The 288,358-nt window shown below is 39.4% G+C and overlaps 1 protein-coding gene and 1 pseudogene across 1 annotated transcript; both read right to left on the minus strand.

Moving 5' to 3' along the window:
- Positions 1–64,479: 64,479 nt before the first annotated feature.
- Positions 64,480–66,127, minus strand: LOC149174294 (G-type lectin S-receptor-like serine/threonine-protein kinase At5g24080 pseudogene; annotated as a pseudogene).
- A 10,708-nt stretch (positions 66,128–76,835) lies between these two features.
- Positions 76,836–195,842, minus strand: LOC149174295 (uncharacterized). Its single transcript, XM_089419291.1, has 6 exons — positions 195,524–195,842; positions 195,276–195,397; positions 155,804–155,986; positions 155,523–155,621; positions 155,242–155,393; positions 76,836–77,408 (listed from the first exon to the last, which is right to left on the minus strand). The coding sequence occupies exons 3-6, from the start codon at positions 155,972–155,974 to the stop codon at positions 77,024–77,026; spliced, it is 807 nt and encodes a 268-aa protein (XP_089275417.1). The 5' UTR covers positions 155,975–155,986; positions 195,276–195,397; positions 195,524–195,842; the 3' UTR covers positions 76,836–77,023.
- Between the last annotated feature and the right edge of the window lie 92,516 nt (positions 195,843–288,358).

The raw sequence follows: 288,358 nt of genomic DNA on the forward strand, positions 1-288,358 counted from the left end.
GTGCTCCGTTCTGGAGAACAATGAAATCAAGAGGCAGATTCAGGAGCTCCTGCAGAAAGGTCACATCCGTCCGATTTCATCGCCCTGTGGGAGCCCGATCGTGTTGGTACAGAAGAAGGATGGGACGTGGAGACTCTGTATTGACTATCGGGCGCTGAACAAGATCACTGTCCGTAATAGGTACCCGATCCCGCGGATTGATGACCTCCTAGACCAACTAAAGGGGGCGAAATATTTCAACAAGATCGATCTGAAGTCAGGATATCACCAGGTACCAATCGAACCCTCAGATGTGTGGAAGACTGCCTTCAAATCCAAGGAGGGCCTCTTCGAATGGTTGGTCATGCCTTTCGGATTGACGAATGCTCCTGCAACCTTTATGAGGCTAATGGATGACATCTTGCGGCCATTCACCAACTCCTTTGTAGTAGTATACTTGGATGACATTCTGATCTTCAGCCAGAGTTGGGAAGAGCACCTCCACCACATCTGACAGGTTCTCCAAACACTGCGGCAACACAAGCTATGTGCCAATTTGGAGAAATGCACTTTTGGCATGACCCAGGTTCAGTATCTGGGATACATCATTGATGAACAGGGGGTGCATGTCGATCCAGCCAAGGTCCAATTCATTCGGGATTGGCCCTCTCCAACCACTCTAACAGAGCTCCGCAGCTTTCTAGGTCTTGCCAACTTCTACCGCAGGTTTGTGTTGGGGTTTTCTCATATTTCTTGGCCCTTGAGTCAAGTCACCAAGGGAGGGGCGAAAGCAAAATTCGTTTGGTCTGAATCTCAACAGAAGGCATTCAGGGAGTTGAAGGATCGCCTCTGCACGGCACCAGTGCTCGCGTTACCAGATTTACAATGACCATTTGAGGTCGAGACAGATGCCTCTGACTATGCTATTGGGGCAGTCCTTACTCAACATGGACATCCAGTGGCATATCACAGTGAAACGCTTTCAGACACAGTCCGGAAGTACCCCACTTATGATAAAGAGATGTATTCCATTGTACAGGCCTGCCGACAATGGAAGCATTACATTTTGGGGAAGGAAACAGTCATCCACACAGACCACCGACCCCTGCAGTTCATACAGACCCAAGGGAAATTGCAGAATGATCGCCATCAGAAGTGGTCTACATACCTGCAACAGTTTCACTTGAATATCAAGTATAAAAAGGGTAGCACCAATAATGTTGCAGATTGCCTCAGTCGACCACCGATCATGGCGCTGACCACCGTGCTCAACTCTTGTGGGCACGAGACTTCTGATTGGCCACTTCTCTACAAAAGCGACCCAGAATTCAGCCACACATACCAGACACTCTTGGAGGGTCGGCATGTTGCAGATTTTCACCTCCAGGATGCCCTATTATGCCACCTCGGTCACCTTTGTGTTCCTTCAAGCGAGCGTGCCAAGATGATTTGGGAAGCACACTACAGTCGGGCTGCTGGGCATTTCGGGGTCAAGAAAACAGTGGCAGTACTACAAAATTATTTCTATTGGCCGAATCTTCGACAGGATGTTGGGAAGTACATCCGATCATGTACTGCCTGTGCCATTGCCAAACTGACCATTAAGAAGCACGGCCTCTATACCCCGTTGCCTACCCCTAGTCGACCTTGGGAATCCATCTCCATGGATTACATGTCAGGCCTTCCTTCCACTAAGCATGGAAATGACTGTGTTTTTGTGGTCGTCGACAGGTTCTCGAAGATGGCCATTATGGTGGCCTGCAAGAAGAATATCACAGCAGAAGCCACTACTAAACTCTTCTTTGAACGAGTGTGGGTGCACTTTGGGATCCCACAGTCTATCATCTCAGATCGGGACAGTCGGTTTCTCAGCACATTTTGGTCCAGTCTCTGGTCAATGCTGGACACCAAACTCACGAAGTCCACAGCCTTCCATCCTCAAACTGATGGCCAGACAGAGGTTGTCAATAGGATGATTGTGCACATTCTGCGCATGTATAACTCAAAGCATCCACGCACATGGGACGAGAGCCTCCCCTATGTTCAGCACAGCTACAACCGAGCTCTTCACAGCTCCACTAGCCATAGCCCTTTTCAGGTGGGTTTGGGATTCCAGCCACTATGCCCCATTGATGTGGCCATGCCACTTGCAGCTACTCACATGAATTCAGCTCATGTCCAGTCCGAAACAGATAAGGCCACCAACTTCATTGAGCGCATCCAACATATTCGCCAGCAGGTCCATGACATTCTTGAGAAATCAAATGCCAAGTACAAGCAGCGACATGATCAACATCGGGTGCCACACAAGTTTCAGGTGGGCGACAAAGTCTGGTTGCATTTGCAAAAGGAACGCCTTACTGGAGCCTATCGGAAATTGAGACCACTCCGATATGGTCCTTACATCATTACTAAGGCTATGGGAGACAATGCATTTGAGCTCAGCATTCCCCCATTCCTTGGCCTGCACCCAGTGTTCAATGTGGACCGCCTTCGGCCATACTTTCCACCATTGCTAGACACATCCGACATTGCAGAACAGCTCAAACCCACAGAATTAAATCCAGATTGCATGGAACAAGCTGCAACTGATTGTATCATGGACACACAGATCAAGAACACTCGCCAACAGAATATCCAACTGTATCGAGTTGTCAAAGCAGGCCAACTCCTTCAGCAGGGCAAGTGGCTCACCAGGGAACAAGTTCAGCAGAAGTTTCCTCATCTTATGGAGGAGCTCAACGCAATGGGAACCATTGCTTCCTGAGGGGGGAGGAATGATCCAGGTGGATATTGGTGGCCACCTGCCAAGTCCACCTGGACCCCCACCATTGTCTTTCTCAGCATTTTCAGTTTCCCTAATTGTAGCACAACTTACTATTTTTAGCAGTTTTTCGGGTCCTGAACTTCCGAAGCCGTTTTGAGGCCCTAAACGACGTTTTTTGGGGAATCCGGGGGCAATATGGGTCATTTCCAACAATGATAGTGCTCGGATAGATCTTTCTAATGAGCTATTGTACGCGTCAAACGGAGATAATATGCCAAAGTTACGACCCCGGGAAGTTGATGTACCAATTTACCCCAAACGAGGCCCACAGTTTGGCGTTTCATCTCCTAGGGTTAGGTTTTGGAATGTTAAGGGTTTTCCATTGTTTCTCAACAATAAATAGGCCTTCGAGCCTCATTGTAACACAGTTCAAAGGCATGTAGCCATCACATCTCTTCTCAGAGATAAGCTACCATCGCCCTAGCTGGTTTATTTCCATTTCTGTTTGTAAGCACATTTCAGTATTTTCCATTAATGAAATGAAGTATTATTTCCGCTGCATCTTTGTGTATATGGTTATCTCTGTAAGTTGTTGCGTTCCTGTTTAAATCCGTATCATGGAGATTCCAAGGCAGTGTAACAAGTAGTGGTAAACTAGTTTGAGTGTACATGTGTTGCATGCAACTAGATGAAAAAGCCTTGGGAATTGTAGAATCAATTGGAGGAAAATTCTAATTCTTTAGGAATTGCACAAGGAAATAGGGGCTCGCGTAGAGGAAACAATTGACTAAGTCTGGTTAAGAGCTTCTTATTGCATGTTTGTGAATTAATTTATGCATAACAGTAGAGTAGAATTGTATCTCTTAATTTAGACTAAAATTTCTTGCGTAGTTGTAATTCTATCACTAAATTTCTACATGGTATCAAAGCATGACTCACATTAGAATAGGAATTTCGAAGTTGTTTCGTAGGATTTTCAAATTTGCATCTTCATTGTAGCAGGATCTCTTCAGAGTTGGGAGAATGGCCTTCAAAGGACTAAGATTAGAGTAGGCCTTGGAAGGTAGCACGAATTTCATTGCATGGAAGGATCGCATGGAGGCAATGCTTGATGATAATGGCTTGCTAGAATACATCAAGAGAGATGTTGAAAAACCAATGGAATATGATGCCCAGAACCTAGCCCATTGGAAGAAAGATGTAGCCAAGACGAGGAGAATAATATTAGAGGGAGTGTGAGACCACATTGTCTCAAATCTCCATGAGAAAGAAACTCCTTTTGAAATGTGGAAGGTATTGACAAAATTGTTCGAGAATAGCAGTGATCATAGAAAACTGACCCTCAAAGACAAACCTTGAAACATTAAGATGCAAAAGAATAACACTATTCCGCAATATCTCACCATATTTACACAAGTTTGGTATGAACTTGGAGGGGTTGGTGTGAATGTTGCAGATGATGACTTGGTGAGCCTAGCTCTTCTAGGCCTTCCCAAAAGTTGGCATAGTTACTGTAACAACCCTGAAATAAAAACATGTAATTAATTAGTTTAATCATGTTGTTTATAATCAACACGCAATTTATCAACTAATTAACATCAAATTACAAAAATATGAGTAGACATAACTTACCTGTGGCGATGATGTTTCTCACTTGTGATTTCAGAGTTGAACGCTAGTTGAATTCTGCTAACTACAACAAAGTCTTGGGGACGACTCTCCACCCAACCGTAGGCTCAATTGCACAAAATCTTGCTACAATTGGCCACCCCCGAGCCCTCAATAAACGTACTACTGCCAGGGAATCATTTGTCTCACAACACTATTCTCCCAAGAGAATGGATGGTGGAATCATGGAATTATGGAATGCCTCTCATCTTCCTCCCCATCTATTAAATAGAGCAAACATCGGAAGGGGAACCACATGCACACACTCCATGTGTCAACATGCAACTTTACTGCTTTCTTGTTTTATTCTTTTGTTTTTTTTAACTTTTTTATAGCTTTACTGATTTTTACTATTTTTCTATTTATTCTTATTTATATTTATTTAGAGCATGTAATTAATTTATTAATTTATTATTATTTATTATTTGTTTACTATTACTATTTTTTTATTTATTGTTTATTATTTATTTAATATTATGTTTTATTATTTATTATTAAGGGACATTACGTACTCCCCCACTTTAAGAAACTTCGTCCCAAAGTTAAGTTTTTATTATTTATTATTTATTATTTATTATTAAGGGGCATTACATTTATTTTGTTATTTATTACTTCATGTAACAGTCTCGGCACCAATTAGTATAACCAGCAGGCACCGAAAGTTTCACAACACTCGGAAATCCCACGGAATCTTTGTCCTTTTTTCCACTTTCGGAATCAAGCATAAGCCTCCTCAGTCTATATCCTAGTCCAAGGCTAGCCCCAAGGCTCGCACCTGACTCAGACCTCATCTGCCCCAAGGCAAGCATCCAGTACAGTTCTCAATGTCACTGGGCATCTCGCAAGGTTGGCCCACTCCCTCCACAACTCACTAAGGCGCACAACCCCAGGCATCGAAGTCCTTACACCCCTACCAGACTTTGGCATCCCAATACAATACTAGGCACCTAGCCTTCAATATCAGGCACTTGGCCTCCTCAAGATGGTCCCCTAGCCCTCAAGAGGTATCCATAAAGAGCTATACAAGAAAAAGGAACCACTGGCATATGTAGTGTTGATTGAGTTTGTGCCAAGCCCATATGGTTTTACTTATTCTCCCTCATGCGTATGGGCTCGCATGAGATCATCAAATAAAATGGCCCTCTTGGCCCATTTGTGGAGTCTTGTCAATCATCACACCTTAACATGCAAGCAATGCATTAGCTATACCATCATAGTATCATAGAAAATAATCCACATGCCAAGTCTTGCATGTCATCATGAGAACATTCATAATTGTTAATCGCAACATTATGAATAATAACGAACTACATGCTCATACATGTCCTAAATTTGTACGCAACTATCACATGCTTCACATCGAAATACCATCATAAGTTATAACATCAACATATTTGCATGACTTCACATAATAAATGAACCACATGTCAATAAACCTCATATTATAGCATCATAATTCCTATGCCACATTGTGCATATCATATCCATCATGAGTATTCGACATTAAATACCTATGAATATGTCAATATACCTTGATATAACATCATAATACCTATGCATATCATCATCATAAGAATACATCATCACTATAAGAACGACATGTGCATCATTATCCTCCTACCATTATATCACGAAACCTCATGTAACATTATACTCAACATCATAACAGTTAATTAAACTAAACTGAAATCATAGTGTACGATTTAGATGTATCATAAAGTTTAAACAATAAAACATGATTTAGATGCTCCGTAAAAGTATTTGTCTTAGCTAAGTAAGCACTCCTAATTAGTTCACCACATCTTAATCATTAAGGATTTGTTGTCATCGTTAGAAGATCATATTCAGAGAGTTGTGTTCTTGCAATAATAGACCAGAAAAATGCCAAGCAAACTGTTATCGCTAAAGGAAAATGGAAACAGCAATCCAACCCAAATAAATAGTGAATAATATGATCAGCATTCAAGGAATGTTATCTCTATGTTTTTAGATCAGATTGAAACCATAAAATAATGAACAGATGCCAGTGGACAGAGTCAGCAATTTTGCCACATAAACAATGATCATCTAAAGGTAATAAGATATCAGAGTTTATACTATTGTGAATTGGAACAGATTTCACTATTTTAGAGCACTTCAAATGGTGACGATATTAAAAATTTCAACATCAATTATCCAAATACTTCAAGCACTATGTAAACTGTGTTGTAAAATGAACCAATGGTGAGTAGTTAAGAAAATACACCAGTATTAAAGATTTGTTCCTCCACGAAAACATGCCAATATACTGTATCAATAGTGCTCAAAAATTTAGGGAAAATGCCATCCAATGTGGATCGAATCATGTCAGTTGGTGTATTGTTCAATCACAAGAAATGAATGTTTAGGATGTGAAATTCAGTTGTTTACAATGTTCAGAAATGACCATCTTTCAAGATATATGAATGTTTAGGATGTGAAATTCAGTTGTTTACAATGTTCAGAAATGACCATCTTTCAAGATATGTTTAACATCATAGCATGGTATCACAAGATTCTCAAGGCAAAATTCATGTGAAAATAAGCTGATAGACAGAAAATATACCGATCTTTCAGAGAATTATACATTGACTGGTTGATACGAATATGCATTCAAAATTTGAGATCAATTCTCACATTGAACACTGAAAATAATAATTGATGTGAGCTGATCAACATGATCTGCAAAACCAAATTACTTTTAACAAATGTACTGGATTGTAAGAGCTTTGCCACCAAAGTTTTTATGGCTAAGGAGATTTATAGTTGGAAGCTTTACAATATTATAATCTCTTCTTTACAACCGAATGGTCAAGATGTTCAGCAAAGACAAGATACAAATAATATGATGTATGCAACTCTATAATAATAGCTTGAAGTGGGGGTATATTTCAAGATCTATTTCCATAGACAAATTTTTTTGTATATTGAACATATACAAATGATTCAAATGCACTTTATCCATCATGGAACAATCCTTCTATCTGTATGATTAGACAAACCACATTCAGACTTGACCACAAACATATAAACCATATTTCTCAACTCACCCAAGCGGCAGAGGGCAAAAAATCTTTTGACGCAACATTCTTTCAACATTCTTAAATGTAGGTTCCCAAATTGTAAGTCCCATACTAAAAGGAACGAAAGAATAAATTTACTAGCAAGGACACCAGTGACTGAATCAATTTTAGCAAAATTAATTTACATAAATGAGTAAATTCTTTGAACTCTTTGCTCTCTGTCGATTACACCCATCTATAGTTGAAAATAGCCTTACAATGAAAGGAATCTAATGAAACCAAAAGATGGCCTTCAAAACCCATAACATTGAGAGCGCATCAACACAGCGATTGCACATTCCCACAAATAGTGTGTTTCTGTCAGTTCCTAAGTCCAACTGTACCATGACCCTTCATGACGGAACATACATTGAACAAAATATTTAATAACACTATTAAACCATGCATGTAGAACACACCAGCACTAATAGATAGTAATAGAAATATTGGAATACTGGATCACTTTTCAAGATCACACAGTAATTTTTCAAGATCATAGAGTAATTTGATGAGGTTAATTGCTGCCAACTACAACATAAAGGGCCACAAATTTCTCAATTGGGTTTAGCTTGGGTAATTGGGTAAAATAGTTATCTTCCCCACTTAGATTCAAAACCCATAAAATGACATATTAAGCTCTTGAAAAAAAATCATCTATGTGGTGCTCTTTAATGAGTATATAATGTGGTGGTGGAACGGTACCAGTGACCTTACTCTTGCCTTCAGGCTAAGAGGAAGGCTGATTTCTTTTCCTTCTCGGCAGGACTTGGGCCATCAACCAACAATTATGCGGAATTTATGGCTCTAAAGCTTTTACTCCATCATTCTCAAGAACAGGAGGTATCTCATCTCCATACCTATGGAGATTTTCTGCTTGTGAGAAACTGGAAGAAGAGTTCCTCCAGGCTTCAGAATTACAATATCTAGCCATGTTTCTAGAATATTCAACATTTGGTCTCTTCTTTCTCAAATACAATTTATGATCATGTTTTCAGCGATAGGAATCAAGCAAATCACCTCTCACATACTGGCCTGGACTCGGATCCTGCCATTTTTCAACAGACAAAGAAGGTCACCGAACAAGAATTTTTCATAATTTATGGTTCTAATTAGGAATACGGCAACAAGACTGATCCTGAAAACTTTTTTGCATCATCGAAATATATGCAGACTATAGGCTACTTTTTTTTTATGCATCACTATAACACTGTTTCAAAAAGATTTTACAGGGAATGATGTCTATTCATTTTTTTTCTGAGATCCTTTTTTCATTCCGCTCCCCTATCTAATTGGACAATTGCCAGGGGCTTTTTGGCCTATCAGAAATGCCATGGGCATATATGGATATACTTTTATATCTATAAAAAAAAAAAATTGACAGGAGTTTTCTCTAGTAGAAAAAACACTCTAAGTCAACTTGTTTCATAGTCCTACTTAATCCTTGCTAAACTTAAAAGGAGAAAATAATTAATGTTAATTTCATGATAAACATACCGCCAACAAAATGCTCATATGAATTTTGACAATTAAAAGTTCTCAGAGTTTATTCTATAATGTAATGAAAACATGGAGGTCAATATTGACTTTGATCATATAGCTACCTTATGTGAAGGAAACAATGGTTTTAAATCCTCATATAAGATAACTTTGCAAGCAAGCAACATATATCCCAATCAGGATCAAGAAAAGGATGGTCTTCTAACTTCTTAAAGGCCAAGATCCTTGAGGCATTTAGATTTGGATAAAATCCTTTGTGTTTCAAAATCATCCATGGTTGTTGCAACTAAGTATTCAAATAGGAGGGAATCTGAATTATAGTCAAAATAGGGGCCATCAAGTAAGTATTCAAGCATTGGCTATCCGATTTTCTGAATTTTTTGTTGTGTTTGGTGACAATTCTCGTAGAACAACTCCCGATCTTGAAATAAAGAAATATATTACTTTGAAAGATGTTAGAAAATTATAGATTTGGAACTTTTAGAGAATATGTATCTCATATATGTCCATGATGAGTTTTCCCTCTATCCACTATAAAAATATTTAAAGGGTTATATTCATGTCAGAAGAAACAATGGGAGATGTAGACTCTATGGTTGATAATTGAATTGCTATAAAAACTTTGAGATAATAGGTTTTTCTTGCACACTTTTTATTGTTGGAAATATCACATAGTCAAAGCTTGTATGCTAGCAAACTTGGTGTATATCTAGTTCGGGTTATATAAAAGAGGGTTACACTAAAAGTTGCAATTGTCTAACTTAAAACCAGATTTTAACAGGGTGTACTTACAACAGCTTACTAGGACATTATTCAATGTTGTTTCTAAGCTCTATGACAGGCCTCACTCTCTGTTTGGTGTTGAATTTAATCTACTCTATTCATCAGCGGAAACAATAATTGATCAATGAAATCATGAAGCATAAAAGAGAAAGAATTAAATCACACATAACACAATAATTTTCTATGGAAAGCCACAGTTAAAAACCCATGCTATCTGTATATTGCATTAATCAAAAAATATGAGAAGATTACAATGTTTTTCTAAAGCCCGAGCAACCTCTACATAATCTCAATCTATCTCACTACATCACAAACAAGATCCAACCAATAATTAGCCAAATATGTTGTCTTCCAAGCTCTTATTTCCTTGTGCAGTTTCCTAGGGAATTAGCCCATATTTAATTAGGAAATTCCTCATCCATAACTACGCAATCCATCATAGGCCTTCCTCTGATTGCATGCACCACGTGTACAATTCGGATGATTATACAATTGATAGTACACTGTCCTTGAACTCCAATCTCAACTGGGTCTTTCTCTGCTCTGACATGCATGATTTAATTATGAGTGAATCTTCATTTTACTAGTTGAGCAATGTTGGTTACACCCCATTACTAGATCTCCCACTAATTTCTCCATCATTTGGAACTAGCTTAACTGAATTTAACTCAGTTAAACTAAATTAAATAACTACAACTCAAAATAAACTCAACCAAGTCTCCTAAAAAGTAGGAGACACTCTGAATGACTCTAGTTAGACTCCCAACTCGAATTAACTAAGCCAACTAAGTCAAATTAACTTAGTTAAATATTACAAGTTGTCATGAGATGTGGAATTACAATTTAATTACTAATTTAGCTCAAGGGCAAAATTAAATTAAGATTTTATTATTGCATTTTCAACAGACACTAGTGGAGAAAAAACAGGCAAGGAAGTGAAGGCTCTTGGGAACAATAATGGAGGTGAGTATGTGTCGAATGAGTTTAAAAAATTCTATGAAAAAGAATGCATTTGACGAGAGTTGATAGCACTCCACAACCCGTAGCAGAATGGGGTGGTTGAGAGGAAGAATCGTAGAATTATGGGAGCAGCACGAGCCTACCTATGCACTTGTGGGCTGAAGCATGAAACACAGTGGTCTATTTGTAGAACAGGTGTCATCATCGGATTCTTGGCATGATCATATCGAAGGAGGATTTCTTGGGGAAGAAGTCGCATGTGTCGCATTTTGGGATTTTTGAAGCCTTTATTTTCTGCATGTCTCCAAATGATCTAAGTGGCTCTAGACACATGTAGAAGTCCAAGAGGGCTCAGAAATGGTCAAAATTCAAAGTGTTCAAATTTCTATAAACTTAGAATCAGATCGAAGTGCTTGTCATCCCGATTCTAACAGTGTGAATGGCACTCAAATCCGAGTTCATATGAATAAGATAGAGCAAGTCAAAGTTCGAGTTTAACTTGGACATGAGCAGGAGAAGGTGATGTGGCAGAAATCTCTTATTGAATGGGGAAGCGCCAAGTGGCAGGCCCCCAATGGTCCCACATATTGCTTATCCCAGAAGGCAGAGGTCAGTCGTTTCAAATCGGCCCTAGGCAAGAAAAGATTGCAATGTGATAATCACATATCACAATCGCAAAAAGGAAAGAGTTATGAATTGACCCCCGGTAGAGTCAGGATGTGATGTGATCGCATATCGCAATCACAAAGGAGAAGTGGTTAAGGAATCGGTCCCGGCAAGTGCGATGCGATGATCGGCCCCGGCAGAGCCAGAATGCGATGTGATCACATATCGCAATCGCAAAGGAGAAGCAGTCGGTTGGTTATATATATATATAAACCAAAAACCAATGGGAGTCAAACCCACTGTCAACAGTTCCACCGGCCCCACCCATGTGGTGGCTCCACAAAACAAACTACATGCTAAATAAGGAGGGGCAAGATTTTATCCCCCAAACTCTCCTCAACCAATGCCCCAATTTACCACTGCGCCCAACAGTTGGGTGTGGTAAGCTTCGTCACCGATTTCTATTTAAACCCAAAATTTCTTAGATCTGGGGGAAGAGGCGACAGGGCAGAGGACGGGCGCGAAATTCCACGAATAATATTATTTTAATCGCAAATGTGGAACCATGAGCGGCTAGAGGAGCGGAACCTTGCCTAGAGAATAATGAGGGGCATCAGAAAGATTCCCTGGAGGCCAAAACTTGCCAGAGATAGAATTTGAAAATTTTTATGTCGATTTTACGCCTCTCGACAACAAGAACTCAATGGAGATGTTTGTTTCTATAGATGGGCTCTCAATTGTTCGGCCATTTTCCATATTGGAGTGACAGTGTCAGAATCCAAAGTGTGGATAGTCGATTTTATGTTATTCGATGCCACGATTTCAATGGTGCAGCCATATCTAGCAGCTGAGCATCCTATTCTTCAGTCAACTTTAGGAGTTGAGGTATATGAAGTATTGATGTCATGTACTTCTTTTATCATTTGTTGTGAGATGTATTATGTTGTTTAGATTCCTACTTGATGTATGCAGGATCTTTGTTTCCACTTCATGTGAGATGTATTCATCATGGATTGTTATGTATGTTTGATTGAGATCCCTATGTTACCATGATGACGAGATACTCATTGTCACCATGTGTGGGATTATGTCATGCTGATAGAAGGGTTATTGTGAGTGAGAGGTCCTGTAGCGGAATGTCTCGTGGAGAGACTAACCACTCATGTTGAGGGCATATGTCGTTGTATGATAGAAAAAATAGTCCATATACATCATCACCATTTCTAGCACTAAATGAAGCGGCCTACACCATCTTAACACTGGGCTCGGAGACATAGTCCACACTAGACGAACTTCATTATCAAATGTCTTGTGTTTTGATTTGTTGATTGTTGTAATGTTTCCTCTTGTTTAAGCATGCACATATGTTCTTCTATGCTCTTTAAAATGAAATTCTAACAACATCATAGAAGTAAAAAGTCTTGGTTGATTCCGAAGCTTAAGGAACCTGGATCAATTTTGGTATCAGAGCGGTCTTCTCGTTGATGTGAATTGCGAGCGTGAACAATGATTGAACGTGCAGCGATAGAGGATGACAAAGACATGTACGAGGCCATGCTCAGGATGTCCAAAATGGTGGACATGTTTTATGAAGCTTATGAGAGACAAGAGAAAGAAAGAGCAGAGAATGATGCTCCATCCACACCTTCCAGTGTACATTCATCGCCTTCATCATCTTCTCATCATTCGAATGAGGAGATCAACCATAGTCTTCAAGAAGATAACACTGAATTGAAGATGCTTCTATGAGAAGAGAAAGCGAAGCATCAATTGCAGCTTCAATTGCAAGCCGCAGAGGCAGCCTTCTAAGAATTGAAGCAAAACGACCGAAGCCTTCAAGCAAGAGAAAGAGTTTGAATTAAGGAGGCTTCTACAAGAAGAGAAAGAGGAGAAGCAGAGACTGTTGCTTCAGCTACAAGCTATAAGTTCAATTTACTAAGTAAACTAACACGTGTTTTACTTGTTAATCCGGGTTTGTAGACTTGGAAGCATGTCCAAAGTATATGGATTTCAACTGAAGTCAATTTATGAAGGAAATACTACAAGGTTAAAGGAATTGCATATTGCAAATATATTCAAGTTTTAAAAGACCCAAAAAATTATGGTTCAAGAAGCAGCAAGCAAGAGAAGGGGCTCCTAGCTTAGGAGGTCTTGGTTGTCCTTCCTCATAGTATTGTCCCCAAGAAGAGAAACTAAAGAACATTGGTTTGTAATGTGTAGATAGCAAGAGAAGAGGCTCCTAACTTTGGAGGTCATGGTTTTCGTTTCTCACAGCTCTACTCCAATAACATTACTATTGCATCAAATCAAAACTAGAATTCAAGAAATAATGTAGGAAATGCAAAAATGATGATTTTACCTATGATTCATAACTTGATAGAAAGATAATTTAACTTAAATTCTTGTTTGTCCTTTCATATACAAATTTGACTTTAAACTAACATCATCCAAAAATCACACAAAAAGCATCACACATCTAAATAACTGAATCATAAATCTGAAACAAGAAATACTGAAATTAAAATTATGTTAATTTAATCAAAGTGTACTTATCTTGGTATGGGGGCCCTCCAACCTTGCCTTGTGTTAGCCTCCTGCTGCAGCAGGTTAATCATCTTTCATGATCGACATTTTTACATGCCAAATATGTCATACTTTGCTTGCTGCAATGCTCCATATTTGCTACAGATGGCCAGAGAAGTATCCATGAGAGTGTGCTAGTCTAAATGCCACTGCTGTATTCCATTTTTGATGAGTTGATCCATTTTCATGAGTTTTCAGCTAAAGGAGGTCCAAACAGCTTAATCTTGGCCTCCCTAGGTTTCAATTTCTTGTTGTAGAATATAGAGAATAAACATCTGTCCAAACAGCTTAATCTTGGCAGATTTGTAGATAGGTAGAGAAACAAGGGTGCTCAACAGCTTAATCTGAGCCCCTGGATGCAATAAGTGTAGTTGTAGATAGGAGGACAGCAAGAAGAAAAGAACAAAAAGCTGGGTATGCTAGTTCAAGTGCACCCAAACCAAAATGAAGAGAAAATACTAGGTGAATAGGCCGGGTGGGTTGCTTTGTGGTTGCAGAATCATGGCTTGTGACCCATTTCATATTGTCAAGTGTTATATCTATCATATCACAAGTTGAAGGCAGTTGTTCAGTTGGAGGACTTCAAGAAATGCATGTCTAACTTCCCCCTTCTTCCTCTCCCCCAAATCACTCACTAACTTCCCTAAAAAGAGGTCAAGATCTGCTTGGTACCTCTTAGTTTCATCATTCTCCATATCATTTACCTTGGTGAAGATCTGCTTCACTCAAGTAATGTCCATACTGCTTCTATGAATCATTTTCCCCCTTAATAGCCTAAGATCTGCATACTTAGCGCTCTCTGATCATTTGTCATGTTAACTATTAACTTTACTATGTAGCTCCCTATCTATTTCCCCTTCCCCTACTAAAACTATGTTAATAACTCCCCTATATACTTATCCCCTCCCCCTGGTTAAAAATATAACCATAAGTACATTTGGGAATTGCTAAGTTTACCTGAAACTGAGCAAGAGCCCTCACTTCCCCCCTCAAACCATCTTCCAAATGCATTAGGACCCCTTCCTATGCATAAAATCCCTCCTTTCACCTATGCAAACCCTCCATTATCCATGTTTTAACCTTTTTTCAAGGTTCAAAACCCTCTCGCCATGCTTCGGACCCCTTCCGATGCATTAACAACCTTCCTCTGATTTAATTTTACCTTTCCTCAAAGGCAAAAAACCCTTCTGATGCTTTATAACCCCCTTCTATACATATAAACCCTCCTCCGATGGATTTCCCCCCCCCCCCCAATGCGATATCGCTGTCGGAGGTAATAACAGTGCTGGCCCATATATATATGCCCCCATTCCTTTTTGCCCCGATGCGATATCGCTATCAGAGGCTTCCTCCATCATATTTTCCCATATATCCCGCATATACTCTTTTTTATTGCAACTCCCCTTTTTTTTGTTTTATCGTTTAAACTCAAGTTTTTTATAAAACTTAAGTTATAACGTAAAAACCCGCATTTTTCAACAATATCGCATCGCGACCGTCCATCACCCCCGCTCAAATCAACGGCCCAGATCTTGTCGGCGATCTCCCATTTCGGCGATCGCAATTGTATAAAGTCCTGCCCCATGTCCCCACCGATAGCGAAATGCCGATTTAATCGCGGCCGCCCATTCGGGCCCTCAGATCAACGGTCTTTATTAAGTCGTAGCCCCATATATAGCATTGCTTATTCCAGAGCCGAAGTATTAATAAAATGAAGCATATAAAATTATCGGGTCCGAAAGGAGGCCTTTGTACACCGAAATGTGAAAGCTCCGATATTCCGGAGCCGAAAAGTTATAAAGGGCAATTTTAAGGGATTTCGGGTCCGCATATTGATTTTGTTAAAATCCGCCGATATGAAATCGCCGACGGACCGGACCCGATCTCCATAAAGAAAGGGCATATAAGCATTTCGGGTTCGCGGCATTTCGGAGGTTTTATATATTGGGACCAATGGTCCGCCCCAATGCGATTTAGCGCCAGTCGTCGGATCGGGCCCCCAGATCAATGGCCCTGATTTAATCACAGCACTCCCCATGTATCGCTCCGACTGGTGGAGTCGAAATAACAATAAAGCATGGTATATTAGCATATCGGGTCCGCGCAGTTTCGGCGATTGTTTATGTGCCACCCCCTAGTCCGCCCCGATGCAATATAGCGATATGATCTGGGCCGTTGGATCGGCCCGTGCCGGATCCAACGGCCACGATTTAAAGAAATGAATAGTATTGCGGCAGAGCCAAAAATTCATCAATTTTGCAATTTTTAAGGCTTTTCCGCCTGTTTAATGAAATAGGCCTTTTTCAAAGATTTAATCATGCGGTGCCCGCTCCCGCCCAATTACAAAGTAACGATGCTTTCCTCAGCCATTTTCAAATCACTACAGGCCCAAAATACTTCTAAATGCATGGTTTTCACATCGGCGGTCCTCCAATGATCCTCTAGTCATCCAGATTGCAATTTTTTACCATTTTTGAGGCATTCGCTGATCGGCAAGGGCTGATAATGACTCCAAAGGCGGCAGAAGGCTGAGCAGCGGCCATAAATGGGTGATTGGATAGTTCAAAGGCATTCGGAGGTCAAGAAGGGACCATGTGCGTGTCAAAGAGTATCAGGGAAGCGGCGGAGTGTGTCAGTGAAGGTCTTCCAAGGCAGATGAAGCAAAAGGGACCCCAGCAGATTCAGCAAGGCATCATTGAGCTGTAATGGCTCACCAACTCACAGATTTTGGCCATTTAAGGCAGCAGGACCACTTGAAGGCACAAGTAAAGGGTTTTCAAAGCAGATATTGGCAAACACAATGAACCCAGTCATATTTTGGAGCAGCGCTGCTTCCTTAAATGCGCAGTTATCACACAGAGGACAGCGCGTGGCTCAAGGAACTCTTTTAGTCCATTTTTGAAGCTGCAGGACCATGCGCAGCCCTAAAGAGCCATTTTGATGAGGCTGCTCCCTCATGAACACCTGTTTTAGATATTTTATTGCATTTATTTCCAGCATGACTTAGCATTAGATGCAGTTATTGCACAGATCTCTTTTGAACCTGTTTTGATAGATATTTTGAGATATTTTCTCCCTTGACACCTGTTCAAGGGATGTTTGTAAATATTTTCTATTTAAACCACCCTCTGCACTGTTTTAAGGGTTGGTTGGTCGATAACTTCCTCTAGACTTGCATTGTATTTTCTGAGAGTCTCTATAATCAAAGATCGCTGGAATGTTTGGGAGATGAACTGACTGTTGTGTTTTAATGTCTGAAGAGTGACTATGGAATCCTAACGCTTCTACATAGCCCAATAAGTGTTTCTTATCTTTGTTTACAGTTTATATGTTTTATGCCATCATTGTTTCACTATCTAAATAGCAGAAAGAAAGAATAGTTCAGACCTCACTTAGTTGTATTATGTTCTCAATTTCTGTGATTTATCTATGTTTTCCTCTGAATTAGTCCTGAATATGAATATTGATTTGCTCATATTTACACTAGTTGCTTCATATATGAATGTTGTTTAGGAATCCTTGATTGCTCCTATATAAATGTTCATTCACCTTCCCTCTGTTATCATAATGAGAGCTACTTAGTTTCCTTTCATTCACTGACCTTCGTTCCATCTTTATTCTAGCTAGATATTGTTTTATGTGTAGCTATCCTGCTCTATATTCCTCTTGTGACCAAGAAAACGCAACAGCAAGCCTAATCCACGACTCCATGCCCAATGGTTTGAACTTCTCACACTGTGCATCCCAACTCTGTTTGAAAGAATCCTCCATCCCATCAAAATCAAAACAAAACCCAAGAAAATCATAACTAGCCTAAAAATCAACCCAAAACAAAGCTAAATTATAAAGAGAGAGCCCTCTCTGATTGCAGGTAGGCTAGGCCCTGCAGTCCAAAGATTGTTTCGTGGTTACCTCGGTTGTATCCTTTAAGGAGCTTTAAGGACAACCTGAGTGATAACATAATGGTGACTCCACTGGGGACAATCCTCAGATAATTTCACAAATCAAGTTGGAAAGCTCCACTGGGAAGGAACGAGACCTTCAAAAGTTTCTTTCTAACCCTTATATTCTTAGAAAAATCCCCAAAAAACAAGCTAGAAGTTGGCTCCCAAAAAGAATTCACGTTATACAAGGTCAAATCCAGACCCAAATCCCCCAGCAGCTTTTGAAAATCCCAATATAATCCCAAGGAACCTCAGGAAGCTAGAGCGAAGAGAGGATTTTGCTGATAATAGTCCTGAAGAAGTTCACCCACACTGTGGCCCAACCCCTATCAAAGTTTTATTTCGTTCAACCCCTAATTCCCCTTGTTCTTCATCCACCTCTCAAAGCACTCCTTCCACACCTCCATTCACTACACATACTAGCACTACTACTCCTATTATCCCAGTTGTTCTATCTGTTCCGTTTATCCCTGTTGTTCCATTTATCCCTGCCAACATGGCGAATAGATATGCACCTTTACAGCTGCCTGCAAATCCCGGGGCTATGCCTCAGGATTACCAAACTAAAATCACATATTTTGATGGCACAAGTGCCTGCACAGCCCTTCAACATACAAAGAAAATGCATGATTACTTTGAAAGCTATGAGATTGACAATGATGGTGTGAGAATGAAGATTTTTGTCCAAAGCTTGTCAGGTGATGTCAGGACTTGGTTTAGAGCACTTCCAGTCAATTCCATAGCAGACCCAGAAGCCTTATACTAGTCATTTATCAACAGATGGGAGAAAAAGAAAGACCCCTTGCACATACTAGCTGAATACGATACTATCAAAAGAGGTCCACAAGAAACAGTCTTGGACTATTGTGCAAGGTTCAATAGCGTTTATAATGTTATGCCACAAAACTTAAGGCCCCCACCTGACCTTGCCTTATATAAATTCCCTGATGGATTCGACCCAGATATGGCCTACCAATTAAAAGAAAGAGCCCCTAACAGCCTTGCAGACATGAAAAATGTGGCTGTCACTGTGGAGGCAAATTTAATTGCCAAAAGAAACAGAGCTAGAACTGAGAGAAGAACCACCTTCAAGGAAGAACCCTCAGCCTTAGATCAAAATCTAGATGCTATTATCAATGGCATGCACAGGCTGGGAGACAGAGTAGAGAGTGTTGAGAGGAAATCATCATGGGAAGGGCAATAGCCCAATACCATAAGGAACCCAAATTTCAGGAAAATTCAAAATCCAAACGCTGGTAGGTCTAGCCCAGACCATGATATAAGACCTCATTTTCAAGAAAACTACGCAGAGGCATCCACTTCTAATGAACCCATAGAAGACACTCACATGAACTTAATAGATTTGAAGGGTGAGCAACAAATTTTTCTAACCCAAGAAGACCAAGATGACCATGAGATAAATCAATTTCAGACTAAGTCTGGTGAGTCTTTTGACTTTAAACAAGGTTATGATTCAGCTGTTTATGAAGTCCACAAACAGTATAAGATGAGGACAAGAACCATAGATGTGCCCGAAAGAGTTAAACCAAATGAGGGCAAACAACCCAACCAGATTAGAGGCAAGGCTATTATAACAGAAACAGCTGATATAATTGTCCCAAACCCGCACCAAGTGACTGTAGAGGACATAACAGACATACAGCCTTCTATTGATCAGCCTCTGCCACCTTCTTCCTCGAAATAGAACTTGAATAGCACTCCTAAAAGCCTTCCCAAAACAGAAATACAGCAAGGTACCACTCACCATAACACTACTAATCAAGAGGAAAACGCAGAAAATACACTTGAAAAGGGGCAATCTGCTATTGCCAACACAAAGACTCCATTGGAGAAACCATTCAACTTAGAAGCAGAAATAAGCAAACTTAAGATTTCCATCCCCTTATCTAAACTTGCAAAGCATGATGTGTATAGGCAACAAATCCAAAGATCACTGCAAATGCCAGAGAATAGGGATGATGTGAATGTTTTAGATGATACCCCTGAGCTGCTATTCGGTCCTGAAGTTAATGGAAAATCAGCACATGGAGTTGTTCTACCCATTTATGTCAGTCTGCACATACATGATAAAGTTTTACATAATGCAATGTTTGACTCAAGTGCCTCACACAACCTTATGCCCAAAGCTGTAATGGAGAAGCTAAACCTTGATGTAACAAGACCCTACAAAGATCTATTCTCCTTTGACTCAAGTCAGGTCAAGTGTTTAGGCTTAATCAAAGACTTATGTGTCTCCTTAGTCCAATTTCCCAACAAGACAATCCTAATGGACGTGGTGGTTGCTGACATCCCACCAAAGTATGGCATGCTCTTGTCAAAATCTTGGGGGACAAAACTCCAAGGATCTCTCCAAATAGACCTCTCCTATGCCACTATTTCAGTCTTTGGGCAACCAAAGAGACTGTATAGAGAAACACTGATGAAGTATGTGGTAAGTAGTGAGGAAAAGCCCCAGAATTTCCATATCTATTCAATCCATTCTGATATGGATTCTTTTATTTTGTTTAATGATGAAACAAGTCCTCCAACTGATGATAAGCCTATGGCTTTAGTACAACAAGCGCACATCAATAAAGAATCGGTTGCACATACCCATGAGACTGTTACAACAGCCAATGCAACCAGAACACAAGAAAAACCACATGAAGCACAAAACCTAGGTCTGCCCAATCCTAAAATGACTGAAACTCTTAATGTCAACCACAAGCAAGAAATCACATGCTATTTAGAGTTTGATGGCTCTGTTAACAAGTTAGGAGCAGGGGCAGGAATATGGATTCACAATACACATAACAACCATGCAGAGGGTCATGCTTATAGGCTGAATTTCAAATTCACCAACAACATGGCTGAGTATGAGGCACTCCTCTTAGGCCTTAAGCTGCTCAAAGCTTTAGGAGCTGCCAAAGTTTCCATTCTAGGTGACTCAGACCTAGTAATCCAACAAATGAAAGGCAACTTTGTTACCAATGATAGAAGGCTAAGAGCTTATAGGACTGCTGCCACTGCAATACTTGATACCTTTACTGAATCCAAACTTGCTAAGATTTCTAGAAGCAATAACATGCATGCTCACAGCCTAGCTACTTTTGCTAGTACATGCAAGCTTTCCTTTGAGCCAAATCACCATTTCACTGCTGAAATAAAACATAGGCCTGCTGTCCCAAATAACATTAAAGATTGGCAAGTGTTTGAGGATGATACGCAAATCAACAATTTTCTTACCTTACAGCATGAGTTTTCAGGCCTAAACATTGATATGGATGCTATGGATGATCCACTGCAAGCAATAAACCAAATCCAGCAAACTGTAACAGCTGAAACAGCTAGAAAATTGCTACAGCCAACCATCTTTGATGAAGAAAACATAGAAGAGCTGAAACAGATGCATTTGGAGGAAATACCCAAAACAGAGGCCGAAAACATTGATCTAAAGGATAATTTTCTCCCGGTTGGCCTCACTCCACTAGAAGACATGTTTGATGCAAATGATGTGCCCAAAAAGCCAAAAATGCAGCCTATAAATACTGCCATAGAAGAACACAACATTGGGACAGCAGAGAAGCCCAAAATGATTAAACTATCTCAATCTTTGCCACCCGATCAAAAGCCCAAATATGTTGATTTGTTCAAAGAATTCCAAGATGTATTTTCTTGGAGTTATGAGGACTTGAAGTCCTATGACACCTCAATTATTCAACATACCATTCCCTTAAAGCCAAATCAAAAGCCCTTTAAATAGAAACTGAGGAGATCAATCCTGTGCTTCTCCCTTTAATTGAGAAAGAAGTGAAAAGAATGTTTGAAGCAGGTATCATAGTACCCATTAGATTTTCTGAATGGGTATCCAATCTTGTTCCCACAAGAAAGAAAACAGGTGAGATTAGGCTTTGTGTAGATTTGAGAAACCTAAACCAAGTCTCCCTTAAAGACCACTACCCATTGCCCAAAATGGACCACATCCTACAAAGAGTAGTGGGGTCATCTAGAATCTCTTTGCTAGATGGCTTTTCAGGTTTTAATCAGATACTGGTTCACCCAGATGATCAAGACAAGACAGCCTTTACAACACCGTGGGGAACATTTAAATATGTGAAAATGCCTTTCGACCTAAAGAACGCAGGGGCCACCTTTCAAAGGGCCATGGAAATTGCATTTGCCAAGGAAATCCATGATTTCTTGGTTGTCAATCTTGATGATCTTACCCCTTTCTCCAAATCTGATCAAGAGCACCTAAGACATTTGAGACAAGTGTTCCTGACATGTAGGAAATATGGCATTTCCTTGAACCCCAAGAAGTCTTTATTTGGCCTTGAAGAAGGAAAATTACTTAGACATATCATTTCAAAAGACGGGATTAGAATTGATCCGGAAAGGATCCAAGCCATTCTCCAAATCCCATATCCAAGAAACATAAAAGAGCTGCAAGCATTCCTAGGAAATATCAATTTCCTAAGGAGATTTATCCCAAATCTAGCCGAGTTGATAAGACTGTTGAGCAACATGTTAAAGAAGGATGCCAAGGTAAAATGGTCTCTTGAAACCAAGCAAGCATTTGAGAGTATCAAAGTTGCCTTAACTCAAGCCCCAGTCCTCACAAGTCCTCAATTTGATAGGGACTTTATCATATTTTCATTTGCATCTGATAATACCATAGTTGTTGTCCTATTGCAAAAGGATGACCAAGGAAATGAAAAGCCAATTGCTTTTTTCAGCCGAGCCTTAAGAGATGCACCCCTGAAGTACCAAATCATGGAGAAGCAGGCCTATGCCCTTGTTAAAGCAATCAAAGACTTCAGAATTTACATTTTATATTCAGACGTGATTGCCTATGTGCCAAATGCTATTGTAAAAGACATATTAACCCAAGAGGGGTTAGAAGGAAAAAGAGGCAAGTGGATTGCTAACATTCTTGAGTATGACATTGAAATAAAACCAACCAAGCTAATAAAAGGACAAGGTTTAGCCAACTGATGTCCGAAACAAACTTTCAAGCCTTAGACATCAACCAATTGGACAATAAACAGGAGCTGGCGACTCCACAGATCAGTGACACCTTTCTGCAATCCCCATGGTATGCTGATATATGCTTTGTATTGTTAAACCTGTTTTCTCCCCTAGGATTGTCCAGGACCAAGAAGAGATTTTTAAGAATGAAGGCTTTGAAATTTTGCGTCTTAGATGGTGCTTTATTTTGGAATAATCATGAAGGCATATTGCTTAATTGTTTGACCATGAATGAAACTAATAATGTCATGAAAGAATTCCATGCAGGGGACTGTGGAGGACATCTTTACTGGAAATCCACTGCTAATAAAATTCTAAGGGCTGGTTTCTATTGGCCCACTTTGTTTGCAGATGTAAAGAAGTTTGCCACCTCATGCCACAATTTCCAAATCTTTGAGGGCAAAAGAAAGTTGTTTCCCTTGCCTCTTAAGCCCATCTCAACCGAAAAGCCTTTTCAACAATGGGGTCTTGACTTCATTGGAGAAATCCATCCCTCTTCTTCAGGCCAGCATAAGTGGATTCTAACTGCCACCGACTATTTCACCAAGTGGATTGAAGCCATTCCATGCAGGCAGGCCAATGACACCACCATTATCCAATTCCTTGAGTGAAATATCCTGTCTAGATTTGGCTGCCCTGAGAAGATCATCACTGACAATGCCGCTGCTTTCAAATCCAAAAAGATGATCAATTTTTGCCATAAATTCCATATCACTTTAGGCCACTCTACAGCCTATTACCCTCAAGGTAATGGCTTAGCTAAGTCATCTAACAAGAGCCTGATCAGTATTATCAAGAAGATCTTAGAAGAAAACAAGAAGAACTGGCATAGAAAGCTCACAAATGCCCTATGGGCAGACAGATTATCAACCAAGAAATCCATTGGGATGAGCCCTTATGAGCTAGTATATGGCATGGAGGCCAAATTTCCTTCATCACTGGGCATTCCTATTATCAAGCTGCTGCAAGAGATTCAGGTTGAGCCAAATGATATACAAAGGAGGATAAACCAAACAATCCATTTGCAGCAGACAAGAGAGCAGGTCTATGACAGAGCTCAAATTATGCAAGAAAAGCTCAAAAGGATGTTTGATAAGAGGACTAAGGCTGAGAATTTCTGGGTTGGCAACAAAATTCTAAGGTGGGACTCACGAAGAAAAGACAAGGGAAAACATGCAAAATTCGATTTCCTTTGGAGAGGGCGATTTGTTATTTCTGCTGTTCAGGGAAATAACACATACTTCCTCAAATTTGTAGAGGGCAGCACTGCTGAAGAAGGCCCTGTAAATGGCCGTATGTTGAAGCATCATCATGATCCCTTTTGTTGAACATAACACAGCTTTGTAAATATCTATTTGTACATTGATATTTGTATATATCAGCACTTTTGTTTTTATTTTGTATAAACAGTCCGATTGTTAGCGGAGCAGCAACAAAGTTTGTGAAGACACAGCCAATGCAAGTCCTCTATTTTTAAGCTCTGTCTCTACAGTAATCTCAGCAAAACAACAAGAGCAGCGTTGTCATATCACAGTGATTTATGTTAAAGAGAAGTTGTTTGCAGCTTGTAGTCTTCAAGTCAACAGTATCAAAAAGAAAGGAGGATTTTCAGTTTACTTCAGCACCCTTTCAAAGACAAGAAAAGAAGAGCTCCAGTTTTGTTCCCTTTTTGTGTGTATTTCACAAGGCAGTGCTCAAGCAAAAGTGTATACAATATCAAGCACGCAGAAGAAAGCAGGCGATGCTTTATTTTCACAGTATTTCAGTTAAGGAGGAGTGTTGCATTCAGAAGTTAAAGTTCTAGTCATTCAACAGTTAGCACAGAAGAAATTTTCAATTAACAGCAACTACAGAGGATCAAGGCATTCTGACCTGCTGTTCTTGGCTTGTCACAAGGAAAAGCCATCCCCAAGTGGAGCCATTGTTAGCCTCCTGCTGTAGCAGGTTAATCATCTTTCATGATCGACATTTTTACATGCCAAATATGTCATACTTTGCTTGCTGCAATGCTCCATATTTGCTACAGATGGCCAGAGAAGTATCCATGAGAGTGTGCTAGTCTAAATGCCACCGCTATGTTCCATTTTTAATGAGTTGATCCATTTTCATGAGTTTTCAGCTAAAGGAGGTCCAAACAGCTTAATCTTGGCCTCCCTAGGTTTCAATTTCTTGTTGTAGAATATAGAGAATAAACATCTGTCCAAACAGCTTAATCTTGGCAGATTTGTAGATAGGTAGAGAAACAAGGGTGCTCAACAGCTTAATCTGAGCCCCTGGATGCAATAAGTGTAGTTGTAGATAGGAGGACAGCAAGAAGAAAAGAACAAAAAGCTGGGTATGCTAGTTCAAGTGCACCCAAACCAAAATGAAGAGAAAATACTAGGTGAATAGGCCGGGTGGGTTGCTTTGTGGTTGCAGAATCATGGCTTGTGACCCATTTCATATTGTCAAGTGTTATATCTATCATATCACAAGTTGAAGGAAGTTGTTCAGTTGGAGGACTTCAAGAAATGCATGTCTAACTTCCCCCTTCTTCCTCTCCCCCAAATCACTCACTAACTTCCCTAAAAAGAGGTCAAGATCTGCTTGGTACCTCTTAGTTTCATCATTCTCCATATCATTTACCTTGGTGAAGATCTGCTTCACTCAAGTAATGTCCATACTGCTTCTATGAATCATTTTCCCCCTTAATAGCCTAAGATCTGCATACTTAGCGCTCTCTGATCATTTTTCATGTTAACTATTAACTTTACTATGTAGATCCCTATCTATTTCCCCTTCCCCTACTAAAACTATGTTAATAACTCCCCTATATACTTATCCCCTCCCCCTGGCTGAAAATATAACCATAAGTACATTTGGGAATTGCTAAGTTTACCTGAAACTAAGCAAGAGCCCTCACTTCCCCCCTCAAACCATCTTCCAAATGCATTAGGACCCCTTCCTATGCATAAAATCCCTCCTTTCATCTATGCAAACCCTCCATTATCCATGTTTTAACCTTTTTTCAAGGCTCAAAACCCTCTCGCCATGCTTCAGACCCCTTCCGATGCATTAACAACCTTCCTCTGATTTCATTTTACCTTTCTTCAAAGGCAAAAAACCCTTCTGATGCTTTATAACCCCCTTCTATACATATAAACCCTCCTCCGATGGATTCCCCCCCCCCCCCCCGACGTGATATCGCTGTCGGAGGTAATAACAGTGCTGGCCCATATATATATGCCCCCATTCCTTTTTGCCCCGATGCGATATCGCTATCAGAGGCTTCCTCCATCATATTTTCCCATATATCCCGCATATACTCTTTTTTATCGCAACTCCCCTTTTTTTTGTTTTATCGTTTAAACTCAAGTTTTTTATAAAACTTAAGTTATAACATAAAAACCCGCATTTTTCAACAATATCGCATCACAGCCGTCCATCACCCCCGCTCAGATCAACGGCCCAGATCTTGTCGGCGATCTCCCATTTCGGCGATCGCAATTGTATAAAGTCCTGCCCCATGTCCCTGCCGATAGCGAAATGCCGATTTAATCGCGGCCGCCCATTCGGGCCCTCAGATCAACGGTCTTTATTAAGTCGCGGCCCCATATATAGCATTACTTATTCCAGAGCCGAAGTATTAATAAAATGAAGCATATAAAATTATCGGGTCCGAAAGGAGGCCTTTGTACACCGAAATGGGAAAGGTCCGATATTCCGGAGCCGAAAAGTTATAAAGGGCAATTTTAAGGGATTTCGGGTCCGCATATTGATTTTGTTAAAATCCGTCGATATGAAATCGCCGACGGACCGGACCCAATCTCCATAAAGAAAGGGCATATAAGCATTTCGGGTCCGCGACATTTCGGAGGTTTTATATATTGGGACCAATGGTCTGCCCCGATGCGATTTAGCGCCAGCCATCGGATCGGGCCCCCAGATCAATGGCCCTGATTTAATCGCAGCACTCCCCATGTATCGCTCCGACTGGCGGAGCCGAAATAACAATAAAGCATGGTATATTAGCATATCGGGTCCGCGCAGTTTCGGCGATTGTTTATGTGCCACCCCCTAGTCCGCCCCAATGCGATATAACGATATGATCTGGGCCGTTGGATCGGCCCACGCCGGATCCAACAGCCACGATTTAAAGAAATGAATAGTGTTGCGGCAGAGCCAAAAATTCATCAATTTTGCAATTTTTAAGGCTTTTCTGCCAGTTTAATGAAATAGGCCTTTTTCAAAGATTTAATCATGCGGTGCCCGCTCCTGCCCAATTACAAAGGAACGATGTTTTCCTCAGCCATTTTCAAATCACTCCAGGCCCAAAATACTTCTAAATGCATGGTTTTCACATCGGCGGTCCTCCAATGATCCTCTAGTCATCCAGATTGCAATTTTTTACAATTTTTGAGGCATTCGCTGATCGGCAAGGGCTGATAACGACTCCAAAGGCGGTAGAAGGCTGAGCAGCGGCCATAAATGGGTGATTGGATAGTTCAAAGGAATTTGGAGGTCAAGAAGGGACCATGTGCGTGTCAAAGAGTATCAGGGAAGCGGCGGAGTGTGTCAGTGAAGCTCTTCCAAGGCAGATGAAGCAAAAGGGACCCCAGCAGATTCAGCAAGGCATCATTGAGCTGTAATAGCTCACCAACTCACATATTTTGGCCATTTAAGGCAGCAGGACCACTTGAAGGCACAAGTAACGGGTTTTCAAAGCAGATATTGGCAAACACAATGAACCCAGTCATATTTTGGAGCAGCATTGCTTCCTTAAATGCGCAGTTATCACACAGAGGACAGTGCGTGGCTCAAGGAACTCTTTTAGTCCATTTTTGAAGCTGCAGGACCATGCGCAACCCTAAAGAGCCATTTTGATGAGGCTGCTCCCTCATGAACACCTGTTTTAGATATTTTATTGCATTTATTTCCAGCACGACTTAGCATTAGAAGCAGTTATTGCACAGATCTCTTTTGAACCTGTTTTGATAGATATTTTGAGATATTTTCTCCCTTGACACCTGTTCAAGGGATGTTTGTAAATATTTTCTATTTAAACCATCCTCTACACTGTTTTAAGGGTTGGTTGGTCGATAACTTCCTCTAGACTTGCATTGTATTTTCTGAGAGTCTCTATAATCAAAGATCGCTGGAATGTTTGGGAGATGAACTGACTGTTGTGTTTTAATGTCTGAAGAGTGACTATGGAATCCTAACGCTTCTACATAGCCCAATAAGTGTTTCTTATCTCTGTTTACAGTTTATATGTTTTATGCCATCATTGTTTCACTATCTAAATAGCAGAAAGAAAGAATAGTTCAGACCTCACTTAGTTGTATTCTGTTCTCAATTTCTGTGATTTATCTATGTTTTCCTCTGAATTAGTCCTAAATATGAATACTGATTTTCTTATATTTACACTAGTTCCTTCAGATATGAATGTTGTTTAGGAATCCTTGATTGCTCCTATATAAATGTTCATTCACCTTCCCTCTGTTAGCATAATGAGAGCTACTTAGTTGCCTTTCATTCACTGACCTTCGTTCCATGTTTATTCTAGCTAGATATTGTTTTATGTGTAGCTATCCTGCTCTGTATTCCTCTTGTGACCAAGAAAACGCAACAGCAAGCCTAATCCACGACTCCATTCCCAATGGTTTGAACTTCTCACACTATGCATCCCAACTCTGTTTGAAAGAATCCTCCATCCCATCAAAATCAAAACAAAACCCAAGAAAATCATAACTAGCCTAAAAATCAACCCAAAACAAAGCTAAATTATAAAGAGAGAGCCCTCTCTGATTGCAGGTAGGCTAGGCCCTGCAGTCCAAAGATTGGTTTGTGGTTACCTCGGCCGTATCCTTTAAGGAGCTTTAAGGACAACCTGAGTGATAACACCTTGTACACCTACAAAACTCTCAACTACAGGTAACTTATGAAAATATCCACAGCATAAACAGAAACTAGAACAGTAGAAAGTATTCTTCAAATTATCAAAGAGTCTCCAATAGTCTGAATACAAAATTGCACACATGAATGGTTCATAAACTCAATTTAAATAATAAAATCATCAAAAAACGTTGCTACAATGGCTCTAACAGTGTTATCTATCCTAATCCATCCATTCAGGTCGAACTCATCAAGTCTGCTTCACAAAATTAGGAAAAATCCCAAAAAATAATATTCTACCCCTTTTTAATAAGGATTTATGAATGGCAGGTCATGTTTGGCCAGCGTTGGTCGGGCATGTGTTTGCTCAGTTTGACCGAACCAATAGGTGTTCCTCCATCTGTGGTTCCCAAACTTTCTAAATATGTGTTCAACTCTCGCCCAAGTTTCCTACACATATGACTTTAACAGAGCTATTACGGGAATTTTTAATGCAGTGTAGATTTACGCTTAAAACCCAATTTTTACAAAAATTTATAAAAATTGAAAAACTTAATTTAGTTACCTGAATATGCAAAATAAGAGTAAAATGAATCATATGTAAGTGAAATAGGATGGAATATGGTGGTAAATGAATGGGTTTAATATAGGCAAAAATGACCAAAATTAAGGGCTAACATATCCCCCTTGTTGATGTTCAAGCATGTCCTCATGCTTGCTTCCTCCATTTAGACCTTCTGAGTGATGATACCCCTGTTGTACTTAAACCTGTAGCCCCTTCTTGTGTAGATCGAAGTAGAATATCAATGCCCTCATGTTCCTCTACTTTGTAGATGGCAATTTTTACTTTTTGTTTTTCATATTTATATTGCCATAACTTCTTTTCCTTTAGCCATCTGTAGACTTGTTTGGAAATGAGCATATTCTGAGTTTCAAGCTTTTTTATTTTCTTGTTAAATTTCTTGTTTTCTTTAACTATGTTGTTGTTTTCTTTGTACATTTTGTTCTCCCTCTTCAAGTGTCTTTCCATGATTTTGTTGTTTTCTAGCTCACTTGTCAACTTTGTTATTTTCTTCAGATATTCCTCATTGTGCAATTCTCTGGATTCTTCCCTTGCCTCTTTGGCATATGAATGAGATGAGGTGGCTCCTACCCAATCATCCTCAAAATAAGAGCCTTTTTCTATGGGCTCTTCCCAAATTTCCTCCTCCAATCTCTGTATAATCTCATCAATTTGTTTTGAGGTTTGTGGAGGCTTGATTTCTGGGTCTTTCCCTTGGTTGCTTGGTTCTTCTTGTGATTTTCTTCTTGATCTCCTAGGAATGGACAAAAAAGATTTCTCTTTCTCAATCATAACACTATCTTGTTTCTTTTTCAATCTTGTCCCAGGATATAAAGGAGAATTCATGATACTTTTTGTGACATGTAATTGCTCAAGCATTTCCTCATTCCTTGTTAATTGTTCTTCAAAGTGATGTTTGGCCAAAAACTCATTCTAAAATATCTCTTTGTTCCTTACCTGATACTCAACAAGTATCTTGATTAAACCACAATGATAGATAATAACTTTTCATTAGGGGATTTTTTAGGTCTAAAATGGGCCTCCTAAGAAAAATGTACAACCAAAATAAGTTACTTTATAAGTACCAATAGGATTCAATATGATGATGTCAACCATGAGGGATGATTCACCATTTTTGGAGTAAAAAAGTACAAAGATTAAAAATAATAAAATAATAAAATTACTTTTACAACTCGTATTTTCAACTAATCTCCGTAAGTTTTTACTCAAATTTCGAGTGGGAGTACTCATTGGATGCAAAATTTAGTTCATCATCCAAAGAATACCCATGTTGCATACTTTTGATGAACCCTACTACACGAAAAATGAGAAATACATGAAAAATGTGATTGCAACATATTTCTCATTTTTCATGTAGTAAGGCCCATCAAAAGTATGCAACATGGGTACTCCTTGGATGAGGAATCAAATTATGCATCCAACGAGTCTTTCCGCTTGAAATTTGAGTAAACCCATACGAAAATAAGTTGAAAACACAAGTTGAAAAAATAGTTGTCTTTTTTCCTTCTGAAATTTGATGATGTAATCTAATCTTATTTTATTATTTCCACTATTATTTTATAATTTCTTTGGGAGGCCCATTTTAGACCTCAAAATCCCCTAATGTTAGCTTTTGTTCTACTTTTGACATTTTCTATCATTTTAGTTAAGTTCTTTGAAAAGAAATAAGGAATATTGATTTTACAGTTTCCCTTGATATGTTGAAGCAATTTTATATCGTAAAGGTAGACTATAATGTGCCTATTGTCACAAGTAAACTATTTTTTGATGATCAAAATCAATTCTGACCACGGCTCTCTCAACCAATATCCTAAAATTCCTTTTGTCCTATCAAAGGTCCCCTTCCTTTGTTTATCCAGGAAAAAGATCCATCATTTCTCCTTAAAATGTAAACCTTTGTGATATTCTTCTCCTATTAAAGGAAGTTCTAATGCTTGATATATAAAAGTTGGGTTCACTAGTATAGGAAATTCACCCATTTTCAAAATTTTCTATGAATTCTTGTGTGATTTTGTCATTATGGCCATTAAACTTCCTAATAAACTCTAATAGTCCTGCTTGGAATAATTCTCCACTTCATCCTTACTCCAATTTTCTACTTTGAAGTCTTTGGGTTCAATTTTTTATGCCATTTTCATATACTATGTATACCAATTGATATAACCTTGCCTAGTAAATAATCTCATTATGAAGATAACAAGAAAAATATTCCTTATTCATACAATAATAATCTTGGTAAATGCACATACCAAATCTCCTTAACTGTGAAAACAAATGAGATTAATTCCTTTGCCTATAAATCTTCAATTTCCTTGACTTCTGCTGCAAATAATATCAACACAAGGTCCTCTATTTGTAAATCTGAGTGAAGAAAAATTCTGACTGTGTAAAAGACCCAAAACAAAAATCTCCACTGTAAGAAAAATCTCTCACTGTTTTGCAAATCGTATTTAAATCTCTCCTTTTGCAAAATTTCCTCATAAAAATTTATGAAAATCCCTCTCTATTTCAAAAACTGCATACTGTGTATTTGAAATAACACTCATTGTGCAAAGTTTTTGACAAAAATTGCATGAGGAAATCGTGGTTTTGATACCTGAACTGCAAGAAGAGTTGTAGAAAACTTGTAGAAACTTCTTGTTAATGATTTTTCTTTCCTGTGTAAACATATAGTTTCAATTAAAATTATTCTCTAGCATCTTGAAAAATCGTGGATTCTACAAGTGGCAGAGGATTTTGAAGATGACAAAGCATTGAAAATTCAAAATACAGAACTAAAGTCTTAATTTTCTCTCATTGTGACACATCTTAAACAAATTTCGAAATCATTTTAGTTGTTGAGGAGTCTTTGGAATTGATGCTTACCTTATCACTCGAAGTCACTGCGTCAATTGAGGAATTCTCTGCATAATTTGTAGAATTTGTTGGAGCTCGGCGCAGAGGAAATCTCAATCACTTTCTCCTTCCTTAAACAAACAAGATTCCTTTAAATTCTCCATGCAGCATGGGGTTCTTCTTTCCTTATTTCTCCACACTGCTTGGGGTTCTTCTCTCCTTATTTCTCCACGTTGTTCTTTCACACAATATCTCCACGGCACAGGGTTTCTCTCCTACACAGTTACCTTTACTCTCTGTGTTTTTTCCTTTGATCAGGGTTTCCTTATGTTGTGGGTGAATGCGCAGCATTTCTCTTTGACTCTGAGCTGAGTTTGGCTATGATGATGAAGGATAATACGCAGAGCATACCTTTGAAATGTTTTTGACCGTTTCATTGTTTAATTGTCTTGTCCATTTTCGATTTTGGCTGCCACTTGTGTTAATGCATCATGGTTCATTTACTTATGACTATGTTATCCTTTGTACACTCCTTCGACACTTGTTTTATGTCCTCTAAGGTTGCATCATAGTTTGTATATTAGAGTTTTTAATACTCATGACCATTAGGACCTTAGCTTATGATTTCGTATTGCATGCACTATGTTTGCTTATCCATCATACTTATGTGCATGTTGCATATTCATGTTTTTATCATTGCAACTTTTGTCATTTTTCATCATATACTTATGTATTTGATTTTGAAATGACCATAATTTTAGGTCATTTCAAATCAAATTTTCTTTATATTTTTACAATGATATTAGCTTCTTGTTCTTGTTTTGTAGATACATAAATTATCTTTCTGGTTGTATACATAAAATTTTCCATGATGCAAAAAAAAATTCAAAAGGAGATGTGGCCAACAATATTGGTCGAAAATTGCAAATGATATGGTTGATTAATGAGATATGAATGTATAGTTAAGTGATGAAATGAATGAATATGTAGGGTGATGTAAAATGATATAATGTACATGGCTAGGAGTATTGCATATTCAATTTTTAAACTAGGTTATCAATCTTAAAAAAAAAAATCAAAATCAAAGGCTTTAAGCATGTTTTAAACGTACAGTACTTTCCTTTACTTGATAGCTCGTTGTCAATGCTCTTCTTCTATTGATGACCTTAACTCTTTTGTCACTTGACCTTTTCAAAATGAATTCTTGTCAATATTAGACTGTAGATGCTTGTAGTTGCTTCTCATGTCCTTTTGATGTTGATTTGAAATAGGTCCCTTCTGTATATGATATTGATCTTGTTTAGGTCCCTTACTGATAAATGTTGATTATGATGTCTCAGGTCCTTTCTGTAGTACAGCTACTTGATATTAAACCATTGCATGATTTTTTGATTTATTATGAATCTTCCCCCCTTGCTGATTTTAAGACTTGTCCTCAAGTCTTTAAATTTTGGAGGACAATCCTGCAAAAATAAAAATGAAAAACATAAAAGAGAATGCATATTGGTCAAACAAGTTGGTTTTCTGATATGAATTCGAGTTTGTATTGTGTCAGTATCCTGGATTTTCACAACCAAACTCCATTATTCTTTTTTAACTTTTTTTATTTTTATTCCTCTGGAAATAGAGAAGGCATATTGCTATGTTGTTCAAATACTTCCATATTGTTTTCTGCTGAGACTCTGTTTAGAAATTCTTCTTTATTGATAGGTTTGTTATAAACTTTGAACTAATAACCATTAACTAGAAATGAAATTATTTTTTCATCAATTGTTTTTATCTTGATTGTTCCATTGTCAAAGATTTCTTCTATTTCATATGGCCCAAGCCAATGAGTAGTGAACTTAGCTTTGAAATCTTTGTATTTGAAGTCAAAAAGAAGTGCCCAGTATCCCTTATGAAAAATTTTGTTTTTGATAAATTTGTCATGCCATTTGATTCTTTGTTATTGTACTAGTGATGTATGCTCAATTTCTTGTTGTCTGATCTCATCTAGTTCATTCAATTGCATAAGTCTCTATTGTTGAGCTTCTGACAAGTCCAATCCCAATTCTGCTACAAATTTGAATGTATGAATTTGAAATTCGATTGGTAGCAGAACTTATTTACCATATACCAGTTGATATGGACTGAATCCAGGGATATTTTTCCATGTAATTATGTATGCCCATAATGCATCTTTTAATTTATCTGACCAATCTTTTCTGTTCATTTGTACTGTCTTTGTTTTGATGTTTTCCATAGCCTTATTAGTAGATTTCACTTGTCTGTTTGCTTGTGGATGATACGGAATAGACTTTCTATGCTTGATTTTGTATTTTTCTGTAAGATCTCAGAAAGTTTAGAAGTGAACTGTGTTCCTTGGTCTGTAACAATATGTCTTGGAACTCCAAATCTTACAAAGATTTCTTCAAAGAAGAAAGAAACCATTGTTTCCTCTGTTGCTCGTGCCACTATTTTTGCTTCAACCCGTTTTGAAACATAGTTTGTACATACTAAGATGCACTTCTTTCCATTTGAAGGCGGGTTAATAGGTCCCACAAAGTCTAAAGCCCATTGTTCAAGTGGTTCTATAAGTAATTGTGGTTTTAATAGCATTTCATATGATACTACAAGTCTTCCATTTCTTTGACAGCTATCACATCTCTTGCAATAGTCTTCAAGTCTTTAAAAATTGTTGGCCAGTAGTAGTTAAGTTTGAGCACCTTCTATGTTATCTGTGTATCTGTAAAATGGCCACCACATGGTTCATCATGACATGCTTTTAGAATATCAAGAAATTTATCTTCTCTTACACATTTTCTTATCAAAAGATCAGAACTAGTATAAAAGAGGTCACCATTGACCCATGTATATCTAGCACTTTGTTTAATTATTTTCATTTTCTACTTGCTAGTAAAATGGGATGGTAATATTCCAGATGATAAATAATTTGCTATCTCTGCAAACCATGGGGTTTTAGCTGTTACAGCAAATAGATGATCATCAAGAAAAAAATTTGAAACAGGGATAAGATCATCAAGAGAATTAAGTCCAGACAAAAATTCTGCTACTTGATTATATTTTCCTCGTCGATCTAGAACAATGATATTGAATTCTTGCATTAGTAACGGCCATCTAGTAATTCTGCCATTAGTAATTGTAATTCTGCCATTAGTAATTGTTTTTTTCATTAAATATTTAATGGTTGAATGATCTGTATGAATAAATACTTGATAGCCTATTATATAATGCATAAATTTATTGACTGCATGCACAACAGATAGTATTTATTTTTCAGTCACTGTATAGTTTAATTATGCCGGAGTTAAATTTTTGCTTATGAAATAAATGGCATAGTTAAACTGATTTTCTTTTTGTCCTAGAGATGCTCGTATAGTTGTGTCTGATGCATCAATGGATATGTGGAATGGAAATGACCAATTTGGTCCTCTAAGAATGGGTACTATAGACAATTTCTCTTTTAGTTTTCAAATGTATTTTGACAATTTGTAGTCCATTGAAATTCAATGTCTTTTGCAAGTGATTTGAACAAGGGTAAAGCTATTTTGTTGAAGTTTTCAATGAATCTTTTGTAGTACCATGCATATCCCAAGAAACTTCTTACTTCTTTTTGTGTTTTTTGTGGCATTAAGTTTACAATGACTTGTATCTTTGTTGGGTCTACCTTAGTTCCAGAAGAAAAAACGTGGTGTCCCAACACTATCCCTTTAGTTAGCATCATAAAACATTTTTCATTGTTGAGGGATAAGTTTGTCTCTATGCATCTTTTTAGGACTTTTTCAAGATTGTTTAAACAATCGTCAAATGTACTTCCATAAACGGTAAAATCATCCATGTAGACTTCAACACATTCATGTATAAGATCTGCAAAGATAGCTAAGACTTCTATTTGAAATGTAGCATGTGCATTACATAGTCCAAAAAGTAAAACATTATAAGCATATGTTTCCCATGGACAAGCAAATGTAATTTTATCCTAATTTTCTAATGTTATCTTGATATAATTGTATCCACTAAATCCATCGAAAAAAGGAAAAGAATTTTTCCCCTGCTAATGAGTCTAGTACTTGATCAATTAATGGTAGTGGGAAATGATCTTTCAATGTTGCTTTGTTCAATTCCCTATAGTCTATACATATTCTCCATTTGTCATTTTTCTTTAGCACCACAACTAAAGGTGAAACCCATTGACTATCAGAGATAGAGCAGATAAATCATACCTGTAATAGTTTCTGTAACTCCTCTTTCACTATCGCCTTCATCATTGGATTCATTCTTCTTTGTGGTTGTCTTACCGGTTTGATTGTTTCAACTATGTAAATGTGATGGATGGATTTCTTGCATGTCTATATAGTCCCATGCAAAATCTTTTGAATATTTATGTAATAATGCCCTTACCTATTGTTCTTGTGATGATTGTATATTATTACCAATATTTAAATTCTTTCCAAGATTGATTTCAATGAATTTTCTTTGAGAATTGATAATTGAGTTGACACGAAAAATTCTTTCAAATGAACTTTGTAATGATTGAATAGTACAATTTTCCTAAAAACATTGATTTAGAAGATGATTTGCAGCTACATTGATCATGTTAGTCGTAGGATTGGATTGGAGAATCACCATTGCTAAATTATCACAATGCCCTATAAGGTGAAATTGTTGAATACACTCAGAGGTAAGCATTGCATTTCTGACAATTCAGTGGATGATTATTTTTGTTTACTATAGTGGCACTGGCAAATCCATTTGATTGAATTTGGTTTAGTATTAATAGTACCTGGATCTTTTATAGTTGGATTTCCTTCTCCTTTCTCATGGACCAAGGGACATAATACATATTTAGACAAATAAAATTAGTTTAAATGGTAATTTTAACTGGATTTTAATGGGATGCTTTATACTGTGGACAGATGCAAAGTTTTTGGGCTTTCTTCCCTTTGTTGTAGTTGCTGCAATAATGTTGCATGTGATCAAGGAAACAGAATTTGTTAATCCATGTCAGTATGAGAATCGCTCGCTCAGTTCCATGAAAGTGAACAAGGAAATTGACATTATACTGTATTACTAGGTGTTTGGAATTATGACCTTAGCGTTAATGAATTGAATCCTGCAAGATGGTCTAATTATATGTAATTTTGAATCCTGCAAGATGATCTAATTATATGTAATTTTGTTTTTCTATAGCAGGAAATGTGTGAAAGAATCACAAGACTATTCATTGCCCATGAATCATCATCCTTGGGTAGTTTCTTTTTGGATTTGAAAAGAAAGAGAAGCACCATCAATATTCATGTCCCTGGTGTTGAGTTTTCTAGTGAAAACAAGCTAGAAATAATTTTCTTCGACATTAACTACTTCCAATGATTATTAATTCCACTTAGCATTCATTCAATATCATTAAGCAGTCATATAGAAGGAAATTCCAACCATTTAAACATGAAAGAGCAGTAAAATAACCATGAGACAATGAGACAAAAGACACAGAGATTTAGGCATGAGGTCAGGGCCAAACCCACAAGGGGAAAACCCAAACAAGCTATAAATAATTTTCTTCAACATTAACTACTTCCAATGATTATTAATTCCACTTAGAATTCATACAATATCATTACGCAGTTATACAAAAGAAAATTCCAACCATTTAAACATGAAAGAGCAGTAAAATAACCATGAGACAGTGAGACAAAAGACACAGAGATTTAGGCCTGAGGCCAGGGCCAAACCCACAAGGGGAAAACCCAGAAATATTTCCTTATGCGAGAGAGAATTCAATGTTCATAGATACATCAATCGAACAACCAAACCAATAACCAAGATCAAGTGCCAAGCCCTTCTTTTTCTTCTCCTTCTGATTTTCAGACTTCTTCATCCTTTCTTCTGCACTGGAACAGAGATCGGCATGAGATAGGTCAATGATCCAAATGAGGAGAAATTCTCTCCTATAAATAGACTTCAAATGGGATTGAATGGGTGCCTTTAAAGGGGCCCTACTGACTTGTACAAGAGGAGGCCAACTTGATGTATTTTGGAGGCATAAATTTAACTTCAAATTTTCCTTTTTCTTCACATGATGAAAATATCGACTATGGCTACCATATTTCCAACACTCCTTCATCCTTTCTTCTGCACTGGAACAGAGATTAGCATGAGATAGGTCGATGATCCAAATGAGATATGCTCTACTATAAATAAACTTCAAATGGGATCGAATGGCTACCTTTAAAGGGGCCCTGCAGACTTGTACAAGAGGAGGCCAACTTGATGTATTTTGGAGGCATAAATTTAAATTCAAATTTTCTTTTTTCTTCACATGATGAAAATACCAACCATGTCTACCATATTTCCAACACTCCCTCTTAACTAGGGAGGTACTTTTCATTCTCTCTTTCAAGATCAATCTCCCTGACCAATTCATAGGTCTCTCGGTCCATAGCCTAAGGGAGAGATCACAACTACAATTCTCTCTCTGTCGAGATCAATCTCCCCAACCAATCATAAGTCTCCTGGCCCATAGCCTAAGGGAGAGATCACAAGTCTCATCATAAGAAAAGATAGCATCAACCATGTCCCGTCAATTAATATCGTTCATGAAGCCATACTCATATGCACATGGTCCATCTCCCCAACCACAAACAAGGTCTCTTGGCACATAGCCTAAGGGAGGAATCATATGCATAGGGTACATCTCCCCAACCACAAACAAGGTCTCTCGAACCACTGCCTAAGTGAGGAATCCCAATCTCAATCTCCAACCATAAACAAGGTCTCTCAATCCATAGCCTAAGGAAGAGAAATCGAGATCAATCTCCCTGACCAATCCATAGGTCTCTCAGCGAACAACCCAAGGGAGAGATCGCAAACTCAATGCCTCAGAACCATGCTCCCCGTCCAGACTCACCGGCCTCTTGGTCAACTGACTTAAGGGAGTGACAATCTTCCCAACTAATCCATAGGTCTCTTGGCACACAACCTAAGGAAGATTGTCAATCATATGATGTTGTACAATCAATGTTGGTTCTCAACAACTCCAACCTTCCCACAAAAGCAAACATCAGCATCCTGCACAAAAACAGAAAAGTAGCCATGGCAGATTTCAACACTCGTTCAATCATTCTAGTAGACAACAAAAGGTTAAACAACTAGCTATTCATTCAGCTTCAATAGTGACTTCTCATAGAAGAAAACATCAGCAACCTACTCATCAAGAGAAAAGTGTGCCATGGTTGAATTCAGTGGACAACATCCATCTATCCATTCAGCTTCAATCAGGGCTCCTTACATAATCAAACATCAACAATCATGGTTGAATTCAACAACCAATAAGTGACCACTAGCTTCTCACAGAAACAAACATCAGCGAACTTGGTCAATCCAACAGAAGAACAAAATGGATCAGCGAACAGCTTCGAAAGCCAAACTACTTCTACATTTTCAGCTTCAATCAGGATAAGTGCAGCAAAAATATCCATGTTATTTAGGCCAACACAGCACCCAGAAGTTCTCTTTCTTTCTTTGATACATCAAGTCCAAATAGAGTTGTCAATTTCATGCATCGAGTGGTTCAACAAGCTAATCACAAAATCAACCAGGCCAGCAACAAAGTCTCCCAGCTTCTTCAAATTTTTCATCAAGCAAGTGTCGATGGACTCACAATCCATCACGGCACAACCTCGGCAAGGATTTCACCAGACTCGTGCCACGCTTTCAATCTTACAATTTTTCAATCAACTCCCTCTTACACTGAAGAGGTCCTCAGCACTTGTTAGAGACATAGCAGAAAAGTCACAAGCTCATCTTCAGCAAATTTGGATCAGCGTCACTCTAATCATCTTCATATTGGAAGTCAGAGATGACTTCTTTACATCATGGATCAAGACATGCTTCAATTACATTCATCTTGTCTGCTCCCTCTGAGTGCAAAGCTTGTCTAATCACAAGTCTTCTTGTCACATTGTTCTTCCATCCATTTCCATCGATTGCCACACCTTCGCAGTTTTCATTATGTACCTACAATCCTCACTCGGAGGCCATGGAAGAACAAATACAACCAAGCATGATATATAAATACAAGAGACTCATAATGAAACAACAATAGAAACAATCAAGAAAGTACTTATCTCTTGAGAATGTGTTGGATCCCTCTTCATCTTAACCTTCTAAAATCTAGTCAACCTCATCCACATCATCAAGGAGTCCACATCATCAAGGAGTTGACTTCGTCCACATCATCATCAAGGATTCCACAACATAAAGGAGTCCATATCATCATCAAGGAGTTGATCTCGCCCACATCATCATCAAGGAGTCAACATCATCAGTAACGATTAAAAATAAAAGAAATACAAGATGCCTATTTTTTGAGGTCATGTCAACTCCCTCTTAATCTTGAGTCTTCTTGCATCCAACCTGCAAATCAACCTCATCATCAAAATGTAAAATCTTCTAAGAGCTAGGGTTTCTTCATTCAAGCAGAAGCAATCAATCCATAAGCCCAAGGCTTGCTCAACCTTTCTTGTCTAGATAGGGTTAAAAATTGATTAGCTAGGATTTATAATTTGAATAGCTAAGGTTATGACTTCAAAACTCTAATAATTCTTCAAGTTTAATTTAGGGTTTACAAAAACTTATCTTCATCTTTCTCAATTGGGATATCAACATCCTTGCATTCTTACTCAACTTCATCATTTTCAACATCATCAATTCTAGGGTTTCACAAACCCTAGGCCTTCCTTGTTCAAACCCTTGCTAGAATTTTATTAATCCAAAATATCCCTAGAATATGGCCAAGGCGTTCAGTCTTCCAAACCCTAAATATTGCAATTTGATCAAATCTCAAATCCTTAGCAATATTCTAATCAGACTTCAGGCTTAGAAGAGAAGCATGCTTAGAAAATGAAGTAATCTTGACATCCTTGCATTTATTTCCAATGCTTTAGATCACAATGTATTAGTTGCATTGCCTTTTGCAATAAATTTAATTATTCAAGTCTCAAATAGTTACGTCAAAACTTTAAAAAATCATCAATACAGACATCAGACTTTAGGAACAAGTAACATATACAGATTTAGCAAACCCTTTGCTCAAGACTAGAAATTTTGAAGCAGTGTCCTGATGCTATTCTTGCAGAGTTGCAACTTGTTCATCTTTTAATGATCCTTAATTAAGATACTAAGCCACCCATAAAGGTCAAAATAAAACTCAAAGGGAGATCATTTCAACAATCCCGATCACCATCTTGAAGACCTACAAAGGAGCATGGCTTATAAAATACCTTCCAGACCTTGCTTAATGCTTGGGATTCCATGTCAATGTTTTAATGCCATGCATCATTGTTGATTGCACAAAGGAGGATTAGACATATGTCAGTGCCTTCCATAATTTGATTGCAAACTTATAACAGAGAAACTATATATATATATATATTAGATCAACCAAGTCAACTTCCTAGGAGTTAACCAAAAGATCAATCCTCCTGTTGACCATTATGTGTCAACGACCCATAGCAATACACCCCCATTTTTCGTAAAAGGGATAGCGTATGTTCGAAGTGTTCGTGTTGTACGGTTATCATCATCAGCGTGATCATCATGTTATAATGTAAACCCTTTCTGCGTTTGTAAAATGTAAATAATCTCGGCAAATCTGTGTCGTGTATGTAATTGCCTAGGTAAACCTAAGTTTCTGGTGACGATCTACATTCCGTGAGGTTTTTTGTCTCACCGATCCATTCTCAAATAGTAGGCAGAGTTTTGCTTCAGTCTTACCCTAAAGCCGGAATGGATTTTCACTGGGGTCTTAGGCGAAACCTAGTGTTCTAGATCGAGTCTATGTAAAAATAATTTGGGAATAATCCTCACTATTTTGTTAGATTATTTTATTACAAATCACTTCGTCTATTGGATTATATTTGTGTTGTAGAAATTCATAGTCTGTGAGGGTCTATTACAAATGGGTTTTCCCCCTAATAATGTAAAAAATATGAAAATCGTGATGTAAAGTGTCTTAAGGGTTGGAAAAATAATTTATCCCCTCATAAGTTAATTAATTAAATTTTCTGGCGAAAATTTAATTAAAATCCTAAGCCAGAAATTTAATTAATTCTAGATCCTAGATAAATCTAAATTCTCTGAAGGCAAAATCCATTGATCCTTAAAAATCAAAATTTAAAAGTTCCAGGGACTAAGGGAAATTGATTATTTTGCTCAATTTAAGTCTTTGGTCCCTGGGGTTGAGTGAAAGTTAAAATTTTGAGGAAATTAATTCAAAATTTTAATTTTTGAATTAATTAAAATGCATTTAATTGAAAAATTCAAATTTCATCAAAAGTTTAAAATTTCAACAGACGAAATTAAAAAAAAAAAAAATTGATCATCATCAACGGTCGAGATTACTTTGACAAGGATCACTCGAACTAACCATTGGAGGATTTATCTTTAAACAGGAAGTCATTTGTCAGTCAATGGATCCGACCTTCGAGTCGTGTGCTAAGCGAAAATCTCTTGTGTAATTTTTATTCAGATAATAAAGAAAGAATTTGGGGTTAATTTTCACCCGTGTTACTCTTCATGGAAAAACTGTAAGATATGTCATTTTTCATGCGTAAAATTTTTTTAGCCATTGACAATAGCTTTTAAAGAGTGATTTGAGTACAGGTATCTTGCTCAGTCACTAGGGTTTAAATGATAATTTAAATTTTAAATGTAATAGCAGATATCTCTATTTATCTGAATTTTATTATTATTTCCTCACTATATTTTGATTGCTGAATTTTGTTTTGCAGGAAAATCTTGATTTTTTAGATCATCGGGTGTTCGGGGAAGTCTTCGGTTGGACCCCCCAACTCCTGATCTGTTTTTTCTGAAAAACCCAACTTAATTTGATCTCAGGTTTATCATAAGATTTTTATTGGTGATGCATGAAGGGTTTTGAGCTAAGTACATCCTTTAAAATTTAAAAATTAAATTTTTTATGTTTGAAATTGATAGATCTGGTTGTTGAGAGCCTTAGATTATCAGATCTGGGAGCGGAGTTGGACTCGCACTCTTCAAATCTAACAGATCTACCATTCGTGTACATAGATTTGTAAATTATTTTTTGGTTTTCTAACATGGGTTTTTTTGGGTTTTAGTTTTTATCATTGTATATATCGTTTGGGTGTTTTCTTGTTGTCGTGCAGCTACAGATCTGAGGAAGAAATCTGTGTAGAGTCCATATCTGGGCCCTGGAGGGTAAGATCTGGATCTCTGGGGTAAAGCAAGAGCATTTTTTCTCCAGTGCAAAGGTTTGAAATTTTTTTATTATTTATAGAAAAAATATTATAAGGGTTTTATTGATAAATATGAAGTAGAATATATCAACTAATCCGAAGTTTCTTTGAAAGTTTTTAAGGGTTCTTTGAGTTGGATTCAGAGTTTCTTTTTCTCTGAAAAAAATCGGATTTGTTTTGTTGCCTTTTTCTATTCTCTGGGAGATTTCAAAAAAAAAATTATTGTCTCCATTTGGGTTTCTAAACCTGGATTATTTTGGGTCTGCCTGCATCTTTTTAGCTGCCATACATTTGTGTTCTCTTCGTTGTGTGTGTTCTTCAAAACCTTGCAAACCCTCCATCCGCAGCCACGAGATTCGTCGAGTTAACCTGCATTTATCTACCTGCCCTCTGTGTGTTTGTTGTCGATGCCCTCTCCTTCGACCTGCATTCACATTTTTGTTGTCATCTTCCCCCATCCGGCCTGCAGTCCCTCTCTCTGTCGCTCCTCCCTCTACAGCCCGCATCCTCCATTCTCCTTGTCCCTTCGAACCCTTAAAATTTTGTAGCCCTCCTCTCTTTATGTTGTCTCATTTTTGCCTATACCCACTGCCTCTCAGAAAAGCCCCTTCCTTCATATCTTCGTTGCTCCTTCCACGCTTCTGCTACTCTACAAACAATCCATATCTCTCGTGTAACCCTCCATCCCTCTCGAACTCCATCCAGCAGCTTTTCCACCGTTGCCTGCTCCATCACGCTGCCCGTCGCTCATACTCCTTCACTCCCCCTGCAAACACAAAGCAAAAGGCATTCAAAATTTTTATTTTGGGTCTTGTTTGTTAGTCTTCATGTTAGGGTTTAGGTAGGTCACATTAAAGAAAAAGAAAGGAACTCTGATTTCGTTTAGTAAAATTTTAGATTCATTATTTATTTATTTTTTTTGATTTTTTGTTTTGGATTTTTTTATTTTTGATTCGATTTTATTTATTTTCACATTTTTATATTTTTTTTATGATTGTGATTTAAAAATATATAAAAAATTCAAAAAAACAAAACATTTATAAAATCATAAAAACCCTAGAAGTCTAAAAAAATCCTAAAATTAAAAATCTAATTTTTTTTCCTTTAAATCCAAAACATTAAAAATTCAAAAAAAAAAAATATGTGACTTTAAAATTGAAAATAAAATAAATTAAACGGATTTGCAATTTCACATTACAAATTTTAATGTTGCCTATGGCCCATGAAAATTTTAATTTATTAACCCTTTGATTCATTTTAATTCCGTCACATTAAAAGATTTTCATTTCTTCATTCAACTAATTGCCTAAGGAATAATTAAAATTCTCATTTAAAGTTCTTTGATGTTATTTGGTGATTAAATGCAATTTTCATTATTTTTCTATGGTCAAGGTACGATAAATGTTTTAAATCATATTGACTGTTGGAGAAAGATAATTTTGCTAGATTATCATGCATGCTAAAGTTTTTAGCATTTTTACATTTAATTGTTCATGATCATCACTTTGCCGCATTATAAATTGCTCTGGGTGACTTGTCATTTATTTAGTCTTTGGTTAATTCAAATTAAAGGCGCTGGTCTGTAGTCATTTTTATCTTATCATTGTGTCTATCTATCTCAATTGACCGAGATTTATTCTAAATTCATCAAGTTGTTCATCCTTAAAATCTCCTAGAGCCCGTGTTCGACGGGCTACCCTCCTTCATTCACCTTAGGGACTATCCCCCTTGACTTGTCTAGGAGAGAGTCTAAACGAAGTGAGTAAGGATTTGAGTGACAGCCCTTACTCTGAGCGTTGTCGAGTGACAGCCCTTACTCTGAGCGTTGTCGCGGTGCCTAGACACTTTGTGCGACAACATTTTTTGGCATCATTGTCAAGGACCAATTTATTGGGCCTTGGCTTTACGACATTCATCTTTCATCTTTCTATCATTCATTTTAGCCAGCAACGCCAACATTTTTTGGCGTTGTCGCCGGGGATAGCGTTTTTCTGTCCCTGATTTCCTCGACATCGTTTTAATCATATCATCATTTCTACCATTCATTAGCCCGTCAAGCGGCACAACATTTTTTGGCGTCGTTCATCCAATATTTCATCATTTCTTATCCCATCAGCACAGCATTTCCTAGTGTCATTTGATTTTATCATCACCTTATCTTTCGTCATTTCATTAATCGTTTCATCTGCACTTTTAGCCCCTGGACATTTCAGTTCATTTCTTGTTTGGGTGATGACCCCACTTCTTTCATCCATTATTTCTCAGACAATAAGTCCTCCCTCATATCTAGTTGTTTTTCCCTTTTGGATCCTAGAGCTAAATTCATGTTCAAGTGGCGAGTCCACTTCTTTCATTTCTTACAAGAATTTCTACTAGAAGCTTACTTCTTGTGCATCTTTTGATTTTCTTGAATAGGGGTTTCTCTCTAACATCCATTTGGTCTCTCCTTATCCCTTTAAGCAAGTCATCATGGATAACTTGTTTACCCCGTGCCATTTTACTAATTTTCTCCATGATACGCTGGAAGAGGCCATTCATAAATTGTCTTTGTTCTCAAGTGGTGATTCAGTTACTGCTAGAAAGCATCTATCCAGGTTTACTCATACAATAATCAGATATTGTAGTTCTTCCCAATATAAACACGAAGATATCAAGATGCTTATATTTGTCTTTTCTTTAGAAGGTGATGCTCTGAATTGGTTTCATAATTGTCTTGAAGATTCTTTCACTTCTTTACAAGACATCATTAATGCTTTTAAAGATAGATATGAAGATCAAAATAGCTCGCTTTGTGCCCCTAATATCATGCAACAAGATGAAAGTGATATTGTAAAGCATCCAACTATCAATGAAAGATTTCAAGACAGTTCTCCATATCAGAATGTGCCATCCACTTTTACCGTTGCAAGACAAATCCATAATAGTGGAAAAGCAGGAGCAAATTGTCAAATCAGTGTCGACAATAAAAGGGAGAATGATAAGCATCTTTAGAAGAACTAAAGAAGTTGGTTGAAAACATGCAGTTCAATCAAACACGGCAAGTAAAAAATATGGAGCTTAATCAAGAAAAAATTATAACTGATTACATCAAGGATATGGAACTTTGTACACTCAACTAGAAAAACGTGATGAGGAGATGGAAATCATGAAAATTAAACACTCTGATCACGTGACCATCGTAGTAGAAACGTGTGCTCAAAATATGGAGGCTATGAGGACCAACATGCAAAGTTAGCATGCTATGGAAATGGAAACCATGAAAGCTAATCATGACAGAGAAATGAGCTCTATGCAAAATTGTTTGATGACCATAAAAGCAGATAATGACAAAGTAATAAAAGATATGGAAGCTGGTCAAATGTGTTTTCAGAATAAGTTATTGACAATGGAGGAAAACCATGCAAAAGAAGTCAATGCTATGAAAGTTGAACACTCTAACCAAATGGATGCGATAACAATATAGGTACAGAAATTTCAGCATCAGTTAGAGGATAAAAGAAACAAGTAAACATCAACAGATCATAAGTCTCCCTATCTGATGTAGCAAGCTCCATCTTATTATGAGAAGGTCATTTGTTCCATTGAAAAGTGGCTAATTGAAGGTGACCCGGATAAAATGGAAATTAATAAGAATCAGGTTGAGCTTACATGTTTGATCCACCAGTGATAAAAGATCAAGTTATAACTCATGACACCTGTGAGACTGATCCATCATTCTTAACAGACCATATGCAGAATGAAGAAAGACATGTCATGCATATCTTACATACTTCATGTGAGAGTTTGGAAGCAGAATGTTCCACATCATCAGTGATACAGCCTGTCACACAGAAAAAGCACAAGAGAAAGAGAATGAGGAAGCAGTTTGATGCATCTGATGGCCGCGAGCAGCTTGATTTTCAAATAGCAAAAAGTCCTATCGTGTGTAGGATTGAACATGGCACATCTAAGAAACAGCCGACAGATTTGTCTAAAAGCAGGCAAATGCTCAATATGCACTATATTGAACACATTTGATACCATAGGGCATATTTGTATTGTATTTCTAACCTTATACTCTATTATTTCAGTGTTTCATTTTGTAGTTAGATGTGTTTTTCATGTTGTTAGAGTAGTTAATAAATGAGGAGCTTTTATTTTTCATGTGCTTAATGTTATATGATGATTTTTGGATGGACGTTACTTATGTTAAGTTATGTGTTGCATGGATGCAGATTCTGGATTCTCACATTCCTCCGGTGCAGCAACGTGTCCCCACGTTGAGCCAGATGTTGACCACTACGTATCAACGACCCATAGCAATACACCCCCTTTTTTCGCAAAAGAGATAGTGCCTGATCGAAGTGCTCGTGTCGTACAATTATCATCATCAACCTGATCATCATGTTATAATGTAAACCCTTTCCGCATATGTAAAATGTAAATAATCTCAAAAGATCTGTGTCGTGTATGTAATTGCCTAAGTAAACTTAATTTTTTGGTGACGATCTACATTCCGATAGATTTTTTGTCTCACCGATTCATTCTCGGATGGTCATTAGAGTTTTCCTTCAGTATTACTCCAAAGCTGGAATGGATTTTTTTATTGGGATCTTAGGCAAGACCTAGTGTTCTAGATCAAGTCTATATAAAAGAGATTCGGGAATAATCATGTCAGACCAGGAGTAACTCCAGATTAGGCAAAAATCTGATTCGTATATTTCATTAGGTAGCTATTGTTTATATACATGAATGTGACTAATCAGTTCATCTTCTTGATGACTGTTCACATTCCGGGTTCACCCAACCGCTGAGGATTAGGTGTCAACATTCCCCCCCTTAATCTGAAGGGATGTTGGTGAGTCCAAGCATCGTTCTGAATCTTTCAAGCTTTTCTCTTCCAAGCGCTTTGGTGAAGATGTCTGCAATTTGCTCATTTGTGGAACAATGACGAAGATGGATTGTTTTGGCCTCAACATGATGTCGGATCAGATGATATTTAGTATTGATGTGCTTTGTACGATCATGGAACTTTGGGTTCTTGGCCAACTTTATTGCAGAGGTGTTGTCAATCATGAGTGGAGTTGATTGTACTTGTTTTACCTGCAAATCTTCAAGAATTTTCCTGAGCCACACAATTTCTTTTGTTGCTTCCGCTGCTGCCACGTATTCTGCTTCTGTTGTGGAATCTGCTGGAACTGATTGTTTGCGTGATCTCCAAAAGACAGCTCCTGATCCAAGACTCATAGCATATCCTGAAGTAGATACTCCAGTTTCTTTGTCTCCATCGAAGTCTGAATTAGAGTATTCAATCAAGCTGAAGTCGTCCACCTGTGTATACTTGATTCCAAGGTCTTGAGTTCCCTTCAAGTACCTTAGAACTCTTTTTGCAGCAGACCAATGTCCCTCACAAGGCTTTTGCATAAACCTGGAGAGGATTCCAACAGCAAACGAAATGTCTGGTCTGGTAGTAGTGAGGTATATGAGACTTCCTATAAGCTGTCTATACTTTGTTGCATCCTCAAATTCGTTTTCTTCAATAGATGTGAGCTTTAAGTTTTGTTCCATTGGAGTAGAAAGAGGATTGCACTCTGTCATGCCAAATCTGTTTAACAAATCTCCAATGTATTTCTTTTGAGAAAGAAATATGGATTTTGGATGTTGGGTTACTTCAATGCCAAGATAGTAATGAACATAGCCCAAATCAGTCATTTCAAAACTTTTTCCTAATTCTTTCTTTATGGATGCAATATAGCTTTCATTGTTCCCTGTCATTAAAAGATCATCTACATATACCACAAGATATAGAACTGTTTTGCCAACTTTCTTGACAAATAAAGTTGCATCATCAAGATCAAAATGATTGAAGTTGAGTTTCAGAAGATGCTCTGTTAGTTTTTCATACCAGGCTCGTGGTGCTTGTTTGAGGCCATACAAGGACTTCACAAGTTTGCATACTTTATGTTCACGTCCTTTCACAGCAAATCCTTCAAGCTGGGACATAAAAACATTCTCTTTTAGAACTCCATTCAAGAATGCAGTTTTTACATCCATTTGATGGACTTTCCAACCGTTCTGAGCAGCTAGTGCAAAGAGTGTCCGGATGGTGGCCCATTTTGCTATGGGGGCAAAAGTTTCCTCATAATCGACCCCTTCCTTCTGTGCAAAACCTTTTGCCACAAGCCTAGCTTTGTGCTTGTCAAGTGAGCCATCAGCTTTGTATTTGTTCTTGTAGACCCACTTGCAGCCAATTGGTTTGGTTCCAAATGGAGGGTCAACCAGCTTCCAAGTGCCATTCTTTATGAGGGCATCATACTCCTTTTGCATCGCTTCTTTCCATTCATCATGAGAAGCAGCTTCTTTGAAGGAAGTTGGTTCAAAATCTGTAGACAAGTTCAATTCACAATCATAAGTAACATCCATATCAACAGGTGAATTAGAGTCATCTACATCACATCCATCTTGTCGGTTTGTATTTTTGGTTCCTGTTTTTCCAATTTCATCAGGATGAACACTTTCAAGTGCCTTTGTCAGCCACTTTGGGGGACCTTTCTGAGATGGTCCAGGCTGCTCTGTTGATTGAGTTGGGACTGAATCAAGATTGAGTCTCCCAATTCTATCAATTACATCACTTAAAGCATCATCCGTTGTTGGAGTTTCATGCAGGGGAGATTGTTCTTCAGAAAAAGATTCCACATGTTGTTCTAGTATAGGAATCCCCCCTTCAAGATGTGGAATTTGATTATCAAATTCTTGAAATGATTTTGTTTTTGCGAATCTATCCAAGCGATCAAGTTGCCGCTCAACAACATTGTCAGATTTGGATGATTCGAGAAAAATGACATCTCTAGATAAAACAAACTTTTTATTTACTTCATCATAGAGGCGGTATGCTTTAGATGTGTTTGAATACCCGAGGAAGATACACTTACGACTTCTAGCACCAAGTTTGTTTCTATGTACCTTTGGTATCAAAGCATAACAGGTGGAACCAAAGATCCTGAGATGTTTTACCGAAGGAACATGTCCATACCACAATTCATAAGGAGTCTTGTTTCTTATAGCATTTGATGGACATCTATTCTTTATATATGCAGCACATAGAACAGCATCAGCCCAAAACATTATCTTTACATTTTTGAAGAAAAGCATGGATCGTACCATATTCAAAATTGTTCTATTCATTCTTTCTGCTACACCATTCTGTTGGGGATTATAAGGTACAGTTGTTTGATGTTTAATCCCATGTTGGCGAAGATATTGTTCAAATTCATTTGATGTATATTCTTTTCCATTATCAGTGCGAATAGACCCAATATGAGATTGTGCATCATTTTCAATCCATTTATGAAAATTCTTGAATGTTTGAAAAACATCAGATTTGTTCTTCAATAAATAAACCCAACACATTCTGGTGTAATCATCAATAAATGTCATGATATATTTATTTCCATTTGCAGAAGGAACAAGCATTGGACCACATAAATCTGAATGAATGAGTTCAAGCTTCCTATGTGCTCTTGAATGTGAATCATGAAAAGACTGTTTGTTATGCTTTCCTAGAATGCAAGCATCACATTGCTTATGTTTCCTAGGAATTGTAGGCAAACCAGCAACACCATTTTTCTTCAATAAGCGGAGACTGTCATAGTTTAAATGTCCAAATCTAGCATGCCATAATAAACTTGATGGAAGTGTACCTTCTTCATGATGAGAAATATATGAGAAATGTTGTGCATGAGCAGAGGTTCCTTGCAGTTTGAGAAGCCTTTCTTCTTCTATTCCCCTCATGACAAGTGAGTGGTCAGATGCTTTTCTTACCTCAAGCTTGCCATCAAACATATGAATGGAGTGACCTTGCTGGCGGATGTGGACCAAGGACAGCAAGTTTCTCTTGAGCTGTGGGAGATATAGAACATGGTCCAGAAGAAAGTCTGGAAGACCAGGCAGTTTAAGCCTGATTGTGCCAAGCCCTGATGGCTTGATTTTTGACTGATCTGCAAAGTATACTGCTCCATCAACATTGTCAGTGAAATCTTCAAAAAAATCTTTCCTATGAGTCATATGACAGGTTGCTCCTGAATCAAGCAACCAATCAGTTTTCGAAGAAGCAAGTGAAGCATTAAACAAATCTTCATTTACTCCAATGTTACATTGTGCCTCAATATAGTGAGCGGATTCAGGTGCTTTACCTTTGTCTGTATCATCAGTTTTACCTTTCTGCTGGTTTCTTTTCTGCTCAATTTTGTCCCATGGTAGCTTGCATGTAGAAGCATCATGTGATCCATTTCGTTTGTAGCGAATGCAATGCACATCTGCTTTTTCTGCTTGAGAGTGTCTGCCCCCCCTGCCTCTGAAGTATCTTCCTCTTCCTCTTCGTCCACCTCTTCCTCTTGTAGAATCTTGAGCAGGATGTTTTTCTTTATGAGCAAGGCAAACAGTCTCTTCAGAAGATTCAGGGACTGTCTTCTTTCCAAAGGCATTCTCTCTTTCAGCAAACTTTTTCACAAGAGAGTCAAAGGTTATATCTTTAAGATTTCCATTTGCTTGTAAAGACTCAAGATAATTGGAGTAAGTAGGATAGAGTGCCTTGAGAAAATCAATAAGAGGGATATCCAGCTCAAATTTAGTGGATTTGATATCATGCATTATGGATTTAACTTCAGATGCAAGAGCAAGAGGATCATTATTTTTTAGTTCAAGAGTGAAGAGTTTAATCATGAGCTGAACAACTTCAAGTGTAGAATGTGAGTCATAAAGTTCTTTCAGCTTTTGTAAAGCTTCAAAGGCAGTTGAATATGATGAAATATGGCGACTTACTTCTTCATTTACAGATGCTGCGATTAATGCATATGCTTTGCTGTTCTTGTTATCTCAAATGACGAGCTCTTTGTCTGATGTAGGCTGTACTGGGTCATTGTCTCCTTCTCCGACACACACTCCCTTCCACAACTCATTGAAGAGGAGGGTGTGTTTTATCATCCGGGACCATTCAGGATAGTTCTCCTTGCCAGTGAGAACTATCCCTACCATAGAGATGATTGAATGCATTCTGTAAAAATTCTTCTGCTAAAAAAAATCCTTATGTCACAGCCTTATGCACTTTATTTTCCTCTAACGTTTGATAGAAGCATCAGCATCACTTCAATATATCATGCAAAAAACCATATATCATGCAAAAAAACGCATAAGGGATCACTTCAATATATCACTTCAATATATATCAATGCAATACTATTTTGAAAGCAGCGCAATATATAAAAATTTTGAATGATACTGCACGTTTTAAACTCTTAGTCTTCACTGTTTCAGCACATTGAGTCTCTTGCAAGATGCATTGGTATGAGAACTTCCAAAATTTCAATCATTTCATAACCAAGTCGCAAATCTCATAACAATCCTTTTGATAGAAGGGCTATACTGATTGCAAACATACACTTCAGATGTAATATTAGATTGGAAAAAGGGTCTTTGCTTGTAACAAGTGCTACATCAAAAATTATTGTGAGTTTATTCTCAAAGATCTGAATATACAAGGGTTTCCCAATGTCTGTGTTGCGCACTTGTCTTCTTGCTCTACACCGTAAAACAACTACCGCCACGCAACATGGAACCTTCACATTGTTTAATCGATCTCATGAAGACATCATTTATGTAATAATGCCAGAGCAAAATCAATGATGTAAATTGTAAGTACCACAATTCCTTATCATAATCCCGAATTCAGAACGTAACTACAAGGATTCAAACTTAGATGAGGTTTTGATGCTCCCTTTAATCAGAAACGAAACCAAAATCAGCCTCAAAGACAATATTTGTGTAAAATACTTAAGCCAGAGAGCAGTCGAAACGATTGCAGGGACAATGAATTGGGGATGAGATATCTAGATGAGATGATAATTATTATCTAGTAAAGTGTTTCAATACCTCCTGTTGCAGTTTCCATAGCAGCCGAAGCTCAAAAGGTACACTTCTTGTGTTACATCGAACTGCAACATTGCGACATGATGAGTTGGGTCATGAAACATTGCTGAATCTCCTGCTTCGAAATTACTTGCACTACAACCTTTATGACCAGGCAGAGAAATTACGATCCAAAGCTCCGTGGTTTGAAGCTCATTCAAATCAACAATTTTGTCGATATTTGTAGAATACGAACAATACAGCTAGAGTACACAGATGCAAAAGAGAGTCTATTACAAGCAGCTCGTAAAGCTCCAGCATCTGCCCGGGGCTTCCGTATTCAGTGCAATAAATGGGCTGAAATTGTTCGCCTACTTCTTGGTGAAATTCCAGAGAGCAGATTATGTCAGGACAGAGGCAGCGCTGGTGCGCTAGAGAGCGTTATGTGAGGACAGAGGCAGTGCTGGCAGTGTAAACCGATGCGCAGAGAATCAATGAGACGCAGGATAGAGGCAGCGCTCAGGTATTCATGCGCAGAGAATCAATGAGAGGAGTTACGACTATTCTAAGGGTTGGCTCTGATACCATGTCAGACCAAGAGTAACTCCAGATTAGGCAAAAATCTTATTCGTATATTTCATTAGGTAGCTATTGTTTATATACATGAATGTGACTAATCAGTTCATTTTCTGGATGACTGTTCACATTCCGGGTTCACCCAACCGCTGAGGATTAGATGTCAACAAATCATAACTATTTGGTTAGGTTATTTTATTACAAATCGTTTGGTCTGCTAGATTATATGTGTCGCAGAAATGAGTAGTCTGTGAGGGTTTATTACAGATGGGTTTTCCCCTTTATGATGTAAAAATATAAAAATCATGATATAAAATGTCTTGAAGGTTGGAAAAATAATTTATCCCCTCATAGATTAATTAATTAAATTTTTGCTAAAATGTCTTGAAGGTTGGAAAAATAATTTATCCCCTCATAGATTAATTAATTAAATTTTCTAGCAAAAATTTAATTAAAATCATAACCCATAAATTTAATTAATTCTAGGTCCTAGGTAAATTTAAATTCTCCGAAGGCAAAATTCGTTGGTCCTTAAAAATCAAAATTTAAAAAGTCTCGGGACTAAGATAAATTGATTATTTTGCTAAATTTTAAGCCTTTCGTCCCTAGGGTTGAGTGAAAGTCAAAATTTTGAGAAAATTAATTCAAAATTTTAAATTTTGAATTAATTAAAATGCATTTAATTGAAAAATTCAAATTTCCTCAAGAACTTAAAATTTCGACAGATGAGATTAAAAGAAATTTTGATAATCATCAACGGTCGAGATTGCTTTCACAAGGATCACTCGAATAAGCCATTAGAAGATTTATCTTTAAATAGGAAGTCATTTGTCAGTGAATGAATCCAACCTTCGAGTCGTGTGCTAAGCGAAAAGCTCGTGTAAATTTTATTCGCATAATAAAGAAAGACTCACTCGAATTAGCCATTGGAAGATTTATCTTTAAATAGGAAGTCATTTGTCAGTGAATGGATCCAACCTTCGAGTCGTGTGCTAAGCGAAAAGCTCGTGTAAATTTTATTCGGATAATAAAGAAAGACTTTAGGGTTAATTTTCGTCGGTGTTACTCTTCATGGAAACACTATAAGATGTGTCGTTTTTCATGCGTAAATTTTTTTTAGCCATTGATAATAGCTTATGAAGAGTGATTTGAATACAGGAGTCTTGCTCAATCGTTGGATTTTAAATGATAATTTAAATTTTGAATGTAATAGCAAGTATCTCTATTTATCTGAATTTTATTATTATTTTATTGCTCTATTTTGATAGCTGAATTGAATTTTGTAAGGAAATCTTGATTTTTTAGATCATCGGACGTTCGGGGAAGTCTTCGGTTGGGCCAGCCAACTCTCGATCCGAGTTTTTTGAAGAGCCCGTCTTAATTTGATCACAGGCTTATCATAAGATTTTTATTAGTGATGCATGAAGGGTTTTGAGCTAAGCACCTCTTTTAAAAGTTAAAAATTAAATTTTTTATGTGCGAAATTAATAGATGTAGTGGTTGAGAACCTTAGAATATCAAATCTGGGAGCGGAGTTGAACTCACACTCCTCAAATCTGACAGAACTACAATTCTTGTACATAGATTTGTAAATTATTTTTTGGTTTTCTGACTTGGGTTTTTTGGGTTTTAGTTTTTATCATTGTATATATCGTTTGTGTGTTTTCTTGTTGTCGTGCAGCTACAGATCTGAGGAAGAAATCTATGTAGAGTCCAGATATAGGCCTAGAAAGTAAGATCTGGATCTCTGGGATTTCGCAGAAGCACTGTTTTTCCAGTCCAAGGGTTTGAAATTTTTTATTATTTCTGGAAAAGATCTTATAAGGGTTTTATTGATAAATATGGAGCAGAATATATCAACTAATAAAAAGTTTCTCGAAAAGTTTTCAAGGGTTCTTTGAGCTACCATCTGCTGGATTCGGAATTTCTTTCTCTGAAAAATTTCGGATTTGTTTTGCTGCATTTTTCTATCCTCTGGGAGATTTCGAAAAAAAATCTTTCTGCGTTTGGGTTTTCTAAATCTGGAAAATTTTGGGTCTGCCTACATTTTTTAGCTATCATACATCTATGTTCTCTTCGCTGCATGTGTTCTTCAAAACCTTGCAAACCCTCCATCCGCAGCCATGAAATTCGTCGAGTTAACCTGCATTTATCTACCTACCCTCTGGGTGTTTGTTGTCGATGCCCTCTCCTTCGACCTGCATTCACATTTTTGTTGTCCTCGTCCCCCATCCGGCCTGCATTCCCTCTCGCTATATGTCACTCCTCCCTCTGCAGCTTGCATCTTCCATTCTCATTGTCTGTTTGAACCCTTAAAAATTTGCAACCCTCCTCTCTTTATGTTGTCTCGTTTCTGCCTAAACCCACTGCCTCTCAGAAAAGCCCCTTCCTTCATATCTTCGATGCTCCTTCCACGCTTCTACTGCTCCGCAAATAATCCATATCCCTCGTGTAACCCTCCATCCCTCTCGAACTTCATCCAACAGATTTCCACCACTACCTGCTCCATCACGCTGCCCATCGCTCATACTCCTTCGCTCCACCTGCAAACACAAAGCAAAAGGCATTTGAAATTTTTATTTTGGGTCTTGTTTGTTAGTCTTCATGTTAGGGTTTGGGTAGGTCATATTAAAAATAAAAGGAAATCCGATTTCGTTTAATAAAATTTTAGATTCTTTTTTTTGGTTTTGATTTTTGATTCGATTTTATTTAGTTTCACATTTTTCAATTTTTTTATGATTTTGATTTAACAAAAAAAAATAACAGTTAGAAAATCATAAAAATTCTAGAAGTCTAAAAAATTTTAAAAATTAAAAATCTAATTTTTTTTTTAAATCCAAAATATTAAAAAATTCTAAAAAAAAAAGATTAAAAAAAAATTGTGACTTTAGGATTGAAAACAAAATAAATTAAAGGGATTTGCGCTTTCATATTAAAAATTTTAATGTGGCCTGTGGCCCATTAAAATTTTAATTTATTAACCCTTTGATTCATTTTAACTTTGATTCATTTTAATTCCGTCACATTAAAAGATTTTGATTTTTTCATTCAACTAATTGCCTAAGGAATAATTAAAATTCTAATTTAAAGTTCCTTGGTGTTATTTGGTGATTGAATGCAATTTTCATGATTTTTCTATGGTCAAGGTGCGATAATGTTTTAAATCATATTGACTGTTGAAGAAAGATAATTTTGCTAGATTATTCTGCATGTTAAAATTTTGAGCATTTTTACATTTAATTGTTCATGATCGTCACTTTGCCGCATTATAAATTGCTCTAGGTGACTTGTCATTTATTTAATCTTTGGTTAATTCAAATTAAAGGCACTAGTCTGTAGTCAATTTTATCTTGTCATTGTGTCAATCTATCTCAATTGACCGAGACTTACTCTAAATTCATCAAGTTGTTCATCTTTAAAATCTCCTAAAGCCTGTGTTCCACAGGCTACCCTCATTCATTCACTTTAGGGACTACCCCCTTTGACTTGCCTAGAAAAAAGTCTAAATGGAGTGAGTAAGGATTAGAGTGCCAGCGCTTACTTTGAGTGTTGTCGCGCTGCCTAGACGTGCGACAACATGTCCAATTCCACAAGGTTTCATATATGCAAACTCATACTTTTCTCTAGGTTCGAATCATGCTTCAAGGATACAGAGCCATAACAATATCAGACTTTCCCTTCACTTCAAGAGAACAACATTTTTCGGATGATAATACTTTACAAAGATCAAAAGTAATGTTGGCTCCTTATATCGTACTTTCTTTATGTATAGAACAGAGTCTCCTTCAATTAGCCAATGTCACATCATAGATCTAAATCTTCCACAAACTCGAGTCACAGTAATGGCCTCGAACTACAGGTCATAAAGATGATCTGTCTTCTTGGATGTCACAATATACTTATGCACAAAGAAGGTCTTCTTCAACAAAGATCATGAACGGGCTTCAAAGAAGTTCGAATTAGTCTCCTTACAAAGAAATACACCAACTTCAGATTAGGCTCACATTACTTTGGATCATCTAAGATTTTAATTGTAATTTGAAGCTTCAGCTTCAGAGAACTTGGATCCCTTGGATTCAACACAAACTCTGTGCATAGCACAGAGATAGGTGGTTCACAGAAACTCGAATCACTGAGTTAGGAATCACATTAGATCGTCAATGCATATCTTCTCACTAGCATTTTGTAGAATACTTTAACTTGGATGCCACATAGGATTTGATGAAAAAATTTGTTTGCCTCAGAGATATGAATCCACAAAATGAGCCCAGGCTTCTTGTTCATAGGAACCATGACATACCATAGTAGAACTCGAATCAATTTCATACTTCGATTAGGCTCAAACTTCCTCACGTCCGCAAATAGAGTATGCCTCAGACTTCGTGTCATGTGCCCTAGAGCTCGCATACCATGCCACAGAGAAGCTCGGATGCTTATCTTTATAATTGTTGTCATCTTGAGTAGTCGTATTCATCAAACTCCATATTTTGGACCCCTTTTACAGAGATAAGTTACAGACTATGGGCCTCAATCAACACACCAAAGAGCTCGAATTACTTGCACAAGGTAGATGATTTGTCCTTCTTTGCTCAGAGAATGTGCTTAGATAAATTGTGCCACAGAACTTGCAAGAGATGGCTCGCACACAAATTGTGCCACAGAACTCAGAGGATATTCGGTCCTTTGTTACTATAGGTTTGGTCTTCTTGCACAGCATTCGGATCTCTCTTAGTCATAGAATTATTTGCCACAGAATTTACAGAACTCACACATTACCATAGTAACACAAGGATACAACATTTCGGACACCTCAAACCAAGGAGCTTCAGCACAGAGATGGATGAGAGGACCTTCGAATTTGATAGATAACTCCTGAGATCTTTCACTGCCTTTGAAGAACACCTTGACCTATCACCTCAACTAGGGTCTCGGCCAATCAAATCAAACTAAGATCTCGTCCCTCTCTGAAATTTGCTCAACTGTAACAGAGAATATCACAGAGCCCAGAATTCATATAGCCTCAGGATCTTTGCTTGGCCTCAGAAAAAAGAGTCAAAAAACTTCATATAGGAGTGCATAGGAGTGATCATGATGCTCCTCATCCCAAACTGCTCTTCAATCTCAAGCTCTGATACAATGTTAAGTTTTCTAGGACAAGCAAGCTAGAAATAATTTTTTCCAACAGATAACTACTTCCAATGATTATTAATTCCACTTACAATTCATTCAATATCATTAAGCAGTTATACAGAAGAAAATTCCAACCATTTAAACATGAAAGAGCAGTAAAATAACTATGAGACAAAAGACAGATTTAGGCATGAGGCCAGGGGAAAACCCATAAATCTTTCCTTATGCAAGAGAGAGAATTCAATGTTCATCAATACATCAGAAATAACAACATCAAGAGAACAACCAACCAGTAACCAAGATCAAGTGCCAAGCCCTTCTTCTTCTTCTCCTGATTTTCGGCCTCCTTCATCCTTTCTTCTGTGTTGGAACAGAGATCATCATGAGATAGGTCAATCATCCAAATGAGGAGATATGCTCTCCTATAAATAGATTTCAAATGGGGTCAAATGGGTGCCTTTAAAGGGGCCCTGCCTACTTGTACAAGAGGAGGCTGACTTGATGTATTTTGGAGGCATAAATTTAAGTTCAAATTTTCCCTTTTAAGTTTTTCTTCACATGATGACAATGCCGACCATGGCTACCATATTTCCAACACCTGGCAGCCCAGATGGAGTGCTGGGCGCTACCTTTAGCTGCAGCAGAAGCAACTGTGGTAGCGGACAGAGCACCCCCAAGTCATATGATTCCAATAACTCCAGCATTCTCTGCATCTCACCAGTGGTGATAAAAAAGAGAAAGCTTAAAAACTTCATTTCAACTATACCTATTCAGAATTGAGTGCAAGTTCAGCCCTATAATAGGCAACTATTATAGCTCTATGCCATTATGTCTCCCATGGGAGAAACATATTGTTATTGAATACCATTCATTATGCCTATGATTCATGAATGCTTAAGAGATTCTGCTGTTGTGTCAATATAGGCTTCAATGAGTTTTCTGAATTTCATAACACCAGTATCAACGGACAGGATGGATACACACAACAGAAAAGCTCTATTATCATAAGCATATATAATCAAATGTGAACCTGAGAGGTAAATTGGATGGAACCTTTGACGTTTTAGAATTAGGGGGAGCAGGGTTTGAACTGGCAACCTCCATTTGCAGTACTGCACAGGTAAAAGTTTCCAATGGTTGGCAAGGTAGAGATTATATGGTTTTGTGTGAGAGGTCCCGAATCGATATTGTCAGCCACAGATCCTCACACGGGCTTTCACCTCATTTTGTGAGCCATATACACAGTACCTATACACTTGTTTATTGCTTCCATCGCTGCCAGCTGTATGCCCATTCCATTGATGTATGCGCTATATCACCTACCCTTTGAAAAATATGTTTAGATGCATATATCCAGAAATATACCCCCCACCAAATAAAGCCCAAATACCAAAAGTACCCCAGCCCTTGATTAGTATAAATGTTTAGATGGGTTCAGTTGAATGTCCACATTCATTCATTTCTTTGAATATGAACACTAAGCTTTAATTTAGGGCCAAGTCCAAATTCAATGCACCTGAAAGACCTGCATACAGACCCAATGCATTCCTATATGCTTCAGAGTCCTGTTATCATTTAGAGGCTAAGTCCGTAATATGTATCATATTATTTCAATATTTTAGTGATGCATGGGATCACTGCAATTATTTATATAGTTTTACCAACCAGTGCATGTGCATGGCTACAAATTCACAATGTTAAAAAGTCAAATTTTTATAATGAAATGAATGCTTTGTAAAGTCAAATTTTATTAAGGATGTGAATACTCTGTAGGAATTTTCATTAAGCATTTTGATAGACAAGTAGTTAATAATATACAGTTTCTTGAGATGAATTTTGACAAGAAAAAAAACCCAATTTTAGGAGTGATATATGGTTTCCTGAGTTGACATTTTACTACCTTTCCTAAAATATCATATAATGTGTTCAGTTAAGTACCAATTCCACTCAAGAAAGAGTGATAAAAGCACTCAGGTGAGAACCTTTCAAGCATTAGACGATGACACACAGTAGCTATCAGCTTGTGTGGCCCAATCTGCCTTGAATCCGGTGTTTGTGGTTGCCTGGTAGTATTATCAGTTGTGATGCATTTTCTGGTGTATCTTGCAAGTATTGTTTTGATTATTAACATGACTCTTGGTTTTGTAGATGAATCTTGGTGTGGATTTGAAACATCAATCTATAAAAAGATGTATAAAGATGTGTTATGGGAATAATGAATCCTGATGTGGATTTGATACATTGACCTATATGAAGATGTCTTGTGTGAATAATCAGTTGAATCTTGATGTGGATTTGAAACACCGACCTATATGAATCTTGATGTGGATTCAAAACATCAACTCATATGAAGATGTCTTGTATGAAGGCAAATCCTGACATATCAACATGGAACCTGCAAAGTCTTTTGCTTTTTCCATTTGTGTGTCATCCCATTACTCGGCTCCTATTGCAAACTGGACCTTCCAGGGACCAGGATTGCCTTATTTTTACTGTACTGAAGCATGCCAACTGGCCAGGTACCAAAGTGCATGCAGATTAAAAATCTTGTATCAGAAATGGATAATAAACCAAATGGACAAGTCCAATATACATTTGGGCCAAAATGAGAATGACACTAGATAACATCCAAACTTGTGGATGTGGTAAATATAGGAAGACAAATAATATGAACCATGCTTACAAGGTACCAATGCTCTCACCATGGCTTGAAAGGTACCCATGAATAGATATAGAAGAATCGCAATATGTTATAAATTATTGTGGTATAGATATAGAAGAATAATCAAAAGTACCATTACAGAATTTCAATTTGGAAATTTGAAAGATTGCCTTACTTTTGCTATGCTGAAGAATGCCAACTAGCCAGGTACCAAAGCACATGCAGATTAAACATCTTCTTGTATCAGAAATGGATAATAAACCAAATGGACAAGTCCAATATACATTTGGGCAAAAACAAGAATGACATTAGATAACATCCATGCAACTCCATGCTTACAAGGTACCAATGCTCTCACCATGGCTAGAAAGGTACCCATGAATAGATATAGAAGAATCACAATATGTTATAACTTATCATGGTATAGATATAGAAGAATAATCAAAAGTACCATTACAGAATTTTCAATTTAGAAATTTGAAAGATTGCCTTACTTTTGCTGTGCCAAAGGATGCCAACTGGCCAGGTACCAAAGTGCATGCAGATTAAACATCTTCTTGTATCAGAAATGGATAATAAACCAAATGGACAAGTCCAATATACATTTGAGCCAAAACAAGAATGACATTAGATAACATCCAAACTTGTGGATGTGGTAAATATAGGAAGACAAAGAATATGAACCATGCTTACAAGCATAGTTTTAAAAACCGTTTTGAAAAACCGGTAACCGGTCAAACCGGCCGGTTAGCTAGCTGGCCGGTCGGAACCGGCCTAAAAACCCGGTTTAACCCATCACTTGCCCGATTTTTTGACCTAACCGGTAAAAACCGGCCGGTTTAGGACAAAACCGGCCGGTTTGTAACAAACCGGCCGGTTTTGTCCTAAACCGGCCGGTTTTAGGCACAGACTTTGTGACTCTTCATGTTGCTCTTCTAAAGCCGGAGACAAGTTTGATTGTTGCTCAGCACTTGTGCTTTGTGTCCTTTCTGCATTTTCCCCATTATTCCTTCCATGTTCTGAGCCTTTAGTCTCTCTTGCTATATTAATGAGTAAAGGATCTTCCTCTGTTTCCACATTCGCATCTGGAGAACTACTGGATTCTTTGTTCTTTTCATCTGTTGTTATTGTCAGCTCTGTTGTCTGCATGCTAACTGTTGGAAGCATCCCATCAATGCTTCTGCTCTCTGGCTCTTTTAGCTCTTGAACACCACTGCTTTCAAGTTCAACAACTTTTGCATCCCCTCTTTCTTCATTAGTAGCCTCCGCTGTTGCATCAATGACAGAAGTCCTATTGAATTCTTTATGAAGTTCTTCCTGTAGTCTTATTTGTTTTAATTCCACTGTATCATCCTTTGCATTAAAAGTCTTAATGACTGCTAGTGCTAAAATAGTAGGTTGAGCTATGTCGGATAACTCATATTTCTCTTTCAATGATGGAGATGACACATTTAGTTGCTCATCAACATCTATATTTTTATTATTCTGGTCAACTTTAATATCCTTGCATTCAATTTCCACATCTAGTACAGCCTCTGCTGCAACATTGTCAGCCTGAATGTCTTTTTTTATTGTTGTAGTTGTACATGATAGTTTGTGATGTTCTCCTGTTTGGAGTGTGGCATTTGTTCTATCCATCATTGGAATATTAGCGTTTGATGTTACTGCACTGGCAGGTGGTGCTGGATATGGGTCTTTACCCTTGTCTTCTAGAGGGTCCTGCTTTTTTTCATCATATATACTTGCTGTCTCTTCTGCTTTCCTGATCTTAATACTTTGAATATCCATGCATTGCCCCTGTGCTGCTGTATTTAATGCTGTAACATCTACCTCTTTTGTTGCATCAGTTGCTATTGGATCCAGGACTTTGTGCAGTTCACCTGAAGTAATTGTTGGGTCTGCTTCCCAGGCATTGTTCCTTGTATGAAGCATCTCTACATCTCTTACTTCATTGATAAATGGAGCTGACTGCATTTTTTTATGTTGCTCTTCCAAAGCAGGGGACAAGGTCAACTGTTGCTTATCATCAACTGTGCTTTCTGTTTTTTCCACATTTCTCTTGTTACTGTTTTCATATCCCATACCTTTATCCTCTGTTGCTGCATCAATTTGTAGAACAGTTCCCTCTGTAGTCACATCACTAGCTAGAGCTCTACTGGTTTCTTTTTGCTGTTTATTTATTTGTTCTGCCAGGTATGCTATCTGTTCATTTTCTTTGGTCGGAAGTATCCCAACAACTTTTGTTGTTGTAATATTTGCTGGATTACTTTGTGATTTTGTCTGTTGATCTTCCATAGCTGGAGACAGAACTGTTTCTTGTTGGTGATGGACTTGTCGATGATATGTATTGCACTCAGTGCCATTTTGATATAATCACCTTTGCATGGTATATAAATGAGCAAACTTTGCATATTTTGTCTCTATTGGCTTGGAATCATGGTTTTACATCTTAAAAATAGTTTTGTTTCATTAAAAATTAATTATTTAATGTATTTTTTTAAAACCGGTTCGTTTAGACCAAACCAGTCCCGGTTAGACCGGTTCCGGTCGGTAAACCGGTTCATTAGGTGGACCGGTCCGGTCACCGGTTCCGGTTTTAAAAACACTGCTTACAAGGTACCAATGCTCTCACCATGGCTTGAAAGTTACCCATGAATAGATATAGAAGAATCGCAATATGTTATAACTTATCGCGGTATAGATATAGAAGAATAATCAAAAGTACAATTACAGAATTTTCAATTTGGAAATTTGAAAGATAGACCAGCATTAGCAAAAGCAAGCATATACCTGAAAAGCCCATCCTGGGAAGAAGAAATTTCAGCTCCAAGTGACATGTCGAGATTTCTTCCTCCTCCTATGATTTCCAGTAGGACCATGCCATAGCTGTAAACATCAGCCTTGACAGTGATAGGGCGATTGGTGACCCACTCTGGAGCAAGGTAGCCTCTGGTACCCCTCACGATTGTAATAGCATGGGAATGCTCCCTTCCCATCAGCTTTTCCAGCCTAAAATCAGATACTTTAGAGCAAAAGTTCTCATCCAGCAAGATGTTCTTAGGCTTGATGTCACAGTGTATGATCCTATCCATGCATTGCTCATGAAAATATGCAATTCCATGGGCTGTAGCGAGTATCCCAATCTAGAAACCTTGGCTCATTTGAAGATGAACGGAATATCCATCTATCCAGGGATCCATTTGGCAGAAACTCATAGACAAGGAGCCTAAAATGAGTAATTTACAAGTTAAATTTCAGTAGTAGTTCTGTGATACACACTTTAGCAGGGATTTGTTACCTTAACATGTAATCTGGGATTCTGGCCTATTCTTTGCTAAGATGAAGATGTCAAAAATCAAAAGGAATGCGAACAAACACTCACCTTTGTAATCCCTCGGAGCAATATCCACAGAGACGGACTAAATTCCTATGGTGAATGGCACCAATCGTTGTCACCTCTGTTTTAAATTCCCTCTCTCCTTGTGGCAGCAATCTCTCCAACTTTTTCACAGCAATCAAAGTTCCATCTGAGAGTGAACCCTTGTATACAGTCCCAAAACCTCCTGCCAAAGCGGTCTCCCATTAGTAGAAACAAATTTCAAAATCAAAATCCTTATATTCTGCAGATAAATTGTTAGACTTTCATACCAGTTCCAAGCCTATTTGAAGTTGTTTGTTGCAATCTGCAGATCCACGAAGGGAAAATTCACAGGAGTCCCAGGAACAAAAATGGAAGCATCCAAGCTTCGTCTATTTTTCATCATAATTATGCTGCTACTGCAAATAAGACTAAACACGCACACCAGAAATACAGCACCAAGAATAGTTCCTAGAATAAGTATCTTCAGATGGGATTGATATTTCGAATGCCGGAGAGGGTACCCATTTGAGGATCCCATTCCACTATTATTAATGAGGCTGACTTTCATGAAAAATGTGTAATTGGGATTTTGCAAACCTCCAAAAAGAAGGTTTCCTAGTGTCCAACAGTAGGGTTTCAGGTCAGAAACCCCATATACAGAAGCTACACATGAGCATGTAGACAAGCAGAGATCCCGACATGCAGACATTGCAGAAATATTTCTGTAATTGAAAATGACTGAACTTCCACCATAGTAATTTGTTTGTGGAACAGTCACAATCCTGTATCTTTAAGGCCTTTATTATTATCATCACTGCAATCTGCTGAAGAATTTACAGGCAAACACCCTAGAAATGGTCTACTTGAATCAACTGGATTTGATCCAGGTGGGCAGCTGCAATGTGGGTTACCCTTAGCATCAAGGCAACAGATACCATTCCCACAAATTCCAGCAATACTACAGGGATTCGAAACTGCAACCCAATCTACAATCCAGCTGGAACTGACATTAGCATCCCATCTGTACAATCTCAAATTGCCTCAACGCTCAACCATCCTGAGCCAAACTATTTTTGTTATGATAAATATATACCAACTCCTTTGAGGGCTCACCAAAGCTCATGCTAAAACTTCCAGACAAATTGAGGAAAGCAACCACAGAACCAGCCACGTTCTATATCTTGAGCTCTGACCAGTATGAATAATTGAAAAATTCACAAGGGATATTGCAAGGGATATTGGCTTTTCCTCTAATGGCAGAAGTGTCCTCAGACACGTAATTTTATTAATCAGAAAAAACAATTACATAATTGATTTGCAAGAGCTTACACCCGAACAACCAAACACTCTTGCAATGAGCTATTTATAAGCTCCATGTCCTAACTACCTCTAATTATGGATCACTTATTAAATAACAAGTGTCCATTTACATTAAATGCTATTCAAACCAACTAGCTAACTAATCTCCTAAAATAGAGCCTAAGATACGACACATTTGGAGAGTCATATCTAGTTACAACAATAAGCTAATTCTAAGAATCTCCATTAAATAATTAAACATTCTAGAATAATAATTATTAATTTAATATCTTAAATTAATAATTATTTTATTCTAATTTTATAACCTATGATAAAAATTGTATTTTTGGATCATCTAACATTCCCCCCTATGATCCAAAGATACATTACAACAAATACCAAGTTCATCCCTGAACTTAGTAAATTTTATTATGCCAAGCGGTTTGGTGAAAATGTCGGAGATCTGATCTTCGGAAGGACAATAAATTGGTTTGAGGACATCTTTGGCAATGAGCGACCTGATATGATGATACTTGGTGTCCACATGTTTTGTCTTTGAATGAAAAACTGGGTTCTTGGCAAGTTTGATGGCTGATTGGCTGTCAATGAACAATGATGTAGCTTCTCCCTGAGAAATGCCCAAGTCCTGCAAAATTCGGTGCAACCAAACAATTTCACATGCTGCTTCCCATGCTGAAATGTACTCTGCTTCTGCTGAAGAAGTAGCCACAGTAGCTTGTTTCTTACAACTCCAAGATACTGCTGCTGACCCCATGTTCATTAAATAACCTGATGTTGATGCTCGATCATCAATACTCCCAGCAAAGTCGGCATCAGAATATCCACCAAGTACAAAATTTTTAGTCTTTGTGTAAAGAAGACCAAAATCTTTTGTTCCTTGGATATATCGAAGAACTCTTTTGGCTGCATTCCAATGGCTGTCTCGTGGTTCCTGCATAAAACGTGAAAGAATATTGACTGCATAAGATAGATCAGGACGAGTATTTGTCAAATAAATCAAGCTGCCAATCAGCTGTCTGTAAGTTGTACTGTCCACCTTTCCCCCCCCTTCAAATTTTGAAAGTTTCAAATTCTGCTCCATGGGGGTGAGAACGGGCTTGCAATCTTGCATGCCAAATCGCTGAAGAACCTCTGCGGCATACTTACTCTGAGAAATGAAAATATGATGTGGACGTTGGAAGACTTCAACTCCAAGATAGTAGTGAAGTAATCCCAAATCTGTCATCTTAAAACCTGCATGTAACTCCTTTTTTACCTGCGCAATATGATCATCATGATTGCCAGTGATGATCAAATCATCTACATACATAACAAGAATTACCAAATATTTTCCCTGTTGTCGCACATACAAAGTATCATCAGATTCACTGCGATGAAAACCAACTTTCTTAAGGTAATCATCCATCTTTGCATACCAGGCTCGGGGAGCTTGTTTTAACCCATATAAAGCCTTGATCAATTTGCAGACTTTATGTTCTTGTCCTTCAACTTCAAAACCTGGTGGTTGGGTCATATACACTTCCTCCTGTAAATCCCCGTTGAGAAAAGCACTTTTCACATCCATTTGATGAACTTTCCATCCTTTTTGAGCGGCCAATGCAAGTGTTAATCGGATGGTGTTCCATTTAGCTGTTGGAGCAAAAGTTTCTTCATAATCAATGCCTTCCTGCTGCGCAAAACCTTTTGCGACAAGTCGTGCTTTATACTTGTCAAGTTCACCCTTCTGATTATACTTAATTCTGTAAACCCATTTGCATCCTATGGGTTTAACATTTGATGGACATTCAACAAGTTTCCAAGTGTTGTTATCAATTACTGCTTTATATTCTTCAACCATAGCCTGTTGCCATTCTTTATATTTTACTGCCTCTTTGTATGTGGAAGGTTCAGTAAAATCATTTGCTATCAAGGCAAAATTGCCTTCACTTCTAGGTGCCCTTCTGGTGCCAGTTTTATTATGTTCATCAGGCTTTACATCTTTCAAAAGCTGAACTGCCCATTTCGGAAGTTGGTGCTCACTTGTTTGTGCTTCTGTAAAGTCCCCATCATTGTAAAGAGGATTAATATAAACTGATGTACGTCGTTCAGGTGAAGAATGTGGAGACTCACTGTCTGAAGAACTGCTGCTGCTTGGAGATGCAGATGAACTGCTAGAAGACCCTGATGATGTTGTTGATGTAGATGGACTGGATGACTCATTTTCAGAGGAAGGAAAATCAAGTTCATACCAATTTGGTGAAGTTGGTTGACTTTGCATTTGTCCATTTCTTTTACTTCCCTTAGTTTCTAATTTGTGAAGAAGATTTTCATTTTCTTCAGCACTCTTACTCTCTGTTTCATCAAAAATGACATCCCTGCTCACAATGAATTTTTCATTGGTCAAAAGACGATACCCTTTCTTCTCATCAGAATAGCCAATCATTGTGCATTTTAAACTTCTTGAGTCAAGCTTAGTTCGTTTTTCTTTCGGAACTAAGGCATAACACACTGATCCAAAAACTCTAAGATGTTTAACCCGAGGTTTGAAACCAAACCAAGCTTCATAAGGTGTGATTCCGTCTAAAGAAGCAGTTGGAGATCTGTTTCTTAAGTAGACAGCTGTATGAATTGCTTCCGCCCAATATGTTGGACTTAACCTCTTGAAGGTTAACATGGATCTCGCCATTCCTAACAAAGTGCGATTCATTCTTTCGACTACTCCATTTTGCTGTGGAGTGTAAACATTAGTGAGATGTCATCTTATGCCATTTTCACTGCAATAAGTTTTGAATTCATTTGAAGTGAATTCTCCCCCATTATCCGTCCTGAGAGTACCTATCTTTTCTTTGACTTCATTTTCAACAAGTTGGCAAAAAATTTTAAACTTATCAAATGCTTCTGACTTGTTCTTCAAGAAGTAAACCCAAGTCATTCTGCTGAAATCATCAATGAATAGTAAGAAATACTTGCAACCACCAAATGAGGTTTGTAGTGGACCACAAACATCACTGTGAATTAGTTGAAGCCGCCTGTTTGCACGCCATGAACTTGTTGGAAAACTTTCTCGGTTTTGTTTGCCATAAATGCAAGCTTCACATTTTGCATTTTCCCTTTTGAATGTGGGAAGTCCTTTAACCATTCCTTGTTTCTGCAATTGTGAAAGACTCTCAAAATTCAAATGTCCATATCTTACATGCCATAGTCTGATAGGTGAAATACCTGTAGTCACTGCCCCTGCAAAATCAGATTTCCTTGGAATAACTATCCCTTTTATCCGTAACAATTTTCCATCTTCATAACCTGTCATAACTGTTTTCAAGTTATGTTTCATTGAATTGATCTTCACTAAACCATCTTCCATAATCACCTGATGTCCTGCTTGTCGAATCGTGACTAAAGAGAGCAAATTTTTCTTAAAACTGGGCACATACCACACATTGGAAATCATTTTTTCTCCAATGCCAGGGAGAAAAACTTTTACTACTCCTTTTCCATCAGGAGTATGTTTTGTATCATCAGCAAGAAAAATGGAATTAAGTTGGCACTCTTGAAAATTCCAGAAAAAATCACGTCGATAAGTCATATGTTGAGTCGCCCCGGAATCCAAGATCCAGGCATCTTCATAGTCACTTCTAAGATGAGATGAAATTTGTGATGCTAGTGAGGAAGTAAAAACATATTCTGAATTATCTTCATCTTGATCATTGGCAAATTGCGCTGAATGCTGCTGAAACTTGGGAATTTTATTAAGTGAAGTTCGACAATCTTCAGCATAATGGCCAACTTTATTACATCTTCGACAAACAATTTGACTTAAGTCTCTTCCTCTACCTGAAGATTGTCCTCTGCCTCGGCTTTGACTTCTATTTGAAGATTGTCCTCGACCTTGATTATTGTAGCCTTGTCCTTGAAAATTTCCTCTTCCTTGGTTATTTCCTCTACCTTGAAAATTATTTCTTCCTCCTCTGTTAAAATTGTTTCCTCTGTTTTGGCTTCGACCTCGATTATGTGCTCCTTGATTCTGATTCCCTCTGCCTCTGCCTCGAGAACTGTCTGTTGGTGATTTACTACTGCTGGCCTCTGTGAGAAAAACATCTTCACCAACTTTCTTCTTCTTCCCAAAAGTCTTTTCATGTTGACTCAACATTTCACAAAGTTTCCCGGATGCGGGTGCCACGTCTGGAGAAGGCAGTACGCCACATGGTGTACATGGGCGGGCTCGAGTTTAAGCCGCTCCTTAAATGCTCCACACCGCCCTGGCCAGCGAGCGTGAGAGCTATAGAGCGAAGGGACGGCCATTTATGGTCTGCAATGAGCCTTAATCGCAGAGGCAGAGGGAAGTTATGGGGCACCAGCTTCAAAGAAAACCACCGCTGCATAAATCTGAAGAACATGGGGAATGTTGGTCAGTTCGATCTGAGGAGGTGGAGGTCTGGGTTTCAGGGCTCAGAGAGGGATCACGGAGCCACCTGCGGATTCTCTGTAGCAGTGAAAAAGCCGCGACAGGAAGTGTTGGTAAGTGGGAAGTTATGGCGCCAAGGCAAAGGCCCTTTAGTCGACGCGGCACAGGAAGAAGAGGTGCCTCACGCCCCCCTGTCAATCCCTCGTCGAGTTGCTGCCGATGCCTTTGTCACAGGGTGGAGGAAGCCAACCCCATCCAAGCTCAGCAATTCATGGAAGCCAGGCCACAGAACCCAGAAGCTGCTCCACTTCCGGCGTTTGGCTCAGCGATTTTCTCTGTCAGCAATGTACAAGGTAATTCAAGCATTCAAGCTCATGTTTCAGTTTTATTTGTGGAAGAGGCGAAAGAAAACGAGGGGGAACAACCCCAGGCTCCAATTCAACCAATGGAGATACCCCATGCCCCAATTCAGCTTGCAGAGTGCTCCAAAGCTGCTGAGGACAAAGCTGGGGCACAATCTAAGCCAGGAGCTGCTCTGCCAGCTTCTCAACCAGCACCAGCAAAGGGCAAAGCCAAAAATGATTGGGGACCCCCACCAGAAGGGGAATACTGGATCTATCCAGAAGACTCGGAGGAAGACTCCGATGACTAGTCACAAGCTCAACCCAGCTCCAGCTCGCTGCTTGAACTCAGGTTTTTTCGTTTGCTGTTTACCTTGCCACCAATACTTAATGTATGGCGTTAATCTTTTTGCTTGGTCAGATAATTACGATGTTCAGTGTGTGTCCCGTCCCCTGCGTGGGACTCTGATGATTTTTCTACAAGTTTCTTTTCTGCCCCTGCGTGGGAATGGAAGTTTTGTATGGTTTCGTCTTCACGGCTCCTCTACTATGGCGTGGGCTTTCAGTTTCAATAGAATGCACAATGATATTGGTCTCTTTTTGGCCCCTGCGTGGGCGCTTAATCACTGGAAGAAGGCCCCTGCGCGGGTAATTGACTCAATGAAGCTCGATGAGCAAGAGCGCCAACCCAGGCCTCTCGCAATGTGTAAACCTGAATGTAATCGTTCTCAGTTTTTAATGTAAATAATAGAAGTAGCGTAGCCTTTAACGATAAAAAAAAACATTTCACAAAGTTCATCAAACTTTAATTTCTCTAATTTCCCAGTTACTTGTAGAGTCTCTAAAAAGTGTGTGTAGGAAGAAGGAAGTCCAGCAATTACAATTGTAACCATGAAGCTATCATCAATTGCGGGAAAACCAGCATTAATAATTTCCTGCCTTATATTCTTAAGTCTGGAGAGATATTCAAGAATATCACCGTCTTCCGTTAATTTTTGTTGCAACAATTTCAATTGTAAATCGACTTTCTTTGACTCAGGTTGAGCATCAAAGAGGTCTTTAAAAGTTTTCAAGGCAGACCATGCATCTGTGGCATTCTCTATATGTACATACATTTCATCATTCACAGACGATTTAATAAGAGCTAAGGCTTTAGCATTCTTGATTTCCCATTTTGCCAGTGGATCTGCATCTGTGGGTTTATTCGGCTTTACATCTCCATCACATATTCCTTGCCATAATTCATTGTAAATGAGTGTGCTTTCAATAAGACGATGCCACGTTTTATAAGATTTAGTGCCCTCAAGTTTGTCGGAATCAGAAAATAAGTTAATCAACTTAGACATTTTTAGCGATGAAGAGACGCACCAAGAAGCAGAACAGAAAGGACAAGATAGTCAACACAACACACCACGCAAAAAACACGATCTATCGGGGCTTGGCCTTGACCCTCGAATAGTCGTCAAAACAAGAGAATATTGACTGAGCTTTGCACTTGGCTCTAGTCAATTTCTCAAATATTTACAAGGCAACTTTCAAAATTTGATTTTTACAAGGGTGCTTTTGCACAATCTGGTAAAAAAAATTTACCCCCCCTCAAAGTAAAATTACTTTGAGTTACAAATATGATGATCCCAATTAAAAAATAGCTTCAAATTATCAAACACACCTTATCTCTCCAAGTTACAAATAAAACTCCTTATTACTCCAAAAATCATAAATTTCAAAACACCATCCTTATTACTCCATGACATGACTTTAAAAAAAATACTTTTAAAAACCTCACTTATCACTCTATTACAAAGCTTTTAAAAAACACTTTTATAAAGCTCCCCTTATTTCTCCACACCTTACATACTCCCCAATTTCTTCCCACCTTATCGCTCCATTAAAAAACCTTTATAATCACTTTTACATACTCCCCATGAAAACAAAATATATATTTTTTTTATTAAATTACTTTATAAAAGTAATTTAACCAGCGTTAACAATTTTTAAAACTTGTATTTATGTAAAAGTGACACTTTTATGTTCTCATGGTAGTGCCTGCGACCAGTTTGAAAAATGCGGCCACTACACTCGCATTTTCATTACCTGCAACTATGATCAATAACGGCAGAAGTGAGTAACGTTCTTGAATTTTAAGTCAAATTCTCAGGCACGCAACAGCAGCAACTACCGCAGCCTCCGGGCAATTTAAGCAACGTCTTCCTGCGATCCGGCGATCGGCCTCCAGGTAAGAAATCAAGCGTCTCTGATCTGGAAACAAACATCAGCACTTCATTTCTTTATTTACTGTCTATTTCACTTGCAAAAAGAATCTACTGCCAGAAATCCTTTGATCATTTCGCTTCGAATTGAATTGATACTCAGAACTTTGGTAATCTGGATCGGATTGGCAATTCAGGGGTGGAGTCAATGGAGATCCAGTGGCCACAGGCGCAAAGTCTGGAGAATTCTACTTACTACATTTCTCTGTATTTTAACGACATCGACCATGCCGTGCCAACACGACCTCGAATTTTCAACGTCTCTTTCAATGGCATCACATTCTATTCAGACTTGAACATTTCTGATTACGCCCCATGGGCGGTGTTTGCCACCGACTGGACTATGCAGGGTCTCACAAAATTATCGTTGGATCCTGTTTCTGGGTCTAGTGCTGGGCCATTAATTAATGCGGGAGAAATGCTTCAACAAAATTCATAAGTGAATACCAATAAAAACGCAGGAATAAAATGCCGAGTCTCATCGCTGGAGGACGCTGGTTCAAATGCCAGACCACAACGCTGAATTGATGCCGGAATGCTCAACGCAGGGTATTTGAGCATAAATAGATGTCAACCATTCTCATAAAAAATGCAGAATCGATTTGCAGAATCGATTGAATGTTTGGAAAAGATTTTAAAAACAATTCAAATATACAGCGCTGTCCTTTTTTTTTATATTTTTATTCACTCAACCAATTTGAAAAAGTCACATAGATTTGCATTTGCTGCTTTTTAAAAAAAATGATTTTAGAATTTGCAGATCTAAAATCAATAAAAAAAATTGCAAATTTCATACCAATCTTTTGCTGAGCACTTCAATAGAGTTGAGTTTCCCACTATCTGATAGAGCTGGAATCTCCTCCTCAAATCAACTGCAGCATTACTGGAGCTCTGATACCACAATAATGGCAGAAGTGTCCTCAGACACGTAATTTTATTAATCAGAAAAAACAATTACATAATTGATTTGCAAGAGCTTACACCCGAACAACCAAACACTCTTGCAATGAGCTATTTATAAGCTCCATGTCCTAACTACCTCTAATTATGGATCACTTATTAAATAACAAGTGTCCATTTACATTAAATGCTATTCAAACCAACTAGCTAACTAATCTCCTAAAATAGAGCCTAAGATACGACACATTTGGAGAGTCATATCTAGTTACAACAATAAGCTAATTCTAAGAATCTCCATTAAATAATTAAACATTCTAAAATAATAATTATTAATTTAATATCTTAAATTAATAATTATTTTATTCTAATTTTATAACCTATGATAAAAATTGTATTTTTGGATCATCTAACATCCTCCGGCAGCATTGCCAAGAATCTGAACATCTCATCACAGACAAGAACAGGGCACAGCTCGCTGCCGCAGCAAATCAATGAACAAACCACCGCTTCCGCCCTCCGCCGTGATGTCACATTGAAAATTTGTGAAGATATTGTTTGGGTATTGCAGGTGATAGCATTCAACAAAGCATAGAGGGTTCCTGTTGAGAAATCAAGGACATTATACAGATTAGTTTCTTTAGGAAGATTTCTCTCAGACTTTGACATTTTCTTGTGATTGCTCTTTTCTTCTTATTAGTTCTTCTTTCAATTTATTATGTTCCTTTCATCAAGACAAATGCCAAACAAAGAAGATCACAACAAGGGGCACAAGATGTAGGCACTCAGCTAGGGCAAAACCCCTATCTAGGGGAAAACCCAGTCCAACTCTTTCACTAGTAAATCAAGATGAGACAATCCATGACCCTTTAGACCTAGACACAGACTTCATACACCAAGTCAGCCCTTCCTCCTTGTAGATGACCCCTGCCAAAGTTTCCAAGTGTCAGCTTCCCAGTTGCAGCTACAATAGAGAATTTCGCCCCCCCCCCCCCCCCCCAGCTACAGATTTTCAGCCCCAAGCTTCAGATTTTCAAACCTGCAGTAGATTTAGATTTCCAGCTGTAGCAACAGCCCAGAAACTTCGCACATGTGAGAGATAGATTGCCCAAGAACTCGATTTAGGTCTTCCCAGCTTCTTCTTTCCTTCTCCAGCAACTTCACTCTCTTTTTCTGCTTCTTTTTCTTGTAGATCGAACTTGTTGAGTGAATCCTTCAAATAGGTCGAGTTGTCTCTCTATATATAGCATTTCTGCTAGATCGAATAGCCCTAATCCAGGCCGACTTCATGAGGATAGGGCCGACTTGGTGTGGAGGTGACAAATGACCTTTTTGACTCAAAAATAATTATTTTTACATGATACAAAAGCCCAAGAAGGGTCTAATAAAAATGATAATGACTATTGACTCGAGACAAAACCTAGAAGCCTTCAATGGAGACTTTGACCTAGAAAACATTGACCCAAGCATGAAACCCATGCTTTAATAAGTCAATTTCTTTAATAATAAAATTCCTTTTGACAAATACAATTATGAAGACCGACACCAGTTACATTCTTCAACAATTCCGAGGAGGAAAAGTGTTCAGGCTTGCAACAATCTCACACCTCTGTCGATGTAGGCTGACAGTTGTTGCTCGAACCACCATTCCTGGCTGACAGCTGTTGCTCGAACCACCATTCCTGGCTGAAAGCTGTTTGCTCGAACCAATGGTGGAAAACAAAAGGGGAGACAAAACTCTGCGAACAACAGATTCACAATGAAACTCCTATCAGCATAATAAGAGAGAGAGCAAGATTTAAGTGCATAACTTGCTTTTCATCATTAAAATTCATACATTGTACAAAATACAATAAGAGAGAACAAGAGAGATGTTTGCCACCATACATTTTGTAGCTTCTTTCACTTGATTATATAATGATCAAAGATTATGAGGTACACGTTGACCTTATTCTCATCATTTCTCATTCCAATGCTAATCTCATGCTAACTGTGGACTCAAGTTGGTTCAGTTCTCATTCCAATGCTATTCTCATGCTCACTGTGGACTCGAGTTGGTTCAGAACATTCCCACTGGGCACAAAAGAAGCTATCTGAAAGCCACATTCGCAAAGATAAATCCGGCAATAATTCCTACTGAGCGGCTATCAAGTAACAAGTAACGGAGATAAAACATAACACATAGACAAGATTGACCTAAAATCTAACTTGGTGATCTCTCTAACAACTTCTCACCTAGCATAAATAAACATATTTTAAAACTTGTAAAGAACTGTTTATTCATATGATATTAGCAAGACTCAGAATATGTGCACGAGTACCACTGAAATAAAATAAAGAACTGAACTACACAAAATATTGATTATATTGATTTTGATCAATATTAACATTATAACACCTTGTGGATACCATCATACCTTTCAAATCTTTCAAACTTGTTCTTGTAGCGCAAATAAACATATTTTAAAACTTGTAAAGAACTGTTTATTCAAATGATATTAGCAAGACTCAGAACATGTGCATGTGTACTACTGAAATCAAATAAATAACTGAACTACACAAAATATAGCAAATTCCTTTCAAAAAAATTAATGTCCAATGTAATGTCACTAACTTGTACTATAAATTCGTTCTAAGAAATTGCACCCCAAAGTCATATCTCGTCTGCCTCAAAGAACATGAATATATGATTACAGCTTTCTATCATGTCAAGAAACACTAGATGGTATCAAAATAAATTGAATTAGGCCACCATGGTATATCCAAGCCACAAGAACAAAGGAAATTGAGCAACTGCCATGAAAAGCAGAAGGTAGTGATGCCTGCTTGAATCTCTATCATAACTCCTAGCCTCAGCAAATAAGATTCTCTTCATGGTCTTAACCAAGAAAATTCCCATGCACAAGCACGTCCAAGGCATCACAACATAGTACGAATAATTCCAAACAATCCGTGCCAAAAGAGAAAGAGCTACGCCCACAAAAGCATAGCCCCCATATGCAACGAGGTCTAAAATTGGAGCTTCTCCACCACCGAGTGTATATAATGACAATCGTAACAGAAATAACTGAGCCAACCAGCCGAGGAGACCCTTTGAGAATTGAATACTCAATGCCTCGGGACTGAACCTGCTCGACATGAATATCAGAATCAGATCGGAAAAACAAGTTCAATGATCTAGATTCTAGATTCTATACCTTAGAAATTTTTTGCTTTCTCAAAATAATAGAACAAAATCCAAACAAATCCATACTATACATTATGAGAACAATGGCATCCATTTGTCTTTCGGAATCAAATTTAAATTTTCGATATACACTGATCGCAGAAATATGCAGTTTATGTTTTTCATTTTTTCTAAGGATTTAATAGCTGATGATGAATAGTGTAAGAATTTAGACCTATTGTAAAGTCCCCAGAGTATTAACTGCCCCAAGGGGCGAAGTAGCCTATCAATCCCCATAGTCTATAGTCTTTGATAAAGGGGAAAACCCAAAATACCCAATGTTTCAGCAACAAGGGACAAGTTTTTGGGGCAGCTGGGGCGAAAAGCTCAAAGTTGGGAGTTGCCATGATCCCCTCTTAATTAATTAAGGAGGAGAAACCCCCACAAGGAAATCTATAAATACAAGAGTTAGAATTATTTGATCATCATTGGATTGGACTAATTTGTCTCTGCTTTCTTTGAGCCTGAGGCTCTGACGGTTTTAAGACCCCTTTCTCTTCTTGACCACTTTCGGTGGAGGTGATCCCACCCTACCTAGTCACCTTTTTCTTGTTCTGGCACAGATCATTGGAGCTATTCTGTTTGGTCTGAGAATTGAATATTTTGAATTTTCCCTTGTTCTGGCACATGGCATATTCTTTAGGGCAGGTATTCATACTCACTTCCTTGATGCGGATTGGCTTTCTGTAGCAAAATTGCAGGTTCATTCTGGGAAAATTCTTGGTGGACATTTCTGAGGCCAGTTCAGCCCCATGGCCTAGTTTTGAGACAGGATTCAGCACCCCCACTTCTTGAGGCTATGCGAATCTGTTCTGAGGCAAAACAATGACTAATTACCTGAGGCAGACAGAGACTCTCTGAGGCTGAGACTATGTGAGACAGAGACAACTTTGCTGAGGTAGACCGAGACCATCTAAGCAGAATTCTGGTGCTTCCTGAGGCAATTCAGAGGGTTGTTTATACTTTGTGACAGACCAAACGTTCTTGAGACAAATTGGTGCTCCTGAAACAGAGTTTGAAAGCATTTCCTGAGGCAGATTGGAGACAGAATTTGGCCATTTTCCTGAGCAGTTCGGTCAATTCCAGAGGCGGCTCGACCCCCTCTTTCCTGGAGTCGGAACTCAGTGGGTTTCTTGGTCATTTTTTGTAGCAGAGATCGGAGTTTGTCCCGAGGCTGTTCGGAATCCGGACACCCCTTTGTCAAATTTGCAAACTAATTCAGGTCATGTTGTAGGAGATTGAATGTTGATAGAACTCTGTTAGGCAAGGACTGAATACTAGAACTGTTGTCAAAATTGTTGATGATTGAGTTACGGTACTGTGATAAATGGAATATCATATTACTAGTTGAATGAACATTGCTATTTATTGTGGACTATATTGCTTATTTATGTGCTCTACTATTGAGTGACCTAATATTTCGTTACTGTACAAGCAAGGAAATTATGTTGGAAACCCTAGTCTCTAAGAATAACCAAGGACAATATTGCCCTAGGAAACAACTATTCGCTAGCATGTGGCATTTTGCAGCAATGTGTTGATGTTTGTAGCTCAGGCAGGTACTTCAGCACAAGCCTAAGTGTTTAAGTGTGCAGGAGTCACCTAATACACCCTTAACCTTAGCAATTACTTTAGTGATTAAAATAATTTCTTTTTATAAGAAAAAACGTGAGTTAATCTAATAAAATGCAAAGGTTTTTCCATTGGTGAATTAGATTAATCTCAACCATTGATCTCAAATGAAGTGAGATATAATCTCAACCATCAATTGCTTTGGAGATTAGTGTTGTGGATTCAGTTAACAACTCAAGCTTATAAAATAAAGGTTAGGCCAAGGGAGCTAGACACACAGTGAGCAAATGTAATGTCATCTACGAATTGAGGACAAATAGGACTTATTAGCCTACCCATCCAGGCTACAGTCCTTCATAAAGGGGATAAAAAACCCCAAAATACCCATTATTGGGCAAATTCTCTGTCAGCCGAGCGAAAAAACCCAAAATTGGGGTTTTGAGTAAGGTTCACTCAATCAATTAAAAAGAGATGAAACCCCTTAGAAATCTACAAATAGAGGAGGTTTGAATTCATTTGGATGCATCAAGTGTGGTTAATTTCATTCTGTTTTTGAGCTTTTTGCTCGGAGGGTTTTAAGACCCCATTTTTTCTCTTGTCAATTTTGGTGGTGAAAGATTCCACCCTAGTTGACCAATTCTCTCTTTTCTCTATTTGGGCATAGGAATCCTTTTAAGGGAAGAATGCAGTTCTTGAAGGCTTGTTATTTTTCTCTGATTTGGGCACAAGGTTTTCTAGTTTGAAGCAGCAAAATCTTCTTGGAGGGTAATCTGGATCTTTTGTGAAACAGCATAAGACTTCTCTTCCCTTGTTTGGTACAGAAAATTCTTTTAAGTAGAAGCGGAAACTCTGCTAGATTAATTTCTCAGTTTGGACACAAGAATCTTATTTTGGGCAACGAGAAAAACTTTCTAAAAGGTAGCGAAGATCTTTGAAGAATAGCGTAGATCTTTTGGGCACAAGGACGAACCTGGAAAAACGAGCGAAGTCACCTTGCATTTTGATTGGCACGTGATTAAATATTTAAGCGGAACGAAATTCTCTAAGCGCAGGAGGTCATGCACTTTTCTGTTGAAAACTGACTATCAGCACAGGACGTAATTCAAGAAAGACATTAATAATTAAATCTTGTTCTAGTCTGATGTGAGTTTCTACCTAAGTGAGTTGGGCTCTCTATGGGCACCCGACGTATACAGGGCCAAACCCTAGTCCTGCAATTAGGGCTTTCACCGTAGATCCGATCCCCTACTCTGGAGTAATTATCTGAATTTTTACTAGTTTATTGTGCATCATTGGGTTATTGAGAGTTTATAATTAGCTGCTCTTGACAACAAAGGGTTTTTGTCAGCAAATCAAGGGATTCGTCCTCCTAACAGAAGTATCCATGACAGACTAATAATTAGGAGTTTTGAAATAGTAAGGGAATTAGGAATATACATATATTGAAGCCTGTCTAATTGAAGTCTACTAAATATCTATGAAATTTGTATTGGAAATTATAAATTGATTATTGTGCAATGTTGCTAGTTGTTATTGTTGAGAAATCTAAAGGGTTATAGTTAATATGACTTCTCTTAAACTTGGTAACTGCTTGTGTTGTCTTTTTACTTTTTCTTACTTATTAGTGTCTTCTCGTATTATTACGTTATTCTTATCATCAAACAGCTACCAAAACAAGAAGATCAATAGTACACAAGAACACAGGATATAGGCCGCAAGCCAGAGCCAAAACCTCTTCACTTGAGAGAAAAACCCACAAATCTCTTCTCTTCTTATAGATTCTTCAAATGGTGAATTCCAAGACCTCTAGACCAAGACCAATCCCCTTCCAAGACCAAGTTCGACCTTCTTGATGATGTGCTTCCTTTGTCCAAGTCAAACCCAGTCAAATCTCTTCCAGTAGCACAACTTCGACCCCGAGCTACAGAATTTCAACCTCTACTGCAGGTCTGAAATTTTCAGCGCTCAGTAATAGTGGCTGTCTTCACACATGTGAGCAGATTAGAGCTACCAAAGCTTCTTTTGACCTTTGCTTGTGTTTCTCCTTCTTCTAGGGCTTAAGGATGACCTAGTAGACCTTCCTTCGACCTTCTTTCTACAATTCCTTCAAGTTCGATCATGTAGCAGCAAAACCCTAGCCTCCTTCCTTCGCACGTGTGAAAAGTGAGAGAGAAAAAAACCCAAACACTTGTCCGTTTGTCCTTCCTTCTTCATTGCCCTTCTTTTTCTTCTCCTTCGCTTGAATGATGAGAGAATGAATGATTGTCTCTAGGAGATCGAGTTCCCTCCTATATATAGGCTTCCAAGGTGGATGAAGTACCCTAATTTAGGCCGACTTCTCAGTTGCCAGGACGACTTGATCTTGGAGGGTATTTTGACTCTTTTAAATACAAAAATAATTCTTTTTATAAGTTACAATGTGCCCAATGGGGTCTTCTTCATATGACAATGACTCTTTTGACATCTTGACCCTATGACAAACCCTAGAAGCACTCCATAGGTGCTTGACCTCTAAAATAAAAGACCTTGAGCATGAAACCCATGCTACAAAAACAATAATAATAATTTTCTTTCATTTTATAATAATATAATATACAAGATTCAAAAGTACATTTCATATTTATGAAGACCGAACCTAGTTACATAATTTTCAACACTCCCTATTAACTAGGGAGGTATTCATAAATGTTGCATGGAAATTCTCAAACTGAAGAGAAACTCCATTTTTCATTATAGATTGGTACTCTTCATTCATGACATCTTTTAATTCTTGATGTTTCACAGCCTCTTCAAAGGTGAATGGTTCTGCTTCTATTAACTTCGTCATATAGGCTGCATACCCAAAATATCTTTTGGGCTTCTTACTTTCCCTGAATGTGCCTTTGGCTGCTCTATGTCCTTATGCATCTAAATGAGTAGACTTCAACCAATCAAGTCTTTTTTTGTTTTCAAGGATGACCACAAGTTGCACAGGTTCTCTGGGACCTTCATCTTCATGATTTGAGTTTTCTTCCTCCCTTGTGCATTCTTCCTCAAATATTGGAAGTTCTTCATCATCAGAGTCCATCGAGAGGTCCTTTGATTTTTTGGATGCAATACTTTCATCAAAGGTTACATCTCGGCTTACTTCTATTCGATGTCCTTCCTTTACGTATATCCTATATGCCTTTGAAGTATTACTGTAGCCAACAAATATTCCCTTCATGCTTGTAGGATCCAACTTCTTTCTCTTATACTTTGGAATGTGAATATAGACAAGACAACCAAATATTCAGACATGGTCCAAGCTTGGTTTCTTCCCAATGAATGCTTCTTCAAGAGTCGTGTTGTCTAGTGATCCGTGAGGACTTAGATTTTGAATATATACAACAGTCTTTGTTGCTTCACCCCACAGCAATTTTGGCAAATTTTGATCATGTAACATGGCCCTTACACTTTCTTCAATAGATTGCTTCTTTCATTCAGCAACTCCATTTTGTTCGAGATTGTATGGGTCTCTCAGCGCCCTCTTAATCCCAGCCTCATTCCTGAAAGCTATGAGTTCCCTTGAAGTGTATTCTTCTACTTTGTGAGATCTTAAGATCTTTATCCTTCTTTCTGTAAGGTTCTCCACATCAGCTTTGAATTTTTAAAATTTGTTGAATACTTCATCCTTGGTCTTCAACAAATAGAACTAAGTTTTCCTTCAGTGGTTATCAATGAATGTTACATAATATAGATGACCTCCAAGAGACTTTGAAGACAGGACCACAGACATCAGAATGAATGAGATCCGATATTTCTTTTGACCTTGAAGCACTGCTTCTAAACGGTCTCTTAACATTTCTACCTAATGCACATCCCTTGCATACTCCTCCATGATCCTCCTTGAGTTCAGGGATGCCATTCACCATTGAATTTAGAGTTGGTAAGATTTTGTAGTGAAGGTGTCCAAACCTTCTATGCCAAAGTTCACATGGACTTACTTCAATGTGAACCAAAGCTTGAGAGAGAGGAGTCAACAATCTGTAGAGTCTTCCTTCATGAATCCCAATCATCTTTGCATTTTTTATGTGAGAGTTTTTATCCCATACTAAAACGTTTCCATCTATAAAAGCAACTCTATCCCCTTTATCTTCTAGACATGAAATAGAAAGTAATCCTTTTGTAAACCTAGAACAAATGGGATGTTGTTGAGATGAATATTTCCTGCATTCTCTAGCTCTAGCAAGGTTGATCCAATTCCTCTCACAAGATAACTCTTCTTGTCACCAAGTTCAACGGAGTAGGAGGATTTTCCTCTTGATGAGGTCTTTAGTTGTTTGTTCTCACCTATCATATGTCTTGATGTTCCACTGTCGATGACCCTAATATTCTCATCTTCAAATGTGTCAGTAAGTGTTGAGAATAGTCCTTCATCCTTTATAGAAGTCTTGGTCATTCTATCTTTGATGGATAATAGGAGATTCCATAATGCTTTGATACCTTTCTTCAGATGACTTGCTACCATAGAACAGTGCTTCAAAGACTTCTTCAAGGATGTATTGATCATTATCATGCCCTTAGCCAACCTTAGCTCTGATACCACGTTGAGAAATCTAAAGGGCTATAGTTAAGATGACTTCTCTTAAACTTGATAACTGCTTGTGGTGTCTTTTTACTTTTTCTTACTTATTAGCTTCTTCTCGTATTATTATGTTATTCTTATGATCAAACAGCTACCAAAACAAGAAGACCAATAGTACACAAGAACACAGGATATAGGCTGCAAGCCAAGGCCAAAACCTCTCCACTTGAGAGGAAAACCCACAAATCTCTTCTTTTATTATAGATTATTCAAATGACAAATTCCAAGACCTCTAGACCAAGACCAATACCCTTCTAAGGCCAAGTCCGACCTTCTTGATGATGTGCTTCCTTTGTTCAAGTCAAACCCAATCAAATCTCTTCCAACAGCACAACTTCAACCCCCAGCTACAGAATTTCGGCCTCTATTGCAGGTTTGAAATTTTTGGCCCCCAATAACAGTTGTTGCCTTCACGCGTGTGAGCAAATTAGGGCTTCCAAAGCTTCTTTTGACCTTCGCTTGGGTTTCTCCTTCTAGGGCTTGACGATAACCTAATAGACCTTCCTTTGACCCTCTTTCTACAATTCCTTCAAGTTCGATCTTGCAACAGTGAAACCCAAGCCTCCTTTCGTGCTTGTGAAAAGAGAGAGAGAGAAAACAACCCAAACACTTGTCCTTTCATCCTTCCTTCTTTGTTGCCTTTCTTCTTCTTCTCCTTCGCTTGAATGATGAGAGGATGAATGATTGTCTATAGGAGGTCAAGTTCCCTCCTATATATAAGCTTCCAAGGTGGATGAAGTACCTTAATTTAGGCCGACTTCTTAACTGCCAGGCCGACATGGTCTTGGAGGGTATTTTGACTCTTTTAAATACAAAAATAATTCCTTTTACAAGTTACAATGTGCCCAATCGGGTCTTCTTCATATGACAATGACTCTTTTGACATCTTGACATTAGGACAAACCCTAGAAGCACTCAATGTGTGCTTGTCCTCGAAAATAAAAGGCCTTGAGCATGAAACCCATGCTACAAAAACAACAATAATAATTTTCTTTCATTTTACAATACACAAGATTCAAAAGTACATTTCATATTTATGAAGACCGAACCTAGTTACACATTTTTCAACAGTTATCGATAGTTATGTTGTTGTGAATGGTTGAAGTATCATAATTGTGAATTGGTTTCTAAACCTTGAAATTTTAGTGAATGTGTTTAGCACTGTCATCACAGAGTCCCTCTACAGTTGCAATTGAAATTGCAAAATCCACAATATGAACTACAGTGTTGATTGATACCTTTGAATTGTGTATTCTATAAAAACCCTAGGGAAAACTAGGGCAAAATTATACTGCCCCATTAGAGAGGTATCAGAGCCTGGCATCCTGCCAGTCATGAGTATATGAATCGTGCATGGTTCCTACGGATACAAGCAATGTCACTATAAGGAAAAAGAGGAATAACCACCGTTCCGCCATGGGAGATAGAACAGGACAAGGAGAACATGACCCTAGTATTCTACTTCAGGAATTGATATAGTGATAGCAGCAAATGCATCAACAGCTACATGAGCAAGGGCAACAAATGCTTCAAGGGCAGCAGCAGATAGCATAGGTATTTACTATTGACCCAAGGGCAGCAACAAATCGCAATGTTGATGGGTCACCTCACAAGACAGCCAAATGTTGCTTCCACCAATAGAACTACCACGGAGAGAAGTGGAAACCATAATCCTAGCCCACCCATCAACCAAGCAAACAACAAAAAGAGCAGTCAACCACTTCTACCACAATTCACAGATAATCATGTGCCAACAGCCCAAGAAGCAGTTGAACCAAATCAACTCCTTAACAACTATGTTCAAGATTAGAGAGGTATCAGACCCTGGCATCCTGCCAGTCATGAGTATATGAATCGTGCATGGTTCCTACGGATACAAGCAATGTTACTATAAGGAAAAAGAGGAATACCCACCGTTCCGCCATGGGAGATAGAACAGGACAAGGAGAACATGACCCTGGTATTCTACTTCAAGAATTGATATAGTGATAGCAGGAAATGCATCAACAACTGCATGAGCAAGGGCAACAAATGCTTCAAGGGTAGCAGTAGATAGCATAGGTATTGACCCAAGGGCAGCAACAAATCGTAATGTTGATGGATCACGTCACAAGATAGCCAAATGTCGCTTCCACCAATAGAACTACCACGGAGAGAAGTGGAAACCATAATCCTAGTCCACCCATCAACCAAGCAAACAACAGAAAGGGCAGTTAACCACTTCTACCACAATTCACAGATAAACATGTGCCAACAGCCCAAGAAGCAGTTGAACCAAATCAACTTCTTAACAACTATGTTCAAGATTATGCAAGATTGGACAAAAATACTTGAGCAATTATGACCTTCAATGAGTACAGCAACTTTCGATACATGAATAGCTCTGGGGATAGCTTAATGGGGAACTAGCTCGCAAGGTGAGTAAACTTCCTATACCCTCATTTGATGGATCATCTAAATGTACAGCAAGGGCTTGGGTGCAAAAATTGGACACCTACTTCAAGCTCAATCCTATGGCTGAAGTAGACACAATCCAATTTTCCACATTACACTTAGAAGGGGAAGCACATGAGTGGTGGTATCATGGTCTAGTAACTTTGGGTCATGCCAACATTACTTCTTATGAAGATTTTAGACAAAGACTAATAGAAAGATTCGATAGAAAGAACCCAAACATCCACTTCAGAGAACCGACACTACTTAAACAAACAGGGTCACATGAAGAGTTTATTGTAGAATTTGAATGCACAGCAATTATGGTAACAGATATATTTGAAGAGTGATTAGTTACGCTTTTCACCAAAGCATTAGCTGAGCTCCTACAAGGATGGGTCAAGGTATTGAATCCCGCCACTCTTAAAGAAGCCATCAAGAAGACTCGAGACATGGGAAAGGCAGCCACTAAATCTAAGGCTCCATCCAAGCCTTTCATTACTCCAAAAGATAAGGAGATGAAGTCTTTCCAACATGATGGGCCCAAGAGGGACAAACTAGATGAGGAAACTCGAAGCAAACTAAGGAGAAAAAAGCTATGTTTTACTTGCAGGGAATGATGGAAATTTGGACATTGTTGCTTAGGAAAAGGGAAGATTCACTACATCGAAGTGCTCTCTAACAACAAAGAAGAAGAATGGGTCACTCCAAGTACCGATTAAAAACCACCGCAAAAGGAAGCAAAGGAAGAAGAAAAGCCTAATGGCCACAAGGAAGAACCGCCACAAGAAGAAAGGACCAGCGAAGAAAAGAAATCACAACCACAGGTTAAGATTGCAACCCTTTCAGGCACGCCCAAGTATTACACCTCCTGTTGGAAATAATACTGAGAGGGGGGGGTGAATCAGTATTATCAAATCAGATAAAACTTTTCAATTTCATACACGCAGCTTCAGTTAAGGATATTAGCGTATATACGCGACTTCGTTAAGGGCAACTAGCATACATGCAGTAATCTTATGATTCAGTTAGCTTATCTTCAGTAAATGCATCAGAACATTATTAACCATATTAACAGTAAACAGGTGCAGTATAACAGAACAGATCATCACATAAGGCACACACATGAACACCATGATATAAGGTGGAAACCCAATGTGGGTGAAAACCACCTGCTGCAATTTGTTTCTATCTTCCTTTAATAAGAAACTTCTTTTACAATGTACTGGTGCAGTCCTTTACCAGCACGCAGGCTACAACCTGCAGAGGGCTACAACCCTCTTAGCTCTTGTACTAGCCGATCCATTTACTAGTACGTAGGTGCCTGCCTACAGAATGCTCCAACCTTTACTCGTTCTCCAGCTGCTCCTGGAAGGGAGCTACAACCCCCTGGCTCTTGTACTGGCTGATATGTTTACCAGTACGTAGGTGCTAGCCTACTGAACTCTACGATCTTCCCGGGACCACGTTTCATACATTTTCATACTGGATCCATAAAACAACCTGCATCATCAATCTCTGAATCACCCAATACTGAATCACTGAAACCCTGTCAACAACATAGACAACATAACAATAACCAAATCCAACTTCATCTTCAAATATCATACATCACATTGTATACGCTACTTGGACAAACCCAACCTGCGTGTATACGCTCTTTTGCCAAAGACAACCTGCGTACAGATCTGCAAATTCTAACTTATAATTCCGCAGCTATATCAGACATCAAAACATACCCAGATCATAACAATAAACATGCGTCAATAGATCTAGTCTATCCACAGTCAAACCCTATGAAGATAATCATTCCAAGCCTTGAGATCCCGTTCCATAGTTCATCATCCTCCACATGAGTGAAACCATGGTTCAGATCACCAACCCATAACCAGCATTTGGATCTCACACTTCATCAAATATTCATTACTCACTCACTCACTTTGGCCTAATGATCTTCTCCTTATATAGGTTTAGGCCTTTCATAATACCACGGTCCAAAACCATAGTAAAACAATACCATCAACTCAATACTAGGGATCAACACGTCTGTCGAGATACTTTGGTCCAAAAACATAGGCTCAAGTACCGAGGACTAACTACCACGGACCAAAAGTAAGCTTTCCGACACGTACGCTCTTTTCATTCATGAACCTGCGTGTATACCCTACTTGGTATATAGCGAACCTGCGTATACGCGACTTGGTATATAGTGAACCTGCGTGTATACGCGACTTGGGCTTAATGAACCTGCGTATATGAATCATCAATTCCTTGCTGTTATCCTTCTGCACTATGATTTGTCATCAGTGTGATTTGCCATCAAGGACAACACTTGTCTCATAATGCCAACAATCTCCCCCTTTGGACTTGATGGCAAAGCTAACTTGTCACACTTAGAACTTGATCTTCTTGTTCCTTTGAGTTGTCCTGCATCTCATGCATTTAGTCACATCTGTAGATTGATCTAGTTATATGTAATTGAGATGTTCTTCTATGAGAGGGTTGCCATCAAGTACAATACTTGTCTCATAATGCCAACAATCTCCCCCTTTGGACTTGATGGCAACAACACCAAATCACTCTCCCCCTTTGACATCAAGGGCAAAGGGTGGACCAAGATATTCTCTTTCCTTGATAAACATTCTGCTGTCCATACTCCCCCTGAGTACCTGCTGAAATCTCCAAATGTGCTCCCCCTTTGTATATGCCAAAGTGTACCAATCTGTCCATGCCAAGTCTCTGTACTGCTGAAGTGTGCTCTTCCTGACTGAAGGCAAGATCTGCAAAAAGATGTTCTACAAGAAAGAACACAACTCTATACATCATAAGTGACCTTCCTAACACCAAAGACTCATACATACATCCTTCACCCAACCAAGTGGGGATCAACCTCCCAACTAAGTGGGGATACATCAGAAGTTTACATATGACAACCAATTACATTACATCTTCATCCCAGGCATAGTGGGGAAACCAATATAGGCCGTTACATGACCTTGACACCATGAAACAGATACCACATAAAAGAGATATATTACATAGAGATGAAATATCAAGACTATGCAAATCATCAATAACTACTATCAGCAGCATCTGTCAATCACTGTATATATCAGCAATCATGTTCTCCTTCTGTTCTCCATCTACCTCTGTTCCACCTGAAACCAGCAACAGCTGTGAACTAGAACCAAAAGCCAACAATGCATTATTAGATGTTAATCTGCTCCCCCTGAACCTGTGCCAGATGGTCTCTGTTAGACCCATATCAGAATCTTCTCATTCTGAGTTTGACCCACTGATTTCCTTCAAATTATCATATACGCGACTGTATCTACATAAACAAGCGTATATACGCGGATAGTCCTTATCCAACTCGCGTACACAAATTTCCATATCAGCAACCTGTCCAGTAGAGAATAAGTCATCAACCTATAACAAGGTATGTCTGCATCAATTCATCCCTTTGACCAGAATTCAGAGTCATTCACATTATATCATGTGTGAAACCACCATAGCCATTTCATCAGGCTCTTCATGATTCAAGTATCATTACTTGGGAACATCTGCATCAACCAACATATGTAAGTATCAACCTATCATCATATAGATATGAACTCATCATCATGTCTCCAACAAAGTGACTTTGAGGAGTCATCCATGTATCAGCACTATGTATCTTGAGCTCAAACTCTTTTGACAAAACTTCTTGATATCATCAACAACAACAATCCTTATCCCCATGAGTGCAACCACATCATAGCAAGATATATCATTTAGCCATATAAGTAACATCACCAAGGACTATTAATCCATAATGCCAACAATGCAATATTAAAGGCATATTCTCCCCCTCAACCTGTGCCATCTGTTTGCTGTTAGATCTTAACATGCATACATAAGTAGTAAGCATCAAGACATCATCATCATCAAGTTAGGATTAAAACACTTCTAGCATCTTACAAGTATCAAGTCATTTCTAGACATTCTCAGCAGACTGTAACTGTTAACCAATAGAGCAGATACTGGATTGAATCATATCAGACCCCTTTTCTGAGCCTGTCCCCACTGCTTTTCCACAGACTGACATATATGCGACTTTGCAGTGTATAACTCGCGTATATACGCGACTTCAATTTATGAAACTTGCGTATGAGTTTCAGGACACTGAAGTTTTACACCTTCAGCTCCCTCTGAGTTTATTATGTCTCTGTTATGCTGAACCTGAGTATTTTGTGCTGTGCCACATCTTTCTGGCTGAACTTCCTTCTTCTTCCATATCTTCAAGTGTGATGATGTTTTCTCCTTTTGGTGTGATGTCCGCCCTTTGTTCCTGCATTCCTTTGCTATATGTCCAAGTTTGTTACATGCATAACATCTTACATGTTTCATATGCCTCCTGTAGCAATCAGCAGCTTTGTGACCAAACTTATTGCAAGCAAAGCAATATCCATTAAAGTACCTTGAATGTGATGATCTTTCTGCATGATGGTCTTGAACTCTTCTTCTTCCACATCTGGCTGCAACATGTCCAAGATTATGACATACATAACATTCAACATTATTCATAGGAGAAGTAAAAGATTTTCTTTGAAGAAGCTCTTTCCTTGGTTGATGATGAGATGGATCTTTCATTTCTTCATTGATCACTTTAGATTTCTCTTTAGAATTCCTTGCCTCACCTTGTGAACTAGATTCACCTTCAATAGATTCATGGAAACCAAGACCAGTCTTTATAGCAGGAGATCTTTGACTACTAAGAATATCATCCAAGACTTTAGAGCTATCTTGAAATCGTAAAAGCTTATCCTTTTCTTCTATTTTACCTTTCAAGATATTTACCTCATCCTGAAGCTGTTCTTCCTTTTCAAGAGATTGCTTTTTCAAATCTTCTTCAGCTTTTCTTCCTTCTTCCATTTGTTCCCTTAGTTTGAGAATCTCCTTTTCTTGTTCTTCATTCAAATCCTGCTGCATTTGACGAACTTGGAAGACACATTCCAGCTGGGATTTTAAGCTGATGACTTCATTGTCTTGTTTTTCAATTGCTTGATGTAGATCTTCATTCTGCTTCCTTGATTCTTCAAGATCTCCCTTTAGTGAGAGGATTGTAGCTTCAAGATTTTCATAGTAGCTGGATCTATCTTTGAGTTTCTTGATGGTTGTGCTTCTTTCGTTGACTTCTTTTCTTAATGATGTCACTTCATGCTGCAATTTTTGACATTGGGCTTCCTTGTCCTTGAGTAGTTTTCTTACCTTGTTTCCTTCTTCAAGTTGGGCCTTTAGTTTGGTAGCTTCTTCTTTGAAGTCACATTCCCTTTTGTTCAATAGATCTTGTTGATCTCTAATTTTGTCTGTCAGCCTTTTAAATTCTGCCTCTATTTGATATCTTTCTTGTTCACCCATAAGAGCAAGTTCAGTAGTTTCACTATCACTTCCATCTCTTTCACAAGGAAATATAGCTGGAACATCAGAGAATAACACATTCATACCTGATAATGATTCTGAATCTGATTCTGAATCTGAAGAGCTTCTTATACCTAATCCACTGTCATAGTCCTTCTGAGATGTTTTCTTCTTCTTATGAGCTTTCTTCTTAAGCTTCTTTCCCATTGTTCCACGGATCTCCTTCAAGCGATCAAGCTTCTATCAAAGGACCTGCTCTGATACCAATTTTTCAAGATGTTTTTCCTTTTCTGCCAATTGACATTGTAGAGAATCAATAATAGCACTTTTCTCTTCTAAGCAAACTTTGAGATTATTCATTTCTTCACAAAAGCCTTCTACATCTATAGCATCCATGTAGTCATCATCTTCAAAAGCCATTAAAAGTTTATATCTATAACCCTGTTCATCTTCGTCACTATTTGAAAGACCATCACTATCTTCATAAGTGTAATAGCTTTTCTTCTTTTCATTCTGTTTCTTGTTCCATTTAACAGGTTCCTTTCCCTTGTCATTCTTATCTTTGTGAGGACATTTGGCAACATAATGACCTACTCTTCCACAAGCAAAGCATTTAAAAGGTAACTTACCTCTGAACCTTCCAGAACCCCTTTGAAGATTTCTGACAAAATTTGATTCTTCTTCTTCATCTTCTGGCACGTGACTTGCTTCATAATAATCTTCTTTGCCTGAAGCCTTGAAAGCATCTTCTCTTCTGTCTGATGGACCTCCTTTTCTCATTTCATAAGCAGTTAGAATTCCGTGAAGCTGAGACATAGTAAGAATTCGTAGATTTTCTTTTTCTTCTATTGCAGACACTTTAGATTCAAATTTGGGGGACAATGATCTTAGAACCTTTTCAACCACAATAGCCTCTTTTATTTCTTCACCCAAGTTTTTCATGCAATTAACAATCTCATCTACCCTAAGGAAATAGTTAGCCACACTTTCATCATTATACATTCTGAGAGTCTCATACTTAATCCTGAGAGTTTGAAGTTTAGCACGCTTTACCTGTTCGTCTCCTTCATAGCTCGTGACAATTTTGTCCCATATTTCTTTTGCGGATTTATAGTGCATTACCTTCATGAATTCCGATTAGGATATACATCCTAATAGAGTACTGATTGCTTTCGCATTTGTTTCATACTTCTTTTTCTCGGCTGGATTTGTAGGAGTAGTTGAAGGAAAAGTGTAGCCTGTTTCTACGATGTCCCAAACTTCTGTACCAAGAGATTGAAGATAGGCAGTAACTCTTACCTTCCAATAATTGAAGTTTGTCCCATCAAAAACCGGTGGCCTGATTGATGCTTCTCTCTCGTAGTTGCTCATGATGAACGATCTACCTTCAAGCGATCAAGCTTTTCTGAAGGACTTGCTCTGATACCAATTGTTGGAAATAATACTGAGAGGGGGGGGGGGGGTGAATCAGTATTATCAGATCAGATAAAACTTTTCAATTTCATACTCAGAGTCATACATGCAGCTTCAGTTAAGGATATCAGCGTATATACGCGACTTCGTTAAGGGCAACTAGCGTACATGCAGTAATCTTATGATTCAGTTAGCTTATCTTCAGTAAATGCATCAAAACATTATTAACCATATTAACAGTAAACAGGTGCAGTATAACAGAACAGATCATCACACATAAGGCACACACATGAACACCATGATATAAGGTGGAAACCCAATGTGGGTGAAAACCACCTGCTGCAATTTGTTTCTATCTTCCTTTAATAAGAAACTTCTTTTACAATGTACTGGTGCAGTCCTTTACCAGCACGCAGGCTACAACCTGCAGAGGGCTACAACCCTCTTAGCTCTTGTACTAGCCGATCCATTTACTAGTACGTAGGTGCCTGCCTACAGAATGCTCCAACCTTTACTCGTTCTCCAGCTGCTCCTGGAAGGGAGCTACAACCCCCTGGCTCTTGTACTGGCTGATATGTTTACCAGTATGTAGGTGCTAGCCTACTGAACTCTACGATCTTCCCGGGACCACGTTTCAAACATTTTCATACTGGATCCATAAAACAACGTGCATCATCAATCTCTGAATCACCCAATACTGAATCACTGAAACCCTGTCAACAACATAGACAACATAACAATAACCAGATCCAACTTCATCTTCAAATATCATACATCACATTGTATACGCTACTTGGACAAACCCAACCTGCGTGTATACGCTCTTTTGCCAAAGACAACCTGCGTACAGATCTGCAAATTCTAACTTATAATTCCGCAGCTATATCAGACATCAAAACATACCCAGATCATAACAATAAACATGCGTCAATAGATCTAGTCTATCCACAGTCAAACCCTATGAAGATAATCATTCCAAGCCTTGAGATCTCGTTCCATAGTTCATCATCCTCCACATGAGTGAAACCATGGTTCAGATCACCAACCCATAACCAGCATTTGGATCTCACACTTCATCAGATATTCATTACTCACTCACTCACTTTGGCCTAATGATCTTCTCCTTATATAGGTTTAGGCCTTTCATAATACCACGGTCCAAAACCATAGTAAAACAATACCATCAACTCAATACTAGGGATCAACACGTCTGTCGAGATACTTTGGTCCAAAAACATAGGCTCAAGTACCGAGGACTAACTACCACGGACCAAAAGTAAGCTTTCTGACACGTACACTCTTTTCATTCATGAACCTGCGTGTATACCCTACTTGGTATATAGCGAACCTGCGTATACGCGACTTGGTATATAGTGAACCTGCGTGTATACACGACTTGGGCTTAATGAACCTGTGTATATGAATCATCAATTCCTTGTTGTTATCCTTCTGCACTATGATTTGTCATCAGTGTGATTTGCCATCAAGGACAACACTTGTCTCATACCTCCAAGGTCAAGGGAGTCGTTCAGGGACAATGCATCACAACCCTAATTGATAGTGGAGCCATGCACAATGTCATTGATGTTGCAGCACTAGTCACTAAAAGGGGACTTCCCACCAAAGAACTTGAGGGATTGGATGTGATAGTTGTGGATGGATACAACTTGGATCGCACGAGAATGATTCTCGGTTTAAGTGTAATTGTTGGTAACTATACTTTTACTAGTGAATTTTATGTAATAGATCTTGCAAACCTCAACATGGTATCGGGAGTTCAATGATTGTATTGTTGGGCAAGCACACGATGGACTACCAAGCATTGGAAATGGAATTCAGAGCACCAAATGGTAGTAAGGTTGTATTAAGAGGCATGTCAAATTGTGGCCCACGGGTCGTGTCATCTAGAAGAATGGAAGCCCTTTTTAGGCATGGAGATATATTATATGCAGCAAAATGTAAGGTCATGACCCAAAAAACTTCTGACAACGACAAACTACAATACAGGTTAGATATTCAACAAGTATTGGACAAGCACACTTCAGTGTTTGGTGACATTCCTCCAGGATTGCCTCTTAAAAGAGGATTTGACCGTGTGATCACCACATTGTACCAACATCCGAAGAAGTTCAAGGATGAGATAAAAAAACCATTCAGTAATTGTTAGCCATGGGCCATATCAGACCCAACTCAAGCCCGTTTGCATCGTCTGTGGTCTTGGTGAAGAAGGATGGCACATGGAAAATATGTATTGATTACCGAGCACTCAACAAGAAGACCATCAAAAACAAGTACCCCATTCCCCGGATCGATGGGTTATTGGATGAACTACATGGAGCAGTGTATTTTTCAAAGATCGATCTATGATATGGATATCATCAAATTCAAGTTCAAGAATAAGATGTGCCAAAAACAACATTTTGATCCCACTATGAGCAATTTGAATTTTTGGTCATGTCATTTGGGCTAACCAATGCCCCCCGCTACCTTCCAATCCTACATGAACAAGATCTTCAACAAACAACTAAAGAAGTTTTTGTTGGTATTCTTTGACAACCTTCGCATCTACAGTAAGACATGGGATGATCATTTGGGACATTTGGATCAAATTTTGAGCATCATGCAAGAACAGCATCTTATGCCAAGGCATCAAAGTGCGAATCTAGGTTTATGGAAATTTTTTATTTGGGACATATGATTAGAGCAACAAGGGTGCAAGTTCATCAAGAGAGGATCTAGGCAATAGTGGATTGGCCTACACCCAAAACCCTGACAGAGTTACAAAAGTTCCTAGGGATCTGCAGCTACTATCAACAGTTCGTTGAAGGGTTCTCCCAGTTAAGTGCACCTTTGACAAACTTAACTAAAAAGGGAGCATTCAGGTGGACAGAAGAATTTGACAAGGCGTTTAACAAGCTCAAGGAAATAATGAGCTCATGTCCAGTACTAGCTCTTCCCAACTTTGGTCAACCGTTCATATTAGAGTGTGATGCATCAGGAGAAGGAATAGGGGTTGTCTTAATGTAAAAGGGCCACCCTATCGCATTGAAAAGTCGGAAGCTAGAAGATACAAAAAGACTTTACTCCATATATGACAAGGAGATGTTGGCTATCATGCATGCATTGGCAAAGTTCAAACAATATTTGGTGGGCAATAGGTCCGTAGTCAGGACAGACCACAATAGCCTATGTTGTTTTTTGGGACAAAGGGACCTGAACAAATGACATCAGAAATGGGTAAGCAAAATCCAAGCTTATCATATTGACATTGAGTATGTGAAGGGGAAGAAGAACGTTGTGGCCGATTCACCTTCCCGGAAAACCAACAACATGTGTCCTCATGGAACTCACAAAGGACTGGAAGGCACATCTCTTCCCAGAATATGCCAAGACCCTGTTTCCTTGTGCATTAGTCGACAAAATCACCCAGGATCACAGGTACAAAACAATTGATGAAGTCATTTACTATAAATATAGCATATACCTAGTTCCTAAGTCTACACTCAAGAACAAATTTTGAAGATTACACATGATATTCCTTCAATTGGACATCGGGGTTCTTTAAGACATATCGGCAAATTCGGGAATGATTCTTGTGGAAAGGGTTCAAACTTCAAGGAATATGTGATGAAATATGTCAAGGAACGCATGACATGTCAAAAGAATAAGGTTGAGCATACACATCCTGGAAGTCTACTCCAACCTCTACCAATTCCAGAACAAAAATGGGAGAGCATCTCGATGGACTTCGTTACAAGGTTACCCAAAGCATAAGGCAAGGATTGCATATACACGGTAGTAGACAGGTTGACTAAATTCGCACACTTCTTTACCATCTCAATTGATTACTCAACCAAACAAGTGGCAGAATTGTTCTTCAAAGAGGTCTTTAGGCTACATAGGTTGCCAAAGAATATAGTCAGCAATCGCGATAGTAGATTTATGGGTGCATTTTGGCAGGAACTTTTCAGCCTAGTAGGGACTAAATTGATCCCTAACACTAGCTATCACCCGCAAACCGACAGTCAGCCAGAAATTGTGAATAAGTGGATTGAGGGGAATCTGCGCAACTATGTGACAAGTCAACAGAAGGTATGGATTAAGTGGTTGTACCTTGGGGAACATTGCTACAACACCACCTACCACTTATCCATTGGGATGACACCCTTCAGGGCTCTGTATGGATATGATGCACCCTCCTTCATCGACAGAATTTTTGGAGACAGCAAGGCACCCCTGGCTAGAGACTAGATACAGGAGAGCCAGGACATTCTCAAGGTACTCAAGGAGAATATGTAGGTTCCTCAAAATCGGCAAAAGATGTACGCAGACCAGCATCGGACAGAACACGGCTTTGAGGTAGGAGATCTTGTCTTCTTACAATTACAGCCCTACATGCAATCTACACTCATGAAGAGAAGGGCAGAAAAATTTAAGGCGAGGTTTTATGGGTCGTACAAAATTCTTTGGAGAGTGGGTGAAGTGTCATATGAGTTGGAGCTACCAAGTGACAGCAAAATCCACAATTTATTCCATATGTCGTGCCTCAAGAAGGTTGTGGATCAGCAAGTGATCACCTCTGTCGAATTGCCACCATTAGATGAAGAGGGACAACTGACACTGATTCTGGAAGCGATCATGGTCGTACGAGAAAAGCAGTTAAGAGGAAGTTTAATTCCAGAATATCTCATCCGATGGAAAAACTTACCGGAATAAGACGCGTCGTGGGACGAGAACAGTTTCTGCAACACCCAAACCTGCAATTGCTTGAGGACAAGCAATCTCGGGCAGGGAGGGTATAATGTCCTCTATGAATTGAAAAAAAATAAGACTTATTAGCCTATCCATCCCTGTAGGCTATAGTCCTCCATAAAGGGGACAAATAAACCCAAAATATCCATTATTGGGCAAATTTTGGGTCAGTTGGCTGAAAAAACCTAAAGCTGGGGTTTTGAGTAAGCTTCACTCAATCAATTAAAAAGAGATGAAACCCCTTCGAAATTTATAATTAGAGGCTTGAATTCATTTGGAGGCATCATGTGTGGTTCATTTCATTCTGTTTTTGAGCTTTTTGCTTTGAGGGTTTTAAGACCCCACTCTTTCTCTTGTCAATTTCAGTAGTGAGAGATTCCACCCTTGTTGACCAATTCTCTCTTTTCTGTATTTGGGCACAGGAACCCTTTTAAGGAAAGAACACAGATGTTGAAGACTTGTTAATTTTTCTCTGATTTGGGCACAGGGTTTTCTGGTATGAAGCAGCGAAATCTTCTTGGATCGTAATCTGGATCTTTTGGTAAACAATGTAAGACTTCTCTTCCCTTGTTTGGTACGGGAAATTCTGTTAAGCAGAAGCGGAAACTCTACTGAATTAATTCCTCAGTTTGGGCACAAGAATCTTATTTTGGGCAGCGAGGAAAACTTTCTAAAAGGTAGCAAAGATCTTTGAAGAATAGCATAGATCCTTCAGGCACAAGGACAATCCTGGAAAAATGAGCAAAGTCACCTTGCATTTTGATTGACATGTGATTAATTATTGAAGAGGAACAAAATTCTCTAATTGCGGGAGGTCATGCACTTTTCTGTTGAAAACTAACTATCGGCACAGGATGTAATTCAAGAAAGACATTGATAATTAAATCTTGTTCTGGTCTGATGCAAGTTTCTCCCTAAGCAAGTTGCGTCTCTCTGTGGACGCCCAAAGTATACAGGTCCACGCCCTAGTCCTGCGATTAGGGCTTTCACCATAGATCCGGTCCCCTACTCTGGAGTGATTATCTGAAGTTCTACTAATTTACTGCGCGGGACTGGGTCATTGAGAGCTTATCGTTAGCCGTTCTTGAAAAAGAAGGGTTTCTATCAGCAAATCTAGGGATTCGGCCTCATAACAGAAGTATCCATGACAGACTAATAATTAGGAGTTTTGAAACAGTAAGGGAATTAGGAATATATGGATATTGAAACCTGTGTAATTGAAGTCTGCTAGAAATCTGTGGAATTTGTATTGGAAATTATAAATTGATTATTGTGCATTATCGCTAGTTGTTATCGATAGTTTCGCTGTTGTGAATGGTTCAAGTATCATAATTGTGAACTGGTTTCTGAACTCTTGAAATTTCAGTGAACATGTTTAGCACTGTCATCACAGTAGTTCCTCTACAGTTGCATTTGAAATTGCAGAATCCACTGTATGAACTACAGTGTTGATTGATACCTTTGAATCGCGTATTCTATAAAAAAACCTAGGAAAAAACTAGGGCAAAATTATACTGCCCCATTACAGCAAACACTAGAAATAGAGAGGACATCTCAGTGATTGGGTAGAGGGCTTTCATCCAAAGTACCAAGCCCCGGTAAGGTACAACAAGCAGCAAGGGAGATCCAGAGCAGCCAGGATAGACCAAAGGGCAGATCTAGGGCTTGATCAGTTCGATAACTCTCAGATTTATTGTTGTATACGTAATTTCCTTAAAGAACCATTATACCAGTGAGGGAGCCCCTGTAGATTCTGAAGTTATTTAAATTAAGAACAGTTTGATGGGCAGAAAATCTGTGTAAATGTATGATTCAGATTCGTTGTTTATTTGCTTCCACTGTTTAAGTTTTGCTAAGATCCTAGTCATGCTTTTTATTCGGTAGATCTGTAATAATCTGCTAGGTAGTAGATTGTCAGGTTATTAGTTTCAAGGAAATTTAACACAATAAACTGCCCTAAAGTTCAGAGAAGACCTTAAACATCCAAGGTGCACAGCTTATCATGTTTCCATGTGTACGAGACTAACAATTTGCTTGTGGAGACAATGCGAGCTCAAACTAATGGCATCTGAAAGCAAAAGCTTGTAGAGTAGTCAATTATGACACTAATGTTGAAGAAAAAGGTACCAAGGAGGTGTTTCCTGATGCATTTTCCTTCTTGCCTAGGAAAAAACTTTATAGCACATTTTTAGCTATTGACTTTATGAATTAATCATCGGAGAATCCACAGTAAGAACGATTTTCTGCCAACGTTTCGAATCCCAACCGGGATCCATCATCAGGACAACATGAATGCTTTGATAGAAGAAGAGCAGACTATTAGGGTTTAAATAGAAATGAGGAGGGAAAATAAGGGAAGGGAAGGTCGGCTCTCAATTTTTGAGAAGTCGGCTCCTTCATGATTAATTAATTTTAAATTTAATTTTTATATTAATTAATTTTAATTATTATTATTATTATTATTTATTTTTATTTTTATTTTTTATTTAGATATTATCTAAATAATAATTATTAATAAGTACTATTAAATATATATTATTAAAATTAATTATATTTAATAGTACTTATTAATAATTATTATTTAGATAATATCTAAATAAAAAAATAAATAAATAAATAAATAATAATAATAATAATAATTAAAATTAATTAATATAAAAATTAAATTTAAAATTAATTAATCATGAAGGAGCCGACTTCTCAAAAATTGAGAGCCGACCTTCCCTTCCCTTATTTTCCCTCATTTCTATTTAAACCCTAATAGTCTGCTCTTCTTCTATCAAAGCATTCATGTTGTCCTGATGATGGATCCCGGTTGGGATTCGAAACGTTGGCAGAAAATCGTTCTTACTGTGGATTCTCCGATGACTAAAGAAATAACAAACCACAGAGGTCTTAAATCCAGATTTATGAATTAAATTAAAGTCATGTTATAAAGTCACTTTATGAGGTACTATGTACTTTTTAATATTAAAGTCACTTTATGTTTTTAAGTTGACTTGATGTGGAGAAAAGTAGAAGGTACAAAAACAACATTAAAGTGACTAGGGAGTTCATTAATGGGAGGGACCACATAAATAAGGGGATCAAGTGAGGGAAAGGTCTCCACCATTGATCTAGAGGACTGAGATCTAATCTCAGCCTTGATCAAAATGGTTAGCATTCTCCTATCTTAATGAAGCTAAAAAGGGAGAAAAAGGCTGAAGCTCAATTCATTCTTCATGCTCATTGTTGAAGAGGAAGAGAACAGCTAGAGAAGAGTGATAGCAGAGATTGCAGGGTTTTTGCATAAGGACAGAGACCACATCTACAGCAAGGAGAGTCACCAACAGGCCCGAAATCCTAGGCAAACACTGGCATGCAGACCAAGGCAAGTTTCAGCACTGATTTCAAGGAGAACACGCCGCATTTACGAGGATCTGACAGGAGCGGACTGACAGGCCAAGATTCTAGCAGACCTGTGTGAATTTCAAGGAAAGAAATTCACTAAAACAGTGGCTCGAACTTCAATTCTGACCGAGCAGACCTGGGCACAATTTTCTAGAAGAAAAATTCAGGACTGGGTGTGATTTTCAAGGGACAGAAGCTGATTGTTTGGCATACAAACCAAGGGAAAGTTTGCTGAACTACGGCTTGATTTCAGAGGGCACACTCTACTCACTGAGGCACGAAAATTGAGGGGATATGTTCAGCATGTGGCACAATTTTCCAGGCAGCCCATTCTATCAGTTATCCAAAATTTAAATGGGAGATAAGTACCATTTGAGATTTAATTTGCTGTATCTAAATTTCCTGAGAAAGCAAAATAAAGAACTCCTTCTAGACTGGCTTCCCCCTTGTGGGCTTTTCCAGGGTCAGAGTTTGACCAAAAATAAGTGTGTCAAAATTTCTGTGAATGCTTGTCTATTTTGCTATCAGCTGAAAAGTTAGAAGAAGTAGAGTAGTCCTGTAATGTTCTTTTAAATTTGCTTTAAGTTTATATTTCAGCTTATCATGTGGGGCTGTGGGCATTAAACCAAATGCAAAGAAACTGAAACAAGGGAGGGCTACAGGAAACACCTAAAATTTCTACATGGTATCAGACCTATGAACCTACAGCAGTGTTCTTTCAGTTGATAAGAAGGAAACCAGCAAGCAAACCTTCTACTAAAACAGTGAACAGCAAACTAAAACCTGCCTTAAATACCAGAGAACAGTGGTTGACCGTTGAGAGGGAGGAGCTTGACAGTTTTCAGTTATTGAAGAATGTGTTGGTTGAGGATGTTGAAAAATGTAACTACGTTCGGTCTTCATATTTATGTTTGAGTCAAAGAATGGAAAAGAAATTATTATTATTATTATTATGACTTATTAAAGCATGGGCTTCATGCTTGGGTCATCATGTTTTTGGTCAAAGTCCCCATTGAGGACTTCTAGGATTTGTTCTGAGTCATTATAGTCATTGTCCATTTAAAAAGACCCTTCTTGAGCTTTTGAATCATCTAAAAAGGTTTATTATTGAGTCAACTAAGGTATTTGTCACATCCACACCAAGTCGGCCTCAAGAAGATCAAGTCGACCTCAAACTGGGTAATTTGACCTCACCTAAAGCCTATATATACACGCAGTTCGATTTCCTTTGGAGACATCATCTCAAGAAGTTCGATCTACATCAAAGAGGTGTAGAAAAGTGCAAAGTTCAAGGTGAAGAAGGAAGAAATATAAGTCAAAGGTTTTGCGCTATCTCTTTCTCTCTCTAATGCTAAGTTACTGGGCCATTCGCTGGATTGAAGTTTTATTGCTGGAAGGGTTGAAGTTCTAAAAGTGTTGGGTCGAAGATTCTGTTGCTGGAAGGGTTGAATTCTAAAAGTGTTGGGTCGAAGATTCTGTTGCTGGAAGGTCAAAATTCTAGATTCGCTAGGTCGAAGTGTTTGCAAGGTCAAAAATCTAGGTCATAGTTGCTGGAAGGAGAGGCTCACTTGGTGGTTGGATAAGGACTGTGTCTAGGTCAAGGGGTCTTGGATTATCTCATCTTAACTACTGAAGGAAGATGTTTGACTAGGTTTTCCCCTATATAGGTGTTTTTCCCTGGCAGAGTGCCTACATCTTGTGTCTCTTGTTCTTGTGACCTTCATACACATAATTTGATAATTGCTTGATGAAAGATAATTTAACAAAAATACAAAAGAAGCCAATGTAATTCACAAGTAATTATCAAGAGGGAGAAATCTAACCCTAACTCTATTACACTTGATTTCTCAACAGAGGAGGTTATATGGCAACTAGTTTGAGGGTCGAGGATAGGCTGAGTGGGGCTGAGACTTTTGACCCCTAGAAGGAGAGAACGATGTTGTTGCTTGAGGAAGTTGATGTGTGGGACATTGTAGATAAGATAAGATAATTTTATTAATGTCCAACGAATGACCACAAAGTAGGTCAAAGGGACTGTCGGTTACATAAGGGGGCCGTGCCCAGTAGGAGAACCAATCGGTCTCCTCAGAAAGACAAATGCTGAAAGGAAGATAGAAACTAAAAACTAAAAACGAGGCGGGTTGGGAAGAGCGAATGGAGCTCCGATCCCGGCCACGCCTGTTGATCTCTAGACTGCGTCGTAGTCTCACTGGTGAAGAAGACCCTGGGGACTCGGATGTGGGAGTCCGCTACTCCTAGCATCCGAGGCCGAGAGAAAAGAGTTGTGGGTAGTTCAGCAAGGTTTGCTGGTTTGAAGCGGTGGGTGCTGGTTGCCTCCCATTGTGTTGTCTCTGTGATCTGCTGATCCTGGACCGCCTCTCGGGGAGATGCCTGGAACGGTTATGTTGCTGGGCCCTCGTAAGTAAGGGGCCTCTCATCTTAACTGAACGAGGTTCTGTCGATCTGTGTGAGCCGGACTGATCGGTACTCGGACTGGTTGATCTCTTGACTCCTCGGGCTGAGGGGAGTATGCTGAAGAAAGAGGTGATCTGACGAGTAGTGTTGGGTCGGACGGGAGGCTGGAGGATATGCTCCCGATGCTTTAGAGTCTCCTGGATGTAAAGTGCGACACATCTCTGGTCCGTGTAGCTGAAGAAGCTGGATAGGTTCTGTGGTACTTTGAACAGACAGTGGTAGCGACCTCTGATCTCATAATATATCGGACAACCGAAGATGAAGTGTCATTCGGTTTCCACCTCTTGCGTATGGCATAGCCGGCAAGTTCTGTCAACTCTCTCTATCTGGTGGTCTGTCTCTACCCGAAGCCTATGTGATCCAACTCTGAACTGCCCGAGGGGGATCCGAAGAGCATGCATCCAATGTCGAAGCGTGTACTGGGGGCGAACTATAAGCCCGTCTCTGATACTCAAGAAGTGCTCTGCATAGAACGCCATCTTTGGGCGCAGGCTCCCTGGGGGGTTAATCCATGTGACCTGGATAAACTGCCAGTAGATGTCTTCCTTGATGATCTTGTTTAGTTCCTGCCTGGGGGGGAGTCCTCTGGGGGCATTCAGGGAATACCGGAAGGGGGGGAGATGATCTATATGGAGTCCCACTGCCTCGAGGAACTTCGAGACCCCCGAATACCAACACTTGGCTTTTCCTGGTTGGGTGCGGTCGATGGCTTTAGAAGAGCAGTAGGCTAGATAAGGGTACCTTTCGCGTCCTTTCAATGTATCTGCGAAGCTCCGGGCTCGATGAAGAAAAGAGACCAGTCTCAAGGCTGTCTCAAGGCGGAAGGGCTGCGCACCAAACTCGGCCAGTATGATTTGATGTGGGATAGTATGCTTGCAACGGATAATACGTCGGAGGAGAAGGGTTTTTCCGATCCGTACAGGGCCGTGGGTCGGATCAGGGCATCCATAAGGCTCAATTTGGACGAGATGTCCTGGAAGTGGTGGCGGAAACATTGTCTCTCTAAAATGGCTAGAGAGCCATACCCCTTATTGATCCGAGGTTGCAGAGCTGGCCGCATACTGAACCGGGGGCCCGAAAACTGTACTCCCAAGTATGTGTAGTTATTGGTAATCTCCACTCTCTCTCCCTTGAAGAGAAATCGGAGATCCCGAGAGAATGTTGCACAACCTCCCACTAATCCAACTCAGCTGGTAGACTTCAACAAGCGGAACGTGAAGGTAAGGAGAATCATTCACGATGCTATTAAAGACCATTTATTCCCTCATGTGACAGGGAAGAAGTTTTCCCATGAGATGTGGGATTCCCTAGTCACACTTCACCAAAGCTCCGATGAGAATAGGAAAATGGTGTTGCATCAGAACTTAAGAAACACCATGATGACCAAGACTAACAAGGTGACCTCATACCTCTCTATGATCACACAGGTGAGAGATGAGTTGGCTATAGTGGGAGAGGCTATTCCTAAGGACTAGTTGGTCAGGGCGGCATTGGATGTTTTTCCCAAGTAGTGGAATGAATTCATAGATGCCATTGTTGCCAAAGAGCATTTTCTTGATTGGAGGAGGATGCGGGATGATTTCATCCAGGAGGAGGAGTGCCAAGAGTGGCAGCCAGCGTGGTGAGGTAGATGAGGAGGAGAATGTTGCCCTTGCAGCGAAGGGCAAGAAGAAGGCCAATAAGGGGTCTTTTATCGAGGCCAAGCGGCAGAAGGGGAAGCAGAAGGACAAACAGAAAGACATGAGCAAAGTGAAATGTAGTGTCTTGGGGAAATTTTTCCTTTCTAGGGACACCTATTTTGCCTAGGGTTTTTCTTCATATAAACAAGATTTCGCATAGATTTCCTCTTCTCATTCAACAATGAAATTAATAACTTCTTTAATTACACGGTACAACAATAATTAATATCATTTCAACAATACATAGCTCAATTAATAACGTGATCAACAACACAGTACTAGAATCATCCCGTAAATGGTCCAAATAGAATTCGTATTCAACAAACCAAATGATGAACAATAGGACCAAATGATGAGCAATGGGGCTTGTCTACCAATGACCTAGCACTATTACAAAATCTGAAATAATACACAACTTATCACTTTAGCAAATTTGGAATACTGAATTGCTATAGAGTGTGTGGCCTAGGATTTTGAACAAATCAAGCTCTTGGAAGTGCCACCCACTGTTGTAGATGAAGACTAAACCATGTTTCAACACTTATCTTAAAGCACCTTTAGAATACCTCTCAGAAAGCCCCTACGCAATATTATTTGTGTAGTCCCAACTGTTATAGGACCTAGCAGAACCCTTCGATGATTCGCATCTGTTGCAGGAACTCGGCTCTACCACCTCAGCAACTATATGTTATGTTAGAAGAACACATGGCATCTTTATCCCGATTTGTTGCAAGGTCACTCTTGCCTTGTATTCTGACTTCATACAGGAACCCGAGCATCTCCTACGACTATAGAAATGTTAGCGCAAAAGACGGAGACCTCAGAGACCCTTTGTCTTACGTGGCACGAAATGAATGGTTTGGTCTATGATCTGTGGTCGAACTCAATCTTGCCTCAGTGATCCTCCAATGCCTATCTCAATAATATATGTGATTTACATCAGAAGCCTACACCATCACAATTTCAACCTCAAGAGTCCTTTAAGAGTGTGGCGTCAAACCTAGGATATATTCGACCCTCAGTAGATGTATTTCTTTTTGAGACTAAGTTACACGAAACGTTGAAACGTTTCAAAGTTTCCGAAATGGGTACGTTTAGAAACGTCACCTCCCTAAAACAGAAACGTCAGCCGAAACGTCTATTGAAACGTCATATATGTCTATATATATATATATATATATATATATATATATATATAGATATATATATATATATATATATAGATATATATATATATATATATATATATATATATATAAAGTTATAAATAAGTGAATAACACATTATCTTGCAAGAAAAAAAGGGAATAAGACCCATAGATAACAATATAGAAGGAAAACAGTCCGCATGGGGTAGCTCAAGTGGCAATGGCCGTGGAAATGAAGTCTCACCGAACCGGAGATCTTGGGTTCGATTCTTGTGCTACCCTCCCCAAAAATGGGGTGAATAATGGACATGTAAAAACTCGAAAATGAGAGGGTCCTACCTAAGCTTACGAAAAAAAACAATATAGAAGGAAAACCAAGTCTATATTAACTCTCATACATGATTACATGGTGGTCAAGTTTCGGCCGAGTTTCGAAGTTTCGGGTACGAGTACAACCCGAAACGTCAGATTCCTAGAAGTTTCATGCAACATAGTTTTGCGACAAGATGACTTTGCAAAAGATTTGATCTCGGGAAGACTCTGCATTGACCAAAAATTAGCCTAAGAAAATGATCTATCCAGTATTCAAGGTAACTCGACCTCAGGGAGATGCGAGTTTGCTATAAGTAACCCCAAAATAAACCTACATCTGCTTTAACAGTGGCGTCTGCCCTCAGAAGGTGTCTCGGCCTGCCTCTGTTTGTCCTACAGTTTCCGCTCTAAGAAAAACTCGCATGGATTCCTATTCTAAAGGGTTTGACCTACATCAGGAATTCACAGCGGTTTTTGCCTCGGAACAATTTGTCTATCTTCAAGAGGAAATTTGGATGCCTTGCCTCAACCCTCATCCACCAAGATCTCTCAAACAAGAAATTCACCCTGCTAGCAAGAACAAATAAACAAAGGCAAATAGATTGAAAATTGTGTTGCTTCGTCAGCTAGATGCCTCTTGTGCCAGAACAAAGTAGAAAAAGAGAAAAGATAGAAAATAGGTTTGCTAACTAGGGTGGAATCTTCCACCACCGAAATTAGTAGGGTAAAAGGCATCTTAAAACCCTCAGAATCTTAAGCTCAAGAAAAACAGAGACAAAATAATCCAATCCAGTGATGATCCAAATGAATTCAACCCTCTTGTCTTTATAGATTTCCTTGAGGAGATTCTCTCCTTAATTAATCGAGTAAAATTCACACCAAACCCCAACTTTGGGTTTCTATGCCCAACTACCCCAAACTTGCCCAGACATTGGGTATTTTCAGGTTTTCCCCTTTATCAATGACTATAGCCTACAGGGATCGATAGGCTACTTCGTCTCTTGGACAATTAATTTTTTGGGAACATTACAGACCCCCCTTCCCGACATTGTTTGTCCTCAAGCAATGACAAATCTTGTTGTTGAACACTTTGTCCTCCCATTTTGCTGGCAAAATTAAGTGTGCCAAGTGCTTCACTTCTGTTATTTTCATTTGGGCTTATCTATACAAACGTAAGTGTAATGTCCCCAAATTTTGGATTACCTGGGGAGGTGGTTAAGAGGGTTTTCCACAACTTGTGTCAGCTTGGTCATAGGAGTAGGATTACTCCATTGGTCAGCCCGAAGGGTTTTAGAGAAGTTTTATGGGTTTGACTAGGATTGCTTACCATATTTCATCATTGGAATCAATTCCGCACTATTTGCTCTTGGTTCCATTGCATTCTAACAAATTCCGTAAAATGGAATTATTAACAGGCATATTTTTATTATTTATGCTCAAGGTGTTGTTTCGGGCTGATTACTTGGAGAAACACCTTAGTGTAATAACTCGTTGGAATCGGGCCGAAAAGATCTACAGGGCAGAATGATAAAAAGGGACTTTGGGTGGTCAGTGTCACCACAAAGGCGAATTATGCATTTTCCAACATTAAATGCAACTTTAATTAGTTTATAAAAGTCATTTTATTAAATAAAGAAAGGAAAAGTTATTTTAAATATTGAATTAGAGGGAAAGGGTAAGTGAGTTATAAAAAAAGAAAAATGAGGGGGTCTCTCCTCATTCATTCATACATGTGAGGTTTTGGAGAAAGAGCTCTTGGAGAGAGTTTGGGAGAAGAAGCTTAGGGTTTTGGAACCCTAGCCGCCATTGCTGGTTTGGGTGTTGAAACTAGACACTCTAGCCGGTTCAAGAGTGGAATGGCATGGATTTCATCAGTGTGCTACAAAGGGAAAGAAGATTTGTTGGAGATAATGGAAGGAAGAAGTATTATCAGTTAAATCTCTTACTTATTTTACTCCTTTTATCTTTTCAGGTTGGAGACAAATTTGTGAGAGCCAAATATCCAAGCCCAGATCAGAGGCTAACTCACTTCTGAAAGAGATGGCATATTCCTTTCACTCTGCCATTCAAACCACCTAAGATAGAGACTGAGTTTGAGGAATAAACACAAGGACGAGTTCTGGCCACATTAGCATGAGTTTCTCCACTAGGATGGTAAAATCCCTCTTTTCCGTTTGCTGAACCATTGCTACAGCCTGTATGGGATTTCCCTGAGGAATAAGAGATCGAATCTCATCACCTCAGCTATTGGACAGTTCACCACAGTTATGGGTTGAGTTTCAGCAACTGAAGGACGAGTTTTATCCGCGTTTGAGAGCCACAACAAGTCCTGGGTGTGTGGATGAATATTTTTCTTAAGGGGTCGATTTTCTATAAATGTATTATTGGCTAAAAAGAACATGTAGCTCTGCTGGTTATTATTATCAGTTTGGGTGTGCTATAACTCCCCATTCTGCTGAACATGTAGCTGGTACTTTATGCATGAATTTTGAAGCCCAATAGCAGTCATGTTCTAGATTTGCATGGCCTCTCTCTCACTGTGAACTAACAGGGCCACAATTTACATGAGATTGGAGCTGATATTTCAGAGTCAATAAGGCTGGTCTCATTGATAACTTTGACTGATATTCTGAAAGTTTCCTGAAGCAAAGTCATGGTTCCTCTATTACGTTATTTCCTTGAGTATTTTCTCAGTGAATATATAAGAATGCTGCTCTAGTTTATTCCCTTAATAATATTGTCATTTATCAGCGATTCATAAATTTCTGAGTATAATATATATATATATATATATATATATCAGCCTGAACTCTTTGGACACTTAAATTTGAAAGCATGTTGTTACTATGCATGTTTATTTAAGATGAAATTGTGAAAATGCATCTACAGCAGTGTGTTAAAAATTTCTAAATCTAACACATCAGAAATCTAAATCTAACACATCAGAAATCTCTGCTGCTATTTCTGGTTTATTATCTCCTACTTGTTCTTTACATTAACAAGTTATTTAATCATATAAACATTGAAATAAACACAATAGTAGCCTTCACAAATATACAGAACAGCAACTGAAATAAACTGAGAGAACACAAGGGATGCCGTAATTTTTGGACAATCGTCCCCAGAAAATCTCAATGTGGGAAAACCAGTGCAACAGATATGAGGGTTTTATTATTATGCGGTATTCCGGCTAATCAGCAACCGGATGAATAGCCCCACAATGACTTCGACTGCTCCCTTAGCCAGACAGCGAAAGCTGCTCCAAACTACCCTCACGAACTGTGTCACCCTCCAAGGACTGCGTCACCCTCCTATGGCTCTGTTTCAGCTAATCAGCACTCAGTCTGCCCCACGAAAATGCCTCAGCGCAGCCTTTTTAGCCCAGTGTCAGCTCTACAGCGCTCTGCATTGCCTGCATCAGCCACTGCGGCTTCTGCATCAACCTCTTGGCCCTCTGCGTCCTTTGTGCTGGCCTCCTCAGCCTCTGCATCAATCCTGGCTGCCTCTACGTCAGTCCTGGCTACCTCTGCGTCAACCTTCCTAGCCTTTGCGTTGTCTCTTCGGCAATCTCGCTGCCTCTCTGCACTATCTCTCCGGCAATCTCTTTGCCTCTTTGCATTGTCTATCCGGCAATCTCTCTGCCTCTCTACTATGAATTCTCGGCCTTCTATCAAACTGCCCCTCACTGCAACTGATCACTGGTTCAATTTCCTCAGCAAACCTCGCCCCAAAAACTCAAACTGATTGATCTCTCTTGGTGTCTTCATGTATCTCAAACTGACCCTCAGGCCTCCTCTCATACTTTTCCTGTTGATGAATCAACAGCCGAGATTAAGTCCCTAATCAACAGCGAAGATTAGATTTGTTTTGATCCTTGTTATTTAGAACTTTCTCACCCATATTATATTAATACACATTAATATTTTAATTTTCCTAAGTTTAGACTTGAGAACCCCATTAAAAATATTAATTATTTTAATCTCTCTCCATCCGGGTGGAATTTCCCCAAACGATTTATGGGTCTTGGAGATCTCATGTGCCTTAGCCTCTCCACCAATTTTCGTGGCTAGAGCACATCCGATGCTACCAAAAATCAACACTCCCTCTTAGCGAGGAATGTGCTCTAGTAATGCTTCACCAAAGAAACATCACACTGATCTTCCGCATCGGTATCCGTGTTGATGCTTGGCCTGTTGCCTCACATCCCTTGCACTGCTACCCATGACACTGCCACATCTGTACTGCAGCTCCCTCTCAACATGTTACACCACGCTGCCCATAGCACTGCCACTGCTAACTGCTGCATTGCAACTCAATTACCGAGAAGTAAGTAACTGACTTCACCCAAGTACTGACATCCCAGTCAGTCTGAAAGCTTCCTGATGCTGAAGTTGCCTCTGCTGCTATTGTGTGCTCCCTCTGCTACCACTGCGCTGCTGCAAACACCTTTGTGCCTCTCGCAGTGCTGCAACCTCCACTGCACTGCTACAAACTTGTGTACTCTAACACTACCTTGCTGATCCATCACACCTTGCTCCACCCGACACCTATCATCAATGATCATGCTACTGTCGTTAAGGGCTCTGGTAGTCGTATGTGATCCAAGAGTTTGAGCACCTCAAGGATCCTGCCTCCGACATGTAGTCCTCTCAACTACAACTCAATGTCTCCCCACCTCTTCTCTAGAGGTGCATGAGCACTCATGGCACAATCGTCATCAGTCTCGATATCCTTCTCCGCCTTTGCTGGAGTTGCCTTAGCGTCGAAAGGTTCTCCCTTGCCTTTCTTCCTGGGGCACTAAGATGAATAATGCCCCATCTTCCCACAATTGAAGCACTTGACCTTAGAGATGTCCTTCTTCCTCTTCCCTTGCTGTCCTGCAGATGCTAGAGCCGCATCCTCCTCTTTCTTGACTTGAATTCCCTTACCACTACTCCCTGCCTTGGTCAACCTCCTGATCTCTTCCTGTCGAAGAGTTGCCCACATCTCCTCCCAACTAGGGAGAGTCGCTTGCTGAAAATGCTTTGGACAAATGTCTCCCAATCCTCGGAGACTACATTCAAAGCAGTCATGACCATAAACTCTGGATCCGGTGTAGACCCCACAGAAATAAGTTGGTCGCAAATTCCTTGTAACCTGAGGAGGAAGTGATCCATCTCCTCTCCTTTCTACATTTGATATGACCTCGGTTGATTCTCCAATAACATCTTCCGTTGCACGGAAGAGCCCTAGTATAAGGTGGTCAACGCCTCCCACATCTCCCTTACTGTGTTCTTCTCAGCAATATGTGGTATGATATGATCTTTGACCCTGTCTAGGATCATGCATTTTTCCTTCGCCTCAGCCAACTCATACTTCTCATTAGCATTCGGGTCAACTGGGACAGCTACGATTTTCAAGGCATAATCCTTGATGCAATGTTTATCCAGGAGTGCCAGGATCCTGGCCTTCCAGATGACAAAATTGGAGGCCCCGCCCAATCTGTCTTGATCCCTCAATTCGTTCACCACCATCTCTGCTCCTCTTCTAAACTCTCTCTGAGTCTCGACTTCCCTCCTAGAAATCAGCCAACTGTCGAATCACTGTCCAATCCCCTTTGCTGCTGCAACTCGGATCTGGATCTCTTGGCTAGAAATCTGTCGAGGTAGTGCTTCCCTCTACCTTGGTTCTGTCTCCTTAGACACTGTTCTGCACAGACATAAACAGCGTCCCACCAGCTCCTCAAATCACAATCTGCACAACTCCCTTAGCCCCGGCAACTGAAGAATCTGAGCCCTTCTGGCTCTGTGCAATCATAGTGAGTGTTGGATCAGCTCCTCCTAGCCTCAGCATCAATCCTTCCTATCTGAGAAAGATGATCGGGCACTGCGTAGGCCTGATCTGCGCCTCCTCTGTCTCTACGTTGGCTCTCCTTGGCTCGAAATGCTGACGCAGCCTCTGCGACACCCTCTTCTCTTACCGCTTCAGCTCTGGAATAATGTTGTCTCTCAGGATAGCTACTTTCGCTGCAAATTTTCAGATTTCTTCTACTGGCGTCTTCAGTCCTCCTATGATCTGCAATCGCTTTGATACCATGTGAAAATTTCTAAATCTAACACATCAGAAATCCCTACTGCTATTTCTAGTTTATTATCTCCTACTTGTTATTTACATTAACAAGTTATTTAATCATACAAACATTGAAATAAACACAATAGCAGCCATTCACAAATATACAAATCAGAAACTGAAATAAATTGAGACAACACAAGGGACACCGTTATTTTTGGACAATCGTCCCTAGAAAAACCCAACGCGGGAAAACCGGTGCAGCAGATATGAGGGTTTTATTATTATGCAGTTTTTTGAATACAACTAGGGTGCCAGTAGTACCTCTTCGGAGACAGATATTTCGCTAATCAGCAACCGGATGAATAGCCCCATAGTGACTTCGACTACTCTGTTAGCCGAACAACGAAACCTGCTCCAAACTACCCTTAGGAACTGTGTCACCCTCCAAAGACTACATCACCCTCCTACAACTCTACGACAGTTAATCAGCTATGCAGCCCTCTGCGCTACCTGCATCAGCCACTGCGGCTTCTGCGTCAGCCTCTTGGCCCTTTGTGTCCTCTGCGCTAGCCCCAGCCTCTACGTCAGCCTTCCTAGCCTCTGCGTTGTCTCTTTGGCAATCTCTCTACCTCTCTGCTATGTATTCTCGGCCTTCTGCCGAAATGCCCCTTGCTGCAACTGATCATTGGTTCGATTTCCTCAACAAACCTCGCCCCAGAAAATCGAACTGACTAATCTCTCTTGGTGTCTTCGTGTATCTCCAACTGACCCTCAAGCCTCCTCTTATACTTTTCCTGTTGATGAATCAACGGTAGAGATTAAGTCCCTAATCAATGGCTAAGATTAGATTTGGCTTGATCCTCGTTATTTAGAACTTTCTCACCCATATTATATTAATACACATTAATAGTTTAATTTTCCTAAGTTTAGACTTAGGAACCCCATTAAAAATATTAATTATTTTAATATCTCTCCATCCGGGTGGAATTTCCCCAAACGATTGATGGGTCTTGGAGATCTCATGTGCCTTAGCCTCTCCACCAATTTTCATGGCTAGAGCACATCCGATGCTACCAAAAATCAACAGACCCGGTTCCTCTATTACGTTATTTCCTTGAGTATTTGCTCAGTGAAAGAATGTTGCTCTAGTTTATTCCCTTGATAATATTGTCATTTATCAGCAATTCATAAATTTCTGAGTAATATATATATCAGCCTGAACTCTTTGGACACTTGAATTTGAAAGCATGTTGTTACTGTGCATGTTTATTTAAGATGAAATTGTGAAAATGCATCTACAGCAGTGTGTAATCAAACTGTTTGAAGAAATGCCTCACTGAAAAACTCATTCTAAACTTCGAAATTTCCAAGAAAGTTGGTAGCATTCCAAATTGGTATTTTACAGTGGTATCAAAGCATTGATCTTGGCTCAGTCGTGGGTTATCTTTGAAAAAGCCAAGTTCGAGGACTTTGTTTTAAAGGTGCCAAGATACAACGGTTGGGTTCAAAGCATAGATTACAACAAGGGAAAAAAATGCTTCCAAGTCGAGAACTATTTCCCCAAAATTTTGAAAATTATAACAAAAGCTTTGCAAAGGTGATAGAGCACATGGAAGCATGGGTATCATCAAATGCAGGAAATAGAAAAAAGAATAGCAAATCCTAAGATGAAAAGGTAGTCAAGGACCAAGAAGCAAGGATTGAAGATGAAAACCATGACCAACCCTTCAAGAAGAAATTGAGAAAAGTCACACCCGTTGAAAATAAAGCTATCACAAATTCACCCCAACAGGTTGGAACGAGAGTTTGGGATGAAAGGGAATCAGAAATTGCTACAAAATGTTTGTTGTCACTTAGCGAGATTGTTGAATTAGATGATGGGTACAAAGAAAATCATGAGCCTATGAAAGTTGATGACGATTCCCAAGGTCTGTGCAAAGGTTATCACACAAGCAGTGAACGGTGCAAACCCAAACCCATCAGTTGATACAAGCCTAACTATGCATACAACTTGGAAACCCAATTGAAGATGAACGCGGACATTATTAGGGCAGCCATGAGGCAATATGATGATGCACTGGTATTGGTGACAGATTATTGTTGAAGTGCGGTGGCATATGACAGTTTAGGAGGAGAGGCTTCACTTGTAGATTTTCAGACTCTCAGGAAGGCATTGGTAGAGATGAAATTTAACTGCCTATACCTCCTTTTAGACAAAGATCACCTACTCATGCTTACTTAGATATATCACAATGTGCTAGTAGGGAAAGAGGAGGAAGTTGACAGGCTTACTTATGAGCTTGAGATTTCCCAGGAGTCTTTGAAGAGCACTCAAATGGCCCTTCACGAATCAAAGTTGCAAGTTGATCGGATTTGTATGGAGTTGAAATGTGTACCTTCTTCTATGGCAACCATCACACAAGAGGATGTTAGGGACACTCGTGACTTGATAGAGGAGCCTCTTGTGATAATGCAGCACGAGGAGCACCCAAATGAACTAGCACTTGCAAAGAGGCATGTTCCAGAAGTTTTTGATTATACACCCACGAGATGTGGATACACAAATATTTCAGATGAGGATACATCCATCTGGGATCCAGGTTCGATTGACACGAGTGGAGTGGATACTGGAGACCCTAGTTGGCATTGGGATCCAGGTGGGGTTTCCAATCATTTACCAAGTGTGAAGGAATCAAGATGACTATGGCGTTGACAGGGTGATTGACCCAGTGACCAAGCACTCACATTCCTTCACACTTCCATCAAAGTTATGGTCAGCACTAGTGGCAAGTTTGATGCAGGAGTGTGCAAACTTTGGGAAATGTCTTGGCACATTGTTCATGCATGGGGTTGCAGGGTGGTCAATATGCCCCAACGGGAGTTATTCTAATGGGATGGCATTTGCATGCCACTAGATGTATTGGGCACAGAAGCCACCGAGGATCAGACAACAATGACATCCCCATTAGCATGTGAGTCATGCCACTTAGGTCTACCAGGACAGAGGTGATATGGCTCACATCATGATGGGTCCACTAGCAGGATGGCAGATACCTTGGCGCATGCGGGATACCAGATAGTGCAGGGTACGTCAACAGCAGGCAGTGATACCTAAGGGGGTACAGGGATATGCCATGGTGTGCAGTGGTATGTAGAAGAGTACGGTGATGCATGGTTTTATGCAGTGATGTATGGTGCTGCACAGCGAGATCTCGAAGCATTACTTCTAGGGAGACAGATTGTTTAGGACATCGGGCATACTAATGGGCTTGGGTTACCCAGGTTTGATGACTGGATTGGAACATCACTTGATTAGAGTTAGAGAGCAAGATACTCGCGGGACTACCCATGAGTATTTGTACGGGTTCTTGATCAAGCCTTTGGGATTGACCCATCCATCTGTCACTTTCCAGTCCAGCATACTGTTGCAAAGGCTTCTGTTGTTGTTCTTTGATGCTCTCATCACATATAGAAGGACACATGACGGTCACCTGAGACAGTTCGGTGAGACACAGTATATCCTGGACAAGAGAATGACTTCCCAGTTGAGGCATATAGTTGGAGCGCGAGTTGATAGATACAAGATTACGGATGGCGTTACACACTACAAAGGCAGCATATGTTCTGCCCCTGAGTACACACTTAGGGAGAAGATCAGGAGAGAATTGCATGACACACCTTCGACAGGACATTCCGAGGCATTGTATGAACATGGGGCACAGTGGATGGTAGGCCTCTTTTACAAGAAGGCATGTGGACTCCAGGAAGTAATTGGGTACATCACTAGGAGATGAGCTAGCATAGTCCGTTGTGTGATTAGGCAGAAGCAGGGCAGTTTAGCATGTGCCAGATTGATTCATGATACATGGTGTCCGTCTATTGATTGCATATAGGGATTAATGATGAAGCACAGATGGGCGCCAACAATTAGCAGTACTTCGTCGTAGTAGTTAGTTATAATCAGAGTGGTGCAGCGCAACATGACAGTTTCCTTTTGGGCTTAGCATGGGACCCTGGAATTACAGGGCTTGATTGCTTAGCCAACATTATGGGTGAGCTGGTCTTTACAGGGGGAGACCACTTTGATCTTCCATTGGACTTCAGTTTGGCGGAAAGCGTTTCACTTCTCAGCAATTCGCTGATGGTAACAGAGGAGGAGGCAAGGGTTAGTTCATGTGGATGAGGACCCTTCTCAACAAGGGTTGGATCATACTTTCAGGATTTCACTCGTGAGGTGCATGGGATTGGTTTTCCGATAGAGCGGCTTCTTGAGGAGTTGGTCGGAATTTCGCATTTTTGAGGCACTCTACTTATTGGCAGTATGTAGAGGGCCTCTAGTATCTATTCCTTGTTGGGGAGTGATTGGAGCAAGAGATGTTTCACGTGTTGAAGAATCTAGGGCAAAGTGGTGTAGTGTGATTCTTCATTACTTGATAACAATTTGTGGAGTCTTTTTACTTTTCTTGTTAGCTTAATCTTCTTCTTATTATTAATGCATGTTTGTGTACTTCATCAAACTGCTACCAAAACATAAGAACAAGAACACAAGATATAGGCTCTCTGGCAGGGCAAAAACCTCTCTTCTCTTGAGAGGAAAACCCTTTAGTGAATTTCTCTTATTAAAGCTTCTGTTGATCAATGCCAAACCCTAGAACCCTGACTTAGAATATCCTCCAAGCACAAGTCAAGTCCTCTCCTCCTTTCTGCACTTTGTTCCCCAGCACATAGGTTTCCTCCTTCCGGCACTTTGTCCCCCAACACTTCGTCCTAGGGTCCTTCCACCTCCTTTCCACCTTCGCTAGAGAGATAGGCTCCTTCACTAGGCTTGGGAGTCTTTGTAGGCTAGATTTCTCACCCAAACAATGATGTGACATGGACTATTCACCAGCTGCAGACTTGTCCTCTTCTTTTTCCGCACGTGTGATTATTTCTAGCCCTAGAAACAATCCTCTTCTTCCTCGGCCTTATTCCTTCTTCCTTCGTTTGTGAGGGTCTCTTCTTCACTCTTAGAGGGAGGCCTTGTAGACCTTAATTTCAAACCCAAACAACACAAGAATATTGACTGCTTGTCCTTGTTGTCATATCCGCAGATTTCTCCTTCTTCTCCTCGCACGTGTGACTGTTTCTAGCCCTAGAAACAGTCCCCTACCTTCGTTGTTCTTCCTTCTTACTTCGCTGCTCTTGTAGACCCTTTTTCTTCGGCTTCCTTCGTTCCTCTTCTCCTTCTTTCCTTTGCAGATTTCAGAGTTGAATGAATGCATTGTATTGGAGTGGACAACCTCTATAAATAGAGGATTGTCCCTCCATTTAGGTTGACTAGTCAACTGTTTGCAGGCCAACTTGAAGAGTGGACTTTGGATGGTTCTTTAGGTGGCGTTGCATGCTTGAAGGAGCTTCTTGATGGTGCCATATCATAGGAGGAGACTTGACTTTTCTTGGAGGTATTCTCTTGACTCTAATACATATTTATACAAGGTGTAACATGCACTTAAGGTCTTCAACCTTTTCTTTTGACTATTTGACTTACCTATAGCAGTTTAATGTTTAAATAGTGCTAGACCAATTTCAATGAGCAAGAAACTCATTGACATATATTATAAAAATAATATTTCCTTTTTTGAATAAATACAAATATCAAAAGTACATTTATGAAGATCGAACCCAATTACATTTCCTTCAACATCACGATGATTAGGATGGTTTGGGACCCTGGTATTCACTTGGATCAACTTGTGGTGTGCCAAAATGTGATGGCATTGCTTGAGGGCAAGCAATTTTGGGGAGGGGACACTGTAATGTCCCCAAATTTTGGATTCCCTGGCGAGGTGGCTAGAAGGTTTTTCCAAAGTTTGTGTCAATCTAGTCATAGGAGTAGGAGTACTCCATTGGTGGGCCCAGAGGGTTTTAGAGGAATTTTATCAGTGTGACTGGGATTGATTACCATATTTCATCATTGGGACCAGTTCCGCATGGTTTGCTCTTGGTTTCGTTGCACTCTGACGAATTCCCTAAAATGGCATTATTAACAGGCATATTTTAATTATTTATGCATAAGGTGTTGTTTCAGGCTGATTACTTGGAGAAACACCTTAGTGTAATAGCTCGTTGGAGCATATTCCATCATTGGGATCAATTATGCACGGTTTTCTCTTGGTTCTGTTGCATTCCGACGAATTCCATAAAATGGCATTATTAACAGGCATATTTTAATTATTTACGCTTAAGGTGTTGTTTCGCGTTGATTACATGAAGAAACACCTTAGTGTAATAACTCGTTGGAATCGAGGCGAAAAGATCTACAAGGCAAAATGATAAAAAGGGACTTTAGGTGGCCAGTGTGACCACAAAGGCGAATTACGCATTTTCCGACATTAAAAGTGACTTTAATTATTTTATAAAAGGCACTTTATTAAATAAAGAAAGGAAAAGTGCATTTTAATATTTAATTAGAGGGAAATGGTACATACATTTGAGTTTTGGGAAAAGAGCTCTTGGAGAGAGTTTGGGAGAAGAAGCTTAGGGTTTTGAAGCCGCCATCGTTGGTTTCAGTGTTGAAACTAGACACGCTCGCTGGTTCAAGAGTGGAATCACACAGATTTCACCAGTGTCCTACAAAGGGAAAGAATATTTATTGGAGATAATGGAAGGAAGAGGTATTATCTCTTATTTATTTTACTCCATTTACCTATTCAGATTGGAGACAAATTTGTGAGAGCCAAATATCCAAGCCCAGATCAGAGGCTAAGTCACTACTAAAAGAGACTGTGTATTCCTTTCACTCTGCCATTCAAACAACCTAAGATAGAAACTAAGTTTGAGGAATAAACACAGGGACGAGTTCTGGCCACATTGGCATGAGTTTCTCCACTAGGATGGTCAAATCCCTCTTTTCCATTTGTTGAACCATTATTGTAGGAATTTACAGGGTAAGTTACTCACATAGAATACCAAAGAGCACTGCTCACAAACAGATCACAAATCAATACACCAATATTCTTGATGTGGTTAAAACCCTCAAAGGGGGAAACAGTCCACAGCCTGAGCCAACGCGACCACTTCAGGAAATTTATTAATAAAAGAAAGAAAATTTACATAAGCTTCTCTCATGAACAGTCAGCCTACAAATGACCCTCCATGCTCTTTAAATAGAGATCATGGACCAATTGGGTGTTAAGCCACACATCAAGTGTTGGTAATACCAAGGAGAAATGAACCGTCGGATCACTTCATGTCTAGAACATATCGTAACCATTTGATTGTAAGTTACAAAAGTACATAGTAAAAAAACACACTTTACCTCACTCTACACTAGACCAAGTTATACTTAACTATTTCCTATGTGTCGGAATATCCTAACATCCCCCGTTAAGAACAACTTGGGATAGGATTGAAGGATGTACAAATATGACACAATAGGAGAAGGAAGGGGGCATTAGAGCCTATCCCTCCTTAGTGACAACTTCCTGAACCATAAATCGAAGTTTAGTAAACTTCGCCTCTGTGAGAGCCTTTATAAAGATGCATGTAACTTGATCATCGATTGAACAATATCGCACTTCAAGAACAAGGTCATGAATGAGCTTTCTGATGAAGTGCATGTGTAATTCAATGTGTTTGCTATGCTGATGTTGGACTGGATCTTTGCATAGTTAAATGGCACTTTGATTATCACACCAAAGTGTAGTCGGATGATGTTGTTGAAAGCCAAACTCTAACAGGATCTGACGAAGCCAGAAAGCTTCCTTACTAGCTTCTACAGCGCCACGATACTATGCTTTTGCTGAAGAAAGAGAAATGGCACTTTGTTTCTTGCAAGCCCATGTAATACGCCCAAAACCAAGAGTGAAGACATAACCTGTAGTGCACTTCCAATCATCGGGGTCACTAGCCCAATTGGAATTAGTGAAACCAACCAATAGAGGAGATGCTTCTGCACTGTAATGAATCCCAAACTAAATTGTACCTCAAACATAACGAAGTATTCTTTTAGTTGCTTTCCCATGACTTTCATGTGGGTTTTGCATAAACCGAGCAATAAGGCCAACAACAAAGGAAAGGTTAAGACAGGTATGGGTCAGATACAAAAGTTTTTGTACAAGCTAATGGTATACGGTAGCATCAACTTCAAGGGAAGTACAAGTGACTGAAAATTTGTCTCAAGACTGAAAGGGAGAATTGGCTCGCTTACAATCTTCCATGTGAAAGTGGCGTAGAAGATCACAGACATACTTGGACTGGGAAAGGGAAATACCTTCCTTGGATTGCAAGACTTGAAGACCAAGAAAATAATGCAAGTGTCCCAACTCTGTCATTTCAAACTTCTTTTTAAGGTTTGACTTCACATGGTTTATAAGGTTGGGATCACTACCAGTAAGAATAGGATCATCAACATAAAGAACAAGAATGATAAGAGACTTACCCACTTTCTTGGTGTAGATAGTATTGTCAGAATGACACCTAGAAAAGCCAATATCTAAAAGAAAGCTATCCATTTTGGCATACCAAGCCCGAGGGGCTTACTTGAGACCATAAAGGGATTTCTTAAGCCGACATACAAGGCTTGAGTCTGTTTGCATAAAGCCAGGAGGTTGTTCCATATAGATTTCTTCATGCAAGTCCCCATGCAAAAAGGCAGATTTAACATCCATCTGATGGACTTCCAGGGAAAGAACAAGGCAAATAGAGTTCATTTTGGCAACAGGGGAGAAGGTTTTAGTATAATCAATGCCTTCAACTTGTGAAAACCCCTTAGCAACAAGACAAGCCTTATGTTTATCAATTTTTCCATTTGGTCCAAACTTGGTTCTGTAAACCCATTTGCACCTAACAAGTTTTCATCCCTTTGGAATAGGAACAAGATCCCATGTATCATTTGCCAATAATGAACGATATTCTTCATTCATAGTTGCGTCCCAATCTGGATGGTCAAAAGCTTCTGTAAAGGTGTCGAGATCATAATTCGCTGGAGCTTGAGCCAGCAAAGAAGAGGCTCTATCGAACTGAGAACGTGTACATCACTGATCTATAGGATCACCTGCAAGAGCACCTGCTGCATCCCGAGTAGCATGGACCCATTTTGGAAGCTGAGGAGTCGAAGGAGGATCCGAAGAAGGTGGGGGAGGATTGCCATCCTCGCTGTCACCATCTGAAGAAGAAATATTTTCAGAAGTAGAAGGGATAGAGAGAGGTGGCACATCCATCGAACTAGGCTCATAGGCCAATATATTTTCAGCAAACTTTACATCTCTTCTAATGATAACATTTTTGGACTTAGGTGAAAAAGTCTATATCCTTTGACATCTTTAGAATATCTAACAAAAATACATTTTTCACTCTTAGGTCCTAAAGCTTTATGTTTCTCATCTGGAATATGGGCCCATGCTTCACTTCCAAAAACACGAAAGTGACTTACATCTGGATTAATTGAGCTCCATGCTTCTTCTAGAGTGATATTCTTTAAAACCTTAGTAGGAGTGCGATTTACTATGTAATTTGCACTGTTAATTGCTTCTACCCAAAAATTAAGACTAAGTCCTTTAGATTGAAGTATACAATTAGCCATATCCTTTAAAGTGTGATTCTTCCTTTCAGCTACACCATTTTGTTGTGGAGTATATGGAACAGTATGTTGCATTTGAATTCCATGCTTAGTGCAAAAGTTGATGAATTTGTTGTTAACATATTCTCTGCCATTATCAGATCTTAGCTTAAGAATTTGATGTCCAAATTGTTTCTCAACAAAGGCCTTAAAGGCCAAGAACATGTTAAATACTTCACTCTTGAGTTTTAAGAAGTATACCCAAGTGTGTCTGGAGAAATCATCAATGAAATTTAAGAAATACTTGTAGCCAGAGAATGAAACAACTGGAAGTGGACCACATAAATCACTATGCACAAGTTGTAAAGGCGCTAAGGTGTGCCAAGAGGCACGTTTTTCAAAACTATCCCGATGATGTTTTCCAAGTACACATCCGGAACAAACACCATCTCTACAAGATACCATAGGAAGACCTGTCACCATATTTTCTTTACATAGATTTTGAAGGGAGCGACAGTTTAAGTAACCAAATCGCTCATGCCAAAGTTTGTTCACTTCATCATTACGAGCAACAAATACCGAGGGAAGAGTTGATAACCCAAAGTTGTTAAACTTATACAACCTTGTAGAATCATCAGCAATGACAGTAGCTAAAATCTGTCTAGGATCTCTTAGGTCCTTAATTACAACATCATGAGGTAAAAATTCAACGAGGAAACCCTTTAAATAGCATCTGTTATAAAGGGAATGTGTGTTATGTAAAAAATTAGTTAGTATTCAAATTTAGGTTTATTATTTAATTTTAGGTTAAATTAGATGAAAGGGCACGATCATAAGATCATGCCCTTTCCCCAAAGGGTGCCCATGGCAGTATATAAGCCAGGAAACCCCATTGTAAACAGCATCATCTATCAATTCATTTATTAATAAAATATTTATATATCTATTTCTGTGTATCGAGAAGTTTTACATTTCATTGGTACCAAAGCAGTTCTTTTCTCGGCAATAGCTGCACAGCTCACTGTGCCTATCATACTAGGCTCACTCGTCTTCCCGATTCACTGTACATCAATTTCTTTGTCCCTCGCATTCACTCACGCCCCACACTGCTCCTGCGCATGCGTTAAAACCCCCGTCCACTGCAATCCGCTGTCCAGTCTTACCTGTCCGCCACGCGCTCCAGCCTTCCGCCAGTCATTTTTTTTTGCAGCCATCGTGTCCCTACCTCCGTCAGCATCAGCTCATCGTGCATCCGCTCATCGGTTATCTGCTCATCGTGCATCTGCTCATCGTTCCACTGCCTCCGTCAGAACCCGCTGTCCATCCTCTCATCGTGCAGCTACCACCATCCACAGCAGTAATATAGCTATTCCCTTATCAGCCGTACGATTCAGTTAAACCACCGTTGGTCTGCAGCCATCCAAAACAGTTGAGCTTCACCACTGCTATTGTATTCTCGGTCGACTATCCTTGTAGACAATTTCAAATCAGAATTGCTATAATTACAATTCAATTCAAACCGTAGTGTAGTGTCAGTTTTGCAAACCTATTCGTAAAGGTTCATAAAACTGTAATATATGAAAAATTGGTGGTCCGCTTTAAGTTTTACATAACCATTGTCTTCGTTTTTATTGATAATAGAAAAGGGAACACGAAAACATAAAACCCACCCCTCGAAAATCAATAAGTTGTGACCTTTCAAATTGGATCTTTTCAGATTCATTAATGGTGACTACACTTAAATAAAACAAAGATAAAATTAAAAGGTTATATACACGAAGTTACTTTTACACTAAATAAATAAAGGTTTAAGAGCTTAAGAACAGCTTTAAAGGCTATTTAATATATATATATATATATAAGGTTATAAAAGGAAGTTCCAAATAAAATTCAAAGCGTTACTATTTAGAAATTAAGAGTTCATATATCATAATTACAAGCGGAAGCAATAGAAATAAAATAACTTTCATAAAAGTTTGAGAAGTTATAAGAAGTTGTTTAATATATATCTATATATATATATATTATAAAGAGGGAGACTTTTTTAAAGTTTCAAGTGAATTAAAAACAAACAAACAAAAAGAAAAAAGAGCTATATATATAAAATAAAAAGAGAAAAAAAAAAAAAGAGAGAGAATATTAAAAAAAAAAAAAACTAAAACTTATGTCATATAATTAAATTAATTAATTTAATTTAATTATTAAAAAAAAAATTAAGCTGGCAGATAAATACACACCCCCGCAAACCCACTCGATGTCAACAATGACAATGGCGGATTTCCGGAAAAAATTGTTGGACTCGGAGCATAAGATAAGTAGCAACCACGATGAGGTCAGTGAAAGATTAGATGAATTCAAGATCAAGCTTGAGGGACAGGCTGACCAAATAAAAAATCTTCAGGATACGACAAATCGAATAAAATAAAGATGGAAAATCAACATGTCCAAACAGAAGTAAACAACAGAGAGATCTTAACAATGCTGAAAATTCTGTGTAAAAAGGCGAATTGTACACCCGAACAACTACTAAAAGAAAATGAAGAGAATCAAGAACACATCTCATCAGATTCAACAAAGTCAACTCTCATGACAAAAAGTTGAATCCCCAAACAAATCAGCGACACGCCACCCAGAAGTGAGTAACACAGCCTTTACAAACAAGCAACTCTGGGATACCTTTACCAATCAACACCCTTTTTTCGCTCAACCATTAGCAACATACCAGCGAAGGGCAAAGGTCGAGATGCCTAAATTCGATGGAAACGAAAAAAACAATGTTGCATGGATAAATAAAGCAGAAGAATACTTTGAGATATATGACATCAATGATGATGACGAAAAGCTCAGGCATGCATCCATGAAAATGGAAGAAGAAGCATATAACTGGTATATGTAGTGGAAAAAAACAACACACGTCATTAGCTGGGGAAAATTTAAAGATGCCTTCTTTAAATTTTTCCAAGGTGTAAAAGAAGAAGAGTTCTTTTCAAAACTCATCAAATTACGACAAAAAGGAAGTGTGGACGAATACACTCAAGAATGGGAGACCTTAGTAACATGAGTACCTGGGTTATCAGAATCTCGTCTGATTCAATCATATGTCTCAGGACCAAAACCCATTTACAAGCAGAACTTGAGATGCATGACATTACATCAATAGAAGTAGCACGACGGAAAGCAAAAATAGTCGAAAAGAAATCTGAACCAATATTTTGGTCAAAAGCAGAAAAAACATATTCAAGACGAAGGATATCCCAGTATGTGGACTCAAATAATACAATATATGTTCCACACATCGTCGTGAAGATGAAAAATCTAATGTAGAAATACAAAGGATAAAAGAGGGTAAATGTAAACGCTGTGGTGAGAAGTGGGACCCCAAACATAGATGTGCTAAAGGAAAAGAACCAAAGAACCTATATAATTGTGAAGCAACCAATTATTCAAATAGTGAAGGTTCTGACATAGAAGAAATAGAAGATGCCCCAGAATTCTCACCAGAATTAGATGACGAGAGTATTCCGCAAGTGTCATTATCAGCCATGACAGGTATATCACAACCTCAAACCTTAAAGTTAAAAGGACACATAAAGAAGAACAAGTAGTGGTTCTCATAGACTCTGGAAGCACACACAATTTTTTAGATGCAACCGTGGCAAAGAGACTCAATATCTTTTCATTCCCCTTGCCAAACATGAAAGTGATGGTAGCTAACGGTAAGAAGATTGAAAAGGTGGGGAAATGCCATAAGGTCAATTCGCAGATTCAAGACTTTAATCTAGAATCTCCGTTCTTCACGGTACCGTTAGGAGGAGTAGATGTAGTCTTAGGTATCCAATGGCTACGAACTTTAGGTACTTATGCCGCTAACCATCAAGTACAATTTATAAAATTCAAATGGGGAGATCAGAAGTACAAACTACACGGATTCCAAGCACCAGAAAATCAAGTTGTATCATCATCTCAAATGATGAAGCTGAGTCGAAAAGGAGCACCTGCTTATGTAGTACAATGTCACCAATTAGAAATGTTATCCGTAAATATGACCAGTGAAGAGTCCCCAGAGGTACAAGATCTAATTCGGAAGCATGAAAAAGTATTTCAAGACCGACCTATGAAAAAGCCATACCGATATCCACATCACCAAAAAACGAAAATTGAGAGATTAATTCAAGACCTTTTAAAGTGTGGGACTTTGATCATCTTGGAATATTTGATCAAGTGGAAGGATTTACCCGAAGAAGACGCTTTCTGGAAAAATGAATCATTCTTCAACAACATCCGTCGTTACTTATGCTTTGAGGACAAAGCATTCTTTCGAGAGGAAGGCAATGTTATGTAAAAAATTAGTTAGTATTTAAATTTAGGTTTATTATTTAATTTTAGGTTAAATTAGATGAAAGGGCACGATCATAAGATCATGCCCTTTCCCCAAAGGGTGCCCATGGCAGTGTATAAGCCAGGAAACCCCACTGTAAACAGCATCATCTATCAATTCATTTATTAATAAAATATTTATATATATATTTTCTGTGTATTGAGAAGTTTTACGCTTCAATGTGACTACTTTTAGTTGCAAAAGAGGACATCTCATCCCCAATAGCAGAGAGTGACTTGTTGATATTCTGTGCCTCCTTAAGACGATCTCCTTGAACATCAGCTTTTGCTACTCACTCACTTCCAGCTAGATCAACCAACCAAAGTTTTCTCCTAGTGCATTCTCCATTAATTGAGTTCTCCCCCCTTTATCATCAGAGAAAGTATGCAGTGAGAATGAGTACTATGTTCATTGCCATTTGTGGAGCCGACAATTCCAGCACTGCTTCCCATTTGCGGGACGTCCCAAAACTTGTGCACTCGTGCTTCAACAAGACCTGGTACGTGATGAATCCCTGCAGCCATCTGCCTTATCCCTAGATTTTTTACAGCTTGTCCTAGCTGAGGAGATGTAAGCAAGTCACATATATGTTCATTGTAAACCTCTAACACACTCACAGGGATATCATAAACAGTTTGTCCATATGCAAGTATACAAACATTGTATCTATCCAAAACTGATACTATGACAGGTACAGTACCAAGAACATCCACTTGATCAGTTTCTGGGATAAAAACTAAATCAAATTTGAAGACCCCTTTCGAGGCTTCATGAGTTTAGATCCTGATCTCAGAGTTCAAATTCTGCCACAAAAACACGTCCTTCTGCAACCTCCTGAATAATCTGAAGAGTATCCATGTTGTTATGTTTGAACCTTCAGCTTTGGACCTTGAACACTTTTAGCCCTTCCAGGAAGCGGGCAAGAGTATTTTATCCCAATCACTGTTGCTAGACTACTATGTATACAACCATATAAGAAACCTTCACTTCTCCAATACTCCAAAGGTCTTGATCTTATTCATGTACTCTTTCTTGCCCTGCTTTTCCATAAAGTCCCTGCCCTTGCAAGACTTTGTCGGCATTGATATTCAGATTTTTTTCTTGCTCTTTTTGTTATCTTCAATTCCCATGGATACAATTTGATCTCCCTTCTCAATATCATAATTACTTGTGGTTGCAATATTCTTGTGAATATCATAATTACTTGTAGTTGCATATGCTTTAACAGTGGCTTCTGCCCTCAGAAGGTGTCTTGGCCTGCCTCTATTTTTCCTGCAGTTTCCGCCCCAAGAAAAACTCGATTGGATTCAGATTCTAAAGGGTTTGAACTGCATCAGGAATTCACTGCGGTTTTTGCCTCGGAACAATTTGCTTGCCTTCAGGAGGGAATTCGGATGCCTTGCCTCAGCCCTCATCCACCAAGATCTCTCAAACAGGAAATTCACCCTGCTGGCCAGAACAAATAAACAAAGGCAAAATAGATTGAAAACTGTGTTGCTTCCTCAGTTAGATGCCTCTTGTGCCAGAACAAAGTATAAAAAGAGAAAAAATACGAAATAGCTTTACTCACTAAGGTGGAATCTTTCACCACCAAAATTATTAGGGTAAAAGGGGTCTTAAAAATACTCAGAGCCTTAGGCTCAAGAAAAACAAAGACCAGATGATCCAATACAATGATGATCCAAATGAATTCAACCCTCTTGTATTTATAGATTACCTTGAAGGGATTCTCTCCTCAATTAATTAAGTAAAATTCACACCAAATCTCAACTTTGGGTATCTTTGCCCAGCTGCCCAAGTCTTGCCTAGAAATTGGGTATTTTGGGGTTTGCCCCTGTATCAATGACTATAGCCTATGGGGATTGATAGGCTAATTCGTCTCTTGGACAATTAATTTCTCGGGAACATAACATGAAGTGCTTTGCTTGTAAAATATGGGTCACTATGAATCTCAATGCCCCAACAAGAAGGGGAAGAAGAAGGGCATAGCAGCTTCAGCAGAGGTGGATGAGTTCACTTCTAGATTTGATTCAGAGTTCGCTTTAGTGGTGAGTCTTTCCACTAGTGTTACATCCTCAGGTGTTTGGTTTGTAGACAGTGGAGTTTCCTACCATATGACTTGAATGAGAGAGCAATTCATGAGTCTCACAGAGGATGATATTGACTCGGAGGTTGTGCTTGGAGATAACTCCAAGGTCAGAGCAGCATGAGTGGGGACAATATCCTTTCAGAGGGAGTCATCACCTCCTTTGAAAGTAGAGGATGTTCTTTATGTTCTAGGGCTAAAGAAGAACTTGATTTCAATCTCCATTATGACAAGGGGTATGTAGTTGTGTTCCGAGGAGGACAGGTGCTTATATCTCCCACGCGATCCATTATCACTTCCACTAGAGTGATTGGAGTCCACAGTGGGGGGCTTTACAGGTTTATGCTTCAGCCTACTAGAGCCTTCGCAACACAGACTAGCAACAGTGTGTTATGCAAGATATGGCGCAAGAGGATAGCCCACTTGCACCATGGAGCATTCAAGATGTTGAGGGAGACGGTTATAAGTTTACATGAGTTCAGAGCTGAGCATCATGATGTGTGCAAGGGATGTGATTTGGGAAAGTATACTAAGACACATTTTCTTAGTAGTGACAGCAAGGTAGCGAGTATTTTGGATTTGATACACTCTAATCTGTGTGGTCCTATGTCTCATGTATCATTGATCGGATGTGAGTACGATGTCACTTTCATTCATGACTACTCCAGGAAGACCTAGATTTTCTTTTTGAAGGCCAAGGATCAGGTTTTCAAGAGGTTCCAGGAGTTTAAGGCTCTTGTGGAGAACCAGAGTAGGAAGAAGATCAAGGTCTTGAGGGAGGACAATGGGGACGAGTATACCTCCAAGGAGATGAAGGAGTTTTGTAGGAGTGAGGGCATCAGGAGGGACTCGAGAGTACATAGTGCCTTATAACCCCCAGCAAAATGAGGTTGTGGAGAGGAAGAATTGGGCCATAGTGGGTGCAGCAAAAGCTATGTTGCATGATCAGAGGCTACCTTTCTTTTTATGGGTCAAGGCTTGTAACACCACAGTGTACTTGCAAGACAGGAGTCCACGTAGAGTCTTGTGGGGTAAGGCTCCTGAGGAGGCTTTTTCTGGGAAGAAGCTTGAGATTGGGCACATCAAGATTTTTGGGTTCCTTACATATTCACACGTCCCTAAGGAGAAGAGGACAAAGCTGGAACCCACCGCAAAGAAGGGTATCTTTGTGGGTTACAGTGAGACCAGCAAGGCCTACCGCATATACATTCTTGCGCAGGGGAAAGTTGTCCTTAGGCAGGATGTGAGATTTGAGGAGGAGAGGGCCTTGAGGAGTTCTCGAGAGGTTGATCGGGTAGAACAGCAGAGGACCACACCATGAGTATCAATATCTTTAGGTGGTACACCAGGGTCAAGAGGATCACCTACTTCTAGGGTGAGAGGATCACCGGGCACGGGATCTCAGAGTACAGTTTCACCACAAACCACAGGAGGGGCATCCTCATCAAGAGGAGAGGCTCCAGTGGAGGATTTTCCCATACCATTTGAGGAGGTTACTTCGAGAGACCCTGAAGGAAGCACAGGAGATTGTGGAGAAACCCAAGTGGTCAATGAGGGAGAGCAGACCACCATAGAGGTTGAGTGGGTATGTAGCAGATGTTGTGGAGACTGAGCCAGCTAACTACAAGGAGGTTGCAAGTCAGCAGATTTGGAGAGATGCTATGGTGGAGGAGTATGCCTCCATCATGAAGAATGATGTGTGGGAAATAGTGTAGAGGCCTAAGGGGAAGTAAGTGGTGACTTCCAAGTGGCTCTATAAGATCAAACATGTTGCAAATGGCAATGTGTAGAAGTTCAAAGCTCGTTTTGTGGCACGGGGGTTCTCACATGTAGAGGGAGTTGACTATGAGGATACCTTCGCACTAGTTGCTTGCTATACCCTCTATTAGAGCAGTTATCTCCATAGCAGCTGAGATGGGTTCAAAAATTCACCAATGGATGTGAAGACCACCTTTCTCAATGGGGTCATACAGGAGAAGGTGTACATTGAGCAGCCACAGGGCTTTGAGGTGCATGGAAGAGACCCTCATGTGTGTAGGCTTAAGAAAGTCTTTTATGGACTGAAGCAGGCACAGAGAGCATGGTACGAGAGGATTGATGCTTACTTGCAGCAGATGGGTTTCCAGTAGAGTGATGCAAATTCGAGCTTGTATTTCATTATGGTTGGTGACAATTCACTCATTATGGTTTTGTATGTGGATGATTTGTTTATTACAGGTGCGGAGAGACTCATTTAGCACTGCAAAAGGGACCTTGCTTCAGAGTTTGACATGACTAATATGGTACTAATGCACTATTTTTTTGGGTTGGAGGTTTGGCAGGAGGATGGGCATATCTTCGTGGGCTAGGGAAGATATGTTGGGGGCATACTGAGGATATTTCATATGAAGGGTTGCAAGCTTATGGCTACTCAACACGTTGAGTCAATTTATGATGGAGCCTAGGAGGGTGCATTGGGTGGCTGCGAAACATGTGTTATGAATCATGATACCTACAGGGCACAATGGACTATGGTCTGCACTTTATTCGAGGAGATGGAGTCAGGTTGGCAGGTTGTACAGACTCAAATTAGGCAGGTGTTGACTGATAAAAGGTGCCTTTTCAACTCCTAATTATCTTCACATTAATTATCAATCCGGGCAAATCTTTCTATTTCAAGAGTGTACACAGTATGTGGCGGCTATTTAACTCAAAGAGTAATGTTTCATAAATTGCAATATAGATCTCTTAATACAAGAATAAACGAATGCAGCAAGTAAATTCTAATTGCAATTAAAAGAATACTCAATCCTTTAATGAAATCAAATCATACAACTCAGGTAACAACAATATGCGATTCAAGTAACAGCAGTATCAGTTAAGAGTACAGCAGCGATAACTCTTCTCTTAGAAACTGATTGAATTTAAATCAAATGCATTCCACTGTAAAACAACGATGATATCAATCTGAGAGTCTAACAGCAGTAGTTAATACTCATTACAGTTGATTACATTGAGGAGGGTATTCATCTAGGAAACTCAATCCAAAGCGAAAGGAAACTAATTAAACGACAATGTTGTGAATTATATAAAACAGAGCTATTCTGTCAACGCAAAGAAATAAGGAACAGTAATGAAATAAAATAGCAGAAAGCAATAATACTATCAAACTGTCACACTTGCAATAATTGAAAATATATGACAGATGAAGCAGTGAATTCCACCAGAAGCCGGGCCCTTAGCTGCCAGCATACACTGCTGGTTACTTCAGATAAATGAAAAAGAACAGCAACTCCTCTTATGTATTAATCATGAAAGAGTATTACAACGTATTTGCGTTCTTTGCTACAGCGAGAATCTGTAATTAAGAATTACAATAATAAAACAACAGTCGTCCCCTTTTTGCTTCCAATCATTGTCTTTTACAATGACAAAGGGGTAAAAAGATAAATGATAAAAGCGATCCCTCAGGATCTCTCGATCCTAAAACCATGTAGTTCGTATGCAGAGAAGTCAAGGAATAAGCTAGAGAAGGAATGTCGTAAAGCGGTTTGAAACCATGATTCTTGGCCAAAAGCTCAAAGATGTGCCCTGTCTGTCCTTCAGGCAGTTCATATATAGCCTTGTACCCCTCATCAGGATACCAAATAATAGGACTGCGGAACCGACAGCCTAGCCAATAAGGACCTTCCCTTAAGATGAAATTACTATAAGTAACAAAGTGTTCTGCAACCAGTTTAAAACTTTTATAATTAAATGGCTCTCTATTCTGTACATTGTTATTGGAAATTGTCCATCTGAACTTGGCTACGGCCAAGGAGCTTTCCTTAATGGAGAGGAAATACTCTACTCCCTTTTGGACAATTTCTTTCTGAATGGGCCCCAGAATTTTGATTACTCCTTCTCTCTTCATCAAACTTTTGTGATTGGCCAGCATTTGTAACGAGTGTTTTAGTTCACCTCTGACCCAAAGGTCTAGTCCATTTTCCTGCCTCTGGAACATGTTATGAGCCTTGAACCATTTCAGTTGGTTAACAGCAAATGAAATAAAAGCTTGAAATTGCACATCCCCCACAAAAGGACTGGGGTTCTTTTCAGTTTCTTCCTCTAATACAAAATTGTGTAAATAAAATTCACACAGCAACCTCTGAACTTTTACCCCATGTTGTTTACAACAGTTTATAAAATCCTCAATTGTTTTCAACTCTATCGGTTTTCCAACTTTGACAGCTTTGATCTTCAACTGTAAGTATCTTTCCAGCAAAAATAGGGCATAATTATTGGCAGGAGATCTGCATGTCAATACGTCAGTATATAATGAGCAAATAGTATCCATTTGACTCCTGACCTTTTCTAATCTGAGCTTCATTTTCTCAGTCCTCTCTTCTGCCTTTCGGTATTTATCAAAGGCCTCACTTTCTGAGATGTTCATGTCCCGAAGCTGCCTCTGTAATTCCTGGTATTTTTGCTGGGAGATTGTTTCTAGTTCAAGGCGTTCTATGGTAAGCCGAGCCTAGGCTAAATCTGCTTGAAGATTCACTATACTGGGGTCATTGCTCATCATGATATCTTTGGCTTGGGTATTTGTCTCATGCTATGAGAATGGATGTTGATTGTCTGTGTTTCTTTCTTGTAGGAGGCCCAAACCTATGTCTGGGTAGATGTGCTGTAGGAGGGTGCCATCTCTGTCTAAATGGCTAAGTCATGAGAAAGTATAGCCTCTGTTTGGGTAGTTGTTTCTGCAAAAATTGCATGTTGTTCCCTAACAGGTTCAATGAGTATGGGCTCAGTTTGAGTCCCCGTAGCTTCTATTTCCTGCAATTCAGTTTGGATGGTTGCGTTTATTGTTTCTGGGGTTTTGTCTAGGACTTTCCCTGTTGATAACTCCCTTATTTTTTGTTTGAGCCTCTTCACTGTTTTCCGCAGCCTCTGTTGTTCCTTCCTGAGCTTTTTAATTGTGGCTCTGTTCTTTTTAGGGGGAGCGAGTGTTTTGTTGGTCGTTTCTACTCCAAACAAGCTTGGTTGCTCGTCTTGACTCTGCTCTAAAAGAACTGTGTCCCTAGATTGATTGTCATCTTCTTGGTCTATCTCCATGTCCTCTGTTTGGTCTATATTTTCTATATTTAGGTCTACTTGGCTGGGTTCTTCTGGAGGTATATCGCCAGGTTGGTCCGCCTCTTCCTGAGTGACTTCTGCTCCTGTTTCTACTTCACAGATTACATTTTCTGGTATGCTCCTGTTGTGGCCAGAGTTTTCTTCCGATTGGGTTGCTCCAATGTTAAAGTTGAGCGGGCTTTCGGGCTGTATAAATTCATTCATATTGGCCAAAATCTGGGTCAATTCAATATCATGCAGTAAGTCTCGTGGGGGACTTGTATTTGATGTTGAGGTGAGGTTTGTTTCATTTCTTTCCTCTCCACTAGAGTGCTCTGTTTCCTCCTCTTGTTTTGACTCCGGGTCATCCCGTCCTCCCAACTATAAATATTGCTCATTTTCTGGACTAGATAGTTCTATGGGCTGGTTGCTGCTACCCTGGGGATTTTCAGTTGTTCCCAAGCTTGTCCTTAGTCTGGCAAGATGTCTACATTTTTGGGGAATGTTTGTTGTGCGGGTAGTCCTCTTCCTTTTTGGAACAGGGTTAGGAGTAGGTAAAGCTAAACCCCCTTCTATGGCAAGTATTAATTATTCCCAACTTGTTTGCTACTGGGCGAAGTTGAAGCTAACAATCAACCTAATTAAACAATGATGACTTACGAATGTTTCTATGTGTCAGGATTTTCTTATTCTTTCAGCAGAATCATGCAGTAAGAAATTCAAATATGCAGGTAGATTTACTAAACATTTTTGTTTCAACACTGCTAACAGTTTAAGTTGACACAGTGTTACCACATCTTTTCGCCCATCACATGTAATGAAATTATGGACGACTCTGGGTAGTTCTCCCCACGATTCTCCAAGGGATCATGGTCGAACTCCTTTTCCTTTGATGATCAGCTCTTGCCCTTCGTCTTTAAAGGCTTCAATGGCATCCTGTAGCTTCAGTCGTTTATTCGTCCACACGGGTCCTTTAGCTAGTAATCCAGAAACTTCTATAATCACAGCATCTGATACTGTGATTTGTCTGCCCCTCACCATAGACTGGTCGTTCTGTAAATTCTGCAGGAATTATATGCCGATTGTTTTGTTGGGTCGCTATAATCGTGTGAAATATGCTACCCACCTGGCTCGGACTAGAACTTCTCTAGCGACATCAGAAATAGCCAGTATCAGTGGCTCCCTGCGCACTATTCTTCCTCCCATATTGCCTGAATTCTACACATTGTAAGTTAGCACAAGTAACACAGCAATAGACAGAGCCAGCGATGGAACAGCGAGTTGTTATGATCGTTATATCGGATGATATTTTTCAGCATAAATACCGTTAAAGACTTGCTATTATGGATTGTCATATAGTTAACCAAATAAAGGACTGACACGCATGCATAAGTACTTTGGGAGTCACCCTCGCCCCCCTTTGAAATGATAGGTCGCCTTCGACCGAATGAATGAAGGAAAATCATGCTGGTGGCGACGTACAGGGATGATGGAAGTGGTAAGGTACGCCTATTTATGAAAGGATCGCAAGAGATATCGGAGTGTTGAAATCAATGCATATATGATAATTATTAATTAATGAGGAGATGCTATGAGGTGATTTCGAAAAGGGAAAAAGGACATCTGACACAAAAAGATACTTTACCATCATCATTCCACTTAAAGCTTATTATGATTGATTTTTTTAGAAGATATCCATGCATAAAGGTTCAACATAAATTAGGAACATAATCACTCTGTAGTAAAGATACCCAATATGGAAAGGGACTTTTAAACTATTGACGTTGGAAATATGACTTCAATACCATCAGCAGAGCTTCTGTTGCCTGCAGGCATCTATAGCCTCGACAAAGTTTTTCTAACCCTTTGGAGCCATGGTCCTTTATGTATAATAGGAAAGTGCATTATGATATCAGAGTGGAGATCAATGCGCTAGCTTGGTGACCAGATGAACACATTGTCATTCACTAGGAAGGAGCAAAAGGTGGGCAGGCCGACTCGTGATGAGAGCTCCTGTTCCAAGGACTTTTTATTTCTTGATTCATCATTGGATCATATCCCTGGTGTAGTAGCCATAATGGGAATGCCACTTTGCTACTTCCTTATGATCATGGTAGGCTGGCTCATGATAAGACCCCCTATCCTCCATCTATAACAAAATCATGCAATTGTTAGTAAACATATATATATATATATATATATTAGAACATCACTTCCTATTTATACATAGAGGGTGGCTCAACACTCCTTAGGAGTAGGAATGGCGGAAGAAGTCTAAACATATCAAATAGAAGAAAGTATGCCCTTCACCTTATTTGATGATAATGAACAGAGGGAGTTATAGGGTTTAGGGAAGAACCAACATGGTACAAGTAATCAATCACTTTGATTTATAATGGAAATGAGGACAATGAAGTGATATAGATGGTTGTGCCCTTTCTTTTTCGATCAATACAAAGCAATCTCGTTTAAAGATGATAATATTCGATACTTGCTTGTTCCAGTAATCCTCAGATTTGTATCTTTCATATATATTTGTACCCTTGTCCTATAGAGGACCATAAGGAGTGAAATAATATTCACAAAGTGCTTATTTCGTAAGAAAACCTCACACAAAGAGTGTTGTTCCTTATAGGGAACAACAAGAAAAGACACACAAAAAAGTGTTGTTCCTTAGAGGGAACAACAGTTGTTCCCTGTAAGGAATAGCAAATGAAAAATACATGCAGATGGTGTTGTCCCCTGTAGGGAACAGTAGAAAGATATATACATGACGGTGTTGTTCCTTATAGGGAACAGCAGTTGCTCCTTAGGAGTAACAGCAAGAAGAAAAACTGCACACCGAAACTGATGTTCTTTAGAGGGAACAGCAGTTGTTCCTTAGAGGGAACAGCAGTTGTTCCTTATAAGGAATAGCGAAAAGAAAAAATAATTGGACGCAAAATTGTTGTTCCATAGAGGAAACAGCAGTTGTTTCTTGAAGGGAAAGACTGTTGTTCCTTAGATGGAACAGCGGAAAAACAAATGCAAACAAAACTAATGTTCCTTAGAGGGAACAGCAGTTGTTCCTTATAAGGGACAGCGAGAAAACAAATCCAAACAAAACTGTTGTGCCTTAAAGGGAACAGCAGTTGTTCCTTAGAGGGAACAGCGGCTGTTCCTTAGATGGGACAGCAAAAAGAATATACACAAAATTGTTGTTCCTTAAAGGGAATAGCAGTTGTTCCTTAGATGGAACAGCGAAAAAACAAATAGATACGGGATTGTTGTTCCTTAGAGGGAACAGCGGGAAAACAAATCCATACGAAACTGTTGTTCCTTAAAGGGAACAGCGATTGTTCCTTAGAGGGAACAACAAGAAAACAAATACACGCGAAACTGTTGTTCCTTAGAGGGAACAGAAAAAACCAAATATACAGAGAATTGTTGTTCCTTAGAGGGAACGGCAGCAGTTTCTTAGAGGGAACAGCAATTGTTCCTTAAGGGGAATAGCACAAAAATCTGTACACAAAATTATTGTTCCTTAGAGGGAATGGCAGTGGTTCTTTGGAGGGAACAGCAACTGTTCCTTAAAGGGAACAGCACGAAGAAAATCCATAAGATCATTGTTGTTCTTTAGAAGGGACAGCAGCTGTTCCTTAAAGGGAACAGCGGTTGTTCCTTAGAGGGAACAGCAAAGGAAAAGTAGAAAAAAAGAGAATTTATATACAATTTATACAAGCAAATTCAATCAAAATAGAAAGAAAAATTTATGTACAAATTTCAAAAACAAATGAATTATTCATTGGGTCGATGCTAAGGATGGGTTGCCCTCCTCAGCAAGAATTTGTATGGTGGAATCTTCCTGTAATTGTTGGCAAAAGGACTCCCTAGTAAGTGGTTTGTGATAGAGTCGTACTCGATGTCCATTCGCTTTAAAAGAGTAGCCAGACCCATCAATGGTGGTTAATGTGAGGGTGCCATTATCATGCACCTTTTGTATCTCATAAGGTCCTAACCATCTGGTCTGGAGTTTTTTCCGAGAAATCCTGGAACCTAGAATCATATAGGAGTGCCCAATCTCCTTCATGGAAGATCTTCTTTTTGATAAGGGCATCATGCCATTTCGCTCTTTGTTGTTGGATCAGTGCAGTGTGCTGAAGAGCTGATAGCCGGATTTCATCCAATTCATTGATTTGATGTAGCCTATTAATCTGTGCTTTGTTTAAGTCTAAGCCTACCTCCTGAGCTATTCTCAATGTCTTGATTTCAAATTCAATTGGGAAGATAGGTTCTTTGCCAGACACTAGTTGATATGGGGAATATCCCGTGGTATTTCTCCATGTCATGCAATATGCCCACAGGGCTTCCGGCAATCGGGTAGCCCAGTCACATCTATGTGATGCAACTGTCTTTGTGAGTATTACCTCGATTACCTTATTGGTGCTTTCTACCTGACCATTTGCCTACGGGTGGTATGGAGTCGTGATTTTGTGCATGATATGATGATTATTTAATATTGCAGCGATCTTATGGCCTATGAATTGTGGTCCTCCATCGGTAATTACCTCTCTAGGCAAGCCATATCGCACGAATAGTTGGAAAAGAAAGTGGATTACCGAGTCCTCTATTGCCCTTGGTAGTGCCTCTGCCTCCACCCATTTAGTCACATACTCTGTTGCAACTAATATATATGTCTTTTGATTAGATGATGGGTTTATTGGACCGATGAAATCTAACGCCCATCACTCAAAAGGTTCAATGACTATCTGCGGGTGCAGGGGCATCTCATCAGACTGCCTAGGGCATCCCATTCTTTAGCAACTGTCATATGTCTGGACAAACTTCTTGGCATCTTTAAAAATGGTGGGCCAATAATAGCCCATCTGTAATACCTTGTGACCAGTCCTGCAGTCTGCAAAATGTCCGTCGCAAGGCCCATCGTGGAAAGCTTTCAGGATGTCGAAGATCTCGTCTTCCCTGACGCATCTTCTAATGTGCATATCGGCCCCTGTATGAAATAAATAGCCTCCGATCCAAGAGAATCGCGTGTTGCGCTGTACTATTTGTTTTCTTTCATTCAGCGTCAGGTGCCTAGGTAACTTGCCCACTGCCAAGTAATTTGCAACATCCGCGTACCACGATGTTTTCACGGTTACAGCAAATAAATGTTCATCAGGGAACTGGTCTTCTACTGCTGCCGAGTCATCTGTCTTTGGCATTCGTGAAAGGAAGTCTGCTACTGGATTTTCTTTTCCTGGTCGATCTTTGATAGTGATATCGAATTCCTGCAAAAGAATCAACCATCTTGTCACTCTTCCATTTGTAACAGGTTTATTAGCTAGATATTTAATAGCAGAGTGATCAGTGTATAAAACCACAGGGTATCCTGTTATATAATGTCTAAATTTATTGATAGCATAGATTACAGCCAAAAATTCTTTTTTAGTAACAGTATAATTTAATTCAACAGGAGATAGATTTTTGCTGATATAGTATATCGCATATAGCTTTTTATCCTCCTGCTGGCCGAGAACTGCTCCAATGGTTGTGTCTAAAGCGTCGGATGAAATCTGGAATGGAAAATCCCAGTTTGGGCCCCTTAATACTGGGGTTGTTGATACAAGCCGTTTTAAATCTTCAAAAGCACTGTCACATTTATCAGTCCAAATGAAATCAATATTTCCTGTTAATGCATATAGTGGTGCAGCAATTTGAGAAAAATTCTTTATAAATCTTCTATAATAGCCAGAAAATCCCAAGAAACTGCATACCTCAGTCTGTGTGGAAGGGGTAGGTATTAAAAGAATTATGTGAATTTTTGTTGGATCTACCTGGATTCCAACTGCTGAAATATAGTGACCCAAGATGAAGCCCTCGATCATCATCATGTGGCATTTTTCATGGCTTAAACAGAGCCTGGTAGCAATGCATCTTTGCAGAACTTTCTCTAGCGTTTGCAATGCTGGCTCGAAGTCATCTCCATAACGTGTAAAGTCATCCATATACATCTCGAGCCCTTCATTTATCAGATCTGAAAAAATGTTGAGTACGGCGCTCTAGAATGTAGCAAGTGCATTACACAGTGCAAAAGGTAAGACCCTGTAAGCAAATGTTCCCCATGGGCAGGTAAAGGTAGTCTTATCCTGATCTTCAGGGGCAATATGAATTTGATTGTATCCGTTGAAGCCATCTAGGAAAGAAAAAAAAAATTCCTGTCAATGTGTCCAAGACCTGGTCAATGAACGGAAGCGGAAAATGGTTTTTTTGGGTTGTTTTATTAAGCTCTCTATAGTCAACACATATACATCATTTTCCATTCTTTTTCGGTACCACTACTAATGGAGAGACCCATGTGCTGTCAAGTATGGGGTAGATGAAGTTTACATCTAACAATTTTTGTATTTTAGCTTTAACAATATCTTTAAGATGAGGATTTAACCTCCGTTGAAGTTGTCGAATGGGCCTGGCATCTTTCTCTGTATAAATGTGGTGCATGCATAATTGGGGATCAATCCCTTTCATGTCCGGGTAATCCCATGCAAAGGCCTCTTTATATTTTCTAAGGAGTTGAACAAGCTTCTGCTCTTGGTCAGGAGTCAAGTTTTTGTTAATATTTAAAGATTTTCCTGGTTCAATTTCTATGGTTTTGTTGTTATAAACAGAAGTTGTTGGTATTGATTGATCGTTAATATCTTTTAAGGGATCTTCTTCTATTTCGTTATCGAGGGTTGCTTTGATCATGTGACATTTTAGATGGGATACGACATCTAGTTGGTTAATGTAAATGTTAATGATGTCATCTTCTGTTTGATCCTTAAATTCGAGAGCATCTTCTATAGTTAGTGATGATCTAATGTTTTCAGTTAGATATAATACAAGTTGTTTTCTGGTTTTGATTATTGTTAAACTTGGCCGAGCTGGAGGATATAAGGCTAAATTCTTCATATTGCTTCCTCTTGCTATATTCATGCTGCCTGTTTGACAGCTTATGTAAGCATCCGCGGTTGCTACCTAGAATTAGGGGATGTCCATCGAGTCGGTTTCTAGGATTGATGATCAGAAAGTCTGCAGGGTACTTGCAGGGGTCTACTGACACCATTACATCCTGTAATGTGCCTTCTAGTTTGACTACCAATCGGTTAGCCAATTCCAACAAGGTCGTGTTTGGGTCCAATGATGTAATGCCAAGTTTTTGACAAGTTGTTATTGTAAGAATATTGATCGTTGCTCCTAAATCGATTAACGCATTGGGGAAGGAGCATCGATTTATTTGCACCGTGACTATAGTATTTCCTGGGTCCTCATATTTTACAGGTGTTTCTCTATCTGATAGTAAATTAGATAAGGCACTGACTACATGGACAGTTGGGGTTGTTTTTATTTTCCTCTTTGGCTTTTTCATACACAATTCCTTAATAGTTTTTGCATAAATTGGAATGTCTTGAATAGCCTAGAGGAGCAGTATTTTTATAAACAAATTTTTCAATTATCCCAGAAGATCAAAATCAGGGTATTCTATTGGGTGGGGTATGATTAATCTTTCCGAGAATGGTGGAGAAGAGGTGATCGTTTGATCGTGAGTTTTCTGTTTAACCATGTTCTCCACTTGTGGTGCTTGTTCTATAGGGAACTGATCTTCAATTTGTTTATTTTTATCCCCCTTTGCTTCTATTATCCGCCCAAATCTTAATTGAAGCTCATTGCACTCCCTTAACTCAGTTTCTGGCTCTAGTCCTTCAATAATTTGCACAGATTGAACCGGTCTGTTGTTGGGGTTCGGGTTGGGTTGGGCTGGGAGCTGCGGTCGTAGGTTGGTCTGAGGGTTCTGTTGCAATGTGTAGGGTGCTAGCAGTGTGGGTTGAGGTAGGGGGATTGTTCCTGCTGGCTGATTTGTAGGTCTTTGCCAGCTTGACTACCAGTTCTGGTTCTGTGAAGTTGAGGGTGGCCATTGGGATTGATATGCATTATTCTGCCAAAACGGTGGGAAGTAAGAGGAATTTGGCCAATTGTTATTTTGATTTGATTGGTTGGGCCAAGGTGGCATAGGGAATGGTTGTTGTGACCAATTGGAAAAAGGTGGTTGATTCTGCCACATGGCTCTTGGGTATTGTTGCGAATTATATTGTGAAGTTTGAAACAAAGAAGATGGATCAATTGGCGTACCTATTTGTCATGGTTGCCATTGGCGACGCTGATTTAGCAAGTAGACTGGTTCTGTTTCTTCCTCTACATCCTTATAAACTGCTTTTAGCCCTGGGAGTGATGGGCAGCTTTCTGTAGCGTGATCTTTCGTACATATGGCACAGGTTTGCATCATATCCAGCGGGCATTCTTTCTGACTATGTTTTTTCCTGCATCTAGGACAAAATATCACCAAGTTTTGTTCTGCTTCCATCTGCTATCCAGTGGGCATTCTTTGTGACTATGCTTCTTTCTGAATCTAGGACAGAATATCACCAAGTTTTGTTCTGCTTCCGTCTGCTTTTGTTTGGCTTGCATAATGTCCAATTGCGTTGTCAGAGTTCCCAAAATATCTGTTTTGAAATCCTCTAGCAAGTTGCCAATTTTTGTACGAGTTATACCTCCACCAGAGATTTTGTTGTCCCTAGTGGTCATATCGCATTCTGCTGGTTTCAATCTCGTACTACCTCTTGAGGACCTAATACACAATTTAATAATGTCAGCATATTCTTCTTGATATATATCACCTTTGCCCATAATATTTAATGTTTCTATCCATTGTTATTTCATCCCTTTAATCAGTGTAGTTTTTAGCACATTATCAGGTAAAGGCAGAGTTGCATAAGGAGACCGCTGGAGGTTATATTGAAATCGTTCCACATATTCTTCTAATGTTTCACTGGGTCTTACTACCATTTGGAATATTTTGTCTTTCAATTCCCTAGATCTGCAATAGTCCTGATATTTTTTTAGGAAAGCGGTTTTCATTTGTTCCCAATCATTTATTGTGCCTCCACCTAATCCCATAAACCATCGCAAGGTTGCTCCTTTCAATGTAGAGGGAAACAACTTTAGTTTTTGGGGATCGATGGTATAATCATAACCCCGACACAATACATTAAAATCAAACAGGAACGCGTCTGGATCCTCTAATGTCATCCCATGAAAGGTAGGAATATTTTGGAGAGGAATAGCTTTCATGGGTGCGTTGACCGTTGTGTCAACGATGGGATACTACAATGTGGAAGTTTGGGGTGCTTGCGAATTGTTGGCCATTTGGTCAAATATATGCTAGTATCCTTTTGGGATCTCTAGAGAGTTATTCCTAGGATGATTAAAAGGGGTGGGAATGAGCTTAACAACACTCCTTCGATCTGGGATACTGAGTGTTCCTTGTTGAATTACTACATGAGGGGATCTTGGCTCCTCTGTTTCCCCTGTTTCTCCTCCTCCTTCACGAATATTACAAGAATTCCCTTCTTGTGAGGAAATTGGGTGCGAATTTTCAATCTCTTGAAAACTCTGCTCAGTTCCCACTGTTTTGTTGTGGACCTCAACGTAGGCTACAGATGGTGAGCCTGTGGCCAGAAGGGAGACAGTAGGTTGTTTGGAAGCAACGTTTCTAGGACCTACTGATGGTTGAGATTCGGCTTTCTTTAAGATGTCATCTATGAAAGTTGATCGTCCAAGGGTCACCGGTCCCTTAGATCTGTCGGGTTTGGGTAGTGGAATTGGATTATTTTTAGGTTTTTTCTTCTTAGTCATTCATACACACAATTCAAATATTTACCTCTACCCTAAGTTCTTAACAATTCTGCTGGAAAGCGGGCGGGGGAGCAGGCATTTTACGTGCTCCGTACGCAAGTTCTTACCTTTCGTTTTTAATACCCAGTTCTCTCTCAACAAACAGGCAGCAAATACTTACTTCAGTTTTCTGTAATTGTGCTGAAAAGCAGGCGGAGGAGCAAGCACTTTACTTGCTCGTTACGTAGGTTCTTACCTTCCGTTTTCAAAACCCAATTCTTCTTCAACAACAATCATCAGATGTACATTACTCCTTAGAAATGGCTACACTCTCCCCGGCAATGGCGCCAAAATGTTGACTGATAAAAGGTGCCTTTTCAACTCCTAATTATCTTCACATTAATTATCAATCCAGGCAAATCTTTCTATTTCAAGAGTGTACACAATATGTGGCGGCTATTTAACTTAGATAGTAATGTTCCATACATTGCAGTATATATCTCTTAATACAAGAGTAAACGGAAGCAGCAAGTAAATTCTAATTGCAATTAAAAGAAAACTCAATCCTTTAATGAAAACAAATCATACAACAACTCAGGTAACAAAAATATGCGATTCAAGTAACAACAGTATCAGTTAAGAGTATAGCAGTGATAACTCTTCTCTTAGAAACTGATTGAATTTAAATCAAACGCATTCCACTGTAAAACAACAATGATATCAATCTGAGAGCCTAACAGCGGTAGTTAATACTCATTACAGTTGATTACATCGAGCAAGGTATTCATCTAGGAAACTCAATCCAAAGCGAAAGGAAACTAATTAAACAACAATGCTGTGAATTATATAAAATAGAGTTGCTCTGTCAACGCAAAGAAATAAGGAACAGCAACGAAATAAAACAGCAGAAAGCAATAATACTATCAAACTACCACACTTGCAATAATTGAAAATATATGACACAGGTGAAGCAGTGAATTCCACCGGACGCCGGGCCCTTAGTTGCCAGCGTACACTGCTAGTTACTTCAGATAAATGAAAAGGAACAGCAACTCCTTTTATGTATTAATCATGAAAGAGTATTACAACGTATTTGTGTTCTTCGCTACAGCGAGAATCTGTAATTAAGAATTACAATAATAATAACAACAGTCGTCCCCTTTCTGCTTACAATCGTTGCCTTTTATAATGAGAAAGGGGTAAAAAGATAAATGATAAAAGCGATCCCTCAGGATCTCTCAATCCTGAGGGATTCACACAATTTTCTAACTTCAGACATCTTTCCCTTCTCGCGCTAATCCTGTTGATTTGCTTTTGGACATATTTGCAACCGCCGCTTTCCTTCCTTAGCCTATCGATGTTTGTTGTTTCTTCACAGGGAACAGCATTTGTCCCTTTTGTTGTTTTCCTACAGAAAGGAAGGTAATAATTAGCCCAAGCGTAACTGCAGATAATTTCTGTATTTCTTATCGTAATTTCTTAATAGATTAGCGCATTGGGATATAGAAAGGATAAGAATAAAGGAAAAGGATAATAAGTTAATAGTAAATGCATACCCTTTCCATGACCCAACAGCAGGCAGTGCTAGTGATTGGAAGAGTACTTTCAGATGTTGTTTCATGTTGGGTTCAACAGTGGTATCGTGGTTCAACAGAAAGCAGAGATCAGTGGCACTGAGCTCAATAAAAGCTGAGTATATTACAGCTAGTCAAGCCAATTGCGAGGCTATTTGGATTCGCAAGGCTAACTACAATATACTATGATAACCAGAGTTGCATTAAACTCACAAAGAATCCAGTAGTTCATGACCGGTCAAAGCACATAGAGATCAAGTACCACTTCATCAGGGATTGGGTTCAGAGAGGAGCAGCGAGGCTTGAGTATATATCCACTAATGAATAGATTGCAAATATTCTCACCAAGTCATTGCCAAGGGGTAAGCATGTGTACTTCAAAGACTGGATGGGAGTGGTAAGAAACACCTTCCTCAATATGAGGGAGTGTTGAAGAAAGCGTACCAAGGAGGTGTTTCCTAGTGCATTTGCCTTTTTTCCTGGGAAAACACTTTATAATACCTTTTTAGGTATTGACTTTATGAATTAAATTAAAGTCATGTTATAAAGTCATTTTATGAGGTACTATGTATTATCTACTTTTTACTATTAAAATCACTTTATGTTTTTAAGTTGACTTTATGTCGAGAAAAAGTACAAGGCACAAAAACAACATTAAAGTGACTAGAGAGTTTATTAATGAGAGGGACCACATGAAAAAGGGTGTCAAATGAGGGAAAGATCTCCACCACTGATCTAGAGGGTTGAGATCTAATCTCAGTCCTTGATCAAAAATGTTAGGGTTCCAGGGTTGCAGGGGAGTCCCCCACCCCCCCCTCCCCGCCCTGAATCCGCGCCTAATTTGTGCTCTGCTTGGGAACAAGTAGGGAGCGTGCTCCCTTCAAAAAAATTATGCTCCCTATTTTTGAGGGAGCAATTGCTCCTTGACCGCTCCCCTTCGCTCCGAGAACGATATTTTAAGAAGGGGAGCGATTTCTCCCCACCGCTCCCCCTCTTTAAAAAAGGACTCCCATCGACGCTGGAAAAAGGCCATGCGACGGAGAGGGAGGCGACAACTGGCGGACGGAGAGGGAGAGGGAAGGGAGGGAAGGGGAGGGGGGATAAAGGTTAAAAAGGCCCTCTCCCCTCCCATTATTCACCCATTTGTCAAGTTGGAGAGAGAGTTTGGAGCTTCGAGAGAGCAAGAGAGAGGAGCTTGGAGGAGCTTGAGGTGCTTGCAAGGGAGATTGGAACTTGGGATTAAAGGCCAAAGAGGGAGGATCTACACTCTCATCTGGCGGACGGAGAGGGAGAGGGAAGGGAGGGAAGGGGAGGGGGGATAGAGGTTAAAAAGGCCCTCTCCCCTCCCATTATTCACCCATTTGTCAAGTTGGAGAGAGAGTTTGGAGCTTCGAGAGAGCAAGAGAGAGGAGCTTGGAGGAGCTTGAGGTGCTTGCAAGGAGGTGCTTGCAAGGGAGATTGGAACTTGGGATTAAAGGCCAAAGAGGGAGGATCTACACTCTCATCTAGCATTTTTGTTTTTTATATGTTCATTGTTAAATAAAAAAAATAAAAAATTATATATATATAGATATAGATATATATTTCCCATTCCCATTCCTCCATTTTTTTGCAGACTCAAAACTTTAAACATCATGGCTATATGGCTTGGCATTTTCTTGTTGTTGGTTCCTTTTGTAGTTATTATGGTGTTGGAGAGTAGGAGGAGGGTTGATCATGATGAAGAAGGAGATGAAGAAGTGGGTTATAGTGGATTTGATAAAAACCCCGGAGAGGAGTACCTTGGTGAGGAGGAAGAGAGTGGACATGATGAGGCCCCAAAAACTAAACAAGACCAAACCCCATTGTGGAAATATGTTACTAGGTCTGAAGCAGGGAAAGGGGGTGGAACCACTAAATTTACATGCAACCATTGCAACAACATTTACATAGGTTCATACACCCGTGCCAAAAGGCACCTCTGTGGGAAAAGGCCATGGGATGGAGATAAACCAATAGCAATCAAATCTTGTGTAAGTGTGTCAACAACAGAAAGAGCCAAATACATAAGGGAAGAGAAGGAAGCCCAATACAAATCTAAAAAATCAAAGGGTTTCTTTGAACATAGCTCACAATCACATGCACAAAGAACTCCATCAGCGTCCTCCCATGGCAATGGTTATGGAGACACATGAACAAACATCTCTTTAATGTTGATTTAAGGTAGCATCAGATGTGCTCTAGCCACGAAATTTGGTGGAGAAGTTGGGGCACATGAGATCTCCAATACCCAAAAAGGGTTTGGGCAAATTCTAAACAGATCAAGAGACATTAAAATAATTAATATGTTTAATGGAGTCCCTAAGTTTAAATTTAGGGAAAATAAAATATTAACGAGTATTAATATGAATCTGTGTTAGAGTAGTCCAAAAGACATGGAACAAGCCAGATCTAATCTTAGTCGTTGATTAGGGACTTAATCTTGGCCATTGAATCGTCAACAGGAAAAGTATAAGAGGAGGTTCGAGGGTCACATGAAGATCACACCAGATGATCGATCATTTTATTCTCTAGAGCGGGGTTTGCTAAGAGAGATAGAATCAGTGATCGGGAGCAGTTGAGGAGCATTGAGTACAAAGGAATAGAGAAGGCAGAGATTGTGTCGGGAGAGCAGCGCAGCAGCCAAGGAGGGTGACGCAGAGCCAGCAAGGGCTCACGCAGAGGCAGCCAGGTGTTGCACAGAGCACCAAAGGGGTCGGTGTAGCTGACGCAAAGGCTCCGAGAGCTGACACAGGCCAGTGTGAGACAGACAGGGGCTGGCGCAGTCCACATTGGGCAGACGTTGGGGTTGCAGGAGCAATTTTGTGTTGAGGAGCTGCCAGAAGGGTTTTTCTAGGGTTTCAACCATGAGATTTCTCTCAAACTGTGAGGTATAGCTGCTAAGGAAATTCTCTGTTGGGTAGGCCAATTACGGCACCCATATTGTACTCTGATATTACTTAATAAGAAAACCCTCAGATAGCTGCACCGGTTTTCCCGCATTGGGTTTTTCCGGGGACATTGGTCCAAAAATAATGGTGTCATGTGGTGTGTTTGTTCTTGTTTCTTTTAGTTGTTGATTTGTAATATGTTGAGCATGCACTGGTGTTTATTTTCAGTATTTACTTTGTAAATAACTTGTTAAAGAAAAATAACAAGTAGGTAGGAATAAATCAGAAAAGGTGCATGAAGGGTTTCTAAACTAAGTAAACTTAGAAACTTCAACATGGTATGAAAGCGTGATTGTAGATCACAAGAGGACTAAAAGACATCAGCCGAGCGGAGCAATAGCAGCAGAAAACAATTGTCCCGAGGTGACAGAGGTTATTTCTAGCAGCGCAGAAGCCAAGGAAGTGTGACGTAGAGCCATCCAGAGCCACGCAGAAGAAGTCGGGAATTGCGCAGAGCCTCAGAGAGGCCAGTGTTGCTGACGCAGAGGGCCAGAGGGCTGATGCAGGGCATCCCAGGGCTAACGCAGACCCATCCAGGGTGACGCAGAGGCAACATGAGGTAGAGAGGGGCTAACGCAGTTCACAGAGAGGCAATTGCTAGGGTCTAGAAGGCTGCAGAGATATTGCAGAGTGGAGCTGGTGAGGTACTGTAGTCAGAACAGTACCTGACAGAACAGGGCCAGAGGAGTTGTTACCAAGGGTTTCTAGCCGAGGAACCTGGATCAACAATGCAGTTGCACAAGACGATCGAAGTAGGGGGCATCTCGACAAACGGCAAAAGGATTTCCAAGAGGGAAATCAAGACTCAGAGGGAGTCTAGAAGAGAACTTTCCAGACGAGAAGTAGAGACTCAGAGGAGTTGAATAGAAAACTTCCAGGAGGGAGGTAGAAGAGCGTCATCGCACTACACGGAGTAAGAGACCAGGATAGACTGGATGGAGCATCAAACTTCGCAGTCTGGAAGGCCAGAATCTTATCAGTGCTTGACAGGAATTGTGGCAAGAACTTCGCCTTGAAGGTTATAGCTATCCCAATCGACCCAAATGATAACGACAAGTACGAAGAGGAGATGGCGAGGGCCAAGTGCATTATCCTTGACGGGGTCAAGGATCATGTGGTACCACATATAGCCGAGAAGGAAACGGCAGTTAAGAAGTGGGAGGCTCTCAAGAACCTGTACCCGCATACTTCTATGCAGAGAAGAATGTTGCTCAACAACCAGATGAGGTTGTATCAGATGAAGGGTCAATCGATTGACACCTTCCTCGGAGGACTGAATGAGATCCGAGACCAGTTGACTGCTATAGGAGCGACACCAGATCAGGAACTTATGGTGAGAACAGCCCTGAATGATATCTCAGAAGATTAGGAAGTGTTTGTCCAGAGTACCCTGGGCAGAGGGACTCTCCCACCTTGGGACGAGATGTGGGCAGCTCTTCCCCAGGAAGAGATTAGATGGCAGTCGAAGACAGGTAGCGGCAACAAAGGGATCAAGGTCAAGCAGGAGGAGGAGGATGTGGCCCTAGCATCTGAGGGAAAGCAGGAGAAGCGGAAGAAGAAAGATCTCTCCAAGATCAAGTGCTTCCACTGTGGGGAGATGGGTCATTATGCGACCCAATGTCTAAGTAAGAAAAGTAAGGAAGAGTCTTCCGAGACTAAGGCAGCACCAGCAAGGGCAGAAAAGGAAGTTTTGATAGACGATGACTGTGCCATGAGTGCACACGCACCACTTGAGCGGGAGTGGGGAGACATTGAGCTGTAATTAGGTGGACTACAGGCGATGAGGGGCAGGATCCTCGAGGTACCCAGCCTCTTGGATTAGACCTTGCTACGGGAGCCCCAGCGAGGAGTAGCAAGACTGGCTGATTGTGTAGAGACGCATGCAGATGGAGCGGCAGAGAGAGCTACAGTGCAGGAGTCCCGAGACAGCGTAGCGCTAGCAGGTTGCAGCAGTGTGAGAGGCACAGGAGTGTTGCAGCAATACAGGAAGGCACAGCGAGGTGTGCAACAGTAGGAGATGTAGGGAGTTGTTGCAGCAGCGCAAAGGCCAGAGAGAGGGAGCACTTGTCAGCGGCAAAGGGAGCTTTAGCATCAGTGGGTGTTTCTAGCCCAACAGGGAGGTCAGTTGGGAGATCAGTTACTTACTTCTTAGTAACTGAGTTGCAGTGCAGCAGTGGGCAGCACGATGCAGCATGATGAGAGGAGGTGCAGTGCGGATGCAGTGCTGGGAGAAAGGACCAGCAGCAGCACGAATGCAGAGGGAGCTATCATACAAATGCAGCAGTGGCAGTGGAAGAACCATGGGCAGAAGTGTAGAGGATGTTGGGCAGGAAGGCCTAGCATCAGCACAGGTACCGATGCCGGATGATCAGAGTAATACTCAGTGAGGAGTATTGCTAGAACATAGTCCTCGCTAAGAGGGAGTGTTGATTTGGGGTAGCATCGGATGTGCTCTAGCCACGAAATTTGGTGGAGAGGTTGGGGCACATGAGATCTCCAATACCCTGAAAGGGTTTGGGCAAAATCTAAACAGATTAGGAGATATTAAAATAATTAATATTTTTAATGGAGTCCCTAAGTTTAAACTTGGGGAAAATAAAATATTAATGAGTATTAATATGAATCTGTGTTAGAGTGGTCCAAAAGACATGGATCAAGCCAGATCTAATCTTAGCTGTTGATTAGGGACTTAATCTCGGCCATTGAATCGTCAACAGGAAAAGTATAAGAAGAGGCTTGAGGGTCACTTGGAGATCACACCAAATAATCAGTGATTCTATTCTCTAGAGCGGGGTTTGCTAAGAGAGATAGAATCAGTGATCGGGAGAGCAGCTGAGGGGCATTGAGTATAGAGGAACAGAGAAGGCAGAGATTGTGTCGGGAGAGCAGTGCAGCAGCCAAGGAGGGTGACGCAAAGCCAGCAAGGGCTCACGCAGAGGCAGCCAAGTGTTGCGCAGAGCACCAGAGGGGCCAAGCGTAGCTGACACAGAGGCTCCTAGAGCTGACGCAGGGCCTCCTGCGGCTGACGCAGGCCAAGAAACGCTGACGCAAGGCCAACATGAGACAGAGAGGGGCTGACACAGTCCACATTGGGCAGACGCTGGGGTTGCAGGAGAAGTTTTGTTCTGAAGAGCTGCTGGAAGGGTTTTTCTAGCGTTTCAGCGAAGAGATTTCTCTCAAACTATGAAGTATAGCTGCTAAGGAATTCTCTATTGGGTAGGGCCAGTTACGACACCCAGAGTGTACTCTGATATTGCTTAATAAGAAAACCCTCAGATAGCTGCACTAGTTTTCCCGCATTGGGTTTTTCCAGGGACATTGGTCCAAAGATAATGGTGTCATGTGATGTGTTTGTTCTTGTTTCTTTTAGTTGTTGATCTGTAATATGTTGAGCATGCACTGGTGTTTATTTTCAGTATTTACTTTGTAAATAACTTGTTAAAGAAAAATAACAAGTAGGTAGGAATAAATCAGAAAAGGTACATGAAGGGTTTATAAACTTAGTAAACTTAGAAACTTCAACATTTAAGGTGTAGAACCATATCATATTTCCTTGACAAAGGGTGTAGGAATGATGTGGATTCAGAAATTTACCGGTTTCTCTATGCATGTGGGATACCATTCAATGTTCTTCGCTCACCTTATTGGCATGAAATGGTTTCTGCCATAAATGATACCCCCAAAGGATACAAGAGCCATGGGTATGACAAGGCTAGAACCGTTGTACTTGATCATGAAAAAGAAAAAATATCACATTCTTTGAGTAAAATGAAGAATTCTTGGACTGAGCATGGGGTGTCCATTGTATCTGATGGATGGACAAATGTAAAAGGCAAGCCATTGATAAGTGTTCTTGTTGTGTCTATTAGTGGTGACATCTTCCTTTCAGCATATGATTACTCAGAGAAGTTCAACACCGGCATCAACATTGCAGAGCCATTACTTGAAACAATTGAACGTATTGGGCCATACAATGTCATCCATGTCATCACTGATAATGCTGCTAATTGTAAGGTAGTGGTAGGCAATTATTGAGGATAAATACCCCAACATATCTTGGTCTGGGTGTTTGGTTCACACAATGAACCTTTTGATGCATGATATTATTAAGAACAAAAACCAACAATACAAATGGATTGGTGATTTGTACAAAAGAGGCAAACAAATGATAAAATTTATTATAGATCCTAGCAATACGCATGGGCTTTTCCACAGTCACTCAAGATTGGAGTTGTTGAAGATGGCAAAGACAATATTTGCTAGCTATTAACTCACCTTCAGGCGCCTTTTGAAGGTAAGAGAGTCATTGGCTAGCATGGTATCAAGTCAACACTGGCAAGTATTAAAGGACAGGGCTACAAATGCAACTGACAAACAAGGTTTAGAACAAGTGGAGGAGACCGCTCTTGATGGTCTGTTTTGGTCAAGTGTGAGGGAAGTATTGCAATTCACCAAGCCCATTTATAGCATGATTGTTTTGCAGATACAGATAAACCAGTGATTGGGGAGGTGTATGAGCAGATGGATACCATGTTGGGGCAAATAAAAGATATTGTTCAGGAAAATGATCCCAACTTGTATACAGTGATTCACAATTGTGTGTGTACACGGTGGAATAAACTTAATGTTCTACTACATGCCTTGGCGTATATCCTTATTCCAAAATACTACTCTCCATCTTGGTTGGGAAAACCTGCACCTGGGGGTAGGGTTAGGGCCAAACCCCATACAAATACAGAGGTACAAGAGGGATATATGAAAGCATTAGACAAGCTAGTCCTTGATAGGGAGTAGTGTGCTAATATATGTCTTGAATTAGGCAGATACTTCAGTTGCACTAGTTTGTTTGTTTCTTTGCATGTAATGAAAGATAGAGACAGATTTGATGCTCTACATGGTGGGAAGCATATGGCGGCATGGGACTTTTGCCAAAATTGGCAAAAAAAGTTCTCTCTCAAGGTGTAAATACTTCTTCTGCAAAGAGGTGTTGGAGTACCTACGGCTTTATACATAATGTGAGAAGAAACAGAGTCCAGATTCAATGAAAACTGGGCAGAAAGCTTGGTTTATGTGCACTACAACTTGAGGTTGTTGATTAATTATTATGATCAGGCTTATGAGGATCTAATATATAAAATTTGGGACAACCACCCAGATGACGATAATTTGGACGATGGCACTATACAACTTGAAGAATTGGAAGCAGAACTTTTGAGGGATGATGATGAAGCAACAACAACCATGCCATCCCCACCATCTAGTAGCAGTGCCAGTGTTTGAGTTCCAAGTATTGTTCCTTTGTTGCCGCCGCCTCCATCTACATCCTCACGTGGAGGGCATTTGCCTTCTGGTTCTGGTCATGCGACTATGTGGGAGGAGACTCCTAGAAGACCACCAGTACCACGACCTGCTCAGAAATTAGAGATTGCTCGTCGCAAAAGGCCCAAGAATTAGCAATAGATAATAGATTTACTTGTCTTTTCTAGTTTCTAGTAGTTTTAATAATTGTTGACTCTTTCATATTTATTAAGATATTTTTTGTAATCAATATATGACAATTTAAGTTTGAAGTTTGAAGTTGGCAATTATAACTCGTTGGTAATGAATTATGAATATGATGCTTCGTGAAAGTTGAAAGTTGTTTCATTTCATTTCATTTCATGTTAGATATTCTTTGTTGTAATGGTCACACTCGGCTTACAAGTACAACTTTGGTGATCAATGATGATAAATGTTATATATTGAATTTTGAAAGCTTGAAACTTTAAGATTGATGAATCATGAGACTCAATATATTGTATGTCACTAACTTGAATTGATGAAGATTGTAACTTCTAGATGATTGATGTTTATATGATTCAATCTATGTTTTTATGCTTTTTATATCTAATTCATCATCCTACATGCTGTTGTTGACATATATGCATCAAAATATAAAATATATATATTATATAAAAATTCGCTCCCAAACCAGGAGCTTCTGAAAATGTCGTTCCCGCTCCCCGTTTTCGCTCCTGCTCCCAGGTAACCTTTTAGGGTTCTCCTATCTTAATAAAGTTAAAAAAGGAGAAAAATGCTGAAGCTCAATTCATTCTCCATACGCATTGTTGAAGAGGAAGAGAAGAGCTAGAGAAGTGGAGTGAAGGGAGATGCAGGGTTTTTGCCAAAGGAGACAGACGACGTCTACAGCAAGAAGAGTCACCAACAGGCCCAAAATCCTAGGCAAACACTGAAACGCAGACCAAGGCAAGTTTCAGCACTGGTTTCAAGGACAACAGGCTGCATTTATGAGGGTCTGACAGGAGCAGACTGACAGGCCAAGATTCTAGCATATCTGTGCGAATTTGGAGAGAAATTCGCTAAAACAGTGGCACAAATTTAAGTCTGACAGAGCAGACCTGGGAATGTTTTTCTAGGACAAAATTTCAAGACTGAGGGCATTATTTTCAAGGGACAGAAGCTGACTGTTTGGCAGGCAGACCAACGGAAAGTTTGCTGAACTGTGGCTCAATTTCAGAGGGGATAGTCTGCTCACTGAGGCATGAAAATCGAGGGGATATGTTCAGGCTGTGGCACAATTTTCCAGGTAGCTCATTCTATCAGTCGTCCAGAATTTAAAATGGAGATAAGTACCCTTTGTGATTTAATTTGCTGTGTATAAATTTCTTGAGAAAGCAAAAAAAAGAACTCCATCTAGACTGGTTTTCCCCTTGTGGGTTTTTCCAGGGTCAAAGTTTGACCAAAAATAAGTGTGTCAATTTCTGTGAATGCTTGTCTATTTTCCTATCAAGCTACAAACCTAAAAGAAGTAGAGTAGCCCTATAATGTTCTTTAAATTTAATTTAAGTTTGTATATCAGCATATCATGTGGGGCTGTGGGCATTTAACCAAACGCAAAGAAACTGAAACAAGGGCAGGCTACAGGAAACACCTCAAATTTCTACAACTAAAAATGGACTGGATGATGTATGGGGCAAAAATGTAAAATGCAGATAAAAGAAATATAATAATGAAGAGAAAAATATAACGAGTTAGCATCATTTCCATTTCCTTGCATTACGTATTAAGGGAATTCTGAAAAAGACCAGTTTGATGATGCATATTATACCGGTATCTGCATGAAACCATTAACGCGGAACAACAAAAAATCACAATTTACTTTGTGTTTAAGCATTATATAGGCAGGGAAGGAATACTTACTTCCCAAGAAGACCTATTGTGAAGCCACAGAGTACTACATAAGTTCCAAATGCCATAAAGGGAATATACAAGTCTGGAGCATTTATATCGTAGATAGGTGGCTTATGTGTGAGACCACCTGGAATCTGCTCAGCTATCCTTGTCCAGTGTCCCTAAAAAGAACACAATGAAAACACAGAAGAAAAATTAAAGTTCTGTATACATGATCACAAAACCTCAAAGAAAATACTACCACTATGGGCAGATGAATTTTCTGTACAGTCAAATACTTTGTGACTTACCCTATGCAAAAAGGGAAACAGGATTACTTTCAGCTTGTTCTTCACATATTGGTTGTTGACTTGAAAATAATATTGTGGATCAGAAAAATATTTGCTGACCTGCTCATAAAAATCATCACATCGGCTTATTAAGAGAAACTTTGTCAAGCAGAAGAAAATAAAAGAAGCTGTTCATGCTGTAAACCCCTATACCATGGAAACAATTGACTCATCTATGATTTTAAATAAAGGCATATAAGAAATTTCAAAGTGATTCAACCAGATTAAACATGAACTCATACATTGCTTTGCACATATTCTGTGCCACTTCCCAAAATTCTTTCCCCATATGCACCTAATCCATCTCGAATAAATCCTGAACCAGCCCCATAAAATGCATTATTGAATGGATTTGGTGTTGTGTTCGATGGTGGTCTCCGTATGCCAGGCTGCACTCCGAGGTCTTCATACATGACTTTGGGTACCTGTAATAATCAACCAGCCAAAATCAAGTTAAAACTGTGATATCCATGTTGCAATTTTTTATGCAAACATTATTATTTATATTTACTTGTAAATATTGTGGAAGTATTGGCTGTGGGGTCAAGACTAAAGTTGACTGACAGATTAAAGTATTAATACATTGTTATGAAGAAATATTATTTATTCCATTTATTGTTTATTTGGAAATATAAGAGGAGCCACCACATTAGTCAGGCTCCCAACTGTCAGGAAGCGATTAATAATCAGTTGTAGTCCAAGAAAAGACAGTTTCGAAGTGACTGTTGTCACAGTTTAAAAAAAGAAATCCTCCACCTTTAAAAATATTCCTACCACCAGAAATGTTGGAAAGAAAGGTCATGGGTGGAGAGAGTGTGAAACAGATTGCAGGAAATAAAGAAAATTTGAAAAAAAAAAGGTTCCAGTGGGAGAGAAAGACTCGTCTGGAAGAAGAATAAAAGAAATTTTGGACCTTGTACTAGAGGGACACTGGTAGGGTCTGAGGAGGAGAAATTTTATGAAAGCTTCTGATCTGATTCCTGACAGGAGTGTTGCCTGTGGCTCAAGGGGGATTGTTATATAAGCAATTCATGGGTTGGGGAGAGCGTGGTTGCTCCTATCATATTTTCAAATAATCTGATAAGGGAATAAACTGGTTGCATAGGAGTTTTCAAGGAGAAATGATGTTTCAGAACTGCTTATTTTTATATGCATAGAAATATGATTGAGTAATCCGCATATGGTCTTATATCAGCTTATCAAAAAAAGGGTTAACGCACAGTTTTGAAAATTACTCTGTACAGAAAACATGAACAAAGAAGGTATCTGGTTTTCATTAAAGTCTAATAAAAAATTCGTATATATATAACAAGGTTAGCATGGCTAAGGAGATCAATAATTGGAATGTGGAATGGAGAAAAAATGGCTCTGAGGCTAACAGATGGTCGAAACTGCAGGAAAAGAAGGTTGTTGGGGTCTTTTCACTGCGGTTGGTAACGCTAATCTGTAGACGGGCTTACATTGAGTCTTCATTTGTAGGCGTCAATGTTGCACTAATTGTTATCGGGATAATTTCGGCGCGGGGAAAAAATCGGAAAAAATTGTAATAATCGGGAAAAAATCAGTAATAATCGGGAAAAAATATTCATTTTTTTCAATTTTTTTAATATCTAAACCATCTACAACATAAAATAAATACATTGACACATAAATATGATAACAGAACTAATATATAAGATGTTTAATATCATTTCTAGTGCTACATCACACATAACAGTGAATCATGTCCTGAATAGTAAGTCCTGACTCCTGAGTCCCAACTCAGCCTCAAAATATCAACAAAAAATATAATAATGTATCTCATGAGTCATAATTTCATATACAATGAAATGAACAAAATAACTAAAGTCTAATACTATTGATTTCCTCTGCCCCTCTTGCGATAAAATGCCATAGCTTTCCCTTTCCCTCTAAATGTAGATGCTGGTGCTGGTGGAGTTGGCAGTGGAGTCTGATGTGCTCTAGAAGCTGAAGAACTAGGAGTAGAAGCTATAGGAGGTAGACCACGTCCTCTACTGGTGGCAAGGGTAGCCCGGGCAAGTGGTGTCACCTCCTCCTCCTGTTGCTCCAACTCTTCCTCCTCCTCCCACTCCACTACATCCTACACTAACCAATCATCAGCAGACTCCATGAGAGGCCTCTCGGCCTCAACCCTCCATGCAACAGTGGTGTCAATCCCATCCAATGAGATGGCCTCCATATCAGGTGTCCTCTCAAGTTGCCTCACCCACAGTCGAAAATTGTAGTAGACGTAGACCATGTCATTAAGTCGCTAGGACTCCAACCTGTACAAAGACCATGAAATAATAATTATAAAAAAAAATATTGTTTAATGAATTCAAAAAATTATTTGGAAATTTGCAATATTTTAAATTTTTAAGTGTTAACCTGTTGCGCTTCTTGTTGTGTATTTTTTCAAATACACTCCAGTTGCGCTCATATCCTGACGAACTACATGTTTGGGTGAGGATTCAAATGGCAAGATTTTGCAAAAGGGGTACCCTGGAACCATACATTCTCCACCATGCATCTACAGCAAAATTACAAATAAAATTTTAAATAAACATAAGAAAAAAAATGGAATTTGAAGAGACAATGAAATTTGAAACAAACTAAAAAATACCTGGCATTTTAATCGTCCTATCAGTCACAGCCATGTCAAAGCCAAATGTGCCACCTGCCATCCTATATGTCTCAATTTCTTTAGAGATTTTTGTACGTTCTGCTGGAGATCGCACCATCCTCTGGACACAGGTTAAGAATCCATCCATGATCTCAGCATCAAATACGAACCCACATGCGTAAGAAAATGTGGGGTTCAGGAAAATCCCAGCAGCATGAATGGGACGATGGAGTGTGTTGTTCCATCGTTCATCAATCACTCCCCATAAGAGGAGTTGTCTCTAAAACCCCTCATCTCCCTTATCATCATAGTAGGCCCGAATGAATTTTTTCGCCCTGTCCATGGCCTCATACAAATAGCCCATTGCGGGCTTCTCACCATCAACTAATCGAAGAACCTTTACCAAAGGTTCAGTAACGGCGCACACCTCCTGCACTCCCGCCCAGAAGTCTTCCTAGTATGAAACTAGTTTGCATATGGCCTCTCCCTCTGGTTTGCGGCTCATTGTCAAAGCATGCCACTCCTCTAAAAGAAACATTCTCTTCACATCCCACATAGAATTCAAGAGGGATTGAAGAATATGAAATTGATGGCAAACCATGTAATGGCGGAGCGCACCAACTCTTTGTTGTTGGTGAATCTTCTCATCAAGCTAAGCACAGATGTATGATTATATAATATTTTTTAATAATTTTGGATGACTCAACAATATCTTTGACAAAGGAAATTTTCCCTATGTCCTCCAACATCAAATCAATACAGTTGCAGCACAAGGTGTCCAAAATAAAGTAGGATGCCTGTCCATAAGCAACTTGCCAGCAGCAACATAATTTGCAGCATTGTCCGTTATGACTTGGACAACATTTTCTGCACCCACCTCCAAAATAAACACATCCAGCAAATCACATAAAGTTCTTGCATCTTTGATTTGTGCAGATGCATCAATAGATTTGATAAACATAGTCCCCTTGGGACAACTATCCAAGAAATTTATAAGGGTTCTCCCCTTTGGGTCAGTCCAACCATCTGACATCACAGTGCATCCTGTTTGTGCCCATGATTCCCTAAAATCCTCCAATCTTTTGGTGCAGTCAAGCTTTTCATTTTGAAGAATCGGCCTCTAATGTCATGATAAGAAGGGATTTTGTACCCTGTGCCAACAGTTGCAATAGCATCAACAGCAGGCTGGAAAAATGGATTATTCCTTACAATGCTGAAAGGAATATCACTCCAAAGGAGAAATTTGGCCAGCAACTTGTCAGCTTGTTCTTTCTCAGTTTTTTTAAGCATTGAACTGATAGATGGTTGTGAACCAGGTGTGGTTCGAGGAACAAAAAATGATGAGACAGCTACCGAGTTGGTTGATGTTGTAGTCTAACCACTGGCACTTCCTTGTTCAGCTGACTTTTTTAGTTGCCTCTTCATTTCTGCTTTGGCCTCTCTAGTGTGGTTTAAAGTTTCCAATGCTTTCATGGCTCTTCAGATAATTTCAGGATTTGTCTCTGTGCAAGGCCCTACATCAAATCCAAGGATTTGTGCAAGGTGATACTTCAATCTGTACACCCCCCCGAACATATGTTGCCCACACAACTTGCAAGTCAAGTTTAGTCTATCATTCGGAGCATCAGGTTCACCAAATTCCCAGAAAGGGTCCAATTTCCTTAGCAGTTTTGATTTTGAACTTTGAAGTTGAAAACTTGAATGGTGTTTCAGTGAACCTATGTCAAAATAAGGATTATAATTTACAAGTTACAAACTTACAATTCAGTGTTTTACTATTTACATTGTACAAAAACTAAAAAAAAATACATACAATTTAAGAAACCCCATTCCAAACCCAACCAAAAACATAGAAAAAAAAACAAAAACAAAGTTACAAAACAGTGAAAACACAAAAAGTTGGTGCCCATACCGGTTTTATGGAGAAAATGTGTCTCCTCCTTAGCTCACACTTCGTTTTTCTCCTCTAGTTAACTGATTCAACTCTAAAATTAGCAAGTCTCCAAGTCTCCAAACCCCAGTCGCGCGCCTGTCTGCCGTCCAAATGACAAATTAAATCGTGTTTTTCCCTTTAAAACACGCGTTGCCCGACAGTTCCACGATTTTATCGCCCGATTTTATCTTTGTTTTGAAAAAATCGCAATAAAACGATATTATCGTGATTATTTGGCGATTAGTGCAACACAGGTAGGTGTCTCCAGGTAAGGAAAAAAAAAATCTACTCGCTCTCTTGATGGTCTCCCCTTCCCAACCATCTTGCTTGCCATGTTTTTCGCCGATGGACTTCAAGGCTCCCTTGGTAAAGCAACCGATATGTCAGTCAACTCTGAGTGGGGTTTTTCATGGAGGATACAGAGCTAGTGGATTATGAACCGAAGGCAGGCAATGACGGCCAGGTCTAGGCCTCCACAACAAATGTCAACACTAGCTCGGGGTTTGTCAAGATACAAGTCTGGCATGGTTCCAACTCTCAGCTTCTTATTGTTTCTGGGTCAAATGAACAAGGGAATCCCCAGGCTCCAGTTGGGGGTTTGGATGAAAAGTTGTCAACATAACCATCACCGATGACAAACATGCCCTGGATGTCGAATTTGAAGCCAAAGGATTGGTTCTAGGCCTTTGCCGCATCATCATGTGGCTTGCTAGAGGTGCCAGTTCCATCCCAGTATGGTTCTTTCACCACAGGCCTCACTATTGAACAAGCCCCTCAGTCCATCATGGATTTTGTTGATGCTCGTGCAAATTACAAAACTGGAGAAGGTTTCTTTTGTTAAGAAATCTAGGGGCAGCATCATAGGATGATTTCTCTTTCTTTGAGAGCTATTTGTGATGTGTTTTTGCTTTACTTGATTAACTTCTTCTTCTAATATTATTATTAGTGATCTCTACCATAAAACAGCTGCCAAATCATAAAGAACAATGAGACAATAGGGCACAAGATATAGGGGATCAGCCAGGGCCAAAGCCTCTCCTACTTGAGAGGAAAACCCACTAGAATTATTTCTCTTCTTATAGACCTTCAATTGGCAAATTCTAAGACCTTTGACCCTTGACCGAGACCCTCCAAGACCAAGTCAGACCTTGCTTCCAGCAACCTCTGCAAATCTAACTTTCAACAACTTCTTTTGAAACTTCGACCTATGCAGCAAATTCTTCTGCAACTTCGACTTGCCTAGCAGCGTCTCTTGCAACTTCGACTTGCCCAGCAACTTTTTCTACAACTTCGACCTACCCAACAACTTATTTTGCAATTTTGACTTGCCCAACAACTTCTTCTGCAATTTTGACTTGCCCAATAACTTCTTCTGCAACTTCGACTTGCCCAACAGCTTCTTTTGCAACTTCGACCTAACTTCACTTCTGCATCTCAGCTTTACTGCAGCAGCACGAACCCTAATTCTTTTGCACGTGTGGAAAGAAGTAGCCCAAAACCAATCCAAAAACTAGACTTCTTCTTCTTCCTTCATCCTCTTCTTTTTCGCACTTCTTCTCTTCCTTGTGATCGAACTTGTGCGAGTGAAGTGTGTCTTCCAAATGAGGTCGAAGTCTTCTTCATATAGGCTTCTCAATGAGTCGAACGGCGCCTTTAGGCCAGATTGTCTCTTCATGTAGGCCAGCTTGATCTTTGTGTTATGACGAGGTCTTGGGGGGTATTTTACTCAATAAATTTTCTTTTACAATGTGTAACATGCCCAAATGGGTCTTCAATACATGACAATGACTTTATGACTTTATGACAAACCTAGAAGCACTCAATGGGTGCTTGACCTATAAAATAAATTCTCTTGAGCATGAAACCCATGCCTCAAGTCTCACATAAAATCATAATTACATATGTCATTATGAAGACCAAACCTAGTTATGTATTTCAACACTCCCTCTTAACTAGGGAGGTATTCATAATCCATACAAGGTACTTGGACAGTTTCAATCTGAAGAATTCTCATAAGAAGAGTCGGATTGGTAACCCATCTGTTTAGCATCATTTCATCCACCATTGTCACTAGCAACGCCTTGACTAACAGTTATATCTCTCCACAAGATTAGAGCACAATGTTGGCAAGACCAATGATTTATAGACACCATCATCATTGTCTCTCTCGAACATACCCCATCCAGGTTCTTTCAGAGTATGTTCGACACGGACTGCTCTTATCTGGGATTCCCAGTCCTCAAAGAATATCGGTCCTTTACAACTACTCTTATCTTGGATGCCCTACCACATCCTCAAAGAGTATCGCATGCCAGATGTTTACCCAATCCTCCATTCCTTCTTCCCAAAGTGAAGGCAAGAACGATGTGTCTATCTCTCCCTTTCAACCAGGGAGGATATACCCATTCCTATAAAAGGAATGTACCCAAGTTCCCTCTTAACCAAGGACTTGTCCAAGCTCCCTCTTAACCAGAGACTTGCTTCCAATAGCTTTCTGCTCTAGGTGGAGATCATGGGACAATTAGTTTCTTGTAGGGTTCTCTCTTTCGATGCCACAAATTTCATCTTCTTTGTTATGGAGCCTTCATCTTGTAGGGCATCGACCATCCATCACTTTCCTCAAGTCAGTCATGTCATCCTTCCCTTTATCGAAAAGTGATCTTCTAGTCCACATCCGACTTTCCTTTATACAACTACCTCATCCACGTCATGTTTCCTTCAAGATCTTCCATCCAACCACATGAGTGCTAGTTGTAAACGACATCTACAACTCTCTTTCAGTAGCCCTGTGTCAACCCATCCAGATGTTGTTCAAAAACCAAAAATGAACATCAAATCAAAGTTACCTTTTGTGATGGCCTTTCATCATGACATCTTGCTTGTCTACAACATCCCACACTTTTGAAGACACATCTCCAAAACTTCATATGTCAAGGGTCTCTTTTTTCTTTACAGACCTTGTCATGGTCTTTTTTTCCATGGAGATATCATGATCAATTCTTCTAGTTGTCGGATGTTGATGTCCTGTAGTTGTGTTTCTCATGATCTATTATTTCTTTCTTCACATGTTGCTTCCCAGGAACTTCTATCCATAGTTCCTTCATCTTTGTCAACCACCTCATATTCCATATGAGGACATATTATGTTGATTTCATCTAGTAAATATGTGAACCATGCCTTCATGTATCCTTTCAACGAAAGAGATCCCTTTACTTTGATCATGCTCATGGGTTAGAGGTCTTACCCATGCTGTCAGCAACTATATGATGACATGACTTAATTTTTAGCAAACATATGCATAGATACCTCTTCTATTCTTTTGGTCATCTACGCTTTCTTCAGCAGCTTCTTGTCCTTGATTGAGAATACTTCAACCATCTTGACATGCTACATTCCTTTGTCATCATACCATCATTCTTCCAAACAATGAATCCCATACAAGGTGGAATTCTCAACAAGGCACTTGCTTCATCCAAGAGGTGAAAATTCGAATGAAGATTCCAACAGAGGATCTTGATTATCCTCATCCTACAAATGCTTCTTCCTAATGATGTATGATGAACTCTACACTAGATAACTTTCTTCTACCCATAAGTACTACTTATGCTTCTAATGAGGTTACCAAGAGCTACTTCTTTCTATGATGACTGCGACAACCATGTAGACTTCTACTTTAGCGATCTTTCAAGCTCCTTATGATGATGTCACAAGCTCTTGCTTCAATCATATGATTTTATGATGCCATCCCCTAACATGATGCATCCTATCATGCTTCTAATGTTTCCTACCATGATAGCTCTACTTTACAAAAACTTGAAAAGAACTTGGTGAAGAAGATTCCATCATAATAGAGATCTCTCACTTCTTCCTTCTTGAATTTCTTCTTTTCAACTTCTTCCACTTCTTCAATGATATGGGCTTCTTCCTTTCCGCTTTTGTTGTTGTCCTTCTTGAGCTCGGGATAATCTCTCTTGTAGTGCCCGTATTCATGACGGCTACAACATTGGATCTTTGACATGTTCTTCTTCTTTTTCTGAGGCCCAAACTTCCCTTTTCTCTTAACCATGGCAACAGATGCTTGAGCTTGCCCGTTTGATCCCACATCAATTTTTGCTTTCAGCCTAGTTTCTTCGATTTTGCATAATGACCACAGTTCATTGAATGGAGTAGCTTCCTTCTTTCCACAGATGCTTGATGTGAAGCTGCCCCATTCCTCTAGTAGTGCATTGAGCACTATGGTAGTCATTTCCCTATCAGACATTATTTCTCCCAACTCTTGGAGTTGGTCTGTTATTTCTGACACCCTCATAAAGTATGAGGCAATTCCTTCTTCTTGATATCTTCATCTAGTAGAGTTCTTGTCTTAATGAGATCACTTCTCCTATAGTACTTACGGAGAAAAATTCTACAAGTTTGTCGTATATTTCTTTTGATGTCTCTAATTTTGATACATAGGGAATGAGGGGATCTTTGATGGATTCTATGAGAATCCTTTGAGCCCTTACTTCCCCTTTCATGTATTTTGCAAGAGCTTGAGCTTCTTCCTTTGGAGGTTTAGTGATTGAGCCCTTAACATGTTCCACAACATCATTTCTATGAGGATCAAATATGTCCTCTTCTTCCATGCAAGAAAGTTTGATGACCCAACCAACTTGTTGCTTTCCTTGCAAAAAGACATTTTGATAGATTTAGATGTGGACATAAGGATACTTGTGAAAATACTCCTTGATGACAATATCTTCAACATGTTGCCTTCTTGATTTTGATGATGATATTGGTAGTAGAAGATTTCTTCTTGATGAAGATGTCTTCCTTCAAAAATGACCCTTGACCCAAAGAGAGGGAGATCACCTTGAATACTTGATGATGATGACATTGCCTTTCTTTTTGCTTCCCTTGGATTAGTAACTTCAAGATGCTTCAATTTGTAGTTCTCCTTTATTTGAGTAGAGGTAGGGTCTTTTGAGGTCTATTTCTTTGAGGTGATGATTGAGCAAGGTTCCCAAGAATTCAAGTGTAGAAACCTTCTTTGAACGAACTAAGGTTTTGAGATCTTCCTTAGAGGCTTCCTTCAAGATGATGATGTAATCCTTGTCCCTGTAGTGCCTTTGAGATGAGTGGTCCTTTGATGATTGATGTTCTTGATGATCATCTAGTGCTTCGATCCTTGCGTGTCCTTTAAGCTGCCCTTCCTTGTTTTGTCACCTTAGCTCTGAAACCACATTGAGAAATGGGGCAGCAACATAAGATGATTTCTCTTTCTTTGATAACTATTTGTGATGTGTTTTTACTTTATTTGATTAACTTCTTCTTCTTTTATTAATATTTGTGATCTCTGTCATCAAACAGTTACCAAATCATAAAGAACAATGATACAGTAGGACACAAGATATAGGCGATCAGCCAGGGCCAAAACCTCTCCTACTTGAGAGGAAAACACACCAGAATCCTTTCTCTTCTTATAGACCTTCAATTAACAAATTCCAAGACCTTTGACCCTTGACCGAGGGCCTCCAAGACCAAGTCAGAACTTGCTTCTAGCAACTTCTGCAAATTTGACCTTCAACAGCGTCTTTTGAAACTTCGACCTACCCAGCAACGTCTTTTGCAAAATTGACTTGCCCACCAATTTCTCTTGCAACTTCGCCTTGCCCAACAACTTTTCCTGCAACTTCAACCTACCAAGCAACTTATTCTGCAACATCGACTTGCCCAACAACTTCTTCTGCAACTTCGACTTGCCCAACAACTTCTTCTGCAACTTCGACTTGCCCAGTAGCTTCTTCTCAAACTTCAACCTAACTTCACTTCTGCAACTTGACTTTACTGCAACAGCATGAACCCTAATTCCTTCGCATGTGTGGAGAGAAGTAGCCCAAAACCAATCCAAAAACTCGACTTCTTCTTCTTTTGTCCTCTTCTTTTTCGCACTTCTTCTCTTCCTTGTGATCGAACTTGTGTGAGTGAAGTGTGTCTTCCAAATGAGGTCGAAGTCTTCTTTATATAGGCTTCTCAATGGGTCGAATTTCTCCTTTAGGCCGACTTGTCTCTTCATGTAGGCCGACTTGATCTTTGTGTCATGACGAGGTCTTGGAGGGTCTTTTGACTCAATAAATTTTCTTTTACAATATGTAACATGCCCAAATGGGTCTTTAATACATGACAATGACTCAATGACTTTATGACAAACCTAGAAGCACTCAATGGGTGCTTGACCTATAAAATAAATTCTCTTGAGCATGAAACCCATGCCTCAAGACTCACAATAATAAATTTATTTTTCTCTTTTCATTAAATACATAAAATCATAATTACATATGTCATTATGAAGACCGAACCTAGTTACATATTTCAACATCTTTCCCGCAGAAGGCACACAACTCACAAATCTTCCACAGGACCACTCTCTACAACAGTTTGCCAGCAATCTTCTAAAGGATTAGCTCGCATCAAAGGAAGGCAAGGGCTAATCTCCTGAAATCCCTGGTGATAAGGAAGTTCAAGGTAACACTTTACTAAGCACAAGTGGAGACCAGCGCTCTGAAGGGGGATTGAAAAGCGGGTTAAAGCGAAAAAAGAAACTATGTATAAAGAGGGAAAATAGGGTTCAAGCTCCTCTTGTTATGGTGTGGATGTGTTGATAAAAAATGCAGCAACCTTGGCTAAAAAATCGCTAGTGGGTCGAGCCAAAGATCGTAAGTTTAGCTACAAACTCATCAAGGAGTGGGCAGAAAGGAAATAGTGCCAATAATTTTGTATACCCCCGAGGTGGCCTTGATGGCGAGGAGATTGATCCATTTTCCTTTTTAGGAAGCAGCCAAAGCAAAGCAAGTTGTTTAAAAAGCCATGGAAGATAGTCTCCACCCCCATTATGTTTAAATTTTGGTCTCCCTTGTTCGATGTTGAAAGGGAAAAATTGGATGAGGTTTCGATTTGGGTGTGTCTGACAAGCCTTCCTACAAACCTATGGGATGCCCTAGTTTTCCTGGATATTGGAAACACCCTAGGGAAATATTTGGATCATGATTCATCCTATCTAATTTTAGGAAACAAGTTCATAGCTCGAATATTGGTGAATATGGATCTACGGAAGGGCCTACCAAAAGACATGTGCATTGGATAGGAGGAAAGGGTTCAAATTTTAGATTATAAAGGGGTTCCATTCTGATGTAGGAGGTGTCATAGGTATGGGAATTTGGTAAGGGATTGTGAGCTTCCCTTTCACAAAAAAGCACACTCAACCCCAACCATGCGAGATGAGCCTAGTCAAAAGGGCAAAGAGTCACTTCAAGAGGTGTCAAATCAAGTTTTGCAAACCCATGAAAAGGTTCTCGAGCCCAGTGGAGGTGTCACCAATGAGGAACATGCGAAGGAGGATCAGTGTCCTCAGGTTTCGATGGGCTCGACGATCATCAATGAAGGTACTCGATCATCCCCTCTTCCCTGTACATCCAATCCTAATTTAATCAATTATTTTAATGCACGCGCTATTCAAGAAACCTCAGACACAATCCTAGCAATGGTCTCGGTCCATAAGGCTTCCTCCCTCCCCCGTATCCCTCCCCCCTATCCCTCCCCCCCTACCACTTGCTCATGCCCTTGCCCTCAAGCCTTCCTGCAAACCTATGGGATGCCCTAGTTTTCCTGGATATTGGAAACACCATAGGGAAATATTTGGATCATGATTCATCCTATCTAATTTTAGGAAACAAGTTCATAGCTCGAATATTGGTAAATATGGATCTACAGAAGGGCCTACCAAAAGACATGTGCATTGGATAGGAGGAAAGGGTTCAAATTTTAGATTGTAAAGGGGTTCCATTCTGATGTAGGAAGTGTCATAGGTATGGGAATTTGGTAAGGGATTGTGAGCTTCCCTTTCACAAAAAAGCACACTCAACCCCAGCGATGCAAGAGGAGTCGAGTCAAAAGGGCAAAGAATCACTTCAAGAGGTGTCGAATCAGGTTTTGCAAACCCATGAAGAGGTTCTCGAGCCCAGTGGAGGTGTCACCAATGAGGAACATGCGAAGGAGGATCAGTGTCCTCAGGTTTCAATGGGCTCGACAATCATCAATGAAGGTACTCGATCATCCCCTCTTCCCTGTACATCCAATCCTAATTTAATCAATTATTTTAATGCACGCCCTATTCAAGAAACCTCAGACACAATCCTAGCAATGGTCTCGGTCCATAAGGCTTCCTCCCTCCCCCCTCTCCCTCCCCCACTGCCACTTGCTCATGCCCTTGCCCTCAAGGGATTGATGGTCCATCCTCTCCAATGACTACAGCACCAAATTTTCCTCTGAACCCTCAAAGCAGAATGGCATTGTTTATAATCTACGATCTCGATCCATTCTGCCGCACTCTGAAGGCCTCTCAAGTGGTCTCGGTAAACTGTCTATCTCCTCAAGGGAATGTCGGACAGGGGTAGGAAATCACACTTGACAAAAGCCAAAGAGATGACAGGTGAAGAGCTAGCAACTAGTAGGCAACGATCCATTCAAGGGGCCCTTAGAGCAAATATTGCCTCTAGAGATCAGTGTTTTCAAAACCATTTTTAAAAACCGGTTACCGATCTAACCGGCCGGTTAGCAAGGCCGCCGGTCTAAACCGGCCAAAAAACCCGGTTGGAAAGGCCATTTCGCCATTTTTTTGCCCTAACCGGTGAAAACCGGTCGGTTTAGGACGGAACCGACCGGTTTGTATCAAACCGGCCGGTTTTAGGCACGCCCACCGTAAAGTTAAAAAAGCATATTTTTCACTGTGTTTCAGGGGTTTTGGGGGGAAACTAAGGGTGTTTCAACCCTAACAATGTTGGCAATTAATGGTAATGTTAAATTCTTAAAGTAAAAGTGACATTTCCTTTAATTTTCATTTTCATCCTTTTACTTAAATTTTTAACATTACCATGAAATGACTCAGGATGTTTGAGAGTGGTTTCGACCTCATTGGATTTCATATGGAGAAACTAGAATTATAGATTTCACTCAAAATTCAGCAGACTTAATGGTTTTCAGGATTTCATGGTTTGGGGGTAAACAATAAATGCAATCAGAGCTCCAAATGATGAGCAAAACTCTTGATCTAGATTCCATTGTGTTGGACAATATTGATCCAACATCAGAATGGGTGGAGGAGACTGAAGAACCTGTGTTTGAGGCTGATTTTGATATCGACATGGCTTTAGCGGGGGATGGTGCAGATTATGTGGTGGCATCAGAACTAGGATCAGTAGCAGCATCAAGGAAAGGCAAAGAACCAGTGGAAGGCACTAGTCATGCAGGTTGACAAACTCGTGCTTCCATTAGGTCCACTTCTATTGTCATTGGTGTCATTGATACTGAGGTTGCAGATCAGGCTGAGGCATCCTCAGACTCTGAACCAGATGATGTCTATGTAGCTCCTGATGATGATCCTGTGTCTAGTAGTGGTGATGAACTTGATGATTGATCATGTGTACACTGTAGACTTGTAGTAGGCCAATGGCCTCATAGCTTGCAGCATTGTTTTTGGACTTTATAGGCCATTTAGAGCCTCATTTCTTATGTATTTTTCTATTTTGTCGATGATATGTATTGTACTCGGTGCCATTTTGATATATTCACCTTTACATGGTATATAAATGAGCAAACTTCGCATATTTTGTCTTTATTGGCTTGGAATCATGGTTTTACATCTTAAAAATAGTTTTGTTTCATTAAAAATTAATTATTTAATGTATTTTTTAAAACCGGTTCGTTTAGACCAAACCAGTCCTGGTTAGACCGGTTCCGGTCGGTAAACCGGTTCATTAGGTGGACCAGTCCGGTCACCAGTTCCGGTTTTAAAAACATTGCTAGAGATGTGCTTTCAAGCAAATTGTTGAATCCAACGGCCCAAATCTAATATTTCTTCAAGAAATGCCAGGAGATGGAGACACTATCACCAAATGCTTAGAATCTCTTTTGGGTGGATGGTCCTTCATAAGGTTTGATGTGAGAGGTAGGTCAGATGATTTGGCTATGGGATGAAATGTGAAGGCCATTCAAGCTAGAAATTTATTGATCTACTATCTCCATTCTAAATATATATGGGGCCCTCTCATCGAATCGTAAGGAATATTGGGATAGATTGTTTGGCACCTCCATTATAAATTCGAACAATCTGATCCTCAAGGGTGATTTGAAGTTTTTCAACTTCTCACTAGGTGCCCATTAAGTGAGGTAGCTTCTACCAAAATTGTCCCTACCTAGAGGAACCGTAGATCTGGGTTGGACAAAGTTGCAAAAAGAATCAACGGGTTCCTATATTGGACGCCCATTTAGAACGATTCAACCTAATCAAACAATGGGTTGGCTCGAGTAGCAAATCAAACCATTCCCCCATTTTCTTGGAAATTAAGGATGTTGGTCCAAAAGCAACCTACCCCTTTAAAATGAATGCAAACTGGTTGAAAGAGGAGGAATTGATTGATCCGTCAAACCCCACTAGAAAGTTTACAATCCCATGTTAGGACCCACAGTTGTTGATTAGTTTGAAGCTAATTTGAAACTCATAAAACAAAAAGCTAAAGAATGTGCTAGGAAAAAGAAACAAGAAACAAACTGAGAATTGGCAAATATTGAGAACCAATTAAAGACTATCTCTATCCAGGAGGAAGGTTTTCAATCAAGTGACGATAGGGTCGAGCTTCTCAGAATTTAAAAAAAAAAGGAGAAGAGAAATTCTAGAAGAAAGGGAAGCAGTATGGCAATTAAAAAGTAGAACCATATGGCTAGAAGGTGGGGATGAGAATACAAAAAACTTTGAAGCATATGCAAAGGGAAGGAAAATGAGCAACACGATCTGGAGTCTTAGGAGCCTAGAGGGCCATGAACTGCTTCGAAGAAGGCCCCTCCATTGCAAAAAGTCCTCAAAACAACAATGTTATTTCCAAGATTTGTTGAGGTTGAAGAAAGCAGAGCTCTCCTGGAAGAATTGTCGCAGGCCGAGCTCAAAACAGTTTTACATAGCTTCCAAAAGGGACAAGAGTCCTGTGCCAAATGGTTGGTGTATTGAATTTTTAATTGGATTGTATGATATCATTGGTAATGAATTGTTGGTGTTCATTGAAGAATCCCAACATAATCAAAGAATGTTGCCTGCTTTCAATTCCTCTTTTATCGCCCATATCACTGAGGTGGAATCTCTTGAGTCCTTTGATGATTTTTGGCCTTTCTCGTTGTGTAATGTGATATACAAAATTATTGCTAGATCGCCAATAGACTAAAACCCATCATCTCTAAAACAATATTGAAAGAACAATTTGCTTTCTTGGAAGGAAGGAAAATTTACAAAGCAATTGGTGTGGCACAGGAAGGAATCCACAACATAATGATTCAGAATCTAAAAGGTGCAATTTTCAAGATTGACCTCTCAAAGGCATATGATAGAGTCAATTGGATCTATATCCAACTCCTCTTAACTCACGTGGGCTTCAGTCCGAAAATCATAACCTAGGTAATGAGTTGCATTCAAACTGTCCCATTTGTAGTGTTGATCAACGGTGCAGCTTCCCCATTCTTCCACGCTTAGAGAGGGCTCAAACAGGGTTGTCCCGTCACCAGTGCTCTTTCTTTTAATAGCAAAAGGTTTGAGTCATCTCATTATTGATGCTAAGTGTAGAGGGGGTTTTCAGGATACTCCTATGGCTAGGAAAATGACTGTAACAGACCTTTTCGTAGATGATATCCTGATTTATAATAATGGCTCTATTAGAGAGGTGGGAAATCTTATTGAGATTCTCCCTCCATATGGAAAAGCTACTGAGATGTCCATTAATTACAAAAGGGTCGACTTTATCCCATCACAATCTAGAAGAGATAGAGAGAAGACTCTTAACCCAGCTAGTCCCTTTTGAGACAAAGATTTTGGATGAAGGACTCAAGTACCTAGGCTTCAGACGAAAACCAAACAACTACATCAAGGAGGATTGGTCACAGCTTATAGCTAAAATCGAGAAAAGATTAAGCGTTGGAGCCTAAAATGGTTGTCCAGAGTAGGTCGCCTTGTCCTAATCAAATCGATTCCAGAAGCCATACCAGTTCACTGGATTTATGATTGTCTAGAGCAGGACGCCTTGTCTTAATAAAATCGATTCTAGAAGCCATCCCAGTTTACTAGATTTCTCTGGCCTAGATTCCCAAGAGCATTTTGGATAAAATAAGGAAAATCTCCTTCAAATTATTGTGGTTTGGGTGCCAAGAGAAGAGGATCCTTCCATGGTTCAAATGGAAAAATTTAGCAGTGCCAAAAATGCAAGGTGGATGGCACTTAAAAAATGTATCCCTGTTCTCTAAGGGCCATGGTGGCAAAATGTAATCAGAGATTGTTGTACAGAGGTACATTAGTCTACGATTGTTATACATATGAACATTGTCCCAAATACGCTAGCGGACTGAATTAGAAGAGTGGACAAGCCCAGGGCCAACATTTCTTCAATTTGGCAAGGATAATTCATTTGACATCATCGGGAACCAGTTGGCTTGGAGAGTAAATAAAATGGTACTTATGTAAAAATTGGAATACATTTGTGGTCGAGGAGTGGTGATAACCATCTTCTTCCTCATCCACTTGTCGAAACTCTGAGGGGCAAAGATATTTCAAGGATGGCTCATATTGCTAACCCGGCCACAACAACTATCTAGAGGCAAGGTTGAAAAACAATCGAAGAGTTAGGGATTGAGGCAGACTTTCTGGAGGAGTGGAACAAATATCTAAATTCTTTGTACGTTGAGCACATCAGACTTGCTGATAGAGAATATGAGTTGGTAGTATTGCTCTCCCTCTAGTTTTTACACCTCAAAGCAGGGCTATATAGATTTGTCTACTAGTAGGGCTCCTTTTGAGATAAAATGGTGTTGGAAGGTGGTTTGGAAAGCAAAATTCCCTGCAAAAGCCAAAAATTTATGTGGTTTGATGGAGCAAAGAGTTTCCACTTGAGACGTTCTTCAACAATGTTTTATCATTGGGTCAAGATGGTGCCCTCTATGCAAGAATGATGATGATGTAATGTGACGTGAAGCCCCACTGTCCACATACCAGATACTCGAAGATGCTCCGCTAATCGAGGGAAAATCATGCTCCCTCTGAACCTGTGTGGCAGGTGACCCTGCACTAGAGGACTCATACGCAGTGAACCCAAACTCCCTGTCAAAACGAACTGCAAAGTCCTCAACCTCTGCTAAAGCTGCCACGCTCTGGATCTTCCCCTTCTTCTTCTTCTCCGAACATGCAACTGCATAGTGTCCCATCTTTTGACAATTCCAACACTTCACCTTGGAATAGTCCTTCTGTGTGTTACCCTATTTACCTTTACCTTTGCCTTTGCCCCCACCATTGCTTGTGGAAGCCTGCTTCTTCCCTTTGCCTTTCTTGCCTCCTGCCGACAATGCTACATCCTCATCCTGCTCAACTGGCTTGGCTGCCCCAAGCTGACCTTTCCTGATCTCTGTCTGAATGCAATCATCCCAAAACCTCTCCCATGTGGGAAGGGTCTCACGTGCACAAACCCCATCAGCAAAGTTCATCCATGAACGGGGGAGGCCATTCACTGCAATCCGCACCAACTCAGTGGGTGGAATGTCCTCTCTAACTGCTGCCAACTCATCTCTCACATTAGTAATCTTTGTGAGATATCTAGCTGCACTATCATTACCCATCTTAATAGTCTTCAGCTTCTCCTTCAGGACCATTTTCCGGTTCTCATTGGTACTCTGGTAGAGATTGGACAATGCTATCCACATCTCATGGGCATTTCTCTTTCCTCTCACATGAAGAATGCAATGGTCTTTGACTCCGTCTAGAATCAGTCTCTTACCCTTGTTGTTCTTTTTATTATACTCAGCCAACTGAGTAGCATCAGTAGGCACAACAACAGGGTTCTATGTGGTATGCACCATGATATCCCAGACTTCTACCTCCTCAAAGATACTCTGCATTCTCTCCTTCCAAACGCTGTAATTTGTATGCCCATCCAGCCTATCCTCCACCCTCAATCCCAATAACATCCTGCTGTCCTAAAACTGAAAAATAGCACTGCTGTAGTAAAGATAAAAACTGTTGTTTGTGAAAAATCAGCTTGCTGGAATTTTCTAAGTGAAAAATCAGCAGGCTGTAATTTTCCTCCTTGCTGTCCCAAACTGCACTTCAGCACTCAAGCTCTGATACCATGTAAAAATTTCTCATTTCCCACCCTGGTTTTCAGTTTCACCTTATTTCTCCCATATAGTTAAATGCCCTTTCCCATATCCATACATTCAACAACTGAAAAAATAAATTTTTGTTGAAAACACAAATTCTGGAAATTTTACAGAATGTTAGAAAATGTAGAAATAAAAATCAGCAGGTACAAACAGCCATTTAACACATTTGAACACAGTGATTTTTGGTCAATGTGACCCTGGAAAAATCCCCTACAACTCTTGGGGAAAACCAGTTCGAGAGCTCTTTCTTATTTCTGAAAAATGCTTTTACAGTGAGAAATATTCAGCAAAAAATCAGCATGCAAATTTTACAACTTATCTCATTTTCCGTTCCTCATAGCCAACTGGAAAATACTAGCAAACAGCAATAAATGTTGTATGGCCTCCTTGATTTTCATGCCCACTTTCATCCTTAAATGCTGTTGTATGGCCTGCAATAAATATGTTGTACAGACCTCAATTTGCGTGCATAAAAACAGCAATACGCTGTACGGATTTCCTTGGAAAATGTGCCAGCAAACTGCTCCTCGATTTCTGTGCAAACTTCTCCTCGATTTCTGTGCAAACAACTGTACAGATTTCTAGAAAATCGCGCCAAAATCTGCCTTTCACTTTGTGCTAACTCAGCTGTATGGATTTGCTAAACTACTGCCTTGGAATGTGTGCCAAGCTGCTGTCTCCTTCTCCTCCCTGTCCAGAAATCTCCCTTGCTCTCTTGCTCTCAATCTGCTCATGAAAGAATGAATGACCTTTTTCTCCTTTTCCTCCCTTAATCTAACCCTAAGTGACTTTTTGGTGATCCCTAAATCCAATGGCTGAAATAGATTGAGATCTAAAGTTGAGATTAAATGCTCATTTAAATCTCACTTTCTATTTTTTAATTCACCCCACTTTAATAAAGACCCACTTAGTCATTTATTTCCAAAGTCACTTTTCCTTTCTAATTTTTCATTGACTTTAATAAAGTCACTTTAAAATTAGACTTTAGTAACTTTATCACTTAAAGTCACTTTTAAATTAGATTTGACTTTATAAAAATTACAAAGGCACTTTAGGAGAAAAATTAAATTCTTTTGGACACTTTTCTCTAGGCCAAAGATCAAAGCCTTAGGGAACCACCTGTCCTCCGGTACCAAATTTCAACATTTAGATCAATCCTACACCTCTTGTCGAGAGGAATCCAAGAAAAATATCAACTGCCATAAATAAGTAGACCCACATGGATTTTGGCCCTAGTTGCCAATTTTAATACTCCCTCTCAACTAAGGAGAACTCCATCTGTTAATCCATCTGCCAATCTGTATTATCTCTGCCGTTAGTGCCCTGCACTGCTCTGCTCTGCTCTACTAAACTATGAAGAAGAGGAAGTAATTGAGAATGTATCATACCATCCTCTACTGACCTGAAGTCAGTCCCAAATAAAAGAGAGTGTCTAATAGCTCTCTTACTGACCTGAAGTCAATCCGAATGAAGAGAGTGTGTCATACCACTCTTACTGATCTGAAATCAGTTCCAAACAAGAGTGAGTTATATCACTCTTACTGACCCGAAGTCAGTTCCAAATAAAGAGAGCGTCTCATACCACTCTTACTAACCCGAAGTCAGTTCCAATTGATCCCAGATCAATGTCTCAGTTCCAATTGATCCCAAATCAATGTCATCCTAGCATAGGGGGTACGGTAAATACATGATGCATCCATCGGTACTACTATGGTCCTTATCCTCATTTCCCTACTCATTGGCCAAATGGGAGGTACTTCCCATGAGTCCCAGATTGCATGGGTAGGCTGTCTCAGCAGGAGAAGGATGAACCACTCATCTTGCCTACATGTCGCATGGGGTATCCCAGGGGAAGGCTAAACCACTCACCCTGTATACAACAAATCACTAGGGGAAGGTTGAACCACTCACCCTATGATTGTATCTCGGCAACAGAAGGATGAACCACTCATCCCGCCTACATAGCAGACCACTAGGGGAAGGTTGAACCACTGACCCTATGGTTGCTCATCGCTCCAAGAAGTACCCCCAAGCCCCCGGAACTCCCAGAGCTCAATGTCCATATTATACTGGACCTTCAGGAGAGAGTCTCTCCACGACTCCTAGTCGTTCTCGGAAAGTCAAGAATTTGACCTTTCCCAAGGGCTTCATCTGAATATCGGCGACCTGCACATCAGTCCCAGAGTGATGGAGCCTTCTTGCTCCCCGTTGTACCATATCCCAGATAAAGTGGTAACTAATGTCTGTATACTTGGAGCGACCATAGAACACGGGATTCATCAACAATCGAATCCTCCTTTGGTTGTCACAGTAGATTACGATGGTATCCAGCACGCGTCCAAACAACTCATAGAAGAGCTTCCACAACCAGACAGCTTCACAGGAGGCCATACTCACAACTATGTATCCAGCCTCATCGGTGCTCAAAACAACCGACTTTTGCTTCCTGCTCATCCAGGATATCGACGCAGAACCAACACCCATAATTGCTCTTGTGATCCTCCACACTACCTATCTAATCAACATCAGAATGATCATGCAGCTTCACATTTCCGACAATTATCTCAATCCATGAGGGATTGTGCCCTGAAGATATCTCAAAAGATTCTTGGCACCAATCCAGTAAGGCTCAACCATATATGAGCTCAACATGCTAACTGCAAAACATATATCCGAACAGCAGTTCACCAAGAACATTAATGCTATTATGAGTTGACGAAACCCAGAGGCATTTCCTAAATCAGGTCCGGTATCACTACCGCATAACTTCTTAAAGTTAGGCTTCATCGAGGTAGTCACGGGCTTGCAATTCACCATTCCAAATCCGGAATCCAACTCCCTCTTACTTTTGTAAATGAGAGGGTTTGCACCTGTCAGAAAGAGGTCGTCCTCATAGGGTACCAATATGAGAGGTCTATCAATCCTCTCTTACCAAGCCCAGGGTGCTTGCTTCAAGCCATAGAGAGCTTTCCTCAACCTGCATACATGAGATTCCCGAACATGAATCACAAACCCATCGGGTTGATCCACATTTGTGGTCTTGTTATAACATGAGGGGAATGGTTCCCTTATACGATTTCCTTCGGTACATCTCGAACATGTACCTTCCTACTCTTCTTTGAATTCAGGCATCCCTGTCACCATCTGTCTTACATTGGGTAGGGCCCCATAATGAAGAGGGGCAGACCTCCAATGCCATAGAAGAGGTGACACACGACATGGTCTCCATTGGACTTCCTGCAACTTTGATACAAATTGCCAACCCTAAACCCATGAGTAAAAGTATCTTTTAAAATTCTTTTTCCAAACACGTACCTTTCCATCGATGAATGCCACCTTGAAACCTTTGACTTCCATTGCCGAAATGGACACCAAGTTCTTCTTGAGATCAGGTACATAAAGAACTTCTTGTAAATGAATCGTGCTACCCCCATTCAATTGAAGGGTAGCATTCCCTACTTCCTTTCCGGGATAGGTGGCATCATTTCCAAGAATAATCTCCAAGATTGTTTCCTTCTCTCTCAGATTGGAGAGAGCTTCCCTGTATCTGGTGAAGTGCCTTGAAGCACCACTATCAATATACCACTTTACCAAAGTATCCTAGAGATCCTTGCTTTCTTGAAGAGTTGGCCATTTCCCTGATGACCTGCATTTCTTTTTCCTTTGTCGTTGTACCTGTCATTCCTTTGATCATTGAAGATGCCCCAGGAATGATTGTGATCATCATCAAGTGATGTGTCCCTTCTATTCGGACACTCCTTCGCATAATGGTCAAACTTATTCTAAGCAAGGCATCTGCCTTTCTTCCTTCCACCCTAAGTGTACTTGCTCTTTGTGAATGGTGCATTTTATGAAGGCTCCGGGATTTTATCCTTCATTGAGGAGCCCACTGAGCCTTTTCGTCTTTTCCAATCGTCTTTAGTGATTGCTCTTTCACTCTTGCTTGGGCTTTGTCTTCACCTCAGCTCCAATACCATGTTAATTTTAGGTATGTTCTATGCTGAGAGCAAATTTACTTCAATTTTCCATATCAGCTTAATATCAATTCCAGATTAGCAATCACATTTAGCATGATAGTAAAAATCAGATCGAACATAAACATAAATCGCAGAAGACAAGCCAAGACAAGAGTACACAATATGTGGCGCTAGACAGGGACAAACCCCAATGTGGAGAAACCCTTGATCAATTATTCTTATGTTCTTCAATAGTTCAGCACAGAGAGAGATAGTACATATACATCAGAAGTCAACATTTTGACTTGTCAAAATAAGAGCAGAGATCTTCTCCAAGAAGATGACACATGAGGTAGCAGATCTAAACATAGGTGATTCCATCACCATGTTGTACCCATCACTTTGCCGCACCCATCACTGTGTTGCACTTCATTACACTATGCTGCACTCATCATACTGCATCCATCATCACTGTGCTGCACCATGTTGCACTTCATTATCACTATGCTGCACCATGTTGCACTATACTGCATCATTCATGCTTCACTTCATTACACTAAGCTGCACCTGGCTAGCTGACTAATCCTCAATGCAATTATACCAATCCATGACAGTAGTTTTGTCCATATCATATTGCAGCAGCATTATACAGTCTTCTACAGGTTAATAGTATGACAGCTCCATGATCTGAACCTTCAAAATATCCATACGAAATATTGACTGTGGTGTTATGGCCTGCGGCCTAACACACAGTTTTCCTGTAGCAGCTTATACTCTGTTGCTCACAAGGAAGCCTGCACCTTCATACATGATCAGCTCATCAATCTGGTTTCTAACAATGATGGAGCTCCAGCAAGGTCACTGAACATAGACCCAACAAACATCAAATGTTGCTCCAAAAAGCATATATCAGTTCAATGTTTTAGGGCTCTGTGTTTGTTGCATTGCTGGACTGGTTAGGGCACTCTAACAGCAGTCCTGACAGCCTTCAAAATGTGGCCAGAATAGCCCTCCTCAACTGCGGCTGCCTTTCTAAGAGGGGAGGAAAGCCTTGGTTGCAATGTTGGGCTGTTCCAACCCCATTCCACCCTTCAGCCTCCTCTTATCCACTGCGGCTTGCTACAGCAAGCTGTCCCTTAGCTGCAGCAGCCCTTCTAAGGGCTATTCCTTCACCCAACCACCCTAAAACAATCCCCCTGCCTCTCAGCCTCCAAGATATGGGTTGCGGCCCTCTTCAACAGCTCCTCGGCCTCCTGAAATAGCCTCCTAACTCTTCGTTGTTCTCTTCTTGGCTTGCTGCGGCTAGGCAGAGAAGTCTGAACTCTTTCCTTGTATTTGTTGCCCCAAAATGGATCCTAACTTGCTCAGAAAATACCCTAAGAAACTCGGCCTTCCTACAAGGTTTACTTGGCATCCAAACAGTCACAAAGAGACCCAAACGCAGCCTCTTCTCCTTCGCTGGAATCAACCCTAACCTGCGGCCCTAAAACATAAGTAGTCTGCTCCTCCTTGTGCCTCCATGACAGCATTACGAGTCTTCTTCATTAGGGCTTCTTTATTGACTGCATTTGGAGGCTTCTTCATTACTGTTAGGGCAGCATAGAGGATTCTTCATTAAGGCAACGATAGAGCTTCATTAGGACAGCGTAAAGGATCTAGGGCATCTCCTCTCGGGCAGCGTATACTCTTGGTGACTTCTCCTTCCACCAAAACCCAAACGAGTGGAGAGGAAGAGATCACAATAGTTGAGTGCAGTGTTGCGGGGAGCGCCCCCCCCCCCCCCTCGCTCCCGCTCCCGATCCGCGCTCCGGGCGGGAGCGACTCGGGAGCGGGTCGGGAGCGCGCTCCCGAAATCGCTCCCGAAAAGGGAGCGCGCTCCCTAAAAAAAATTCGCTCCCTGCCTTTTCGGGAGCGTTTTCGGGAGCGTTTTGCCTTTTTTGCATTTTTTTTTTTGTAGTAATGTTCGAAATGCAATTTTTTTTGAAAGAAACAAATAGTTTTTGAGTGGGGCAACTTCACTTTTACTTAAATTTTTAACATTACCATGAAATGACTCAGGATGTTTGAGAGTGGTTTCGTCCTCATTGGATTTCATATGGAGAAAGTAGAATTTTAGATTTCATTCAAAATCCAGCAGACTTATCAGTTTTTCAGGATTTCAGGATTGGGGGATTGCAATGTTTCCATTGAATTTTGTCATGTATTAGGGTATGGAACTCATATTTAATCAAGAGTACCAATCCCTCTATGTACCTTGATGTTAGTGACATTGGTTGTCGAACTCCTCTATCATGACCCTTCTAAAAATGTACGCATCACTCAAACAAAATCTTGACTTGACATGCTATGCTTTTTCTATCTTATGTTAATGCTTAGAGGGTGATATTAATGACAAAGATCCCTATACAGATACAAAGGTAATGAAAAAGATACCTCTGGATATTAATGCTTGGAGGGTGATATTAATGACAAAGATCCTGATTTTGCAACAAGACTAAAAAATTAGACATTTCTCGTGGTGGCAAGAGGCCCAAGCATAAGAAATAGATAATAGATTTACTTCTCTTTTCTAGTTTCTAGTAGCTTTTATAACTATTGACTCTTTCATATTTATTATGATATTTTTTTAAACAATATATGACAATTTAAGTTTGAAGTTGGCAATTATAACTCATTAGTAATGAATTATGAATATGATGCTTCATGAAAGTTGAAAGTTGTTTCATTTCATTTCATTTTATAACATTTCATTTCATGTTAGATATTATTTGTTGTAATGGTTACACTTAGCTTACAAGTACAACTTTGGTGATCAATGATGATAAATGTTATATATTGAATTTTGAAAGCTTGAAACTTTAAGATTGATGAATCATGAGACTCAATATGTTGTATGTTACTATGTTGCTAACTTGCGGACGTGGTTGATGAAGATTATAACTTCTAGATGATTGTTGTTATATGGTTCAATCTATGCTTTTTTATGTTTTTTATATCTAATTCATCATTCTACATGTTTTTGTTGACATATATGTATCAAAAATTAAAAAATATAAAAAATATATATATTTTTAAAAAATCGCTCCGGGATTCGCTCCCAAACCGGGAGCTTCTGAAAATGGTCGCTCCCGCTCCCAAGTAACATTGGTTGAGTGTGTGTATCTCAAATGACTTGCAAACCTCTTCTATTTATAGTGCTACGTTGAAGATAAGTGAGGGCAATTTGGTTGTTCGCCGACCTTGACGAATTGTCCCACAACAAAAATAAATTCATAGCTCCATAAATACATATATCGAAATTGGATGATCTTTAGATCAATCCTACACCTCTCGTCGAGAGGAATCCAAGAAAAATATCAGCTGCCATAAATAAGTAGACCCACATGGATTTTGGCCCTAGTTGCCAATTTTAATACATGGTCAGGTATTTCGTGATATTTCCCCAGGATTGCCTACTAAAAGAGGATTTGAACATACCATAGAACTGGAAGAAGGGGCCAAACCAATAATCACCACACCATATCGACTCTTAAAGAAATTTAAGGACGAGATAGAAAAGACCATACAAGAATTGTTAGCGATGGGACACATCAGACCCAGCTCAAGTCCATTTGCCTCACCAGTGGTTTTGGTGAAAAAGAAGGATGGTAGGTGGAGAATGTGTATTGATTACCGAGCGCTCAACAAAAAAAGGCATCAAGAATAGGTACCCTATTCCCAGAATCGATGAGTTACTAGATGAGCTATATGCAGTAGTATACTTTTCAAAGATTGACCTACGATTAGGGTATCATCAAATCCATGTTTGAGAGCAAGACGTGCCAAAAATAACCTTTCGATGCCACTATGGACACTTTGAGTTTTTGGTCATGCCATTTGGTCCAACCAACGCTCCCGCCACTTTCCAATCTTGCATGAATAGTATTTTTAATAAACAGTGAAGGAAGTTCTTACTAGTGTTCTTTGACGACCTTCTCATATACAACGAGACATGGGATGATCACTTGGGGCATCTAGATGAAATTTTAAGCATGAGGTAGGAGCAGTCACTCTATACCAAGCCATCAAAATGCAAGTTTGGAATGACGAAAATTCTTTATGTGGGACATATAATCAGTGCAAAAGGAGTACAAATCCATCAAGAGAAGATTCAGGCAATATTAGATTGGCCAACACCTAAGAATCTGACTGAGTTACAAGGATTTTTTGCGATTTGCAACTATTATTGGAGATTTGTCAAGGGGTTCTCTCAATTAAGCGCGTCGTTAACAGATTTGACAAAGAAGGGAGCATTCAGGTCGACGAAGGAATAACACAAGACGTTCAACAAGCTCAAAGAAGTAATGAGCTCATGTCTAGTCTTGGCCCTCACCAACTTTAGTCAACCCTTTGTATTAGAATATGATTCATCAGACGAAGGAATAAGGGTTGTCTTAATGCAAAAGGGCCATCCCATTGCATTCAAAAGTTGAAAGCTCCAAGATACGGAGAGACTTTACTCCATATAGGATAAGGAGATGTTCGCTATCATGCACACTTTGGCAAAATTTCAGACAACATTTGGTGAGGAATAGGTTCGTAGTCAAGACAAACCACAACAGCTAGTGTCATTTCTTGGAACAAAAATGTTATGAATATAATTCATAACAATTAAATAAATAAAATAAATATAAATATTAAATAATCAAATATTAGTTAAGTTAAATAGTCATTAAGTTAAGTGAAAAGGCATGTCTAAAAGACATGGCCATTCACAAAAGGTCATCTGTTGAGGTATAAAAGCAGGGTCTCATTGTAACATTCAAATCATCTTATACATCTTTTACAATTTATATATTAATAAATTATTATTATTAAATACCTGTGTGTATTTTTACATTCAAGTCTTCAAGCTATCAGTCTTTCTCGCTTCAGCAATAGTTTTTATGCTACAGTGGTATCGGAGCCATGGCACACAATATAATCATGCGGGTCTTCGAACGTTGTTCGCAGCACAATGTGCCATTACGTTCACGTCCTGAATGCGTTGCGCAGTTTAATGAAATCCAAGAAGCATTTCAGCGTTTAGAAAAATCATATGCAGAAATTAAAGCATGTCAAAGGGAAATCGATAATAAGGAAGTTGATAGCTACAGTGAAGAAACGAAACAAGATCAAGATGAGGACTATCTTAAGAAACAAGGAGATGTACAATATCATAACAATGAAAAATATGCCGATGAAAATCTGCCATCAATGACTCCTGAGAAAAACAGGTTTTTGGAGATATAGAATCTATACAAGAGGATATAGTGCAAGTGCTCAGTAGAGAAGAGAGGAATTTGAATTCAGACCAAGAAATGGAGTTATCGTCCAAGAAGAGAAAGACAAAAGAATACATGATTGGTGCTCTTGCCAAGGGCAAGCAATATAAGAAATTGACATAAATGTATAGTGAAATGGTAAAAGAACAAGTTTTCCCGAATGTCATAACTTTCAACACTCTCATGAAAGCTCTCTATGACGCTGGCAATCTTGATACTGCTTTTGAAATATTTAAAAAGATGCAAAGAATGAAGATTCATCCCAGTCCTCCTATATATGGTTTGTTTATGGAGGCATATGCAAAGGCAGGTGACATCGACATGGTAAAGGATCTTGTTAGGGAAATGAAAGAATATGGCCTTTCAGCAGGTCCTGTTTATTCCGATGTAATATACCACTTAGTCAAAGAAGGGAAGGAGAATGAAGCTATAGTAATTGCGCAGGCACTTTGGCCTGATGAAAAGAGTAGGGCCAAATTTCTAAATTTTGAACCGTTCCTGAAGGCTGTTCCAGCAATCAAACATCAGAAGCGAGATAATAAGCAAGGGCATGGGGTTTATGTTTCACATGCATTTTGTGGCAGTCCTGTTCAGAGATATGGACTGTATACTTGCGAGTGGATTGTTGAAGTTAATGAAAAGGGAACCCCAGATCTGCAAACATTTGTAGGTGTGATAAAAGAATTGGAGAATGAGGCATTCGTCCGTGTGAAGACCATACAGTTGACTTGCAAGCCAAATGTCTTCAGTTTAAAGCAAGACCTGCATTACTGGCCTTCCTGGGAACTCATCTTTGATCCTGAAACAGCAACAATGTTTATATCTCCGCGTCCTTCGTCACTCAACGGATCCCCGCCGCTGTGTTTCCGCTGGCTTTTCGACCTGTCCATGCTGCCATATCCGCCTAACCACACACCCTCGCTCCGATCTACTGCCTCTGCGGCAAACCACACCCCTGTTGTAAATTGCCTACAGCTTGGTATGCAGAAAACCCGACAGCAAGTCCATGTTGCTTGGTATGCAGAAAACCATCCCCTCGCTATTGTGCCCCGGGACCACACTTCTCTGCATATACCTGTCCCGACATTTAAAAAAAAAAAAAAAAAAAATTGACGTCTCCTCTACCCCCAAGCATTGTAGCCGGTGCAAGGGTCAACAGAAGTGAGGTGGGTTCAGGCGTCGATTCCTAATGGTGTTATGAACCTGCATTATAACAACGTGTTCTGCCGACACTCTCCTGTATTGTATCATACCTAGTGCAGGTTCACCACCAGACTCCTTGGTCAATCTCGTCTTTTCCCACTACCATTCATTTCACCATTTTTTTGTTTTGTTCGTTTGACCCCTCGACCATCACGCCCAATATTCTCCGCGACCGTCACGTTTCTTAACCATATATATAAACATATATAACTTTATTATATATATGTTGTTATATAATTACAAAAAAATTATTATTATAGAACACGAACAACAAAAAACAAAAAAAATTATATGTTAAAAAAATATATATCATTAATATAATTTTATATATATATATATATATATATATTATTTTTTAAAAATAATAATAATAAATCAAAAAAATAAAATAAAAATATAGTATTATCAAAACAAAAAACAAAAAAAATGAGTTATTAAAAAAAAAAAATTGAACTTATTAAAAAAAAATATTATTATTATTATTAAAAAAAAAAGAGAGACGGGAACAAAAGAAGACAACCTTGGACTCAAAAATAGAGTTATTAGTGAATTATAGACACTGAGCCACCAAAGACCTTCCGCCTCACATATGCCAAAACGACAACCACCGCAAAGACAATTGCCAACAATATAGCTTTGAGGACAAAGCTTCTGAAGGAAGGGGCTATGTTATGAATATAATTCATAACAATTAAATACATAAAATAAATATAAATATTAAATAATCAAATATTAGTTTGGTTAAATAGTCATTAAGTTAACTGAAAAGGCATGTCTAAAAGACATGCCCATTCACGAAAGGTCACCTACTGAGGTATAAAAGCAGGGCCTCATTGTAACATTCAAATCATCTTATACAATTTATATATTAATAAATTATTATTATTAAATACCTGTGTGTATTTTTACATTCAAGTCTTCAAGCTATCAGTCTTTCTCGCTTCAGCGATAGTTTTTATGCTACAAAAAAAGACCTAAATGAACGTCAGCAAAAATGCATAAGTAAGGTCCAAGCTTATGATTTTGATATTGAGTATGTGAAGGGAAAGAAGAATAGCATGGGTGACGCACCCTCCAGGAAACTAGCAGCATGTTCCCTCATGGAGCATGCAAAAGACTAGAAGGCACACCTCTCAGCAAAATATGCCAAAAACCAGTTTGCTAGTGCACTGATTGACAAACTCATATAGGATGACAGGTATAAAATAATCAATGATATTATTTATTATAAAGACAGGATATACTTGGTTCCTGAATCCACACACGAGAAGATTTTGAAGGTTACGCATGACATTTCATCAACTGGACACCAAGGGTTCTTCAAAACCTACCAACAAATTAGGGGACAATTTTCATGGAAAGGCCTCAAGGACGATGTGATGAAATACGTCAAGGAATGCATGACATGCCAAAAGAATAAGGTTGAGCATACACATCCTGCAGGTCTTCTCCAACCTCTACCAATTCCAGAACAAAAATGGGAGAGCATCTCAATGGACTACATCACAGGGCTACCCAAAACGCAAGGCAAAGAATGTATCTATATTGTGGTGGATAAGTTGATGACAGTCGCGCACTTCTTTACAATCTCAACAGACTATTCAGACAAAAAAGTAGCAGAACTCTTCTTCAAACAAATCTTCAAACTTCACGGACTACCTAAAAATATAGTCAATGATTAGGACAGCGGGTTTATGGGTGCATTCAGGTTGGAGCTCTTCAAGCTAGTGGGGATAGAATTAACCCCTAGCACTAGTTATCACACACAAACAGATGGGTAGACAGAAATCGTGAATAAGTGGATTAAAGTGTACTTGCGTAACTATGTGACGGGTCACGGGTCAGCAAAAAGCATGGATCAAATGGTTGTACCTTGGGGATCATTGCTACAACACCACTCATCATTTATCCATTGGAATGACACCTTTCAAAGTATTATATGGATATGATGCACCATCCTTTATCGACAAGATCTTTGGAGACAGCAAGGCACTTGTTGCTAAAGACTGGATACAAGAGAGTCAGGACATTCTCAGGATACTCAAGGAAAACATGCAGGTTGCTTAAAATCGACAAAATATGTATGCAGACCAGCATCGAATAGAATGAATTTTTGAGGTAGAAGACCTTGTTTTCTTGAGATTGTAGACTATAGACAATCTACACTCAAGCAAAGTGGTGCAAAAAAGCTAAAACCAAGGTTTTATGGACCTTACAAAGTTCTCTGAAGGATTGGCAAAGTGGCGTATGAGTTAGAATTATTGAGCGATAACATAATCCATTACGTCTTCCACGTGTCACGTCTCAAGAACGTTGTGGGATAGCAGGTCACCACCTCTATTGAATTGCCACCATTAGACGAAGAGGGACAACTATAATTGATTCGAGAAACAATCATGATCATACAAGAAAAGAAGTTAAGCTAAGTAATTCCAAGATACCTTATTAAATGGAATAATTTACCAGAGGAGGATGTCACTTGGGAAGGAGAACAAATTTTACAACACCCAAGTTTGTAATTGCTTGAGGGCAAGCAATTTCGGGAAGGGGGAACTATAATGTCCTCTCCAAATTAAGGGCTTACGGATGACATAATACTATAATAGCCTATCCGACCTCATAGGCTATAGTCTTGTTAAAGGGGTAAAAACCCAATTTTTCCAATGTTGGGGCAACAATGGGCAACACTGGGTCGACTAGAGCCAAATTATGGGTTGCACACACAACTCCTCGCATTGTTGAAACCCATGGAAAATCTATAAATAGAAGAGGGTTGAGATCAAAGGAGGAGCATCAAGTGTGGATCAATTCATTTGTTCTTGAGTAATTGCTCTGAGGGTTTTAAGATCCCTTTCTCCTTGTCAATTTCGGTGGTGAAAGTTTCACTCTATTTGACACAATTCTATCTTTCTTCATTCTATTCTGGCACAAGAATACCATTTGGAAGGCAATGAAGTTTATTCTTGTTCTGGCCATAGGAACCCATTCAATTAAGGCGACGAAATTTGTAGAAGCTCTGTGACAGTTTGATTTATGTTTTGGAGACAAAACAAGGATCCCGGTGGGTGAATTCCTGGATTGATCAAAATTTTGTGAAGGTTGGGCTAAGAGACACCCTCGCAAGGGCATCCTATAGCTGGAGGTTACATTTGCATGAAAATTGAGTTAGAAAATACCCTTGCATGGGCATCCTATAGCGAGGGATTGACCTTTTGAAGGGATTGAAGCATACAGAGGGTTTCAAAAGCCTCTACTAAGGGACGATGGTTTTGTTTTGGGGTTTAATATTTTTTGTCTATGGCTAGAAGAGACTCGAGGCTAAGACACTATAATTTTGGGCAACCCGAATTCAGGCTTGTGGAATAGTATCTTTGCACAGGCCCGCATTTCATTTGCAAATCGCGACTGTCTTGTGGCTCAATTACTATAATAGAAAGAGGACCAAAACCTTGAAACAGTTGCAAGAAGAATTTGCCTATAACTGAACCCCTCCTACAATTTGGATCTTGAAACAATAAATGGCCCGAAGTTGATGCTCTGAAGCGTGATCTTGAAACCAAATGTTGAAACTTGGGCAGCTTCAGGACAAATTTTCCCAAAGGGAAACTCTAAGCCCCAAGGAAAGCCTAGTGAACACCAAGCAAGATTCATTTTGGTTAAAAGAATTATAAATTAATATGATCAAAGGAAATATCATTATGAGTCATTTAAATTCAATTATTTCCCTCCTAAAATTATAGGCAAGATCTCTTATGAATCATAGCCCCATCATTCAGGAACTATAATATCCTCTCCAAATTGAGGGCTTACGGAGGACATAATACTATAATATCCTATCTGGCCTCGTAGGCTATCGTCTTGTTAAAGGGGTAAAACCCCAATTTTTCCAATGTTGGGGCAACAATGGGCAAAACTGGGTCGACTGGAGCCAAATTAGGGGTTGCACACACAACTCCTCGCATTGTTGAAACCCATGGAAAGTAATTGCTCTGAGGGTTTTAAGATCCCTTTCTCCTTGTCAATTTCGGTGGTGAAAGTTTCCACTCTAGTTGACACAATTCTATCTTTCTTCATTCTATTCTGGAACAAGAATACCATTTGGAAGGCAACGAAGTTTATCCTTGTTCTTTCTCTTGTTCTAGCCATAGGAACCCATTCAATTAAGGCGGCGAAATTTGTAGGAGCTCTATGACAATTTGATTTATGTTTTGGAGACAGAACGAGGATCTTGGTGGGTGAATTCTTGGATTGATCAAAATTTTGTGAAGGTTGGGCTAAGAGACACCCTCGCAAGGGCATCTTGTAGTTGGAGGTTACATTTGCGTGAAAATTGAGTTAGAAAATACCCTTGCATGGGCATCCTATAGCGAGGGATTGACCTTTTGAAGGGATCAAAGCATACAGAGGGTTTCAAAAGCCTCTGCTGAGGGACGATGGTTTTGTTTTGGGGTTTAATATTTTTTGTCTATGGCTAGAAGAGACTCGAGGCTAAGTCACTATAATTTTGGGCAACCCGAATTCAGGCTTGTGGAATAGTATCTTTGCATAGACCCGCATTTCTTTTGCAATCCACGACCGTCTTGTAGCTCGATTACTGTAATAGAAAGAGGACCAAAACCTTGAAACAGTTGCAAGAAGAATTTGCCTATAACTGAATCCCTCCTACAATTTGGATCTTGAAACAATAAATGGGCCGAAGTTGATCCTCTGAAGCGTGATCTTGAAACCAAATGTTGAAATTTGGGCAGCTTCAGGACGAATTTTCCCAAAGGGAAACCCTAAGCCCCAAGGAAAGCCTAGTGAACACCAAGCAAGATTCATTTTGGTTAAAAGAATTATAAATTAATATGATCAAAGGAAATATCATTATGAGTCATTTAAATTCAATTATTTCCCTCCTAAAATTATAGGTAGGATCTCTTATGAATCATGTCGGCTAGCCCCATTATTCAGGACCCTTCACTTAGATTATCTACTATATATTATCATCAATGCTTCACCATCTCGGCAAGAGATTTGTTCGATATTCTTCTAATGTTTTTGTGGCTCACGGCTCGTATGGATAAGCTTTGTTCTTTGTGGATATGTCCTCGCATTTGTTCCTCACTTTTCTAAGGCTCCCTGATCCGCATGACTAAGGTTCTGAGGTTGTGGTCTGTTTTCATCCCTGTGTCTCACATATGATGCCATATCTAAAGCTCGCATTCTGGATTATCTTTCTGAAGTTCAGTGGTTCAATCACCAGTGACTCGCTTACATTACTGTCCTTTATGAAAAGCTCGTATTTTTTATGGTTGTCACTGGGACATACTTCGCATCATTTCTGTGAGTTATTTCGTCTACCTCAGCATGCTTTAATTGGTGACTTCTGAGACTGTGATCAAAATCTTTGTGTGATCTCCGTAGTGTTATTTAATTTGTGTGGTTGGTATTTATAGCTATTTCGTATGGTCTGTATGATCTATGCCTCATTCGCATGGTCTCATATAACCACATCTTTGTATGTCTCCACTGCAAATTCATATAGCAACATTATATTGCAATTTCGTATATCTATACTGCAACTTCGTAGGTCAATACTCCTACATCGTAGGCCCTTATGTAATTTCATATGTTCAGGGTTGTATCTTGATTTAAAGTTATATTCAAAGTCCTTTATGGCTCGCATGATCTCATATATCTTTGTAACTATGAATCACGTAGGGTATACTAATTTCTAGGCTCACTAATTGTAGATTATATACATATGTCTTGTTACTATTCTGCATTATGTGATAGAAACTTAGATATGTCATTGCCTCTAATTCATACAGTACACTTACTCTTATGTGACATTGTTTCGGATACATTCTCTTAACAGCAATGAGACATGATGATACTAGATGTTAATGAATATAGAGACACATGACAGAAGATAGTAACCTAGTAATTTATTCTTATACATCACAATAATCTTACCTAAGAGTTGACCATGTTACGTAGGAGATAGAGACCTTACTCTAGTCATGTGACAAAAGATCTTGAAGCACATATGACAAAACATATGTCAGAAATCTTCTATGATACAGTGACCTAGATGGTAATAATATTGTTGGCAGTAACCTTGCTTTATGTTGACAAAGGTCTATTATGATACATTTGACTATGATCCATGATATTATGACAGTGAGATATATGATGACCTAGTTGCAAGAGGGTGACCTAATATGGCCAATGCCTCAATGATGGATGTGGCAATGCATGATGATGATGACTCAACTCCATGACATGGATGTTGTTTCATGTGACAGTAATATCGCAGTAGCTCTCTATATTCGTCAGTTCACAAACAAAGTTGTGAACTAAGTTGGCCCTCGATGCCCTAATGTGATTAATGTATCTTTGGATTGATGGATGTACTTTGTATCTCAATTGAACATTTGATGAATATCTAATAGATGTTGAAATTTGGTACCGGAGGACAGGTGGTTCCCTTAGGCTTTGATCTTTGGCCTAGGGAAAAGTGTCCAAAAGAATTTAATTTTTCTCCTAAAGTGACTTTATAATTTTATAAAGTTAAATTTAATTTAAAAGTGACTTTAAGTGATAAAGTTACTAAGTCTAATTTTAAAGTAACTTTTATAAAGTAAATGAAAAATTAGAAAGGAAAAGTGACTTTGGAAATAAATGACTAAATGGGTCTTTATTAAAGTGGGGTGAATTAAAAAATAGAAAGTGAGATTTAAATGAGCATTTAATCTCAGCCATTGATCTAAATCTATTTCAGCCATTGGATTTAGAGATCACCCAAAAGTCACTTGGATCACCCAAAAGTCACTTGGAGTTATATTAAAGGAGGAAAAGGTCATTCATTCTTTCATGAGCAGATTGGGAGAAGGAGAGCAAGAGAGCAAGAGAGATTTCTGAGCAGGGAGGAGAAGGAGACAGCAGCTTGGCACACATTCCAAGGCAGCAGTTGAGCAGATTTGTACAGCTGATTCAGCACATAGTGAAAGGCAGATTTTTGCACAAAAATCGAGGAGCAGTTTGCTGATTTTTCTGCACACAAAACGGAGGTTGTACAGCATTTATTGCTGTCATGTTTGCTGTAATTTCCAGATTGCTGTGAGGCACGGGAAATGAGATAAGTTGTAAATTTGCTTGCTGATTTTTTGCTGAATAATTCTCACTGTAAAAAGGCAATTTTCAGAAATAAAGAAGAGCTCTCAAACTGGTTTTCCCCAAGAGTTGTAGGGGGTTTTTCCAGGGTCACATTGACCAAAAATCTCAGTGTTTAAATGTGTTTTAATGGCTGTTTATTACTGCTGATTTTTATTTATGCAATTTCCAGCATTCTGTAAAATTTCCAGAATTTGTGTTTTCAGCAAATTTATTTTTTTCAGCTTGTTAAATGTATGGTTATGGGAAAGGGCATTTAACTATATGGGAGAAATAAGGAGAAACTGAAAACCGGGGTGGGAAAACAGAAATTTCTACAATAGAAGAAGAATTTAGATGGGTTTTCCACCTTGTGGGGTTTTGCCCTGATCTCTGACCTAAAATCTTCGTGTCTCTATTGTGCATGTTTTTCTTCTGTTGTTCCTTTATTGTTTCGTTGCACTATTGATGATATTGTTCTTTCTACCTAATTGCTAATGATGTTATGATGTTACGGATGCAATATGTAAATAATGAAGAAGTTAGTAAATGCAATTATCTGAAGCAAAGAACAATATAGCCCTAAGAAAAATTAACACCAAAAGGAAAACTAAGATTGTGACCTCCTGTAGCAGAAGGAAAGCCAAAACTGGCACAGCAATCAAACCATATTCAAGTACAGGTCTAAGGGTTTAACTAGTCAGAATTTGAGTAGACTTTTGCAGTTGTAGTCTCTGGTTAGGGTATTCACATTTGTCAAATTCGAATATATGGTCAATAGTTTATAAATGTTTAATCAAGGTTTGTTGGATTATATGTGCATGGTTACTATGGACAATTTACTATTGTATTAATGAATTCAATACATGGCTGAAAGATACATTGCTCTGTCAAGATTATACGTAATGTTGTTTGTAAAAGTGTTGGGTTGCTAAATAATACGGTGTTCTACTAAGGTTACTATAGCGTTGGGAAACATACTATTTAACAATTGTATTAACTTAATCAGTTATACTAGAGAAGGGAAGTTGTTGCTATAGAAAACCCTTGGGAAAAATTACCCTAGTACATTATATTATTTCTATTGCTTCTATTATGGGTTGGAAATTGCATCAAATGGATGTGAAGACTGCTTTTCTCAATGGAGTGATTGAGGAAGAAGTGTACATAAAACAACCTCAGGGCTTTGAGGTACATGAGAGGGAATCTCATGTTTGCAGACTATTTAACAATTGTATTAACTTAATCAGTTATACTAGAGAAGGGGAAGTTGTTGCTATAGGAAACCTTGGGGCAAAATTACCCTAGTACATTATATTATTTCTATTGCTTCTATTATGGGTTGGAAATTGCATCAGATGGATGTGAAGACTGTTTTTCTCAATGGAGTGATTGAGGAAGAAGTGTACATAAAACAACCTCAGGGCTTTACGGTACATGAGAGGGAATCTCATGTTTGTAGACTGAAGAAGGCATTGTGGCTTTGTACAGACTCAAGCAGGCACCTCAAGCTTGGTAGCCTCGGATTGATGGATACTTGATGAGTCTTGGTTTCTCCAAGAGTGATGTCGATCCAAATCTTTACTACAAGGTTGTTAAAGGTGGGCCTGTGGTCTTGTTGTTATATGTTGATGACTTGTTTTTGACAGGAACAGAGAATCTCATTAATCCGTGTAAGAGGGAATTGACCTCTAAGTTCAGATGTTGGATCTAGGTTTGATGCATTACTACTTAGGATTAGAAGTATGGCAAAAGATGGGTGAGATCTTCCTCGGTCAAGGGAAGTATATTATTACGATTCTTCAGAGATTTGGGATGATGGACAACAAGTCCACGGCCACTCCCATGGTGACCAATCTAAAGAAGCTGAGAGACTCTGATTCAGATTTGGTGGAACCCTCTATGTACCGACAATTGATCAAATCCTTGATGTATCTAGTTAATGCCAAACCTGATATATGCTTTGCAGTAAATACTTTGAGCTAGTTCTTGGTGCAACCTAGGAATGTACATTGGATTGCAGCAAAGCATGTGTTGAGATATCTGCATGGAACAGACAGTTATGGTTTGAGATATGTCACAAATGGTGAAGTATAGCTGCAGGGATACACAGATTCCCGATTGGGTGGGGAGTACCGAAGACAAAAAGAGCACATCATAATGTTGCTTCAGTTTGGGTTCTGTTAAGATATCTTGAGTGAGCAGGAAGCAGACATCTATACACTCAGCACCGCAGAGACTAAGTATATTGCAGCTAATTTGGCGAGTTGTGAAGCAGTGTGGCTTCGGAAATTGTTTGCATGATTGTTTGATCAGGTGCTGGAACCGACCGCGATACATCGTGACAATCAAAGTTGTATGAAGCTTTCGAAAAATCCAGTTTTCCGTAACAGGTCAAAGCACATTGACATCAAGTACCACTATATCCAAAACATGGTACAGAAAGGCGCAGTGAGGCTCCAATACATTTCTACGGACGAGCAGGTTGCTAACAGTCTCACAAAGCCTCTGCCCTGGATGAAGTTTGTATACTTTAGGGACAAACTTGGAGCGGTTGAGAATGCCTCCCTCGTTGAAAGGGAGAGTGTTGATGTTGTAGCATCATCAAGAGCAGATATTCTCCCCAGGTCAAGGATATTAACCAGGCGCCATGTAATTAACCATGCACAGTTACTGTATTGGATTCTGTGGTCTATGGTTATTCTACTATGATCTCTACAGGTTCTATTGCATTTACAGTTGAAATTCCTAAGTGTAATTGCTTAATGATGTTCTGGAATTTGCTAAAATAATGCTATTTATCATTGAAAGTAATTATCGGTTGTAGAAAATTGTGTTTGTCTAACTAGCACTAGGAAATCAACATTAATATCAAATTTGTGGTTCAGATGCACTATATTTCTCATGTATTACTTTTCATGGACAGTATTTCTTGAGAGTCACAGGATGAAAACTGTTATGGTTTTTCACTAAATTTTGCAGCCCTCTTACATGGACAGATTTGCTTGACAGACTATTGTGAAAACAGAACGGTTTTTCACTGATTTTGCAACTTTTTGTGCTCATATATGACATATATATCAGCTCTTTGATGGCAAACAGGCTGCTGTTTGCAAGCGTCATCCACAGATTTTGCACATCTGCATGCATAGAATGCATCTACAAAATGTAATTTGCATGTACGGGTGAAGGAGGGTCTACAAAATGTAATTTTCATGTACGGGTGAAGGACGGTTTCTTCCTCTAATAAACATCAATGCTTCGACTATCCTGTGCGAAACGTCAGATATAAAATTTAAAAGGAGAAATATCAAAACCCCGGTAACAGATTATTACCTGAAAGGCTAGCTGTAAATTTGACGGGAGAGATCCTTACACACAGCAGCAAGCTAGTAACAAAGGCGAACACCCTCGTACAATTAAGAATAAGAGACGAGTTCCCTGCGGGAAAACTAGATCTGCATTGATGCAAAAATCCCTTAGCTACCAGTTCGGAAGACTCTGGAAGCAAAATCATAAGAAGGGTGGAAGGTACTCGGTGGAATTCATAAATTCATGAAGGAAGAATCACAGCATGGTCATACCTGTAACAAAGGTGGCGATGCCGACATTTTAGTACTCTCCGAGTGTATAACAATAATCTCAAAGAAAAACAGAACTGCAATAGAGCAAGATTTCGCTCTAAAGCCCTTCGGGTTGACGAAAACAACGCAGATGAAACCCCTCGAACCTCTCCGCTCGCAGATCACCGGCGGCAAAGCACGAGGATGTGATCGTAGGTTGGGTAGCTAAACACCAGGGTGCGAATGACCTCAGGATCAGAGAACGGGTACTCTCGACGTGTTCAATCGGATCACAAATGCCACAAATAAACTGAACGCTAGGAAGAAGCATGATATTATTAAGGTTATAAGAGAAAAACTGTATATATAATCTAATCATAACATCGTCTAGCCACAGCACGGTGGTAATCAATTGGAGTTTCTTCTTTTTCATTAGCCTAGCTGATAAATCAAAGTGTTTAACATTTATTTTTCCCTCATAATTTTTTTGAGGTCTTATTTGGCTTTATGCAGAGGTCGGAGCAGATTTAAATGGTATTCTTTCTCTTATAACTTCGATAAATAACAGAAATATCTATATAACTCTTTTCATGTGATTAATGTTATTATTAATTTATAGAGACTAATTTAAATTTATTTTAATCTCAGAACTATCAAGCATTGAGAGTGATTAAATCTGTTGAGGTGCAATGATAGATTTGATCATTTTCGGTGCTTGATAGATCTGAAGTTGATGGATCTAGGTTGGTTTCATTCATGTGTGGCCATGGAAAATTTGTTAAACATCTAATTATTATATTCATTTAAAATATGTTAAATATTTTTAAGATTAATCTTGTCATTTTAATTTTAAATTTGCTCAATTACCTTATTTTGTTGAGATGATAGAGACTCTTAATATCTTGAATGATGAAAAATGATGAAATAAAAAATTTGAATGCAAAGTGACTGTATAACAGTGTTGAATGATATAAATGTGAATAATAATGATGTAGTCACTTACAAATAGTCTTCATTGTGATCAATCTCAAACTATTTTATTCTACCATTCTTACTGTCACACATGTTAGTTTTTTCATCTTTCCATATAGATCATATGAAAAGGGCGGTTGAAATCGTAAACCATTCAAATCTTTAACTCGAGCTATTGTAGTAAACCTCATGCCTTCTCTCTCTTGCTCTCCAATATTAATAGTAGTTTTCTCCAAAGCCGAACATTGTGACTTATGAAGTGTTAAACCCCAAGTAAGTTTCAATGGTAGTTATTTTCTACTACCTCATTTGAATGCAAATTGACTAACAATGTTGAATGATGGAAAATGGGAATAATAATAATGTAGTCAATTACAAATAGTTTACAGTTTCAATAAGTAGACATTTCAAGTAAGTGAACATTTTATTTAAGATGGAAATTTAAGTATTTTATTTGTGGTTGAATTATCGCAACACTTAAATCAATGTACATCGTCGATAACTCTTTTGTGCTTACACTGAAACCAATGCACACTATTCATCTAATTACTTTGAAATTAATGTACATAATAACATCTAGTTACATCAAATCAGAAATCAACATCTACATTGAAATCAATGTATCTAGTGCAAGCATTCAAGTAGAATTAGAAATCAACATCTACACTAAAATTAATGCATCTGGTGCAAGCAATCAAATAGAATTAGAAATCAAGATCTATACTAAAATCAATGCATCTAGTGCAACCAATCAAATAGGATTAGAAAACAACATCTACATTGAAATTAATGTATCTAGTGTAAGAAATCAACAACTACACTGAAATCAATGCATCTAGTGCCAACAATCAAATAGGATTAGGAATCAACATCTACACTAAAATCAATGCAACTATTTCAATGACTAACATTGTATCTTCCCCTCCCACTCTCCCCCTTCTTTCTCTCCCCCCCCTTCTCTCTTTGCCATCTATATCTTTATCTCTCTCCATCTCTCCTTTGTCTCTCTATCTCACCCCCCCAAACACGCACACACGCTCTCTCTCTCCATATCTATCTATTTCTCCCTCTCTTAGTCTCTCTCTTTTTCCCTCTCTTCTCCTTCCATTTATATATCTATCTCCTTATATATCTCCTTCTTTGTCTCTCTATCTCACCCCCCAAACATACACACACTCTCTCCATATATATCCATCTCTCTCTCCCTCCCTCTCTCTATCTTCCCCTCTCTCTCTCTCTCTCTCTCTCTCTCTCTCCGCCCTCCAACTCTGTCACTATCTCCCTCCCTCTCTCCTTCTCTCTCTTCCTTCCTCTCTCTCCCTTTCTCTCCCACCTCCCTTTGTATCCCCCCCATCTCTCTCTCTCTCTCTCTTTCTCTCTCTCCGCCCTCCAACTCTGTCACTATCTCCCTCCCTCTCTCCTTCTCTCTCTTCCTTCCTCTCTCTCCCTTTCTCTCCCACCTCCCTTTGTCTCCCCCCCATCTCTCTCTCTCTCTCTCTCTCTGCCCTCCGACTTTGTCACTATCTCCCTCCCTCTCTCCTTCTCTCTCCCCCCTCCATTTGTGTGTCTCCCTCTCTCTCTCTTACCCTTCTCTTCCTCTCTCTCTCTTCTTTCCTTTTCTCCTCTCTCCCTCACTCTTTCTCCATCTCTCCCTTGTCACTCCCTCTATGCCTCCACACGTATCTCTCTCTCTCTCTCCATGTGACTTAGAACTAGCACTCTATGTAATCAATAATAGATGTAAGGTCTAATATAATAATACTTATAATGGAGATGATTATTGTACAGTACATTATATTTTAAGGAATAGAACTTGAATCTACAATCCTAGTATTTTATCGCTCTCAAATTCCATCCTCTCCTTTCCTTTTTCATTTACATATAGCTCTACATAGATAGATCATAAATCATGATCCTCCTCATTTTGCAAAATTTAAACACACACATATTTAATGTTTAAATGATAATAATTACTCATATAAAAAGAATCGTAACAGTTAATTAATAAGCAGTAAAAGCAATAGTGATTGTGATATACATACTCGTTCACCTCTCGCTTCTTCTCTCTTTGAGTTTCAATTTCAATATTCACGAACTCATTCATGGGTTGTAGAAATTTTGAATAATATAACACTTATTCACAGAGATTATCCTGATTATACACTATTTGCGGAATGCATGCATAATACGTAACCTCCTCTACCATTGATCATCAATTTGGGGAATAAAAAAATCGCATGCGCACATTGAAACATCAATCGCACATATCAACACAGTATGTAATGGGGAAAGCATACAGCTGAAAACCCCCAACTATTTGTATATTATAATGATAGAGAACATGTAACAATACATAGTACAATACTCCTCACAAGTACTCAGTACTATCTCCACCTGCTACACACAAACTAGCTCAAATCTGAACAAGTCACGGGTTCAAATCTCCTCCACTGTTTGCCTGCCTCTACTGTGCAATCCAAGTTGAGAATAGATCTTATCCAAGTTCGAATTCCCTTGGCTTGTACTGCACAATCCTCATTGGCAATCTCAATCAATGATTGTGCAAATCTCATGCACAGCTATAGTCACAACTGATAGTAGTCTCACCCTTTCACCCACCTCTAACACTTGTCTCCACTGAACTGTCCATGCACTAAGTTAACTGATGTATTCTTTAGTTGATTTATGAGTTAATAATTAGTGAATTAATTAATAATTAATTCACATCACTCATCACTAGTGTATTTGGCAGTTAGACTAAATACGACTAGTTCAACTAAGTCAAACTAAACACAACTCCATCAACTCCTCAATCAACTCCACCAAACTCAATCACTTGAGTTCTAACTGAAGTCCATCATGCAATAGCTCAACTAACCCATAGGAAAAGCGTATTTCCTTCTGGCAGTTGCATGTGCCACATCCGTAGCTCGAACTGAAGTGCTGCAAGAGGATAAGATAATGTTTATAGTCCAAATATTATTAAGAGCTAATAATATTCGACTGTTCTATTTTTAGATTGGAAGTCTAAAAATAGACTCCGCCCATATGTCTAAAAATAGAAGTCCATCTATTTTACCAACATGACCAATCATCCATAAATAGCATCCTGCAACTCATAGACCATGATCCATATGTCTAAAAATAAACATAGTCTAAAAATAGACTTTGCGCCAAAAATAGCCTGTGGGGCCCACTTAGTGAAGGCGACTTCTTTTCACTAAGCTCCATCATCTTGTTGCATTTTCAACACTCCCTCTCAACAAGATATGGATTATCTGCAACCCTTATCCTACCTCTGTGGTATTCAAATTTTCTCCTGGTGAGCGCCTTCGTCAAGATATCAGCATCCTGATCCTCTGTGGGAATGTATGAAAGTAACATGATTCTCCGCTGCACACAATCTATGATATGATGGTACCTGATGTCGATGTGCTTGGATCTATCATGAAATACTGGATTAGCTGAGAGTTTAATGCAACTTTGGCTATCACAATAAATCACAATAGGCTCCAAGTGTGACCCGAACAACCCGACCAGGATCTTCCTCATCCATATAGCCTCACATGTAGCCAAACTTGCTGCCTTATACTCGGCCTTTGCTGAACTGAGTGCCACGGATCTCTGCTTCCTGTTGTACCAAGAAATTGTTGTCGACCTGATACTGAAGATCCCTCCAGATGTGCTCTTTCTGTCCGTTGGGCTCCCTGCCCAATCTGCATTCGTGAAGCCACATAGCTTCACCTCATCCTCCTGTCTGTACCACAATGCATATCCTGATGTGCCTCTGAGATAACGCAATACATGCTTGCTTGCCTTCCAGAAGAGCTTGGTTGGCTTAACCATAGCTTGTGAAAGCTGGTTAACAGCATAGCATATATCGGGTCGTGTATTGACCAGATACATAAGCGACCCCACCAACTGTCGATAAACAGTGGCATCCACTACCTCCGCTGAAGTAGCATCCTCCTTCCTCTAACCTCTAGGAAGAGGAGTATCAACAGGCTTGCAGCCATGCATGTTGAACTTCTCCAGTATCTCCCGGGCATACTTACCCTGAGAAACAAATAGTCCATCACTGCGCTGCCAAATTTCCAATCCCAGGAAATAATGAAGGAGGCCCAAGTCCTTCATCTCAAACTCTCGAGCAAGATCCTCCTTGCATGAAAGTATCAACAGCTCATCTCCCGTCAAAATAAAATCATCTACATAAAGTACAATTATCAGCAACTTACCCTCCACCACAATCTAGTATAGGTTAGGATCCACCTCACTCTTGGAGAATCCAAGTCCGGTGAAATAACTGTCTATCCGTGTGTACCAAGCACGAGGTGCTTGTTTCAACCCATACAGCGCTCTCTTGAGCCTACACACATGCGACTCGTTGCTGAAGATCTCGAAACCTTCGGGCTGCTCTATGTACACCTCCTCCTCAATGACTCCGTTGAGGAACGCAGTCTTCACATCCATCTGATGAATGTGCCACCCCATCTGTGCTGAGAGAGCAAGAATCGTCCGTATGGAAGAATACCTTGCGACAAGTGCAAAGGTCTCCTCATAATCGATCTCCTCTATCTGTGAGAAGCCTTGGGCAACAAATCTTGCCTTGTACTTCTCCACACTCCTGTCAGCTGCCTGCTTCACATTGTAGATCCATCTCGAATCCACCACTGATTTCCCCTCTGGTCTTGGGACAATCTCCCATGCACTGTTTCTGACAATCGAATCATACTCTTCCACCATGGCATCTACCCATGCGGGATCCTCCACAGCTTCCTCGAAAGAGGATGGCTCAGTCACGACACATTTGCTCACAAAAGCCATGTATCCAGTGTACCGATCAGGTGACTGTCTCTGTCTGCGCTGTGCTGTAGGTGGTCCTACAACCTTATATGCATCTTGAGCCAGTCGCTCAGCTTCTGTAGTGCACTTTCGCCCTCTGATGGTTGGCGCTGCATGAGTGGTCTCTTCCACTCCATGAACTTCATTTTGTGGCTGATCCACATCCTGAAGCTCATCCTTAGGAACTAATAGCTCCTCATCTGCATGCAAGTGTGGCTCCCTCTCAAGCGAACACTTCATGGCTTTCTCCTCCTGAAATTTCATATCCCGTCGCACAACAGTCTTGCGACTGTCTGGAAAATACACATGATAGTTGTGGGCGTATCAGTGTACCCCACAAATATCCCAACCTCTGCGGTCGGCTGCAGCTTCTTCCTGGCATCCTTCGTCACATGCATGTAAACAGGAGAACCAAAAATCCTCAAATGGGAAATATCAGGTCTCTTACCAGAATAAGCCTCCTCAGGTGTACTCATGCCAAGTATCTTGTGAGGACAACGGTTTTGCACATATACTGCAGTATTGCATGCCTCCGCCCATAAGTGAAGGGATAGGCCCTGATCATGCAACATCGCCCGTGCAGCACCCACGATCATTCTGTTCTTCCGCTCAGCAACCCCGTTCTGCTGTGGGTTATGGGGACCTATGAGCTCTCTTTGAATCCCTTTTGCGCTGCAAAAGTCCTTGAACTCGCCAGAGATGAATTCACCACCATTTTTGCTCCTAAGAGCCTTCACCTTCTTCCCCGATTCCTTCTCGACCAGTGCTTTGAACTCACAGAACTTTGAGTATGTCTCACTCTTCTTATGCATGAAGAAGATCCAACACTTTCCAGAGAAATCATCAACAAAGATCACATAGTACTTGTGCTTTGTTGTCGAAGCTACTGAGAAAGGTCCACACACGTCTGTGTAAATTCTCTCAAGGATCGTCGTGGCGTGACTATCCTTCTCGTGAAAGGTGGCTTTCACAAATTTTCCCAAAGTACACCCCTTGCACTGATCTGACTGCGCCAGAGTGCCTTTAGGAAGCCCAGTAGAAATCTGCTGCAGTATCTTCAAGGCTCCATGGTGAAGGTGGCCCAATCTCCGGTGCCACAGCTCGCCATCATCTCGACTCACCAATCCTTTTACCTTGCATGCCATTGTTGCGCAGCCATCTACATTCAATTGATAAAGGTTCTTGACTCGAACCGCTATCTTTCGGGTTTCTCCAGTTGTCTCACTGCACAAGAAAGCCTTTCCCTCGCTGAAGACAACATCATATCCCTTTTCTTCTAACATCACCACAGAGATAAGATTCTTCTTCAATCCTGGAACATGCATCACTTCCTTCAATACGAAGGGTTTACCAAACTCCCTCTCAAAGGAAATGGTACCGATACTGGTTGCACTGTATCTATCATCATCGCCCATCTCGATGTGCACTCCAAGATCTTTCTCATCCAGATCAGAAAACAAATCTCAATCTCCTGTCATGTGAAAAGACGCACCACTGTCCAAGAACCATACCGATCCCATCACACTTGATACCAAGCATGCGATCAGTGAAAAATCCAACTCAAATTGCGAGGCTAAGGCCTCTCCCGCTGCAAATCCAGCAACTTTCTTATTTTTCTTCTTCTGCGAACAATTTGTGGCGTAATGTCTTTGCTAGTGACAGTGAAAGCACTTCACCTTGGACATGTCCTACTTCTTGCCTTTCGCACCGGAATGAGAAGCTTTCTTGTTCTTCCCCTTCCGTGCTTTGGCAGCCAAAGCGCAATTTTCTTCATCAGATGCCTTTGATGAAGATCCGTCCCTGGTATTCATCCTGATATCCTCTTGCACAAGATCAGACCAAAGTCTCTCCCATCCTGGAATTTTCTCCCGACCATTAACAGAGTCTTGATAGGAATGCCAACTCTTAGGAAGACCAAGGAGAGCCAAGCTCATCAAGTCCTCATCATCAACAGTCACCCCCACACTTCCCAGCTCATCCCTGCATTGGGTGATCTTCGTGAGATACTTGGGCATACTGTCTCCTTTCTCACACTTAATGTTTCTGAGTTTATCCTTGAGAGCCAACTTCCTCTAGTCGCTCTTGCTTTGGAATAAATCTGTCAACGCTTTCCACATCAAGTATGGAGAAGCCTTTCCATGCAGGCTGGATACAATGTGATCTTTCACGCCCTCCAACAGAATCCTTCGACACATTGCTGTCTTCTTTTGCCAAGCCTCAACGTGAGCAGCATCAATAGGCTTTGGGACCTCAGCATCTATGAACTCCTTCAACCCATTGTCTTCTAACACCACCTCCATCCTGTCTTTCCATGCAATATAATTCGAGTTGCCTTCAAGGGCATACTCCAATCGCAATCCGTTGAAGGACATTTCAACTTCGACACCAAGAAAACACTGCTGCAAATTCAAATTCCACCAGCTCAAAACTCAACCGCTTCTGATCTAAAATTCGTGAGAAAAAAGTATTTCTCATACAGAGATTGACTGTCTAGGTATTTACCAGATATCTCACCTTCCAAAAGAAGGATGAATCCAGAGGCTACCTGGCCCGATTATAGACTCTGCCTGAAGAAATAAAATGTAATCACTTTCTGAATAATAGATCTGATGATTAACTTCGCTTTGATACCATGTAGAACTTTTTCTACAAATCAGCTAGCTCTGATACCATGTAGAAATTTTGAATAATATAGCACTTATTCACAGAGATTATCCTGATTATACACTATTTGCAGAATGCATGCATAATACATAACCTCCTCTACCATTGATCATCAATTTTCGGAATAAAAAAATCGCATGCGCACATTGAAACATCAATCACACATATCAACACAGTATGTAATGGGGAAAGCATACAGCTGAAAACCCCCAACTATCTGTATATTATAATGATAGAGAACATGTAACAATACATAGTACAATACTCCTCACAAGTACTCAGTACTATCTCCACCTGCTACACACAAACTAGCTTAGATCTGAACAAGTCACGGGTTCAAACCTCCTCCACTGTTTGCCTGCCTCTACTGCGCAATCCAAGTTGAGAATAGATCTAATCCAAGTTCGAATTCCCTTGGCTTGTACTGCACAATCCTCATTGGCAATCTCAATCAATGATTGTGCAAATCTCATGCACAGCTATATTCACAACTGATAGTAGTCTCACCCTTTCACCCACCTCTAACACTTGTCTCCACTGAACTGTCCATGCACTGAGTTAACTGATGTATTCTTTAGTTGATTTATGAGTTAATAATTAGTGAATTAATTAATAATTAATTCACATCACTCATCACTAGTGTATTTGGCAGTTAGACTAAATACAACTAGTTCAACTAAGTCAAACTGAACACATCTCCATCAACTCCTCAATCAACTCCACCAAACTCAATCACTTGAGTTCTAACTGAAGTCCATCATGCAATAGCTCAACTAACCCATAGGAAAAGCATATTTCCTTCTGGCAGTTGCATGTGCCACATCCGTAGCTCGAACTGAAGTGCTGCAAGAGGATAAGATAATGTTTATAGTCCAAATATTATTAAGAGCTAATAATATTCGTCTGTTCTATTTTTAGATTGGCAGTCTAAAAATAGACTCCGCCCATATGTCTAAAAATAGAAGTCCATCTATTTTTACTAACATGACCAATCATCCATAAATAGCATCCTGCAACTCATAGACCATGATCCATATGTCTAAAAATAGACTTTGCGCCAAAAATAGCCTGCGGGCCCACTTAGTGAAGGCGACTTCTTTTCACTAAGCTCCATCATCTTGTTGCATTTTCAACATGGGTTTCTTTCTTTGTTGAACTAGCCTTCCATTTTATTGATGAGAATTAGTTTCATTAAACTAACCAAGTGAACAACCACAACTTTAGAGGCTCTGAGAGTTGTCCTCCACTTTAGTGCTTTTTTTCTCTGATATTTGCTTCTTCATCAATAACATCCCTAACATGTGTGTCTCGTTGTCACTTTTAGTACATCGTAAAACAATGTGATATTGAATCAACAGTGATTGGCCTTCACTCTAATGATTGTGGACTACCTGAATTGGATCATGCCCCTCCATCCTTTTTTCCATTGGTTAACATTTTGATAATAATAATAAAATATATTTTGAAATAAATGTTTTAATGTTTATTATAAATTAATGCATAATTATTTAATTTAGATAAGTAAATTAATTAATATCAATGACTTATAAAATTCAAACACAATATAGACTATGGACTTTTTTTGGTTTAAGTATGATGCCAATTATTACGTGGTGGAACAATTTAAGTAGAATTTAGGTTCAATTATGTCGAGATTCTTCAAGTAAAAGGCAACTTTTCCACTTTTTGCTAAGTCCTTTACTTTCACCTAAAATTTTCCATTTGGTGCCCATCATTTTCTCAAATCACTCAACCTCGTCTTCACTTAGTAATATTCACCATAAATCTAGACAGTGTTGACACAAAGAAACATTCTGTAGGGTTTGCTTTTTTACAAGCGCTGACTTGCTAACCCATTTAGGGTTTGCTTTTTAGAGGCAACGACTTACTAACCCTAATTTAATGCAAATCAAAGGAAAATGAAACTAAGACATGATTAAAAAATCACGAGCCTTCTCTCTTTGTTGTTCATTAAAGCTTGTAAATCTCACTTGTGTATGCATTGAGAGGTGGTGTCGTTTGTGGACCATCTGCTGCTTTAATTGCCTTTCTTTTCCTTATAGAGAAGCATGATCATTTTGTGGACACTCTATGTCCACATGCCATGCCATGCCATTTCTCTAGCCACATCTTATAACTACCATAGCCATGCCCATCCTTTAGCCTCTCATCTCTATTTATTTTCATGCAGAGATTTCAAATTTCAATGATTTGTGAAGTTGCGAGCAAGCAAAAATCGAATGCAAGAAGCACTTCGTCCATTTTTATCTTCTCTTGCTAAAATTGTCGTGTGACATCTTAACAGCAAAGGCAAAGCAATAAAAGCATAGCAATTGCAATATACATACTCTTTAACCTCTTGCTTCTTCTCTCTTTGAGATTCAATTTTAATATTGACAAACTCATTCATGGGTTTTGCGCTTTGTTGAATTGGATTTCCATTTTTTGGATGAGGAACAGTTTCATTGAACTGACCAAGTGGATGACCACCACTTGAGAGGCTCTGAGAGTTGTCCTTCACTCTAGTGCCATTTTTTTTCTTCTGATATTTGCTTCTTCATCGATAACACCCTGCCATGTGTGTCTTGTCGTCACTTTCTGTACATCACAAAACAATGGGAAATTGAATCAATGGTGATTGGTCTCTGTTGTAGTGATTGTGGACTAACTAATTTGGATTGTGCCCCTCCATCCTTCTTTCCAATGACATTATCACTGCCAAAGCTAATATCATCTACATAAACAACAATAAATAATTAGCACATGATCATCTTCAAATTTAATATACATATTATTATAAGTAGCCCCCCTTTTAAAACCTTGCAGTTAGACACATTTGTCTAGTGTGGCATACCATGCTCTTGGAGATTGTTTAAGCCCATATATAGCCTTTTTCAATCTACAAACATAATCTTCATTCTCTGAGAGTAAAAAACCTTATGGTTATTCTATATACACTTCTTCTTCTAAATCTCCATTGAGGAAGGTTGATTTTACATCCATTTAATACACTTTAATGTTCTTCTGGCTGGAAAAAGCTAGAAACATTACAATGGCTTCCACTTTTACTCCTAGTGAAAATGTTTCTTCAAAGTTTATTATGTCTATTTGTGCATAAGCCTTGTAGACCAGTCTTGCTTTGTTTCTTACAACTTGTCCTTCCCCATTTAGCTTATTCTCAAAAACCCATTTGGTGTCGATAAATTTTATACTTGGGTCTATGGAAAATCTCCTAAGTGTCATTTTTCTCAATTTGGTCCAACAATTCATTCATTGTTTTCACCCAAAACTTATCTTCACTAGCTTGACTAAGATTTTTGGGCTCAATTTGTGAGAGTAGGGCAACATTTGCATGACTAGAACTACTAATGAATTTCCTTCTAGTTTGGACACTCAGTCTTTAATCACCAATTATTTGACTTTTCGGGTGGTGTTTTTGTGCATACTTGGGTGGGGACTTGTGCCTTTGTGTTGTATCTTCTTCTTCTTATTCTTCTTCTTTAACTTCTTCTTTTTCTTGATCTACATATCTGAGAGCAGAATCCCCCTCATCATCTAATTTCTCGTTTTCTTTAGACTTCACCAAATGAGTTAGTGTTTCATCAACTACGACATCAATGCAATCTTTAACCCTTTTTCCTTTCGTTGAAGCATTTGTAGCCTTTGCTCTTGACTAAATATCCAAGGAATATACCCTCATCAACTCAAGAGTCAAACTTTCCAAGGTTTTTATCATTTCTCTTAATATAGCATTTACTTTCAAATACCTTGAAATGTTTTGCGGATGATGGTTTGCCTTTCCATCACTCATAAGGGGTTTTATCACTGTCAGGCCTGAGCTATGTTCTATTTGCCAAGTAAGTAGCTGTTTGAACTACTTCTCCTCAAAAGGTGTGTGCAACCCTCCCTTTGTTCATCATAGCTCTGGCCATATCCTGAATGGTTCTATTTTTCCTTACAACCACCCTATTTTGTTGTGGTGTTCTTACTACTGAGTATAGCTACCTTATGCCTTGTTTTTCACAAAAATATTCAAATTATTTTGAGATGAGTTCTCCTTCCCTATCATATCTCAAGAACTTAATCTTAAGTTCCTTCTTATTCTCAACTTGAGCCTTAAATATCTTGAACTTACTCAAGGTTTCTAACTTTCTAATGTTTCTTTTAACAATGTTATCCAAGTAGCCCTAGTACAATCATAAATAAATAAAATGAAGTATGTTTCTCCTCATGGGCTACATGTTCTTGTGGGACCACAAATATCCATCTGAACCAACTCTAGAGGTTTAGAAGATGATAACTCCTTTGCTTTGAACCATGTCCTTGTCTATTTTCCAAATTGACAAGATTTGCATATTGGACTATCAGGCTTCAATAGTCTCGGTAAGCCTTTGGTTGTCATTAGCTTACCAATCTTGACTAGGCTATCAAAATTTACACACCCCAACCTTTTGTGCCACAACCATGTTTGATCTAATTTTCTCGAGCAGTAATTCACTATGGAATCATCAAATACATACATCTTTTGTGAGTCTCGATTGCCTTTCCCACCAACTATTCATTCTCTGCTTTTCGTATGTCACAGTCCTTAGAGTGAAAAGTCACACCATAGCCATTGTCACACATTTGAATTATGCTCAATAGGTTATGCTTGAGACCATCCACATATAATATATTTTGTGCTTTGATCTTTTCATCCAACCTGAGTACGCCCTTTCCTTGAATTTGTGTTGGAGCATTATTACTGAATGTGGCATTGCCTTTACTTTTCTCTTTTAGAAACAAGATATTATTTTTATCTCTGAATTTGTGTTGGAACACTATTACTGAATGTGGCATTGCCTTTACTTTTCTCTTTTAGAAACAAGATATTATTTTTGTCTCCAATCATATGCTTGGAACAATCACTGTCTACATACCATTTGCCTTCTGGATCATGTGTTAGGTGTGGAGCCTGATTATCTTCTATATTCAAAGGTATTGCCACATTGGAACCCAGTTCGAAATGGGGGCGGCAACGCCGCCCGTAAAATATTTGCTGCAAGGGGGGTCCAGGGGGGCCCCCCCTAGCGGGGGGTTTCGGGGGCAACGTCCCCGAAGCTAAAAACAGCTGTAAAATTGCCTTGTAAAAGTATAGTAATTTCTAGTCAATCTGGGCCGTTCATTAGGCGGATGATCTGACGGTAGAACTTATGTTTAGTTTAGGGTTTTTTGCCCTAGAAGGCAACCCCTCTCTATGTATGAGGGCATTGTATTTGAGGCTGTGTGATAGATGTGTATTTTGTGAGCGAGAAACAGAGAGGTGAGACTGTGAGAGAAAACAGAGGATATTACAGCGGATTTGCTATAGGTTGTGTCTCTTCATTTTGCTGGATAATAGAAAGGAAGGAATTGCTGTTCGGGGTGGACGTAGCCCAAACTGGGTGAACCACGTATATCTGTGTATCTCTTGTTTTGTGCGTTTTCTGTGTTTATATTTCTGCAATATTTTATGTGTTCCATTGCTCCGTAATATATAATTTTCTAACATCATGTGCAAATAGAGCAAGTCCACGTTCCTCAGTTTTTTGAGTCTTCTATTTCCATCTCTTCATGTTTCTTGGATGTATCGACTATTCATATATCCGTTGTTTAGATGAACAATGAAACTTACTTATGCACTCACTTTCCTTACGACGAAAGTTATAATTACATATGAAACATTCAATTTCATTCAACAGAGGGAGGAAGGGATTTTTACTTCCAACAAAGAATTTCTAGACTTAGGAAGTTGATAATATTTAGATCCGAAATTTTCATCTCTTTCAACTTTAACAGTTCTACAATTAATGGTTTATGTCCAAACTTGTGACACTCCTAATAGTTTCCATAGAACAACCTTGGGTACCTGAAATTTGAATTGATAGGATTGAATAGATTGATTTTACCTTAGTTGTTTTGATGGTCGGTTTATAGATCTTTGTACACGAACATTTGAGATTTTAATGGGCTAGCTCCATTGTTGACTACTTCTATGAACTGTCTTTTGCTTATCTTTATTGGCTTCTTTTTGAAGTGCCATTGCATAGTCTTGAATGCCTTCGATTTCGGCGGACCTGGTACTGGCCACCCCTTTAAGAGTTGTTTTAGATTGGAGTATTTTGTTCATGCCTTATTTTTTGGAGATATTTGACTGATGAGAATTTTGTTTAGGTTCTTTGTTGTCCTCAAAGATACAACTTCTAACTCTAAATTGCGGTAATTCTTTTTTCCATTCAGCAATTTGTTCACCAAGGACCTCCTCTTTTCTTTTTTCTTCTTCCAGCTAGAGTTTCAACGACATAATTTCTTCCTTATATCCTTCTAGGATCATTTTTATTTGTTTCTCGGTTAGCTCTTGTCTTAAGAGCTTATTCTCTTTATCTAAATTAATACAATCCTTTTGTTTTTCTTCTAATTGTTGGAATAGGTTATCCTGATTTTTAGAGGGTTCTTCAAATTTTTATTTTCGATAAGTAAACTATTCATTATTTGAACATACATACCTTCTTTAGCTCGCAATAGCTGCTACTTTAGTTGTTTGTTCCACTTTTTGACTTTATTTAATTCATCAAGGGCACTGATAAGCTCCCCTTCAAGATCCACTATGCCTTCCTCTTCTTCCTCAAAGTCTAATTCTTCTTTGGATTTAGATTCTGAGTCAAATTCCATAAGCAGACATTCACCATGTTCATCCCATAGGATTCCTCATTGCTTGCTTCTGATGAAGAGTTGTCTTCTTTGGAGTTGATCAGGTGCTCAAAAATTATGCTCAAAAATCAAAGTGTGAGAATCTTGTTAAACTCAGCTTCAGATCAAAGAGCTCATCATTCTGAATCCAACTGTGTGAACAACACTGAAATCCGAGCTCGTATGTAGAAGTTAGAGCAAGTCAAAGATCAAGTTTGACTTGTCTGCATGGTAGGATTGGGATGATGTGGCAAGGTCTTCAGTGAATGAGGAGGCGCCAAGTGGCAAGTTTCCAGTGGCCCCCGCATTTCGCTAATCGTAGTTGCAAGTGGAAAACCATTACAAAATCGGCCCCAAAATAGGCAGGGTTGTAATGCAATAAGGCAATCGGAAATTGCAATCGCAATCGACGAGGGGAAGGTATTACGAAAATCGACCCCTGAAGGTTGGGTTGCGATGCGATATTGCAATCGCATATCACAGGAAAAACAAGGCTGTTGACTTTAAGACCCCGGTTCTCTGTCGATTGCGATGAGAAATAAGTTCCCAGGCACGATATATTTATGGGCCACAGTTTAAGTTCCGGTCGGATCCGCTGATATCGCATCGCACAATCACCGCTTTGTTTACAAGACCATCCATTGAGTTTTTACGCCGATTGTGATTTGTGATATGGCCGACAGGTTATGGCCTGTGGCACGATGAAATATTCGCTCAATTAGCGGATTTTGGAGCGGAAATGAGGGTTTTTGCCGGTTTTGGAGCAATTTGTGGAACAAATAGTGGGAGAACTAGGAGAAGTCATAACTTCTTCAGTTCTTATCCAAATTGGATGAAAAAGAAGGCTAAATAGCAATTTTTGAGTATTATGAACTCATTGATATAGGTTGCAGAGGCATTTGAGCATTGTAAACACACTTTTGTTATAATTTTGAGCATAATAGAGAGGCCCAAGCATTGGAAGCTGGACCAAGGAGACGTAGCCTAGGAGGGGTGAACTCCTCATCAAATCTCTATGTTCTGTGTTGTATTTTGATGTTCTTTGTTGTTATTTTGCTGTTTTTCAGCATATGTTTTATGTTAGATTGTTTATAACATTTACATAAGAACCTCTCATGGAAATTAGTAAATTAAGAAAATAGTGTATCCTTAAGCACTTGATAAGCAAATGATAAGCATCTTGGGCTTTATTTTGAATGGGGAATTAACACAACATTACTAATCTGCTCCATCTTCAGATCAAGTTGGTATCAGAGCACTAGTTTTTTCTTACTAGATTTGCTTTGTGAAAGAAGAATTTAATTGTTTACAAGTTTATGTCATGATTACAAGGTTAAAACTCAAAAAGATGTGAAGGAAAGTTGGTTTGAAGCCCTGAAGTTGGGTCAAGTGGAAGAAGAGTAAGGTTGCCAAAGTTTTCTACACCATTACATCCTCAAGTTGTAGAAGTTGCAGTTGAGTCTTCAAAGACCATGTCTCATGAAGGAGAACCTATAAACATGACAGAAGATGAGAAGACCTTCAGAAAGGCTTTCTTTGATATGACAGAGATGGTGAAGGTCCTCTATGAAGGGAGGAATAACAGATTGCAAGGAGAAAGTTCCAAACCTCCCAAAGGAAAAGGCACTCCAGGAGGAGGTAATGGAAAAGGAGGTAATGGGAATGGAGACAAGCCTCCACCTTCTTCACCATCTTCTTCATCATCTTCTTCATAAGCATCTTCACACTCTTCCACTAATACAACCCTTACCCATACTCATCATCATTCTTCAAAAGGAGCTGGAAAATCACCTCTACTTAAACTTGATGTTAAATTATAGTTGCTCATGTATAATGGTGAAGTGAATGCAGAGAAGCTTGATAATTGGATTCGTTAGTTGGAGGTCTACTGTAGAATTCAGAACCTTCAAGAGGATGATATTAAAATTCAGTTGCCTTCATTGAGAATGGAGGGTGAATCACTCATTTGGTGGGAAGCAAGGACTCAAGACGAGATCAAAAAACATGGTAAGATCTATATTACTCGATTTGATTTCATTGCTGCTATAAAAAGTCAATTCTACCATTTAGCTCATATGCAAAAAGCTATCATGAATTGGCAAAATTTCAGACAGTTAAAAGGTAAAATTTTGCAAGAGTATACTCAAGAGTTTAGGAGAAGAGCTCTTATGCTAGGAGTAGACTTGTAGTCACAAGATACTTTGCTAAAATATATAGGAGGTTTGCATAGCTATCTTCGACACACCATTCTTATGTTTAATCCCAAGAATCTTGATGAGGTCTATGTTCAAGCTACACACCTCGAAGCAAGAGGGAAAAATGTTTAAGAAGAAGGTGAGAAGAAGTCATTCTAGAGTGGTGAAAAGGGAAAGAAATTTAAAGGAAAGCAGAAGAAAATTGCTTTTGTTAAGAAAGAAGGGGAGAAACCTATGTAAAAGAATTGTTCCAAAGAGGGCCATGATGAAGTGCATTGCTGGAAGCTTCATCCTAAATTACAACTGAAGAAATTTAACAACAAAGGGAAACAAAAGACCAACGTTGTTATACAACAAGACTTGGGGTTCTAACTCAGGTGATGAAACCAAGATTGTAGCCACAGTCACTAAGAGAAAATCTGTGGCAAAAGCAAGAAAAGAGGAAGCTGTGGCAAGCACCAATGCAACGAATAACTCCAACAATGTTTCAAATGAAGAAAACAGAATTGACCTGTTTCATATCCGAGTTATTTCCAAACACACCAAGATTGATACGATGTTTGACAATGGATCCCAGGCAAATTTAATTTCTACAGATTTGGTCAAGAAATTGAATCTGGAAACCGTGCCTCATCATAAACCATATCCGTTGGGTTGGATAACCAAGGATGCCATTCTTCAGGTCACACGGAAATGCATTTTCAGGTTTGCAATTACTGCAAATTTTGTTGATGAAGTCGAATTAGATGTGGTGTTGCTGGATATTTCTGGAATTGTGTTGGGAATCCCGTATCTATATGACAGGAAAGCCGTTTTCCATAGATTTGAGAAAAAATATCATTTGTTCAAAGACGGAGTGGAGTATATTGTGAGAGCCCATCGTAGGAATCATAATATGTCTTTGGCAAATGCAAGGCAAATGAAGCGACTGGTCAATTCCAGCAAGAGTCTCATGCTCCTTATGATCAAGCAGAAGAATGACACAAAGCATGGATCCTTTGTAGGCTATGACGTGAAGCTAAAAGCTGAATTGGTTGATGTGGTCAATCAATATGGATACACGTTTCAAGAACCAAAGGGATTGCCACAAAAAAGGGGAATTCAACACGAAATTCAGCTACAACAAGACTGTCCACACCCAAACATCAGTATGTATCGAATGTCAATTCTGGAAAGTTTAGAAATTAAGAAACAAGTTCATGAATTGTTAGATAAAGGTGTAATTCGTCCCTCTACTTCGCCATGTGGTTCACCAATTGTTTTGGTACGCAAGAAAGATGGAACCTGGCACATGTGTGTAGATTGTCGAGCTTTGAACAAAATTACCATTAAGAATCGATACCCACAACCCATAATAGATGATTTGTTAGATCAATTGAAGAGTGCAAAATATTTCACTAAATTAGACTTGAGAAGCGGATATCATCAAGTTAGAATAATTGAGGAGGATATTTGGAAGACTGCTTTTAAAACCAAACAGGGATTGTTTGAGTGGCTAGTTATGCCTTTCGGTCTTTGCAACGCTCCAGCTACATTAATGAGAGTTATGAATGATGTTTTAAGATCCTTTCTTGATGAGTTTGTAATTGTCTATTTAGATGATATTTTGATATTCAACAAATCACGAGAAGAGCAGGTCAAGCATGTGAGGAAAGTGTTGGATGTCTGAAAAAAGGACAGTTATTTGTGAAGATGTCTAAATGTGAATTCGAGAAACCTTCCTTAGTGTATTTGGGCCACATAGTTGGAGGAGGTGAGCTGAAGATTGACCCCTCTAAATTTTCGGTCATTGTGAATTGGTTAATACCCAAATCAATCACAAAAGTAAGGAGTTTTCTAGGAGCAACACAGTATTGGAGGAAGTCCATTGCCAATTTCTCTTCCATAGCAGCTCCACTACATGCTTCGACCAGTGTGAAGGTTGACTTCCAGTGGGGAGGCAAACAACAAAAACCATTCAATGCTTTAAAACAAAAGATTAGTTCAACCCCAGTTTTAGCATTGCCAGATTTGAAACAACCATTTGAAATACAAGCAGATGCAAGTGACTACACCATGGGTGTAGTTTTTTTACAGCATGGTAAGCCCATTTCATTTCATTCTGAGATTTTTAATGGTGTTGTTATTAATTATTGTACATATGATAAAGATCTTTACGCATTGGTGTAAAGTGTGAAGAAATGGAAGCATTACTTGATGGGAAAAGAAAGCATTATTCACATCGATCATCAACCTTTGCAATATCTGCAATCTCAAACAAAATTGTAGCAATCAAGGCACGTTCGTTGGATGGGATTCTTACAGCAATTCCACTTGGTAATCAGGTATAAGAAAGGTATTTATAATCGAGTTGTTGATATGCTTTCTAGACCAGTTGTTAATGTACCCATTTTACTCAAGAATAATTCTATTTTGCCTGAAAGTTATGTTGAACAATATGCCCATGATGTCGACTTTCAAGAGGTATATTCAAACCTGAGTCAAGGCCACCAAGTTGACAGGTTAGACTACTATGTACATGATAATTTGTTGTATCATTTAGGAAAAATTTGTGTTCCATAGGGAGAGAGAGTAAATGTCACAAGGGAAGCACACACTTCTCTTATTGTTGGACATTTCGGTGTAAGTAAAACAGTGGCAAAGATTCAGAGATATTTTTACTGGCCTTGAATGTTTGAAAGTGTGTCACATATTAGAGGTTGTCCATTGTGTGCAATCAATAAACCTAGTAATAGGAAACTAGGATTGTACACACCACTTTCAATGCCTTCACCTCCATGGGAGAGTGTTTCTCTAGATTTTGTAGGAGGTCTTCCTTTATCAAGAAAAGGTCATGATTATTTGTATGTAGTTGTGGATATGTTCAGCAAGATCTGCATATTAATGCCTTGTAAAAAACAAATTACAGATGAACAAACAACTCAACTTTTCTTTCAAAATTTATGGGTTCATTTTGGATTACCTAAATCTGTTGTAAGTGATCGTGATTCCAAATTTGTTGGGAATTTTTTGTCAAGTTTATGGAACTTGATGGACACCGAGTTGAAGAAAAGTACAGCCTTCCATCCACAAATAGATGGTCAAACTGAAGTAGTTAACAGGACAATTATTCATTTGTTAAGAGGATATTGCAACAGACATCCTAAGTTGTGGGATGAACAGTTGCATTATATTTAGCATGCTTACAATCGAGCAAAACACACTTCTACTCTAACTTTTCCTTTTGAGGCATGTCTTGGTTATTTTCCTAAATCGCCTTTGGATTGCATTTTTGAGAAAGATGTAGCTGTAGATGGACATAGAGACACATACATAGCAAAGAAATTCATTAAGCAAATTCAGTTGATTCACCAAACAGTTTAAGAACAACTAGAAAAGAGTGAAGGCATGTATAAAGCAAGGCACGATAAGCATCGTGTAGATCATCAGTTTCAAGTAGGTAATGAAGTTTCGCTTTACATTAACAAGGAAAGGCTTCTAAGTGAAGGTAAAACGCTGAAACCAATATGTTATGGTCCATTTAAAATTATGGAAAAGATTGGTAATAATGCTTTCAAGTTTGATTTGCCTTCATATATGCAAATTTATTCCATTGTTAATGTTAAAAATTTGAGATTGTATGAGCCTCCTTTGATTGAAGATCAAGGAGAAAGTGTACAGATTCCATAAATTGAAGATTTTTCTTCAGAATTCCTTGATGTGCTTCAGCAAGACACTATACTTGACAGAAGAACAAGGACAACAAAAAGGGAAATATTGATTATCTTCGAGTGGGTCTCAAAGGTGAAAATCCAAAAAAGGCCAAATGTATTGAAGAGGGGAAGGTGAAGGAACAATACCCTCATCTATTCAATAATTGAATATAATATTTTGGGGTCTAAAAGGCTTCCAGTGGGGAGGAGTGATCAGGTGCTCAAAAATCAAAGTGTCAGAATCTTGTTAAACTTAGCTTCATATCAAAGATCTCATCATTTTGAATCCAACGATGTAAATGACACTTAAATCCGAGCTCGTATGCAGAAGTTAGAGCAAGTCAAAGATCAAGTTTGACTTGTCTACATGGCATGATTGGGATGATGTGGCAAGGTCTTCAATGAATGAGGAGGCGCCAAGTGGAAGGCTGCCAGTGGCCCCCGCATTTGGCTAATCGTAATCACAGGTGGAAAGGAATTACAAAATCGTCCTCAGAGCAACCAAGGTTGCAATGCGATAAAGCAATCAGAAATCGCAATCGCAATCGGCGAGGGGAAAGTATTACGTAAATCGTCCCCTGGCAGGTTGGGTTGCAATGCGATATCGCAATCATATATCACAGGAAAAATAAGGCCGCAGACTTTAAGACCCCAGTTCTCCACCAATTGCGATGAGCGATAAGTTCTGGTACGCGATATATTTATGGGCCCCAGTTTAAGTTCCCATTGGGTTCGCCAATATCGCATCACACAATTACTGCTTTGTTTACAAGACCATCCATTGGGTTTTTATGCCGATTGCGATTTGCAATACGACCGACAGGTTATGGCCTGCGACGCGGTGAAATAATCACTCGGTTAGCGGATTTTGGATTGGAAATGAGGGTTTCTGCCGGTTTTGGAACAATTTGTGGAACAAATAGTGGAAGAACTAGGAGAAGTCGTAACTTCTTCAGTTCTTATCCAAATTGGATGAAAAAAGAGGCTAGATAGCCATTTTTTAGTATTTTGAACTCATTGAGACATGTTGTAGAGGCATTTGAGCATTGTAAACACACTTTTGTTATAATTTCGAGCATAATAGAGAGACCCAAGCATTGGAAGCTGGACCAAGGAGCCGTAGCCCAGGAGGGCTAAACTCCTCATCAAATCTTTATGTTGTGTGTTGTATTTTGATGTTCTTTGTTGTTATTTTGCTGCTGTTCAACATATATTTTATGTTAAATTATTTATAACATTTACATAAGAAGCTCTCATGGGAATCAATAAATTGAGCAAATAGTGTATCCATAAGCACTTGATAAGCAAATGATAAGCATCTTGGGTTTTATTCTGAATGGGGAATTAGCACAACATTACTAATCTACTCCATCTTCAGATTAGGAGTAGAGCCCCTTTTTTCAAAACATTTCTTTTTATGGTATTTTTGAGTTTTCTCTCTATACTTTTGGTCCTTTTCCTTCTCTAGCTTCTTTGATCTGGTATAAGGACACTTAGAATAAAAATTCCCAACCCTACCACAGTCAAAGCATTTGAAGGATAAATTTCCCTTATACTTGAGTTGTGCTTTAATTTTCTTACAAACTGAGCCAACTCCTGATCTGATTCACAGCTAGAACACTCTTGGTGATATTCACGTTCCTTTGTCTTCTTGAAGACTTTAAATGCTACTTCCTTGGCTCAACCTTCTCTTTTCCTATTTTCATCTCATAAGTTGTAAGGGTTCCATGCAACTACTCTATTATGAGAGATTTTAAATTTGACATCTCTTCTATAGTTGATATATTAGAATTAAATCTCATAGGCAAAGATCTCAATACCTTATGGACAACAAATTCATTCTTGAGGTCTTCTCCAAGTCCTCTAATCATATTTTCTACCTCATCAACTCTAAGAAAATATTTTGCTATATTCTCTTCTTCATTCATTCTTAAGCTCTCAAACCTCATTCTAAAGGCTTGAAGTTTGGCTTGCTTAACTTTCTCATCTCCTTCATAACTATTCTTGAGCTTGTCCCACACTTCCTTGGTTGACTGACAGTGCATTACTTTTACTAGTTCAGATTGATTGAGGCCAAAGAGAATGGAATTCTTGGCCTTTGCATTGTTCACATAAATTTTTCTGCCACCTAGATCTATTGGAGGGTTTGATCAAATTTCATATTCAACTAACATAGGGCTCCAAACATCTACACCTAAAGACGCGAGGTAGGCTTCCATTCTGACTTTCTATAATACATAATTTGTACCATCAAAGTTTGGTATCTCATCAAGTGCTCAAGTTTATTCTCAAAAATCAAAGTGTTAGAACTTTGTTAAACTCAATTTTAGATCGAAGAGCTCATCATTCTGAATCCAACGGTGTGAACGACACTCAAATCTGAGCTCGTACGCAGAAGTTAGAGCAAGTAAAAGTTCAAGTTTGACTTGTCTACATGGCAGGATTGGATGACGTGGAAAATCCCTTCAGCGAATGAGGAGGCGCCAAGTTGCAGGCTGCCATTAGCCCCCACATATCGCAAATCGCAATCGCAAGCATAAAGATGTATGAAATCAACCCCGACACAGACAGGTTGCGATCTATCGCATATCGCAATCAGATAAAAGGGTTGTGTTTGCGATGACTCTGGCAGTAATCACATAATTGTGATTTGTGATGGACTGCTCGAACCGATATTTTATATATTCCAGTTAATACTCCTATTCGGGTCCGCGATATCGTTATCGCAACATCACCACCGTGTTAACAAGACCTTCAGCCCGCCAAACTTCGCTGATTGCGATTTGCGATACGGCCGACAGGTTATGGCCCACGACGCGGCGAAATATTAGCATGGTTAGCGGATTTTAGAGCGAAAATGGGGGTTTCTGCCGATTTTGGAGAAATTTGTGGAACAAATAGTGGGAGAACTTGGAGAAGTCATAATTTGTTCAGTTCTTATCCAAATTGGATACAAAAAGAGGTTGAATAGCCATTTTTGAGTATTCTGAACTCATTGAGATAGGTTTCAGAGGCATTTGAGCATTGTAAACACACTTTTGTTGTAATTTTGAGCATAATAGAGAGGCCCAAGCATTGGAAGCTAGACCAAGGAGACGTAGCCCAGGAGGGGTGAACTCCTCATCAAATCTGTATGTTGTGTGTTGTATTTTTATGTTCTTTGTTGTTATTTTGTTGTTGTTCAACATATATTTTATGTCAATATCTCGTGGGAATTAGTAAATTAAGCAAACATGGTGAATCCTTAAGCACTTTAGAAGCAAATGATAAACATCTTGGGTTTTATTCTGAATGGGAAATTAGCACAACATTACTAATCTGCTCCATTTTAGATCAAGTTGGTATCAGAGCACTGGTTTTTGCTGACTAGATTTGCTTGTGCAAAGAAGGATTTAATTGTTTGCTAGTTTTGTGTCATGCTTACAAGGTTAAAAATCAAAAGAGGTGAAGGAAAGCTAGTTGGAAGCCCTGAAGTTGGGTCAAGTGGAAGAAGAGCAAGGTTGCCACAATCGTCGACACTAGTTCAGCCTCAAGTTGCAGTTGAGTCTCCATAGATCATGTCTCATGTGTTGATTTGGGGTAGCATCGGATGTGCTCCAACCACGAAATTTGGTAGAGAGGTTGGGGGACATGAGATCTCCAATAGCCAGAAAGGATTTGGGAAGATTCTAAAAAGATCAAGAGATATTAAAATAATTAATATTTTTAATGGAGTCCCTAAGTCTAAACTTAGGGAAAATAAAATGTTAATGTGTATTAATATGAATCTGTGTTAGAATGGTCCAAAAGACATGGATCAAGCCAGATCTAATCTTAGCCATTGATTAGGGACTTAATCTCGACTATTGATATGTCAACATGAAAAGTATAAGAGGAGGCTTGAGGGTCACTTGGAGAATACACGAGAGTGATCAGTCATTCTATTCTCTAGAGCGGGGTTTGCTAAGAGAGATAGAATCAGTGATCGGGAGAGCAGCTGAGGTGCATTGAGTACAGAGAAACAGAGAAGGTAGAGATTGTGCCAGGAGAGCAATGCAGCAGCCAAGGAGACTGACGCAGAGCCAGCAAGGGCTCACGTAGGGCCACACAGAGGCAGCCAAGTACTACACAGAGCACCAGAGAGACCAGCGTGTTTGACACAGAGGCCCAAAAAGCTTACGCAAGGCCTCCTGGGGCTGACGCAGGCTAATAAAGACTGACGCAGGGCCAACGTGGGACAAAGAGGGGCCGAGGCAGGCCAAGAAAGACTGATGCAGGGCCAACATGAGACAGAGAGGGGCTGACGTAGTCTAGATTGGGTAGATGCTGGGGTTGTAGAGCAGTTTTGTGCTAAGGAGCTACCGAAAGGATTTTCCGGGGTTTCAGCCAGGAGATTTCTCTCAAACTATGAGGTATAGCTGTTAGGGAAATTCTCTATTGGGTAGGCTAGTTTCGGAACCCAGATTGTACTCTGATATTGCTTAATAAGAAAATCCTCAGATAGTTGCACCGGTTTTCCCACATTGGGTTTTTTCGGGGACATTGGGCCAAAAATAATGGTGTCATGTGGTGTGTTTGTTCTTGTTTTGTTTAGTTGTTGATCCATAATATGTTGAGCATGCACTAGTGTTTATTTTTAGTATTTACTTTGTAAATAACTTGTTAAAGAAAAATAACAAGTAGGTAGGAATAAATCAGAAAAAGTGCATGAAGGGTTTCTAAACTAAGTAAACTTAGAAACTTCAACATGGTATCAAAGCGTGATTGTAGATCATAGGAGGACTAAAAGACATCAGCCAAGAAGAGCAATAGCAGCAGAAAACAATTGTCCCGAGGTGACAGAAGCTATTTCTAGCAGCGCAGAAGCTAAGAAGTGTGATGCAGAGCCAGACAAAGCCACGTAGAAGAAATCGGGAGCTGCGCAGAGCCTCAGAGAGGCCAGCGTTGTTGACATAGAGGGCGAGAGGGCTGACGGAAGGCATCCTAGGGCTGATGTAGACCATCTGGGGTGACGCAGAGCCAGCGTGAGGCAGAGAGGGGTTGACACAGTTCACAGAGAGGCAGTTGCTGGAGTCTAGAAGGCTGCAGAAATATTGCAAAGTGGAGCTGGTGAGGTACTGTAGTCATAACAGTACCTGACAGAGTAGGGCCAGAGGAGTTGTTATCGAGGGTTTCTAGCTGAGGAACCCAAATCAGTAGTGCAATTGCACAAGATAATCAGAGTAGGGGGCATCTCAATAAGCGGCAGAAGGATTTTCAGGAGGGAAATCAAGACTCAGAGGGAGTTCAGAAGAGAACATCCAGACGGGAAGTAGAGACTCAGAGGAGTCGAACAAAGAACTTCCAGGAGTGAAGTAGAGGACCATCATGGCACTACACGGGGTAAGAGACCAGGATAGACTGGACGAAGCATCGAACTTCGTAGTCTGGAAGGCCAGAATCTTATCAGTGCTTGACATGAATCGTGTCAAGAACTTCGCCTTGAAGGTTATAGCTATCCCAGTCGACCCCAATGATAACGACAAGTACGAAGAGGTGATGGCAAGGGCCAAGTGCATTATCCTTGATGGGGTCAAGGATCATGTGGTACCACATATAGTCGAGAAGGAAACGACAGTTGAGATGTTGGACGCTGTCAAGAACCTGTACCAGCATACTTCTGTGCAAACAAGAATATTGCTCGAGAACCAGATGAGGTCATATCAGATGAAGAAGGGTCAATCGATTGACACCTTCCTCGGAGGACTAAATGAGATCTGAGACCAGTTGAATGCTATAGGAGCAACATCGGATTAGGAGCTTACGGTGAGGGCAACCTTGAATGTTATCTTAGAAGATTGGGAAGTATTTGTCCAGAGTATCCTGGGCAGAGGGACTCTCCCACATTGGGACAAGATGTGGGCAGATCTTTGCCAAGAAGAGATCAGACAGCAGTCGAAGACAGGTAGCAGCAGCAAAGGGATCAAGGTCAAGTAGGAGGAGGAGGATGTGGCCCTAGCATCTGAGGGAAATCAGGAGAAGCGCAAGAAGAAAGATCTCTCCAAGATGAAGTGCTTCCACTATGGGGAGATGGGTCATTATGTGACCCAGTGCCCAAGGAAGAAGAGTAAGGGAGAGTCTTCCGAGACTAAGGCAGCGCCAACACGGGTAGAGAAGCAAGTTTTGACAAACGATAATTGTGCCATGAGTGCACACGCGCCACTTGAGCAGAAGTGGGGAGACATCGAGCTGTAGTCAGGCGGACTACAGGCAATGAGGGGTAGGATCGTTGAGGTACCCAGCCTCTTGCATTAGACCTTTCTACGGGAGCCCCAACGAGGAGTAGCAGGACTAGCTGTAGAGATGGATGCGGATGGAGCGGCAGAGAGAGCTACAGTGCAAGAGTCTTGAGAGAGTGCAAAGCTAGCAAGTTGTAGTAGTGCGAGAGGCACAAGAGTGTTGCACCAGTGCAGGAAGGCATAGAGAGGTGTGCAATGGTGTGAGATGCAGGGAGTTCCTACAACAGCACAGAGGTCAGAGAGGGAGCACTTGTCAGCGGCAGAGGGAGTTTCAGCATTAGTGGGTGTTTCTAGCCCAACAGGGAGGTCAGATGGGAGATCAATTACTTACTTCTTAGTAACTGAGTTGCAATGCAACAGTGGGGAGCACGATGCAGCATGATGAGAGGAGGTGCAGTGGCAGAACCATGGGCAGTAGTACAGGAGGCAACAGTGCAGAGGATGTTGGGCAGGAAGGCCTAGCATTAGCACAGGTACCAATGCCGGATGATTAGAGTAATATTCAATGAGGAGTATTGCCAGAGCACAGTCCTCGATAAGAGGGAGTGTTGATTTGGGGTAGCATCAGATGTGGTCCAGCCACAAAATTTGCTGGAGAGGTTGGGGCACATGAGATCTCTAATACCCAGAAAGGGTTTGGGCAGATTCTAAACAGATCAGGAGATATTAAAATAATTAATATTTTTAATGGCGTACCTAAGTCTTAACTTAGGGAAAATAAAATATTAATGTGTATTAATATGAGTCTGTGTTAGAATGGTCCAAAAGACATGGATGAAGCCCGATCTAATCTTAGTCGTTGATAATTGACTTAATCTCGACAGTTGATATGTCAACAGGAAAAGTATAAGAGGAGGCTTGAGGGTCACTTGGAGAATACACGAGAGTGATCAATCATTCTATTCTCTAGAGCAGGGTTTGCTAAGAGAGATAGAATCAGTGATTGTGAGAGCAGTTGAGGGGAATTGAGTGCAGAGAAACAGAGAAGGCAGAGATTGTGTTGGGAGAGAAGCGCAGCAGCCAAGGAGAGTGACGCAGAGCTAGCAAGGGCTCACGCAGAGGCGGCCAAGTGCTGCGTAGAGCACCAGAGAGGCCAGCGTGTTTGACACAGAGGCCCAGAAAGCTAACGCAAGGCCTCCTGGGGCTGATACAGGCCAAGAAAGACTGATGTAGGCCAAGAAAGACTAACGCAGGGCCAGTGTGAGACAGAAAGGGGCTGACGCAGTCCAGATTGGGCAGATGCTGGGGTTACCAGAGCAGTTTTGTGCTGAGGAGCTGCCGGAAAGAGTTTCCGGGGTTTCAGCCAGGGGATTTCTCTCAAACTGTGAGGTATAGCTGCTAAGGAAATTCTCTGTTGGGTAGGCCAGTTTTGGAACCTAGATTGTACTCTGATATTGCTTAATAAGAAAACCCTCAGATAGCTGCACCGGCTTTCCCGCATTGGGTTTTTCCAGGGACATTGGTCCAAAAATAATGGTGTCATGTGGTGTGTTTGTTCTTGTTTCTTTTCGTTTCTGATCTCTAATATGTTGAGCATGGACTGGTGTTTATTTTAGTATTTACTTTGTAAATAACTTGTTAAAAAAAATTAACAAGTAGGTAGGAATAAATCAGAAAAAGTGCATGAAGGGTTTCTAAACTATGTAAACTTAGAAACTTCAACATCATGAAGGAGAACCTACAAACATGGCAGAAGATGAGAAGACCTTCAGAAAGGCTTTCTTTGATATGACAGAGATGGTGAAGGTCCTCTATGAAGAGAGGAATAACAGATTGCAAGGAGAAAGTTCCAAACCTCCCAAAGGAGAAGGCTCTTCGGGAGGAGGTAATGGGAATGGAGATAAACCTCCACCCTCTCCATCATTTTCTTCATCTTATTCTTCACAAGTATCTTCACACTCTTCCACTAATATAACCCTTACTCATACTCATCATCATACTTCAAAAGGAATTGGTAAATCACATTTTTTAAAGCTTGATGTTAAATTCGAGCCGCCTATGTACAATGGAGAAATTAATGCAGAAATGTTGGATAACTAGATTCATGAGTTGGAGGTGTATTGCAGAATTCAGAACCTTTAAGAGGATGATATCAAAATTCAATTGGCTTCATTGAGAATGGAGGGTGCAACACTCGTTTGGTGGGAAGCAAGGACTCGAGACGAGATCAAAAAACATGGTAAGATCTCTATTACTTGGTATGATTTATTGTTGCTATAAAAAGGCAATTATACCCTTTAGCTCATATGCAAAAAGCTATCATGAATTGGCAAAATTTAGGATAGTTAAAAAGTCAAAATGTGTAAGAGTATACTCAAGAGTTTAGGAGAAGAGCTCTTATGCTAGGAGTAGACTCGCAATCACAAGATACTTTGTTGAAATATATATGATGTTTGAAAAGCTATCTTCGACACACCATTTTTATGTTTAATCCCACGAATCTTGATGAGGTCTATGTTCATGCTACACACCTCGAAGCAAGAGGGAAAAATGTACAAGAATAGGGTAAGAAGAAGACATTCCAGAGTGGTGAAAAAGGAAAGAATTCTAAAGGAAGGCAAAAGAAAAATGCTTGTGTTAAGAAAGAAGGGGAGAAACCCGTGTGCAATAATTATTCCAAAGAGGCTCATGATGAAGCACATTGTTGGAAGCTTCATCGTGAATTACGACCGAAGAACTTTAACAATAAAGAGAAACAGAAGAACAACATTGTTGTACAACAAGACTTGGGTTCTGACTTAGGAGATGAAACCAAGATTGCAGCCACAGTCACTAAAGGACAAGCCATGGCAAAAGCAAGCAAAGAGGAAGCCATGGCAAGCACCAGTGCAACAAATAACTCCAACAACGTTTCAAATGAGGAAAATAGAATTGAGTTGTTCCATATCAGAGTTATTTCCAAACACACTGAGATTGATATGTTGTTTGACAGTGGATCCCACACAAATTTAATTTCTACAGATTTGGTCAAGAAATTGAATCTGGAAACCGTGCCTCATCATAAATCATATCCGTTGGGTTGGATAACCAAGGATGAAAATTTTTAGGTCACAAGGAAATGTGTTTTTAGGTTTGCTATTAATGCCAATTTTGTTGATGAAGTCGAATTAGATGTAGTGCTGCTGGATATTTCTGGAATTGTGTTGGGAAGCCCATATCTGTATGACCGGAAAGCCGTTTTCCTTAGATTTGAGAACAAATATCATTTGTTCAAAGATGGAGTGGAGTATATTGTGAGAGCCTATCATAGAAAGCTTAATCTGTCTATAGCAAGCGCAGGGCAAATGAAGCAACTGGTCAATTCCAACAAGAGTCTTGTGCTCCTTATGATCAGGCAGAAGAATAACACAGAGCATGAATCCTTTGTAGGCTGTGATGTGAAGCTGAAAGATGAATTGGTTGATGTGGTGTTGTAGCGCCTATAACCACCCTCCAAAATTTTGGCCTGCACCCAATTTTGGAGCCTCCCTTGAGAGTTTCACTTGATGATTGCACACACTCGGGTTCACTCCGTGAGCTCGTGTGAGTCTTTGCATTCCCCTTGCTTGTTCATTTCACCAAGTCTTGCATGTTGATGTCAAAGTCATGCTTGCGACCATGCTCTGGTAATGCTCAAAGTCTTTGCTTCGTGTGTACTTGTTGTCTTCGCTATGAAAACATTTGTCACACTCGCACACGAAGCCACATTCACTGTGGCGCAAGCGTCATCACAGTCGACCAATGATCAATCACAAGTGTCGCGCTTGTCGCTTACACCGTCGGTCAGTCATATTGAACATGTGTGTCTAGATGGTTTGAGTCGTCTCATCGTCGAGTCATGCAAGTATGTGTTTGCAAGATCACATATGCATCTTTCACTCGTTCACACACTTAGTCATTTTGTTGAAGTTCTGACGACCAGACTCCCCTTTGACAGCCGGACCATCACCCTGCCATCGACTCGATCGACTGTCACCCAGAATAGCGCAGAAGCACCAAGCAAGTCATTTCAAACTGTGTTGCTTGCAAGCAAATCAATTAGTCTCTATGCTGGTCAACCAGAGAGTTTGACCCGACAACCACCCTGGGACTGACTCCCCTAAAAAATTGCGCAGAGGCTACAAGCATTGCCCACTCTACTGATTGAGAAAATTGCCCAGACAGGCCAGACAAACACCCAGTGCTCGTCCTTGTCTCTCTCAGAAAATTGCACAATTTTTCCAACTAACCCTCTGGACAGGCTGGTTATCCAGAAAATTACGTAGTTTTCATGAGAAGGCACTCTGCTGCCCAATAGTCTTCTCATCTCAGAAATTGCGCAGAGATGATCAGCAGGCCAACTTCCTAGCATCAGTGCAGTTTCTCTTGCCAGCAGCTCCCCACAGCAGACTGCTAGTTCCCTCTAGGAATTGTGCAGTTTCTATTGCCAAGCTCCCGGTAGCTAACTGTCAGTTCCCCTAAGGAATTGCGTAGTTTCTGTTGCAAGTGACCCAACAGCCAGCTACTAGTTCCCTCTAAGAATTGCGCAGTTTTGGCTGCCAAGCTCCCAGCCCAGTCATCCAAAAAGTTGTGCAATTTTTGTCTGCTAAGCCTCCTTGCATCTCGGCTTGTTCCCCCAAAAAATTGCGAAGTTTTTGCTGCCAAGCCCTATTGCTCACTCATTCCGGAAACTGCGCAAATTTTGCCTCCCCAGCCTTCCTGCAGCCCGGACTGTTCCCTTAAAAAACTATGCAGTTTTTTCCTCCAGCTGAGCCAGACTTCGCGGACAGTCACTGTCGATCCGGATTGCCCATCTTCATCACCCAGTGACTCTTGCACAATTTTCATCAACAGTGCCCAGAGCCTCCATTCCGTCTCGCAACATTGTATCCTCTCCCAATCACCTGCATCCGAAATGATCATGTATCATGGTAGACTAGGAGGTTTTTGGATTTGATGTCGTCTCGTCACGAGTGACTGTAGGAAGATGTATACAAAGAAACATGCCGCGACCACGAATGGGATGAACAAAGGGGAGCACATGCAAAAGGATAGGTTCACCAATGAACGAACAAACAATGCATGCAAAGAGATGTGTTTGCGAATGGATGATCATGCAAAGATGTGTTCGCGGACGGACGGATAAGTAAACATGCAAGATGTGCTCATGGATGGACAAACAGACAGACATGCACCTTTCATGAACACACGAACTTGTCAAGCCTTCCAACATACAAGCAAGGAGCAATGTGCAAAAGCAACATCCACCGAACCAACGAACATTGAATACTCCATGCACTTTTCCATGTGGGGGTGAAGCTGTGACACACCATGAGGACATCCATCACCCAACAACACTACAGCTCGACATGCACACCAACAACAACACGAATGTACCAACATTATCATGTCGAGTCATGTCAGAAGTCATGTCATCTACATCTCTACTGTGGGCCATATTGTCTATCAATGTAGTGTAACGTGGAATTCCAAGAGACCCACTTGTTGTACAAAGAGTCATGTAAAGTCGAAAAGTCATGGAAGTCAAACCGTCATGAGGGTAGTCGAACAACCACAAGGGTTAGTTTCACCCTTGGCTATAAATACCCGCTCATTTGTACATGCAAGGGACCTTGCACCTCAACTCCTCCCACATAGCCTTGAGATTCTGTAATCTTTTCTTTGAGGAGTAAGTAATGGCTCCAACACCCCTCACATGGGGTTGGTGATGTATGGTGTAATAATGAGTCTTGGAACTTTCACGTAATTCAGAAGCTTGCTAACAGGCCAACACGTTTTCACACATTTATTGTAACTGTTGTAAGACTAATCTTAAACACTTGTGATGCATGTTGCTTTAACCCATGTTTCACACTTGAACTATTTCACTTGTTGTAATACGTAATCTATTAATGAAAATGTGTTGTATATGTTGTTAACATTGTCTCTCCCGTGGTGGCTACCTTCCCGGACATCAGACAAACCTTTCACATAAAACTTGATGTAACAATCGTCGCACTCGTGCGGACTAATCTGTTGAGTGTCATACGTGTTATCTTCCCTTGTGTGTTGTGATTGTCGCATCCGTGTGGATTGTTCTGCCGGAAGTTGTGCACGTCCTGTTGTGTTGTGTGTTCCTAGCAGAGTTGGGACTTCTTCCAATTGACTTGGGAGTCACTCTCACACTCTCCCTCTACAGTGAAAAAACCATTGACACAAGTAACACTTACAATCTCCAGGCACGTGAACCTCACTTCTCGAAGAAGAAGCATACCACTATCCTTTGCTGACAAGCAAGAGTTGAGGCAAATCTTTAAGATAATGGCAACCGGGCCATCATATCGGATGGGACTCCCACACCAAATGGTGTGAGGTCTAGTTGGGACTTCATACCAGGGTGGTCCCTTAAATGTTGGCGGATCCAACATTGTCAACATTTATGGCGCTAGAAGGAGGGCAACCTATTGTATATGGTTGAACATCCTCTCACACTCATTCATTAACCATCTAGTAAAGGCAGTAACTCGCACTCCCTCTCACCTACACGTGACTCTGTAGATAGTTACTCCTCACCTCCCAAGATTGAACACAAGATTCTGTATCATCAGCTTCACTCCGTCTATCCCATCACTCGCCAGTTCAGCGAAAGAAGTCGCACTGATCCCAGGCATACAACATATTCCATATGCATCAAGAAAGGCAAAAGCCACTCCTACAGGAGTTGTTGTATCATCGGTGGAGGAAGTAGTCCTTGCCACACTTGAAGGTCTGACAGAAGCTATTGAAGACCGAGAGGAACCCCCAGTCTTCTGGCAAGGCGAACAAGACACTCTTGTGATCTTGAGATTAGACTTCGATATAAGAGGCAGAGGGGAAGGCAGCGGAGGAGGCGGAGGCGGAGACGAACCAATGGACTCCGAGTCAAAACCATCAAGTTCTGAAAGAGAGGAGGAGGACGAAGAAGAAGAAGAAGAGATGGCTGAACCAAATCTAGAATGGATGACTCAGGGACCATTGCCTCTCCTGGGTGTCTTGCACAAGATGCCAAAGTGAGCAGAGAGAATGAACATCAAGTTTAACCCTGACAACATGGTGAAGGCAGAAGATCACTTGGACAACTTCTACCTGCAGCTGCAGATCCTTGAGGTATGGTATGACAACGTTGCATGTAGATTGCTTCCATGTACCTTGGATGGTCACACACCTGCATGGTACCATAGCCTTGCACCGAACTCTACACATAACTGGGGTGCGTTCAAACGCATGTTCCTTGAAAATTTTGTTGATGGCAATGCCCCAACCATGATGCTCAAAGAATTGGGAAGCCTAAAGATGGAGGGAAAAGACTTCAATCATAGGTTTACACACATATTGAACAAGTTTGTAGCGGACACTAAACCTCATGACTCCATCACTGTTGATTACTACACATATGCACGACCAGTGTTGCCCAGTTCGTCAAGCGAGCTGCGAAACCAACACTCTTAGAAAACTGCGAAGAGGCTATTTCTATTGAGAAAGACCTACATGCGATTGGAGTCATGAAGGATGACAAATTAGCAAAGGACTCCAAAGATGCGAGCAGGAAGTCCCAAGCGATGGCGAGTAAGGGTAGAGATAAGGAAGCGACTGATATTGAAACCCTCACTCGCCTGGTCAAGAACGTGACTACAAAAGTGTCCAAGCTAAAACAACTGAAAATAGACACATTTGCAAGCAATCATCCACCCAGGCAGAGACAGGCAAGCAACAATCGGCCCGCTCCAAAAACTATGCAGAGCTTTGTCTTCCAAGTTGAACAGTGTGTAGATCCTAAATTTTGTTCATACCACGAATAACATAACCCCAAGAACTCTTGTTCGGACTGGAAGCGAGTCGTGAACTCTATATGTAGTCATGCTTTCGATGTGGAAAACAATATGTAGGAGTAGTCGGAAGACACTGATGATGACGAAGAGGTTTCACTTGATGAACAGTCAAGTTCTGGGAATGTGGTGAACACATATCAGTGCTCGCAAGCAAGGTCGAAGACAAACATTGAGAAGCAGCCCCAAAAGCAAAATGATCGATACAATCTCAGGAGTAAAGGGGCTCCCCTTACACTTTGGGAAGCATAAGAAAAGATGAGACTGCTGATGAGGAAGGTCGATCCACCGACCACCCCAAAGCAGAAAACACAAAACAAGTCTAGGAAGACAGCGTCAAACAAAAGTACATCCATGAGCAACAAGCTACAGAAAACTACGCCAGACGACACGAACATCCGTTCTACCCTGAATACCTCAGTGAGTCTACTACCTCTGGAATACAACATTGTAGATGACATGAAGAAAACTCGAGCAAACATCAATTTGTTCGAGTGAGCTAAGATCCAGAGTCAGCGAAACATCTTGTGGCGTGCATTGGGACAGACAACAATGGACAGCGTAGCCTCTACCAGCAAAGGGGCAAGCAAACCTCCCGGATCACTTTCTACTGTGCTCATCACACTTCAGATGGAAGAAGCGATCTCAGGTTTCCCTCCATTCTTGCCATCATTCGAAATATTTAACTATAATGTTCACAACTGCTTGGTTGATTCTGGCGTGACAGTCAACATCATGCCGCTCTCCATCGCGAAAAAGATCAATGCACAATGGAGCGAGACATCCACATGAATCATACAGCTTGATCAAACATCGGTACTAGACATTGGTGAACTAAGAGACATGATCATCCAATTATCTCATGATGGTTGAGTCCACCAATGCATCAACATAGTGGTTGTGGACATACTAGAAGCATATAGTCTACTACTCATCAGAGACTGGTCCAGCAAGCTAGACGGATATTTTGCTACCGACTGATCTCACATCTGGCTTCCGTACAAGGGAAAATGCAACCAGATCTAGGTGTTCTCCGAGAGGTATATGAAACATAATGTCACTCCCCTTCATAGCAAGAATGAACTGTTAGGCTTCGCATAACTCATGTTTGGCAACTGCCTCCTTGAAATAACATTGGGATGTTATCCTGCACGACGAGCTCCAACCCCACTAGACGCGCAGTTGGGACTCCTTCCTTGCCCAACTGATGGTAATGAAACTTGTACAGTACATTGTACCAATAGTAGTGGTAGTAACAACAACAGTAGTAGTAGTAGTACTAGCACATCAAGCGGTTCGTGTACAAACAAGTTGTGGACCATGTACTTTGACGGATCAAAGAAGCAGGATGACTCACGAGCCGGATGTGTCTTGATCGACCCTTATAGCCGGAAGCATCTGGTTTCAAGTCACTTGGAGTTTGAGTGAATGAACACCATTGCTGAGTATGAAGCACTCATGTTAGGCTTGCAAAAGCCCATCAGCCTCATCGTGGTTGCGCTCAAAGTGGTAGGCGATTCAAAGATAGTGGTACGACAGGTATGTAACACCATTCACTATTTGTCACTGCATCTCAAAAGTTACCAGTAAGAGGTATGGTGACTAATCTCAAACTTCCAAGCATTTAACATCATTGTTGTACCACGTACGCGTAATGCAGCTGCCAATGCTCTAGCAAATGCAGCTTCGAGAATGTCACCAATTAGGGATAGATTTACTATTGAAATTTTGTACAAACCATCTATCCCGGATAACATAACTAATTTACGTGTGTTTAATGATGATAAACAGATACTACATTTCATGGCCAATGCTGACGTCTTCAAGGATGTAGCAATAGATGATGATGAGCATGAGCGCTCTTTGCAAGCATAAGCTGGTGACAAGAAAAGCCACTTTATCACGAAAAGTGTGGCAACATTGGAAAAGATTTATGACTTGCAATAACTTTTCAGGGGCTAAGGAACAACAAGACCCACAATTCCACCATGAGGCACAAACTGATAAACTTGGGAACAGAGCAAGATCCGAAGTTTGTCAATCTTGGTGCATGTTGTACACAACGAGAGTGGAAAGCCTTTATCTTCTCCTTCAAACAGTACCGAGATGTCTTTGCGTGGACGTATGATGATCTGAAAACTTATGACATGCGGATCATCCAACACATCATCCCGATCAAAGAAGGGGTCAAGCCATATCAACAGAAGCTGAGGAAAGCACATCCATCACTTGAACCCCTCATACAGAAAGAGCACACTAAGCTGTTGGATGCACGAAACATATACAAAGTTCTTCATTCCACATGTGTTTCAAATCTTGTTCATGTATGTAAGAAGTCCAGGGAAATCCGCTTATGTGTCGATTTTCCAGAACGTAAACCGCACCTCTAACAAAGACAACTACCCCGTGTCGTCTATGGACCACATTTTGCAAACAATATCTGTGGCACAAATGTTTTCTCTCCTTGACGGTTTCTCAGGATACAATCAGGTTTTGGTAGCAGAACATGTCACACTGAAAACTACTATTCGTACGAAGTGGGGTACGTTCGCTTACAGACAAATGTCGTTTGGGCTTGTGAATGTAGGTGCAACCTTCTAGTGCGCCATGGACATCACTTTTCGCAGACTCATCAGACAAAATGTCGTGGTATACCTCGATGTTGTGACCGTGTCATAAAAAAGACGAGAAGACCACATACACCATCTGAAGAAAATTTTTGAGAGATGTTAGAGATACAGGATTTCCTTGAATTCCAAAAATAGTGTTTTCGCAGTGTCTAAGGGGAACCTTCTCGGACACGTTGTTGCCAAAAGCAGGATCAAGGTGGATCAGGACAGGGTCTAGGCTATTACACAGGTGCCTTACCCAGTCAACAAGAAATCCATGCAGTCCTTCTTGGGCAAGATAAACTTCCTCCGGAAGTTCATCTCAGATTATTCACCGATAGTTAAGCCCATGCAGGACATGATCAAGAAAGATGCAGTCTACAGCTGGGGCAAGAGGGAAAAGTATGCATTCACCTAGATCAAGCAAGCCATTGCAGAAGCACCTGCACTTTACAGCCCAGACTTCAAGAAGGAATTCCTGCTATACACCTTCGCCTCCGATAGTTCACTAGCCGCAGTACTCACTCAGAAGGATGAGATGAACGATGAATGCCCAATCTCCTTCATGAATGAAAGCATGTGGGGACCAGAACTCAACTACCCTACCATTGAGAAGAAAGATTATGTAGTTACAAGTTGGTGAAACACTTCAGGCCCTACTTGCTGAAGAACCACTTCATAGTCTTCGTGCCTCACCCAACAATTCACACATTGCTTGTACAACAATAATTGGTTGAACGATGTGCGAACTGGATGACAGGCTTGCAAGAGTATGATAATGAAATCAAGCTAGTTCACACGATCAAAGGACATGGGCTTTGCATACTTGCAACTGAAGCGGTACATGCACCAGAGAGTGAAGAAGAGCTCGCTGGCTGGGAGCAGGAAATTGACATGTATGATATAAGGCGAGCCACACCCATTTAAGACACGACCTCTTGGTATGCAAATGTGCACCAGTACCTTGAGCATGAAATCGTACCCTCTCACTTTTCCATCAGACAGAAGAGGGCATTACGCCTTAAAGCCTTAGCATATCAGTCGGTGCACAGAGTGCTTTACAGGAAGCACAGTAATGGAGTTTTTCTCAGGTGCCTGGAGGCACATGAATCAGAGAAGGTACTTCAAGATTTGCATGACGGACCTGCCGGGGGTCACTTTGCGGGAAACACCACTGTGCACAAAGTTATGCGAGTCGGTTTCTACTGGCCCACATTATTCAAGGATGCACATGTTTATGCCCGCAAGTGCCCGGTCTGTCAGTGATGTATCGACAGAACACAAAGATCAACAACCCCACTGCACCCCGTTGCAGTGACCGAACCATTTCAACAGTGGGGCTGGACATCATTGGGGAAATCTTCCCACATTCGTCAAAGCAACACTGCTACATTGTAACAACAACTAATTACTTCATGCAGTGGACAGAAGCAGTTCCGCTCAAACAAGTGAACGACCAAGAGGTCATCATCTTCCTCCAGCAGAACATCATCTCACACTTCGGCATTCCAGTATCACTTGTTTTTGATAATGCAACTTACTTTTCGTCTTTGAAACTTTATGACTTTGCATTACAGAATGGTATTGTGCTAAAGCATTCATCTAACTATTACTCGCAAGGAAACGATCTCACATAGTCCACAAATAAAAACCTCATCTGTATAATCAAGAAGACCGTTTTCTCCGAGCAGAGCAACTGGCATACCACCCTGAAGAATGCATTATGGGTTGACCTTGTAACACCCAAGACTTCTCTGAATACCTCACCGTACTTCCTGGTCTATGGAAAATAAGCCATCCTTTCACCAAATATCTACTTGCCTGCACTTCAACTTTTCCAAGAATCCCAAGGCAAGCCTTGCGAGCTAGTTCAGCACAGGATGGATGCTCTCCATAAGCTTCGGGAAGAAAGGATGAAAGCAAAAGAAAAATTCACAGTCCACCATAACCATATCAAGAGATGGTTCGATAAGAAGTCTGGAGGAAAAGCTAACTTCGATGTTGGTGACTTAGTTCTGAAATGGGAAAAGCCCCATGAAGACAAGGGAAAACATACGAAGTTCCAGTCCCTGTGGGTTGGTCTGTACATAGTCCACGAGAAGCTTGGCCCACACATGTATCGTTTACAATCACTTGACAGGAGGATTGACAACCTTCCTATCAATGGCCAGGATCTCAAGCACTATTTTCAGTAGGCTGGGCCGCGCCCTGTGCCATGTACATAGCCTGCTTGCTACTCGTTGTTTTATCTTGTTTGATTTGCTTACTATCTTTGATTTTACTTTGTTTGTTCTGCTTACTATTTTTGTTTACATTTGTTTTTGTTTTCTTGGTATATTAATATTTTTGTTTCCGGAAATAAGTGTTGCCAACTACTACATTTTGGCTTTTGAATAGAGTATGTGGCTGAAATTTGAGGAGACTTGTGACACTACAAGTACTTGGCCAATCTTGTGTCTCTCTTCTCTGTGCCTGATTATAACCTTTAGCCGATGCAGTCTTGATGGAAAATACGAGCCATCTGCAAGGGAAGTTTTGGTCCAACCATGAACCTGTGTCCACACTGGGAAGCCCCATGACTTCACTTAGCCTTCTGCTTTGTGTGTTCAAGCTCATCCAACTAGTAGGAACAGAGAAGGGGAAAATCTAAACGAGCAAACCTAGGTCAGAGGTCTTACATGCTTCTCTGAAGGAACAACCTCTTCTGCTCTTAATAAGTTGGGATCCCTCTTTCGCCCAAAAAATAAATAAGTTCTTATGCATAATCCTCTTGAAAAAATACAAAGGCGAAAGGAGAGAAAGGCTTCCTACGCAGAGAGGTGAAGCTTGCAACTCCACCAGGGTACTGACCAGGATCGCTGGCAGTGGAGCAATGCATGTGTTCCTGCGTGACTCCACCAGGGTACTGTCCAATCCTGCTGGCAACGAAGCAACACCAGAGATGAAAACTTATACTTTGAAAATCTTCAACTCGCGAGCTAAACTACCCTTCCTGAACTTGAAACACTGTGATCAAGCTGAACTTTTGATTGTGTTTGATTGAGTTGGCAAAAGGTGAGCCATGTATGTCCATGGGGTAAGTGGGGAATTCGAGTTAACCCGCACAACGATTCAATATTCCCCAAAAGACCAAGGCCCTGTGCTAGCAATGAACCAAAACAGAGAAGCTAAAATTCTACCAATGTGTCACCAAGTGTTGTAGCGACTACAACCACCCTCCAAAATTTTGGATGCACCCAATTTTGGAGCCTCCCTTGAGAGTTTCACTTGATGACTGCACACAATCAGGTTCACTCCGTGAGCTCGTGTGAGTCTTCATATTCCCCTTACATGTTCATTTCACCAAGTCTTGCATGTTGATGTGAAAGTCGTGCTTGCGACCATGTTCTGGTTATGCTCAAAGTCTTCGCTTTGTGTGTACTTGTTGTCTTCGCTATGAAAACATCTGCTGCGCTCACACACGAAGCCATGTTCACTGTCACGCAAGCATCGTCACAGTCGACCAATGATCAATCACAAGTGTCACACTTGTCTCTTACACCGTCGGTTAGTCATATTGAACATATGTGTCTCGATGGTTTGAGTCGTCTTGTCGTCGAGTCATGCAAGTGCGTGTTTGCAGGATCACATATGCATCTTTCACTCGTTCACACACTTAGTCATTTTGCTGAAGTTCTCACGATCAGACTCTCCTCTGACAGCCAGACCATCACCCCACCATCGAATTGATCGACTGTCACCTAGAACAACGTAAAAGCACCAAGCAAGTCATTTTAAACTGCGCTGCCCGCAAGCAAATCAATCAATCTCCATGCTGGTCAACTGGAGAGTTTGACTTGGCAGCCACCCAAGATTGACTCCCCTGAAAAATTGCACAAAGGCTACAAGCATTACCCGCTCTTCTGACTGAGAAATTTGTGTAGGCAGGCTGGACAGACACCTAGTGTTCGTCCCTATCTATCTCATAAAGTTGCGCGATTTTTCCAGCTAGCCCTCCCGACAGTCGACTGGCTGCTCATCCAGAAAATTATGCAGTTTTAATGAGTAGGCCCTTTGCTGACCATCAGTCTACTTAGGTCAGAAATTGCGCAGAGATGATCAATAGGCCGACTTCCCAACATCAGTGCAGTTTCTCTCGCCAGCATCTCCCAGCAGCAGACTGCCAATTCCCTCTAGGAATTGCGTAGTTTCTGCTGCCAATCTCCCAAAAGTTGACTTCCAGTTCCCCTCAAGAATTGCACAGTTTTTGCTGCCAGTGACCTAACAACCAACTGCCAGTTCCCTCCAGGAATTGCGTAGTTTTGGTTGCCAATCTCCCGGCCCGGTCCTCCAAAAAATTGCTCAAATTTTGTTTGCCAAGGCTCCCTGTAGCGCAAGCTTCTTGCAACCTAACCGTCATGCAACCCAAAATGTTCCCCTAAAAAAATGCGCAATGTTGTCCTCCAGCTGAGCCAGACCTCGTGGACAATCATTGTCAATCCGGATTGCCCATCTTCATCACCCAGTGACTCTTGCACAGTTTTCATCAGCAGTGCCTAGAGCCTCCATCCCGCCTCGCAACCTTGTTTCCTCTCCCGGTCACCTGCATTCGAAATGATCATGTATTATTGTAGACTAGGAGGTTTTTGGATTTGATGTCATCTCGTCATGAGTGATTGCAGGAACATGTATACAAAGAAACATGGCGCAACAACGAATGGGATGAACGAAGCGGAGCAGATGCAAAAGGGCAGGTTCACCAACAGACGAAGAAACGATGCATGCAAAGAGAGGTGCTCGCGAATGGACGATCATGAAAAGATGTGTTCACGGATGAACGGATGAGAAAACATGCAATATGCGCTCATGGATGGACGAACGGACGAACATGCACCTTTCACGAACAATCGAACTTGTCAAGCCTTCCAACATACAAGGAAGGAGCAACGTGCAAAAGCAACATCAAGTGAACCAATGACCATCGAAGACTCCGTGCACTTTGCCATGCAGACGTGAAGCTGTGACACACCATGAGGACATCCATCAACCAACATCACTACAGCTCGACATGCACACCAGTAACAACACAAATGTACAAGCACTGTCATGTCAAGTCATGTCGTCCACATCTCTACTGTGGGCCATACTGTTTATCAATGTAGTGTAACATGGATGTCCAAGAGACCCACTTGTTGTAGTGTAACGTGGATGTCCAAGAGACCCACTTGTTGGAATGTTCCGCCAGAAGTTGTGCACGTCTTGTTGCGTTGTGTGTTCCTAGTAGAGTTGGGAGTTCTCCCAACAGACTTGGGACTCACTCTCACCCTCTCCCTCTACAGTGAAACAACCATCGACACAAGTAACACTTACAATCACCATGCACACGAACCTCACTTCTCAAAGATGAAGCAGACCACTCTCCTGTGTTGACAAGCGAGAGTTGAGGCAAATCTTTAAGATAATGGCAATCGGGCCATCATACCGGATGGGACTCCCACACCAAACAATGTGAGGTCTAGTTGAGACTTCATACTAGGGTGATCCCCTGAATGTTGGTGGTCCAACACCGTTAACATGTGGTCAATCAATAAGGAGATGTGTTTCAAGAACCAAAGGGATTACCACCAAAAAGGGGAATTCATCACAAAATTTAGCTAAACAAGATTGTCCACTCCCAAACATCGGTATGTATCAAATGTCAATTTTGGAAAGTTTAGAAATTAAGAAAAAAGTCCAGGAATTGTTAGATAGGTGATGAAGTTTGGATTTACATTAGCAGGGAAAGGCTTCAAGGTGAAGGTAAAAAGTTGAAACCAATCCATTATGGTCCATTTAAAATTCTAGAAAATATTGGTAATAATGCTTTCAAGCTTGATTTTCCTTCATATATGGAAATTTATTCCGTTGTTAATGTTAAAAATTTGAGATTGTATGAGCCTCCTTTGATTGAAGATCAAGGAGAAAGTGTACAAATTACATCAATTGAAGATTTTTCTCCAGAATTTCTTGATGAGCTTTAGCAAGACACCATACTTGACAGAAGAACGAGCTCATCAAAGAGGGGAAATTTTGATTATCTTTGAGTGGGTCTCAAAGGTACAAATCCATAAAAAGCCAAATGGATTGAAGAGGGGAAGGTGAGGGAACAATACCCTCACCTGTTCAATAATTGAATATGATCCTTTTGGGGTCCAAAAGGCTTCAAGTGGGGTCTGTGATACTCTTCCACCTACGATATGTGATTGTGATTAGATTGCATCGCAACTTGTCTGTGTCAGGGCCAATTTCATACATATTTCTCCCTGTGACGGCAATTTACGATATGCGGGGGACAATGGCAGCCTGTAACTTGGTGCCTCCTCATTCGTTGAAGGGATTTGCCACGTCATCCAAACCTGCCATGTATATAAGTCAACCTTGAACTTTGACTTGCTCTAACTTCTGCATACGAGCTCGGATTTGAGTGTCGTTCAGACTGTTGGATTTAGAATGACGAGCTCTTCGATCTTAAGTCGAGTTTAACAAAATTCCAACACTTTGATTTTTGAGCATAAAATTGAGCACCTGAACAGTATCTTACTTGAATAAGCATCCTAACTTTATTTTTTGGCCATGATCCCTATCGATCTACCATCAATGGTTAAGTTGTTCTTGAAGGAACCAAGCTATGATACTAATTGTTGAGAATCGAGAATTACTGAGAGGGAGGGGGTGAATCAATAATTTACAATTTTTTTTATTTATGTTAAGCACTTAAACTTTTAACGACAAACATTGAATGAACAATTGAGAGACGAGTAATCACACAATATTTGAACAAAATGATATAAAGTGGAAACCATTCCGGGAGAAAAACCAACAAATCTTATTCTTATATTACGATGTGAATCCAAAGCACCTACTGAGATTACATCACTAATTTGTGAGCACCTACTCATAGGAGGCCCCAACCACTTTCAAATTAGTAATCCCCAACTTGCCTAGAGGCATCAACTTCTTATAATTGTAGGCCCCTACCTGCTTCAACCAAGTGTTATATTTTTCATACAAATTTCAAAATGGGAAAAATGGCCTACCTCAGTATTACAAAATAAATAATGACTCAGATTTGTTGTCTCTCTACATCTCCCTCTTATCTGATCTTCACACTCACTTAGTTGTGCTTGCCTCAGTTGCTTTAATTATGTTGCACCCTATGATCCTCACTACTCATACTCATCAATGGAAAACAACCATAGAGATTCTTCTACATAGCTCTCTTTGTTGTTCCACTCTATTATGTCTCATACACAACTCACACATTCACATATCCCACACACACTATACTATCAAAACTAAATTGAATATTCTACTACAACACTATACATAGAGTATCCTCCAACCCTATCATGTAGTTTTAGAACCACATTAAATTAATCAGAGCTTGCATAAAAGTAAAGAATGGAGGACAAATCCAGTAATCGTAATTACACAGAATGATTTATTGCATGATACCATTGATCCTTAAATTATAAGTATGGCATGTTCACTTACCACTTAAATGACCACAATGCTTGATTATATTTTTTCAACTGAATTCCATTATCATTTGTCCAAGACTAGAGAAATCCCATTACTGTAACAAATGTGTTACACTAACCGCATTAATTGTGTGATGCCAGCAGACTAACATCCCTTCATAAATCCCATGTGGACCTATTGTTATGCCCACAATCATCTATCAGAAGCGTTATTGATGCACTATCGCCTTAAAAACCCGGCTATACAACTTTATCGGAATACAAAGGAATACACGGGGAAACTCGAGAAACCCACAATCAAAAGTATAAGGTTGGAAATCAAAAACAGTTCAACCGCATTCATAAATCGTCGGGTCCGCCTTTTTCATATGCCTTATTTCTTTTAAAACCCTGGGACAACTTATGTTATCGCAACACACAGAAATACACTGAAACACATGAAAAACCCGACTAGAAGCTTAAGGCTGGACTTTAAAACTATACATCCGCAACTATAACACCATCGGGTCCACTCCTCCAATCTTTCCATAGCACTACCGTCGTCCTTCATCATCTCCGATATCCGATTAGCGCTCATCGCTATCGGCATTTCCATTATCCACTGTCACTTGACTGCTGCACAATGCGATCAACGATTAAACCTCCACCGTTGATCTTTTTTCCGATCCAATGGCTGACATTAAATTGCAAGTCACAAGCGGAGTTGGCAAAGGGTTAGGGTCCCGTCCTTTCACCCAGACTTCCGCCGATGCGATATATCGGTGATCGCTCATTGCATAGGCTTAAGGCCTGAGGTCTGCCGCATACACATGAATTTCGCCAATGCGATAAAGTGGCTCTGCTCTCCCCGATTAGATCTGGTCCGCTGATCCTGTATATCCAATGGCCACCGTGCCTTCTCACAACTATTCCCTCTTGTCTTAATCTTGCTTGTTTTTGATGAACTCTACGTGAAAACATGGGTTCTGCCATACTCTGTTTCACACTGTCATTACATTCCTATATAACAGTAAACTATGATACCTTTGAAGCGACGACTGGGTTAAAGTGGCTTAGCCACTGTTATAACACTATGGACTGTAATAAGGCATTTGACGCTACGTTTTATAACTTTAAAGCGTAAAAACAGAGCAAAATGCTTGATTTATTCCGCAGGCAAATATACAGAGAAAAGCGAAGGATTTCAATAGAAACGACCCATTAACACACACTAATATTTTATTCAATACAATGAGTTACAAAGTCTCGGCCTTCTGGCTCGATTACAACAATAAAAGACCCTGTTTAATCTTGAAATCCTCGCCCTCTCTTACTCGACTCTAACCTCTCGCTCTCTCTAGCTCCTCTAGCTCCTCTAGCTAACCTCTGAATTATACAAAAAGATCACAGTTTATACAAAAGTGGATTCATGAACCAATTTTGGTTCAGATCCACAAATCTCTCATTCTCCCCTAAAGAATCTGTTCAACTCCACTCTTTTCTAAACAAATGCTAAATCAAGCTTTCAAATCCCTCATATCCTATTCAAACCAAATAAGTCTAACTGTTTGCCCTGATCTCCACATAGGGAGGATGACTCAGCCACTATACCCTTTTTCTCATATTCGACAATAAATAAACACTCGCACACATTTAAATAAATAAAATTAACTAATCTATTCTCTTCCAACCCTTTGTTAGTCACAACATGTGATCATGCCATCACATTGCTTACTAGGCCTGAATGTTCCTGCTTTAGACTCCCAAAGTTGAAAGTTTTCATGACCTCCTGGTCATGTGTTTCTTTTGCTGATCATCCAGTATCCCAAACTTTACTTTGTAATTGGTCATCACTTTCATCATGTTGCTGATTCAGTTCTTCTACCACTGTCAGTTATGTTCTTCCAAATTTCCAAATCTTATTTTGTTGCTGTTCTCTTTCCTTGCTGATACAAATTCCTTTTGTTAATTTCTCTTCCTTGCTCTCCCTCTACTTATCTGGCTTCATCTTCCACAATTTCTCAATTTCCTCCTTACCATTTGTTCTTAACTAAACTCCATTGACATCTGCCTACTGTACATTCTCCTTTACCATATAAATTATAAAATTTCTGTCCAAATCTTCTTCACCTCTGTCATTTACAAACTGTTGTTTGTACTCTACAGCTTCTCTTCCATTATCATTAAAGATAATCTTTTCCTCTATGTTATCAGGTTCATCTAATAATCTTTCCAGAAAAATACAAATTCCTTCATATTCAATAAGCATGTCATTTGCATATGACTCCTCCTTCCTGTATAAAATAGAATTTCCATCACAATTGTCAAACTCAAAATAACTATGGTTTTCAATCTTCATAGGTAATTCTGCCATCAAATCTTTATACTGTCCTTCTGCATAAGTTATGAAATTGTCATCAATTTTCATTTCCATACTTTCCTCTGCACTATACAGTGTTCCTTGTTCTAACACAAGACTATCATTCAACAATTCAATAGCTAGGATTTCTTGGAGCATATCATTGTGAAGTATCCTTTCATCTTCTATACTTATACCATTGCAACAAAATGATGTTGTTTTATCTTCTCCTACAACAGAAACAAAATTCTGGTTTTCTAAAGCTTCTTCATGGTTTACAGATTCATAAAAATAATCCACTTTAAAATCACAGAATTCCTGAACTTCTGTATCTGTCAACATCATCTTATATTCCTTCATAATTTCCATAATACTTTCATTTTGATTCTCTACTGAAGATATTTCATTCTGGTTATCATCACAAACTTTCATTTTCTTATCTTCAGCTTCTTTAATCATGAAAATTTCCCTGTCAATACCATCATTCTCAAAATTATTAAATACATGCTCAAAATATCTTTTTGTTTCAGCCATTTCTTCTAGTAATCTCACTTCTTCATCAACATGCATAAGCACATTGTCCAATTGTTGTTCATCACCTGTCAAACCTGAAAACATACACAACATGTCAGTTTCAAAATTACAAGGCTCTTCATTTGAAGCCTCAATGATCAGATCCTCATGCTTCTCTGAAATATTCTGGTAGTTCACTAAGTTATTGAGAAATTCTTCCTGAACATCTTTGACTTCTTCCTCATCAAAGAAAACTTTTGGACTGTAGCTTCTTGACTATGCTTGGCAACTTCATCATAGGTTTGTAGAATACCTTCCTGTTCTACACAATTTCTTCCAACACTTAGTTTATCTAGATAAGATAACAATGTCTCCTCCTCTTCTATGATAAGACTTTGATCTTTCAAATATTTCCTTGACTTAACTTCTTCAACTAACTTCTCTATGTCAGATTTCCTTCTCTTCATTTCACAAACCTGCAATGCATCTATTTCCTTCCTTGTTTCCATTTCCCATTGGTCTTCTATCCATGCTAAAATTCATTCAAATATGATCCAATATGCTTTTAATAAGAGAAGACACAACCATTCAGCCATACCTGTTAATTTCTTCCACCAATTGAAGTCTTGAAAGTCTCCATGCATCTTATTTTGTGTTTGTCTTGCCTTTGCCTCTTTCACCTTTTCATACACATGTTCAAATTCATTAGGCTGCATACCTACAATTTTACATTCACAGAAGTAATTAATCCCAAAAATATGAGATTCTCTTGTCTGTGAGGATGCTACCAGCACATTCCTCTCATTCTTAACTGTTCGGAGTATTAATTTCTCAGCAAACAATTCTCTGACATGCCATTTAACTCTTTTTCCCACATAAAATCCTCGTTTCCATTTTTCTCTAATTCCTTTCAATACCAGCTTCTTCAAACGACTGAGTTCTGCCTTCATCTCAGCCAACTCTATGTTCCTTTCTTCTTTACTCATTACTTTGACTCCAATTGCTTCATCACTCTTTTTCCTTTGCTTTTGACTTTGCTCTGTACCCCTGCCATGACTAACAATAGTCACTTCCATTTCTTCCTTTGGTGTACTTTCCTTGTTCACTAGTGAGCTGCAACTAGCCTTTTTCATCGGTAACAAGTCTCCTTCATGCCTCACCAAACTTTCATGAGTTTAGCCTTTTGGCACCTATTGGTTCTTTCCTTGAACCTTTCACTCACTAACAATTCTACCCAGCGCTCCTCTTGTTGGAATTGTTATCTTCTATCCACAATCACAATTGTGGAGCTACCTCAACAACTTCTACCAACCACAGTTGGAAGTTGTTCTCAGCTTCTCTCGAACACTCCTTGCTTTAGGCTCTGCATCTTCAATTGCTCACTTCCTTCTTTCATTTAGTAATTTCATTTATTGTCGGGTACTGTCACCTTTACTCATCTGAGAGTTCTTCTTGCTCTATCTTCTTTAACATAGCTCATATGCTATGATGCTGGTACAACTCATTCTACCTTTCAACAATTCCACTGACCTGCACAATCTTATCTCAAGATACATCAAAGTACCTTTCAAACCTGCAATATTTCTTCAAAGATGTCTTAAAACTAATTCCCATTCCATCAGTTAAATCTTTGCCAAAGGATTCATCTGTTCACTATTTCATTTAAAATTTTCATTCAAAAGTCTTCATACAGTCAACAACTATTTCCCATTTTACTTTTCATAATGGATTCTTCAGCTTTCAAGATCAATTAAGATTAGATCTGAATTTCAATTGTTTTTAACAATTCATGACAGACATTATCAATTCCTTCTGATAACTTATCTGTAAGCAAATCCTTGCTTCTGCAAATTCCAAAATTCATTCCTTGTAATCGCTCTCTTTTCAGATCTATTGAATCCAACCTTCAGTCTAATTGTTCCTTCATCTATCAATATCATTATCTTCAACAATTCTTTAAGATATCCTCAATTATTCTCAGTTTTCACAAAATTATCCAAATCATTTAAATTGCTTCAACGCCATAGCAAACCACTCTTCTATTTAGCTTTAACTTCTAAACCTTTCATTTCAATTTACCTTTTAAATCAAATCAATCATTCCATCAACTTACATGGAAATTTCATTTTCCTGAAAGGAAAAAATCTTCTCCTTTGAAATTCAAATCCCTTGTTGCTCTTTAGACATTCAAAACACATCTCTGCAAAATTATCAAAATAAACATTCTTACCAGACCTTCATCAGAAGTTCACTGCTTCCCCATTCCGATCTCAGTGTCCTTTGTAGTCTGATCCCCATCTGTATCAAATTCACTTCAATGCAATTATACATATGCTGGAATTGAAATTCAGTCTCTCAACCAGTGTCTACAGAGCATTGATCTAGCTCTGATACCAATATGATGCCAATAGACTGACATCCCTTCATAAATCCCATGTGGACCTATGGTTATGCCCACAATCATCTATCATAAGCGTTATTGATGCACTATTGCCTTAAAAACCTGGCTATACAGCTTTATCGGAATACAAAGGAATACACAGGAAAACCTGAGAAACCCAAAATCAAAAGTATAAGGTCGGAACTCAAAAAGAATTCAACTGCATTCATAAATCGTCGGATCCGCCTTTTTCATATGCCTTATTCCTTTTAAAACCCCGGGACAACTTATGTTATCACAACACACAAAAATACACTGAAACACATGAAAAACCCGACTGGAAGCTTAAGGCCGGACTTTAAAACTATACATCCGCAACTATAACTCCATCGGGTCCGCTCCTCCAATCCTGCCACAGCGCTACCGCCATCCTTCATTATCTCCAATCTCTGATCGATGCTCATCGCTATCGACATATCGAGATTTCCATTATCTGCTGTCACTTGACCGCTGCACAACGCGATCAATGATTAAACTTCCACTGTTGATCTTTTTCCCGATCCAACGACCGATGTTAAATCGCAAGTAGAAATTGGAGTTGGCAAAGGGTTAGTGTCCCGTCTGTTCACCCAGACTTCCACCGATGCGATATATCGGCGATCGCTCATCGCATAGGCTTAAAACCTGAAGTCTGCCGCATACACATGAATTTCGCCGATACGATAAAGTGGCTCTGCTCTCCTCGATTAGATCTGGTCCGTTGATCTTATAGATCCAACGACCACCGTGCCTTCTCGCAACTATTCCCTCTTGTCTTGATCTCGCTTGTTTTTGATGAACTCTGCGTTAAAACACGGGTTCCGCCATACTCTGTTTCGCATTGCCATTACATTCCTATATAACAATAAACTATGATACCTTTCAAGCGACGACTAGGTTAAAGCGGTTCAACCATTGTTATAACACTATGGACTGTAATAAGGAATTTGACATCGCGTTTTATAACTTTAAAGCGTAAAAACAGAGCAGAATGCTCGATTTATTTCGCAGGCAAATATACAGAGAAAAGTGAAGGATTTCAATAAAAACAGCCCATTAACACACACTACTGTTTTATTCAATACAATGAGTTACAGAGTCTCTGCCCTCTGGCTTGATTACAACAATAAAAGACCCTATTTAATCTTGAAATCCTTGCCCTCTCTTACTCGACTCTAACCTCTCGCTCTCTCTAGATCCTCTATCTAACCTTTGAATTATACAAAAAGATCACAATTTATGCAAAAGTGGATTCATGAACCAATTTTGGTTCATACCAGAAATCTTTCATTCTCCCCTAAAGAATCTCTTCAACTCCACTCTTTTCTAAACAAATTCTAAATCAAGCTTTCAAATCCCTCATATCCTATTCAAACCAAATAAATCTAACTGTTTGGCTTGATCTCCACACAGGGAGGATCAATAAGCCACTATACCTTTTTTCTCATATTCGACAATAAATAAACACTCTCACAGATTTAAATAAATAAAATTAACTAATCTATTGTCTTCCAACCCTTTGTTAGTCACAACATGCGATCATGCCATCACATTGCTGACTAGGCCTGAATGCTCCTGCATCATTGTGACATGTTGCTTTCAACTAATGCAGTTCATTCATGTGTCATGTTTGTTTTTTCTGGCATCAAATTATGATACAACCTGTTTGATTTAACAATTTTGGTATATCATCATTTTTTAGCAGCATCTATAGCTATATATCCAAAATTAGCTAACTGTCAAACTCAACCATTGCCACCAAATATGGCATTTTGTGCCCTTAATTAATTGCCTTCATATGCCCAAGGCGATAGGACCAAAGGCCTAATTGATCAGTGTTTAAAACCACCGCTCAAGGCTCGGGAGGTATTTTGATTTCCCAATCATCGACTAGCCAACTTAACGTGCACTTGAGTCTTCCTGCATTGGGTTCCACACTAGTCGAGAGGTCTGGGGGGTCGACCCATTTAATTTATGTGCATGTGCACTTGTGTCTTTCTGCTTTTGGTCCAACACTGGTCGAGAGGTCAGGGGGCTCGTCCCACTTCCCTTTTATACACCTGCACTTGCTCCTGACTAGCCCAAAGTACCAAGTAGCTCAAGACACCCAACTTCAAGCCATTTTTCTGTTTGGGCCTGAACAAAGGTTCATTATCGAATCTGATAAGACGAGAAACTTCACCAAAACACACCCTTGGTGCAAAACTCAAAGTATTTGCCACATCATCATGTTGGCATCATTTGTGCAATGTGTCCCTTGTTGGTAGTGTCATGTGTCACCCAAAAATAGGTCACTTAGGCACCTAAAAGGTCCAAATTTGCATGCCACGTGCGCCATGACTTGGGTACCACGTTAGCCTATGTTAAAATCATATTGCCATAAGGGCTTGTGGGTAGAATAATATAAGTCAAGAACCTTGAGTCGTTGACCCTTTTAACCTATGGGACTTTGATCAGCCATAAATTTTGATCCCTTGGGAGTTTTTCAGGCTGCCTTATACCATTGTAAAGGTCTTTCCAATATCTGTCCATTTGAGCACATTGTAAAGGAAAATGAGCATATCCCCTATGGCATAAATGCCTTAAAATACTGGGCCACCCAACCATCATAGTTATAATATTTTTAGCTTCCTCACTTATCTTTCTAGTATGATGGTTTTGTACTAAAAAATGCAACTACCATAGGACTCCCCCTAAACTTGACTTTTCTTGGAATGCTCCATAAAACTACCACCATTGACATCAATGACAACATTTTTCCCAACAAACACAACTTTTGGGAGATAAAAAGTGGAAACTGGAAGTTTTTTGTGATGACTCATGGTAGTAGATATCTAAACTTGGACAACAAATTGATCTAGTTAACTTTAAAAACCTTATGATCCATAACAGATACACTTAGGTCAAGGAATATTAGACACCATAGGTAACAAACACTTAGTGGCATAATTGGAAAGATAAAGAATATTGGCCTTTTGATATCCCCCTTTGGAAAAACAACTTCTATAGAGGATCATCCCTAATGCTAAGGGCTCGACGAACTTTAGAGGGGCGATTTCTTAGCAGGTACCTTTATTGTCTAGGAAGGTTATCATATAGCAACTAATATAGATAAAGTTCCTAAGGATCTTATTCAGTCTCAAATATGGAAATCAAAATCCTAGCCCAAGATTGCATAGTTCCTATGTATTCTTACGAGGAAGAGGGCTCTAACCTGGGAAAAAATCATCAAAGGAGGTTTGAGGACCCATATTAGCCACCTTTACAGATTTGACCATGAAATAAAGCAACTTATACTTATTGATTGTCTTTTTAGATCAATTATGGACCACATTAGCTTCCACCTTAGGGAAATCTTCTCGCAGGGCCTCTAATTTATTGGGTACGAGTGCCTGTTAGAAATCCTCCCCTTTCCAATGTCTATTCTCAATCAAGCCTAGTCCCTATTTCTAGGTCTTTTTTTATGGTCCCTCTTGAAAGAGAGAAATAATGAAATCTTTATGAATCATTATGGCGTTGTCCTCTTCAAGTAGTCTGAGAAACCACCCTACTCTCTGCCTAGTCCGCATCAGATTGGTAGGCTTCTCCTTCTTAAGCTAGAATCCTCTCCTTTCTCTCCATCCTCCTACCATCCTCGTCATCTTCTTTCTCCTCCCACTCACGTCCCTCTTCCCCTTCCACATGGTCTCTACCTCCCTTTAGCTTCATCAAATATAACTTTGATGGTGCCTCAAAAGGAAAGCTAAATCTGGTTGGTTTTGGTGGTCCGTTTCAAGATTCCAATGAAAACCCCCTATTTATAATATCAAGTGTCATGAGTGCCTCCACCAATAATGTCTCTAAGCTCTTCGCATTTGATATTAGACTATAAACAACCAAGAAATAGGGATCTAATAGGCTAATGGTAAAGGGTGATTCCTAGCTATTCATTAGTACTCTTAAAAAAGTCCTGAATGGAAAGCATTCAACAACAAATTATCATCGAAGGATCTACAAAATCCCTTACACAATAGGAGGGGGACATCTTGGTTCAATTCGAAGATAGAAGAAAATAGGAAGAGTTGCTTTGGAAATGAAAATCCATAATAAACTGGCTAAAGGAAGGGAAGATAAATACCAGCTTCTTTCACAAATCAATGCTCCAGCACTGTCACCTTAACACAATATTCTTCCTTATGGATAGGAATGGCTGAAAGCTTACAGATCACAAGGATCTAGAAACAGAGTTTATTAGCTTTAATAGAAACTGCATGAGAGAGATAGACCCCAACAGACTGTTGACATATGTCAATATCAAAATTTCACAAATGATTGTGATAATCTTCCTTCCCTCCCTAACAAATAAATTAGATACAAATTCCATAAAACAAAGGAAAAAAACTAGTAGGTGGGACCCTAACTTAAGATGGTGACATAAGGAAATGCCATAACATGTGGTGGTATTAAGGAAAACAACCTGATGCATCAATTTATTCCTAGATACTTGGGTTTCGAATATGTTTGGAATCAATATGATTTTTTATTTATTTATTTATTTTTATTTTTAATGAATACGACACATAAAATGCTAGTAGAAAGGGAATTTGGGTGCATATTCATATGTTGCCAAGTTTTGAAATGTATTAAACTTTCCCATAACACATCAAAGAATAAGGGTTAAAGTTGTTTTTTATCCATCCAACTACTTCAGTCTCAATTACGAGGTTTTGAGGCACATCCACATAATGTATTCGTAAAGACCCACAATATAACTTATAACAACATTGTGTTCCCTTGATTATCATTCTTATGGTTAGAGCATAGTTTACTAGTGCCATGATTGGAGGGTTAAAATGGTTCTGAAGTACATCTTTACATCCCACCTCATTTTCTATGATCCACGAGATTGTGATAACCACACATCATAAGAAAGTTGCATTTTAGTAAAAAATGAGATAATAAGCTATCATTGCATGAAAAATCAAAGCCAAAACACGATTTACATGGCAATACCTCCAAGCATCACTTGTTTCGAAATTTTAATATTTATGTTGCATATTAACATCTCTTATTTCACAATGGGCAATTAGATAAATTTTCACCAATTCAGACCATGGGTTTAAGTTAGATTGTTCTCTCTCTATATCGTGAAGGTAACCTCGCTATTCTGTTTCTGCATTTCTGGGTGGTTTGTCATATACTTTGTGGATGAATTATGGGACCATTCCGGATGGGGTCTTGTGGAGTGGAAAAGAGTCTAGGGGGGTGGCCTCGATGATTTTCTCCAAAGGGAGCTATGGAGTATGAGTCTTGGGGTTTCAATTGCTCATGCTATGGTTGTTATCATAGCTTCTAGCCAATGTCTATGTAAGCTCGTATTTCGTCACCATCTCTATTTTGGTTTGTCTCTTGTGACCACCTTTTTCTATGTCCTGAGTTAATGGTCTCTAATTTATGTCTTTCATCCCTTGTGTTCTTTGAGTTTTGTTGGTTTGGGGTCATTTCATTGTGGGTAGGCTCTCTGACTAATTGGGTGAATGAAGCAAGTAATTGGGAGGTCATTGGTTTAGCTGTCGAGGGTATCCCTGGCAAATACTTAGATAAATGTGAGTCTATATCCTTTCATTCCATGGCCCTTCCACTCTGGGTGTTTAACATTTCGAGGAAACACAGGTATCCTTATGTTTTAGGTTGGTGCTCCTACTTTTGTTCCACCAGGGGGTTTGGGGTTCCTCCTCAAGCCCAATTCGAATTTCTTGCCAGTCTGGTGGCAATGCTACGCCATCAAGGGAAGTTGTTGTATTTGTTTCTCAAAGGCAATTCTTAGCTGGGAAACTACGTCGGGAAACCAACTCGACCAAACTCTACGTTCAAGCTCGCCCTCGAACCATAGGGGGCTCCATCAAGTGTTACGAGGCTTTTTTTAACATTGTTCACTGTCACTGGACAACAACCTTTGAAGTACAATGGTCCGATCTATTATTTGTTGTAGGTGGTTATTGATGAATATCCAATCTCTGCTAAAAAATAAAGCCCTCTCTTGCTGAAACTTGATCAAAGTGCCAGCATCTAGTTCCGACAGAATAACATAGCTTAAAGAGTTGGTGGAGGAATAGAAGAGAAATTAGATAATTAAGCATTCATATTGAATACATAATCAACCAGATATAGTAGATGTGTGTATAAGAATTTTACAGCTAAACAAATATGCATTCAAGAGATGACACAATGCAACAATTAAATGATGCAAAGGAGTTGATTTAAGCAGACTGTTCTATTAGCTAATCTGAGCGTAAATGATAACTTTGGCATCAAAATCCAACCCTTTTTACATTACATTTGATGGAATATATAGAAGTACCCATTCCTTAATTGTTACAATATTTTTGCAATAAAAATCTCAATAATAAACTAAAAATAAAAATAGTTCCTAATTAATTGTAAGAAATCTGGAACTGATTGAAAATCTTGTGCCTTCAAATCTCAAATTTAATGGCTTGACTACTAATTGACTACCTTTATTTCTGGAATTGGTTAAAATGTTTCCTGAAAACTTGCCAGCTCCCTTTTAATTTTCCACTTGTTTTACCAATATTTGTCCAAAAAAAAACATTCCATATTTTATTCATTAGGTGTTGTAACTAGCAACTCATGGTCTCGACTTCCCAAACCATTTTACCAATGCTATTTCACTTATGGAATAAGGAATGGTTGTAACAATGAGAGTTTTGAGTTATTCTAGTAACCTTTGACTGTTGGGTTTGTTCAACTGATTGCTACTTGTTGATTTTAATGCACTGGAAATCCTCCTGAAATCTATTTTATGAATTTGATTGACCAAAATATGTCTGTTGATTTCGTGGCTTAAGAAGTTCTGCCACTTGTCTATGGTACTCCAAGGTTGTTAAAGATTCTTGGAATCATAAGTTCTTCATAATAAAAAAAATCATTATATATCCGACTCAAATAACAATAATTTGATCTTTTATTATATTTGCCAGTCCAACACTCCAGTTAGAAACATAAAACAGAACCTTTCTTTTTTGTTCTATAACATTTCATCTATTGTAGAACCTCGATGAACAAAGCTTGGATGTACCAACATAAACTATCTTGAAAATAACCCTTTACAGGATCTAAAAATATGATTGTTGCATCTTGATCATTTAGCCATATGAGTTCACTTTCACCTCTAAATCCAAACAAGACTTGCAAACTTGATAAGGGAGATTGCCTTTAATTTGTTTTTCATGATCAAATTGAGCACCATAAGAAGATATTTGCGTCTTTCTACTGGCACGTATGGTCTCTTGTTACCTTTATCTTTTGGGGTGATTTCTTTTCCATCTCTAGAAGAGATGAAAGAAGTATTGGACCCTGAACACTAACACAATAATTCTATCAATTAAAGTTTTTGAAAAATGCCAAAAACCAATACAAAACCTCCAATTGACCATTTAAGAAGTATTGAATACATTAAATACTTACAAGACCAACATCTCCAAAGCATCGGTAAAACAAATAAAAAATCCATGGTGAGCACCAAGGATGACACTCTCATAGTAGCACCAAATTGTGATTAAAACAATACTCTTCTTGAATAAAAGATTCTGGCCCATGTAGACTCATATCTCCAAACACCATCTTCTTCACATGCCATAATAAGAGTTTTTGTTCATGCTCTTCCGTTCCATTTTCCCGTTGCATGCACTCAATTTCTAGCCAAGTTTTCATGGAAATGCTTCTCATAAAATGCTTTAGCATCAGGATTCCAACGTACAAAGCGGCCATCAACCCATCATTGTTATGGTTAACATAGCATTATTCTTGAGAATATGCAGAGGAAGATTATTTTATCCCAACGATGAAGTTTAAAATTTGAGCGTAGCATATTATTGGAGAATACTACCCGCTCCAAGAAAAATTCTTTGTATGCTTATCAACCTGTGTTGAATGAACTATTTGATCACATAAATTATTTGAGAAAATTCCATACTGAGTGATTTTCTTTTTTTACCCATGGACCTGAAATATATATAAACCATTCATGGGTGCATCATAGGTTGATAAATATTTTCGATCGAAATGTTCCTATCATTACTTCTCACCTTGATTTTCCCTTTCCAAAATAAATCTGCGTTGTCATTGAAACCACAAGTGGATTGTGGGAGGGGCCCCAGGCTATAAGTGGTTTCTTGCTTGGGGGGTCCCCAATTCTCCGCAGGTTTCCATGTATTCAAAGTTGTTTTCTGAAACAACCTATTGTGGAACCCCCCCCCGATGTTAAATGCTGGATGACTTGGGGGTCCGCAATGGAACAATGACCTTTGATTTCACAACTTCTGACAGAATCTGGACATGTGTCACCATTGAATTTTAAAGTGAACAACTCTTTCAACCTTTGGCTACCATTTCTTTTTTTGATATTTGGTGTTGGGAGATTATCCCACATTCATTCGATGAATGAGTTTAATGGTGTTTATATACGCCTCTGCTCTGATAGCATTTCAACGCTTTGTGCAACCTTTTGGATCTTCCCTTCGCTTGGTGTTGTGCGTTGGGATTTAACTTGGCTCGCTAGCCTTTGACTTGAATTCCTCGACTGTTGGTTAATGGACTTCATGCTGAAATAAACTTAGAGAATGGGTGTTAGCCCAATTATTTTTGAATAAGTTTAATATTAAATAAATAATTTTATAAAAATAAAGTTATTTTTAATTAAAATTACTATTAGAATAATCCAGTAACCATTTTGCCATGAAAACAGGTACATGTCTGAGAGTTTAGCCAGGAGGCAGACTGTCAAAATTCAAGATTTTTGTAACTTTTTAAATGTGTCAAAAAAGGCTACAACATTGGCTCCAACTTGGGTCTGCTCCCCCCTGCGGAATGCAGAGAACTTGTAGACCTATGCCTTGAATCTATTGGGCATGGAGTCACTGTTATAAAACCATCAATCAATTTCTACCTGCAACTTGCAATTTATGGCTTGAAACCTGTTCTGCTCAAACTGAAATATGCACGTTGAAATTTGAAAACTACTGCACACTATAATCTAAAAATAACTGATTCAATCCCACACACTGCAAACTCTCATTGCTGAAACTTAAACAATCCATATACTACAAATTGAAACTGCTTTATTCTGGAAACCATCAACTCAATTTTCCGAAATATGTTGAAACAAACCCACTGATCTATTGCACACTCCTACTTTACTGAACTGAAAGTATACCTATTAAGTGTAATTTGACTTCCAATGCAACATTGTGACTATTAGATTGACTGGAAGATCACCTTGTATGCAACTGAAAATTTGAAAAATATTTGCAATATGAAAGACAGACTCCATAGGTAATTGATACTTATAATTGAAACTGGAGGACTGCATCTTTTGTTGGTGTTTGAAATTTATGGTCATCATCAAGAGGAGGAAAGATATGTTACTGAATGCAACTGACATTTTGAACTAGGGGAATCTGTAACCCAGTGGAATCACCATATAAGGAATTGCAACCAATATCAAATGCCTACTCCTTGTTCACCAGCACAGAACAAATTTAGTCTTGATTGTTGTCCAGGAAAACATTTGTTATGAAACCAGCTCACAAAAAGATAGAATAGAAAGATCAACGCCTTAGAAATCAGCCTCTTCGAGGGGGAAACCTCCTTTACATTACACAAATGAACAATTCTTGGATGATACAAATGATAAGACCTCCTTTCTATATATAGGAGTATAAGGGGTCATAATATAATTAGAGCTGACATAACAATAATAATGTAAGGGCACAATAATAACAATAGTGGGCTTCTATGGGGCACAATAATAACAATATGGGGACTACATGGGCACAACAATATAATAAGGGGGTTGTATTAATAACAATAAGGGGTTACACTAGTAGTATAGGGACCTAACATGATCCTCTCCTTCAAAAAGTGTTGTCCTCAACTCTTGAGTAGTTCTTGATGCTTCTGTATAAAATTCTTGTCCTCCCATGTGGAATCTTCAGAGGGTAAGTTCTTCCACTTGATGAGATACTATGAAATTGATCGATTTCGTAGCTGTTGGGTTCTTGTTTCTATGACTTCTCCAGGTTCCAATATGATTTTTCCTTCCTCGTCGAGTTCGGGCAATATTGTTTGAAAAGGATATTCTGCAACTTTTGAATGAGTGGCCACACTTCTTCGTCCTTCTTCCATTCGTCCCTTGCTTCGTTTATCCAATTTGGTTGGATAATAGAAATAGCACAAAACAATGCTTCCACATCCTCATCCTTTCTTGAGAGTGCATCTACAACAACATTTTGCTTCCCTTTTTTGTAGATGATTTCAAAGTCATAACTCAACATATTTGTGACCCATTTTTTCTGTTTGTCTAAAGATAATCTTTGTTCTAAAAGGTATTTAAGACTATCATGATCCATTTTTACCTTGAAGTGTCTTCCCATTAGGTAAAGTCGCCATTTCTTAAGTGCATGTAGTATTGCCAACATTTCCTTCTCAAAAATATCTTGCTTGAGATGTAGCCATAAAAATACCCAATCGCCTACATCAAAACGTCTTTCACTGCGATGTTGATCTGCCTGTTGTTTCATTCGATTCTACACCAAAGTGGCATTATCCTTTAAAAGTTGGAGGACTTGTTGTTGATGCTCGATGTGATCTTTCACTGCTTGAATATTTTTCTTCTTGATATGTCCTTCTATCTTGAGAGTTTGAGGAGAGGTAATTTCTTCCAATGCATTACAAGATATGGTCAGATTCATTTCTTGATGCTCGATGTGATCTTTCACTTCTTGAACATTTTTCTTCTTGATATGTCCTTCTATCTTGATAGTTTGAGGAGTGGTAATCCCGGCCAATGCATTACAAGATATGATCGGATTCATTTCTTCTTTCTCGATGTGATCTTTCACTTCTTGAACCTTTTTCTTCTTGATATGTCCTATCTTGAGAGTTTGAGGAGTGGTAATTATTGCCAACGCTTTATGAGATATGGTCGGATTCATTTTTTCTTTCTTTGGGGTCGGTTCCTGGTGTATATCCTCTTCTTTTGATGTTTCTTGATCATTTTCTTCCTCCTCTTCATATCTATGTAAAATATTTCTTCTCAGCACACTTATGACCTTTAGTGTATTTTCTATCACAATTTTAACAAAGCCCTTTTTCTCTTTTTTCTTCCAGTTGTTGTGGAAGGCTAGGAGAAAAAACACTTCCATAATTATAGTCGTGAGTGGTGGGATTCCTTGTTTCCATAATTGCGCTTTCAATTTTTCTTGCCAACTTGAATGCCTTCTCCAATGAATCAGGTTCCCAAAGATGAACCTCATGTTGAATGTTATCCTTTAAAGTCCCTATGAAGACATCAATCCTTTGCTTATTTGGAATATCATTTACCCTTATATTCAATTTTTAGAAGTCCTCAATGTGCTCTTCCATTGAACCCTTTTGTTTGAGATTTATCAATTGGCTAAAGAAAGTGTTACTCTTTGTATCCTCATAATGTGCTATCATTTCTTCCGTGAAAATTGACCAAGTGACAAGTGCTTTACGAGAAGAAAGCCCTTTATTCCATAAAAATTGATTTGGTTGTAAATATAAAGATGCAATATGTACCTTTTGTAACAGTTGTACACCATGTAGATCAAAATATTTCTGCACCTGTAGTATCCAATTTACTGGATCCTTGCCATCAAACTTCCTCATATCGCTTTTTCTTGATTTTAGGAGCTTGATCTTGAATCTTCCGTATCTCTGTAATTTCAGAACTCCAAGGTCTGAAATTGCATTTTGTGGTATCCCTTTGAGTCCTCTTTCTAACCCCACAAGTCTAATCAAGATTGGATTTTCCAAGGAAGAGTTATGTCAAATCTTCCACGATGACTTGATTATAGACTTGTTCAGTAGAACGAACTTGTATGAAGTGCCACGTGTCACTGTTTCAACCTTAGGACTTGAAACCAATACACAAAAAACTACAGTCCGTCCTCTTTCTATAACTTCTTATGAAATTTCAATCTGATGCTCAAGGAGAAAGTTATGACAATTTTCCCAAGGTCGTCTTTTTGGGAGAATGTCACCAATTAGGGATAGATTTACTATTGAAATTTTGTACAAACCATCTATCCCTGATAACATAACTAATTTACGTGTGTTTAATGATGATCAATAGATATTGCATTTCATGGCCAATGCTAACGTCTTCAAAGATGCAGTGATAGATGATGACGAGCACGAGAGCTCTTTGCAAGCATAAGCTGGTAGCAAGAAAGGCCACCTTATCACGAAAAGCGCGGCAACATTGGAAAAGATTTATGACTTCCAAGAACGTTTTTAGGGGCCAACGAACAACGGGACCCACAATTCCACCATGAGGCATGAACTGATAAACCTAGGAATAGAGCAAGATTCGAAATTTGTCAATCTTGGTGCATGTTGTACACAACAAGAGCGGCAAGACTTCGTCTGCTTGTTCAAATAGTACAGAGATGTGTTCACATGGACATACGATGATCTGAAAACTTATGACACGCGAATCATCCAACACATCATCCCGATCAAAGAAGGGGTCAAGCCATATCAACAGAAGTTGAGGAAAGTACATCCATAGCTTGAATCCCTCATATAGAAAGAGCTCACTAAGATGTTGGATGCACAAATCATATACAAAGTTCGTCATTCCACATGTGTTTCAAATCTTGTTCATGTATGTAAGAAGTCCAGGGAAGTCCACTTGTGTGTCGATTTATAGAACGTAAACCGCGCCTCTGACAAAGACAACTACCCCGTGTCGTCTATGGACCACATTTTGCAAACAGTATTTGGGGCACAGATGTTTTCTCTCCTTAATGATTTCTCAGGATACAATCAGGTTCTGGTAGCAGAACTTGACAGACTTAAAAACTACTTTCTCTACCAAGTGGGGTACGTTCACTTACAGACGAATGTCGTTTGGGCTTGTGAATGCAGGTGTAACCTTCCAGCACGCCACGAACATCGCTTTTCGCAGACTTATCAGACAAAATGTAGTGGCATACCTTGATGTTGTGACCGTGTTATCAAAAAGACGAGAAGACCACATACACCATCTGAAGAAAAGTTTTGAGCGATGTCAGAGATACAAGATTTCCTTGAATCCCAAAAAGAGCATTTTCGTAGTGTTTGAGGGGAACCTTCTCAGACACATTGTCGCCAAAAGCAGGATCAAGGTGGATCCAAACAGGGTCCAGGCTATTACACAGATCCCTTACCCAGTCAACAAGAAATCCATGCAGTCCTTCTTGGGAAAGATAAACTTCCTCCAGAAGTTCATCTCAGATTATGCACAGATAGTTAAGCCCATGTAGGACATAATCAAGAAAGATGCAGTCTACAGCTGGGGCAAGAGGGAAAAGTACACATTCACCTAGATCAAGCAAGGCATTGCAGAAGCACTTGCACTTTATAGCCCATACTTCAAGAAGGAATTCCTGCTATACACCTTCGCCTCCAATAATTCACTAGCTGTAGTACTCACTCAGAAGGATGAGATGAACGATGAATGCCCAATCTCCTTCATGAGTGCAAGCATGCAGGGACTAGAACTCAACTACCCCACCATTGAAAATAATGATTATGCAGTTTACAAGGCGGTGAAACACTTCAAGCCCTACTCGTTGAAGAACCACTGCATAATCTTCGTGCCTCACCTAGCAGTTCGCACATTGCTTGTACAACAAGAATTGGGTGAACGACGTGCGAACTGGATGACAGGCTTGCAAGAGTATGATCTTGAAACCAAGATGGTTCACACGATAAAAGGATATGGGCTCTACAGACTTGCAACTGAAGTGGTAAATGCACTAGAGAGTGAAGAAGAGCTCGTTGGATGGGAGCAGGAAATTGAGATGTATGATATAAGGCGAGCCACACCCACTGAAGACAGAACCTCTTGGTATGTAGATGTGCACTAGTACCTTGAGCACGACATTGTACCCTCTCACTTTTCCATTAGACAGAAGAGGGCATTATGCCTTAAAGCCTTAGCATATCAGTCGGTGCACAGAGTGCTTTACAGGAAGCACAATAATGGAGTTTTTTTCAGGTGCCTGGAGGCACATGAATCAGAGAAGGCACTTCAAGATCTGCATGACGGACCCGCCGGGGGTCACTTTGTGGGAAACACCACTGTGCACAACGTTATGCGAGTTAGTTTCTATTGGCCCACATTATTCTATGATGCACATGCTTATTCCTGCAAGTGCCCAGTTTGTCAATGATGCGTCGGCAGAACATGGAGATTAGCAGCCCCATTGCACCCCGTTGCAATGACCGAAACATTTCAACAGTGGGGCCTGGACATCATTGGGGAAATCTTCCCACATTAGTCAAAGCAACACCGCTACATTCTAACAACAACTAATTAATTCACGTGGTGGACAGAAGCAGTTCCGCTCAAACAAGTGAACGACCAAGAGGTCATCAGCTTCCTCCAACAGAACATCATCTCATGCTTTGGTGTTCTAGCATCACTTGTTTTTGATAATGCAACTTACTTTTTGTCTTTGAAACTTTATGACTTTGCATTAAAAAATGGTATTGTGCTAAAGCATTCATCTAACTATTACCCGCAAGGAAACTATATCGCAAAGTCCACGAATAAAAACCTCATCTGTATAATCAAGAAGACCGTTTTCTCCGAGCAGCGCAACTGGCATACCACCCTGAAGAATGCATTATGGGTTGATCATGTAACATCCAAGACTTCTCTGAATACCTCACCGTACTTCTTGGTCTGTGGAAGAGAATCCATCTTTTCACCAAATATCTGCTTGCCTGCACTTCAGCTTTCCCAAGAATCCCAAGGCAAGCCTTGCGAGCTAGTTTAGCACAAGATGGACGCTCTCCATAAGCTTTAGGAAGAAAGGATGAAAGAAAAAGAAAAATTCACACTCCACCATAACCGTATCAAGAGATGGTTCGATAAGAAGTCTGGAGGGAAAGCTAACTTCGATGTTGGTGACTTAGTTCTGAAATGGGACAAGCCCCATGAAGACAAGGGCAAACATAAGAAGTTCCAGTCCTTGTGGGTTGGTCCATACACAGTCCACGAGAAGCTTGGCGCACACACGCATCGTTTACAATCACTTGACGGGAGGATTGACAACCTTCCTATCAATGGCCAAGATCTCAAGCATTATTTTCAGTAGGCTGGGCCGCGCCTCGTGCCATGTACATAGCCTGCTTACTGCTTGTTGTTTCATCTTGTTTGCTTTGCTTACTATCATTGATTTTACTTTGTTTTTTTTGCTTACTATTTTTGTTTACATTTCTTTTTGTTTTCATGGTATATTACTATTTTTGTTTCCGGAAATAAGTGTTGCCAACTACTACGTTCTGGCTTTTGAATAGAGTATGTGGCTGAAATTTGAAGAGACTTGTGACATTGCAAGCACTTGGCCAATCTTGTGTCTGTCTTCTCTGTGCATGATTATAACCTTTGGATGATGAAGTCTTGATGGAAAATATGAGCCATCCGCAAGGGAGGTTTTGGTCCAACCATGAACCTGTGTCCACATTGGGAAGCCCCATGCCTTGACTGAGCCTTCTGCTCTGTGTGTTCAAGCTCATCCAACTAGTAGGAACGCAGAAGGGGAAAATCTAAATGAGCAAACCTAGGTCAGAGATCTTACATGCTTCTTTGAAGGAACAACCTCTTCTGCTCTTAATAAGTTGGGATCCCTCTTTCACCCAAAAAATGCCTATGCACAGTCCTCTTGAAAAAATACAAAGGCAAAAGGAGAGAAAGGCTTCCTGCGCAGAGAGGTGAAGCATGCAACTCCACTGGGGTACTGACCAGGCTCGCTGGTAGTGGAGCAATGCGTGTGGTCCTGCATGACTCCACCAGGGTACTGTCCAAGCCTGCTGGCAGCGGAGCAACACCAGAGATGAAAACTTATACTTTGAAATCTTTCAACTCGCGAGCTAAACTACCCTTCCCAAACTCGAAACACTGTGATCAAGCTGAACTTTTGATTGTGTTTGATTGAGTTGGCAAAAGGTGAGCCATGTATGTCCATGGGGTAAGTGGGGAAGCCGAGTTAACCCACACAACGATTCAATATTCCCTGAAAGACCAAGGCCCTGTGCTAGTAATGAACCAAAACATAGAAGCTGGAATTCTACCAGTGTGTCACTAAGTGTCGTAGCGACTACAACCACCCTCCAAAATTTTGGCATGCACCCAATTTCAGATCCTCCCTTGAGAGTTTCACTTGATGACTGCACACAATTGGGTTCACTCCATGAGCTCATGTGAGTCTTTGTATTCCCCTTGCTTGTTCATTTCACCAAGTCTTGCATGTTGATGTCAAAGTCGTGCTTGTGACCATGTTCTGGTTATGCTCAAAGTATTCGCTTTGTGTGTACTTGTTGTCTTCGCTATGAAAACATCTGTCATGCTTGCACACGAAGCCACGGTTGACCAACGATCAATCAGAAGTGTCACACTTGTCTCTTACACTGTCGGTCAGTCATATTGAACACGTGTGTTTGGATGGTTTGAGTCGTCTCGTCGTCGAGTCATGCAAGTGTGTGTTTGCAGGATCACATATGCATCTTTCACTCGTTCAAACACTTAGTCATTTTGCTGAAGTTCTGACTACTGGACTCCCATCTAACAGCCAGACCATCACCCCACCATCGAATCGATCGACTATCACCCAGAATAACGCAGAAGCACCAAGCAAGTCATTTCAAACTGTGTTGCCCACAAGAAAATCAATCAGTCTCCATGCTGGTCAACCAGAGAGTTTGACTCGACAGCCACCCCGGATCGACTCCCATAAAAAATTGTGCAAACGCTGCAAGCATTACCCGCTCTTCTGACTGAGAAAATTGCGTAGACAGGCTGGACAGACACCTAGTGCCCGACCCTGTCTCTCTCAAAAAATTGTGTAATTTTTCCAGCTAGCCCTCCTGATAGTCGACTGGCTGCTCATCTAGAAAATTGCGCAGTTTTCATGAGCAGGACCTCTAATGCCCTTGAGTCTTCTCAACTCAAAAATTGCGTAGAGATGATCAGCAAGCTGGCTTCCCAGCATCAGTGCAGTTTCTCTCGCCAATAGCTCCCAGCAGCAGACTTCCAGTTTCCTCTAGGAATTGTGTTATATACCTAGGGGGGTAATATGGGGTACAAAGGGAGGTACCCAAGGTAATAATGTAATAATGGGATGGGCCATAGTAATAAATAAGGTGGTTAACTCATATCATGTAAGGAACCACAAGTAGTTAGTAATAATGTAATGGGCCCATGGTATTAGTTTGATGGTATGAGGGAACCATGGTAATAACCCATGGTATTGTATGTATGAGGCCTATATAGAGGCTAGAGACTCCACATGGAGAGATGTGAAGGAATTGTGTCAAGGAATATTGTATGAACAGGCATATGGCTTGTGGAGTATTCTCCTTCCTTAAGGAGTGAATATATGGTGTTGCCCTACCTAAAGGGTTTGATCAATAAAGAATCATTTCATATTATTTCTGGGTTTATCTCTATTTTCTTATATTTTCAGATCAGATCTATAACAAGTGGTATCAGAGCACTTTCTTGGGCAAACAGTGGAGATTTTTTTTATTTTTTATTTTATTTTTTGCAGGATTTTGGGAGTGACGAGTTTGTAGATCATATCTGTATGTTTTGGTGCAGGATATGAAAAATCTAATTGCAGATCTGGATTCTATGTGAAAAAATACCCGATTTCAAAAAAAAATCGGTCGAATCGGAGTCTGGATGTAGGAGATATCACTGATTTAAAAATCAGTGGGGTTGCAGAGAATTTTTCGGGGCATCGAATTTGTGGCGCAGATCTGGATGTCTTGGTGCAAGATCTGCAAAATATAATTGTAGATCTGGATTCTTTGTGAAAAAATACTCAATTTCAAAAAAAAAAATCAGTCGAATCGGAGTCCGGATGAGGGAGATATCGCTGATTTAAAATCAGCTCTTTTTTTTCAGAAATTTTGGTGACGGCGGGAGAGTAGCAGCGCAGATCTGAAATTCTAGTGCCTAGATCAGGATTTCTATCATATGGGCAGATGCAGAATGGTTGTTCCATTTCCAAAAACATGTCATAATAGGGATTCTGAGCAATATTGACGGAATTGTGACCATTTCAAATTTTCGCCAATTTTTTTTGTGATGGCGGGCCCAGATCAAAATTTGAGGGACTTGTATAAATTTGATGGCTCTCATCTAGCCAAATGGCTATCACAAATGGAGAAATTTTTTAGATTGAATTACATCATGGATGAGGAGACTCAGCTGAGTGTGGGAAAAATGTACTTGGACAATGAAAGAAGGCAATGGTGGCAATGGCATCAACGTTGCTATCGAAGGCCCTTGACTTGGGACATATTCACAAAAGCTCTTATGGACCACTTTGACCGTAAAACTAATCTTGTGGATAAGCTCACACAGACAGGCACACAGCCTAGCAAAGATTTTATTTTTACAAGAAAGAAGGAAACGAAGGAACCTAAAGGGTTATTTTCTGCTGGTATCTCCTTATTGCAGGTTCATGGATTGATTTAGAAAGAGAAGATCATTGTTTCTATAAATCCTAGTTGCAAGCATAATTTCATCAATGTTAATTTGGCAAAAAAATTGCAAGTTCCTGCAAAACACATTGAAAACACACAGGTGGATGATGAGGATGTTCAAGTGTATAAGGATTTGAAGATTTCTATGGATAAGTATGTGTTGCATGGTGATTTTTATACTTCAAAGATGGATAATATGGATGTTGTTTTAGGATATTCTTGGATGGAATCTGTGGGTACTATAAATATTAACGTGCAGAAGAAATTCCTAAAGCTCTGGTATAAAAAGAAGAAAATTACATTACAGGATATTTCCATCAATAAACAGGTAGAGTCCACGGAAGTTGACGCAGAAGATGTTCCAGGGACTGACATATCAGATGATGAGCAGTTGATGGTCGACAATCAAACACAAACAGAGGCTGAAGCAGAAAAGGTTACAGGTGCTGATACATCAGATGAGGGCTCAGTGGTGGAAGTAATATTGGAAGATAAGACACCACAGCAGGCACCACAACATAACAGTCAGGCTCCAGTAAGGGGTGAATTAAAGAAAAAGACATCGTGGGTTAAAACTTCAACATATCATCACCCACATCACCCCGCAAGACAACAACCAACAAGATGGCAACCAATTAGCCACAAGGACAACAACCCCCGCCGGACAGATAGAGAGGAGCAAAGATCCACCTACTACACATCTCAGCTTCCATCTCAAGCGAGCGAGGCACCAACGAGATCGAGGGTTCACCTTTCTCTTGGATGGCTAGATGCACGTGCATGGTACCAATGGACTACTCTTTTGAGTAGATCTTATTATTTGTGTTCTTCCCATGTTTCGGGGACGAAACATGCTAAGGGGGGTGGAATGTTATATACCTAGGGGTAATATGGGGTACAAAGGGAGGTACCCAAGGTAATAATGTAATAATGGGATGGGCCATAGTAATAAATAAGGTGGTTAACCCATATCATGTAAGGGACCACAAGTAGTTAGTAATAATGTAATGGGCCCATGGTATTAGTTTGATGGTATCAGGGAACCATGGTAATAACCCATGGTATTGTATGTATGAGGCTTATATAGAGGCTAGAGACTCCACATGGAGAGATGTGAAGGAATTGTGTCAAGGAATATTGTATGAACAGGCATATGGCTTGTGGAGTGTTCTCCTTCCTTAAGGAGTGAATGTATGGTGTTGCCCTACCTTAAGGGTTTGATCAATAAAGAATCATTTCATATTATTTCTGGGTTTATCTCTATTTTATTATATTTGCAGTAGATGATTGCCAGTTCCCCTTAAGAATTTCACAGTTTCTGCTGCCAGTGACCCAGCAGCCAACTGCCAGTTCCCTCCAGGAATTGAGTTTTGGTTGCCAATCTCCCGGCCCGGTCCTCCAAAAAATTGTGCAATTTTTGTCTGCCAAGCCTCCCTGCAACCCAGCCTTCCTGCAACGTAGCCTTCTTGCAGCCTGGATTGTTCCTTTAGAAAACTATATAGTGTTGTCCTCTAGTTGAGCTAGACCTTGTGGACAGTCACTGTCGATCCGTATTTCCCATCTTCATCACCCAGTGACTCGTGCAATTTTCATCAGCAGTGCCCAGAGCCTCCATCCCGCCTTGCAACCTTGTTGCCTCTCCCGGTCACTTGCATCCGAAATGATCACGTATCATGGTAGACTAGGAGGTTTTTGGATTTGATGTCATTTCGTCATGAGTGATTGCAAGAACAAGTATACAAAGAAACATGTTGCGACGATGAATGGGATGAACGAAGTGGAGCAGATGCAAAAGGATAGGTTTACCAACAGACGAAGAAACGATGCATGCAAAGAGATGTGCTCGCGAATAGACGATCATGAAAAGATGTGTTCACGGACGGATATATGAGAAAACATGCAATATGTGCTCACAGATGGACGAAAGGACGAACATGCATCTTTCATGAACAAAGGAACTTGTCAAGCCTTCCAACATACAAGGAAGGAGCAACATGCAAAAGCAACATCAAGGGAACCAACGACCATCGAAGACTCCGCGCACATTGCCATGCGGACGTGAAGCTGTGACACACCATGAGGACATCCATCAACCAACAACACTACATCTCGACATGCACACCAACAACAATACAAATGTACAAGCACTGTCATGTCGAGTCATGTTGTCCACATCTCTACTGTGGGCCATACTGTTTATCAATGTAGTGTAACGTGGATGTCCAAGAGACCCACTTGTTGTACAAAGAGTCATGCAAAGTCAAAAAGTCATGGAAGCCAAATAGTGATGAGGGTAGTTGAAAAACCACAAGGGTTAGTTTTCACCTCAGCTCCTCCCACATAGCCTTGAAATTCTGTAATATTTTCTTTGAGGAGTAAGCAGTGGCTCCAATGCCCCTCACACAGGGTTAGTGATATATGGTGTAATGATGTGTCTTGGAACTTTCGCTTAATTCAGAAGCCTGCCAACATGCCATCATGTTTTCACACATGTATTGTAACTATTGTAAGACTAATCTTAAACACTTGTGATGCATGTTTCTTTAACATGTGTTTCACACTTGAACTATTTCATTGCTGTAATACATAATCTATTATTGAAAATGTGTTGTATATGTTGTTAATGCGACTCGCCCGTGGTGGCTACCTTCCCAGACATCAAACAGACCTTTGACATAAAACTTGTTTTAACAACCGTCGCACTCGTGCGGACTAATCGGCTGAGTGTCATACGTGTTATCTTCCCTTGTGTGTTGTGACTTCCGCATCCGTGTGGACTGTTCTGCCGGAAGTTATGCACATCCTATTGTGTTGTGTGTTCCTAGCAGAGTTAGGACTTCTCCCAACCGACTTGGGACTCACTCTCACCCTCTCCCTCTACAGTGAAAGAACCATTGACACAAGTAACACTTACAATCACCATGCACGCGAACCTCACTTCTCGAAGACAAAGCAGACCACTCTCCTGTGTTGACAAGCAAGAGTTGAGGAAAATCTTTAAGATAATGGCAATCATGCCATCATATCGGATGGGAATCCCACACCAAACGGTGTACGGTCTAGTTGGGACTTGATACCGGGGTGATCCCCTGAATGTTGGCGGGACCAACACCTTCAACATGTGGTCAATCAATATGGAGATGTGTTTCAAGAACCAAAGGGATTACCACCAAAAAGGGGAATTCATCACGAAATTTAGCTAAAGAAAGATTGTCCACCCCCAAACATCGGTATGTATCAAATGTCAATTCTGGAATTTTAGAAATTAAGAAACAAGTCTAGGAATTGTTAAAGAAAGTTGTAATTCGTCCCCCTACTTCGCCATGTGGTTCACCAATTGTTTTGGTACCCAAGAAAGATGGAACCTGGCGCATGTGTGTATATTATCGAGCTTTGAATAAAATTACCATAAATAATCGATACCCATTGCCCATAATAGATGATTTGCTAGATCAATTGAACAATGCAAAATATTTCACTAAATTGGTCTTGAGAAGTGGATATCATCAAGTTAGAATAACTGAGGAGGATATTTGGAAGATTGCTTTTAAAACCAAACAGGGGTTGTTTGAGTGGCTGGTTATGCCTTTCAGTCTTTGCAATGCTCCAGCTACATTCTTAAGAGTTATGAATGATGTTTTAAGAACCTTTCTTGATGAGTTTGTAATTGTCTATTTAGATGATATTCTGATATTCAGAAAATCACGATAAGACCATGTCAAGCATGTGAGGAAAGTGTTGGATGTCTTGAAAAAAGTGTAGTTGTTCCTAAAGATGTCTAAATGTGAATTCGAGAAAACTTCCTTAGTGTATTTGGGCCACATAGTTGGAGTAGGTGAGTTGAAGATTGACCCCTCTAAAGTTTCGATCATTGTGAATTGGCCAATACCCAAATGAGTCACAGAAATAAGGAGTTTTCTAGGAGCAACGTAGTACTAGAGGAAGTTCATTGCCAATTTATCTTCCATAGCAGTTCCACTACATGCTTTGACTAGCGTGAAGGTTGTCTTCCATTGGGGAGGCAAACAAAAAAAAACATTTGATTCTTTAAAACAAAAAATTAGTTCAGCCCCATTTTTAGCATTGCCGGATTTGAAACAACCATTTGTAATACAAACAGATGCAAGGGACTACGACATGGGTGCAGTTATTTTACAACATGGCATGCCCATTTCGTTTCATTCTGAGATTTTTAATGGCGTTGTTATTAACTATCTTAGGTATGATAAAGAGCTTTACGCATTGGTGCAAAGTGTGAAGAAATGGAAGCATTATTTAATGGGAAAAGAAACCATTATTCACATCGATCATCAACTTTGCAATATCTGCAATCTCAAACAAAATTGCACCAATCAAGGCACTTTCATTGGATGTGATTCTTATAGCAATTCCACTTAGTAATTAGGTACAAGAAAGGTATTTATAACAGATTTGCTGATATGATTTCTAGTCTGGTTGTTCATGTAGCCATTTTACTCAAGAATAATTCTTTTTTGCCTTAAAGTTATGTTGAAAAATACGCAAATGATGTTGAATTTCAAGAGGTATATTCAAACTTGAGTCAAGACCACCAAGTTGAGAAATTAGACTACCGTGTACATGATAATCTATTGTATCATTTGGGAAAACTTTGTGTTCCATGGGGAGAGAGAGTAAATGTCACAAGGGAAGCACGCACTTCTCTTATTGTTGGACATTTCGATGTAAGTAAAATAATGGAAAATCTTCAAAGGCATTTTTACTGGCCTCGTATGCTTGAAAGTGTGTCACATTTTATCAGAGGTTGTTCATTGTGTGCAGTCAGTAAGCCTAGTAATAAGAAAATAGGATTGTACACACCACTTCTAGTGCCTTCACGTCCATGGGAGAGTGTTTCTATGGATTTTGTAGGAGGTCTTCCTTTATCAAGAAAAGGTCATGATTATTTGTACGTAGTTGTGGATAGGTTCATCAAGATGTGCATATTTATGCCTTGTAAAAAACAAATTACAGTTGAACAAACAACTCAACTTTTCTTTCAAAATGTATGGGTTCATTTTGGATTACCTACTTCTATTGTAAGTGGTTGTGATTCCTGATTTGTTGGGAATTTTTGCTCAAATTTATGGAATTTGATGGACGCCGAGTTGAAGAAGGCTACAACCTTCCATCCGCAAACAAATGGTCAAACTGAAGTGGTTAACAAGATAGTTATTCATTTTCTAAGAGGATATTGCTGCAAATATCCTAAGTTGAGGGATGAACAGTTGCATTATATTCAGCATGCTTACAACTGAGCAAAACACTCTTCTACTCTAACTTCGCCTTTTAAGGCATGTATTGGTTATTTGCCTAAATCGCCTTTGGATTTCATCTTTGAGAAAGATGTAGCAGTAGATGGACATAACGACATAGAAATAGCAAAGAAATTTATTGAGCAAATTCAGTTGATTCAACAAACAGTTCAAGAACAACTAGAAAGAATCAAGGCAAGTATAAGGCAAGGCATGATAAGCATCGTGTGGATCATTAGTTTCAAGTAGGTGATGAAGTTTGGCTTTACATTAGCAAGGAAATGCTTCAAGGTGAAGGTAAAAAGTTGAAACCAATCCGTTATGGTCCATTTAAAATTCTGGAAAAGATTGGTAATAATGCTTTCAAGCTTGATTTTCCTTCATATATGGAAATTTATTCCATTGTTAATGTTAAAAATTTGAGATTGTATGAGCCTCCTTTGATTGAAGATCAAGGAGAAAGTGTACAAATTCCATCAACTGAAGATTTTTCTCTAGAATTTCTTGATGAGCTTCAGCAAGACACCATACATGACAAAAGAATGAGGTCATCAAAGAGGGGAAATTTTGATTATCTTCGAGTGGGTCTCAAAGGTACAAATCCATAAAAATCCAAATGGATTGAAGTGGGGAAGGTGAGGGAACAATACCCTCATCTGTTCAATAACTGAATATGATCCTTTTGGGGTCCAAAAGGCTTCAAGTGGGGTCTGTAATACTATTCCACCTGCGATATGTGATTGCGATTAGATCGCATCGCAACCTGTCTGTGTCGGGGCCGATTTCATACATATTTCTCCCTGCGACTGTGATTTGCGATATGCAGGGGCCAATGGCAGATTGCCACTTGGTGCCTCCTCATTTGTTGAAGGGCTTTGCCACGTCATCCAAACTTGCCATGTAGATAAGTCAAACTTGAACTTTGACTTGCTCTAACTTCTGCATACGAGCTTGGAATTGAGTGTTGTTCAGACCGTTGGATTCATAATGACAAGCTCTTCGATCTGAAGCTGAGTTTAACAAAATTTTGACACTTTGATTTTTGAGCATAAACTTGAGCACTTGATCAGTATCTTACTTGAATAAGCATCCTAAATTTATTTTCTGGCCATGATCCCTATCGATCTACCTTCAGTGGTTAAGTTGTTCCTAAAGGAACCAAGCTATGATACTAATTGTTGAGAATCAGGAATTACTGAGAGGGAGGGGGTGAATCAATAATTTACAATTTTTTTTTATTTATGTTAAGCACTTAAACTTTTAACTACAAACATTTAATGAACAATTGAGAGACCAGTGATCACACAATATTTGAACAAAATGATATAAAGTGGAAACCCTTCCAGGAGAAAAACCAACAAATCTTGTTTTTATATTACGATGTGAATCCAAAGCACCTACTGAGATTACATCACTAATTTGTGAGCACCTACTCATAGGAGGCCCCATCCCCCTTCAAATTAGTAAGCCCAAACTTGCCTATAGGCACCAACCTCTTATAATTGTAGGCCCCTACCTGCTTCAACCAAGTGTTCTATTTTTCATACAAATTTCAAAATCATAACAATGACCTACATTAGTATTAAAAAATAAATAACAACTCTGATTTGTTGTCTTCTACATCTCCCTCTTCTCTGCTCTTCACACTCACTTAGTTGTCCTTTCCTCAGTTGCTTTAATTCTGTTGCACCCTATGCTCCTCACTACTCATACTCATCAATGGAAAACAACCATACAAATTCTTCTACATAGCTCTCTTTGTTGTTCCACTCTATTCTGTCTCATACACAATTCACACATACGCATATCCCACACACACTATACTCTCAAACCTAAATTAAATAATCTACTACAACACTATACACAGAGTATCCTACAACTATGTCATGTAGTTTTAGAACCACATTAAATTAATCAGAGCTTGCATAAAAGTAAAGAATGGAGGAAAAAACCAGTAACCGTAATTACAGAGAATGATTTATTGCATGATACCATTGATCCTTAAATTCTAAGTATGGCATTTGTCACATACCAAAAAAATGACCACATTGCATGATTAGAGTTTTTCAACTGAATTCCATTATCATTTGTCCAAGACTAGAGAAATCCCATTACTGTAACAAATGTGTTACACTAACCGCATTAATTGTGACATGTTGCTTTCAACTAATGCAGTTCAACCATGTGTCATGTTTGTTGTTTTGGCATCAAATTATGATACAACCTGTTTGATTTAACAATTTTGGTATATCATCATTTTTTAGTAGCATCTATAGCTATATTTCCAAAATTAGCTAACTGCCAAACTCATCCATTGCCACCAAATATGGTATTTTGTGCCCTTAATTACTTGCCTTCGTATGCCCAAGGGGATAGGACCAAAGGCCTAATTGATTAGTGTTTAAAACCACAGCTCAAGGCTCGAGAGGTATTTTGATTTCCCATCGACTAGCCAACTTAAGGTGCACTTGAGTCTTCCTGTGTTAGGTTCCACACTAGTCGAGAGGTCTGGGGGGTCGACCAATTTACTTTATGTGCACGTGCACTTGTGTCTTCCTGCGTTTGGTCCCACACTGGTCGAGAGGTCAGGGGGGTCGTCCCACTTCCTTTCTATGCACCTACACTTGCTCTTGACTAGCCTAAAGGCCCAAGAAGCTCAAGACACCTGACTTCAAGCCATTTTTTTGTTTTGGGCCTAAACAAAGGTTCATTATCGAATCCGATAAGACGAGAAACTTCACCAAAACACACCCTTGGTGCAAAACTCAAAGTATTTGCCACATCATCATGTTGGCATCATTTGTGCAATGTGTCCCTTGTTGGTAGTGTCATGTGTCACCTGGAAATAGGTCACTTAGGCACCTAAAAGGTCCAAATCTGCATGCCACGTGCCCGATGACTTGGATACCACGTTAGCCTATGTTGACATCATATCGCCATAAGGGCTTGTGGGTAGAATAATATAATTCGAGAACCTTGATTTGTTGACCCTTTTAACCTATGGGACTTTGATCAGCCATAAATTTTGATCCCTTGGAAGTTTTTCAGGTTGCCTTATACCATTGGAAAGGTCTTTCCAATATTTGTCCAATTGAGCACATTGTAAAGGAAAATGAGCAGATCCCCTATGGCGTAAGTGCCTTAAAATACTGGGCCACCCAACCATCATAGTTATAATATTTTTAGCTTCCTCATTTATCTTTCTAGTATGATGGTTTTGTACTAAAAAATGCAACTACCAGAGGAATCCCCCTAAACTTGACTTTTCTTGGAACGCTCCATAAACCTACCACCATTGACATCAATGACAACATTTTTCCCAACAAACACAACTTTTGGGAGATAAAAACTGGAAACTAGAAGTTTTTTGTGATGACTCATGGTAGTAGTATCTAAACTTGGACAACAAATTGATCTAGTTAACTTTAAAAATCTCATGATCCATAACAAATAAACTCAGGTCAAGGAATATTGGACACCATAGGTAACAAACACTTAGTGGCATAATTGGAAAACTAAAGAATATTTGCCTTTTGATATCCCCCTTTGGAAAAACAACTTCTACAGAGGATCATCCCTAATGCTAAGGGCTCAACAAACTTCAGAGGGGCGATTTCTTAGCGGGTACCTTTATTGTCTAGGAAGCTTATCATATAGCAACTACTATAGATAAAGTTCCTAAGGATCTTATTAAGCTTCAAATATGGAAATCAAAGTCCTAGCCCAAGATTGCATAGTTCCTATGTATTCTTACGAGGAAGAGGGCTCTAACCTGGGAAAAAATCATCAGAAGAGGTTTTGAGGGCCCATATTAGCCACCTTTGCAGATTTGACCATGAAATTAAGCAACTTACACTTATTGATTGTCTTTTTAGATCAATTATGGACCAGATTAGCTTCCACCTTCGGGAAATCTGCTCGTAGGACCTCTAAATTTATTGGGCACGAGTACCTTTTAGAAATCCTCCCCTTTCCAATGTCTATTCTCAATCAATCCTAGTCCCTATTTCTGGTTCTTTTTTTATGATCCCTCTTGAAAGAGAGAAATAATCAAATCTTTAAGAATCATTATGGCGTTGTGCTCTTCAAGGAGTCTGAGAAACCACCCTAATAGGCTAATGGTAGAGGGTGATTCCTAGCTATTCATTAGCACTCTTAAAAAACTCCTTAATGGAAAGCATTCAACAACAAATTATCATCGAAGGATCTACAAAATCCCTTACACAATAGGAGGGGGACATCTTGGTTCAATTCGAAGATAGAAGAAAATAGGAATAGTTGCTTTGGAAATGAAAATCCATAATAAACTCGCTAAAGGAAGGGAAGATATATACCAACTTCTTTCACAAATCAATGCTCCAACACTGTCACCTTAACACAATATTCTTCCTTATGGATAGGAATGGCTGTAAACTTACAGATCACAAGGATCTAGAAACAGAGTTTATTAGCTTTAATAGAAACTGCATGAGAGAGATAGACCCCAACAGACCGTTGACATATGTCAATATCAAAATTTCACAAATGATTGCGATAATCTTCCTTCCCTCCCTAACAAGTAAATTAGATACAAATTCCATAAAAGAAAGCAAAAAAAACTAGTAGGTGGGACCTTAACTTAAGATGGTGACATAAGGAAATGCTATAACATGTGGTGGTATTAAGGCAAACAACCTGATGCATCGGTGTATTCCTAGATACTTGGGTTTCAAATATGTTTGGAATCAATGTGATTATTTATTTATTTATTTTTATTTTTAATGAATACGACACATAAAATGCTAGTAGAAAGTGAATTTGGGTGCATATTCATATGTTGCCAAGTTTTGAAATGTATTAAACTTTCCCATAACACATCAAAGAATAAGGGTTAAAGTTGTTTTTTATCCATCCAACTACTTTAGCCTCAATTATGAGGTTTCGAGGCACATCCACATAATGTATTCGTAAAGACCCACAATATAACTTATAACAACATTGTGTTCCCTTGATTATCATTCATATGGTCAGAGCATAGTTTATTAGTGCCATGATTGGAGGGTTAAAATGGTTCTGAAGTACATCTTTACATCCCGCCTCATTTTCTATGATCCACGAGATTGTGATAACCACACATCATAAGAAAGTTGCATTTTATTAAAAAAATGAGACAATAAGCTATCATTGCATGAAAAATCAAAGCCAAAACACGATTTACGTGGCAATACCTCCAAGCATCACTTGTTTCGAAATTTTAATATTTATGTTGCATATTAACATATCTTATTTCACATTGGGCAATCAGACAAATTTTCACCAATTTAGACCATGGGTTTAAGTTAGATTGTTCTGTCTCTATATCATGAAGGTAACCCCGCTATTCTGTTTCTGCATTTTTGGTTGGTTTGTCATATACTTTGTGGATGAATTTTGGGACCATTCCGGATGGGGTCCCGTGGAGTGGAAAAGAGTCTGGGGGGTGGCCTCGATGATTTTTTCCAAAGGGAGCTCTGGAGTATGAGTCTTGGGGTTTCAATTGCTCATGCTTTGGTCGTTATCATAACTTCTAGCCAATGTCTATGTAAGCTCGTATTTCGTCACTGTCTCTATTTTGGTTTGGCTCTTGTGACCACCTTTTTCTATGTCCTGAGTTAGTGGTTGCTAATTTATGTCTTTCACCCCTTGTGTTCTTTGAGTTTTGTTGGTTTGGTCAATTCCTTGTGGGTAGGCTCTCCGACTAATTGGGTGAATGAAGCAAGTAATTGGGAGGTTGTTGGTTTAGGTGTCGAGGGTATCCCTGGAAAATACTTAGATAAATGTGAGTCTATCTCCTTTCATTCCATGGCCCTTCCACTCTGGGTGTTTAACGTTTCGAGGAAATAGAGATCTCCTTATGTTTCAGGTTGGTGCTCCTACTTTTGTTCCACCAGGAGGTTTGGGGTCCCTCCTGAAGTCCAATTCGAATTTCTTCCCAGTCTGGTGGTAATGCTGCACCATCGAGGGAAGTTGTTGTATTTGTTTCTCAAAGGCAATTCTTAGCTGCGAAACTACGTCGGGAAACCAACTCGACCAAACTTTAGGTTCAAGCTCACCCTCGATCCAGAGGGGGCTCCCTCAAGTGTTACGAGGCTTTTTTAGCATTGTTCACTGTCACTTGACAACAACCTTTGAAGCACAATGGTCAGATCTATTATTTGTTGTAGGTGGTTACTGATGAATATCCAATCTCTGCTAAAAAATAAAGCCCTCTCTCGCTAAAACTTGATCAAAGTGCCAACATCTAGTTCTGGCAGAACAACATAACTTAAAGAGATGGTGGAGGAATATAAGAGAAATTAGATAATTAAGAATTCATATTGAATACTTAATCAACAAGATATAGTAGATGTGTGTAGAAGAATTTTATAGCCAAACAAATATACATTCAAGAGATGACATAAGGCAACAATTAAATGATGCAAAGGCGCTGATTTAAACAGACATTTCTATTAGCTAATATGAGTGTAAATGATAGCTTTATAGTGAGTTGTGGGGGAGGTTGATACTCAAACCTAGCCTTTCCCTAACTCCTATTTTACCTTGAACATATGTAGAAGTAGATTATGAAATCACAAGGAAAAACATACAAAAGAAACAAACTATGTCATGAACTGGAATAAAAAACCTTTAATTAAAAATCCTGTAATAAATTTCTTTACAAAAATGGTAGGGTTTTGACATCAAAATCCAACCCTTTTTACATTACATTTGATGGAATACATAGAAGTACCCATTCCTCAATTGTTACAATCTTTTTGCAATAAAAATCTCAATAATAAACTAAAAATAAAAATAGTTCCTAATTAATTGTAAGAAATCTGGAATTGATTGAAAATCTTGTGCCTTCAAATCTCGAATTTAATGGCTTGACTACTGATTGACTACCTTTATTTCTGGAATTGGTTAAAATGTTTCCTGAAAACTTGCCAGCTCCCTTTTAATTTGCCACTTGTTTTACCAATATTTGTCCAAAAAAAAACATTCCATATTTTGTTCATTAGGTGTTGTAACTAGCAACTCATGGTCTCGACTTCCCAAACCATTTTACCAATTCTATTTCACTTATGGAATAAGGAATGGTTGTAATAATTAGAGTTTTGAGTTATTCTAGTAACCTTTGACCATTGGGTTTGTTCAACTGATTGCTACTTGTTGATTTTAATGCGTTGGAAATCCTCGTGAAGTTTATTTTATGAATTTGATTGACCAAAATATGTTTGTTGATTTCGTGGCTTAAGAAGTTCTGCCAGATGTCTAAGGTACTCCAAGGTTGTTAAAGATTCTTGGAATCATAAGTTCTTCATAATAAAAAAATTCATTATATCTCTGACTCAAATAACAATAATTTGATCTTTTATTATATTTTTCCAGTCCAACACTCTAGCAAGAAACAGAAAACGAAAGCTTTCTTTTTTGTCCTATAACATTTCATCTACTGTAGAACCTCGATGAACGAAGCTTGGATGTACCAACATAAACTATCTTGAAAATAAACCTTTACAGGATCTGAAAATATCACTGTTGCATCTTGATCATTTAGCCATATGAGTTCACTTTCACCTCTAAATCCAAACAAGACCTGCAAACTTGATAAGGGAGATTGCCTTCAATTTGTTTTTCATGATCAAATTGAGCACCATAAGAAGATATTTGCGTCTTTCTACTGGCACATATGGTCTCCTGTTACTGTTATCTTTTGGGGTGATTCCTTTTCCATCTCTGGAAGAGATGAAAGAAGTATTGGACCCTGAACACTAACACAATAATTCTCTCAATAAAGTTTTTGAAAAATGCCAAAAACCAATACAAAACCTCCAATTTACCATTTAAGAAGTATTGAATACATTAAATACGCACATGACCAACATCTCTAAAGCATATGTAAAAAAAAATTCATGGTGAGCACCAAGGATGACACTCTCATAGTAGCACCAAATTGTGATTAAAACAATACTCTTCTTGAATAAAAGATTCTGGCCCACATAGACTCATATCTCCAAAAATCATCTTCTTCACATGCCATAATAAGATTTTTTGTTCATGCTCATCCGTTCCATTTTCCTGCTGCATGCAATCAATTTCTAGCCAAGTTTTCATGGAAATGCTTCTCATAAAATGCTTTAGCATCAGGATTCCAACGTACAAAGTGGCCATCAACCCATCGTTGCTATGGTTAACATAGCATTATTCTTGAGAATATGCAGAGGAAGATCATTATATCCCAATGATGAAGTTTAAAATTTGAGCGTAGCATATTATTGGAGAATACTACCCGCTCCAAGAAAAATTCTTTATATGCTTATCAACCTGTGTTGAATGAACTATTTGATCACATAAAATATTTGAGAAAATTCCAAACTGAGTGATTTTCTTTTTTTACCCTTGGACCTGAAATATATATAAACCATTCATGGGTGCATCATAGGTTGATAAATCTTTTCGATCAAAATGTTCCTATCATGACTTCCCACCTTGATTTTGCCTTTCCAAACTAAATTTGCATTGTCACTGAAACCACGAGTGGATTGCGGGAGGGGACCCAGGCTATAAGTGGTTTCTTGCTTGGGGGGTCCCCAATTCTCCTTAGGTTGCCATGTATTCAAAGTTGTTTTGTGAAACAACCTATTGCAGAACCCCCCCTTGATGTTAAATGTTGGATGACTTGGGGGCCCACAATGGAACAATGACCTTTGATTTCACAACTGGTGACAGAATCTGGACATGTGCCACCATTGAATTTTAAAGTGCACGGCTCTTTCAACCTTTGGCTACCATTTCTTTTTTTGATATTTAGTGTTGGGAGATTATCCCCCATTCATTCGATGAATGAGTTTAATGGTGTTTATATATGCCTTTGTTCTGATAGCATTTCAACGCTTTGTGCAACCTTTTGGATCTTCCCTTGGCTTGGTGTTGTGTGCTGGGATTTAACTTGGCTTACTAGCCTTTGACTTGAATTACTTGACTATTGGTTAATGGACTTCATGCTAAAATAAACTTAGAGAATGGGTGTTAGCCGAATTATTTTTGAATAATTTTAATATTAAATAAATAATTTTATAAAAATAAAGTTATTTTAAATTAAAGTTATTATTAAAATAATCCAGTAACCATTTTTCCATGAACACAGGTACATGTCTGAGAGTTTACCTAGGAGGCAGACTGTCAAAATTCAAGATTTTTGTAACTTTTTAAATGTGTCAAAAAAAGTTACAACATTGGCTCCAACTTGGGACTGCTCCCCCCTATGGAATGCAGAGAACTTGTAGACCTATGCCTTGAATCTATTGGGCATGGAGTCACCGTCATAAAACCGTTAATCAATTACTACCTGCAACCTGCAATTTGTGGCCTGAATCCTGTTCTGCTCAAATTGAAATATGCACGTTGAAATCTAAAAACTACCACACACTATAATCTAAAAATAATTGATTCAATCCCACACACTACAAACTCTCATTGCTGAAACTTAAACAATCCATATACTACAAATTGAAACTGCTTTATTTTGGAAACCATCAACTCAATTTTCTGAAATATGTTGAAACAAAGCCCACTGATCTGTTGCACACACTCCTACTTTATTGAACTGAAAGTATACATATTAAGTGTAATTTGACTTCCAGTGCAACCTTGTGACTATTAGATTGACTGGAAGATCACCTTGTATGTAGTTGAAAATTTGAAAAATATTTGCAATATGAAAGACAAACTCCATAGGTAATTGATATTTATAACTGAAACTGGAGGACTACATCTTTTGTTGGTGTTTGAAATTTATGGACATCATCAAGAGGAGGAAAGATATGTTTCTGAATGCAACTGACATTTTGAACGAGGGGAATCGGTAACCCAGTGGAATCACCATATAAGGAATTGCAACCAATATCAAATGCCTACTACTTGTTCACCAGCATAGAATAGATTGAGTCTTGATCGTTTTCCAGGAAAACATTTGTTATGAAACCAGCTCACAAAAAGATAGAATAGATAGATCAATGCCTTAGAAATCAGCCTCTTCGAGGGGGCAACCTCCTTTACATTACACAAATGAACAATTCTTGGATGATACAAATGACAAGACCTCCTTTCTATATATAGGAGTATAAGGGGTCATAATATAATCAAAGCCGACATAACAATAATAATGTAAGGGCACAATAATAATAATAGTGGGTTTCTATGGGGCACAATAATAATAATATGGGGACTACATGGGCACAACAATATAATAAGGGGGTTGTACTAATAACAATAAGGGGTTACACCAGTAGTATAGGGACCTAACATGCCCTTTTCCTTCAAAAAGTGTTGTCCTCAACGCTTGAGTAGTTCTTGATGCTTCTGTATAAAATTCTTGTCCTCCCATGTGGAATCTTCAGAGGGTAAGTTCTTCCACTTGATGAGATACTCTGAAATTGATCGATTTCATAGCTGTTGGGTTCTTGTTTCTGTGACTTCTCCAGGTTCCAATATGATTTTTCCTTCCTCGTCAAGTTCTGGCAATATTGTTTGAACTGGGATCTTCTGCAACTTTTGAATGAGTGGCCACACTTCTTCGTCCTTCTTCCATTCATCCCTTGCTTCATTTATCCAATCTGGTTGGATAATAGAAATAGCACAAAACAATTTTTCCACATCCTCATCCTTTCTTGAGAGTGCATCTGCAACAACGTTTGCTTCCCTTTTTTGTAGATGATTTCAAAGTCATAACCCAACATATTTGTGACCCATTTTTTCTGTTCTTCTAAAGATAATCTTTGTTCTAAAAAGTATTTAAGACTATCATGATCCATTTTTACCTTGAAGTGTCTTCCCATTAGGTAAGGTCGCCATTTCTTAAGTGCATGTAGTATTGCCAACATTTCCTTCTCATAAATATCTTGCTTGAGATGTAGCTGTAAAAATACCTAATCACCTATATCAAAACTTGTTTCATTGCGATGTTGATCTGCTTGTTGTTTCATTCGATTCTACACCAAAGTGGCATTATCCTTTAAAAGTTGGAGAACTTGTTGTTGATGCTCGATGTGATATTTCACTGCTTGAATATTTTTCTTCTTGATATCTCCTTCTATCTTGAGAGTTTGAGGAGTGGTAATTTCTTCCAATGCATTACAAGATATGGTCGGATTCATTTCTTAATGCTCGATGTGATCTTTCACTTCTTCAACATTTTTCTTCTTGATATGTCCTTCTATCTTGATAGTTTGAGGAGTGGTAATTCCGACCAATGCGTTACAAGATATGGTCAGATTCATTTATTCTTTCTCGATGTGATCTTTCACTTCTTGAACCTTTTTCTTCTTGATATGTCCTTCTATCTTGAGAGTTTGAGGAGTGGTAATTCTTTCCAATGCTTTACAAGATATTGTGGATTCATTTATTCTTTCTCTGGGGTCGATTCCTGGTGTATATCCTCTTCTTTTGATGTTTTTTGATCATTTTCTTCCTCCTCTTCATATCTATGTAAAATAATTTCTTCTCAGCACACTTATGACCTTTAATGTATTTTCTATCACAATTGTAGCAAAGCCCTTTTTCTCTTTTTTCTTCCAGTTGTTGTGGTGTAAACCTTGTAGGTTGTGCAAGGTTAGGAGAAAAAACACTTCCATAATTATAGTCGTGAGTGGTGGGATTCCTTGTTTCCATAATTTCGCTTTCAATATTTCTTGCCAACTTGAATGCCTTCTCTAATGAATTAGGTTCCCAAAGACGAACCTCATGTTGAATGTTATCCTTTAAAGTCCCTATGAAGACATCAATCCTTTGCTTATTTGGAATATCATTTACCCTTATATTCAATTTTTGGAAGTCCTCAATGTGCTCTTCCATTGAACCTTTTTGTTTGAGATTTATCAATTGGCTAAAGAAAGTGTTACTCTTTGTATCCTCATATTATGCTATCATTTCTTCCGTGAAATTTTACCAAGTGACAAGTGCTTTATGAGAAGAAAGCCATTTATACCATAAAAATTAATTTGGTTCTAAATATAAATATGCAATATGTACCTTTTGTAACAGTTGTACACCATGTAGATCAAAATATTTCTCCATCTGTAGTATCCAATTTACCGTATCCTTGCCATCAAACTTCCTCATATCGCTTTTTCTTGATTTTAGGAGCTCAATCTTGAGTCTTTTGTATCTCTGTAATTTTGGATCTCCAAGGTCTGAAATTGTGTTCTGTGGTAGCCCTTTGAGTCCTCTTTCTAATCCCACAAGTCTGATCAAGATTGGATTTTCCAAGGAAGAGTTATGTCAAATCTCCCACGATGACTTGATTATAGACTTGTTCAGTAGAACGAACTTGTATGAAGTGCCACATGTCACTGTTTCAACCTTAGGACCTGAAACCGATACAAAGAAAACTAAAGTCCGTCCTCTTTCTGTAACTTCTTACGAAATTTCAATTTGATGCTCAGGGAGAAAGTTATGACAATTTTCCCAAGGTCGTATGTTTGGGATGTAATTCAGGAGCCTGCAGAAACCCTTAATGTCTTGGACTGTATCTCTGACAATATAGAGAAAAAAGATTTGAAATTAGGGCCCGAGCTTCACCAAGTTTTTGGATCAAATGGGTTTTAATTTCAGAGTCTGAAACTTTGTACAAAAACAATTATAGCGAAAATGCCATGATGACCTATTTGAGATGGAATTGTGGAGGTTGCACAAACCCTAACTTCCTCAGATTAGATCTTCGAAAATATAGTGAGAAAAGATATGAAATTCAGACCTGAGGTTTAGCAAGATTTCTTCTCAAATTGGTTTTTTTTAATGTCTGAAACATCATAAGAAAAAGTTATAGCGAAAATTCCACAATGATCTGTTTGGAGCAGCGAAACCCTAGACTCCAAAGCTCTGATACCAAATGTTATGAAACCAGCTCACAAAAAGTTAGAAAAGATAGATCAACGGCTTAGAAATCAACCTCTGTGAGGGGGCAACCTCCTTTACATTACACAAATGAACAATTCTTGGATGATACAAATGACAAGACCTCCTTTATATATATAGGAGTCTAAGGGGTCATAATATAATCAGAGCAGTCATAACAATAATAATGTAAGGCACAATAATAACAATAGTGGGCTTCTATGGGGCATAATAATAACAATATGGGGACTACATGGGCAAAACAATATAATAAGGGGGTTGTACTAATAACAATAAGGGGTTACACTAGTAGTATAGGGACCTAACAACATTTCTTCGTTACTTCGCTCCCTAGCAACGACACCAAAAAAATTGTATCTATTTTTTGAAGGCAATTCTTGGCTACGAAACTACGTTGGGAAACCAACTCGACCAAACTTTAGGTTCAAGCTGGCGCTCGAACTAGAGGGGGTTCCCTCAAGTGTTACGAGGCTTTTTGTAACATTGTTAACTATCATTGGACAACAACCTTTGAAGCACAATGGCAAGATTTATTATTTGTTGTAGGTGGTTGCTGATGAATATCCAATCTCTGCTTAGAAATAAAGCCCTCCCTTGTTGAAACTTGATCAAAGTTCCAATATCCAGTTCCGAAAGAATAACATAGCTTAAAGAGTTTGGTGGAGGAATAAAAGAGAAATAAAATAATTAAGTATTCATACTGAATACTTAATCAACCATATATACTAGATGCGTGTAGAATAATTCTACAGCCAAACACATATACATTCATGAGATGACAGAAGGAAACAATTAAATGATGCAGAGGAGCTGATTTAAACAAATTGTTCAATTAGATAATCTCAGTGTAGATGATAACTTTGCAGCGGGCTGTCAGGGAGGTTGATACTCAAACCTAGCCTTGCCCTAACTCTTATGTTACCTTGAACATATGCAGAAGAAGATTATGAAATCAAAGGGAAAAACACAAAGAAGAAACAAATCATGTCATGAACTGGAGTAAAAAACCTTCAATTAAGAATCCTTTAATAAAAGTCTTTACAAAATTGCAAGGTTTTGGCATCAAAAGCCAACCCTTTTTACATTACATTTGATGGAATATATAGAAAAATACATTCCTCAACTATTACAATATTTTTGCATTAAAAATCTCAATAATAAACTAAAAACAAAAATATATCATAATTAATTGTAAGAAATCTGGAACTGATTGAAAATCCCATGACTTGAAATATGGAATTTAATGGCTTAACTACTGATTGACTACCTTTATTTCTGGAATTGGTTATACTGTTTCTTGAAAACTTGGCAGCTCCCTTTTACTCTGCCACTTGTTTTACCAATATTTCTCCAAATAAAAACATTCCATATTTTGTTCATTAGGTGTTGTAACTAGCAGTTCATGGTCTCGACTTCACCAATCATTTTACCAATGTTATTTCACTTATGGAATAAGGCATGGTAGTCACAATGAGAGTTTTGAGTTAATCTAGCAACCTTTGACTGGTGTGTTTGTCCAACTGATTGCTACTTGTTGATTTTAACGCCCTGGAAATCCCCCTGAAATCTGTTTTATAATTTTGATTGACCAAAATATGTTTGTTGATTTCATGGCTTAAGATAATTTTTCCACGTGTCTAAGGTGCTCCAAGGCTGTTAGATATTCTTGGAAACACAAGTTCTTCATATAAAAAAAATTCATTATATCTCTGAGTCGAATAACAATAATTTGATCTTTTATTATATTTTACCACTCGAGCTAGAAACAAAAATCGAAACCTTTATTTTTGGCTCTATAAAATTTCATCTACCATAGCACCTCAACGACCAAATCTTGGATGTACCAACATAAATTTTCTTGAAAATAACCCTTTATAGGATCTGAAAATACGACTCTTGCATCTTGATCATTCATCCATATGAGTTCACTTTCACCTTTAAATCCAAACAAGACTTGCAAACTTAATAAGGGATATTTCCTTTAATTTGTTTTTCACGGATATTTGCGTCTTTCTACTAGAACATATGGTCTCTTGTACCTTTATCTTTTGGGTCGATTCGTTTTCCATCTTTGGAAGTGACGAAATAAATATTGGACCCTGAACACTAACACAATAATTCTCTCAATTAAAGTTTTTGAAAAATGGAAAAAACCAATACAGAACCTCCAATTGACCATTCAAGGAGTATTGAATACATTGAATCTGTACAAGACCAAATCTCCAAAGAATAGGTAAAAAAAAATCCATGCTGAGCACCCAGGATGACACTCTCTTAGTAGCAGTAGGCTATCATTAAAACAATACTCTTCTTGAATAAATGATTATGGCCCATGTAGACTCATATCACCAAACATCATCTTCTTCACATATCATAATAAGAGTTTTTGTTCATGCTTGTCCGTTCCATTTTCTCACTGCATGCACTCAATTTCTAGCCAAGTTTTCATGGAAATGCTTCTTAGAAAATTCTTTAGCATCAGGGTTCCAACATACAAAGCGGTCATCAACCCATCATTGTTATGGTTAACACAACATTATTCTTGAGAATATGTAGAGGAAGATCATTTTATCCGAACAATGAAGTTTAAAATTTGAGGGTAGCATATTATTGGAGAATACTACCCGCTCAAGAAAAATTTTTCTGTATGCTTATCAACTTGTGTTGAATGAACTATTTGATCACATAAAATATATGAGAAAATTCCTTACTGAGTGATTTTTTGTTTTTACCCATGGGCCAGAAAAGGGTTTACACCTTTCCCTATCTTCCCATGAGAAAAGGGTTTGTATTCTCAGAGAAACACATGCTCGAACAATGTGTTTGTGCACAAAAGAGGTTATTATAGACTAAAATGGCTCAAAATGAAGACCAAAATATGCTTTATAATAGTGGAAAACCATTAGCATCCAGGTTGCATTGTGAAATGAAATATCTAAGGTTATAAGAATTTGTTGGAAGAACGCTTTGCTAAGGTTGTTGATCATTATCGAACACTGCTCCACCATTTTCCATAAGCTCGCTAACCTCCATTGTAGTTGTTGGACTACCATACTTCAAAGAACACAAGCAAAGAATAGAGAACAACTTCATGGAATATAATTACTGCCTCTAAATGCTGAAAGAAATTTTCATCGAAAGTTGGGGTTTCCTTTAAAGTTCTGTTAACTACTTATGAACTTTCAGTGTTTTGAAACCTTTCAAAAGGTTTATTCAGCATTGCATTTGGGAGTTGGAATTCGACGTAGATAATCATGGCCTTGTTATTTTGTCTAGATTTTTCTTCAAAGACAAATGTCAACTTAATAGCTTGATTTGTTTGCTAGTTGTGATAAATCATGGTACCTAAAATAGGGCATGGTGTGGTGAATCATTTGGAGTGATTTTCAACATCTAGCAAACTCAATTGACACCTTCTTTGGTGCTGTAAAATTTTCCATTTTACACTTGATGCTTGATAAACCATTCATGGGTGCATCGTAGGTTGATAAATATTTTTGATCAAAATGTTCCTATGATGACTGCTCACCTTGATTTTCCCTTTCCAAACTAAATATGCGTTGTCACTGAAACCACAAGTGGATTGTGGGAGGGGTCCCAGGATTTAAGTGGTTTCTTCCTTGGGGGTCGAGAATTCTCCATAGGTTGCAATGTATTCAAACTTGTTTTGTGAAACAACCTATTACGGAACCCCCCCTCGATGTTAAATGTTGGATGACCTGGGGGTCTGCAATGAAACAATGACCTTTGATTTCACAACTTGTGACATAATCTAGACATGTGTCACCATTGAATTTTAAAGTGCATGACTCTTTTAAACTTCGGCTACCATTTCTTGTTTTTATATTTGGTGTTTGGAGATTATCCCACATTCATCTGATGAATGATTTTAATGGTGTTTATAGACGCCTTTGCTCCAATAGGATTTCAATGCTTTGTGCAATCTTTTGGCTCTTCCCTTGACTTAGTGTTGTACGCTGGGATTTAACTTGGCTCGTTAGTCTTCAACTTAAATTACTCAACTGTTGGTTAATGGAATTCATGTTGAAATAAACTTAGAGATTGGGTTAGATTGGGTGTTAACCCATTGCTTTTTGAATATGTTTAATATTAAATAAATACTTTTATTAAAAAATATATAATTATATTTTCTAAAATTAAAGTTATTTAAAATTAAAATTATTATAAAAATAACCCAGTAACCATTTTACCATGAAAACATGTATATGTCTGAGAGTTTAGCTAGGAGGCAGAGTGTCAAAATTCAAGATTTTTATGGCTTTTTAAAGGTGTCAAAAAAAGTTACAACAACGGCTCCAACTGAGGAATTCTCTCCCCTGCGAGATGCAAAGAACCTGTAGACCTGTGCCTTGAATCTGTTGGGCTTGGAGTCACTGTCATAAAACCATCAATAACTTACCACCTACAACCTACAATTTGTGGCCTGAAACATGCTATGCTCAATATGAAATATGAAAACCACTGCACACTATAATCTAAAAATATCCTATTCAATCCCACACACTGCAAACTTTCACTGTTGAAACTTAAACAATCCATATAATACAAATTGAAACTGCTTTATTCTGGAAACCATAAAATCAATTTACCGAAATATGTTGAAACAAAACCCACTGATCTACTGCACACACTCCTACTTTACTTAATTGGAAGTATACCTATTAAGTGTAATATGACTTCCAATACAACCATGTGAGGATTTGATTGACTGGCATATCACCTTGTATGCAACTGAAAATTTGAAAACTATTTGCAATATGAAAGAAAAACTCCATAGGTAACTGATACTTACAACTGAAACTTGAGGACTGCAGCTTTTGTTGATGTTTGAAATTTACGGTCATCATCAAGAGGAAGAAAGATTTGTTGTTGAATGCAACTGACATTTTGAACCAGGGGAATCGGTAACCCAGTTGAATTGCCATATAAGGAATTGCAACCAATATCAAATGCCTACTCCTTTTTCATCAACAAGGAATAAATCTAGTCTTGATCATTCTTTGGGGAAAGGTTTATTCGTTTCTTCACTCCCCGACAAAGACGCCAAATGTTGTATTTGTTTCTCGAAGGCAATTCTTAGCTGTGAAACTATGCTGGGAAACCAACTCGACCAAACTTTAGGTTCAAGATGGCCCTCAACAGAGGGGGATCCCTCAAGTGTTACGAGGCCCTTTTTAACTCTATTCACTATCACTTGACAACAACCTCTGAAGCGCAATGGTTAGATCTATTATTTGTTGTAGGTGTGTTACACGTAATTTTGTTGCATTAGGAAAATGAACATCGGTTTGGATCTTTCTCTATCCACAAATGTGTCCCAGAGCATTCCTTTGCAAAGTTTGAATCTAAATCTTCCGAAAGAAAGTGGAATTTCTGGAACCTATGGTACAAAACCTTAATTTTAGCTACCTGCACAGTTCCCTAGTTGATTTCTGCGCATATGCTGAGAAGACCATTAATAGTTGTGCATAAGTACGCACTGTCTTACACTGTGACCTGCAAACATGGCTTAAAGTATGTAAAAATAAAATGTAAAGTCTAGAAGCATT

Source organism: Pinus tabuliformis, chromosome 4_1 (genome assembly GCF_031772625.1).
Source record: "Pinus tabuliformis cultivar Carrire ecotype Pingquan chromosome 4_1, CPIR1, whole genome shotgun sequence".
NCBI lineage: Eukaryota > Viridiplantae > Streptophyta > Pinopsida > Pinales > Pinaceae > Pinus > Pinus tabuliformis.

Excerpts from the sequence above, each read along its gene's own strand:
- LOC149174295 (XM_089419291.1), bottom strand. The coding sequence starts at position 155,974 with ATGTATGAAGACCTCGGAGTGCAGCCTGGCATACGGAGACCACCATCG. Across the intron at positions 155,394-155,522 it reads TGTTTCCCTTTTTGCATAGG|GGACACTGGACAAGGATAGC; the intron begins GTAAGTCACAAA and ends TGTTCTTTTTAG. Across the intron at positions 77,409-155,241 it reads ACAATAGGTCTTCTTGGGAA|GTTCAGTCCCGAGGCATTGA; the intron begins GTAAGTATTCCT and ends CATGTCGAGCAG.